We start from the raw sequence: 288,358 nt of genomic DNA on the forward strand, positions 1-288,358 counted from the left end.
TCTCTCTCTCTCTCTCTCAGAAACGTCTAACACCTCATTGTGATCTCTACAGCAAAGGTTGGCTGGTCGTCATTGACCTTGCGTAGGCTTCAACACTCATTTATAAGGCCATATTGAGCCATATTGGGTAAAATTACATTTTATCTCTGTTCTTTTTTAGTCAGGTCAGTAAATAAATATAAATTACGGTCCCATTCTGATTTGCTTCTAACAGTACCAAGAATTAGAACAGGTCATGGTAGAAATAGTTTTAGTTACTCAGCTCCGTGGTCCTGGAATTCTCTCCTGAATATTTTAAAATGTGATGATCTAGTTTCGTTGGTGGAGTTTAAACACTTGATCGATGTATATATCATAGAAGAGTGTCATTGTTCTTAGGCCAGCTGTTTTTAGTCAAGATGTTTGTATTTTTAATGTAATATGTCATTGTTGTACTGTATTGTGTGTTTATAGTTTTGTTTAATGTTGTGTTAGTGTATGTAAGTTGTTTTGTCTGAAACGTTGTTCCCCCTGCTGCTATTGGACCAGGTCTCTCTTGGAAAAGAGATATTATCTCAATGAGAAAAAACCTGTATAAATAAAGGTAAAATAAAAAATATATATATAAAAAATTAAATAAAAACCTGCAGTATGGCTCTCTCTCTCTCTCTCTCACCCTGCAGCAGGGATCTCACTCTCTCTCTCTCACCCTGCAGCAGGGATCTCACTCTCTCTCTCTCACCCTGCAGCAGGGATCTCACTCTCTCTCTCTCTCTCACCCTGCAGCAGGGATGTCACTCTCTCTCTCTCACCCTGCAGTAGGGCTCTCTCCCTCTCTCACCCTGCAGTAGGGCTCTCTCTCACCCTGCAGTAGGGCTCTCTCCCTCTCACTCTGCAATAGGGCTCTCTCCCTCTCACTCTCTCACCCTGCAGCAGGGATCTCACTCTCTCTCTCTCTCTCACCCTGCAGTAGGGCTCTCTCTCTCACCCTGCAGTAGGGCTCTCTCCCTCTCTCACCCTGCAGTAGGGATCTCTCTCACCCTGCAGTAGGGCTCTCTCCCTCTCTCACCCTGCAGTAGAGCTCTCTCCCTCTCTCACCCTGCAGTAGGGCTCTCTCCCTCTCTCACCCTGCAGTAGGGCTCTCACTCTCTCTCTCACCCTGCAGTAGGGCTCTCTCCCTCTCTCACCCTGCAATAGGGCTCTCTCCCTCTCTCACCCTGCAGCAGGGATCTCACTCTCTCACCCTGCAGTAGGGCTCTCTCCCTCTCACCCTGCAGTAGGGCTCTCTCCCTCTCTCACCCTGCAGTAGGGCTCTCTCTCACCCTGCAGTAGGGCTCTCTCCCTCTCTCACCCTGCAGTAGGGCTCTCTCTCACCCTGCAGTGGGGCTCTCTCTCACCCTGCAGTAGGGCTCTCTCCCTCTCTCACCCTGCAGTAGGGCTCTCTCCCTCTCTCACCCTGCAGTAGGGCTCACTCCCTCTCTCACCCTGCAGTAGGGCTCTCTCCCTCTCTCACCCTGCAGTAGGGCTCTCTCCCTCTCTCACCCTGCAGTAGGGCTCTCTCTCACCCTGCAGTAGGGCTCTCTCTCACCCTGCAGTAGGGCTCTCTCCCTCTCTCACCCTGCAGTAGGTCTCTCTCTCCCTCTCTCACCCTGCAGTAGGGCTCTCTCCCTCTCTCACCCTGCAGTAGGGCTCTCTCCCTCTCTCTCTCTCACCCTGCAGTAGGGCTCTCTCCCTCTCTCACCCTGCAGTAGGGCTCTCTCCCTCTCTCACCCTGCAGTAGGGCTCTCTCCCTCTCTCACCCTGCAGTAGGGCTCTCTCTCTCACCCTGCAGTAGGGCTCTCTCCCTCTCTCACCCTGCAGTAGGTCTCTCTCCCTCTCTCACCCTGCAGTAGGGCTCTCTCACTCACCCTGCAGTAGGGCTCTCTCTCTCGGATCCCCTTGGCGTCTATCATGGTGAGGTCACGCACGTTGTTCTTCTGTCCTCGCTCGTACAGCGCTTTGAGCCTGGGAATCTCCTCTCGCTCCACAGCCACGATCAGCTGCCAACACACAGACAGGAACAGAAAATATCTTGTCATCAACTTTTTATTTATTTTTCAAAGAACAACAGAAACACCACATAGGAGCCGGAATGAAGAGACAGGAAGAGACCGTATTATACAGGAAGAGACCGTATTATACAGGAAGAGACCGTATTATACAGGAAGAGACCGTAATTATACAGTGATATACAGGAAGAGACCGTATTATACAGGAAGAGACCGTATTATACAGGAAGAGACCGTATTATACAGGAAGAGACCGTAATTATACAGTGATTTACAGGAAGAGACAGTATTATACAGGAAGAGACCGTATTATACAGGAAGAGACCGTATTATACAGTGATATACAGGAAGAGACCGTATTATACAGTGATATACAGGAAGAGACAGTATTATATTTTTTATTTTTTAATGTTGCATTGTCATATGCACCAGATAGATGCGGTGAAATGTGTTGTTTTACAGGGTCAGTAATAGTAGTACAGCGACCCCTGGAGCAAATTAGGGTGAAGTGCCTTACTCAATGGCACATCGACAGATTTTTTTTCCTTTTGTCGTCTCTGGGTGTTCGAACCAGCAACCTTTCGGTTTCTGGCCCAACGCTCTAACCGGCCCAACGCTCTAACCGGCCCAACGCTCTAACCGGCCCACCACTCTAACCGGCCCAACGCTCTAACCGGCCCAACGCTCTAACCGGCCCAACGCTCTAACCGGCCCAACGCTCTAACCGCTAGGCAAGAAGCCACGACCCTGTAAACCAGTTATTGCAGGTAAATACAATGAAATTAGACCATGAATACAAATCGCACACCGAGCTACATCAACCCCCCCCAATGATCTGATCAGCATTGACATACTCTGGATATACTGTAAATAGTATACCGGTTATGGTGAAACGTGTCATGCACAAACTGTGAAACGATACTAGCAAATACTACGATTTTTTTATATTTATTTAACCTTACTATAACCTTTAACCATTGTTCAACCTTTAGGTTAGAAACCTCCTTTTGCAAAGGGGGGAACTTGGATAGAAGATCATACTAAATTCAGCTACAATGACAATATGTGCTTTAGGGGAAGAAAATACTTTAAGGTCCAGATCCACTCATCAATATTTACTAAACCACAACATAAGGCCAAACCCAATGTGAATTAGACGTCTTTGAGAGAACTCACCTTTCCACACCTCTTATAGGGGAGTCCTTTCTTGTCCAGGTATTCGTAGGCCATAGTGGCCCCTTTGCCACAGAGACGGGCCTTCAGAGACCCAGGGGTATAGTAAATCCCACTGTGGATCACACCACTGTTGTGGCCGCTTTGGTGGATGGCTGAGGACGGGACACGGAACAGTGTTAATTCCCCAATAAGGTTGTAGGGAAAAGATGAGCACAAAGAAGAACTGTGGTAATAACATAGAAAACGTGTTTGGCTGATGAGACCAGGACAGAGTGGCACAATAGAAACTTGTTTTCCTTGGGAAATGTTTTCCGTTTGGAACAGTGCAAAAATGTTTTTGCAACGGTGTCCGACTAATGAATGCACCCCAGGCTAACATGAAGCTCAAGTTAGTGACCCCTCCCTTCCCTAACCACCACGTACCCAGGTCCTTCTCCTTCTCCAGCAGAATGAAGCTAAGCGTGGGGTGTCTGAGGATGAGCTCTCTGGCTGAAGCCAGGCCCACGATGCCTCCACCCACCACAGCCACATCATACGTACTGCAACACAAAGGCATTTCATCAGGAGTTCATTAGTAGTCGGCGGTAACAGGCAGGTGATGGTTCATTAGTAGTCGGCGGTAACGGGCAGGTGATGGTTCATTAGTAGTCGGCGGTAACGGGCAGGTGATGGTTCATTAGTAGTCAGCGTCAGTGGCGTGTATTTCTGGATGAAAAAATTATCTTTTGTCTCTGTGTTTTATAAGGTTCATTAGTAGTCATCGTTAAGGGACAGGTGAGGGTTCATTAGTAGTCATCGTTAAGGGACAGGTGAGGGTTCATTAGTAGTCATCGTTAAGGGACAGGTCAGGGTTCATTAGTAGTCAGCATTAAGGGACAGGTGAGGGTTCATTAGTAGTCAGCATTAAGGGACAGGCGAAGGTTCATTAGTAGTCATCGTTAAGGGACAGGTCAGGGTTCATTAGTAGTCAGCATTAAGGGACAGGTGGAGGTTCATTAGTAGTCATCGTTAAGGGACAGGTGAGGGTTCATTAGTAGTCAGCATTAAGGGACAGGTGAGGGTTCATTAGTAGTCATCGTTAAGGGCCAGGTCAGGGTTCATTAGTAGTCAGCATTAAGGGACAGGTGGAGGTTCATTAGTAGTCAGCATTAAGGGACAGGTGGTGGTTCATTAGTAGTCAGCATTAAGGGACAGGTGGTGGTTCATTAGCAGTGAGGGTTCATTAGCAGTCAGCATTAAGGGACAGGTGAGGATTCATTAGTAGTCAGCATTAAGGGACAGGTGAGGGTTCATTAGTAGTCAGCATTAAGGGACAGGTCAGGGTTCATTAGTAGTCAGCATTAAGGGACAGGTAGTGGTTCATTAGTAGTCAGCATTAAGGGACAGGTGGTGGTTCATTAGTAGTCAGCATTAAGGGACAGGTGAGGGTTCATTAGTAGTCAGCATTAAGGGACAGGTGGTGGTTCATTAGTAGTCAGCATTAAGGGACAGGTGAGGGTTCATTAGTAGTCAGCATTAAGGGACAGGTGAGGGTTCATTAGTAGTCAGCATTAAGGGACAGGTGAGGGTTCATTAGTAGTCAGCATTAAGGGACAGGTGAGGGTTCATTAGTAGTCAGCATTAAGGGACAGGTGAGGGTTCATTAGTAGTCAGCATTAAGGGACAGGTGAGGGTTCATTAGTAGTCATCGTTAAGGGACAGGTGAGGGTTCATTAGTAGTCATCGTTAAGGGACAGGTGAGGGTTCATTAGTAGTCAGCATTAAGGGACAGGTGAGGGTTCATTAGTAGTCAGCATTAAGGGACAGGTGAGGGTTCATTAGTAGTCAGCATTAAGGGACAGGTGAGGGTTCATTAGTAGTCAGCATTAAGGGACAGGTGAGGGTTCATTAGTAGTCAGCATTAAGGGACAGGTGAGGGTTCATTAGTAGTCAGCATTAAGGGACAGGTGGTGGTTCATTAGTAGTCAGCATTAAGGGACAGGTGGGGGTTCATTAGTAGTCAGCATTAAGGGACAGGTGGGGGTTCATTAGTAGTCATCATTAAGGGACAGGTGAGGGTTCATTAGTAGTCATCATTAAGGGACAGGTGAGGGTTCATTAGTAGTCATCATTAAGGGACAGGTGAGGGTTCATTAGTAGTCATCATTAAGGGACAGGTGAGGGTTCATTAGTAGTCAGCATTAAGGGACAGGTGAGGGTTCATTAGTAGTCATCATTAAGGGACAGGTGAGGGTTCATTAGTAGTCAGCATTAAGGGACAGGTGAGGGTTCATTAGTAGTCATCGTTAAGGGACAGGTCAGGGTTCATTAGTAGTCAGCATTAAGGGACAGGTCAGGGTTCATTAGTAGTCATCATTAAGGGACAGGTGAGGGTTCATTAGTAGTCATCATTAAGGGACAGGTGAGGGTTTATTAGTAGTCAGCATTAAGGGACAGGTGAGGGTTCATTAGTAGTCATCGTTAAGGGACAGGTGAGGGTTCATTAGTAGTCAGCATTAAGGGACAGGTGGGGGTTCATTAGTAGTCATCATTAAGGGACAGGTGAAGGTTCATTAGTAGTCATCCAGGACACTGCATTACACCCCTTTTAAATAGTTTCTACCATCAAGCCCACATCCCCATCTAATCCAGGAACTATCCAGTGAGAAACGGAATCCTTACCTAACAAAAGAATAAAGTTCCAGAAAGAAGTCATCACTTCGTATTCATACTACTCAGACACTTTAAGTCACTTCAAGGTGACAGAACTTGTATTCCTGAACTTACAGATGCGAATACTAGTGATGTGGTTCCATGCTAATCAGGAGCTCCGTGGAGTGGACCCGTCGTACCAGGAAGTAAATTAGTCATTCATGGTAGCCATTGGAATCCCTGTAGAGTTGCTATTTTCTCATGACATTTAACTTGTGACATTCCTAGGTTACTCATTATACTAAAAGTCCGATTTAAAAATCAACAAATATGACATCATTTTTTTTTTTTTTTAAGGGTTAAAGGGGTACAAGACTGTGTGCATATCTGGTTGTGTTGGTAACATCACTACATATCCCATTGAGCAGAGCGGAGAGAAGCTGCCCGTTGTCACAGTTCCAAGACCAGTCAGAAATGTCTTGCGAACCCTACGCCAAATGGATCTCCAAACTGACACTGGATCCGCGTTAAGTAGCAAATGATATCCTTCGCCACCGTTGTCTTACGACACGACTATTCAACAAAACAATAGATCATTTTACGTTTACAACCATATTCCCAGTCACCTTGCCATGGAACTACTGGTGATATATGTAATGGGGAATTGATATAGACTAACAATCAAACACTCCAGGACCTTGAGATGCTTCTTACTCCTTAGTTGCCCTGGCTGTGTGTTTCGGGTCGTTGTCATGCTGGAAGACCCAGCCACGACCCATCTTCAATGCTCTTACTGAGGGAAGGAGGTTGTTGGCCAAGATCTCGCGATACATGGCCCCATCCATCCTCCCCTCAATACGGTGCAGTCATCCTGTCCCCTTTGCAGAAAAGCATCCCCAAAGAATTATGTTTTCACCTCCATGCTTCACAGTTGGGATGGTGTTCTTGGGGTTGTACTCATCCTTCTCCTTCCTCCAAACACGGCGAGTGGAGTTTAGACCAAAAAGCTCTATTTTTGTCTCATCAGACCACATGACCTTCTCCCATTCCTCCTCTGGATCATCCAGATGGTCATTGGCAAACTTCAGACGGGCCTGGATATGCGCTGGCTTGAGCAGGGGGACCTTGCGTGCGCTGCAGGATTTTAATCCATGACGGCGTAGTGTGTTACTAATGGTTTTCTTTGAGACTGTGGTCCCAGCTCTCTTCAGGTCATTGACCAGGTCCTGCCGTGTAGTTCTGGGCTGATCCCTCACCTTCCTCATGATCATTGATGCCCCACGAGGTGAGATCTTGCATGGAGCCCCAGACCGAGGGTGATTGACCGTCATCTTGAACTTCTTCCATTTTCTAGTAATTGTGCCAACAGTTGTTGCCTTCTCACCAAGCTGCTTGCCTATTGTCCTGTAGCCCATCCCAGCCTTGTGCAGGTCTACAATTTTATCCCTGATGTCCTTACACAGCTCTCTGGTCTTGGCCATTGTGGAGAGGTTGGAGTCTGATTGAGTGTGTGGACAGGTGTCTTTTATACAGGTAACGAGTTCAAACAGGTGCAGTTAATACAGGTAATGAGTGGAGAACAGGAGGGTTTCTTAAAGAAAAACTAACAGGTCTGTGAGAGCCGGAATTCTTACTGGTTGGTAGGTGATCAAATACTTATGTCATGCAATAAAATGCAAATTAATTACTTAAAAATCATACAATGTGATTTTCTGGATTTTTGTTTTAGATTCCGTCTCTCACAGTTGAAGTGTACCTATGATAAAAAATGACAGACCTCTACATGCTTTGTAAGTAGGAAAACCTGCTAAATCGGCAGTGTATCAAATACTTGTTCTCCCCACTGTACATTGCTTTTAGTTTTAGAAATATTTAGGACTAACTTATTCCTTGTCACTCATTCTGAAACTAACTGCAGCTCTTTAAGTGTTGTAGTCATTTCAGTCGCTGTAGTAGCTGACGTGTACAGTGTTGAATCATCTGCATACATAGACACTCTGGCTTTGTTGTCAGTGGCATGTTGTTAGTAAAGTTCCATAGTGTACACAAACAATAAACTATCATGGTCCAAACACACCAAAACAGTCATGAAGAGGGCACAACAAAGCCTATTCCCTCTCAGGAAACTGAAAAGATTTGGCATGGGTCCTCAGATCCTCAAAAGGTTCTACAGCTGCACTATCGAGAGCATCCTGACTGGTTGCATCACCGCCTGGTATGGCAACTGCTCGGCATCCGACCACGAGGCACTACAGAGGGTAGCGCGTACGGCCCAGTACATCACTGGGGCCAAGCTTCCTGCCATCCAGGACCTCTACACCAGACGGTGTCAGAGGAAGGCCCTAAAAAGTCATATATACCCCCTGCATATTTGATTTTATATTTATAGCCTCACTATTGTTATTTTACTGCTGCTCTTTAATTATTTGTTATTATCCATTTTTTTTACTTGACACTTATTTTTCTTAAAACTGCATTGTTGGTTAAGGGCTTGAAAGTAAGCATTTCACTGTAAGGTCTACACTTGTATTCGGCGTATGTGACAAAAAACATTTGATTTTAATTGTTTGATTGTTAGTCTATATCAATTCCCCATTACATATATCACCAGTAGTACCATGGCAAGGTGACTGGGAATATGGTTGAATACAAACGGTGGAGTTATTCCCTCCGTAAGGCAAAAAAAACTGGCAAAACATCAGTACAGAGACATAGTGGTGTCGCAATTCAACAGCTCAAACACGAGACGTATGTGGCAGGGTCTACAGTCCCAAGGACTGTGGGCTCTCGTTCTCTGTGGCCGTCGTGAATAAGGCATTGTAGGCAAGTTAGCCCTCGCAAGGCTACCGGCCCAGACGGAATCCCTAGCCGCGTCCTCAGAACATACGCAGACCAGCTGGCTTGGAGTGTTAACGGACATATTCAATCTCTCCCTATCCCAGTCTACTGTCCCCACTTGCTTCAAGATGTCCACCATTGTTCCTGTACCCAAGAAAGCAAAGGTAACTGAACTAAATGACTATCGCCCCGTAGGACTCACTTCTGTCATCATAAAGTGCTTTGAGAGGCTAGATAAGGATCATATCACCTCTACCTTACTACACCCTAGACCCACTTCAGCTTGATTACCGCCCCAATAGATCCACAGACGATGCAATCACACTGCCCTATCCCATCTGGACAAGAGGAATACCTATGTCAGAATGCTGTTCATTGACTATAGCTCAGCATTCAACACCATAGTACCCTCCAATCTCAACATTAAGCTCGGGGCCCTGGGTCTGAACCCCGCCCTGTGCAACTGGGTAACTGGACTTCCTGACGGGCCGCCCCCCAGTTGGTGAAGGTAGGAAACAACACCTCCACTTCGCTGATCCTCAACACAGAGGCCCCACAAGGGTGCGTGCTCAGCCCACTCCTGTACTCCCTGTTCACCCATGACTGCGTGGCCACGCACGCCTCCAACTCAATCATCAAGTTTGTAGACGACACAACAGTTGTAGGCTTCGATGGGGCCGCAGTGGAGAAGGTGGAAAGCTTCAAGTTCCTCGGCGTACACGTCACTGACAATTTGAAATGGTCCACCCACACAGACAGTGTGGTGAAGAAGGTGCAACAGAGCCTCTTCAACCTCAGGAGGCTGAAGAAATTCAGCTTGAGCCCTAAGACCCTCACAACCTTTTACAGATGAACAATTGAGAGCATCCTGTCGGGCTGTATCACCGCCTGGTACGGCAACTGCACCGCCCGCAATCGCACGTCCAATGGGTGGTGTTGTCTGCCCAACGCATCACCAGGGGCACACTGCCTGCCCCCCAGGACACCTACAGCACCCAGGGTCACAGGAAGGCCAAAAAGATTATCAAGGACAACAACCACCCGAGCCACGGCCTGTTCACCCGCTATCATCCAGAAGGCGGTCAGTACAGGTGCATCAAAGCTGGGACGAGAGACTGAACAAAATCTTCTATCTCAAGGCCATCAGACTATTAAATGGCCATCACTAGCCGGTTACCACCCGTTTACTCAACCCTGCACATTAGAGACTGCTGCCCTATATACATAGACATGGAATCACTGGTCACTTTAATAATGTTTACATACTGCTTTACTTATCTCATATGTATATACTGTATTCTATTCTACTGTATTCTAATCAATGCCACTCTGACATTGCTTGTCCTAATATTTATATATTTCTTAATTCCATTTTTACTTTTAGATTTGTGTGTATCGTTGTGAATTGTTAGATATTACTGCACTGTTGGAGCTAGGAACACAAGCATTTCGCTACACCGGCAATAACATTGCATGTGACCAATGACATTTTATTAGATTTGATGAAAACCATAACTAGCACGCAGATTGGTAGAAATTGTAAGAAATTGGCATTCAACATGAGAAAGGTTGCCGATTCCTCGTGTTGCCTATTACCGGCAACTTCAGGAGAGAAATGACAGAATCTGCGAAAGCCAGCAGGAAGGAGCGGGAAGGAAAATAGTTGGTTCAGGTTAATGTTTTTTTCCCCTTCTGGTTATTTAGATCTCTGGCGTCTTCGTGAGGCATTTGTCTTATTTCATCAGAACGTAAGAGTCAGACAAGCTCAATGCGTTTTGTTGATTTTATTAAAACACATAGGGTGTGTCTATCGATTGGTCGAAAGAACTGACGACTTTCGGTTGACCAAGATTTTTTGTTGTTGTTGTAGACAGCCCGACTGTTAGCAAAGGTGTCAGGAGCTTGCGAACATACCGGCTGTGCACATCAAGCCCAGATCATAGTCTCGTTAGTCAAGATCCATAAAGCCCACTAGCAGCTGACTAGGCTAGACAATTTGGTACTTTCCCACCTCTGCACACACACACACTCACCCGACTGTCTCCACTCACCTGTGTATTCTAGCTGTTCTGCAGGTCGTGAACTTTGGCACGGTTGCAAATAAAGCAGCCAATGACGCGCTGTTTAGTGTCCGTATCATTTCGACAGGGATTGAATAGCAACCTATACTAGCTTTGACAGTAACATCAATTGCCGTGCACACATATTGTGTGAATATGTTTTAATTAAACAGCAGTTGTCCACAAGGTTTCTCTTGCTATGGCAGTCATAATCAAATTCCTTGCTGACACGCCCCTTTGCCCCTTCACCCACTTCGAGGAGCCAATGGCAAGGCGCGTCTCTCCTACGTAAAGGGTTAAAGTTCAGAACACTGGAGACATGCTCGCAATGTAAATACACTAGCTAACTGACTGGTGAACGCAAGGTAAGTGAAGTATCAGTTAACAAATACAATCGCACACCTTGATTGCTTAGCCCTTTTTGTGTTTTAAGCAAGTCGTTTTCTTTATTTGTGTCTTGTGTGGTGCTGCGCAGTCTACGTCCATTGGTAACTGTCTGCAGCTATTAGCTAATGCCTTCTAACAAACAGTTTATCTAGGATTAATTTAGCTAATCTGTCTGGATCAAAGCAACGTGCTTCATTGTTGAGACATCATTCTAAATTAGTGTGTCGATTGTAAAATTTGACAACGCATTTAAAAAGCCCATCAGTCTTACATTAGAGGACACCCCTCAACATGTATCTTCAGGTCTGAAAGACATTACACGGTATGAAGCTGCTGTCGCAGTAATATAATACTATGTAATGTCTTTCAGACCTGAAGATATGAGGCTGCTGTCGCAGTTATAGAATAATATGTCATGTGTTTCAGACCTGAAGATATGAGGCTGCTGTCGCAGTTATAGAATAATATGTCATGTGTTTCAGACCTGAAGATATGAGGCTGCTGTCGCAGTTATAGAATAATATGTCATGTGTTTCAGACCTGAAGATATGAGGCTGCTGTCCAAGGCAGCACTGCAGACCGTTCTCTCCTCACAGAAAACTCTGTCACTTGAGGGCAGCCGACCGTTCTGGGGATGGCTCAATGCTGTCTTCAACAAGTGAGTGACACAATCATCAGTCCTGATCAACAGCATCTAATACTAGTTTTTAGCTTACAGAATACATTACATTTGACATATTAGCAGACACTCTTATCCAGAGTGACTTATTAGTGATAGATGAATCATGTACTAATAGCTGTATTGTGGTCCACAGAATGAGGTAGGAATGACTATATTCTTTATGTATTTGTAATAATGTATTACTAGTAGTTGTATTCTTGTCACCAGAGTAGACTATGAGCGTATCAAGGCGGTGGGCCCAGACCGTGCTGCCGCAGAGTGGCTGACGAGGTGCGGTGCCAAGGTGAGGTTCCAAGGATTCGACCGCTGGCAACACGACTACAACGGCCTGCCCACTGGCCCTCTGGGACGATACAAGATCCAGGGCATCGACGCCACAGACTCTTGCATCATGTACAAAGGCTTCGATCACCTGGGTACGTTTTCCAATGCAGCCTTCCAATCTCCAAAAACCTTTTTTGGTGTTAGTGTCTCGCTAGCCTCGACGGTGAGGTGAAACCCTGTGGCAGAGGTCTCACTGTTCTCAGAACCAGATATCGTGATTACGCTGGGCAGCTACTCAATTTGTGTTTACAGTTTGACACAAGACACTAGTGTCTGTTCTAGTGACTTTGACTAAATACAAATCAATTTATTAAAAGATGCTCTTATATTATCAATTATTCACTTTTAATTTAAGCATTGCATGCCCTGGGGGGGGGGGGTGAATAGAATGCTGTCATTTGGTATTTTTAACAAGAAAAATATTTCAGTTCCATATGGTTGGCTTTAATAATGTTCAGCTAATCCCATACAATCCGACACCTGGGCGTGTTAGGAGAAAGTGAGAGGTGAGGGTGAAAGTTAGTGTCGCCCAGACTGTTTACCTGGTGAGTGACGCAGGAGAGCAGGATGTTTTACACCGGGAAGCGAGACTGAGAACACTGTCTGGCACCCTGCCCGGCACCCTGCCCGGCCTGGTCTGGCATGCTTAGCACTGGGCTCAGAGAAACCTCTATAGAGCCCTCTATAGCCTGGTCGCAGATCTTTGTACTGTATTGCAACATCCTGTGACTTGTTGTCATGGCAATTTTTTTTTTTTTTTTATATATCTAGGCAAGTCGGTTAAGAACAAATTCGTATTTACCATAACGGCCTAGGAACAGTGGGTTAACTGCCTTGTTCAGGGGGCAGAACGACAGATTTTTTTACCTTGTCAGCTCGGGTATTCGATCTAGCAACCTTTCGGTTACTGGCCCAACACTCTAACCACTAGGCTTTCTGCCACCCCAAAATGACCATAAGAGTTGGCAAAAGCACAATCCGATCTGGGACCAAGATGCTAAAATTAAAAGTATGTTAAATTCAATGTTTCCCCTCCTAGATGGACTAGAGCATGTAGAAGAGCTGAAACTCAACAAGAGTATGTACATAGAAGATGCCTGCTTAGAGAGAATAAGCACCATAGAGAACCTACAGGCCAGCCTGTACAAGATGGAGGTGGTCTCCTGTGGGAACGTGACTGACAAGGGTATCATCGCCCTGCATAAACTCAGGTGGGTCGGCTACTGTGCCTGGGAACATCATTATGGAAGTTGGACTGTACTATATGCCAACGAGTTAAATAAAAAAAATAAAAAGTTGATATTGATCCCCTGAAGCTACATACTATAGAAACAAACAACTAGGTGGGGTTATAGTGGAGGCTGTTTTCATGTTGATGTTCCGGCACAAGGCTTCAGTCTCCAGGATGACTTGACTATATTAGTGTGTGTATATTAAGTTTGACAATCTCCCAGGAGTCTAGAACATCTGTACCTCAGCGACCTGCCAGGAGTGGTGGAGAAGGAGAAGACCGTGGAGAGACTCCAGACGGCTCTACCTGGGCTGGACATAGAGTTGGATCTGGTCTGACAGACTGAGGATGAACCCACAACCACAGGCTGTGACTTGACAGACACAGAGGAACAGTCCGGCACAGCGGCTCGTGTCGTGATGACCAGATGATGCACGTTGTTTTGCAGCAACACATCGTAAAGTGTTTTGCAACAATTTTGAATTGCTGTTTCGGTCCCTTTTTTACCTTCTCCCGTTTGGTTTCTAGTGAATACGACCTTGGTCCCAGATGTGTTAGTGCTGTCTTGCCATGGGCCAGTTCTCTATGGCCTACGGTCATTAGCATGACCATAGGAGTTGGCAAGATGGCACAAACACATCTAGGACCAGGCTAGTGGGACACGGGACAAATGAGGTTACTATAGCAACATGTTTTCAACTGGCCTGTATTGATATTGACTGAAACATAAGTATGACAGGAATTGTTTTCCTTCATGTTTATTAAATATGACTCCATTAAAAAGTACATAGACTGTGTAAACAAGGCTGTGGATTTCATTGAATTGATTCATTAGATTAGAAATTATTTATTCATTTAATTTGTCATTTGTAACATGTCCAAGAGTAGACACCTATAGAAGTCTTTAGAGTAACGGTTGGAGTTCTACCCTGTTACTGTCATTTTGAGCTAGGGCTAGATTAAGCAAAGCTACTATTTGAGTTATTTCAAGGGTCTGACAGCAGTGTATTTGATGAATCATTTACTATGTTTAAATTTAAATGTCTTAGGGCTCTATTCAATCCGTAAAGTGGGATTTTAATTCAAAAGGTAATGTTCCCGCGGCGACTGCATACGCTGCCGATGTCGGCTCGATCAGAAACTACATTTATACTGAACAAATATAAACGCAATTTTTTATTTATTTTTTTAGTCACAGTTCATATGAGGAAATCAGTCAATTTAAATAAATTCATTAGACCCTAATCTATAGATTTCACATGACTGGGAATACAGATGTGGTCACCGAAACCGTAATTTTTTTTAAAAGGTAGGAGATTGGGTCAGAACTGGTGTGGCCACCATTTGCCTCATGTAGCACGACACATCTCCTTCAGAGTTGATCAGGATTTTGCCTGTGGAATGTTGTCCCACTCCTCAATGTCTGTGTGAAGTTGCTGGATATTGGCGGGAACTGGAACACGCCTATCCAGAGCTTCCCAAACATGCTGAGTAGATGACATGTCTGGTGAGTATGCAGGCCATGGAAGAACTGGGACATTTTCAGCTTCCAGGAATTGTGTACAGATCCTTGTGACACACAGCCGTGCATTATCATGCTGAAACATGGGGGCGGATGACTGGTACGACAATGGGCCTCAGGCTCTTGTCACGGTATCTGTGTATTCACATTGCCATTGATAAAATACAATTTTGTTCATTGCTTATGCCTGCCCATGGGGCACAACGTTGACACTCGCCCAGCCAAATTCTCTAAAACGACGGAGGTAGCTTATGTTAAAGAAATTAACATTCAATTCTCTGGCGGGCATGCCAATTGCACACTCCCTCAACTTGAGACATTTGTGGCAAATCTTTAGTGGCCTTTTGTTCTGCCCAGCACAAGGTGCACCGATCCTGCTGTTTAATCAGCTCCTTGATATGCCACACCTGTCTGGATTATCTTGGCAAAGGGCAAATACTCACTAACAGGGATGTAAACAAATTTGTACCCAAACTGAGAGAAATAAGCTTTTTGTGCGTATGGAGCATTTCTGGGATCTTTTATTTCAGCTCATGAAACATGGGACCAACACTTTTACATTTTTGTTCCGTGCACATCGCTTCAGAGATCTTGACTGAATAGAACCCTTACTGTATTTAATCCACAAAGCTACGCTGATCTGATCATTTCAGACAATCGCTTATTAACAATTTCTGTCCAATAAAATAAAGCCGAGCTGACCTTTTACCTTCTGTTACATTTCTTCTTTACAAATAACTCAAACCTACTTCTGAGAAAATCAATATTTTAACAAAACGCAAATCACTACCAAAAAATGTCAACTGTCTCGCTCATTATTTAAAAAAAAACACAAATAACATTTGGCAAAACCAGTCAAGGCAGTAGGCTATGGTGCTCCCTCCGTTCTACACGAGTATCTGGCTGTGTTCCCAGGTTGACTACATTACAGACGCCTGCCAGACCTCACAATGTCTGGATAGGTATTTTACGTATCAGATCAACCACATATGTTATAGCCAGGCCGGCACAGTCGATGACGTGCAACGTAGTCTGCCTGGAAGACCACCTCAATCTACCAGCTGAGCACTAGGCTGCTCCTTGTCAACATTATATAGATATACAAAATACACCTTCAATGGAGGCAACCACCACATAATAAAAATTGTCTTTCAGTAGAAAAAAAAAAAGTTGACAGTGCATAGAATGACATCACAAGGACTTCTCCCTGTCCTTCCACGTTGTGATTCACTTCCTGGTTCCTGAGCTGACCAGAATATTGCCGTGTTTACATGCTAGTCGGAACTAGAAAACTCAAGAAATGTCCCACTTGTTGATTCGTTGTACGCGACACGTCTATAACTACAACCAGGAAATGTCAGTTTCCTAGTTCTGACTAGCACCGTGAACACGGTATATGTTGATGAATGTGCGACTGGACCATTCAAATCCAAAATGGTGGATTTAGATGTCAGGGAAGTGGTAGTTGAATTTCTGATCCAAAATGGTGGGTTTAGATGTCAGGGAAGTGGTAGTTGAATTTCTGATCCAAAATGGTGGATTCAGATGTTAGGGAAGTGGTAGTTGAATTTCTGATCCAAAATGGTGGATTTAGATGTTAGGGAAGTGGTAGTTGAATTTCCTCAGGCTGGTATAGTACTTCTTGTTGTCCAGAGCTGGGAAGATACTGCTGCTGGTGAGCTGAGGCAAATACTAGAGAGAGGAAAGGAAACGAGTGTTAATGAAGTTGGAAGAGCGACACTATATCATCTCATAGGCAATAATTTAAATAGTGGAAGAGAATACAAAAATGACAGAGGATGTACTGCATCGTGTAGACACCTTCAATTGTTTGTACAGCATTTTGCCATCTCTGACAGCTGGTCCCAATTTGCATGGAGCTTCCACCATATTGCTTCCAAGTTCCACCTTACAGATCTACAAACATTGAAGGGTTAGAGCCAAGAGGAAAGGGGGTAGGGAGTGAATTGGGACCGGCTGTTTTAACGTGAAGAAGCATACTGACCCCAGGTGGGAGGTGTTTGCGGGGCAGGAGGCGTGACCTCTTCTTGGTGGAGCGGTCATGTTCCCGGCCGGTGCTCTCGTTCTCCTCCCGTTGGCTGTCGAAGTACGGGTGTTCCAGAAGCTGCTCACAGGTCAACCGCTCCGACGGGTCCATACGCAGGCAGCCCTGGGGTCAGGGGGCAAAGGTCATTTAGGGAAGGAATATTTGCTAATAAAACATCAGAGACCATTAAATGAGAGATCATTCATTTCATAAGAGAACCAGATATTTTTACCACACAAATTGCCAGCAGGTGAATGGCTGGATAGACAGGCTTACCTTCATCAGACTTAGTGCTTGATATGATAGGTTGGGGTATTTCAGTTCCAGAGTTTCCTATTGGATGATAAATGATGCCTTATTATGTATAATTTTTTACCCTTTTTATAATTTCCACAAGTGTTGTGAGGCAGCGAGTAAGCATTTCATGACACAGTTTACACTCCGCTGTATACTGTGTACGTAACAAATAAAACAAATAAACGTTGATTTAATTGATATACAGCAGGGATCATCAACTAGATTCAGCCGAGAGGACGGTCAGAGGACAGGAACATAATTACAAATAATTTGTAGACTGCAAATGGACCGCAAGAAGCTTCCAACGGGCTGCCAGTAGGGAACCCTGAAATACAGTACGCTCCTCAAGATGTTTTATTGAATCTGATTTATTGAACGTTTTGGTCGATGAATCATCATTATATGTTTGTTCTCACCATTTCCTGAGGCTCTGGGATGCAGACTCCACTGAAGAACTGGTTCTTACTGAATACCTGCTGGTGGCGGGGGATCAGGTCTCCTGCAGACAGACACACACACACACACACACACACACACAGACACACACACACACACACACACACACAGACACACACACACACAGACACACACACACACCCACACACAGACAGACAAAGCTCTTACTTCTCTCCTCTACCTAACACACTGTAACAGGTGAACGTAATGTGACAGTGACGACAGCCTTGTATTTTACATTACATTTGACATCGTCGGTCATACGTGAGGTGCTCTCATGCAGAGGAGCTCATGTTTAGTGATAATAAAGGGGACCGTCCTTTTCCAGACCTAACTGGTGAAACTGGTATTATATACTATTATATGGTATTATATACTGGTATTATATACTGGTATTATATACTATTATATACTGGTATTATATACTAGAATTATATATTGGTATTATATACTGGTATTATATACTGGTTATAACACATCACTAACTGTTATAACGCGGCACTAACTGTTATAACGCGGCACTAACTGTTATAACGCGTCACTAACTGAAACATTGATTGTGTCCCTATTTCCAGCCTCTGGCCAACAGTAGTGCACTATGAAGGGAATAGGGTGCCAACAGTAGTGCACTATGAAGGGAATAGGGTGCCAACAGTAGTGCACTACGAAGGGAATTGGGTGCCAACAATAGTGCACTACGAAGGGAATAGGGTGCCAACAGTAGTGCATTATGAAGGGAATAGGGTGCCAACAGTAGTGCACTATGAAGGGAATAGGATGCCAACAGTAGTGCACTATGAAGGGAATAGGATGCCAACAGTAGCGCACTATGAAGGGAATAGGATGCCAACAGTAGTGCACTATGAAGGGAATAGGATGCCAACAGTAGTGCACTATGAAGGGAATAGGGTGCCAACAGTCGTGTACTATGAAGGGAATAGGGTGCCAACAGTAGTGCACTACAAAGGGAATAGGGTGCCAACAGTAGTGCACTACGAAGGGAAGAGGGTGCCAACAGTAGTGCACTACGAAGGGAATAGGATGCCAACAGTCGTGCACTATGAAGGAAATAGGATGCCAACAGTAGTGCACTATGAAGGGAATAGGGTGCCAACAGTAGTGCACTAGAAGGGAATAGGATGCCAACAGTAGCGCGCTATGAAGGGAATAGGGTGCCAACAGTAGTGCACTAAGAATGGAATAGTGTGCCAACAGTAGTGCATTACGAAGGGAATAGTGTGCCAACAGTAGTGCACTACGAAGGGAATAGTGTGCCAACAGTAGTGCACTACGAAGGGAATAGTGTGCCAACAGTAGTGCACTACGAAGGGAATAGGATGCCAACAGTAATGCACTCTGAAGGGAATATGGGACACCCTAGCTATATTAATCCCACGTACCCAGTGTCTTCCTGATGAGGTAGAGCTGGTCCATGTCTGACTTGCCGGGCCAGAGGGGGATGCCAGAGAGCAGCTCAGAGAAGACACAGCCCAGCGCCCAAACATCAACAGGGGCTCCATACTGAGTATCACCCACGAGCAGCTCAGGGGCACGGTACCATCGCGTTGCCACATAGTCTGTGTAGTAGTCACATGGACCGGCTGCAGGGACAGATCGATACACATCTCTGTTTAGGAACAAGACTTAAAGCCTGCATGGTATAATGCATTTAATATAATGTGGTTATAATGCATTGTAAGACTTTTTATAAGCAGGCTTTACACAACATAGACAGATAGTTAGAATATAATGGTATAGGATAGAACAGAACAGAATGAAAATATAACTTCATTGTTCAATGTGAATCAAAAATTCATATTTTTGCTGTCTTGTGTTATTTCCCCCCAAAAAAACACACACGAGTCTGGAAGCTGTTAGATACAAGACTCTGTTTAGGAGGGAAGAATTGATAAGAAATGGAACTAGTGTTGATTTCAATGATGACGCAATGCCAGAAAGTTAAGACAGTGGTATTACAACAGGAGTCCACCAGGGGGCAGTAGACCTACAGGAACAGTACAGTAACATGACTATTCAGCTCAGGGAAGGAGCCTCATAATGATGGTGTTCCAAATAGCACTATATTCCCTACATAGTGCACTACATTTGATCAGAACCCTATGGATCATAGTAAACATGTATAGCACTTCATAGTGAATAGGATGTCATTTTGGACACATTAAAAAATAACTTACTGAGGATCCTGGCGAATCCGAAGTCACAGAGCTTAATGACCTGCTGTTTAGTGATGAGGATATTCTCGGGCTTCACATCTCTGTGGATGCACTGCAGGAGACAGAGACAACAAGCAAAACGGTTAGTCGTTTAACAGTGCCAGCCAGGGCGGACCTGGCTTTCAACCACAGCTGATCATGTGGCGGTCTGGTACGGTTGTTGATCTATACGTCAGAAGAGGACAACAGCCTGGTTCCCAGATCTGTTTGTGTCCCGTCTTGCCAACTCCTATGGTCATTGTCAAGCAAATCATTAACAAGACAACACAAACAGACCTGGGACCAGGCTATGTCACACTGTTACAAGGCAGCACAAACATATCTGGTACTTTCCCAGGCTAGAGAAGACGGTACTTTCCCAGGCTAGAGAAGACGGTACTTTGCCAGGTTAGAGAAGACAGTACTTTGCCAGGCTAGAGAAGACGGTATTTTGCCAGGCTAGAGAAGACGGTATTTTCCCAGGCTAGAGAAGACGGTACTTTGCCAGGCTAGAGAAGACGGTACTTTGCCAGGCTAGAGAAGACGGTACTTTGCCAGGCTAGAGAAGACGGTACTTTGCCAGGCTAGAGAAGACGGTACTTTGCCAGGCTAGAGAAGACGGTACTTTCCCAGGCTAGAGAAGACGGTACTTTCCCAGGCTAGAGAAGACGGTACTTTCCCAGGCTAGAGAAGACGGTACTTTCCCAGGCTAGAGAAGACGGTACTTTCCCAGGCTAGAGAAGACGGTACTTTCCCAGGCTAGAGAAGACGGTACTTTCCCAGGCTAGAGAAGACGGTACTTTCCCAGGCTAGAGAAGACGGTACTTTGCCAGGCTAGAGAAGACGGTACTTTGCCAGGCTAGAGAAGACGGTACTTTGCCAGGCTAGAGAAGACGGTACTTTGCCAGGCTAGAGAAGACGGTACTTTGCCAGGCTAGAGAAGACGGTACTTTGCCAGGCTAGAGAAGACGGTACTTTGCCAGGCTAGAGAAGACGGTACTTTCCCAGGCTAGAGAAGACGGTACTTTGCCAGGCTAGAGAAGACGGTACTTTGCCAGGCTAGAGAAGACGGTACTTTGCCAGGCTAGAGAAGACGGTACTTTGCCAGGCTAGAGAAGACGGTACTTTGCCAGGCTAGAGAAGACGGTACTTTGCCAGGCTAGAGAAGACGGTACTTTGCCAGGCTAGAGAAGACGGTACTTTGCCAGGCTAGAGAAGACGGTACTTTGCCAGGCTAGAGAAGACGGTACTTTGCCAGGCTAGAGAAGACGGTACTTTGCCAGGCTAGAGAAGACGGTACTTTGCCAGGTGTCACGCCCTGGCCTTAGTATTCTTTGTTTTCTTTATTATTTTAGTTAGGTCAGGGTGTGACATGGGGAATGTTTGTGTTTTGTTGGTTTTGGGTGTTTTTTATGGTAAAGGGGTTGTTGGGTATAGGATATGGGTTTGTGTGGAGTACATGTGTCTAGTGTTGTCTATGTATGTTTAGTTGTCTAGGAGAGTCTATGGTTACCTGAATGAGTTCCCAATTAGAGACAGCTGATTTCGGTTGTCTCTGATTGGGAGCCTTATTTAGGGTAGCCATAGGCTCTCATTGGTTGTGAGTAATTGTCTATGTAGAACGTTTGTAGCCTGTGTGTGTATGTGCACAACGTTATTTAGCTTCACGGTCGTTTGTTGTTTTGTATAGTTTGTATTAAGTGTTTCGTGTTTATTTTTCGTCATCTTTTGAAAATAAAAGGAAGATGGCTTATTTTCCTAAAGCTGCGTTTTGGTCCATCAATCCTCCACACGATCGTGACACCAGGCTAGAGAAGACGGTATTTTGCCAGGCTAGAGAAGACGGTACTTTGCCAGGCTAGAGAAGACGGTACTTTGCCAGGCTAGAGAAGACGGTACTTTGCCAGGCTAGAGAAGACGGTACTTTGCCAGGCTAGAGAAGACAGTACTTTGCCAGGCTAGAGAAGACAGTACTTTGCCAGGCTAGAGAAGACAGTACTTTGCCAGGCTAGAGAAGACGGTACTTTGCCAGGCTAGAGAAGACGGTACTTTCCCAGGCTAGAGAAGACGGTACTTTCCCAGGCTAGAGAAGACGGTACTTTCCCAGGCTAGAGAAGACGGTACTTTGCCAGGCTAGAGAAGACGGTACTTTGCCAGGCTAGAGAAGACGGTACTTTCCCAGGCTAGAGAAGACGGTACTTTCCCAGGCTAGAGAAGACGGTACTTTCCCAGGCTAGAGAAGACGGTACTTTGCCAGGCTAGAGAAGACGGTACTTTGCCAGGCAAGAGAAGACGGTACTTTGCCAGGCTAGAGAAGACGGTACTTTGCCAGGCTAGAGAAGACGGTACTTTGCCAGGCTAGAGAAGACGGTACTTTGCCAGGCTAGAGAAGACGGTACTTTGCCAGGCTAGAGAAGACGGTACTTTGCCAGGCTAGAGAAGACGGTACTTTGCCAGGCTAGAGAAGACGGTACTTTGCCAGGCTAGAGAAGACGGTACTTTCCCAGGCTAGAGAAGACGGTACTTTCCCAGGCTAGAGAAGACGGTACTTTCCCAGGCTAGAGAAGACGGTACTTTCCCAGGCTAGAGAATACGGTACTTTCCCAGGCTAGAGAAGACGGTACTTTGCCAGGCTAGAGAAGACGGTACTTTGCCAGGCTAGAGAAGACGGTACTTTGCCAGGCTAGAGAAGACGGTACTTTGCCAGGCTAGAGAAGACGGTACTTTGCCAGGCTAGAGAAGACGGTACTTTGCCAGGCTAGAGAAGACGGTACTTTGCCAGGCTAGAGAAGACATGCAGCAGATCAGGCGGGTGTATTCACTAGGAACCAAACAGAAGCAAACGGGCCAAAAAGTGGTAGGGAACTACCTGAAATTGTCCAATGAGAAACAGTTGTTTTTCATTTTTTTTCTGTTGCAAAACGTTTTGCTACGGTGTGTAATAATAAATTACACCACATATCCGGACTTTAGCTGTGCAGCTTGACTGTTAAAGGGGTCTCCGTGGCGGTTTGTTGTATCTCAGTGAAAGATTAACGGTTGGTCGGCCAGGAGACTGGAATGCTAGTAAAACAGCGGTTTGCGTAGGGGAGGGACGGAGAAAAAAGTAGGGGAAAACCACTTACGTTCTGTTTATGACAGAAGTTGACAGCCTGGAGTGTCTGCCAGGTGATGCTTTTCACCAGATGTTCTGGAACACTGGAAGTTCAGAAGAGACAACCAAGTAACATAGATATACTTTTACATTATAGATTTAATTTTCAGGACTATGTATGTAATTCTATGACCAGTAAAACCCAAAGCCAGGTACAGATCATCAGATTGCTGGCTCTAATCTCTGACTGCAGTTTACGGCAACCTGTAATAAAAACATTAAAAACACAGCAGTGGCTAACGTCAGCTGACGTTTGTAGTGGCTGATTAGTTCTCTCTCTTTCTCAATTCAATTCAATTCAAGGGGCTTTATTGGCATGGGAAACATATGCTTACATTGCAAAAGCAAGTGAAATGGATAAACAAAAGTGAAGTAAACAGTACAAATGAACAGTAAACATTACATTTACAAAAGTTCCAAAGGAATAGAGACATTTCAAATGTCATATTATGTCTCTATACAGTGTTGTAATGACGTGCACATAGTTAAAAATAAACAAATATGGGTTGTATTTAAAAATGGTCTTCACTGGTTGCCCTTTGCTTGTGGCAACAGGTCACAAATCTTACTGCTGTGATGACACACTGTGGTATTTCACCCAGTAGATATGGGAGTTTATCAAAATTGGGTTTGTTTTTGAATTCTTTGTGGGTCTGTGTAATCTGAGGGAAATATGTGTCTCTAATATGGTAATACATTTGGCAGGAGGTTAGGAAGTGCAGCTCAGTTTCCACCTCATTTTGTGGGCAGTGTGCACATAGCCTGTCTTCTCTTGAGAGCCATGTCTGCCTACGGCGGGATTTCTCAATAGCAAGGCTACGCTCACTGAGTCTGTACATAGTCAAAGCTTTCCTTAAGTTTGGGTAATTCACAGTGATCAGGTATTCTACCACTGTGTACTCTCTGTTTAGGGCCAAATAGCATTCTAGTTTGCTCTGTTTTTTGGTTAATTCTTTCCAATGTGTCAAGTAATTATCTTTTTGTTTTCTCATGATTTGGTTGGGTCTAATTCTGTCCTGGGGCTCTGTTTGTGAACAGAGCCCCAGGACTAGCTTGCTTAGGGGACACTTCTTCAGGTTCATCACTCTGTAGCTGATGGCTTTGTTATTGAAGGTTTGGGAATCGCTTCCTTTTAGGTGGTTGTAGAATTGAACGGCTCTTTTCTGGATTTTGATAATTAGCGGGTATCGGCCTAATTCTACTCTGCGTGCATTATTTGGTGTTTTATGTCGTACACAGATGATATTTTTGCAGATCTAGGTGATGCTGTAGGCCCTCCTTGGTTAGGGACAGAAGCACCAGATCATCAGCAAACAGTAGACATTTGACTTCAGATTCTAGTAGGGTGAGGCCGGGTGCTACAGACTGTTCTAGTGCCCTCGCCAATTCGTTGATATATATATGTTGAAGAGGGTGGGGCTTAAGCTGCATCCCTGTCTCACCACCCGACCCTGTGGGAAGTGTATATCTCTCTCCCTCCCTCCCCTCTCCTCTCCCCCTCTCTCCCTACCTCCCCCTCCCCCTCCCTCCCCCTCTCTCTCCCCCTCTCTTATTGTAAACTGTAGTCCCGAAGCCCATCCATCAGTGTTGCCATGGAGATGGCTAAATCCAGCCTTACAACTGGTGATTTAATAGCCATGGATGCATCCTAAATGGCTCCCTATATAGTGCACTACTTTTGACTGGAACCAATAGGGCTACGGTCAAAAGTAGTGTACTATATAGGGAACAGGGTGCCACTTGGGACATAGACAATCTCTCTCCCCCTTCCTGTGGCTGAGCCCCCCCATGGGAGTGAGGCAGGCACCAGATAGCTACAAACCCTCTATTAACTGTGTGTCTGTCTGTCTGTCTGTCTGTCTGTCTGTCTGTCTGTCTGTCTGTCTGTGTTCCTACAACTTCACCTCCCTCCCTGTCAGCCAACACAGCATTCTGGGAATGCATCGCTGTAAACATTCCGCAACGAGCAGTTCAGTCTCCGTGGTAACAGCCAAACACTGTGGCTATCAGCAGGGGAGACACTATAAGGGGCGGCAGGTAGCCTAGTGGTTAGGGCGTTGGGCCAGTAACCGAAAGGTTGCTAGATCGAATCCCTGAGCTGACAAGGTAAAAATCTGTTGTTCTGCCCCTGAACAAGGCAGTTAACCCACTGTTCCTAGGCCATCATTGAAAATAAGAATGCGTTCTTAACTGACTTGCCTGGTTAAATAAAGGTTCAATTAAAAAATACAAATATATACAGGTCATAGATAAACAGCAGGGAGACAGATAAACAATCTTTATAATCTATCAGTGTGTGAGACAGAGAGAGCCTGTGTGTGAGACAGAGAGAGCCTGTGTGTGAGACAGAGAGAGCCTGTGTGTGAGACAGAGAGAGCCTGTGTGTGAGACAGAGAGAGCCTGTGTGTGAGACAGAGAGAGCCTGTGTGTGAGACAGAGAGAGCCTGTGTGTGTAGACAGAGAGAGCCTGTGTGTGAGACAGAGAGAGCCTGTGTGTGAGACAGAGAGAGCCTGTGTGTGAGACAGAGAGAGCCTGTGTGTGAGACAGAGAGAGCCTGTGTGTGTAGACAGAGAGAGCCTGTGTGTGTAGACAGAGAGAGCCTGTGTGTGAGACAGAGAGAGCCTGTGTGTGAGACAGAGAGAGCCTGTGTGTGAGACAGAGAGAGCCTGTGTGTGAGACAGAGAGAGCCTGTGTGTGAGACAGAGAGAGCCTGTGTGTGAGACAGAGAGAGCCTGTGTGTGAGACAGAGAGAGCCTGTGTGTGAGACAGAGAGAGCCTGTGTGTGAGACAGAGAGAGCTTGTGTGTGAGACAGAGAGAGCTTGTGTGTGAGACAGAGAGAGCTTGTGTGTGTAGACAGAGAGAGCTTGTGTGTGTAGACAGAGAGAGCCTGTGTGTGAGACAGAGAGAGCCTGTGTGTGTAGACAGAGAGAGCCTGTGTGTGAGACAGAGAGAGCCTGTGTGTGTAGACAGAGAGAGCCTGTGTGTGAGACAGAGAGAGCCTGTGTGTGAGACAGAGAGAGCCTGTGTGTGTGTAGACAGCCAGAACTCACCCTCTGGGGTATCGGTCCAGCTCGTTGAGGACGGTGTGATCACAGTATTCAAACACCAGGTGTAGCTTACGTTTACGTCTGAACACCTCAATCAGGTTCACCAGGTTGGAGTGCTTTAGTTGCTGCTCGGATAACACAGACACACACACACACACACACACACACACACACACACACACACACACACATATACAGTTGAAGTCGGAAGTTTACATACACCTTAGCCAAATGCATTTAAACAATTTCACAATTCCTGACATTTAATCCTAGTAAAAATTCCCTGTCTTAGGTCAGTTAGGATGACCACTTTATTTTAAGAATGTGTAATGTCAGAATAATAGTAGAGAGACTGATTTATTTCAGCTTTTATTTCTTTCATTACATTCCCAGTGGGTCAGAAGTTTACATGCACTCAATTGGTATTTGGTAACATTGCCTTTAAATTGGTTAACTTGGGTCAAACGTTTCGGGTATCCTTCCACAAGCTTCCCACAATAAGTTGGGTCAATTTTGGCCCATTCCTCCTGACAGAGCTGGTGTAACTGAGTCAGGTTTGTTGGCCTCCTTGCTCGCACACGCTTTTTCAGTTTTACCCACACATTTTCTATACGATTGAGGTCAGGTCTGTGTGATGGCCACTCCAATACCTTGACTTTGTTGTCCTTAAGACATTTTGCCACACCTTTGGAAGTATGCTTGGGGTCATTGCAGGTGAGTGCAGGTAGGGTAGACAGTGCAGGTAGGGTGGACAGAGCAGGTGAGTGCAGGTAGGGTGGACAGAGCAGGTACGGTAGACAGAGCAGGTGGGGTAGACAGAGCAGGTGAGTGCAGGTAGGGTAGACAGTGCAGGTAGGATAGACAGAGCAGGTGAGTGCAGGTAGGGTAGACAGTGCAGGTAGGGTGGGCAGAGCAGGTGAGTGCAGGTAGGGTAGACAGAGCAGGTAGGGTGGGCAGAGCAGGTGAGTGCAGGTAGGGTAGACAGAGCAGGTGAGTGCAGGTAGGGTAAACAGAGCAGGTGAGTGCAGGTAGGGTAGACAGAGCAGGTGAGTGCAGGTAGGGTAGACAGTGCAGGTAGGGTGGACAGAGCAGGTGAGTGCAGGTAGGGTAGACAGAGCAGGTGAGTGCAGGTAGGGTAGACAGAGCAGGTAGGGTAGACAGAGCAGGTGAGTGCAGGTAGGGTAGACAGAGCAGGTGAGTGCAGGTAGGGTAGACAGAGCAGGTAGGGTGGGCAGAGCAGGTGAGTGCAGGTAAGGTGGACAGAGCAGGTGAGTGCAGGTAGGGTTGACAGAGCAGGTGAGTGCAGGTAGGGTAGACAGAGCAGGTGAGTGCAGGTAGGGTAGACAGTGCAGGTAGGGTAGACAGAGCAGGTAGGGTAGACAGAGCAGGTGAGTGCAGGTAGGGTAGACAGTGCAGGTGTTTGGTGGTTGTAGCCCTGTTCCACCCATTTATGTTAATTTACTCATATATGCAAATGAACCCAGTGTATTTATGTATATTAGATACATATAGGGCAGCAGGGTAGCCTAGTGGTTAGAGCGTTGGACTAGTAACTGAAAGATTGCAAGTTCAAATCCCCGACAAGGTAAAACTGTTGTTCTGCCCCTGAACAAGGCAGTTAACCCACTGTTCCTAGGCTGTCATTGAAAATAAGAATGTGTTCTTAATTGACTTGCCTAGTTAAATAAAGATTAAAAATATATATAAATATCTTTCCAATTTGTAAGTCGCTCTGGATAAGAGCGTCTGCTAAATGACTTAAATGTAAATGTAATATAATAGTCTTTATTTTAACAGATTTGAAAAAATATATATCTGATAAAATAACAACGTACATTGTACGATTTTAAAAACCAATACAAATATAAAAAAAATATGTAAATATATTTAAATGTATTAAACAATTGAATACCCACCAAAACCCCCAGGTAAATGTTATGTGCAATTATTTCAGTCAATATCTGATGGATTAATCCATCCATTGTTGCATCTACAGTTGAAGTCGGATGTTCACATACAGTTTAGCCAAATACATTTAAACTCAGTTTTTCACAATTCCTGACATTTAAAAATTCCCTGTCTTAGTTCAGTTAGGTTCACCACTTTATTTTAAGAATGGGAAATGTCAGAATAATAGTAGAGAGAATTATTTATTTCAGCTTTTATTTCTTTCATCACATTCCCAGTGGGTCAGAAGTTTACATACACTCAATTAGTATTTGGTAGCATTACCTTTAAATTGTTTAACTTGGGTCAAACGTTTCAGGTAGCCTTCCACAAGCTTCCCACAATAAGTTGGGTGAATTCTGGCCCATTCCTCATGACAGAGCTGGTGTAACTGAGTCAGGTTTGTAGGCCTCCTTGCTCGCACACGCTTTTTCAGTTCTGTCCACAAATTTTCTAAAGGATTGAGGTCAGAGCTTTGTGATGGCCACTCAAATACCTTGACTTTGTTGTCCTTAAGCCATTTTTCCACAGCTTTGGAAGTATGCTTGGGGTCATTGTCCATTTGGAAGACCCATTTGCGACCAAGCTTTAACTTCCTGACTGATGTCTTGAGATGTTGCTTCAATATATCCACATAATTTCCCTCTTTCCTCATGATGCCATCTATTTTGTGAAGTGCACCTTTCCATCCTTCAGCAAAGCACCACCACAACATGATGCTGCCACCCCCGTGCTTCACGGTTGGGATGGTGTTCTCCGGCTTGCAAGCCTCCTCCCTTTTCCTCCAAACATAACGATGGTCATTATGTCCAAACAGTTCTATTTTTGTTTCATCAGAACAGAGGACATTTCTCCAAAACGTACGAGCTTTGTCCCCATGTGCAGTGGTAAACCGTAGTCTGGCTTTTTTATGGCGGTTTTGGAGCAGTGGCTTCTTCCTTGCTGAGCGGCCTTTCAGGTTATGTGGATAGAGATACTTTTGTACATGTTTCCTCCAGCATCTTCACAAGGTCCTTTGCTGTGGTTCTGCGATTGATTTGCACTTTTCACACCAAAGTACGTTCATCTCTAGGAGACAGAACGCGTCTCCTTCCTGAGCGGTATGACGGCTGCGTGGCCCCATGGTGTTTATACTTGCGTACTATTGTTTGTACAGATAAACGTGGTACCTTCAGGCGTTTGGAAATTGCTCCCAAGGATGAACCAGACTTGTGGAGGTCTACAATTGTTTTTCTTGGCTGATTTCGTTTGATTTTCAAATGATGTCAAGCAAAGAGGCACTGAGTTTGAAGGTAGTCCTTGAAATACATCCACAGGTACACCTCCAATTGACTCAAATGATGTCAATTAGCCTATCAGAAGCTTCTAAAGCCATTACATAATTGTCTGGAATTTCCCAAGCTGTTTAAAGGCACAGTCAACTTAGTGTATGTAAACTTCTGACCCACTGGAATTGTGATACTGTGAATTATAAGTGAAATAATCTGTCTGTAAACAATTGTTGGAAAAATTACTTGTGTCATGCACAAAGCAGATGTCGTAACAGACTTGCCAAAACTATAGTTTGTTAACAAGAAATTTGTGGAGTGGTTGAAAAACAAGTTTTAATGACTACAACCTAAGTGCGTGTAAACTTCAGACTTCAACTGTATCACAAAGCACCTCTGCTACACCGCACAAACTACTCACTTTTGTAATCGTTTAATTGTACAGTGATCCCAATTTACTGTAGGTGCACACAGTGATATGGATATAGCGATTACATAACAGAAAGTAATGGATCTGTGTTTGCTTTGTGCAGAGCGGCTGACAAGCTCCCACATGTCTTATCAAAACAGAGATTGCAGGAAGAGGAACGGTTATAAACATGCTGTGGTCTCCCATGACAACCGATATGTCCCTATCTGGAGTTCTAGAACTGTTTATGAGGATGATGAGGAGGATGAGGAGGCTACTGGAAGAACTGTTTATGAGGACGAGGAGGGTGAGGAGGATGAGGAAGCTACTTGGTCAGGCAATGACCATAGTAGTTGGCAAGACACGTTTCGTCAAGCCCATACAGTATGTCACAGCAACAAAACAATATGACAAGATGATACAGTCTATAACAAGATGATACAGTCTATAACAGACATGGTGTCAATAACAAGATGATACAGTCTATAACAAGATGATACAGTCTATAACAGACATGGTGTCAATAACAAGATGATACAGTCTATAACAAGATGATACGGTCTATAACAAGATGATACGGTCTATAACAAGATGATACAGTCTATAACAAGATGATACGGTCTATAACAGACATGGTGTCAATAACAAGATGATACAGTCTATAACAAGATGATACGGTCTATAACAAGATGATACGGTCTATAACAAGATGATACAGTCTATAACAAGATGATACGGTCTATAACAGACATGGTGTCAATAACAAGATGATACAGTCTATAACAAGATGATACGGTCTATAACAAGATGATACGGTCTATAACAAGATGATACAGTCTATAACAAGATGATACGGTCTATAACAGACATGGTGTCAATAACAAGATGATACAGTCTATAACAAGATGATACGGTCTATAACAAGATGATACAGTCTATAACAAGATGATACGGTCTATAACAAGATGATACAGTCTATAACAAGATGATACAGTCTATAACAAGATGATACAGTCTATAACAAGATGATACAGTCTATAACAAGATGATACAGTCTATAACAAGATGATACAGTCTATAACAAGATGATACAGTCTATAACAGACATGGTGTCAATAACAAGATGATACGGTCTATAACAAGATGATACGGTCTAAACGTCAACAGTGAAGAGGCGACTCTGGGATGCTGGCCTTCTAGGCAGAGTTCCTCTGTCCAGTGTCTGTGTTCTTTTGCTCATTTTAATATTTTATTTTTATTGGCTTAGTCTGAGATATGGCCAGCATCCCGGCGTTGCCTCTTCACTGTTGACGTTAAAACTGGTGTTTTGCGGGTACTATTTAATGAAGCTGCCAGTTGAGGACTTGCGAGGCGTCTGTTTCTCAAACTAGACATTCTAATGTACTTGTCCTCTTGCTCTGTTGTGCACCAGGGCCTCCCACTCCTGTTTCTATTCTGATTAGAGACAGTTTGCGCTGTTCTGTGAAGGGAGTAGTACACACAGCCTGGTACAAAATCTTCAATTTCTTGTATATTTTATTAATGTTTATTATGAGTATTTCTGTGATTTGATGTGGCTCTGTGCAAATTCACAGGATGTTTTGGAGGCAAAGCGAAATGTAAACTGAGGTTTTTGGATATAAATATGAACTTGATCGAACAAAACATACATGTATTGTGTAACATGTTGTCCCGGGAGTGTCATCTGATGAAGAATATCAAAGGTTAGTGATTAATTTTATCAATATTTCTGCTTTTTGTGATTCCTCTCTTTGCTTGGAAAATCACTGTATGTATTCTGTGACTAGTCGCTGACCTAACATAATGATATGTTCTGCTTTCGCCGAAAAGATGATTTGAAATCGGTTGGATTAACGAGAATTTTATCTTTAAAATGGTGCCTAATACTTGTATGTATGAGAAAATTGAATTATGAGATTTCTGTTGATTGAATTTGGCGCCCTGCAATTTAATTGGCTGTTGGCGAGGGGTTCCGCTAGCGGAATCCCAGTCCTAGACAGGTTAAAGGCGTATTGGGACCTGAACGATGATCATATCGGCTAACTACGACGGACTCAAACGGGAGATACTCAGCCGCTACGGGTACAGCCTGGCCCATCGGGCTCAACTATTCCACAACTGGAGGTTGATAGCTGACACATCCTCCCGAGCCCAGATGAGCGACCTACTGCGCGTCACCAGGGGGGGGGCTCCTAACCGACGTATCCACCCTCTCCATCCTAGACAAAGTGGTCCTGGATCGCTTCCTACGAGCACTACCCCACAACATGAAGAGGGCAGCGAGTCTATGCGCGCCCCAGACCTTGGAAGTCCTCCTGGAAGCAGTGGAGACGCATCAGAACACTCAGGCCCTGCTGAGTGGGAGCCGGGCCGAGTCGGCGACCAGTTCGAGGAGTAGGAAGGACAGCCCCTCTGCTGTGTACCCCAAACCGACAGTCGGCAGGGCCAAGGGACCGCAAACCTGTGGAGAGATGGCTGGGGCAGGGCCGATCCGCCACCGACGACCCCGGGTAGATGGAGACCAAAGGAGGTGTTTTGAGTGTGGCGCCCGGGGGCACACTGCCTGGAATTGCCCGGCTCGAGAGGAGTCGATGCCATCAGCAAGCCCCGGAGGCGAGCAGGGTCACGCAGTGACCTACGTCACCTACTGTTGGGCACACCACAAAATCAACTGCAAAGGGTGAAGGTTGACGGACATGACACGGAAGCTCTATTAGACTCCGGAAGTATGGTTACCCTCATAACCACGAGCCTGCTGAACCAGGATACCAAACGTGGTAGGGAGATGTCCATTTCCTGTGTTCACGGGGACACAAAGCGGTATCCATTGGTATGGGCCAACATCGCGACGGCACAAGGGAACTGCCAGATGATGGTGGGTGCAGTACCATAGATGCCGGTACCTCTCCTACAGGGACGAGATTGTCCGCGGTTCGCAGCTCTGTGGGGGCACGAGCTGAGGAAGAAGGTACAAGCCGGCCGAAGACGAGAGCGAGGACGACCCATTGCTTGTGCGGCCCGGAAGCAAACGTGTATCTACGGGACCGGAGTCAGAGGGGGTGCCGAAACCCAACCCCCCCCCCCCCCCCCCCCCCCCGGGGAACCACAGGAGGGGCCAGTCGAGTCACCCCCTGGGGGCCAACTGAGGGGACAATTCGGGACGGCCCAGTGGGAGGATCCTAACTTGAAAGCCGACACAGCCCAAGTGGTAGTGGTGGATGGACAGCTACTTCCAGGGGTGAGTGACTGGCGATGTGGAGGTCCTGGGTGGTTTTAATAAAGATGGCTCAAGGCTGGGTGTTTTTAATGGCGATACCCCCATTTCCAAATCAAGAATAACCTTTTGTATCAGGTGTCGCACCAACAGGGGGAACTTCGAGAGGTATTGTTGCTGCCCCGACGGTACGTGGGAACCATACGTGGAAACCGCACGACCCTCATTGAACACCACATCCGTACCCGGCCCGGGGAAATGGTACGTAAGAGGCCATATTGGATTCCGGAGGCCGTGAAACAGGAAGTAGAGGCTATGCTGAGGATGGGGGTTGTTGAAGAGTCTCACAGTGCAGCCCCAACGTGTTGGTGCCCAAACCGGACTGTAGCCCGCGCCTCTGTAATGATTTGCGGGGTGTGAAAGACATAAGCTTGTTCGACGCCTACCCCATGCCGAGGGTGGACGAGCTCATCGACCGATTGGGAAAGGCCCGGTACATCAGCACCTTTGACCTGACCAAAGAATATTGCCAGGTACCGTTGGCAGCCTCCTCCCGGGAGAAGACGGCGTTTTCGACACCATATGGGTTTGTATCAGTACCGGGTGCTCCCGTTCGGTTTCCACGGAGCCCCGCCCACATTCCAGCGACTGATGAACAAAGTACTTCGACCCCACCAGCAGTATGCAGCAGCCTATTTGGATGATATCATTATCCACAGACAAGGTTGGGAAGAGCACCTGACGCGCATCCAGGCCGTGCTGGACGCGCTCAGACAAGCCGGGTTGACCGCGAACCCGGAGGAGGTGGAGTACCTGGGGTATTTGATTGGACGGGGGAACGTCCAGCCCCAGGAGAGGAGGGTTCATGCGGTCAAACAGTTATTGTGCTGACGTTGCTTCCAGAGGCCGTTCGGAACACGGTAGTGAGTGATGCAAACGAGGACAGATGATTTTAACGCGCTACATGATTCAGCACTCGGCGGTCCCGTTCTTGTGTGGCCTACCACTTCGTGGATGAGCCGTTGTTGCTCCTAGACGTTTCCACTTCACAATAACAGCACTAAGCAGGGCAGAAATTTGACAAACTGACTTGTTGGAAAAGTGTCAATCTATGACGTTTTTATGTCTTCACTATTATTCTACAATGTAGAAAATAGTAAAAATAAAGAAAAACCCTTGAATAAGTAGGTGTGTCCAAACTTTTGGCTGGTACTGTATATACTGAACAAAAATATAAACACAACATGGAACAATTTTACTAAGTTACAGTTCACATAAAAGAAAATCATTCAATTGAAATAAATTCATTTGGGCCTAATCTATGGATTTCACATGACTGGGCAGGGTTGCAGCCATGGGTGGGTCTGGGAGGGCATAGGCCCACCCACTTGGATCCAAGCCCAGCCAATCAGAATGATTTTTTTCCCACAAAAGGGCTTTATTACAGACAGAAATACTCCTCAGTTTCATCAGCTGTGGCTGGTCTCAGACGATGTGGAGGTCCTGGGTGTCATGTTCCTGACCTTATTTTCCTTTGTTTAACTTTGTTTAGTTGGTCAGGACTTGAGCTGGGTGGGTAGTCTATGTTATGTGTTTCTATGTGGGGTTAAATGTGTTGCCTGATATGGTTCTCAATTAGAGGCAGGTGTTTGACGTTTCCTCTGATTGAGAACCATATTGAGGTAGGCTGTTCTCACTGTTTGTTTGTGGGTGATTGTTCCCGTGTCTGTGTCTGTTGCACCACACGGGACTGTTTCGTTTGTTCGTTCGTTTGGCTAGTCTTTCCTGTTCGTGCGTTCTTCGTGTCTATGTAAGTTCTCAAGTTCAGGTCTGTCTACGTCGTTTGTTGTTTTGTAGTTTGTGTAAGAGTTTTCGTGTTTCGTCTTTCTTTAATAAAGATCCATTATGTCTGCATACAACGCTGCGTTTTGGTCCGACCCTTACTCCTCCTCCTCATCCGAGGAGGAGGCATTAGACAGCCGTTACACTGGGCTGGCATGGTTACACGTCGCCTGCGGTTGTGAAGCATGTTGGACGTACTGACAAATTCTCTAAAACGACGCTTATGGTAGAGATTTTAACATTCAATTATCTGGCAGCAGCTCTGGTGAACATTCCTGCAGTCAGCATGCCAATTGGCCTCTCCCTCAAAACCTAAGATCTCTGTGGCATTTTATTTTGACAAAACTGTACATTTTAGAGTGCCATTTTATTGTCCCCAGCACAAGGTGCACCTGTGAAGTGACCATGTTGTTTAATCAGCTTATTAATATGCCACACGGATGGATTTTCTTGGCAATTGAGAAATGCTCACTAACAGGGATTTAACAAATTTGTCCACAAAATTTAAAAGAAATAAGCTTTTTGTGCGTATGGAACATTTCTGGGATCTTTTATTTCAGCTCATGAAACATGGGACCAACACTTTACATGTTGCGTTTTTGCTCCATATAATATCACTAATTCTTAATGTCAATTACATGCAATTAGTTTGTTGTTGAACACATCTGGCTGATTGAAAGGTAAACTATTAATTCTACATACTAACGGGAAAGGAATGTTAATTCTGGATAAGCTAAATCTATCACCAGCTGTCAGGGTTGTTGTTAGTGAATCCAAGATGCACAACAGTCAAATATAAGACAGAAAAAAAATACAGCAACCAGTTGTTGAACTAAAATGACACTAAACATTTTCCTCGACTAGTGTCAAAACATCCCCAGGACTGTATGGTAACTGCGTGTTCATTGGCTGCTGTCCTCTGTATTCAACAGGAAGCTCTTAAAACAGGGGCAGTGAGCAAGAACAAAGACAGAATACCCTCCCCGCTTGTGTCCAATGACGTACAACTGGGATGCAACAAGGCAGGGAAAAGCAGAGTCTTCATTCACCTTCCCTGCCTTGGTGCATGCATCTTGTCCTACATAACAGTGAAGTCTACAGGGGGGTTACAGTGAAGTCTACAGAGGGTTTACAGTGAAGTCTACAGGGGGTTTACAGTGAAGTCTACAGGGGGTTTACAGTGAAGCCTACAGGGGGTTTACAGTGAAGTCTACAGGGGGTTTACAGTGAAGTCTACAGGGGGTTTACAGTGAAGTCTACAGGGGATTTACAGTGAAGTCTACAGGGGGTTTACAGTGAAGCCTACAGGGGGTTTACAGTGAAGTCTACAGGGGGTTTACAGTGAAGTCTACAGGGGATTTACAGTGAAGTCTACAAGGGGTTTACAGTGAAGTCTACAGGGGGTTAACAGTGAAGTCTACAGGGGGTTTACAGTGAAGCCTACAGGGGGTTAACAGTGAAGTATACAGGGGATTTACAATGAAGCCTACAGGGGGTTTACAGTGAAGTCTACAGGGGGTTTACAGTGAAGTCTACAGGGGGTTAACAGTGAAGTTTACAGGGGGTTAACAGTGAAGTTTACAGGGGGTTTACAGTGAAGTTTACATGGGGTTTACAGTGAAGTTTACAGGGGGTTTACAGTGAAGTCAACAGGGGGTTTACAGTGAAGTCTACAGGGGGTTTACAGTGAAGTCTACAGGGGGTTAACAGTGAAGTCTACAGGGGGTTAACAGTGAAGTCTACAGGAGGTTTACAGTGAAGTCTACAGTGGGTTAACAGTGAAGTTTGTTATAAAAACACAAGCAGTCAGAGAGGATTTATGCAACAGGTGTGAGATAATAAAAGAAAGAGAAATAAAGATGGCTCAAGGTTGAGTGGTTTTAATAAAGATGGCTCAAGGCTGGGTGGTTTTAATAAAGATGGCTCAAGGCTGGGTGGTTTTAATAAAGATGGCTCAAGGCTGAGTGGTTTTAATAAAGATGGCTCAAGGCTGAGTGGTTTTAATAAATATGTCTCAAGGCTGGGTGGTTTTAATAAAGATGGCTCAAGGTTGAGTGGTTTTAATAAAGATGGCTCAAGGTTGAGTGGTTTTAATAAAGATGGCTCAAGGCTGAGTGGTTTTAATAAAGATGGCTCAAGGCTGAGAGGTTTTAATAAAGATGGCTCAAGGCTGAGTGGTTTTAATAAAGATGGCTCAAGGCTGAGAGGTTTTAATAAAGATGGCTCAAGGCTGAGTGGTTTTAATAAAGATGGCTCAATGTTGAGTGGTTTTAATAAAGATGGCTCAAGGTTGAGTGGTTTTAATAAAGATGGCTCAAGGTTGAGTGGTTTTAATAAAGATGGCTCAAGGTTGAGTGGTTTTAATAAATATGGCTCAAGGTTGAGTGGTTTTAATAAAGATGGCTCAATGTTGAGTGGTTTTAATAAAGATGGCTCAAGGCTGGGTGGTTTTAATAAAGATGTCTCAAGGCTGAGTGGTTTTAATAAAGATGGCTCAAGGTTGAGTGGTTTTAATAAAGATGGCTCAAGGTTGAGTGGTTTTAATAAAGATGGCTCAAGGTTGAGTGGTTTTAATAAATATGGCTCAAGGTTGAGTGGTTTTAATAAAGATGGCTCAATGTTGAGTGGTTTTAATAAAGATGGCTCAAGGTTGAGTGGTTTTAATAAAGATGTCTCAAGGCTGGGTGGTTTTAATAAAGATGTCTCAAGGCTGAGTGGTTTTAATAAAGATGTCTCAAGGCTGAGTGGTTTTAATAAAGATGGCTCAAGGTTGAGTGGTTTTAATAAAGATGGCTCAAGGTTGAGTGGTTTTAATAAAGATGGCTCAAGGCTGAGTGGTTTTAATAAAGATGGCTCAAGGTTGAGTGGTTTTAATAAAGATGGCTCAAGGTTGAGTGGTTTTAATAAAGATGGCTCAAGGTTGAGTGGTTTTAATAAAGATGGCTCAAGGCTGAGTGGTTTTAATAAAGATGGCTCAAGGTTGAGTGGTTTTAATAAAGATGGCTCAAGGCTGAGTGGTTTTAATAAAGATGGCTCAAGGTTGAGTGGTTTTAATAAAGATGGCTCAAGGTTGAGTGGTTTTAATAAAGATGGCTCAAGGCTGAGTGGTTTTAATAAAGATGGCTCAAGGTTGAGTGGTTTTAATAAAGATGGCTCAAGGCTGAGTGGTTTTAATAAAGATGGCTCAAGGTTGAGTGGTTTTAATAAAGATGGCTCAAGGTTGAGTGGTTTTAATAAAGATGGCTCAAGGCTGAGTGGTTTTAATAAAGATGGCTCAAGGTTGAGTGGTTTTAATAAAGATGGCTCAAGGTTGAGTGGTTTTAATAAAGATGGCTCAAGGCTGAGTGGTTTTAATAAAGATGGCTCAAGGTTGAGTGGTTTTAATAAAGATGGCTCAAGGTTGAGTGGTTTTAATAAAGATGGCTCAAGGTTGAGTGGTTTTAATAAAGATGGCTCAATGTTGAGTGGTTTTAATAAAGATGGCTCAAGGTTGAGTGGTTTTAATAAAGATGGCTCAAGGTTGAGTGGTTTTAATAAAGATGGCTCAAGGTTGAGTGGTTTTAATAAAGATGGCTCAAGGCTGAGTGGTTTTTACCTTCAGCATCCTAATCTCTCTCAGAGCGATCCTCTTGATGACGGGGTCGTCTTCAGACTCCACAAACTTCTTGATGGCAACGATCTGTCCCGTGTCCCTGTTCCTGCACTTGAACACCACGCCGTAGGACCCTTCCCCGATCTTCCCCATCTTCTCATACTTCTCCATGGTGATGTCTGAGGACTGACTGGGAGTGGTAGTAGTCGCAGAGCAGTCGACCAGGTCCAGCAGATTTACACTTGTTTTGGTCCAAGAAACGCGGTCCTTGATTTGAGATCTTAAAAGCAAACCAGTACATCAGCGTGTAAGAAGTTTCTGATTTTGAAGAGCAATACATCTTTTTAAATCAGGTTTTCCTTGGGAATTAAATACTGATACATTCGTGTTTTATTACATTTCTGACTCAAATGTTTGTATCCTGACACTAACTTAACAGTAGAGCCGAATGAATGCATTTTCTTTCTTGTGTAGGGATGCCAAAGAAAATTATATTCTATACCGTGTGTGTGTCCCCAAATTCCCCCAAAAACATGTCAAAGTGAATGGGACCAGGCATGAAAAAGTCACGACATGTAAGAGCTCTGGCAAGAGAAACTGTTGCGTTGCCTAAACGTATCTAGCCTACAACAGGTTATTGTTGTCAACAGTGTCAAAAAAACTAAAGACTGGTATGGAGGTCGTAAAACCAAAACTGGACCCCCCCCCCCAAAAGAACAGAAGGGGTTCGGATTTGTATATTGACACCTACTGCAAACAGAACATAACCTATTGTACTGTATATTAAACAAGTGGTTGCTTTTAATAATAGCTAAATGGATCACACAGTGATCAGATCACGTGTATAGGAGCCCCAACATAAACCTAAAATCTAATTCTAGTTAAAGATTAATTTATTCGCTTGTGGAAACCTTACACCTGCCTTTGGACAGTTCGATTGCGTAACGAAAACATTTGCATTGCAAAGTATATAAAGGTCTTCCAAGGTAAACGGGGAAAGAAAACAATTGTGTTTTCAACTTCTGTAAATGCATTACAAATCAAAGTCCTTCACTATACAACCGTCTACATGGCTACTAAATCACCACCTATTAAAGCACAAACTCAAATAACTGTGTCATAAAGCCAACACATAAATAAAAGCGAAAAAACGAAAACGTACTCAAAATAAAAGTGCATGTTTACAGAACAAGTTATAATTTCAACACCACATACATTTATTATGAGCCAATATGGTTATTGGTCATATTCAAAGCTATACTTACGTCCAGGTGTCGTTTGGATGTACACTTTGCAAAATAAGAAATTCAGAGCGGAGAGACACGCTTGACTGGCAAACACATCGACTGAGGAGAATGGAGATGGACATTCACGTTGTTGGAACAGTAGGTCGAGCTACTCTCTCTCTCTCAGAAGGCTTTCGCTTTCAACCTGGTCCCCATAGGAACTGACTCCACCCCCTCACACACCGCCTTTTCAGCCTGGTCTCCATAGGAACAGACTCCACCCCCTCGCACACCGCCTTTTCAGCCTGGTCTCCATAGGAACAGACTCCACCCCCTTTTCAGCCTGGTTCCCATAGGAACTGACTCCACCCCCTCACACACCGCCTTTTCAGCCTGGTCCCCATAGGAACTTACTCCACCCCCTCACATACCGCCTTTTCAGCCTGGTCCCCATAGGAACTTACTCCACCCCCTCACATACCGCCTTTTCAGCCTGGTCCCCATAGGAACAGACTCCACCCCCTCACACACCGCCTTTTCAGCCTGGTCCCCATAGGAACAGACTCCACCCCCTCACACACACCGAAATTTCAGCCTGGTCGCCATAGAAACAGACTAAACCGCCTCACCCATCGCCTTTTCAGCCTGGTCCCCATAGGAACAGACTCCACCCCCTCACACACCGCCTTTTCAGCCTGGTCCCCATAGGAACTTACTCCACCCCCTCACATACCGCCTTTTCAGCCTGGTCACCATAGGAACAGACTCCACCCCCTCACACACCGCCTTTTCAGCCTGGTCGCCATAGGAACAGACTCCACCCCCTCACACACCGCCCTGCGGGTGGGTAGAGGGTGGCCAGAGCACCTGTTGTTTTGCTGGAGCAGGGATCTTCTACCTTTTCTTCTCCAAATTATAATTGGAAGAGGAAGTTTAAACTCTAACAAAGACTATTAGCTAGAACTGTAACTACAAACACATTTTCGCAAAGAGCAGCTGTTCATCTGGTTAAACAACGGTAAGACACGTGTTGACAAAACATTATGTCCAAGTCAAGAAAACTCAGTTGCTGTAGTACCCTAGGGCTGTAGTACCCTAGGGCTGTAGTACCCTAGTGCTGTAGGTAGTACCCTAGGGCTGTAGTACCCTAGTGCTGTAGGTAGTACCCTAGGGCTGTAGTACCCTAGTGCTGTAGGTAGTACCCTAGTGCTGTAGGTAGTACCCTAGTGCTGTAGGTAGTACCCTAGTGCTGTAGGTAGTACCCTAGGGCTGTAGTACCCTAGTGCTGTAGTACCCTAGTGCTGTAGGTAGTACCCTAGTGCTGTAGGTAGTACCCTAGTGCTGTAGGTAGTACCCTAGTGCTGTAGGTAGTACCCTAGTGCTGTAGGTAGTACCCTAGTGCTGTAGGTAGTACCCTAGGGCTGTAGGTAGTACCCTAGGGCTGTAGTACCCTAGTGCTGTTGTACCCTAGTGCTGTAGTACCCTAGTGCTGTAGGTAGTACCCTAGTGCTGTAGGTAGTACCCTAGTGCTTTAGGTAGTACCCTAGTGCTGTAGGTAGTACCCTAGGGCTGTAGGTAGTACCCTAGGGCTGTAGGTAGTACCCTAGTGCTGTAGGTAGTACCCTAGGGCTGTAGGTAGTACCCTAGGGCTGTAGTACCCTAGTGCTGTTGTACCCTAGTGCTGTAGTACCCTAGTGCTGTAGGTAGTACCCTAGTGCTGTAGGTAGTACCCTAGTGCTTTAGGTAGTACCCTAGTGCTGTAGGTAGTACCCTAGGGCTGTAGGTAGTACCCTAGGGCTGTAGGTAGTACCCTAGTGCTGTAGGTAGTACCCTAGGGCTGTAGGTAGTACCCTAGGGCTGTAGTACCCTAGTGCTGTAGTACCCTAGGGCTGTAGTACCCTAGTGCTGTAGTACCCTAGGGCTGTAGTACCCTAGTGCTGTAGGTAGTACCCTAGTGCTGTAGGTAGTACCCTAGTGCTGTAGTACCCTAGTGCTGTAGGTAGTACCCTAGTGCTGTAGGTAGTACCCTAGGGCTGTAGGTAGTACCCTAGGGCTGTAGTACCCTAGTGCTGTAGTACCCTAGGGCTGTAGTACCCTAGTGCTGTAGTACCCTAGTGCTGTAGTACCCTAGTGCTGTAGGTAGTACCCTAGGGCTGTAGTACCCTAGTGCTGTAGTACCCTAGTGCTGTAGTACCCTAGTGCTGTAGTACCCTAGTTCTGTAGGTAGTACCCTAGTGCTGTAGGTAGTACCCTAGTGCTGTAGGTAGTACCCTAGTGCTGTAGGTAGTACCCTAGTGCTGTAGGTAGTACCCTAGGGCTGTAGGTAGTACCCTAGGGCTGTAGTACCCTAGTGCTGTTGTACCCTAGTGCTGTAGTACCCTAGTGCTGTAGGTAGTACCCTAGTGCTGTAGGTAGTACCCTAGTGCTTTAGGTAGTACCCTAGTGTTGTAGGTAGTACCCTAGGGCTGTAGGTAGTACCCTAGGGCTGTAGGTAGTACCCTAGGGCTGTAGGTAGTACCCTAGTGCTGTAGGTAGTACCCTAGGGCTGTAGGTAGTACCCTAGTGCTGTAGTACCCTAGTGCTGTAGTACCCTAGTGCTGTAGTACCCTAGTGCTGTAGTACCCTAGTGCTGTAGGTAGTACCCTAGTGCTGTAGGTAGTACCCTAGGGCTGTAGTACCCTAGTGCTGTAGGTAGTACCCTAGTGCTGTAGGTAGTACCCTAGTGCTGTAGTACCCTAGTGCTGTAGTACCCTAGTGCTGTAGGTAGTACCCTAGTGCTGTAGGTAGTACCCTAGGGCTGTAGGTAGTACCCTAGGGCTGTAGTACCCTAGGGCTGTAGTACCCTTGTGCTGTAGTACCCTAGTGCTGTAGTACCCTAGTGCTGTAGTACCCTAGTGCTGTAGGTAGTACCCTAGGGCTGTAGTACCCTAGTGCTGTAGTACCCTAGTGCTGTAGTACCCTAGTGCTGTAGTACCCTAGTGCTGTAGGTAGTACCCTAGTGCTGTAGGTAGTACCCTAGGGCTGTAGTACCCTAGTGCTGTAGGTAGTACCCTAGTGCTGTAGGTAGTACCCTAGGGCTATAGTACACTAGTGCTGTAGTACCCTAGGGCTGTAGTACCCTAGTGCTGTAGTACCCTAGGGCTGTAGTACCCTAGGGCTGTAGGTAGTACCCTAGTGCTGTAGTACCCTAGTGCTGTAGGTAGTACCCTAGGGCTGTAGTACCCTAGGGCTGTAGTACCCTAGGGCTGTAGGTAGTACCCTAGGGCTGTAGTACCCTAGTGCTGTAGGTAGTACCCTAGGGCTGTAGTACCCTAGGGCTGTAGTACCCTAGGGCTGTAGGTAGTACCCTAGTGCTGTAGGTAGTACCCTAGGGCTATAGTACACTAGTGCTGTAGTACCCTAGGGCTGTAGTACCCTAGGGCTGTAGGTAGTACCCTAGGGCTGTAGTACCCTAGTGCTGTAGGTAGTACCCTAGGGCTGTAGGTAGTACCCTAGGGCTGTAGGTAGTACCCTAGGGCTGTAGCACCCTAGGTCTGTAGTATCCAAGGGCGCCCAGGGTTGAATACCCATGTGCTATAGCAGGGGTTCCCAGACGTGTTCACTCAGGCCCAGCATTGGGGAACGTCTCGCGTCTATTTCAATGGGCACAAGCACTGTTCACACACCGCTTGTTGATTTTGTAGGTTTAAAACGTATTTCCGGCAATTCTACACATTTTGTCATATGGTGATTTTTGCCGTTCTAAAGCAAATTTTATTGCAATTCTATACATTTTGCCATGTCTGTGTATTCATGTGATATGAGTGACTCAAACATTACAAAACCTATGGGCAAAAACGGAAGCAAAAAAAATAATACATTCGCCCATATGGGCTAGTTGATCTGGACATTTCTGACAAGTTAGCAGCTAAGGTATGTATTGAGGTGACGAGACGAGAGGAACTGATGATGCAATACCCAATATAGAAGACGGCACCCACCGCGCCAGAGCGTTATCCTGGACTCTAGTCACTGATTGGCCGTAGAACAAATCACTTGTCAACTGGCGATAGGTGCCTGTGTCGCAGTGACATCGTGAACATTCTATTGAAATGGTTACTTGTATAGTGGAGTCTTTTGTTAAGACAGGTAGCTAGCTACCTTGTGCGTTCTCTTTTAGACCCCGTCTGCATATTTGCAATCAAACACCAGAATTTCCCCCATCTCCTTAGCTATCATACTCTAATTCCACTGATTTCAAAACTCTGTCCTCCAGAAAGTGGAGAGAAACACTCGTAAATGTGTGGACATTTTCTGTAATGAGCTGGTATTGTTTTCTTACTGTAAAAAACCCTCCAACTGAAAGATAATTCAGAACTGGCACCTATTATCATCATCTGTCTGACAGTGACATCATTCGTCCTATTTTTGCATCAGTAAATACCAGACAGGGACGGCTCCGGTTTCTAACTCTTGTTCCACGGAGACCAATTAGTGTTTGCGGTGGAATACGGCAGTGGAATGACAGACTGAAAGGGTAGTCTTATTCGTTATGGAAAACAAAAAAAAACTTTCCCCCCAGGGGGCGGGACGTCGCCAGATAACTGGCTCAACAATACTGTATCACTTCTTTCCATACCCCTTCGTACAGATGGCCTTCCCTGCTCCCAGATCGGTTTGTATCCCCTTGACAATGACCATAGGAGTTAACAAGCCAAATATAGGAGTTGACACACCGTCACAGCAGCCTAGGTTTACTGGCAGTGAGGAAGTAGAATGACAGCAGCTGTGTATTGTTAAGCTTTTTTATTGATTTATTATTACAATAACTGCATACATTAAACGTTTTGAAGGGAAGGCCAATGATGTTACAGGAAACTAATGCATTTCCCTTGTTTTGTCATTTTAAATAAAATAAAAATTAAAAAAGAAAAATGTACAAAAGTGCTTCTTTACATGGTGCAAAAATACTGAATAAAGTCATAGTTTAAAAGGAAAAAAGGAGGAACAAAACATTTGACATTATATTCAACTTTCTAAAATGCTACCAAGCGGGAGAGAGGAAGAGAGGTGGATTATGGGAAATGTCCCAAATGGAACCCTATTCGGTGCACTATATTTAACCAGAGCTCTATGGGCCCCTGATCAAAAGTAGTGCACTACATAGGGAATAGGGTGCCATTTGGGAAGCAGCATACACCAGACGGTCATAGAAAAACAGCAACCCATCGATACAGATTAACATTTAAAATGGTTTGAATGAAACGTCAACACCTCAAGTAAATTTAAAATAATATAAAACTTTAAAAAAAAGAAGAAAAAAAAAGTGTAACTATCCCTCACAACCTGTCAATCCAACATGCCCTAATATTGCTTAGATATTAATAAATAACGTTTAAATGACCCACATCAAACGAAATACATGGACTTTCTATCTGAACCAGTCTGTATTAGTTCAACTAGAGCTGGAAAGGCTCAGCGTCGGCAACTAGCTCTGGTCCATGGCGTTACGACTGCTGTCTAACACTGAAGGCTCAGCGTCGGCAACTAGCTCTGGTCCATGGCGTTACGACGGCCGGCTAACACTGAAGGCTCAGCGTCGGCAACTAGCTCTGGTCCACGGCGTTACGACGGCCGGCTAACACTGAAGGCTCAGCGTCGGCAACTAGCTCTGGTCCATGGCGTTACGACGGCCGGCTAACACTGAAGGCTCAGCGTCGGCAACTAGCTCTGGTCCACGGCGTTACGACTGCTGTCTAACACTGAAGGCTCAGCGTCGGCAACTAGCTCTGGTCCACGGCGTTACGACTGCTGTCTAACACTGAAGGCTCAGCGTCGGTAACTAGCTCTGGTCCACGGCGTTACGACGTCTGGCTAACACTGAAGTCTCAGCGTTAACAAGCCGCCCTAAAGCTTATCGTCAACCAGACCTGTGACAGTCAGTTGCTTGGTTACAAAGGACTTTTTTGATACGCAAAGAAACTCCCATTTAGTCACTCCCTACCAGACCTGAATGTCTGAATTATTATGGCACTTGTTTTCAGTAACAGTTTATTTCCCTATTTCAGTTGATATGTAATCCATGTGGGAGAGGAGGCTGCTGCAGGGTGAGGGTGGGAGAGGAGGCTGCTGCAGGGTGAGGGTGAGAGAGGAGGCTGCTGCAGGGTGAGAGAGGAAGAGGCTGCAGGGTGAGAGAGGAAGAGGAGGCTGCTGCAGGGTGAGAGAGGAAGAGGAGGCTGCTGCAGGGTGAGGGTGAGAGAGGAGGCTGCTGCAGGGTGAGGGTGAGAGAGGAGGCTGCTGCAGGGTGAGAGAGGAAGAGGCTGCAGGGTGAGGGTGGGAGAGGAGGCTGCTGCAGGGTGAGGGTGAGAGAGGAGGCTGCTGCAGGGTGAGAGAGGAAGAGGCTGCAGGGTGAGAGAGGAAGAGGAGGCTGCTGCAGGGTGAGAGAGGAAGAGGAGGCTGCAGGGTGAGAGAGGAAGAGGAGGCTGCAGGGTGAGGGTGAGAGAGGAGGCTGCAGGGTGAGAGAGGAAGAGGAGGCTGCAGGGTGAGAGAGGAAGAGGAGGCTGCTACAGGGTGAGAGAGGAAGAGGCTGCAGGGTGAGAGAGGAAGAGGAGGCTGCTGCAGGGTGAGAGAGGAAGAGGAGGCTGCAGGGTGAGAGAGGAAGAGGAGGCTGCAGGGTGAGAGAGGAAGAGGAGGCTGCAGGGTGAGAGAGGAAGAGGAGGCTGCAGGGTGAGGGTGAGAGAGGAAGAGGCTGCAGGGTGAGAGAGGAAGAGGCTGCAGGGTGAGAGAGGAAGAGGAGGCTGCAGGGTGAGAGAGGAAGAGGAGGCTGCAGGGTGAGGGTGGGAGAGGAGGCTGCAGGGTGAGGGTGGGAGAGGAGGCTGCAGGGTGAGGGTGAGAGAGGAGGCTGCAGGGTGAGGGTGAGAGAGGAGGCTGCAGGGTGAGAGAGGAAGAGGAGGCTGCTACAGGGTGAGAGAGGAAGAGGCTGCAGGGTGAGAGAGGAAGAGGAGGCTGCTGCAGGGTGAGAGAGGAAGAGGAGGCTGCAGGGTGAGAGAGGAAGAGGAGGCTGCTGCAGGGTGAGAGAGGAAGAGGAGGCTGCAGGGTGAGGGTGAGAGAGGAGGCTGCAGGGTGAGAGAGGAAGAGGAGGCTGCAGGGTGAGAGAGGGAGAGGAGGCTGCTGCAGGGTGAGGGTGGGAGAGGAGGCTGCAGGGTGAGGGTGAGAGAGGAAGAGGAGGCTGCTGCAGGGTGAGAGAGGAAGAGGCTGCAGGGTGAGAGAGGAAGAGGAGGCTGCAGGGTGAGAGAGGAAGAGGAGGCTGCAGGGTGAGAGAGGAAGAGGAGGCTGCTGCAGGGTGAGGGTGAGAGAGGAGGCTGCAGGGTGAGAGAGGAAGAGGAGGCTGCTGCAGGGTGAGGGTGAGAGAGGAAGAGGAGGCTGCAGGGTGAGAGAGGAAGAGGAGGCTGCTGCAGGGTGAGAGAGGAAGAGGAGGCTGCAGGGTGAGAGAGGAAGAGGAGGCTGCTGCAGGGTGAGAGAGGAAGAGGAGGCTGCAGGGTGAGAGAGGAAGAGGAGGCTGCTGCAGGGTGAGGGTGGGAGAGGAGGCTGCAGGGTGAGAGAGGAAGAGGCTGCTGCAGGGTGAGAGAGGAAGAGGAGGCTGCAGGGTGAGAGAGGAAGAGGAGGCTGCAGGGTGAGAGAGGAAGAGGAGGCTGCAGGGTGAGGGTGTCTGTTGGTCTGAGCCTTTCCTGCACACGTTCTGTTCCTCCACAATCCAGTCTAGTCCAGTTCAGTGTCTGCAGCCCAAATGGCACCCTTCATAGAAATGGCACCCTTCATAGCGCACTACTTTACCCTATGGGTCCTGGTCAAATGAAGTGTGCTATATAGAGAATAGGGACGGGGTAGGCAACCCGGTGTGCTAAATTTAATCACTGAACTGATCAATTAACTCAATTGGTCATGTGTGGTGCCTAGTTGGAACTAAATCCTGCAGTACTCCAGGAACAAGGTTGCCTACCCCTGGAATGAGGTGGTATTTGGGACACACAGGGCTACAGAGTGAGGAGGTGAACAGGACTGTAGAGGGAGGAGGAGGAGGTGAACAGGACTGTAGAGGGAGGAGGTGAACAGGACTGTAGAGGGAGGAGGAGGTGGTGAACAGGACTGTAGAGGGAGGAGGAGGAGGTGAACAGGACTGTAGAGGGAGGAGGAGGAGGTGAACAGGACTGTAGAGGGAGGAGGAGGAGGTGAACAGGACCGTAGATGGAGGAGGAGGTGGTGAACAGGACCGTAGAGGGAGGAGGAGGTGGTGAACAGGACCGTAGAGGGAGGAGGAGGTGGTGAACAGGACCGTAGAGGGAGGAGGAGGAGGTGAACAGGACCGTAGAGGGAGGAGGTGAACAGGACCGTAGAGGGAGGAGGTGAACAGGACTGTAGAGGGAGGAGGAGGAGGTGAACAGGACTGTAGAGGGAGGAGGAGGTGAACAGGACAGTAGAGGGAGGAGGAGGAGGTGAACAGGACTGTAGAGGGAGGAGGAGGAGGTGAACAGGACTGTAGAGGGAGGAGGAGGTGGTGAACAGGACTGTAGAGGGAGGAGGAGGTGGTGAACAGGACTGTAGAGGGAGAAGGAGGTGGTGAACAGGACTGTAGAGGGAGGAGGAGGAGGTGAACAGGACTGTAGAGGGAGGAGGAGGTGGTGAACAGGACTGTAGAGGGAGGAGGAGGTGGTGAACAGGACTGTAGAGGGAGGAGGAGGTGGTGAACAGGACTGTAGAGGGAGGAGGAGGTGGTGGACAGGACTGTAGAGGGAGGAGGAGGAGGTGAACAGGACTGTAGAGGGAGGAGGAGGTGGTGAACAGGACTGTAGAGGGAGGAGGAGGAGGTGAACAGGACCGTAGAGGGAGGAGGAGGAGGTGAACAGGACTGTAGAGGGAGGAGGAGGTGGTGGACAGGACTGTAGAGGAAGGAGGAGGTGAACAGGACTGTAGAGCGAGGAGGAGGAGGTGAACAGGACTGTAGAGGAAGGAGGAGGTGAACAGGACTGTAGAGCGAGGAGGAGGAGGTGAACAGGACTGTAGAGGGAGGAGGTGGTGAACAGGACTGTAGAGGGAGGAGGAGGTGGTGAACAGGACTGTAGAGGGAGGAGGAGGTGGTGAACAGGACTGTAGAGGGAGGAGGAGGTGGTGAACAGGACTGTAGAGGGAGGAGGTGGTGAACAGGACTGTAGAGGGAGGAGGAGGAGGTGAACAGGACTGTAGAGGGAGGAGGAGGAGGTGAACAGGACTGTAGAGGGAGGAGGAGGAGGTGAACAGGACTGTAGAGGGAGGAGGAGGTGGTGAACAGGACTGTAGAGGGAGGAGGAGGTGGTGGACAGGACTGTAGAGGAAGGAGGAGGTGAACAGGACTGTAGAGGAAGGAGGAGGTGAACAGGACTGTAGAGCGAGGAGGAGGAGGTGAACAGGACTGTAGAGGGAGGAGGAGGTGGTGAACAGGACTGTAGAGGGAGGAGGAGGTGGTGAACAGGACTGTAGAGGGAGGAGGAGGTGGTGGACAGGACTGTAGAGGAAGGAGGAGGTGAACAGGACTGTAGAGCGAGGAGGAGGAGGTGAACAGGACTGTAGAGGAAGGAGGAGGTGAACAGGACTGTAGAGCGAGGAGGAGGAGGTGAACAGGACTGTAGAGGGAGGAGGTGGTGAACAGGACTGTAGAGGGAGGAGGAGGAGGTGAACAGGACTGTAGAGGGAGGAGGAGGTGGTGAACAGGACTGTAGAGGGAGGAGGAGGTGGTGGACAGGACTGTAGAGGAAGGAGGAGGTGAACAGGACTGTAGAGCGAGGAGGAGGAGGTGAACAGGACTGTAGAGGAAGGAGGAGGTGAACAGGACTGTAGAGCGAGGAGGAGGAGGTGAACAGGACTGTAGAGGGAGGAGGTGGTGAACAGGACTGTAGAGGGAGGAGGAGGTGGTGAACAGGACTGTAGAGGGAGGAGGAGGTGGTGAACAGGACTGTAGAGGGAGGAGGAGGTGGTGAACAGGACTGTAGAGGGAGGAGGTGGTGAACAGGACTGTAGAGGGAGGAGGTGGTGAACAGGACTGTAGAGGGAGGAGGAGGTGGTGAACAGGACTGTAGAGGGAGGAGGAGGTGGTGAACAGGACTGTAGAGGGAGGAGGAGGTGAACAGGACTGTAGAGGGAGGAGGAGGTGGTGAACAGGACTGTAGAGGGAGGAGGAGGTGAACAGGACTGTAGAGCGAGGATGAGGTACTGCTTGCCTGCTCAGCATAAGGCCGTTGAAAGATCTGTGTTGAGGGAGGAGGTGGTTTTGCTGGAAGTGTCACAGTCCCCTTGTCTGACCTGTTGGTTGATGACCTGTTGGTTCTCTATTCACTAACTAGTTCCTGGGTTTGGTGACACTGTTCAACCAAAGATGTTTTATAACTAAACCAAGATAAACCACCGCTTGTCGTTTCCAATGGGAACAAATGAGTCATAGTGGGGCAGAACAAGCAAGGATGTGGGCAGAGTCAAGCACGAGCTAGCGAGATCCTATTGGCGCCTTCTAGTATACATCTGCATATTTCCGTTAGGGAACACCTACTCTGTGAAGTGTGCAATACCTCAATTCACCTTTGCACTCCTTGTAACAGCATGATTTTTTAAAACACTTTTGCAAAACGGTAAAGTCTACAAAAAATGAATCCGATCCGTTCGTAACAGATTCTAGTTTCGGGAACAGAAAACTGTATTGTGATCAAATGTGTCATCGATGAGAAGATTTGCAGAATGTCGGTCAAAATCCATCTGGTTCCATCTTCACCCACCGACCGCCAGTGGGCTTCCTCTCACTACCATATTTGGTAGTGTGTGGAAACGCTTCACATTTCATACATCCAATTAAATATCTGTCTCATTGTTCTATCTGTGGTTGTACCATGAGTCCAGGCGGTATGAGAGCCTGCTGAGAGAAGTGAAGGGACTGCTGTGAGCTTATCCACTTCCTGCTAATTCTTCACCTATCCAATGGGTCTGTAGGTGCGCTCCACCGCTCCCCCCCTCTCTCTCTGTGTGGAGTCACTGGGTCAGAGCTAGGAGCTGGTAACATGGTTATTAAGGGGCTAGTAGCTGTTCTCATGTCCGGCCAGGATGTAGAGGTTGCTGAGGGCTGTGGGGTTGTCAGTGGGCCGGCTTTCCAGAACCACCACCCTGTCAGAAAGAGATGTCAGTTAACAGCACCAGAAACATCAGGAACACACAACAACACAGTGGGTTATAAAGCTGCCAACCAGGTCCACCAATCTGAAGAGAAAACACAGAATAGAACAGAATTCATTGAATAGAATTGATACAAATGTCTTGGTGGGTTAGAGAGTAGCGAGACAAGAGGACTGGCTACATTGAAGTTAATATGACACTAGAGATCATGAGGAGTAGAGAGACGTGCCATCCTTTCCAGCAGAGTGACAGATGAGATGAGTGTCTCTGCCCACACAGGGTACAGTCCAAGACCATAGTGTCTGATCTATCAGATGGAATTACAGAGGAGCAGAGAGAGAGAGAGAGAGACACTCAAACCAGGCTGGCGTGGCAGTGCCCAGGTGCCAGTCTGAATAAAACATACAGGATGGCAGAGTAGAGGCTGTTGCAGGGGAATCAGAACGGACTGAGCCTAAAGCACCATGGGGCCCTGTCCTGAGACAACCATCACTACTAGGAGATCTTCCACCCACAGGGTGGGAAATGTGTCTGAGCCAGGGAATTAAATCACTATGGTTTCTATAGTTGAGGACTGGTGTAAGAGGGCTAGGGGACTGCCCTGCCACACTGACCACTCTGCAGCATGTAACCAACCAGAAGCTGTAATGTGAGTCACATAGATAACATGCGGAGGTTTTACAAGCCTCTTCTGATAGCATTGAGATTACAATGAGGTATCCCACTTACACTCAAAGTGTTTGAATGCTGAAAGATGAAAGATTGTTGATTTATAAACAGGGTTGTGTGATCTGCGGCACATGCCTCGTCATAGCAACGGAAGCGGACCTGGAGAGAGAGACTGAGTCACCGGAGCTGGGGACCTCTTCTCTATAGAGAGGTCTGAAGAGGACTCAGACTAAGAGGGGGAGAGAGAGAAACAGAGAGAGAGACGGAGAGAGAGAGATACGGAGAGAGAGAGAGAGATACGGAGAGAGAGAGAGAGATACGGAGAGAGAGAGAGAGAGATCGGAGAGAGAGATCGGAGAGAGAGAGAGAAACAGAGAGAGAGATGGAGAGAGAGGGAGAGAGATGGAGACGGAGACGGAGAGAGAGAGAGACGGAGAGAGAGAGAGATCGGAGAGCGAGAGAAGGGGGAGAGAGAACCAGAGAGAGAGATGGAGAGAGAGAGAGACGGAGAGAGAGAGAGAGAGAGAGAGAGAGGGAGAGAGAGAGAGATGGAGACGGAGAGAGAGAGAGACGGAGAGAGAGAGAGAGAGATGGAGAGGCAGAGAGAGATAGAGAGAGAGAGAGAGACGGAGAGAGAGAGGGAGAGACAGAGAGAGAGAGAGACGGAGAGAGAGAGGGAGAGACAGAGAGAGAGAGAGAGAAGTAGGATGTTTGGTGGTTTCCAGGCGATGGTTAAACACAGGGACCTGTGGGAGGACACTTGCTCCCTGGAGACTAGCTACCAGCCCTGCCTCTACGGCTTTATAGAGGTCAAAGGGCACTAGATAAATCATCTATACAACTAGAACGAGAAAACAGAGGAAGGAGATGGGGGAGGCAGAAAGTAAAGAGAGAGTGAGAGAAAGAGCGAAAAGTTGAGACAGAGAGATACAAGTAAAGAGAAAAAGAGGGGGAAAGGACAGGTAAGTGAATAATTAAAATAGAATAATTTGAAGCACCAACCCGTCAGATCTGAAGAGAGACAGACAGCGAGAAAGAGTTAAAAACACTATCATTTCAAGCACCAACCTGTCAGATCCGAGGAGACGGAAGACTCGGCTGGGATCAGAAATCTCCTGGGTGATCTGTAGATTAAAGGAAGGAATGGAACATTTCATTAACAAGATGAAACATACACAGGGACATTAATGAACATGGAAACATACACAGGGACATTAATGAACACGGAAACATACACAGGGACATTAATGAACATGGAAACATACACAGGGACATTAATGAACACGGAAACATACACAGGGACATTAATCAACATGGAAACATACACAGGGACATTAATGAACATGGAAACATACACAGGGACATTAATGAACATGGAAACATACACAGGGACATTGATGAACACGGAAACATACACAGGGACATTAATCAACATGGAAACATACACAGGGACATTAATGAACACGGAAACATACACAGGGACATTAATGAACATGGAAACATACACAGGGACATTAATGAACACGGAAACATACACAGGGACATTAATCAACATGGAAACATACACAGGGACATTAATGAACATGGAAACATACACAGGGACATTAATGAACATGGAAACATACACAGGGACATTGATGAACACGGAAACATTCACAGGGACATTGATGAGGAGCTACATGGAACATTAAACTGGTGGTTTTGCCCCGATACTGTTAACACTTTACAAGGGGTCTTCATTTCCATGCAACGTATAAGTGAGCGATCTAATATTTCCCCATTACAGTCCATCCCATGATTAAAGACCGACCTCAGTAGACTCACCATGACCTCAGTAGACCCCCCCCAACGACCTCAGTAGACCCCCCCATGACCTCAGTAGACCCCCTCCAACGACCTCAGTAGACCCCCTCCAACGACCTCAGTAGACCCCCCCCAACGACCTCAGTAGACCCCCCCAACGACCTCAGTAGACCCCCCCCAACGACCTCAGTAGACCCCCCCCAACGACCTCAGTAGACCCCCCCCAACGACCTCAGTAGACCACCCCCCATAACCTCAGTAGACCCCCCCCATAACCTCAGTAGACCCCCCCCCATAACCTCAGTAGACCCCCCCCATAACCTCAGTAGACCCACCCCCATAACCTCAGTAGACCCCCCCCATAACCTCAGTAGACCCCCCCCATAACCTCAGTAGACCCCCCCCATAACCTCAGTAGACCCCCCCATGACCTCAGTAGACTCCCCCCCATGACCTCAGTAGACCCCCCCCATGACCTCAGTAGACCACCCCCATGACCTCAGTAGACCCCCCCATGACCTCAGTAGACCCCCCCATGACCTCAGTAGTCCCCCCCATGACCTCAGCAGTCCCCCCCATGACCTCAGCAGTCCCCCCCATGACCTCAGTAGACCCCCCCCCATGACCTCAGTAGACCCCCCCCCCATGACCTCAGTAGACCCCCCCCCATGACCTCAGTAGACCCCCCCCATGATCTCAGTAGCCCCCCCCCCATAACCACAGTAGACCCCCCCATAACCTCAGTAGACCCCCCCCATGACCTCAGTAGACCCCCCCCCCATGACCTCAGTAGACCCCCCCCATGACCTCAGTAGACCCCCCCCCATGACCTCAGTAGACCCCCCCCCCATGACCTCAGTAGCCCCCCCCCCAAGACCTCAGTAGCCCCCCTGCTAACCCTACGTTACTCTGCTTATCAGAGTTCAGATGGATTCAGTGTTTCCCTGCCTGCCTACATAGACGAGGCCAGGAGATAAATCCTCTGGGTTCACACGCTGAGGCTAAGCTACATTAAGCTATGTGTGTGTGTGTCTGTGTCCACCTGCAGGTAATGAAGTTGTCAACCTTTCACAGAGAGTTAACCTGATCACCAGGCACGCCGCGACGCACACACAATAAAAGTCCAGAGATCACTGTGAGGTGAGGCATTCTGTTTTTATGAAAAGTGATAGGGGACACCCAGGGTAGTCTTTTCACTGCCTGACACACACACACACACTGCCCCACACACACACTGCCCCACACACACACTGCCCCACACACACACTGCCCCACACATTGCCACACACACACACACACACACACGTGTATGACTGAGCTGAAACAAGGCTGTGCGTGTTGGCTGAGGGCTCAGCCCAGCGTTACAGTACAGTGTGTGTGTGTGTGTGTGTGTGTGTGTGTGTGTGTGTGTGTGTGTGTGTGTGTGTGTGTGTGTGTGTGTGTGTGTGTGTGTGTGTGTGTGTGTGTGTGTGTGTGTGTGCCAGGCTGGAGCACAACACGTTAGCCTGTCAAAATGTCAGATACCATGCAGTATTCATGTTCATCCAAAAATGACACAGCTGCAGAACGGAGGGGTGAAGGTGAGCTGTTCAATTATTCATCCGCTCTGTCTCCTGTATGATTCTGTTGAAAAGCCTCCTTGAAGGAAGGCAGTGAAGGGGGGACAGGACATTTAGTCTATTGATATGATGCCTGGTAGGCTGATCGCTTCAGCGGGTACCTCCCTAGCCACCTAAAGGCTTTGTTCTCGTCGTCATCAGGACCCCGGGTAACCCTAACCAGAGGGGTCTCTGTCCGGCTAAGAACTCACACCTAGCAGGTGTCACTGGCGGTCATGCCTCCTAGTACAGTTATCTGATCTAGGGCAGTCTGACAACAACAACAAAATGTATGTATTGGTCGACCGAAAGTAGTTTGGTCGACATTTTAAAAAAAAACGTGTATTTTTCCATATATAGACACACCATATGTGTTTTAATAAAATCGACTATGTGCATTGGAGCTTGTCTGATGCTTTAAGCTTACGGTTTGATGAAGTAAGACAGAATGCCTCAAGAGGGCGCCAGAAATCTAGATAACCCCCAAAAAATAAAAAACCTGACCCAACTATTTTCCTTCCCGCTCCTTCCTGCTGGCTTTTGCAGATTCTGCCATTACTCTCCTGAAGTTGCCGGTAATAGGCAACACGAGGAATCGGCAACCTTTCTCGTGTGGAATGACAATTTATCTTACCATTTCTACCGATCTGCGTGCCAGTTATGGTTTTCATATGCACATTTTTGTGAAAGTTCCATTTAATTTATAACAAAGTATTCGTATCTCAAAATCATTGTCACGTGGCTAATCAAAATGATATCCAAACGAAAACGATAAACCTAAAAAGTAACTTCTATTACCAACTACGTAAAAATAATCGACGCAAAAGCCAACGAATAAAAACATTGCAGCCTGCAGGTAGAAAATCTCCTGCTGAAAATAATTATCCTATAAATCACATTGGCTATGCATGGCCTGTCTGCAACCAACTTGACACATTGTGTCAACTATCAACTTGGGTCCTTGGCAACATTGTATAAAATATTCTGGGCCCATTCAAATATTTTCTGTCTCAGTGAGCTCAGGACAAACACATCTGTAGGATATTTGGGCAAGGGATAAGAAGCAGTGTTAGACTTGGGAAGGAGCTGACCGGAGCAGAGAACCAGCACCTCAAATGTTCTACTGCTTGACCTCAAAAAGTACGGTGGAGCTCCTGCACCTAAATATAAAAAGCACCAGCACCCAAAACGAGTACCGGAACCGAAGAAGCAATCAGGAAGGCCTATACTATGACGTTTCCACTGGAACAGAGTATTACATTTTCCCCTTTCACGCTGAGTGGTTATCGAAAGGGAAAGAGCTGGATAGATTTAAAAAAAAAAAATACATTGAGGAACTATTGTCATTATCAATGGATGTAAAAAAAACACACTTTGATTGCTTGCTGTTTGAGATGAAGAAAAGATTACTTTGAGAAGCTCCACAGCTCATTATTGGTGGTGCGTTAAGCCAATCAGAAATACTATCAGATCCTCAAATGGACACACACATTTACAGTGCATTTGGAAAGTATTCAGACCCCTTGACTTTTTCCACATTTTGTTATGTTACAGCCTTATTCTAAAATGGAATAAATCGTTTCCCCCCCTCAATCTACACACAATACCCCATAATGACATCACAATACCCCATAATGACAAAGCAAAAACTGGATTTAAAAAAATAAAAATTACATTTACATTAGTATTCAGACCCTTCACTCAGTACTTTGTTGAAGCAGCTTTGGCAGGGATTACAGCCTTGAGTCTTCTTGGGTATGACGCTGCGAGCTTGGTACACCTGTATTTGGGGAGTTTCTCCCATTCTTCTCTGCAGATCCTCTCAAGCTCTGTCAGGTTAGATGGGGAGCGTCACTGCACAGCTATTTTCAGGTCTCTTCAGAGATGTTCGATCGGGTTCAAGTCCGGGCTCTGGCTGGGCCACTCAAGGACATCCAGATACTTGTCCCCAAGCCACTCCTGCGTTGTCTTGGCTGTGTGCTTAGGGTTGTTGTCTTGTTGGAAGGTGAACCTTCGCCCCAGTCTGAGATCCTGAGCGCTCTGGAGCAGGTTTTGATCAAGGATCTCTCTGTACTTTGCTCCATTCATCTTTCCCTCGATCCTGACTAGTCTTCCAGTCCCTGCCGCTGAAAAACATCCCCACAGCATTATGCTGCCACCTCCATGCTTCACCGGTGCCAGGTTTCCTCCAGATGTGATGCTTGGCATTTAGGCCAAATAGTCTTTAGGTGCTTTAGGTACCCGGGGCGGCAGGGTAGCCTAGTGGTTAGAGCGTTGGTCTAGTAACTGAAAGGTTGCAAGTTCAAATCCCCGAGCTGACAAGGTACAAATCTGTCGTTCTGCCCCTGAACAAGGCAGTTAACCCACTGTTCCTAGGCCATCATTGTAAATAAGAATTTGTTCTTAACTGACTTGTCCAATTTGTAAGTCGCTCTGGATAAGAGCGTCTGCTAAATGACTTAAATGTAAATGTTAAATGTGCCTTTTAGCAAACTCCAAGCGGGCTGTCATGTGCCTTTTACTGAGGAGTGGCTTCCGTCTGGCGACTGTACCATAAAGGCCTAATTGGTGGAGTGCTGCAGAGATGGTTGTCCTTCTGGAAGGTTCTCCCATCTCCACAGAGGAACTCTGGAGCTCTGTCAGAGTGACCATCGGGTTCTTGGTCACCTCCCTGACCAAGGCCCTTCTCCCCCGATTGCTCGGTTTGGCCGGGCGGCCAGCTCTAGGAAGAGTCTTGGTGGTTCCAAACTTCTTCCATTTTAGAATGATGGAGACCACTGTGTTCTTGGGGACCTTCAATGCCGCACACATTTTTTTGGTACCCTTCCCCAGAATCTTTTCTCTGGGATCTACGGACAATTCCTTCGACCTCATGACTTGGTTTTTGCCCTGACATGCACTGTCAACTGTGGGACCTTATATAGACAGGTGTGTGCCTTTCCAAATCATGTCCAATCAATTGAATTCATCACAGGTGAACTCCAATTACGTTGTAAAAACATCTCAAGGATGATCAACGGGAACAGGATGCAAAGGGTCTGAATACTTACATAAATCAGGTATTTCAGTTTCTCTTTTATAAATTTGCAAAAAATTCAAAAAAAAATTGTTTTTGTCATTATGGGGTATTGTGTGTCGATTGATGAGGAATAATTTTAATTTAATCCATTTTAGAATTAGACTAACGTAACAAAACGTGGAAAAATGGGTCTGAATAGTTCCCGAAGGCACTGTATATGCCTACATTTGCGCGCAGGCCAGGTAGCCTATAGGCCTACTTCTATGCCTGCACGTCCTTACTCAACATTGACAGGAGCACTCCTAACAAAAGACAATGACTTAATTGACAAAAACTCATAAATGAAATGAAATAAACCAAAACCTGTTTCTCACAAGTGGAGCATAGAGGTTGTGTCCTCTGCAAACAATGTGTCCAGTCCTCTTGGTGTGTTTGGACCATGATAGTTTGTTAGTGATGTGGACACCAAGGAACTTGAAGCTCCACTACAGCCCCCGTCGATGAATAGCATTCTCACATAGGTGTTCCTTTTGTCCAGGTGTGCGAATTGGAGTGGGTCTAGGGATTCTGGGAAGATGGTGTTGATGTGAGCCAGAGACCGGAGTATACACACTACCACAGAGACCGGAGTATACACACTACCACAGAAACAGGAGTATACACACTACCACAGAGACCGGAGTATACACACTACCACAGAGACCGGAGTATACACACTACCACACTTCCCTGGAGACAGCCAACACCTAGCTAGTAGCTAACCACGTGCTAGTTCCTCAGTCTGGGAAAACAACTGATAATTATGTCAACATGGACTAGGGGTTGGAACCAGCTGGAAGTGTGTGTGTAGGATACCTGCCCCTCCCCCTCAGAAACAGCTGTAACCTACTGACGTTACAAGCCCCCCCCCCCCCTTGTAACAGCTGTAACCCACTGACGTTACAAGCCCCTCCCCCTCAGAAACAGCTGTAACCTACTGACGTTACAAGCCCCTCCCCCCCGTAACAGCTGTAACCTACGGACGTTACAAGCCCCTCCCCCTCAGAAACAACTGTAACCTACTGACGTTACAAGCCCCTCCCCTTCAGAAACAGCTGTAACCTACTGACGTTACAAGCCCCTCCCCCCCAGAAACAGCTGTAACCTACTGACGTTACAAGCCCCTCCCCCCCAGAAACAGCTGTAACCTACTGACGTTACAAGCCCCTCCCCCCCAGAAACAGCTGTAACCTACTGACGTTACAAGCCCCTCCCCCCCAGAAACAGCTGTAACCTACTGAAGTTACAAGCCCCTCCCCCTCAGAAACAGCTGTGACGTTGCAAGCCCCTCCCCCTCAGAAACATCTGTGACGTTACAAACCCCTCCCCCTCAGAAACAGCTGTGACGTTACAAACCCCTCCCCCTCAGAAACAGCTGTGACGTTGCAAGCCCCCCCCCCCCCTCAGAAACATCTGTGACGTTACAAGCCCCTCCCCCCCAGAAACAGCTGTAACCTACTGAAGTTACAAGCCCCTCCCCCTCAGAAACATCTGTGACGTTACAAGCCCCTCCCCCTCTGAAGAGTTATTCAGAAATTAGGAAGAGACGTTTCATTAGAGAAGAATGGATTCACTTTTTCAATGCTAGTCAGGGACACTATAGTTATCACATTGGGTGTATAAATTCTGGTGCTGCTCTGCACACACAAGCTTGTTAGCTAGCCTGCTAGCTAGCTCGGGTCCAACATTAAGCCAACTCAAGTTCAAAGGACATTCGAAGTTCCTCCATAGAAGCCACTCCTCTTTGGTATAATTCAGATAATACATGTCATAAGATGCACTGACTGGTGCCTTTCCAATCCCCCTCCAGTATAGATCTGACTGGTGCCTTTCCAAATCCCCTCCTGTATAGATCTGACTGGTGCCTTTCCAATCCCCCTCCTGTATAGATCTGACTGGTGCCTTTCCAAATCCCCTCCTGTATAGATCTGACTGGTGCCTTTCCAATCCCCCTCCTGTATAGATCTGACTGGTGCCTTTCCAATCCTCCTCCTGTATAGATCTGACTGGTGCCTTTCCAATCCTCCTCCTGTATAGATCTGACTGGTGCCTTTCCAATCCTCCTCCTGTATAGATCTGACTGGTGCCTTTCCAATCCTCCTCCTGTATAGATCTGACTGGTGCCTTTCCAATACTCCTCCTGTATAGATCTGACTGGTGCCTTTCCAATCCTCCTCCTGTATAGATCTGACTGGTGCCTTTCCAATCCTCCTCCTGTATAGATCTGACTGGTGCCTTTCCAATCCTCCTCCTGTATAGATCTGACTGGTGCCTTTCCAATACTCCTCCTGTATAGATCTGACTGGTGCCTTTCCAATACTCCTCCTGTATAGATCTGACTGGTGCCTTTCCAATCCTCCTCCTGTATAGATCTGACTGGTGCCTTTCCAATCCTCCTCCTGTATAGATCTGACTGGTGCCTTTCCAATCCTCCTCCTGTATAGATCTGACTGGTGCCTTTCCAATCCTCCTCCTGTATAGATCTGACTGGTGCCTTTCCAATCCTCCTCCTGTATAGATCTGACTGGTGCCTTTCCAATCCTCCTCCTGTATAGATCTGACTGGTGCCTTTCCAATCCTCCTCCTGTATAGATCTGACTGGTGCCTTTCCAATCCCCCTCCTGTATAGATCTGACTGGTGCCTTTCCAATCCTCCTCCTGTATAGATCTGACTGGTGCCTTTCCAATCCTCCTCCTGTATAGATCTGACTGGTGCCTTTCCAATCCTCCTCCTGTATAGACCTGACTGTATTATAGTCAGGTTTTGTTACAGCCACCAAGCCATAATCATATTTAGATTCAGTTTGATTGACAATGTGTAGCATGTCTAGTGTGACAGTATGGTTACGGGTGACTGAATGGTTTTGTTACCACAGTAACACCTACCTCGTTGGACTTGAAGCTCTTTCCCTGCATGCCGTGCTTCCAGAAGGCCAGAACACTGTCCTGAAGGCACACTGGAGTACGAGGAGAGACGGGGACGTCAGTTATCATACATATTATTATTATTACACACTGGAGCACGAGGAGACGGGGACGTCAGTTATCATACATATTATTACTACACAGTTTATTATATTATAAAAAGTAGAACACGTCACTGGAGGAGAAGGGACAGGAATGTTATACGACAGGGAGGATAATCGGCAATCATCGTACACATTAATATACAAAGGTCGACGTTGACATTGACATTAACAATTAGCTTCTACACCTGCATTGCTTGCTGTTTGGGGTTTTAGGCTGGGTTTCTGTACAGCACTTCGAGATATTAGCTGATGTACGAAGGGCTATATAAAATAAACTTGATTGATTGATTGAACAAGGATGCATAGTATTGAAGGGTAGTGGGATGTGAATACAGGGGAAACCATAACTCTATTATAAAACACTGAAGTTAGCCCATAGAAGCTCTTTTAGCCCCTAGAAGCTCTTTTAGCCCCTAGAAGCTCTTTTAGCCCCTAGAAGCTCAACTCTAACATTGAAATAGTAGGTGAATAATATTAAGAGGTCATCTTACCAACGGATCCAATGGCGAAGTCAAAGCTGAGCTCTGAGGCTAGCTTCTTATTAGACTTTAATCTTCCCATGAGGTTCACGATCTTTAGATTTTCTAGAATGAAAAAAAAAATAAAAATAGGAAAGCTTTTTGAATAGTGGCCGGATAAAAAAAAAGAAGCAGATCCTCACTTACAAGGACATCACAAACGTAGTGTACGTTCTCAGCTGCTACGATGTTTCACGGTTCCTGAAATGGGTAAAAGATAACTGTCCTAATAATGCTCGGTGATCTTAGAACGAGCTGTAAAAGACTACAACTAGAGGAGAGGGTGTCGCTGTCTGAGATTAAAGCTCTGGTAGAGGAGACTAAAACTAGAGGAGAGGGTGTCGCTGTCTGAGATTAAAGCTCTGAGAGGAGACTACAACTAGAGGAGAGGGTGTCGCTGTCTGAGATTAAAGCTCTGGTAGAGGAGACTAAAACTAGAGGAGAGGGTGTCGCTGCCTGAGATTAAAGCTCTGAGAGGAGACTACAACTAGAGGAGAGGGTGTCGCTGTCTGAGATTAAAGCTCTGGTAGAGGAGACTAAAACTAGAGGAGAGGGTGTCGCTGTCAGATTAAAGCTCTGGTAGAGGAGACTAAAACTAGAGGAGAGGGTGTCGCTGTCAGATTAAAGCTCTGGTAGAGGAGACTAAAACTAGAGGAGAGGGTGTCGCTGTCTGAGATTAAAGCTCTGGTAGAGGAGACTAAAACTAGAAAAAATGCCATGTCCCCCTCGAAAAAAAAGAGGTTTCTAAACTCAAGGGTCTTTTTCCTGGTTAAATAAATGAAATAATGACTGTAGGGCAAACGATTAGCAGCATGTCTACTTTCTCAGTGCAGGACTAGCTCGACTGAACTGGAGTCCCAAATGTCTCACTATTACCTATGTAGTGCACTTCCCAATGGGCCCTGGTCAAAAGTAGTGCACTACATAGGAAATAGGGTGCCATTTGGGATGCAAACAAAGTGCAGGAAGTCATCTCTGTGGGGGTCAGAGGTCATACTTACTGTCCAGGCACACTAGCACTGTGTCCCTCTCCAGCTGGGTCACATGGATGGCGTCCACTGCTTGACCAGCTAAAGGAAGACACATAGAAAATAATGGTTACCATAAAGATATCCCTACTGGAATCCAGGAATAGAGCAACATAGTAGGATGTGTTTCAATGTGTACATACAGTATGAATCTAGGGTTGTGTTCAACTGTTTTAAAATGACTTGCTTTGCAACAGAAAATGAAAATTAGCATTTTCAGATAGTCTAGATAGCTCCTCTAAGTGTCTGTTTTCGTCCGTTTGGTGCCTATTGATCCCATCTCAGTGAACCAGGAGGAGCCAGAGTTGAGGACGATAGTCTCTGTGTAGATCTAGCTAGCTTCGTAGCATACCACTCAGGAGGCGCCAGAGTTGAGGACGATAGTCTCTGTGTAGATCTAGCTAGCTTCGTAGCATACCACTCAGGAGGCGCCAGAGTTGAGGACGATAGTCTCTGTGTAGATCTAGCTAGCTTCATAAAAGCCTGAGTAGATCTAGCTAGCTTCGTAGCGTACCACTCAGGAGGCGCCAGAGTTGAGGACGATAGTCTCTGAGTAGATCTAGCTAGCTTCATAAAAGCCTGAGTAGATCTAGCTAGCTTCGTAGCGTACCACTCAGGAGGCGCCAGAGTTCAGGACGATAGTCTCTGTGTAGATCTAGCTAGCTTCGTAGCATACCACTCAGGAGGCGCCAGAGTTGAGGACGATAGTCTCTGTGTAGATCTAGCTAGCTTCGTAGCGTACCACTCAGGAGGCGCCAGAGTTGAAGACGATAGTCTCTGTGTAGTGTGCGTTTGATCCTTACTTGTTCCCATCTCAGTGAACCAGGAAGAGCAGGAGTTGAGGATGTTAGTCTCTGAGTAGATCTAGCTAGCTTCGTAGCATACCACTCAGGAGGCGCCAGAGTTGAGGACGATAGTCTCTGTGTAGATCTAGCTAGCTAGCTTCGTAGCGTACCACTCAGGAGGCGCCAGAGTTCAGGACGATAGTCTCTGTGTAGATCTAGCTAGCTTCGTAGCGTACCACTCAGGAGGCGCCAGAGTTGAGGACGATAGTCTCTGAGTAGATCTAGCTAGCTTCGTAGCATACCACTCAGGAGGCGCCAGAGTTGAGGACGATAGTCTCTGTGTAGATCTAGCTAGCTTCGTAGCGTACCACTCAGGAGGCGCCAGAGTTGAAGACGATAGTCTCTGTGTAGTGTGCGTTTGTTCCTTACTTGTTCCCATCTCAGTGAACCAGGAAGAGCAGGAGTTGAGGTTGATGGTCTCAAAGCGAACCACCTGGCCTGGCTCCGTGGCCTGGCTGACCGCTATACACACCATGGGGTACTCCTGCTCTGGAACCACCAACATCTCAAACACCTTCAGAGGGCTGGGCAGAGGAAAGTCAAAGTGCTGAGGGACAAAAGAGAGAGAGAGAGAGGGGGATGAGGGTCTCTGGAAGCAATGCTAAGGTGGTAAAGTGGGTTCTAATACCACAGTATGCCAGTCAGTTTTGTAAACTAAATAATATGGATGCTATAGCAATTTTCTAGGCAGAGAACTCAAATTTTCCTGCTCCGTTCTCCTTCTCCATTAGCCTGCTCCTGAGCATGGAAGTTAGCTGAATGGAACATAGCTTATGTGTTTGGTTCTAAGGAGACCTGAATGGAACATAGCTTATATGTTTGGTTCTAAGGAGTCTTGAATGGAACATAGCTTATGTGTTTGGTTCTAAAGGAGTCCTGAATGGAACATAGCGTATGTGTTTGGTTCTAAGGAGTCCTGAATGGAACATAGCGTATGTCTTTGGTTCTAAGGAGACCTGAATGGAACATAGCTTATGTGTTTGGTTCTAAGGAGTCTTGAATGGAACATAGCTTATGTGTTTGGTTCTAATGAGTCCTGAATGGAACATAGCGTATGTGTTTGGTTCTAAGGAGTCCTGCATGGAACATAGCGTATGTGTTTGGTTCTAAGGAGACCTGAATGGAACATAGCTTATGTGTTTGGTTCTAAGGAGTCCTGCATGGAACATAGCGTATGTGTTTGGTTCTAAGGAGTCCTGAATGGAACATAGCGTATGTGTTTGGTTCTAAGGAGTCCTGAATGGAACATAGCGTATGTGTTTGGTTCTAAGGAGACCTGAATGGAACATAGCTTATGTGTTTGGTTCTAAGGAGTCCTGCATGGAACATAGCGTATGTGTTTGGTTCTAAGGAGTCCTGCATGGAACATAGCGTATGTGTTTGGTTCTAAGGAGTCCTGAATGGAACATAGCGTATGTGTTTGGTTCTAAGGAGTCCTGAATGGAACATAGCGTATGTGTTTGGTTCTAAGGAGACCTGAATGGAACATAGCTTATGTGTTTGGTTCTAAGGAGTCTTGAATGGAACATAGCTTATGTGTTTGGTTCTAATGAGTCCTGAATGGAACATAGCGTATGTGTTTGGTTCTAAGGAGTCCTGCATGGAACATAGCGTATGTGTTTGGTTCTAAGGAGACCTGAATGGAACATAGCTTATGTGTTTGGTTCTAAGGAGTCCTGCATGGAACATAGCGTATGTGTTTGGTTCTAAGGAGTCCTGAATGGAACATAGCATATGTGTTTGGTTCTAAGGAGTCCTGAATGGAACATAGCGTATGTGTTTGGTTCTAAGGAGACCTGAATGGAACATAGCTTATGTGTTTGGTTCTAAGGAGTCCTGCATGGAACATAGCGTATGTGCTTGGTTCTAAGGAGTCCTGAATGGAACATAGCTTATGTGTTTGGTTCTAAAGGAGTCCTGAATGGAACATAGCGTATGTGTTTGGTTCTAAGGAGTCCTGAATGGAACATAGCGTATGTGTTTGGTTCTAAGGAGTCCTGAATGGAACATAGCGTATGTGTTTGGTTCTAAGGAGTCCTTCTACAATATGATTTATGACCGCATGAAACCAATGCTGCTGTTCACAGAGTACAACCTACTGTAGACATCTGGGATAACTAGTTGTAACTCTGCTTTGTGGAAAATTACTTTTTCAGGGGGAACAAATAGTTCATTTGGAGGTGACTACAACTATTTGAATAAAAATCCCCATACATTAATATAAAAAAAAAAATATATATATATATATATATATATATATATATATATATTTGCGTACACATCTGAGGGTCCAGATCAAAACTCCAAACCTACAACCTAATTTTGACCAAAATTAACAATAGAGATTACTGCTTCCAAGGTTTTATTTTCCCAAGCTATACGGAGGGTGCTCTAGCCAACAAACAGCAGAGACCTGAGGACACCATTCCAACCTGGAACTGAGCCAGATACAAATTCTATTAGCACTAAGGTGTGAAGTAAAAGGCCTTTGGGCCCAACAAGTGTCAGGAGTCTTTGAAGTGTCCTCTGAAGTCCCCTCCTGCTGTTCAGAGACCATTCACTGGCATTTTCTACAAGAAATCTGACTCCAGAAATAAAAGCTTCTCCCAAGTGGGTGTGACACCTACTCCCGTTGCCTGCTGCACTGCTGCTTGGATTCCACCTGTGATCTGTTCACCGTCTGCCCTGCAGGTACCCCCACCACACTCCCCTCTCTCTGTTCACTGTCTGCCCTGGCCTGTCTCCCCCTGTCTGGTGCAGGTAACCCCACCACACTCCCCTCTCTCTGTTCACTGTCCGCCCTGGCCTGTCTCCCCCTGTCTGGTGCAGGTAAACCCACCACACTCCCCCCTCTCTTTGTTCACTGTCTGCCCTGGCCTGTCTCCCCTGTCTGGTGCAGGTAACCCCACCACACTCCCCCCTCTCTCCCTGGTCTGTCTCCCCCTGTCTGGTACAGGTACCTCCACCACACTCCCCTCTCTCTCCCTGGCCTGTCTCCCCCTGTCTGGTGCAGGTGCCCCCACCACACTCCCCTCTCTCTCCCTGGCCTGTCTCCCCCTGTCTGGTACAGGTACCTCCACCACACTCCCCTCTCTCCCTGGCCTGTCTCCCCCTGTATGGTGCAGGTACCTCCACCACACTCCCCTTTCTCTCCCGAGGTTTCACTCACCTCCAGCACACAGGTACTGTTGGGGCGAGTGACTCTGAACTTATAATGGCTAGCCCCAAGTCGTTATATATATTATGTTTTGTTGTTGTGCATTTTGCTATTTGCCTCATAACTCCTGCATACTTTGTTGACTACAAACTTTCTTTACCCAAACGTGGGACAGAATATGTTTGCTCCCACACTCGGGACTCTGACTCTCTATTGGTTACACAGACTCTTGGCCTCCCATTCTGTTCTAATCACCTCTCGCTGGCTTTGTATTCATGTTACCTGATGAAATTGCTGTACAAATATGATCTTGTTGCCATCTGATGCACATTGAGATGTCATAAATCAACACTGAAGAACTCTCCCTGTCCTCTGCCGTGCCTTGATTTTGTTACTGTTGATGATATCTGGAAATGTGCATGTACACCCTGGCCCATCTACTGTTGCTAGCCCCAATTCTGACTTGTGCTCTGATATCTGTTGCACTGATTTCTGCTCTCGTAAAAGCCTGGGTTTTCTGCACGTCAACACTAGAAGCTTATTACCTAAAATGGATCAATTGAAAGTGTAGATTCACAGCTCCAATCCAGATGTGTTGGTCAGTACTGAGACGTGGTTAAGGAAGAGTGGAGGAACACCTTCAGTGATCGGTTGTCTCCACCAAGTCTGTCCCCAAACAATTTGATTTTCTGGTTATAAGCATTAAACTTTCAAATAGCTCTTTGTTGACTGTTGCTGGGTGCTAGCGTCCTCCATCAGCACCGGCCTGTACCCTAAGCTCTCTCCTGGCCCCTTACTCAAGTCTGAATTTGTCCTGCTAGGTGACATGCTTAAACCACCTGACCAAGTCCTAAAGCAATGGGACTCTCTAAATCTTTCTCAGAGTATCACCGATCCCACAAGGTATGACTCCAAACACCCAGAAAAGGCTACTCTCCTTGATGTTATCCTCACAATTAATCCTGATAGGTATCAGTCTGGTGTTTTCTGTAATGGCCTTAGTGATCACCGTTTTACAGCCTGTGTTTGTAATGGCTGCTCAGTGAAACGACAGGTCCTGATTTGTCATAGACGCTTGCTAAAAAACTTTTATGAGCAAGCCTGTCTCTGTCGAAACCGCTTGGACCTTCTTTTTTAGTATTTTCAGTGGTATTGTTAACTTCTCTAGGATAGGGGGCAGCATTTGGAATTTTGGATGAAAAGCGTGCCCAAATTAAACTGCCTCCTACTCAGGCCCAGAAGCTAAGACATGCATAGTATTAGTAGATTTGGATAGAAAACACTCTGGAGTTTCTAAAACTGTTTGAATCATGTCTGTGACTATAACAGAACTTATTTGGCAGGCGAAACCCTGAGGACAAACCATTGAGTTTTTATTTTATTTTTTAGGTCACTCTTTTCAATGGTATTTTATTGGGAATCCAGATTTCTAATCGACTTTCTTGCAGTTCCTATCGCTTCCACTGGATGTCAACAGTCTTTAGAAATTGGTTGAGGTTTTTCCTTTGAGAAATTAAGTAACACTGTTCAGAACGAGGCTCCAGTGAAGTGTACTCTTTGTAAGAGGCTCGCTACACTTTGTTTTCCTCCGGTATAGAACACAGTATATCCGGTCTTAAATTATATCGATTATTTACGTAAAAAAATACCTAAAGTTGTATTAGGAAGTAGTTTGAAATGTTTGGACAAATCTTACAGGTAACTTTTGTAGTTATGTTGCGCGAGTTGGAACCGGTGTTTTTTGGGATCAAACGTGGCAAATAAATGGACATTTTGGATATATAGACGGAATTAATCAAACAAAAGGACCATTTGTGATGTTTATGGGACATATTGGAGTGCCAACAGAAGAAGCTCGTCAAAGGTAAGGCATGAATTATATCTTTATTTCTGTGTTTTGTGTCGCGCCTGGAGGGTTGAAATATGATGGTCTGTGTTTGCTTGGGCGCTATCCTCAGATAATAGCATCAGTTGCTTTCGCCGTAAAGCATTTCTGAAATCTGACACGTTGGCTGGATTCACAACAAGTGTAGCTTTAATTTGGTATATTGCATGTGTGATTTCATGAAAATAAATTTTTTATAGTAATTTATTTGAATTTGGCGCTCTGCATTTTCACTGGATGCTAGCGTCCCACATATCCCAGAGAGGTTAACAAACACGCCCCCATAAAGAAAATAAGAATTAAAAACAGGTTCAGCCCCTGGTTCGACCATGATCTTGCCGGGTTACTCCACATAAAGAATTGCATTTGGCGAAAGGCTCGGCACGCGCATACTCAGGCTGACTGGCTATCGTTCAGGCAAATGAGAAGTGCACTCAGGCTATCCGGAAGGCCAAAGTTAGTAACTTTAAGGAGCAGTTCTCTCTCTGTGGGTCTAACCCCAAGAAGTTCTGGGAAACGGTTAAAGACCTGGAGAATAAACCCCCCTCATCACAGCTGCTTATGTCCCTTAATGTTGATGTGGTTGTTACTGACACACAGGAGTGGCTTCGGGACAAGTCTGAATGTCCTTGAGTGGCCCAGCCAGAGCCCGGACTTGAACCCGATCGAACATCTCTGGAGAGACTTGAAAATAGCTGTGCAGCGACTCTCCACATCCAACCTGACAGAGCTTGAGAGGATCTGCAGAGAAGAATGGGAGAAACTCCCCAAATACAGGTGTGCCAAGCTTGTAACGTCAAACCCAAGAAGATGAGGCCGTAATCGCTGCCAAAGGTACTTCAACAAAGTACTGAGTAAAGGGTCTGAATACTTATGTGAAAACAGTTAATTTTTTATTTTTAATACATTTGCAAAAATGTCTAAAAGCCTATTTTTGCTCTGTCATTATGGGGTATAGTGTAGATTGATAAGGAAAAAAAACAAAATGTAGAAGAAGTCAAAGGGTCTGAATACTTTCCGAATGCACTGTATTTAGAAGAAATCAATTAAAGGTTGTAGTTTGGTTCTTCATCAAATATTTGTCAGCCATCAAATATTATTTGGTTTTCTGAGAGGTATTCAAAATATTTGAAAGTATTATTTGGTTTTCTGAGACCTGTATTTGAATATCAAAGAAAAAAGGTTAACTTTTACAATGCCCTCCACTAATATTGGCAACCTTGGTAAATATTAGCAAAAAGGGCTGTGCAAAAAATGTCTTTGCTGTTGGTCTTTCATTGAAAATATTCACAAAAATCCAACCTTTAATGGAAGTAAAATTATTGAAAGAAATTGGAAATAAATATTTTTCTCCAAAACGTGTGCCACAATTATTGGCACCCCTAGAAATTCTGATTAGTAAAACCAAACTTTAGTATATTCCCATTCATATGTTATGTTTAAGTTCACCTGAGTGATTAGGAACACTTAAGTGGTAAGCCATGACTTCCTGTTTCACTGGGGCATAAAAATGAGGTGACACACAGGCCAAGTTCCCATAGTCATCCATCACTATGGGAAAGACCCGAGAATACAGTAATGATGTGCGACAAAAGGTTGTTGAGCTGCAAAAATCAGGAAATGGCTAAAATAAATAGCTCAATGGTTGAAAATGCACATTTCTACTATCAGGGCAATAATTAAGATGTTTAAAGCAACAAGAGATGTTGACAATCAGCCTGGAAGAGGATGTGTGTCTATATTGCCCCCTCGCACAGTGAGGAGGATGGTTCGAGTGACCAAAAACATCTTCAAAGATCACAGCTGGAGAATTGCAGACGTTAGGGTTGGCTCAGAAGGGTTGGGAGGGTTGCCATTAAAAAGCCTTTGCTGTCAACAAACTCAAGCGCCTACAGTTTGCCAAACGTTACTGGAACTTTCAATGGGACCGGGTTCTATGGTCACATGGTGGCTCTTTGATGTTGTGGGTCTGTTTTTCTTCCAACGGCCCTGGACAACTTGTTAAGATTCATGGTATCATGGACTCCAAGTAACAGCAGATATTAAATCAAAACCTGACCGCCTCTGCTAGGAAGCTTAAACTGGGCCGTGGTTGGATCTTCCAGCAGGACAATGATCCAAAGCACACCTCAAAATCAACACGAAAATGGTTCACTGACCACAGAATCAAGGTTTTGCTTTGGCCATCCCAGTCCCCTGACCTAAACCCAATAGAAAACCTGTGGGATGAGCTGAAGAGGAGAGTCTACAAGCGTAGACCTCGGAATCTAAAGCATCTGGAGAGATTCCGTACGGAGGAATGGTCTCAGATCCCTTGCCATGTGTTCTCCAACCGCATTACGCATTACAGGTGAAGACTCAGAGCTGTTATCTTGGCAAAGGGAGGTTGCACAAAGTATTGCTTCTACACCTGCATTGCTTGCTGTTTGGGGTTTTAGGCTGGGTTTCTGTACAGCACTTTGAGATATCAGCTGATGGAAGAAGGGCTTTATAAATAAATGTGATTTGAATTTGATATTGAATGAAAGGGTGCCAATAATTGTGCCACACATTTGAGAAAAATATGTTCTTTTCTTTTCAATTATTTTACTTCAATTAAAAGGTTACATTTTTGTGAATATTTTAAATGAAAAACCAAGTAGATAAACATTAAAGGATGCCAATATTAGTGGAGGGTACTGTAGTTTTAACTAAACTCTATTCGACTACCTTGAGAATTTGAAAACTATTTTCTGCCCAGGTCTGATTTACTGGAACCTTTTCCACCTGGTGGGACCATTTAACTACAGGCGGGACCATTAAACTACAGGCGGGACCATTAAACTACAGGCGGGACCATTAAACTACAGGCGGGACCATTAAACTACAGGCGGGACCATTAAACTACAGGCGGGACCATTAAACTACAGGCGGGACCATTTAACTACCGGCGGGACCATTTAACTACCGGCGGGACCATTTAACTACCGGCGGGACCATTTAACTACCGGCGGGCCCATTTAACTACCGGCGGGCCCATTTAACTACCGGCGGGCCCATTTAACTACCGGCGGGCCCATTTAACTACCGGCGGGCCCATTTAACTACCGGCGGGCCCATTTAACTACCGGCGGGCCCATTAAACTACCGGCGGGCCCATTTAACTACCGGCGGGACCATTTAACTACCGGCGGGACCATTTAACTACCGGCGGGACCATTTAACTACAGGCGGGACCATTTAACTACAGGCGGGACCATTTAACTACAGGCGGGACCATTTAACTACAGGCGGGACCATTTAACTACAGGCGGGACCATTTAACTACAGGCGGGACCATTTAACTACAGGCGGGACCATTTAACTACAGGCGGGACCATTTAACTACAGGCGGGACCATTTAACTACAGGCGGGACCATTTAACTACAGGCGGGACCATTTAACTACAGGCGGGACCATTTAACTACAGGCGGGACCATTTAACTACAGGCGGGACCATTTAACTACAGGCGGGACCATTTAACTACAGGCGGGACCATTTAACTACAGGCGGGACCATTTAACTACAGGCGGGACCATTTAACTACAGGCGGGACCATTTAACTACAGGCGGGACCATTTAACTACAGGCGGGACCATTTAACTACAGGCGGGACCATTTAACTACAGGCGGGACCATTTAACTACAGGCGGGACCATTTAACTACAGGCGGGACCATTTAACTACAGGCGGGACCATTTAACTACAGGCGGGACCATTTAACTACAGGCGGGACCATTTAACTACAGGCGGGACCATTTAACTACAGGCGGGACCATATAACTACAGGCGGGACCATATAACTACAGGCGGGACCATATAACTACAGGCGGGACCATATAACTACAGGCGGGACCATATAACTACAGGCGGGACCATATAACTACAGGCGGGACCATATAACTACAGGCGGGACCATTTAACTACAGGCGGGACCATTTAACTACAGGCGGGACCATTTAACTACAGGCGGGACCATTTAACTACAGGCGGGACCATATAACTACAGGCGGGACCATATAACTACAGGCGGGACCATTTAACTACAGGCGGGACCATTTAACTACAGGCGGGACCATTTAACTACCGGCGGGACTATTTAACTACCGGCGGGACCATTTAACTACAGGTGGGACCATTAAACTACAGGTGGGTCAGACTAGATGAGGGACTGACCTTGATGAGCATGAACCTCTGCATAGGCTCGTACCACTGTAGCAGGACTATCCCAGACTGCAGCGCTCCACACAGGTACTTATGGCCCGTATAGGGGTTCCTCACTGTGAAGAGAGGAGAGAGATTTGTGATTACTGTAAATAATGCATGCACTCAATACACGGTAAGTTACTTTAAATCACAGTTTCTGCTAAGTGGCATATATACCGAGTAGACAAAACATTAAGAACACCTGCTCTTTCCATGACAGACTGACCAGGTGAATCCAGGTGAAAGCTATGATCCCTTATTGATGTCACCTGTTAAATCCACTTCAATCAGTGTAGATGAAGGGGAGGAGGCAGGTTAAAGAAGGATTTTTAAGCCTTGAGACAATTGAGAAATGGATTGTGTATGTGTGCCTTTCAGAGACAAGACAAAATATTAAAGTGCCTTTGAACAAACAGGGCATGGTAGGTGCCAGGCGCGCCGGTTTGTGTCAAGAACTGCAACGCTGCTGGGTTTTATCACACTCAATAGTTCCTCATGTGTATCAAGAACAGTCCACTACCCAAAGGACATCCAGCCAACCTGACAACTGTGAGAAGCATTGGAGTCAACATGGGCCAGCATCCCTGTGGAACGCTTTCGACACCTTGTAGAGTCCATGCCCCGATGAATTGAGGCTGTTCTGAGGACGCAACTCAATATTAGGAAGGTGTTCTTAATGTTTTGTACACTCAGTGTATACAGTGGCAAGAAAAAGTATGTGAACCCTTTGGAATTACCTGAATTTCTGCATAAATTGGTCTTAAAATTTGATCTGATCTTCATCTTAGTCACAACAATAGACAAACACAGTGTGCTAAAACTAATAACACACAAATTATTGTATTTTTCTTGTCTATATTGAATAGATAATTTAAACATTCACAGTGCAGGGTTAGAAAAAGTATGTGAGCGCCTAGGCTAATGACTCTCCAAAAGCTAATTGGAGTCAGGAGTCAGATAACCTGGAGTACAATCAGTGAGACGAGATTGGAGATGTTGGTTAGAGCTGCCTTGCCCTATAAAAAAACACTCACAAAAGTTTGGTATTCACAAGAATCATTGCCTGATGTGAACCATACTTCGAACAAAAGAGATCTCAGAAGACCTTAGCTGAAGAATTGTTGACTTGCATAAAGCTGGAAAGGGTTACAAAAGTATCTCTAAAAGCCTTGATGTTCATCAGTCCACTGTAAGACAGATTGTCTATAAATGGAGAAAGTTCAGCACTGTTGCTACTCTCCCTAGGAGTGGCCGTCCTGCAAACATGACTGCAAGAGCACAGTGCAGAATGCTCAATGAGGTTAAGAAGAATCCTAGAGTGTCAGCTAAAGACTTACGGAAATCTCTGGAACATGCTAACATCTCTGCTAACGAGCCTACGATACGTAAAACGCTAAACAAGAATGGTGTTCATGGGAGGACACCACGGAAGAAGCCACTGCTGTCCAAAAAAAACCATTCAGTCTGAAGTTTGCAAAAGAGCACCTGGATGTTCCACAGCGAAACTGGCAAAATATTCTGTGGACAGATGAAACTAAAGTTGTGTTGTTTGGAAGGAACACAACAGTTGAAGTCGGAAGTTTACATACACCTTAGCCAACTACATTTAAACTCAGATTTTCACAGTTCCTGACATTTAATCATAGTAAAAAATGTCTTAGGTCAGTAGGATCACCACTTCATTCTAAGAATATGAAATGTCAGAATAATAGTAGAGAGAATGATTTATTTCAGCTTTTATTTCTTTCATCACATTCCCAGTGGGTCAGAAGTTTACATACACTCAATTAGTATTTGGTGGCATTGCCTTTAAATTGTTTAACTTGGGTCAAATGCTTCCCACAATAAGTTGTGAATTTTGACCCATTCCTCCTGACAGAGACAGAGCTGGTGTAACTGAGTCATGTTTGTAGGCCTCCTTGATCGCACACACTTTTTTAGTTCTGCCCACAAATGTACTATAGAATTGAGATCAGGACTGTGTGATGGCCACTCCAATACCTTGACTTTGTTGTCCTTAAGCCATTTTGCCACAACTTTGGAAGTATGCGTGGGGTCATTGTCCATTTGGAAGACCCATTTGTGACCAAGCTTTAACTTCCTAACTGATGTCTTGAGATGTTGCTTCAATATATCCACATCATTTTCCTCTTTCCTCATGATGCCATCTATTTTGTGAAGTGCACCAGTCCATCCTGCAACAAAGCACCCCCACAACATGATGCTGCCACCCCCTGTGCTTCACGGTTGGGATGGTGTTCTTCGGCTTGCAAGCCTCCCCCTTTTTCCTCCAAACAGAACGATGGTCATTATGGCCAAACAGTTCTATTTTTGTTTCATCAGAACAGAAAAGTACAATCTTTGTCCCCATGTGCAGTTGCAAACCGTAGTCTGGCTTTTTTATGGCGGTTTTGGAGCAGTGGCTTCTTCCTTGCTGAGCGGCCTTTCAAGTTATGTCGATATAGGACTCGTTTTACTGTGGATATAGATACTTTTGTACCTGTTTCCTCCAGCATCTTCACTAGGTCCTTTGCTGTTGTTCTGGGATTGATTTGCTCTTTTCGCACCAAAGTACGCTCATCTCCAGGAGACAGAACGCGTCTCCTTCCTGAGCGGTATGACGGCTGCGTGGTCCCGTGGTGTTTATACTTCCGTACTATTGTTTGTACAGATGAATGTGGTACCTTCAGGCGTTTGGAAATTGCTCCCAAGGATGAACCAGACTTGTGGAGGTCTACAATTGTTTTTCTGAGGTCTTGGCTGATTTCTTTTGATTTTGATTTTCCCATGATGTCAAGCAAAGAGGCACTGAGTTTGAAGGTAGGCCTTGAAATACATCCACAGGTACAACTCCAACTCAAATTATGTCAATTAGCCTATCAGAAGCCATGACATCTTTCTAAAGCCATGACAATTTTCTGGAATTTTTCAAGCTGTTTAAAAGGCACAGTCAACTTAGTGTATGTAAACTTCTGACCCACTGGAATTGTGATACAGTGAATTATAAGTGAAATAATCTGTCTGTAAACAATTGTTGAACAAATTACTTGTGTCATGCACAAAGTAGATGTCGTAACACACTTGCCAAAACTATAGTTTGTTAACAAGAAATTTGTGGAGTGGTTGAAAAACAAGTTTCAATGACTCCAGCCGAAGTGTAGGTAAACTTCCGACTTCAACACTATGTGTGGTGAAAAAAAGGCACAGCACACCAACATCAAAACCTCATCCCAACTGTAAGGTATGGTGGAGGGAGCATCATGACTTGGGGCTGCTTTGCTGCCTCAGGGCCTGGATAGCTTGCTATCATCCACGGAAAAATGAGTTCCCAAGTTTATCAAGACAATTTGCAGGAGAATGTAAGGTTATCTGTCCGCCAATTGAAGCTCAACAGAAGTTGAGTGACGCAACAGGACACCAACTCAAAACACATTAGTAAATCAACAACAGAATGGCTTCAACAGAAGAAAATACACCTTCTGGAGTGGCCCAGTCAGAGTCCTGACCTCAACCCGATTTAAAATGCTGTGGCATGACCTCGAGACCGGTTCACACCAGACATGCTAAGAATATTGCTGAACTGAAACAGTTTTGTAAAGATGAATGGTTCAATTCCTCCTGACCGTTGTTACAGGTCTGATCCACAACTACAGAAAACGTTTGGTTGAGGTTATTGCTGCCAAAGGAGGGTCAACCAGTTATTAAATCCAAGGGTTCACATACTTTTTCCCACCCTGCACTGTGAATGTTTACACGGTGTGTTCAATAAAGACCTGAAAACGTATAGTTGTTTGTGTGTTATTAGTTTAAGCAGACTGTGTTTGGCTATTGTAGTGACCAAGATGAAGATCAGACGAAATGTTATGACCAATGTATGCAGAAATCCAGGCAATTCCAAAAGGGATTCTTGCCACTGTATAATTATAAAAGACAAAGGGACACGGTAGGTCAGAGGATAGGAGAGGTAACAGCATGGGTTCTCTCACTTTTAATAAGACGGGGAGTTTCTGGTCTAAACTGACCACAGGTAACAAGAACAAGTGGTTGAGGGGGTACAGCTGCCCTAGGAACTAGACAGTGTTTGAGGGGTACAGCTGCTCTAGGAACTAGTGGTTGAGGGGTACAGCTGCTCTAGGAACTAGTGATTGAGGGGTACAGCTGCTCTAGGAACTAGACAGTGGTTGAGGGGGTACAGCTGCTCTAGGAACTAGTGGTTGAGGGGGTACAGCTGCTCTAGGAACTAGTGATTGAGGGGTACAGCTGCTCTATGAACTAGTGGTTGAGGGGTACAGTTGCTCTAGGAACTAGTGGTTGAGGGGTACAGCTGCTCTAGGAACTAGACAGTGGTTGAGGGGTACAGCTGCTCTAGGAACTAGACAGTGGTTGAGGGATACAGCTGCTCTAGGAACTAGTGGTTGAGGGGTACAGCTGCTCTGGGAACTAGACAGTGGTTGAGGGGTACAGCTGCTCTGGGAACTAGACAGTGGTTGAGGGGTACAGCTGCTCTAGGAACTAGTGGTTGAGGGGTACAGCTGCTCTAGGAACTAGACAGTGGTTGAGGGGTACAGCTGCTCTAGGAACTAGTGGTTGAGGGGTACAGCTGCTTTATGAACTAGTGGTTGAGAAGTACAGCTGCTCTAGGAACTAGACAGTGGTTGAGGGGTACAGCTGCTCTAGGAACTAGTGGTTGAGGGGTACAGCTGCTCTAGGAACTAGTGGTTGAGGGGTACAGCTGCTCTAGGAACTAGACAGTGGTTGAGGGGTACAGCTGCTCTAGGAACTAGACAGTGGTTGAGGGGTACAGCTGCTCTAGGAACTAGTGGTTGAGGGGTACAGCTGCTCTGGGAACTAGACAGTGGTTGAGGGGTACAGCTGCTCTGGGAACTAGACAGTGGTTGAGGGGTACAGCTGCTCTAGGAACTAGTGGTTGAGGGGGTACAGCTGCTCTAGGAACTAGTGATTGAGGGGTACAGCTGCTCTAGGAACTAGACAGTGGTTGAGGGGTACAGCTGCTCTATGAACTAGTGGTTGAGGGGTACAGCTGCTCTAGGAACTAGTGGTTGAGGGGTACAGTTGCTCTATGAACTAGTGGTTGAGGGGTACAGTTGCTCTATGAACTAGTGGTTGAGGGGTACAGTTGCTCTAGGAACTAGTGGTTGAGGGGTACAGCTGCTCTAGGAACTAGTGGTTGAGGGGTACAGCTGCTCTAGGAACTAGACAGTGGTTGAGGGATACAGCTGCTCTAGGAACTAGTGGTTGAGGGGTACAGCTGCTCTGGGAACTAGACAGTGGTTGAGGGGTACAGCTGCTCTGGGAACTAGACAGTGGTTGAGGGGTACAGCTGCTCTAGGAACTAGTGGTTGAGGGGTACAGCTGCTCTAGGAACTAGACAGTGGTTGAGGGGTACAGCTGCTCTAGGAACTAGTGGTTGAGGGGTACAGCTGCTCTGGGAACTAGACAGTGGTTGAGGGGTACAGCTGCTCTAAGAACTAGACAGTGGTTGAGGGGTACAGCTGCTCTAGGAACTAGACAGTGGTTGAGGGGTACAGCTGCTCTAGGAACTAGACAGTGGTTGAGGGGTACAGCTGCTCTAGGAACTAGACAGTGGTTGAGGGGTACAGCTGCTCTAGGAACTAGACAGTGGTTGAGGGGTACAGCTGCTCTAGGAACTAGTGGTTGAGGGGTACAGCTGCTCTAGGAACTAGACAGTGGTTGAGGGGTACAGCTGCTCTAGGAACTAGTGGTTGAGGGGTACAGCTGCTTTATGAACTAGTGGTTGAGAAGTACAGCTGCTCTAGGAACTAGACAGTGGTTGAGGGGTACAGCTGCTCTAGGAACTAGTGGTTGAGGGGTACAGCTGCTCTAGGAACTAGTGGTTGAGGGGTACAGCTGCTCTAGGAACTAGACAGTGGTTGAGGGGTACAGCTGCTCTAGGAACTAGACAGTGGTTGAGGGGTACAGCTGCTCTAGGAACTAGTGGTTGAGGGGTACAGCTGCTCTGGGAACTAGACAGTGGTTGAGGGGGTACAGCTGCTCTAGGAACTAGTGGTTGAGGGGTACAGCTGCTCTGGGAACTAGACAGTGGTTGAGGGGTACAGCTGCTCTGGGAACTAGACAGTGGTTGAGGGGTACAGCTGCTCTAGGAACTAGTGGTTGAGGGGGTACAGCTGCTCTAGGAACTAGTGATTGAGGGGTACAGCTGCTCTAGGAACTAGACAGTGGTTGAGGGGTACAGCTGCTCTAGGAACTAGTGGTTGAGGGGTACAGCTGCTCTAGGAACTAGTGGTTGAGGGGTACAGCTGCTCTAGGAACTAGTGGTTGAGGGGTACAGCTGCTCTAGGAACTAGACAGTGGTTGAGGGGTACAGCTGCTCTAGGAACTAGACAGTGGTTGAGGGGTACAGCTGCTCTAGGAACTAGACAGTGGTTGAGGGGTACAGCTGCTCTAGGAACTAGTGGTTGAGGGGGTACAGCTGCTCTGGGAACTAGACAGTGGTTGAGGGGTACAGCTGCTCTAGGAACTAGACAGTGGTTGAGGGGTACAGCTGCTCTAGGAACTAGTGGTTGAGGGGGTACAGCTGCTCTGGGAACTAGACAGTGGTTGAGGGGTACAGCTGCTCTAGGAACTAGACAGTGGTTGAGGGGGTACAGCTGCTCTAGGAACTAGACAGTGGTTGAGGGGGTACAGCTGCTCTAGGAACTAGTGGTTGAGGGGTACAGCTGCTCTAGGAACTAGACAGTGGTTGAGGGGTACAGCTGCTCTAGGAACTAGTGGTTGAGGGGTACAGCTGCTCTAGGAACTAGACAGTGGTTGAGGGGGTACAGCTGCTCTAGGAACTAGACAGTGGTTGAGGGGTACAGCTGCTCTGGGAACTAGACAGTGGTTGAGGGGTACAGCTGCTCTAGGAACTAGACAGTGGTTGAGGGGGTACAGCTGCTCTAGGAACTAGTGGTTGAGGGGTACAGCTGCTCTAGGAACTAGACAGTGGTTGAGGGGGTACAGCTGCTCTAGGAACTAGTGGTTGAGGGGTACAGCTGCTCTAGGAACTAGACAGTGGTTGAGGGGTACAGCTGCTCTATGAACTAAACAGTGGTTGAGGGGTACAGCTGCTTTATGAACTAGTGGTTGAGGGGTACAGCTGCTCTAGGAACTAGTGGTTGAGGGGTACAGCTGCTCTAGGAACTAGTGGTTGAGGGGTACAGCTGCTCTAGGAACTAGTGGTTGAGGGGTACAGCTGCTCTAGGAACTAGTGGTTGAGGGGTACAGCTGCTTTATGAACTAGACAGTGGTTGAGGGGTACAGCTGCTCTAGGAACTAGTGGTTGAGGGGTACAGCTGCTCTAGGAACTAGACAGTGGTTGAGGGGTACAGCTGCTTTATGAACTAGTGGTTGAGGGGTACAGCTGCTCTAGGAACTAGTGGTTGAGGGGTACAGCTGCTCTAGGAACTAGTGGTTGAGGGGTACAGCTGCTCTAGGAACTAGTGGTTGAGGGGTACAGTTGCTCTAGGAACTAGTGGTTGAGGGGTACAGCTGCTCTAGGAACTAGACAGTGGTTGAGGGGTACAGCTGCTCTAGGAACTAGTGGTTGAGGGGTACAGCTGCTCTAGGAACTAGTGGTTCAGGGGTACAGCTGCTCTGGGAACTAGACAGTGGTTGAGGGGTACAGCTGCTCTAGGAACTAGTGGTTGAGGGGTACAGCTGCTCTAGGAACTAGACAGTGGTTGAGGGGTACAGCTGCTCTAGGAACTAGACAGTGGTTGAGGGGTACAGCTGCTCTAGGAACTAGTGGTTGAGGGGTACAGCTGCTCTAGGAACTAGTGGTTGGGGGGTACAGCTGCTCTAGGAACTAGTGGTTGAGGGGTACAGCTGCTCTAGGAACTAGTGGTTGAGGGGTACAGCTGCTTTATGAACTAGACAGTGGTTGAGGGGTACAGCTGCTCTAGTATAGTAAACGTACCAATGCAGCACTTGTGACAGCCCTTTGTGTCCGGGATCTTGGTTGTCAAGGCAAACCTCCTGCAGAGAGAAAACAGCCAGTCAGTCTAGATCAACACACAGTCAATATGGTGATTGGAGAGGGGTGTGGTGGACTGTAGAAATAGAATAACTAGACCGGGAACACCCCCCCAGACCACAGCAATTTGACTGTAGGCTCATGTCCGTTGTATTATTTCTATAATTTTAGTGGTGATCTGTAAGGTGAAGAGAATAGGTCTCTCTCTCTCACCAGGGATCCAATAGAATAGAACAGGTCCCTCTCTCTCACCAGGGATTCAATATAACAGGTCCCTCTCCCTCTCCAGGGATCCAATATAATAGGTCCCTCTCTCTCTCCAGGGATCCAATATAATAGGTCCCTCTCTCTCTCTAGGGATCTAATATAATAGGTCCCTCTCTCTCACCAGGGATCCAATATAATAGGTCCCTCTCTCTCACCAGGGATCCAATATAACAGGTCCCTCTCTCTCACCAGGGATCCAATATAACAGGTCCCTCTCTCTATCCAGGGATCCAATATAACAGGTCTCTCTCTCTCGTCGGGGATCCATTAAAACAAGTGAGTCAGAGGATGTAGTGTGTGCGTGTCTCACCTAGGTAAGATCTTGTCTGGGAAGCGGTGTGTCTGGAACTGAGAGGCGAGGCCAGGCTTCTTCAGCTGCTCAAACAGCCCAATCAGGTTGTGAGAGTACAGCTGGAAGGTCTTTCCTGTGATCACATATGAAACAAGTTAGCATCACAATATAGGAAGACTCATAAGTCCCAAATGGAACCTTTTCCCTATATAGTGCACTACTTAGTCCCAAATGGCACCCTATTCCCTACAGGGCTCTGGTCAAAAGTAGTGCACTACATGAGAAATAATGTGCCATTTAGGTCACAGACATGGTGTCCTTTCTGGGGTCACAGACATCTCTTACAGTATTACGACATCCCGTTATAGTGGAACAAACGAAAGACAACACTAAGATAGATTGAAGGATGGAAAGAGGATACACGGCAGAAACATGTTATTACAAGTGTAGATATATTCATCATCAACAGCAAATTCGTTTTAAAGGAGCCAGCGTTAAATGATATGGACTTTAACTTCTCTAGGGTAGGGGGCAGCATTCGGAATTTTGGATGAAAAGCATGCCCAAATTAAACTGCCTGCTTCTCGGGCCCAGAAGATATGATATGCATATAACTGGTAGATTTGGATAGAAAACACTCTAAAGTTTCCAAAACTGTTAAAATAGTGTCTGTGAGTATAACAGAACTGATTTGGCAGGCGAAAACCTGAGAAAAATCCATTTGGGATTATTTTTGTTTTGTTGGTTTTATAGTTTTCTATTCAATGCCATTACAGTATCCATTGACTTAGGACTCAAATTGCAGTTCCTATGCTTTCCACTAGATGTCAACAGTCTTTAGAAATTGTTTCAGGCTTGTATTCTGAAAAATGAGGAAGAGCAGTCAGAATGAGTGGACCTTAAAGTGTCACAGAGCTTTTTCATGCGCGAGACCGAGAGAGTGCATTCCTTGTTTACCTTTTACATTGACGACGTTATTGTCCGGTTGAAATATTATCGATTATTTAGGCTAAGAACAACCTGACGATTGAATATAAACATCGTTTGACATGTTTCTATGAACTTTACGGATACAATTTAGATTTTTTGTCTGCCTGCGAACAAAACTGAGGTTTTTGGATATAAAGAGACTTTATCGAACAAAAGGAACATGTATTGAGTAAATGAATGTCTGCTGAGTGCAACCATATGAAGATCATCAAATGTAAGCGATTAATTTTATCTCTATTTCTGACTTGTGCAACTCTTCTACTTGGCTGGTTACTGTGTGTAATGATTTGTCTGCTGGGCTATGTTCTCAAATAATCGTAAGGTATGCTTTCGCCGTAAAGCATTTTATAAAATCTGACACCGTGGTTGGATTCAAAAGAAGTTCATCTTTAAACCTATGTAAAATATGTTTTGTTTTCTGAATTTTTATAATGAGTATTTCTGTATTTGAATTTGGCGCCCAGCAGTTTCACTGGCTGTTGAAGAGGTGGGACGCTAACGTCTCACGTACCCAAGAGAGGTTAACCTTAACATAAAGGGCTGGGATCTGCTGGATGGGAGCTAGCTTGATGTTTAGATAGGGGTAAGGGTTACAAAATTCTGGGAACTTTCCCAAAATATCCAGGTTTTCCTGAAATCCTGGTTGGAGGATTCCTGGATTTCCTGCTTATCCCATTCTAATTCCAGGATTCTCCTAACTGGGATTTCTGGAAAACCTGGATATTTTGAGAAAGGTTTTTTGTTGTTATTTTTCACACCATTTTTATGATATCCAATTGCTAGTTATGACCTTGTCTCGTCGCTGCAACTCCCCAAAAGGCTCGGGAGAGGCGAAGGTCGAGACACGCGTCCTCCGAAAGATGACCTGCCGTGCCGGTCTGCTTCTTAACACACTACTCGATTAACCCGGAAGTCGCTGTGGCAATGTGACGGAGGAAACACCGTTTAACTGACGACCCAAAATCAGCTTGCAGATGCCTGGCTTTCCACAAGGAGTCGCTAGAGCGTGATGAGCAAAGGAAAGCCCCGCCGGTCAAACCCTCCCCTAACCCGGACGGTGGGATCGAACCCTAGGCTGTAGTGGCGCCTCAGCACTGCTATACCTTAGAATGCTGCGCCACTCAGGAGGCCAGAATTTTAATGGAATTTTGCAACTCTAGTTATGGGTAATATACAATACAGGGTTGTAACTGTGACGCTGATGATAGTGATTACCTTCTGATGAAGCCGGTTAGTAGAATACCAAAAATCAAGCCAGACCAGAGAAGAGAGCAGAGGAGAGGTGAGAAGGAGGGACAGAGTCCAAGAAATCATAGATTACATTTACTCTGAGCCGAGGCATAGGCCTAGTTTAACTTTATGGTAAGATACACAACAGTACAATTACGTTTACCCAGTAATAATTTACAATAAGTAAGAAATGCTTACTTTCACTTTCTTACAACAGAGCGGCGTGTAGAGAAATTCAACAGTGGTTAAAACACAGATATACCAAACATGGTACAAATTAGAGGCCTTCACGGGTCCATAAAATAAATGAACCTGGGGGCCCAATATGGCCCAATAGGCCCAATATGCATAATTATAATAAAATGTTTTATAGAGAGACCCCGTTCCCAACGGACAACGAGGCCCGTTCCGTATAGACCAGGTCGGATCCAGAGGCGATGTGAGAGAGATGTGAGGGGAAAAAAAATCAATTTTTAAGCTACTTTATTAACCGGAGCTGATAAAGTGGGATGGAGGAGGTAGAAAGTGGTGAAGCTCTCGGTAGGGTTGTGCTGTGTGTGTTTAAGCTACTGTGAGTGTTTAAGCTACTGTGAGTGTTTAAGCTACTGTGAGTGTTTAAGCTACTGTGAGTGTTTAAGCTACTGTGAGTGTTTAAGCTACTGTGCGTGTTTAAGCTACTGTGAGTGTTTAAGCTACTGTGAGTGTTTAAGCTACTGTGAGTGTTTAAGCTACTGTGAGTGTTTAAGCTACTGTGAGTGTTTAAGCTACTGTGAGTGTGAGCAAGTGACACGAGGAACAGGGGAGGGAGGGAGAAACAGCAAACAACCAAGCCGAATCACACTATAGCTTCCATAGCTAGGTTATTTATCATAAAATATGATGACGTAGTAGTACCTGTCTTGGCTGTATCAAACTGGGAGAAGCTAGTTAAGCTAACTAGCTAGCTAGGCTAATTGAGGTTGCATGTGCTTTCTGGTCCGACACAGTTACTAACAACTACAACTCCATTCAGAATATAAAGTAGCAGACTACCTGTTGGCTCTTGGTCGTTGTAGCCTAACTTTTAATTCCATCTTCCATTGATTAGATATCTCCTAACTTTTGCCCCACACGGAGGCTCTATGACTGTAGTCTATTGGTTTATGATTGACCAAGAAAACATTACCACGCGCCACTCTGGTGAAACGCAAGAGTAGCGGCATAAATTACACATACCCGTGAGAAACAGATCCGATCCAGACCAGTGATATTATTTACAATTCTGTATCCGGACCCGCTCGGGTACCGGATCGGGTCTCGGGTACAGGTGGATGCGTGAAGACCTCTAGTACAGATGAGCTATATACATTGGGACATGCATAAACTAACTACAGTTTGAGTCTTTCTCAGAGAAAATGGTTCAATTCTACTTTCAGGTCTTACACTATATATACACAAAAGTATGGGGACACCCCTTCAAATTAGTGGATTCGGCCATTTCAGCCACAATCGTTGCTGACAAGTGAATAAAAATCGAGCACACAGCCATGCAATCTCCATAGACAAACATTGGCAGTAGAATGCCCTTATTTTTTTAAATATTATTTTTTAACTTTATTTAACTAGGCAAGTCAGTTAAGAACAAATTCTTATTTTCAATGACGGCCTAGGAACAGTGGGTTAAACTGCCTTGTTCAGGGGCAGAACGACAGATTTGTACCTTGTCAGCTCGGGGATTTGAACTTGCAAACTTTCGGTTACTGACCTAACGCTCTAACCACTAGGCTACGCTGCCGTAGAGCTCAGTGACTTTGAAGAGCTCAGTGACTTTGAAGAGCTCAGTGACTTTGAAGAGCTCAGTGACTTTGAAGAGCTCAGTGACTTTGAAGAGCTCAGTGACTTTGAAGAGCTCAGTGACTTTCAACGTGGCACCGTCATAGGATGCCACCTTTCCAACAAGTCAGTTCGTAAAATTTGTGCCCTTTAGAGCTGCCCTGGTCAACTGTAAGTGATGTTATTGTGAAGTGGAAACGTCTAGGAGCAACAACGGCTCAGCCGCAAAGTGGTAGGCCACACAAGCTCTCAGAACGGTAACGCTGAAGTGCGTAAAAATTTAATCTGTCCTCGGTTGCAACACTCACTACCAAGTTCCAAACTGCCTCTGGAAGCAACATCCGTACAAGAAATTTGTCGGGGAGCTTCATGAAATGGGTTTCCATGGCCGAGCAGCCACACACAAGCGTAAGATCACCATGCGCAATGCCAAGCTTCGGCTGGAGTGGTGTAAAGCTCGCCACCATTTGGTGTCTTAAGCAGTGGAAACGCGTTCTCTGGAGTGATGAATCACGCTTCTCCATCTGGCAGGCCAACGAACTAATCTGGGTTTGGCGGATGCCAGGAGAATGGTACCTGGCCCAATGCAGTGCCCTACTGTAAAGTTTGGTGGTGGAGGAATAATGGTCTGGGGCTGTTTTTCATGGTTCGAGCTAGGCCCCTTAGTTCCAGTGAAGGGAAATCTTAACGATACAGCATACAATGTCATTCTAGAAGATTCTGTGCATCTAACTTTGTGGCAACAGTTTGGGGAAGTCCCTTTCCTGTTTCAGCATGACAATGTCCCCGTGCATAAAGCGAGATCCATACAGAAATGGTTTGTTGAGATTGGTGTGGAGGAACTTGACTGGGCTGCACAGAACTCAATCCCATCGAACACCTTTGGCAAGAATAGGAACCAGGCCTAATCGCCCAAACATCAGTACCCGACCTCACTAATGCTCTTGTGGCTGAATGGAAGTAAGTCCCCTCAGCAATGTTCCAACATCTAGTGGAAAGTCTTCCCAGAAGAGTGGAGGCTGTTATAGCAGCAAAGAGGGGACCAACTCCATATTAAAATGACCATGATTTTGGAATGAGATGTTAAGACGAGTAGGTGTCCACATACTTTTGGTCATGAGGTGTATCATCTGTCCACAACTATCTACATTGCTACTGTAACCAGGAGTCTTTACAACCACTGGTCAATACAAAACGCCATATTTATTCCACACACTAGTAGGCCATAAAGACAGGAATCACAATAAAATGCAGTCAAGCTCTTCTTATAAGGGTTTTCATCAAAAAGCTTCTACTTCTGGTCTCTAGATAGCTATGAGGTGATTATATTTACAGCATGGTGTGTAGATACCAGGTAAGGGAATTGTTCCTGTAGAATAGTTATGAGGTAATGGTATTTCCAGTCAGATAACAGCAAAACAAAGCAGCAGGTTATCATAGCTTGATACCGCCTCTCAGACTGCAGCAGGTTGTCGTGGTACCTGTACCTGTCCTACTGACTCACCTGACAGAGACATCAGGTTGTCATGATACCTGTCCTACTGACTCACCTGACAGAGACATCAGGTTGTCATGATACCTGTCCTACTGACTCACCTGACAGAGACATCAGGTTGTCATGATACCTGTCCTACTGACTCACCTGACAGAGACATCAGGTTGTCATGATACCTGTCCTACTGACTCACCTGACAGAGACATCAGGTTGTTGTTGATGATGTAGAGCCAGGTACACTTCCTGGGGAACAGCTAGAAGGGGAACATAACACAATAAAGGACATTCAATACTCACTGTTGAAATAGAACAATTCGGCAGTAGACAGCACAATATTTCATGGATTCAGACCTACAGTAACTAAGACTAAGCCTTTAAGACGAGGTAAAAATGAGCGTAGACATGTTTATAGCTATATTTATTAAGGATGGGCATCTTTCCCTTTCAAGACGATTCGTATCTAGCTCGATACTTGGGCTCCGATACGATACAGGAACGATACGTTTTAGTTTGAAACGTCAGTTACAAAAATAGCTATGACCACAGCCAAAGAATATATAGCGAAACTTTGTCTTTCACCTCCATTTCCTAAATCAGATGGTTTTGACCAGTTTTTTCACAGAGTGATCTTCTCTTCGGCCATACAGTGTACACCTCACCAAAAGTAATCGCTGTCCTCGTTATGAAATGATCAACTTTTACCCTGTATATCTAAAAGATGACCATATATATATACACCGAGTATAGAAAACATCTGGAACACCTGCTCTTTCCATGACAGACCGAGCAGGTGCATCCAGGTGAAAGCAACGATCCCTTATTGATGTCACTTGTTAAATCCACTTCTATCAGTATAGATGAAGGAGAAGAGACAGGTTCAAGATGGATTTTTAAGCCTTGTGACACAATTGAGAATGTGTGCCCATTCAGATGGTGAATGGGCAAGACAAAATATTGAAGTGCCTTTGAACGGGTTACGGTAGTAGGTGCCCGGCGTACCGGTTTGTGTCAAGAACTGCAACGTAGTGGTGGAAAAAGTACAACAGTTTAAAAAAGATACCTTAATACAAAATGACTCAAGTAAAAAGTGAAAGTCACCCAGTAAAATACTACTTGAGTAAAAGTCTAAAAGTATTTGGTTTTTATATATACTTATCAAAAGTAAATGGAATTGATAAAATGTACTTAAGTATCAAAAGTAAAAAATATAAAAAATTCCTTATATTAATTAAGCAAACCAGACGGTACAATTTGATGTATATTAAAAAAAAAAAAAAAAAAAAAGTTTACTATTGACAGATAGCCAGGGGCACACTCCAACATAATTTACAAAAAGTATTTTTTACTTAAGTACTTTTCACCACTGCTGCAAATTACATACACTACTGTTCAAAAGTTTGGGGTCACTTAGAAATGTCATAGTTTTTGAAAAAACACTTTTTTCTTTTGTCCATTAAAATAACTTCAAATTGATCAGCAATACAGTGTAGGCATTGTTAATGTTGTAAATGATTTCTAAGTGACCCCAAACGGTCGTGTAGGTTGTCACCCAACTAACAAAAGCCTAATATCACCCTAGCCATTTTAGCATTTCAATGCTAAAGGCGGCGTGCAGATGTGCAAGACCAGGAACGGGGCAGTCCAACTCTCGTTGGTCAGCGTCGCAAAGCCGGGTACCGAGCGCCGTTTCGGCACGCAAAAAATGCCTTGTAGATCAACGACTGTCAACACAGTTACATGCAGTTAGGACACTGAAGGAGAGGACGCATCAGTTGTCACAAGAGATGAGGTCTTATCCTGAAGGTATGTAATACGAGCTAAACTTTTTAGTGAACCGGCGATTCGTAACGGTTTCAAAACAGTTTCTGACCGATGCACGCTACATTTGGATCGGTTTTGGGATACAAGTGTATCTTAAACATTAGAAATCGGGGACCGACGCGTATCGGGTGAATCATTCCTTCCCTCATATTTCCGAGTGGGTTTTATTAGTGCTGTGCCTCCCACCGTATTAAAGACTACAGACGATAATATGCGTTATCAGTTTGGTCCTATATATTTATGGTTCAACAAGACACAGTGGGTTTTATTAGTGTCAAAGCGACATGTTAACCCATGTGTTCCTACCTGTTCCATGGTGGCTTCATGAAGCTCATTCAGGTTGAGGGTGTAAATACCATCCTCTGTCCCAAATATAAGGTACTGGTCTGGAAAACAGGAGAAACATATTGAATTGTCTGTGACACATACTCCCTCTCTGTAACACGTGTGTGTACAGTAGTTTGTGTGTACGCGTGTGTGTGTACACTAGTTTGTGTGTGTGTGTGTTTGTGTACACTAGTGTGTGTGTGTGTACACTAGTGTGTGTGTGTACACTAGTGTGTGTGTGTGTGTGTGTGTGTGTGTGTGTGTGTGTGTGTGTACAGTAGTTTGTGTGTGTGTGTGTGTACAGTAGTTTGTGTGTGTGTGTGTGTACACTAGTGTGTGTGTGTGTGTGTGTACAGTAGATTGTGTGTGTTACCTTTGGTATCCGGGTGAATCCACGACGTGGCACAGTTGATTTTCAGTGGACAGCCATCAAACACTTTGGAGAAACAGGCCCCCATCTAGAGTAGTGATGACACAAATATCAACAAACCGGGGTTCAGAGAGTTCATCTCCACCCAAAGTTGGTCTGGAAGATAGTAACCAGAGACGACATTCCGACCAGAGCAACCAGACGACATTCTGACCAGATCCGACATTCTGACCAGAGCAACCAGACGACATTCTGACCAGAGACGACATTCTGACCAGAGACGACATTCTGACCAGAGACGACATTCTGACCAGAGACGACATTCTGACCAGAGCAACTAGAGACGACATTCCGACCAGAGACGACATTCCGACCAGAGACGACATTCCGACCAGAGACGACATTCCGACCAGAGACGACATTCCGACCAGAGACGACATTCTGACCAGAGTAACCAGAGACGACATTCTGACCAGAGACGACATTCCGACCAGAGACGACATTCTGACCAGAGCAACCAGAGACGACATTCCGACCAGAGACGACATTCTGACCAGAGTAACCAGAGACGACATTCTGACCAGAGACGACATTCTGACCAGAGACGACATTCTGACCAGAGACGACATTCTGACCAGAGACGACATTCTGACCAGAGACGACATTCTGACCAGAGACGACATTCTGACCAGAGCAACCAGATCCGACATTCTGACCAGAGACGACATTCTGACCAGAGACGACATTCTGACCAGAGACGACATTCTGACCAGAGACGACATTCTGACCAGAGCAACTAGAGACGACATTCCGACCAGAGCAACCAGACGACATTCCGACCAGAGCAACCAGACGACATTCCGACCAGAGCAACCAGACGACATTCCGACCAGAGCAACCAGACGACATTCCGACCAGAGCAACCAGACGACATTCCGACCAGAGCAACCAGACGACATTCCGACCAGAGCAACCAGACGACATTCCGACCAGAGTAACCAGACAACATTCCGACCAGAGTAACCAGACGACATTCCGACCAGAGTAACCAGACGACATTCTGACCAGAGACGACATTCTGACCAGAGCAACCAGAGACGACATTCCGACCAGAGTAACCAGACGACATTCTGACCAGAGACGACATTCTGACCAGAGCAACCAGAGACGACATTCTGACCAGAGACAACATATGTACATATTCCATCCCTTTACTTAGATTTGAGTGCATTAGGTAGTTGTGGAATCGTTAGATATTACTAGTTAGATACTGCTGCACTGTTGGAACTAGAAGCACAATCATTTCACTACACTCGCAATAACATCTGCTAACCATGTGTACGTGACAAATAAAATTTGATCTGATCTAGGGACGACACAAGGGTAGCGTTCCAAATGGCACCCTATTCCCTATATAGTGTTGTACTTCATAAGGCTCTGGTCAAAAGCAGTGCACTATAAAGGGAATAGGGTGCCATTTGGAACACAGCGGACTTGTCCACATGGGGTCACTCACCAGGACTTTAGGAGTGGGTGGCAGGCCGTTGATAGCTGGTTTCTGAGGAGAAACAAATAGACACACATTAGACTGGATGAAGAGTGGAGGACATACGAAGTGCCGCCGCAAAAAAAACACTATCGTTTTGATCCGAGCTGGTTTGCCAAGCACCGTTTCAAAATGTTCATCTGTTGACTTCAAGCAACCTTTTCTTGTTTTAAGCAAGTTGTGATTAAATCCATTGTGATTTAATTATGTCAATATTAGCTACAGTGGTTAGCTAGCTTGGAGGAAGTATTGAGTGGTTGTGTGCATTGCGTCGGTACACTTAGCTAGCTACCGTAGTCTACATTGCATTTGAAGTGAGACTGGTTCATGACATTTCCTGTTTTTGTTGTCACTCCTACATTTACATTGCATTACATTTTAGTCATTTAGCAGACGCTCTTATCCAGAGCGACTTACAGTAGAGTGCATACATTTTATTACATTTTTTACATTTCATTACATTTTACATACTGAGACAAGGATATCCCTACCGGCCAAACCCTCCCTAACCCGGACGACGCTATGCCAATTGTGCGTCGCCCCATGGACCTCCCGGTTGCGGCCGGCTGCGACAGAGCCTGGGCGCGAACCCAGAGACTCTGGTGGCGCAGCTAGCACTGCGATGCAGTGCCCTAGACCACTGCGCCACCCGGGAGGGTGGCGTTGGCTCCCCTACGTAGGGGCTCGTGCTCTTCGATTGAAGTTGTTGACGAGCATTGCGATACTACAAGTAGAATATGTCGGTTCGGCTCTACCGGGTCGGCACGCAGTAGGTACCGCTTATATTCTAGCAGTCAGATTTTGTGTGTGTTTAATGCTTTATAAAGCCAACTACTGTCGTTAACCTCAGCACTGTGGGGGGGGAAACCCAGTCAAGCTCTGACCCAAATGGAAACCTATTCCCTATATATCTGTCCCAAATGGAAACCTATATATATTATCTATGCATAGTCACTTTAATAACCCTACCTACATGTACATATTACCACAATTACCTCGACATCGGTGCCCCCACACATTGACTCTGTACTGGTACCCCCTGTTTATAGCCCCGCTATTGTTATTTACTGCTGACATGAGGTCAAAGGAATTGTCTGTAGATGCCAAGACAGAATTGTATCAAGGCACATATCTGGGGAAGGGTACCAACACATGTCTGCAGCATTGAAGGTCCCCAAGAACACAGTGGTCTCCATCATTCTTAAATGGAAGAAGTTTGGAACCACAAAGACTCTTCCTAGAGCTGGCCTGAACTCCTTGGCCTGAATGTCAAGCGTCACGTCTGGAGGAAACCTGGCACCATCCCTACGGTGAAGCATGGTGGTGGCAGCATCATGCTGTGGGGATGTTTTTCAGCGGCAGGGACTGGGAGACTAGTCAGGATCAAGGGAACGATGAACAAAGCAAAGTACAGAGAGATCCTTGATGAAGTCCTGAGCGCTCTGGAGCAGGTTCTCAGACTGGGGCGAAGGTTCACCTTCCAACAGGTCAACGACCCGAAGCACACAGCCAAGACAACGTAAGAGTGGGTTCGGGACAAGTCTCTATGTCCTTGAGTGGCCCAGCCAGAGCCCGGACTTCAACCTGATCGAACATCTCTGAAGAGACCTGAAAATAGCTGTGCAGCAATGCTCCCCATCCAACCTGACAGAGCTTGAGAGGATCTGCAGAGAAGAATGGGAGAAACTCCCCAAATACAGGTGTGCCAAGCGTCAAACCCAAGAAGACTCGAGGCTGTAATCGCTGATAATGAGGATACATTTAAAAAAAATCTATTTTAGAATTATGTCTGTATCGTAACAGCATGTGGAAAAAGTCAAGTGGTCGGAACACTTTCCGAAGGCAAATGTATGTTCTGAACTTGGGCGGTTTCTTCATAACTTCCATGCTACTCAAACCACTTCAAACTCAAGATGGGGGATATGGTGAGATCTGACATGAAATCTTCTAGACTGCCTATTTTGTTTGTATTAAAATAAATAAATAACTATATATGTTACCTGAGATTATATGACTGTGACATATTTCGATTGCTCTACATAGTCACAGACCAAATACAATCACATAGATAAATAGCCTCACAGGGTAGTCTTTCTTCTCCTTCCTCTGTGGTCGGCTGGGAGGAGTCTTGGGACTGTCCCCGTTCACATCTCCATCACAGTCTTCATGTTCTGGGGACAGAGACAAGTTACATGTACATTTGATATTCTAGTAATTTAGCACAGAGGTTCGGCAGGGGGTGAGTGGCAAGATAGATAGATAGATAGATAGATATAGGTCTATCTATCTATCTATCTATATATATCGCTCATCTCTATATCTATATCTCATATATATATATATACACTGCTCAAAAAAATAAAGAGAACAGTAAAATAACACATCCTAGATCTGAATTAATGAAATATTCTTATTAAATACTTTTTTCTTTACATAGTTGAATGTGCTGACAACAAAATCACACAAAAATTTGATTTCCATTCATAATGTATCAACCCATGGAGGTCTGGATTTGGAGTCACTCAAAATTAAAGTGGAAAACCACACTACAGGCTGATCCAACTTTGATGTAATGTCCTTAAAACAAGTCAAAATGAGGCTCAGTAGTGTGTGTGGCCTCCACGTGCCTGTATGACCTACCTACAACGCCTGGGCATTGTGTGGACAGGTGTCTTTTATACAGGTAATGAGTTCAAACAGGTGCAGTTAATACAGGTAATGAGTGGAGAACAGGAGGGCTTCTTAAAGAAAAACTAACAGGTCTGTGAGAGCCGGAATTCTTAATGGTTGGTAGGTGATCAAATACTTATGGCATGCAATAAAATGCAAATTAATTACTTAAAAATCATACAATGTGATTTTCTGGATTTATGTTTTACATTCCGTCTCTCACAGTTGAAGTGTACCTATGATAAAAATTACAGACCTCTACATGCTTTGTAAGTAGGAAAACCTGCAAAATCGGCAGTGTATCAAATACTTGTTCTCCCCACTGTATATATAGGTCTATCTATCTGTATATATATATATCTATCTGTATATATATCTATATCTATATATATATATATCTATATATATCTATATATATATATATCTCTTTATGCGCATTCGGTAAGAATTCAGACCTTGAATTTTCCCACATTTTGTTATGTTACAGCCATATTCTTAAATGGACCAAATTGTTTTTAATTTTTCAATCTACACACAATACCTATTTTTCTGAAAATGTATAAAAAATAACACACTATCACATAAGTATTCAGAACCTTTACTCAGTACTTTGTTGAAGCACCTTTGGCAGCGATTACAGCCTCGAGTGTTCTTGGGTATGACGCTACAAGCTTGGCACACCTGTACTTGGGAACGGTACAGGCTGGTGGATGTTGTGTGGGGGAATGTTGTCCTGGCACAGTTTAGGCTTAAGCATGGACCAACATCCCTGTGGAAGAATTCAGGCTGTTCTGGAGGCAAAGCGGGGTTCGACCCGGACACTAGATGGGTGTACCTAATAAACTGTCCAGTGAATATATCTACAGTACACTACAAGCACAGTTAGACACAACTTCTTACCTTTGGATATGTTTGAATTACTGACGAATACGTTGTTTGAATAACTGATAGCTTGGAAGAGAAGAGAGTATGCTAACCTTAATTTAACCCTTAAACGCATGGGAATTTATCTATTTGGATAGGGCTAAATATACATGCTTTTCTTACAGAAGAAATATGAAATGCAAGGTATCAATTAAAAGAAAACAGTTTGGAGATTATGGGAAAATTATTTTACTAATCTGACACCCTTGATTTTATGTGCATTTAAACTTTTACAGTACAGTAAATTTACTGTACATTTACAGTAATTTTACAGTATTTTTACTGTATTTTTTGCCGCATTTGTTGATAATTAAATCTGACAACAACTCTCGATACATTGGGTAACATGAGACTATTCATGGTTAATTTGGGGTAGGTGCAACATAAGACAAACTAAAGACAAGTGAGAGGTCTAACTGGCGTCTCCAAGTGGCCACACACACACACACACACACACACACACACACACACACACACACACACACACCTCTCCAAAAAGCGTGCACAGTTCCATCGTAATTTCAATACACTTTTATGACGTCATCTATAAAAAAGGTGCTATTTTAAGCTCTCCTAGCTTCGCTTTTGAGCAACTAGAGCAAGCAGACTCGTAGTTGTTTTGAACACAGCCCTGCATCCCTGCCAACAGTTACTGTTGTTGTTTATGCATTCCAAACTCTGCCCATTATAAATCACTATCTGGGTCTGGTGGGCATCATTTCAAAGCGTATTCTATTGCCAACATGATTTGCTAAGTTACAAAAATACGATCTTACAGTTTTAGGCTTTCAACAAGGCTAATTCAGAGAAACAGATCTTAAAAATTTAGGTGAGCGTAGAATAGAACCACGAGAGCATTGGGATGCTTTTGTTCCCTGACGAATTTCTTCACACTATCACAAAACAGGCTCATTTCTATTCAGAATGACCCAGGGTCCGCCCCCGTGTCATCTTGTAGGTGTACATCAAGCAGTGATAATACACTTTGACATTATATGACATAAGTTTAACGATATGGATGAATGTGAAGTGCACATTTGGCGTGCTTGTATGACGTCAAAACGGTATTTATTATAATCCTCAACGTCTCATCTTTCAGAATACATCGAGAGTCCTCTTTAATTTATAGCATTTCCACCTCACTCAGAAAAAAAAAAAAAAGTTGGCCAATTAGTGGGAGTGCGGCGACGAAGTCCACAACGCCCGTCAGTCAAAACCCATACAGCGCTGTGAAGCGGAGACCTCTCTGAAGTCACGTTATAGCACACACACTGTACAGCCACTGCGTTTCCAATTCACGCGTCTATTAGTACAACAAAAATCTGCCATTTTCAACCTGTACACGGGTACGGGTGTAAAGATCTGTGTGTTTTAACTCACCAGGGTCCGAGGCTGTGGACAGTATACCAGGACTACTAACGCTGGCTGACAGGTAGTCAGGAGAGGGGTGCTCCACCTAACAATTACAATAGCTTTAATTAACTCAAATTTGTGTAGCATTGTAGGCAACACAACATCATTGAAACACAGAATATCATGTACAGTGCATTCGGGAAAGTATTCAGACCCCTTGACTTATTCCACATTTTGTTACGTTACAGCCTTATTCTAAAATGGATTAAATACCCCCAAAAAATCCTCAATCAACACACAATAAGGATAAGGATAATAAGGATTTTTTAAATTCAAATTTTACCAAAACTATTACAAACAAAAAACAGAAATACCTTATTTACATAAGTATTCAGGCCCTTTGCTATGAGACTCGAAACTGAGTTCAGGTGCATCCTGTTTCCATTGATCATCCTTGAGATGTTTCTACAACTTGATTGGAGTCCACCTGTGGTAAATTCAATTGATTGGACATGATTTGGAAAGGCACACACCTGTCTATTTAAAGGTCCCACAGTTGACCGTGCATATCAGAGCAAAAACTAAGCCATGAGGTCGAAGGTATTGTCTGTAGAGCTCCGAGACAGGATTGTGCCGGCGCACAGATCTGGAGAAAGGTACCAAAACATTTCTACAGCATTGAAGGTTCTCAAGAACACAGTGGCCTTCATCATTCTGAAATGGAAGAAGTTTGGAACCACCAAGACTCTTCCTAGAGCTGGCCGCCCGACAAACTGAGCAATCGTGGGAGAAGGGCCTTGGTCAGGGAGGTGACCAAGAACCCGACGGTCACTCTGACAGAGCTCCAGAGTTCTTCTGAGGAGAAGGTTGTCCTTCTGGAAGGTTGTCCCATCTCCGCTGGAAACCACCAATCAGGCCATTATGGTAGAGTGGCCAGACAGAAGCCACTCCTCACTAAAAAAGACACATGACAGCCAGCTTGGAGTTTGCTAAAAGGCACCTAAAGATTCTCTGGTCTGATGAAACCAAGACTTAACTATTTGGCCTGACTGCCAAGCATCACGTCCGGAGGAAACCTGGCACCATCCCTACGGTGAGGCATGGTGGTGGTAGCATCATGCTGTGGGGATGTTTTTCAGCGTCAGAGACTGGGAGACAGGATTGAGGGAAAGATGATCGGAGAAGAGTACAGAGAGATTCGGAAAGTAGCTGTACGGCGATGCCCCCCATCCAACCTGACAGAGCTTGATAGGCTCTGGAGAGAAGATTAAGGGATAAACTCCCCAAATACAGGTGTGCCAAGCTTGTAGCGTCATACCCAATAAGATTCGAGGCTATTAATCACTCACAAAGGTGCTTCGACAAAGTACTGAGTAAAGGGTCGGAATACTTATGTAAATGTGTTTTTTTTAATACATTTGCAAAAAAATCTTTATTTCTTTTTTTTTGCTTTGTCATTACGGGGTAGTGTGTGTAGATTGATGAGGGGAAAAAAACAAATCAATTTTAGAATAAGTCTAACGTAGCAAAATATGGAAAAAAATAAAGGGGCCTGAATACTTTCCAAATGCACTGTATTGTCAACCAGTGTAATAGAAAAAGCCATCAAACAAACACATACCTTGTTGCCCTGCTCTGGGGTGCTCAGTCTCCGGGGGACCAGGCCTGGGCTGCTCTCTGAGCCCGGAAACCTCCTCACTGTCAGACACCTCTCATCACTCAGACCTAGCTCATCTGACAAACTGTTCAGATGAGGCTGGGGAGGTGAGAAGTGGAGAGAGAGGAAGACAGGAGAGGGAGAATAGAGGAAGTAGTATGTGATGAAACCCCAATATGAAACCCCAGTGCATAATGAAACCCCAGTATATATTGAAACCCCAGTGCATAATGAAACCCCAGTGCATAATGAAACCCCAGTATATATTGAAACCCCAGTATATATTGAAACCCCAGTATATATTGAAACCCCAGTATATAATGAAACCCCAGTGCATAATGAAACCCCAGTGCATAATGAAACCCCAGTGCATAATGAAACCCCAGTGCATAATGAAACCCCAGTATATATTGAAACCCCAGTGCATAATGAAACCCCAGTGCATAATGAAACCCCAGTATATATTGAAACCCCAGTACATATTGAAACCCCAGTGCATATTGAAACCCCAGTATATATTGAAACCCCAGTATATAATGAAACCCCAGTGCATATTGAAACCCCAGTATATGTAGAAACCCCAGTATATGTAGAAACCCCAGTATATGTAGAAACCCCAGTATATGTAGAAACCCCAGTATATGTAGAAACCCCAGTATATATTGAAACCCCAGTACATATTGAAAACCCCAGTATATGTAGAAACCCCAGTATATGTAGAAACCCCAGTATATATTGAAACCCCAGTATATATTGAAACCCCAGTACATATTGAAAACCCCAGTATATGTAGAAACCCCAGTACATATTGAAACCCCAGTGCATATTGAAACCCCAGTATATATTGAAACCCCAGTACATATTGAAAACCCCAGTATATGTAGAAACCCCAGTACATATTGAAACCCCAGTATATATTGAAAACCCCAGTATATGTAGAAACCCCAGTATATGTAGAAACCCCAGTATATATTGAAACCCCAGTATATATTGAAAACCCCAGTATATGTAGAAACCGCAGTACATATTGAAACCCCAGTATATATTGAAACCCCAGTACATATTGAAAACCCCAGTATATGTAGAAACCCCAGTACATATTGAAACCCCAGTATATGTAGAAACCCCAGTATATGTAGAAACCCCAGTATATGTAGAAACCCCAGTGCATATTGAAACCCCAGTATATAATGAAACCCCAGTATATAATGAAACCCCAGTATATATTGAAACCCCAGTATATATTGAAACCCCAGTATATATTGAAACCCCAGTATATGTAGAAACCCCAGTGCATATTGAAACCCCAGTATATAATGAAACCCCAGTATATATTGAAACCCCAGTACATAATGAAACCCCAGTACATATTGAAACACCAGTATATGTAGAAACCCCAGTATATGTAGAAACCCCAGTGCATATTGAAACCCCAGTATATAATGAAACCCCAGTATATAATGAAACCCCAGTATATATTGAAACCCCAGTATATGTAGAAACCCCAGTGCATATTGAAACCCCAGTATATAATGAAACCCCAGTATATATTGAAACCCCAGTACATAATGAAACCCCAGTACATATTGAAACCCCAGTACATATTGAAACCCCAGTACATATTGAAACCCCAGTACATATTGAAACCCCAGTACATATTGAAACCCCAGTATATATTGAAACCCCAGTATATATTGAAACCCCAGTATGAAACCCCAGTACATATTGAAACCCCAGTATATATTGAAACCCCAGTATATATTGAAACCCCAGTATGAAACCCCAGTATATATTGAAACCCCAGTATATGCAGTGAATAAGGATTTACCTTTGGAGGTAGAGGTGGTGGGATTCCATGCTTGAGGGTTGACCTAGAATTGGAGAAGACCAGACAGTCAGGCAGGGTGTGTGTATGTGTGTGTGTGTGTGTGTGTGTGTGTGTGTGTGTGCGAGTACGCATACTCGTGTATGTTGGCAGCACTTACAGCTCCACGTCTTCAAAGGCGTCCTCCAGATGGGCCATATGTCCCCTGGGGCAAGACAGAGAGAATGACAGATCAGAGGGAGGAGGAGAGAACAGAGAGGGGGAGGAACAGGGAGGTCAGAGAGGGGGAGGAACAGGGAGGTCAGAGAGGGGAGGAACAGGGAGGTCAGAGAGGGGGAGGAACAGGGAGAGGAACAGGGAGGTCAGAGAGGGGGAGGAACAGGGAGAGGAACAGGGAGGTCAGAGAGGGGGAGGAACAGGGAGGTCAGAGAGGGGAGGAACAGGGAGGTCAGAGAGGGGGAGGAACAGGGAGGTCAGAGAGGGGGAGGAACAGGGAGGTCAGAGAGGTGAGGAACAGGGAGGTCAGAGGGGAGGAGGAACGCTAACCATACACAGGGAAAAATGTAACTTGACGTGAGAATGTGCTTAGCTTTCCGCAAACTTTAGACCATGCGTACGCACAGTTTGTAGTGGTTGAAGTATTGCATTGCAGCAGGAAGTAGACTAGTATTTTGTAGTGGTTGAAGTATTGCATTGCAGCAGGAAGTAGACTAGTATTTTGTAGTGGTTGAAGTATTGCTTTGCAGCAGGAAGTAGACTTATTTTATGCAATTAGGTATATGACAAGCTAATTCATAAAAACAAACAGGTAATAACTAGATGCACAAATTTTTTATAGATATTTTCACCTTTATTTTGACAGGGATTGACGCTGAGGCCAAGGTCTCTTTTCCATTTGCTGTTAGTGTTTTTTTATTTTTTTTATTTTATCTTTGCATTCTAAACTAGTTAGATATAGGCATCTATTTCTCATTTCATTTCCATGATCATTGCAGAATAAATTCTTCATCTTTTCGGATAGTGATGGTTTCATACTGGTGAAGTAGCCTACAGGCATAGAACGTGCCACCTCTCATTTAATTGGACCCACTTTACAGTAGTAAATAGATCAACTACTTCAAGTAGTTTTGCTTTATGCGAATGTCTCAAGTAAACAATATTTAATTTTAGAAACATAATAAATTCCTAATCTTTTCTGGCCATGTTGGATTCATATTTCCAAAGAAGCGTTAACCTACTACAATTTACCATGTGCATCATTTAAACTGGGTCTATTAGATCGGCTACTAGTTCAAGTATTTTGTGACTCTGAAAGGTCGCGCGGTTTATAACACAGTAGAATTTAACAGATGAACAGACAGTTGATCTTGTGTGTAGGCTACCACTAACTAGTTTACATATTGTTCTCAGTGTGTAGGCTACTACTGTAACTAGTTTACATATTGGTTCTAAGTGTGTAGGCTACTACTGTAACTAGTTTACATATTGGTTCTCAGTGTGTAGGCTACCACTAACTAGTTTACATATTGGTTCTCAGTGTGTAGGCTACTACTGTAACTAGTTTACATATTGGTTCTAAGTGTGTAGGCTACTACTGTAACTAGTTTACATATTGGTTCTCAGTGTGTAGGCTACCACTAACTAGTTTACATATTGGTTCTAAGTGTGTAGGCTACTACTGTAACTAGTTTACATATTGGTTCTCAGTGTGTAGGCTACTACTGTAACTAGTTTACATATTGGTTCTCAGTGTGTAGGCTACCACTAACTAGTTTACATATTGGTTCTAAGTGTGTAGGCTACTACTGTAACTAGTTTACATATTGGTTCTAAGTGTGTAGGCTACTACTGTAACTAGTTTACATATTGGTTCTAAGTGTGTAGGCTACTACTGTAACTAGTTTACATATTGGTTCTCAGTGTGTAGGCTACTACTGTAACTAGTTTACATATTGGTTCTCAGTGTGTAGGCTACTACTGTAACTAGTTTACATATTGGTTCTCAGTGTGTAGGCTACTACTGTAACTAGTTTACATATTGGTTCTCAGTGTGTAGGCTACTACTGTAACTAGTTTACATATTGGTTCTCAGTGTGTAGGCTACTACTGTAACTAGTTTACATATTGGTTCTAAGTGTGTAGGCTACTACTGTAACTAGTTTACATCCTGTTGGTTCTAACTGTGTAGGCTACTACTGTAACTAGTTTACATATTGGTTCTCAGTGTGTAGGCTACTACTGTAACTAGTTTACATATTGGTTCTCAGTGTGTAGGCTACTACTGTAACTTGTTTACATCCTGTTGGTTCTCAGTGTGTAGGCTACCACTGTAACTAGTTTACATATTGGTTCTCAGTGTGTAGGCTACCACTGTAACTAGTTTACATATTGGTTCTAACTGTGTAGGCTACCACTGTAACTAGTTTACATATTGGTTCTCAGTGTGTAGGCTACCACTGTAACTAGTTTACATATTGGTTCTAACTGTGTAGGCTACCACTGTAACTAGTTTACATATTGGTTCTCAGTGTGTAGGCTACCACTGTAACTAGTTTACATCCTGTTGGTTCTCAGTGTGTAGGCTACCACTGTAACTAGTTTACATATTGGTTCTCAGTGTGTAGGCTACTACTGTAACTAGTTTACATATTGGTTCTCAGTGTGTAGGCTACTACTGTAACTAGTTTACATCCTGTTGGTTCTCAGTGTGTAGGCTACTACTGTAACTAGTTTACATCCTGTTGGTTCTCAGTGTGTAGGCTACCACTGTAACTAGTTTACATATTGGTTCTCAGTGTGTAGCCTACTACTGTAACTAGTTTACATCCTGTTGGTTCTCAGTGTGTAGGCTACCACTGTAACTAGTTTACATATTGGTTCTCAGTGTGTAGGCTACTACTGTAACTAGTTTACATCCTGTTGGTTCTCAGTGTGTAGGCTACCACTGTAACTAGTTTACATATTGGTTCTCAGTGTGTAGCCTACTACTGTAACTAGTTTACATCCTGTTGGTTCTCAGTGTGTAGGCTACTACTGTAACTAGTTTACATATTGGTTCTAACTGTGTAGGCTACCACTGTAACTAGTTTACATATTGGTTCTCAGTGTGTAGGCTACTACTGTAACTAGTTTACATCCTGTTGGTTCTCAGTGTGTAGGCTACTACTGTAACTAGTTTACATATTGGTTCTCAGTGTGTAGGCTACCACTGTTACTAGTTTACATATTGGTTCTCAGTGTGTAGGCTACTACTGTAACTAGTTTAACATTCTGTTGAGTAGACAGACAAGACAATGTTTCAGAACTCGCGGGCGGGTGCAGCATATTTAGGTTGGTGGAAAAAGTTACCCAAAAACATTGTTGAATTGAAACGATTGGGTTTACAGGTCCACAACAGACTGGTTGGTTCTACAGCTACGTTTAGAGCACGGCAGGGCATCAGGATGGGTATCAACGGAGCAGGGTGGCACACAGCCAGGCCACAGCACAGCAGCTGCCTTTAACACCATCGGCCAGGCTGCCATCACAACAGATAATGGAGTGGAGTGGGTCAATGGCATCCTACCACAGGACACTCAAGTAGCCTCCCCATTAAGCACCCTATTCCCTATATAGTGCACTACTTTTGACCGGGGCCTATTGGGTTCATACTGGCTCTGGTCAAAAGTAGTGCACTAAATAGGGAATAGGGTGCCATCGGGGAAAACATACACAGGGTGTTGTTAGTGTTACCGTTGGAACAACTCGTCCTCAACGCTTTTCAGAAGGCTCCTTTGGAAGGACAGGCGAAGAAGAGAGCAACAGAAAGAAAGGAAAGAAGAAGAAACAAAAGGACAGTCAAAGCACATGGACGAACAAGGACGTTGCTCGTACACAACGAGGTACAACACCGATCAACACGCCAGACTACACGGGGACAGGTGGGCGTGTAGGGTCAACGGTCATGCTTTGAGAAGAGAACAGGGAAGCTAGCTCCACACAAACTGAGGTGATTTGAAAACAGGTTAGTCCAGGGGTGTCAAATTCATTCCATGAAGGTATCTAGTGTGTATTTTGGTCATTTCTTTTCAATTTGGGTACAATTAAGATCTAGATAACAAGGTGAGTGGGACTAATCAGTGACCTGGGCCTGTATTCATAAAGCCTTTCAGTGTAAGAGTGCTGATCTAGGATCAGGTCCCACGCTGTCCATATAATCTCATTCATTATGATCTAGGATCAGGTCCCACGCTGTCCATATAATCTCACTCATTATGATCTAGGATCAGGTCCCACGCTGTCCATATAATCTCATTCATTATGATCTAGGATCAGGTCCCACGCTGTCCATATAATCTCACTCATTATGATCTACGATCAGGTCCCACGCTGTCCATATAATCTCATTCATTATGATCTAGGATCAGGTCCCACGCTGTCCATATAATCTCATTCATTATGATCTAGGCTCAGGTCCCACGCTGTCCATATAATCTCATTCATTATGATCTAGGCTCAGGTCCCACGCTGTCCATATAATCTCATTCATTATGATCTAGGATCAGGTCCCACGCTGTCCATATAATCTCATTCATTGTGATCTAAAGGGGAAAACTGGTCCTAGATGAGCACTATTACTGTAAGAAGCTGTTTGGATACAGGCCCTGATCAATCAAGTACAAGGGAGAAGTAAAGACATGCAGCCCCTTGACCCTCCATGGAACGGATCCCTGTAGTGTGTGGAACGGATCCCTGTAGTGTGTGGAACGGATCCCTGTAGTGTGTGGAACGGATCCCTGTAGTGTGTGGAACGGATCCCTGTAGTGTGTGGAACGGATCCCTGTAGTGTGTGGGCTTGTCTCACAGCCAGGGGAAGTAGGGAGGTTTCACAAAATGATTCACACAACAAAACTCAGTAAAAGTTCAAAACCTACTCAACACCTATAAAAAGACAAAACAGAAAAATAGAAAGCTTGAGCAGTGTAGATTGTTTACAGAGGAATTGATTACTAAAGGTATCGATTACTAAAAGGTATCGATTACTAAAAGGTATTGATTACTAAAGGTATTGATTACTAAAGGTATTGATTACTAAAAGGTATTGATTACTAAAGGTATTGATTACTAAAGGTATTGATTACTAAAGGTATTGATTACTAAAGGTATTGATTACTAAAGGTATTGATTACTAAAGGTATTGATTACTAATGCCAGGGCTCTCGCGCTGTCCTGTGTACCTATGGTCTAATAGAGAGGAACCATCCCACTCTCTTTAAAAAGAGCCAAAACTAGCCAAAAATGTAATGGGTCCGCATTAAAAAATATATACATATTACCTCTTTTTTGGTTTATCTAGCTTTATTTGACATATTTTTAAGTGCGGAGGAAGCCATTCCAGTTCTGCTTAACCACGGTGGTATTCAGTAGTCCCACGGCAGACTCGCATTGGACCAGAAAAGACGAGACAGGAGACAGCCCAGCCAGCTAAAAAAAAACAAAAGCCTGGAGCCATAACGGAGGCGTTCCCATGACGACGGTTACCACGGTTCTTACCTGGTCGTGATGCCTCCCTCTGCGAATGGGCTCCAGGGGGAGGGGAAGTCACTCTGTTTAGTCACATCCTAACAAACAAGACAGTTAGTTCCATAACACCAGGGCAGTGTAGAAAATGGCACCCTATATAGTAGTGAATTACCTTTGACAAAGGCTCTTGTACATAAAACGGACGTTAGTGAAATGCTTACATACAAGCCCTTCACCAACAAAGCAGTTAAGAAAAGTACAACAATAAAAAAATTAAAAACAGTAAGAAATAATTAAAGAGCAGCAGCAAAATAACAATAACGAGACTATATACAGGGGGTACCGGTACAGAGTCAATGTGGAGACTACATACAGGGGGTACCGGTACAGAGTCAATGTGGAGGCTATATACAGGGTGTTACGGTACAGAGTCAATGTGGAGGCTATATACAGGGGGTACCGGTACAGAGTCAATGTGGAGGCTATATACAGGGGGTACCGGTACAGAGTCAATGTGGAGGCTATATACAGGGGGTACCGGGACAGAGTCAATGCAGGCTGTGTCTGAAATGGCACCCCATACCCTAGTCAAAGGAACTTCCACTATAGGGGGCCATTTTGGACGCACTCCTTTTATTTGAGGGAATTTACAAATCACTTCCCGACCAACGTATGAGAGAAATACAGCTGATAAACAGTACGGGAAAGAGATGTAAAATGTTTGTTTTTTTTAAATCACAAATAACCAATGAAATTGCTTTCTGTAATATTAAATACATTCACCATTTCAGTGTGAGCCTCCGTTTCCTTCCTCAGCGGAGGTTCAAACTTCACCTTATCAACTGTGGAGGAGAGAAGAAGACTTGAAGTGGCATTGAGACATTACACACTTCAGTCAGTAGGGGGAGACAGATCCCAACACTCCCAACCATCACAACAAACCATACCAGTATCCTTAATGCATCAACACTGAGTAAACCCTTTAATAAGACACCGACTGATCTTAGACCAGTTTCGCATTTCTCCAACTAATGGTTGTGGTTTAGGTTGTGGTGAGGGGAAACTCATCCTAGATCTGTACATAGGGGAAACTTCAAACCAGAGCCATCAAACACAAAAAGGGCAGGCCAGGCTCTCTCCGTTAATTAGGATCGCACATTCAGGCACTATGTGAGTCTCAAAATGGCACCCGATAGAGTGCATCACTTTTAACCAAGGTTCTCTGGTGGAATAAAGATCCATTTTTGGGACATGCCTTGTTCGACCGCTTCCTCCCTTCCCAAAGCTTTCCCCATACCTCAGTCATGTCAGTGATTATTTCAAGGAAGGACGTGGTCTTTGAACAGGGCTTTAGTTCTCCGACGGCAACATGATGAAAGAAGGTTTAGTTAATGAAGGTTAACGCTTTGATCCTCGGTACTGTCGGACAGAGCCAGGTGGTACCCGCTGGTACCACTACGGCCGGATGTGATACAGCCTGGATTCGAACCAGGGACTGTAATGACGCCCCTTGCGCCACTCGGGAGCCCCATATGTCTCTGGTCTAAAGTAGTGCACTGTGTAGGGAATAGTGAGTCATCTGAGAGACATCCAGTGTCTGTCATAATCACTTTATCATTGGTTGCATTGCATTCTGGTTCTAAAATTGCAAAAATCTCCTCTATGCCCAATGGGAAAATGTTTAGAATTACATCAAACATGCTTCAAAAAACAGAAACATTTTCTCTTACGTCACACGGCAAAATGAGGAGAATTGCAGGAAATTCACTCTAAAACAACAAAAAATGTACTCGCAACAAAAGGTTAGGGCCGACTTGACTGCATGTGTGGGTATGCAGACCCGCGAGCCACTGCGGCCCTTCCTGATGAGTTCAGATTGTGGCCCCTACCCCCCACTCTATATTATCAGAGCATCAGGCATTATCACCTGTAGTCCCACTGATGCTGCATAGTGGCTATACGTAAAGGGAAACGGGGATACCTAGTCAGTTGTACAACTGAATGCATTCAACTGTAATGTGTCTTCCGCATTTAACCCAACCCCTCTGAATCAGAGAGGTGCGGGGGGCTGCCATAATCGACATCCAAGTCTTCAGCGCCCGGGGAACAGTGGGTTAACTGCTTTGCTCAGGGGCAGGACAGATTTTTACCTTGTCAGCTAAATGAATAGGCTGAAGCATTGTCCATCTGCATTAACCCCATTGGACACAACATCCTGATTGTTATTATTAATAACAATTTAAATTTAAGTCGCCCCGTCGCCCCCCGTAAGGCGCCCCCCGTAAGGCGCCCTGTTGCCTGGGCTCTGTTGCCCCTTAAAAAGCCCGGTTGCACCTAAACCAAGCTTGAAACTCTGGTTGTAAAGATGCATTTGTAAAACAATTAGACAATTACAGTAGAGAAATACTGTAAACGTGGCAGCAGTGGAAAGTTGGGATGCCAGTCTTATTTTATTTTAACAATAGGCCACAACTGCTTTCAAAAGGGTTTTTACCGCGATTGCATTTAGTATTGTTGTGCATCGACTGCTTGTCAGAATACGTTTGTCTCTCTATGGCTCTCGCAACTTGAACGCACCTCGAGAGGAATATGTATTTTGCACAGAACCAGTGGTGGGAAAAGTACTACATTCTCATACTTGAGTTAAAGTAAAGATCGCTTTAATAGAAAATTACTCAAGTGAAAGTGAAAGTCACCCAGTAAAATACTACTTGAGTAAAAGTCTAAAAGTATTTGGTTTTAAATATACTTAAGTATCAAAAGTAAAAGTCATTTCAAATTCATTATATTAAAGATATACTTCTCCTTAATGCAACCGCTGTGTCAGATTTCAGAAAAACTTAACGGAAAAAGCACACCATGCAATAATATGAGTACAGCGCCCTGAGACCAAACAAGCTATGAAGATATCCGCCATGTTGTGGAGTCAACAGAAGTCAGAAATAGTATTATAAATATTCACTTACCTTTGATGATCTTCATTAGAATGCACTCCCAGGAATCCCAGTTCAACAATAAATGTTTGTTTTGTTCGATAACGTCCATAATTTATGTCCAAATACCTCCTTTTTGTTCACGCGTTTAGTCACAAAATCCAAATTGGTCAGACAAAGTCAAAAAATTCCATTACAGTTCGTATAAACATGTCAAACGATGTATAGAATCAATCTTTAGGATGTTTTTAACATAAATCCTCAATAATGTTTCAACCGGAGAATTCCTTTGTCTGTAGAAATGCGATGGAACGCAGGTCGCTCTCACGGGAGTGCGCGTGATCAGCTCATGCCAGACACCTGATTCAAAGAGCTCTCCTTCCCTCATTCCCCACAGTAGAAGCATCAAACAAGGTTCTAAAGACTGTTGACATCTAGTGGAAGCCTTGGGAAGTGCAATCTGACCCCAAAGACACTGTATATTGTATTGGCAAACCTACAAACCTCAGATTTCCCACTTCCGGGGTGAATTCTTCTCAGGTTTTTGCCTGCCATTTGAGTTCTGTTATACTCACAGACATCATTCAAACAGTTTTATAAACTTCAGAGTGTTTAATATTCAAATATACTAATAATATGCATATCTTAGCTTTTGAGACTGAATAGCAGGCAGTTTACTCTGGGCACCTTATTCATCCAAGCTACTCAATACTGCCCCCAGCCATTAAGCAAACCAGACCACCGTTTTCTTGTTATGTTAATGTAGGAGGAGAGGACCAGAGGAGGAGGAGAGGACCAGAGAAGGAGAAGAGGACCGGAGAAGGAGAAGAGGACCGGAGAAGGAGGAGGAGGAGGTCCAGAGGAGGAGGAGATGACCAGAGGAGGAGGAGGAGGAGGAGAACCAGAGGAGGAGGTCCAGAGGAGGAGGATGAGGAGGAGAGGACCAGAGGAGGAGGTCCAGAGGAGGAGGAGGAGAGGACCAGAGGAGGAGGTCCAGAAGAGGACCAGAGGAGAGGACCAGAGGACAAGAAGAGGACCAGAGGAGGAGGAGAGGACCAGAGGAGGAGGAGGAGGAGAGGACCAGAGGAGGAGGAGGAGAGGACCAGAGGAGGAGGACGAGAGGACCAGGTGAGGAAGAGTGGACCAGAGGAGGAAAGGAGGAGAGGAGGAGAAGACCAGAAGAGGAGAAGAGGACCGGAGGAGAAGAAGAGGAGAAGAGGACCAGAGGAGGGGAGAAGAGGACCAGAAGAGGAGGAGGAGAAGACCAGAAGAGGAAAAGAGGACCAGAAGAGAAGAGGACCAGAAGAGAAGAGGACCAGAGGAGGAGAAGAAGACCAGAGGAGGAGAAGAAGACCAGAGGAGGAGAAGAAGACCAGAGGAGGAGAAGAAGACCAGAGGAGGAGAAGAAGACCAGAGGAGGAGAAGAAGACCAGAGGAGAAGAAGAAGACCAGAGGAGAAGAAGAAGACCAGAGGAGGAGAAGAGGACCGGAGGAGGAGGAGAAGAGGACCGGAGGAGGAGGAGAAGAGGACCGGAGGAGGAGGAGAGGACCAGAGGAGGAGAGGAAAGAGTGGAAGAGGAGAGGATAGGAGGAGAAAGGAGAAGATAGGAGAGGACCAGAGGAGGAGAGGAAAGAGGAGAATAGAGGAGAGGACCAGAGGAGGAGAGGAAAGAGGGGAAGAGAGGAGAGGATAGGAGGAGAAAGGAGAAGAGAGGAGAGTGGCTGTTGTTACTTACAGCTGATCTCTGAGTGAGTTCTCTCTGGTCTGGGGTGTTTGTTGATGGAACGGATGGTGTGTCTCACTACTGAAAGAGACTGAGGAGGGAGGGGGAGAAAGATAAGGGAAGAGAGAGGACAAGGTAAGAAAGAGGGGGAGAAAGAGAGTAGACAGACTTCAAAATTAGATACGTTTCAAAGTGAAAGAATATACACAGTGGATTCGTAAACTATTCAGACCCCTTTTTCCACATTTTGTTACATTACAGCCGTACTATAAAATGGATGTTTTCCCTCATCAATCGACAAACAATACCCCATAATGTCAAAGCAAAATGTTTTTTAGAAATTATAACAAACTATCACATTCACATTAAAGTATTCAGACCCTTTACTCAGTACTTTGTTGAAGCACATTTGGCAGTGATTACAGCCTCAAGTCTTCTTGGGTATGACGCTACAAGCTTGGCACAACTGTATTTGGGGAGTATTTCCCCATTCTTCTCTGCAGATCCTCTCAAGCTCTGTCAGGTTGGATGGGGAGTGACGCTGCAAAGTTATTTTCAGGACTCTCCAGAGATGTTCGATCGGGTTCAAGTCCGGGCTCTGGCTGGGCCACTCAAGGACATTCAGAGACTTGTCCCCAAGGCACTCCTGCGTTGTCTTGGCTGTGTGCTTAGGGTCGTTGTCCTGTTGGAAGATGAACATTCGCCCCAATCTGAGGTCCTGAGCACTTTGGAGCAAATTTTTTCTCTGTTAATCTTTCCCTCGGTCCTGACTAGTTTCCCAGTCTCTGCCACTGAAAAACATCCTCACAGCATGATGCTGACACCATCATGCTTCACCGTAGGGATGGTGCCAGGTTTCCTCCATACATGATGCTTGGCATTCAGGCCAAAGAGTTTCATCAGACCAGAGAATCTTGTTTTTCATGGTCTGAGAGTCCTATAGGTGCCTTTTGGCAAACTCCAAGCGGGCTGTCATGTGCCTTTTCCTGAGGAGTGACTTCCGTCTGGCCACTAACATAAAGGCCTGATTTTTGGAGTGCTGCAGAGATGGTTGTCCTTCTGGAAGGTTCTTCCATCTCCACAGAGGAATTCTGTCAGAGTGACCATTGGGTTCTTGGTCATCTCCCTGACCAAGGCTCTTCTCCCCCGAATGCTCAGTTTGACCGGGCGGACAGCTTTAGGAAAAGTCTTGGTGGTTCCAAACTTCTGCCATTTCAGAATGATGGAGGCAACTGTTCTTGGGGACCTTCAATGCTGCAGCCATTTTTTGGTACCCTTTGCCAGATTTGTGCGTCGGCACAATCCTGTCACGGAGCTCTACGGATAATTCCTTCGACCTCATGGCTTGGTTTTTACTTTAACATGCACTGTCAACTGTGGGACCATATATAGACAGGTGTGTGCCTTTCCAAATCATGTCCAATCAATTGAATTTCCCACAGGTGGACTCCAATCATGTTGTAGAAACATCTCAAGGATGATCAATGGAAACAGGATGCACCTGAACTCAATTTTTAGTCTCATAGCAAAGGGCCTGAATACTTATGTAAATAAGATATTATTATTTTAAATTTTTTATGAATTTGAAAACAATTTTAAAAACCTGTTTTCGCTTTGTCATTATGGGGTATTGTGTTTATAGATCGCTGGGCATTTAAAAAAAATGAATTTTAGAAGCAGGATGTAACGTAACAAAATGTATAAAAAGGTAAAAGGTCTGAATAGTTTCCGGAAAGTAAATACATAACGACACCACAAGAGTAAACAATGTCATAAAGGTTAGAAAGAGATTATTATAGAGATGCACAGTATATGGGAATAGGGAGCCATTTTAGCCCCAGACAGACAGACAGACAGGGCTGTGGGTAGTTTTATCCCCAGACAGACAGACAGACAGGGCTGTGGGTAGTTTTATCCCCAGACAGACAGACAGACAGGGCTGTGGGTAGTTTTATCCCCAGACAGACAGACAGGGCTGTGGTTAGTTTTAGTCCCAGACAGACAGACAGGGCTGTGGTTAGTTTTAGTCCCAGACAGACAGACAGGGCTGTGGTTAGTTTTATCCCCAGACAGACAGACAGGGCTGTGGTTAGTTTTATCCCCAGACAGACAGACAGGGCTGTGGTTAGTTTTAGTCCCAGACAGACAGACAGGGCTGTGGTTAGTTTTAGTCCCAGACAGACAGACAGGGCTGTGGGTAGTTTAGTCCCAGACAGACAGACAGGGCTGTGGGTAGTTTAGCCCCAGACAGACAGGGCTGTGGGTAGTTTAGCCCCAGACAGACAAGGCTGTGGTTAGTTTTAGTCCCAGACAGACAGACAGGGCTGTGGGTAGTTTAGCCCCAGACAGACAGACAGGGCTGTGGTTAGTTTTAGTCCCAGACAGACAGACAGGGCTGTGGTTAGTTTTAGTCCCAGACAGACAGACAGGGTTGTGGGTAGTTTAGTCCCAGACAGACAGACAGGGCTGTGGGTAGTTTAGCCCCAGACAGACAGACAGGGCTGTGGGTAGTTTAGCCCCAGACAGACAGACAGGGCTGTGGGTAGTTTAGCCCCAGACAGACAGGGCTGTGGGTAGTTTAGCCCCAGACAGACAGGGCTGTGGGTAGTTTAGTCCCAGACAGACAGGGCTGTGGGTAGTTTAGCCCCAGACAGACAGACAGGGCTGTGGGTAGTTTAGCCCCAGACAGACAGACAGGGCTGTGGGTAGTTTAGCCCCAGACAGACAGACAGGGCTGTGGGTAGTTTAGCCCCAGACAGACAGACAGGGCTGTGGGTAGTTTAGCCCCAGACAGACAGACAGGGCTGTGGGTAGTTTAGCCCCAGACAGACAGGGCTGTGGGTAGTTTAGCCCCAGACAGACAGGGCTGTGGGTAGTTTAGCCCCAGACAGACAGGGCTGTGGGTAGTTTAGTCCCAGACAGACAGGGCTGTGGGTAGTTTAGCCCCAGACAGACAGACAGGGCTGTGGGTAGTTTAGCCCCAGACAGACAGACAGGGCTGTGGGTAGTTTAGCCCCAGACAGACAGACAGGGCTGTGGGTAGTTTAGCCCCAGACAGACAGACAGGGCTGTGGGTAGTTTAGCCCCAGACAGACAGACAGGGCTGTGGGTAGTTTAGCCCCAGACAGACAGACAGGGCTGTGGGTAGTTTAGCCCCAGACAGACAGACAGGGCTGTGGGTAGTTTAGCCCCAGACAGACAGACAGGGCTGTGGGTAGTTTAGCCCCAGACAGACAGACAGGGCTGTGGGTAGTTTAGCCCCAGACAGACAGGGCTGTGGGTAGTTTAGCCCCAGACAGACAGGGCTGTGGGTAGTTTTAGCCCCAGACAGGGCTGTGGGTAGTTTAGCCCCAGACAGGGCTGTGGGTAGTTTAGCCCCAGACAGACAGGGCTGTGGGTAGTTTAGTCCCAGACAGACAGGGCTGTGGGTAGTTTAGTCCCAGACAGACAGGGCTGTGGCTAGTTTAGCCCCAGACATACAGGGCTGTGGGTAGTTTAGTCCCAGACAGACAGGGCTGTGGGTAGTTTAGCCCCAGACAGACAGACAGGGCTGTGGGTAGTTTAGCCCCAGACAGACAGACAGGGCTGTGGGTAGTTTAGCCCCAGACAGACAGGGCTGTGGTTAGTTTAGCCCCAGACAGACAGGGCTGTGGGTAGTTTAGCCCCAGACAGACAGGGCTGTGGGTAGTTTTAGTCCTAGACAGACAGGGCTGTGGGTAGTTTTAGTCCTAGACAGACAGGGCTGTGGGTAGTTTAGCCCCAGACAGACAGGGCTGTGGGTAGTTTAGCCCCAGACAGACAGGGCTGTGGGTAGTTTAGCCCCAGACAGACAGGGCTGTGGGTAGTTTAGCCCCAGACAGACAGGGCTGTGGGTAGTTTAGCCCCAGACAGACAGGGTTGTGGGTAGTTTAGCCCCAGACAGACAGGGCTGTGGGTAGTTTAGCCCCAGACAGACAGGGCTGTGGGTAGTTTAGCCCCAGACAGACAGGGCTGTGGGTAGTTTAGCCCCAGACAGACAGGGCTGTGGGTAGTTTAGCCCCAGACAGACAGGGCTGTGGGTAGTTTAGCCCCAGACAGACAGGGCTGTGGGTAGTTTAGCCCCAGACAGACAGGGCTGTGGGTAGTTTAGCCCCAGACAGACAGGGCTGTGGGTAGTTTAGCCCCAGACAGACAGGGCTGTGGGTAGTTTAGCCCCAGACAGACAGGGTTGTGGGTAGTTTAGCCCCAGACAGACAGGGCTGTGGGTAGTTTAGCCCCAGACAGACAGGGCTGTGGGTAGTTTAGCCCCAGACAGACAGGGCTGTGGGTAGTTTAGCCCCAGACAGACAGGGCTGTGGGTAGTTTAGCCCCAGACAGACAGGGCTGTGGGTAGTTTAGCCCCAGACAGACAGGGCTGTGGGTAGTTTAGCCCCAGACAGACAGGGCTGTGGGTAGTTTAGTCCCAGACAGACAGACAGGGCTGTGGGTAGTTTAGTCCCAGACAGACAGACAGGGCTGTAGTTATTTACCTCCAGGTCATCGTCGTCCGCCTCAGAGAAGTGTTGGTGGTTGTCAGGGTTGTTCATCTTGTCCAGCAGCTCCACAGCCACCCTCCTGGTCAGCCCTGTCTGATCTATAAACAAATGCTGCAACACAGACAGACGGGGGGACGGGACGGGGGGGAGACAGACAGACGGGGGGGGGGAGAGAGACAGACAGACGGGGGGGGAGAGAGACAGACAGACGGGGGGGGAGAGAGACAGACAGACGGGGGGGGAGAGAGACAGACAGACGGGGGGGGAGAGAGACAGACAGACGGGGGGGGGAGAGAGACAGACAGACGGGGGGGGGAGAGAGACAGACGGGGGGGGGAGAGAGACAGACGGGGGGGGGAGAGAGACAGACAGACGGGGGGGGAGAGAGACAGACAGACGGGGGGGGAGAGAGACAGACAGACGGGGGGGGGAGAGAGACAGACAGACGGGGGGGGAGAGAGACAGACAGACGGGGGGGGGGGAGAGAGACAGACAGACGGGGGGGGGGAGAGAGACAGACAGACGGGGGGGGAGAGAGACAGACAGACGGGGGGGGGGAGAGAGACAGACAGACGGGGGGGGGGAGAAAGACAGACGGGGGGGAGGGAGAAAGACAGACGGGGGGGGGGAGAAAGACAGACGGGGGGGGAGGGAGAAAGACAGACGGGGGGGAGGGAGACAGACAGACGGGGGGGAGGGAGACAGACAGACGGGGGGGGGAGAGACAGACAGACGGGGGGGGGGGGGGGGAGACAGACAGAAGGGGTGGAGAGACAGACAGAAGGGGTGGAGAGACAGACAGAAGGGGTGGAGAGACAGACAGAAGGGGTGGAGAGACAGACAGAAGGGGTGGAGAGACAGACAGAAGGGGTGGAGAGACAGACAGAAGGGGTGGAGAGACAGACAGATGGGGGGAGAGACAGACAGATGGGGGGAGAGACAGACAGATGGGGGGAGAGACAGACAGATGGGGGGAGAGAGACAGACAGATGGGGGGAGAGAGACAGATGGGGGGAGAGAGACAGATGGGGGAGAGACAGACAGATGGGGGGAGAGACAGACAGATGGGGGGAGAGACAGACAGATGGGGGAGAGACAGACAGATGGGGGAGAGACAGACGGGGGGGAGAGAGAGAGACAGACAGACGGGGGGGAGAGAGACAGACAGAAGGGGTGGAGAGACAGACAGAAGGGGTGGAGAGACAGACAGATGGGGGAGAGAGACAGACAGATGGGGTGGAGAGACAGACAGAAGGGGTGGAGAGACAGACAGATGGGGGGGAGAGACAGACAGATGGGGGGAGAGACAGACAGATGGGGGGAGAGACAGACAGATGGGGGGAGAGACAGACAGATGGGGGGAGAGACAGACAGATGGGGGGAGAGACAGACAGATGGGGGGAGAGACAGACAGATGGGGGGAGAGACAGACAGATGGGGGGAGAGACAGACAGATGGGGGGAGAGACAGACAGATGGGGGGAGAGACAGACAGATGGGGGGAGAGACAGACAGATGGGGGGAGAGACAGACAGATGGGGGGAGAGACAGACAGATGGGGGGGAGAGACAGACAGATGGGGGGGAGAGACAGACAGATGGGGGGGAGAGACAGACAGATGGGGGGGAGAGAGACAGATGGGGGGAGAGACAGACAGATGGGGGGGAGAGACAGACAGATGGGGGGGAGAGACAGACAGATGGGGGGAGAGACAGACAGATGGGGGGGAGAGACAGACAGATGGGGGGGAGAGACAGACAGATGGGGGGGGGGACAGACAGATGGGGGGGGAGAGACAGACAGATGGGGGAGAGACAGACGGGGGGGGAGAGAGGGGGAGAGACAGACCGGGGGGGAGAGACAGACAGAAGGGGTGGAGAGACAGACAGAAGGGGTGGAGAGACAGACAGAAGGGGTGGAGAGACAGACAGAAGGGGTGGAGAGACAGACAGATGGGGTGGAGAGACAGACAGATGGGGGAGAGACAGACGGGGGGGAGAGAGGGGGAGAGACAGACAGAAGGGGGGGAGAGACAGACAGAAGGGGGGGAGAGACAGACAGAAGGGGGGGAGAGACAGACAGAAGGGGGGGAGAGACAGACAGAAGGGGTGGAGAGACAGACAGAAGGGGTGGAGAGACAGACAGAAGGGGTGGAGAGACAGACAGATGGGGGGGAGAGACAGACAGATGGGGGGGAGAGACAGACAGATGGGGGGGAGAGACAGACAGATGGGGGGAGAGACAGACAGATGGGGGGAGAGACAGACAGATGGGGGGAGAGACAGACAGATGGGGGGAGAGACAGACAGATGGGGGGAGAGACAGACAGATGGGGGGAGAGACAGACAGATGGGGGGAGAGACAGACAGATGGGGGGAGAGACAGACAGATGGGGGGGAGAGACAGACAGATGGGGGGAGAGACAGACAGATGGGGGGGAGAGACAGACAGATGGGGGGGAGAGACAGACAGATGGGGGGGAGAGACAGACAGATGGGGGGGAGAGACAGACAGATGGGGGGGAGAGACAGACAGATGGGGGGGGAGAGACAGACAGATGGGGGGGAGAGACAGACAGATGGGGGGGAGAGACAGACAGATGGGGGGGGAGAGACAGACAGATGGGGGGGAGAGACAGACAGATGGGGGGGGAGAGACAGACAGATGGGGGGGAGAGACAGACAGATGGGGGGGAGAGACAGACAGATGGGGGGGAGAGACAGACAGATGGGGGGAGAGACAGACAGATGGGGGGGGAGAGACAGACAGATGGGGGGGAGAGACAGACAGATGGGGGGGAGAGACAGACAGATGGGGGGAGAGACAGACAGATGGGGGGGAGAGACAGACAGATGGGGGGGAGAGACAGACAGATGGGGGGGAGACAGACAGATGGGGGGGAGACAGACAGAGGGGGGGAGAGACAGACAGATGGGGGGAGAGACAGACAGATGGGGGGAGAGACAGACAGATGGGGGGAGAGACAGACAGATGGGGGAAGAGACAGACAGATGGGGGGAGAGACAGACAGATGGGGGGAGAGACAGACAGATGGGGGGAGAGACAGACAGATGGGGGGGAGAGACAGACAGATGGGGGAGAGACAGACAGATGGGGGGAGAGACAGACCGATGGGGGGAGAGACAGACAGATGGGGGGAGAGACAGACAGATGGGGGAAGAGACAGACAGATGGGGGGAGAGACAGACAGATGGGGGGAGAGACAGACAGATGGGGGGGAGAGACAGACAGATGGGGGGGAGAGACAGACAGACAAAGGGGGACAGACAAGCTTTATTAGTGATCTTGTGACAATAACACAAGATGGCCTGCACACTAATGCTCTGAATAGCAGCTTTTAAAATGGACTATTAACTATTAACTAGGATCAACCTCTGACAGTCCAGAACCACGAGAAACAAGAGAGGAACACTTTCCTTTTCACTATCATTAACACCTTGTACATCTCAGAGGAAGAGCCTTGTCAACCCTAACGATCCAGAACATTTGTAATTATTAACAACTTGATTAATTAGACTGTCCTAAGCTGGTTTCCTCCGACCCTATTCCTCAACCAAGAAGCACTTTCAAATGAGGATGTGTCAGTTGGTTACCGATAGGAGCTTCTCTGCTGTCGGTCTCTTCTTTGGGTTCTTGGTCAGAGAGACTTTCACAAAGTTATGGAAGGCTGTGGACCTGGAGGGGGAGGGAAACAGTTACTGACTGCAGCGGGGGGGGGGGGGGGGGGGGGGGGGCATTAGGGGGTATTTGTTCCAGGTCACAGGTGTACTGTACTCACCATTTAACTTTATCTTTCAGCTTGGGAGGTTGAAAGCTGCTCTTTGACATGAGAAACAAGGCCCTGGAATACAACACATCAAATCGTGTTATATAACAGTCTCATTACTTAACCACCAGTGTTCGGAGACTTTAAGAAAATGTCCCGGGGTGAGTTTCCCCCAAAAAAACCTTCCTAGCATTAAGATCGTCTTAAGGGCCAATGGTAGGCATTAGCGATCTTAATGCTACAACATTTTGGGGAAACTCGACCCCCTGTAATGTTAATTGAATCAGATCAGAGAACAGCAGGAACATTATCAGAATAGAAAAAGCAGGAATTGGATAAATCTGACACAGAACCGGATTATTAGATGGGTGATGAATTGGGGCAGATACAGCAGTTGATTGGTGGATGACGTGTGTATGGAAGTGGCGGACAGGAGCAGCACTCATTGGCTGATATGAGGAAGAAATGAACGTAACAGACGTAAAGAGACGCCTGAGCCGAGTCTCCTCTTCCGCTTTTCAGGGGAAAATAATGTATCCCTGAAAACAGGCAACATCCGCTTTCTGACAACACCTCCAAGGGTGATGAGGATGTGGAGCAGCAACAGCACTGATTGGCTGATGTGTTAGGAAGTGGAGCAGCAACAGCACTGATTGGCTGATGTGTTAGGAAGTGGAGCAGCAACAGCACTGATTGGCTGATGTGTTTGGAAGTGGAGCAGCAACAGCACTGATTGGCTGATGTGTTAGGAAGTGGAGCAGCAAGAGCACTGATTGGCTGATGTGTTAGGAAGTGGAGCAGCAAGAGCACTGATTGGCTGATGTGTTAGGAAGTGGAGCAGAAACAGCACTGATTAGTTGATGAGTGAGGAAGTGGATGGCAGAGTCAGCCCCGATTGGCTGATAAACGAGGAAGTGGATCAAGAACAGTACCTCATTGGGTGCAGGTCAAACATAGGAGGCTGCAGCTCGGCCAGTTCTATGGAGGTGATGCCCACGGCCCAGATGTCACACAGCTGGTTGTAACCTCCGTTCTTCTCTACCGCTGCTACCTCTGGTGCCATCCTGGACAGATAACAGACATATTATACCCATCCTGGACAGATACCAGACATATTATACATCTCACTGCTACCCCTGGGGCCATCCTGGACAGATAACAGACATATTATACATCTCACTGCTACCTCTGGGGCCATCCTGGACAGATACCAGACATATTATACATCTCACTGCTACCTCTGGGGCCATCCTGGACAGATAACAGACATATTATACATCTCACTGCTACCTCTGGGGCCATCCTGGACAGATAACAGACATATTATACATCTCACTGCTACCTCTGGGGCCATCCTGGACAGATAACAGACATATTATACAACTCACTGCTACCATCCTGGACAGATAACAGACATATTATACAACTCACTGCTACCTCTGGGGCCATCCTGGACAGATAACAGACATATTATACCCATCCTGGACAGATAACAGACATATTATACATCTCACTGCTACCTCTGGGGCCATCCTGGACAGATAACAGACATATTATACCCATCCTGGACAGATACCAGACATATTATACATCTCACTGCTACCTCTGGGGCCATCCTGGACAGATAACAGACATATTATACCCATCCTGGACAGATACCAGACATATTATACATCTCACTGCTACCTCTGGGGCCATCCTGGACAGATAACAGACATATTATACATCTCACTGCTACCTCTGGGGCCATCCTGGACAGATAACAGACATATTATACATCTCACTGCTACCTCTGGGGCCATCCTGGACAGATAACAGACATATTACACATCTCACTGCTACCTCTGGGGCCATCCTGGACAGATAACAGACATATTATACATCTCACTGCTACCTCTGGGGCCATCCTGGACAGATAACAGACATATTACACATCTCACTGCTACCTCTGGGGCCATCCTGGACAGATAACAGACATATTATACAACTCACTGCTACCATCCTGGACAGATAACAGACATATTATACATCTCACTGCTACCTCTGGGGCCATCCTGGACAGATAACAGACATATTATACATCTCACTGCTACAATCCTGGACAGATAACAGACATATTATACATCTCACTGCTACCTCTGGGGCCATCCTGGACAGATAACAGACATATTACACATCTCACTGCTACCTCTGGGGCCATCCTGGACAGATAACAGACATATTACACATCTCACTGCTACCCCTGGGGCCATCCTGGACAGATAACAGACATATTATACATCTCACTGCTACCCCTGGGGCCATCCTGGACAGATAACAGACATATTTTACATCTCACTACTACCTCTGGGGCCATCCTGGACAGATAACAGACATATTATACATCTCACTGCTACCTCTGGGGCCATCCTGGACAGATAACAGACATATTATACATCTCACTGCTACCTCTGGGGCCATCCTGGACAGATAACAGACATATTATACATCTCACTGCTACCTCTGGGGCCATCCTGGACAGATAACAGACATATTATACATCTCACTGCTACCTCTGGGGCCATCCTGGACAGATAACAGACATATTATACAACTCACTGCTACCATCCTGGACAGATAACAGACATATTATACAACTCACTGCTACCTCTGGTGCCATCCTGGACAGATAACAGACATATTATACAACTCACTGCTACCATCCTGGACAGATAACAGACATATTATACAACTCACTGCTACCTCTGGTGCCATCCTGGACAGATAACAGACATATTATACATCTCACTGCTACCTCTGGGGCCATCCTGGACAGATAACAGACATATTATACATCTCACTGCTACCTCTGGAGCCATCCTGGACAGATAACAGACATATTATACATCTCACTGCTACCTCTGGGGCCATCCTGGACAGATACCAGACATATTATACATCTCACTGCTACCTCTGGGGCCATCCTGGACAGATAACAGACATATTATACATCTCACTGCTACCTCTGGGGCCATCCTGGACAGATAACAGACATATTATACATCTCACTGCTACCTCTGGGGCCATCCTGGACAGATAACAGACATATTATACATCTCACTGCTACCTCTGGGGCCATCCTGGACAGATACCAGACATATTATACATCTCACTGCTACCTCTGGGGCCATCCTGGACAGATAACAGACATATTATACATCTCACTGCTACCTCTGGGGCCATCCTGGACAGATAACAGACATATTATACATCTCACTGCTACCTCTGGGGCCATCCTGGACAGATAACAGACATATTATACATCTCACTGCTACCTCTGGGGCCATCCTGGACAGATAACAGACATATTATACCCATCCTGGACAGATACCAGACATATTATACATCTCACTGCTACCTCTGGGGCCATCCTGGACAGATAACAGACATATTATACCCATCCTGGACAGATAACAGACATATTATACATCTCACTGCTACCTCTGGGGCCATCCTGGACAGATAACAGACATATTATACAACTCACTGCTACCCCTGGGGCCATCCTGGACAGATAACAGACATATTATACATCTCACTGCTACCTCTGGGGCCATCCTGGACAGATAACAGACATATTATACATCTCACTGCTACAATCCTGGACAGATAACAGACATATTATACAACTCACTGCTACCTCTGGGGCCATCCTGGACAGATAACAGACATATTATACAACTCACTGCTACCTCTGGTGCCATCCTGGACAGATAACAGACATATTATACCCATCCTGGACAGATACCAGACATATTATACATCTCACTGCTACCTCTGGGGCCATCCTGGACAGATAACAGACATATTATACAACTCACTGCTACCCCTGGGGCCATCCTGGACAGATAACAGACATATTATACATCTCACTGCTACCTCTGGTGCCATCCTGGACAGATAACAGACATATTATACAACTCACTGCTACCCCTGGGGCCATCCTGGACAGATAACAGACATATTATACATCTCACTGCTACCTCTGGGGCCATCCTGGACAGATACCAGACATATTATACATCTCACTGCTACCTCTGGGGCCATCCTGGACAGATAACAGACATATTATACAACTCACTGCTACCTCTGGGGCCATCCTGGACAGATAACAGACATATTATACCCATCCTGGACAGATAACAGACATATTATACATCTCACTGCTACCTCTGGGGCCATCCTGGACAGATAACAGACATATTATACATCTCACTGCTACCTCTGGGGCCATCCTGGACAGATAACAGACATATTATACATCTCACTGCTACCTCTGGTGCCATCCTGGACAGATAACAGACATATTATACATCTCACTGCTACCTCTGGGGCCATCCTGGACAGATAACAGACATATTATACAACTCACTGCTACCATCCTGGACAGATAACAGACATATTATACAACTCACTGCTACCTCTGGTGCCATCCTGGACAGATAACAGACATATTATACATCTCACTGCTACCCCTGGGGCCATCCTGGACAGATAACAGACATATTATACATCTCACTGCTACCTCTGGTGCCATCCTGGACAGATAACAGACATATTATACATCTCACTGCTACCTCTGGTGCCATCCTGGACAGATAACAGACATATTATACATCTCACTGCTACCTCTGGGGCCATCCTGGACAGATAACAGACATATTATACATCTCACTGCTACCTCTGGGGCCATCCTGGACAGATAACAGACATATTATACATCTCACTGCTACCCCTGGGGCCATCCTGGACAGATAACAGACATATTATACATCTCACTGCTACCTCTGGGGCCATCCTGGACAGATAACAGACATATTACACATCTCACTGCTACCTCTGGGGCCATCCTGGACAGATAACAGACATATTATACCCATCCTGGACAGATAACAGACATATTATACAACTCACTGCTACCTCCTGTGGGGTAGTTAAATGATCACACTGCTGCCTCCTGTGGGGTAGTTAAATGATCACACTGCTGCCTCCTGTGGGGTAGTTAAATGATCACACTGCTGCCTCCTGTGGGGTAGTTAAATGATCACACTGCTGCCTCCTGTGGGGTAGTTAAATGATCACACTGCTGCCCCCATGTGGGGTAGTTAAATGATCACACTGCTGCCTCCTGTGGGGTAGTTAAATGATCACACTGCTGCCTCCTGTGGGGTAGTTAAATGATCACACTGCTGCCTCCTGTGGGGTAGTTAAATGATCATACTGCTGCCTCCTGTGGGGTAGTTAAATGATCACACTGCTGCCTCCTGTGGGGTAGTTAAATGATCACACTGCTGCCTCCTGTGGGGTAGTTAAATTATCACACTGCTGCCTCCTGTGGGGTAGTTAAATGATCACACTGCTGCCTCCTGTGGGTGGGGAGGGATGGAGAGAAAGGCGGTGTCCCGAATGGCACCCTATAAAAGTAGTTCACTATAATGGGAACAGGTAGCCATTTTGGGACAAACAGCCTCAGAGAAAGACTCACCAGTAAGGAGTCCCGACGGAGGACCGTCTCAGAGAAAGACTCACCAGTAAGGAGTCCCGACAGAGGACCGTCTCAGAGAAAGACTCACCAGTAAGGAGTCCCGACAGAGGACCGTCTCAGAGAAAGACTCACCAGTAAGGAGTCCCGACGGAGGACCGTCTCAGAGAAAGACTCACCAGTAAAGAGTCCCGACAGAGGACCGTCTCAGAGAAAGACTCACCAGTAAAGAGTCCCGACAGAGGACCGTCTCAGAGAAAGACTCACCAGTAAGGAGTCCCGACGGAGGACCGTCTCAGAGAAAGACTCACCAGTAAGGAGTCCCGACAGAGGACCGTCTCCGAGAAAGACTCACCAGTAAGGAGTCCCGACGGAGGACCGTCTCAGAGAAAGACTCACCAGTAAGGAGTCCCGACAGAGGACCGTCTCAGAGAAAGACTCACCAGTAAGGAGTCCCGATGAAGGACTTCCTCTTGGCAATGGTGGCTGTTATTTTGGCTGCTACTCCAAAATCAGCTGGAACAACAAGTGACAGGTCCTTTCAGATTATATAAACACATGAACACAGCCGAGGGTCACGAGATCGACCTTTACAGGTCTTCAAACAGGATGAATAGCTCACCCAGTTTCACATCCCCGTTGTCTGTTAAGAGGATATTAGCACCCTGAAGAGAAGAAGCCAAAACAACAGACCGTTAGTCTCTCAGCCGGAAAGTTCCATCGCGCTACAGAACTTAGAATTGCTGATCAAAACAAAGATAGTGATTTTGTGGAATCAGGAAATGTGTGGTGTTATTTCATCTTTGACTGGTTGCGAAAAAGCGATTGTAATCGTGTAGCTAGCAGGTATTGTATTTTGACTGTGGGGCAAAACTATAGTGAGGGAGTTGGTATTGTGGTGGCGGGGTTGGATTTTATTGACAGCTGTGTCTGGCTGCATTCTGTAGTGAGAGAAAGAGGAGAGAGAGAGAGAGGTGAAGAGGGCGTGAGAGATCAGAGAGAGAGAGAGAGAGGAGAAGAGAGGGCGAGAGAGAGCACAGAGAGGAGGAGAGAGGAGAGGGCGAGAGAGATCAGACAGAGAGAGAAAGAGAGAGGGCGAGAGAGCACAGAGAGAAAGAGAGGAGAAGAGGGCGAGAGAGCACAGAGAGAAAGTGAGAGGAGAGATGGAGCGAAAGGAGAGAGCAAAAGAGAGGGCGAGAAAGATTGGTAGAGAGAGCAGATAAGTTTACTTGCTTTGGCAATGTAAAAATTTGATAAGTTTACTTGCTTTGGCAATGTAAAAATTTGATAAGTTTACTTGCTTTGGCAATGTAAAAATTTGTTTCCCATGCCAATAAAGCTCTTTGAATTGTGTGTGTGTGTGTGTGTGTGTGTGTGTGTGTGTGTGTGTGTGTGTGTGTGTGTGTGTGTGTGTGTGTGTGAGAGAGAGAGAGCGCACAGAGACAGCAGAAACAGGAAACGACTGTGTGTACGATGGTAAAGCTGAGAGATCCTCTGCTAACACCACAAGAGAACAGCTATTATGAAATGGCTCGTGGGCAGCAGGGCACAGAAACACAACTGTAAAACTGTGTTTCTTATTGGATAAGCCCAGGTAACGCCTCCGTTTCAGTCCGTTTTCTTCCGTTTGATGTCTAATAGTGCTGAGTGATTTGTGCTTTTTGAAGTCGGTTCGGTTTCTGTTCGATTTGTTTAAAAAATATATATATATTTTTCCCCCGATGTCGGTTTTGATTATTTGAGTTGAATGCTGTTTACACAGAATAAAACAATTAATACACGTCCCATGATGGTATTAACCATCATTTATTCACATTAATAAAATATGACATTTGTTTTATTTGATGACAGAGATACTGCCTGTGCTGTCTGACAAAATCAGTCACATGCAACCCCCAGTACACTACGCCATACCCCCCCAGTACACTACGCCATACCCCCCCAGTACACTACGCCATACCCCCCCAGTACACTACGCCATACCCCCCCAGTACACTACGCCATACCCCCCCAGTACACTACGCCATACCCCCCCAGTACACTACGCCATACCCCCCCAGTACACTACGCCATACCCCCCCAGTACACTACGCCATACCCCCCCAGTACACTACGCCATACCCCCCCAGTACACTACGCCATACCCCCCCAGTACACTACGCCATACCCCCCCAGTACACTACGCCATACCCCCCCAGTACACCACGCCATACCCCCCCAGTACACCACGCCATACCCCCCCAGTACACCACGCCATACCCCCCCAGTACACCACGCCATACCCCCCACTACGCCATACCCCCCAGTACACTACGCCATACCCCCCAGTACGCCATACCCCCCAGTACACTACGCCATACCCCCCAGTACACTACGCCATACCCCCCAGTACACTACGCCATACCCCCCAGTACACTACGCCATACCCCCCAGTACACTACGCCATACCCCCCAGTACACTACGCCATACCCCCCAGTACACTACGCCATACCCCCCAGTACACTACGCCATACCCCCCAGTACACTACGCCATACCCCCCAGTACACTACGCCATACCCCCCAGTACACTACGCCATACCCCCCAGTACACTACGCCATACCCCCCCAGTACACTACGCCATACCCCCCCAGTACACTACGCCATACCCCCCCAGTACACTACGCCATACCCCCCACTACGCCATACCCCCCCAGTACACTACGCCATACCCCCCACTACGCCATACCCCCCCAGTACACTACGCCATACCCCCCACTACGCCATACCCCCCAGTACACTACGCCATACCCCCCACTACGCCATACCCCCCAGTACACTACGCCATACCCCCCAGTACACTACGCCATACCCCCCAGTTAGCCAGCCACTCGTTCTTCCTGTCACTTTCACTCACTCTGCAGAGATTACATGACACCATGCTTCTCATGTAGCCGAGTGGTTAGAGCGTTGGACTAGTAACCGAAAGGTTGCCAGATCAAATCCCCGAGTTGACAAGGTAAAAATCTGTCGTTCTGCCCCTGAACAAGGGCAGTTAACCCACTGTTCCCAGGTAGGCCGTCATTGAAAATAAGAATTTGTTCTTAACTGACTCGCAGAGTTAAATAAAAAGGTAATAAAAAAATAAAACAATTACAGCATCGGCACGAGGGGTTAAGATTGTAGACTGTGTGTTCTTACAACGTAAGTCACACCTCTGTCTGCAGCGAAGAGGAAGGTGTGAGAACAGACAGACAAGGCCTTCCGCTTTCCCTTCATTATGAACTAGCAGTGACGTTTCGTGAGCCAGTCTGTAGAAGACAGATAGAACGCGGATGGTGCCATACCTTGATGTCACGGTGCATCTTCCCCTTGCTGTGTAGGTATCCCAAACCCTGTGAATGGAAAAAGAGTCATGTGAGACTGGGCTGCAAATGGCCAACGTTGGGACACATCCTGAAGAGTAAAGAGAGTTAGTGTCTAACTAGAGCTGGTTTCCTGGATCTAGATTAAATCTAGGCCTATTTCTTATGTATCAGGCATCAAGCACTGATCCAAGATCAGGTCCTCCTTGTCCATTAAACCTCATTCATTGTGATCTAGGATCAGGTCCTCCCTGTCCATAATACCTCATTCATTATGATCTAGGATCAGGTCCTTCTCGTCCATATAACCTCATTCATTGTGATCTAGGATCAGGTCATTCATTGTGATCTAAAAGGAAAAACTCTGATCCTTAAAATCAGTACAGCTACTCTGAGACGGCTGCAGGAGTCGGCTGAATCTATGTCCAGAAAACTGGCCCTAAGAGGGTTGAACTAAGTGTAATTACCTGTATGGTCTCTCTGCAGACGTAGGCTATCTGAGGCTCTGACAGAGGCCCCGTCACTGGGAAATTAAAACATGATGGTTATTCTGCTGGTGCCCCAAAAGCCATTTCTACAGTTTATTATACACAGTATATACCAAAAGTATGTGGACACCCCTTTAAATTAGTGGATTCAGCTTTTTCAGCCACACCCGTTACAGACAGGTGTATAAAATGACCGAGCACACAGCCATGCATGTTGAAAGTCACAGAGTCAGTTAGACAAATGTCTGCCCTGCTAGAGCTGCTAGAGCTGCCCCATTCAACACTAAGTGCTGTTATTGTGAAGTGGAAACGTCTAGGAGCAACCACAGCACAGTCGTGAAGTGGTAGACCACACAAGCTAACAGAACGGAACCGCCGAGTGCTGATTTTTTTTTTCTGTCCTCGGTTGTAACACTCACTACAGAGTTCCAAACTGCCTCTGGAAGCAATGTCAGCACAATAACTGTTTGTCAGGAGCTTCATGAAATGGGTTTCCATGGCCGAGCAGCCGCATACAAACCTAAGATCACCATGCGCAATGCCAAGCGCCGGCTGGAGTGGTGTCAAGCTCGCCGCCATTGGACTCTGAAGGAGTGGAAAAGCATTCTCCGGAGTGATGAATCATGAATCACCACCTGGCAGACCGACGGGTGAATCTGGGTTCGGCGGATGCCAGGAGAACACTACCTGCACCATAGCATAGTGCCAACTGTAAAGTTTGGTGGAGGAGGAATAATGGTCTGGGGCTGTTTTTCATGGTTCGGGCCCCTTAGTTCCAGGGAAGGTAAATCTTACCGCTACAGCATACCATGACATTCTAGATGATTCTGTTTTTACAACTTTGTGGCAACAATCTGGGGAAAGCCCTTTCCTGTTTCAGAATGACAATACCACCATACATAAAGCAAGGTGCATAAAGAAATGGCTTGTCGAGATCGGTGTGGAAGAACTTGACTGGCCTACACAGAACCCGAGACAGCGACAGAGAGAGAGAGAGACAGAGAGAGAGACAGCGAGAGAGAGAGAGAGAGAGCGAGAGAGACAGCGAGAGAGAGAGCGAGAGCGAGAGCGAGAGAGAGAGCGAGAGAGACAGCGAGAGAGAGAGCGAGAGCGAGAGCGAGAGAGACAGCGAGAGAAACAGCGAGAGAGACAGCGAGAGCGAGAGAGACAGCGAGAGCGAGAGAGAGCGGTTAAGAGCGTTGAGCCAGTAACCAAAGACACGCTGGTTCAAATCCCCGAGCCGACTAGGTGAAAAACCTGCAGATGTGCCCTTGAGCAATCCACTTAACCATAATTTGCTACTGTAAGTGGCTCTGAATAAGAGCGTCTGCTAAATGATTAAAACGTTAAAAAAAAAGAGAAACGAGAGCGATATGAGCAGAATAACAACACACCGTGATATATGTCCTGTAGAGATCCTCCTCCACAGTACTCCATACAGATCCACAGCTTGTCACGGCTGATACAGGGAGGGAGAGGAGACGGTTACAATGACTTCAGAATACTAGTGTGTACAACAGAGACACAATAAAGGCACAGTATTACGCCTCTGATATACAGCGGATTGGTAGGAACCACGTCGCCATGAAAAGACCTCGTCTTAATATTCTCTGAGCTGACTGGTCTGTAGACTACATTATTATGCCTTGCTGGTTGCCTGCTGTGATAAAGCCTACGTCTCTCCTGACTAAATGGACATATAAACCAGATCAGAAGCTCTTAAGTCCTGTTAAACCTGCTGGAGGCCCCAGATCCTGGCGGTACAGGGCTGGGTCTATATACAGTGCCAGTATCCTCTTCCTGCTGTGCACTTTCCAACAGATTGTTTTAAATCAGCTTTTGTTCCCCCCCTCATAAACCCAAAGTAGGGATGGGGGATTGTAATCATTTAACTATTAAAATAAAATACATTTTTGTCAGATATCCCGGATAGTGGAAATATGTTTGTTATTTATATACAGAACCAGAAGACGATAAAATATATTTTAATTTGTTTAACACCTTTTTGGTTACTACATGATTCCATATGTGTTATTTCATAGTTTTGATGTCTTCACTATCATTCTACAATGTAAAAAAAATATTTAAAAAAAAAATAGAGAAACCCTTGAATGAGTAGGAGTCCAAACTTTTGACTGGTACTGTAAGTTTTCAGACCCTTTACTCAGTACTTTGTTGAAGCACCTTTGGCAGCGATAACAGCCTTGAGTCTTCTTGGGTATGATGCTACAAGCTTGGCACACCTGTATTTGGGGAGTTTCTCCCATTCTTCTCAGCAGATCCTCTCAAGCTCTGTCAGGTTGGATGGGGAGCGTCGCTGCACAGCTATTTTCAGGTCTCTCCAGAGATGTTCGATTGGGTTCAAGTCCGGGTTCTGGCTGGGCTACTCAAGGACATTCAGAGACTTGTCCCGAAGCCACTTCTACAATGTTTTGGCTGTGTGCTTAGGGCCGTTGTCCTGTTAGAAGGTGAACCTTCGCCCCAGTCTGTGGTCCTGTGCTTTCTGGAGTAAGTTTTCATCAAGGATCTCTCTGTACTTTGCTCTGTTCATCATTGCCTCAATCCTACCTAGCATCCCAGTCTCTGCCGCTGAAAAACATCCCCACAGTATGATGCTGCCACCTCCATGCTTCACTGTAGGGATGGTGCCAGGTTTCCTCTTGACGTGACGCTTGGCATTCAGGCCAATCTTGGTTTCATCAGACCAGAGAATCTTGTTTCTCATGGTCTGAGAGTCCTGTAAGTGCCTTTTGACAAACTCCAAGCGGGCTGTCATGTGCCATTTAATAAGGAGTGGCTTCTGTCTGGCTACTCTACCATAAAGGCCTGATTGGTGGACTTCTCCAGAGACAGTTGTGCTTCTGGAAGGTTCTCCCATCTCCAGAGGATCTCTGGAGCTCTGTCAGAGAAACCATCGGGTTCTTGGTCACCTCCCAGACCAAGGCTCTTCTCCCCCGATTGCTCAGTTTGGCCGAGCGGCCAGCTCTAGGAAGAGTCTTGGTGGTTCCAAACTTCTTCCGTTTTTGACCTCATGGCTTGGTTTTTGCTCTGACATGCACTGTCACCTGTGGGACCTTATATAGACAGGTGTGTGCCTTTCCAAATCATGTCCAATCAATTGAATTTACCACAGATGGACTCCAATCAAGTTGTAGAAACATCAAGGATGATCAATGGAAACAGGATGCACCTGAACTCAATTTAGAGACTCATAGCAAAAGGTCTGAATACTTATGTAAATTAGTTTTTCATTAATTTATTTTTTATACAATTTTCTTACATTTCTAAAAACCTGTGTTTTCCGTTTGTCATTATGGGTTATTGTTTGTCGATTTTATTTAATACATTTTAGAATAAGGCTGTAACATAAAGTGTAGAAAAAGGAAAGGGGTCTGAATACTTTGGGAATGCACTGTACATCTATGAGCAGGGCTGTGCCTATATAAGTCTATCATCAGGGCTGGCACCACTTGGCAGGGTTGTGCTAAGGCCATTCATAGGATAGTCCTGACGTCACTCAGCTACAGACTGCTAGAAGGTATTGAGTGTGGTCCTGGCTCTTACCAGAGGTAGCTTTGGGCCCCTGGTATCTAGTGTGGTCTTACCAGAGATAGCTCTGGGCCCCTGGTATTGAGTGTGGTCTTACCAGAGGTAGCTCTGGGCCCCTGGTATTGAGTGTGGTCTTACCAGAGGTAGCTCTGGGCCCCTGGTATTGAGTGTGGTCTTACCAGAGGTAGCTCTGGGCCCCTGGTATTGAGTGTGGTCTTACCAGAGGTAGCTCTGGGCCCCTGGTATTGAGTGTGGTCTTACCAGAGGTAGCTCTGGGCCCCTGGTATTGAGTGTGGTCTTACCAGAGGTAGCTCTGGGCCCCTGGTATTGAGTGTGGTCTTACCAGAGGTAGCTCTGGGCCCCTGGTATTGAGTGTGGTCTTACCAGAGGTAGCTTTGGGCCCCTGGTATTGAGTGTGGTCTTACCAGAGGTAGCTCTGGGCCCCTGGTATTGAGTGTGGTCTTACCAGAGGTAGCTCTGGGCCCCTGGTATTGAGTGTGGTCTTACCAGAGGTAGCTCTGGGCCCCTGGTATTGAGGGTGGTCAAGGCTCTTACCAGAGGTAGCTCTGGGCCCCTGGTATTCAGTGTGGTCTTGGCTCTTACCAGAAGTAGCTCTGGGCCCCTGGTATTGAGTGTTGTCTAGGCTCTTACCAGAGGTAGCTCCCGAAGTAGGCCACTATGTTGTGGTGCATGCATTCCTTCACCATGAAGATCTCCTGCTGGATGATGGAGAAGTCATCCCCTGGAAGCAGAGAGACAAACACAGCCAAATCAGATGTAGAAAAACACACAGAGAGACAGAGACAGACAAATAATGCATGCAGAGCAGAATTAGGCCGATACCCACTAATTATCAAAATCCAGAAAAGAGATGTTAAATTCTACAACCACCTAAAAGGAAGTGATTCCCAAACCTTCCATAACAAAGCCATCACCTACAGAGAGATGAACCTGGAGAAGAGTCCCCTTAGCAAGCTTGGCCTGGGGCTCTGTTCACAAACACAAACACACCCCACAGAGCCCCAGGACAGCAACACAATTAGACCCAACCAAATCACGAGAAACCAAAAAGATAATTATTTCCAATGTGTCAAGAAATTAACAAAAAAACAGAGCAAACTAGAATGCTATTTGGCCCTAAACAGAGAGTACACAGTGGCAGAATACCTGACCACTGTGACTGACCCAAACTTAAGGAAAGCTTTGACTATGTACGGACTCAGTGAGCGTAGCCTTGCTATTGAGAAAGGCCGCCGTAGGCAGAACTGGCTCTCAAGAGAAGACAGGCTATGTGCACACTGCCCACAAAATGAGGTGGAAACTGAGCTGCACTTCCTAATCTCCTGCCAAATGTATGACCATATTAGAGACACATATTTCCCTCAGATTACACAGATCCACAAAGAATTAGAAAAAAAAAAACCAATTTTGATAAACTCCCATATCTACTGGGTGAAATTCCACAGTGTGCCATCACAGCAGCAATATTTGTGACCTGTTGCCACAAGAAAAGGGCAACCAGTGAAGAACAAACACCATTGTAAATACAACCCATATTTATGCTTATTTATTTTCCCTTGTGTACTTTAACCATTTATACATTGTTAACAACACTGTATATATATAATATGACATTTGTAATGTCTTTATTGTTTTGAAACTTCTGTATGTGTAATGTTTACTGTTTATTGTTATTGTTTATTTCACTTTTGTATATTATCTACCTCACTTGCTTTGGCAATGTTAACACATGTTTCCCATGCCAATAAAGCCCCTTGAATTGAATTGAATTGAAGAGAGAGACACACAATAATATTACCCTTTGAGTAATGATAGGACTTGACAGAACTGCAGCAACAGTGATTATCAGACCATAAAGTTATGCTTCTAGACTTCATATTCAGTGGAGGTAAAATTAAACACGTATATTTTACAGATCACTAAAATCTTTCCCCTTGCCTTGCCAAGCTCCAAACCACAGACCCCTTTACTCCTCCGTTTCAATATGACCGGACGAATGACTACTTGTACAGGTTTATCGTACCACAACACGCTGCATATAAACTAAACCATGTCCTATAAAACTATTACGTACAGGGTTCACGTAATATCTAGTTCAGACTGTCTCTGATTCGCTTGAATTCCTAGAAATACACACTTAGAGTGTTTAGCTAGCTACTAGCTGCTGTAATTAATAAAGTACCACCACTGTAACATCTAGACTGGGTATCGGTAGAGTTGTGTGGACTTTATGCATCCCTTTAGTTGTATATTATAATTAGATATTTATTTCTTCCCCCCTTTCGGGTAAAAGGAAGTAGGAGTCTAACACTACGCACTGCAGCGACACCATCTGCTCTCAATTCAGCAGCAGTGAGACAGAGGTTACATCTCAACTGACACCCTATTCCCTATGGGGGCCCTGGCCAAAAGTAGTGCAACCTATTCCCTATGGGGGCTCTGGCCAAAAGTAGTGCAACCTATTCCCTATGGGGGCTCTGGCCAAAAGTAGTGCACCCTATTCCCTACGGGGGCTCTGGCCAAAAGTAGTGCACCCTATTCCCTACGGGGGCTCTGGCCAAAAGTAGTGCACCCTATTCCCTACGGGGGCTCTGGCCAAACGTAGTGCACCCTATTCCCTACGGGGGCTCTGGCCAAAAGTAGTGCACCCTATTCCCTACGGGGGCTCTGGCCAAAAGTAGTGCACCCTATTCCCTACGGGGGCTCTGGCCAAAAGTAGTGCACCCTATTCCCTACGGGGGCTCTGGCCAAAAGTAGTGCACCCTATTCCCTACGGGGGCTCTGGCCAAAAGTAGTGCACCCTATTCCCTACGGGGGCTCTGGCCAAAAGTAGTGCACCCTATTCCCTACGGGGGCTCTGGCCAAAAGTAGTGCACCCTATTCCCCATGGGCTCTGGCCAAAAGTAGTGCACTATACAGGGAATAGGGTGGCATGTGACACAGCCAGAGACAGACCTAGGAAGGAGACTAAGAGACCGGGCCCTGGAACACACCGACCACGTGGCGCTAGCCGGATACCGACCACGTGGCGCTAGCCGGATACCGACCACGTGGCGCTAGCCGGATACCGACCACGTGGCGCTAGCCGGATACCGACCACGTGGCGCTAGCCGGATACCGACCACGTGGCGCTAGCCGGATACCGACCACGTGGCGCTAGCCGGATACCGACCACGTGGCGCTAGCCGGATACCGACCACGTGGCGCTAGCCGGATACCGACCACGTGGCGCTAGCCGGATACCGACCACGTGGCGCTAGCCGGATACCGACCACGTGGCGCTAGCCGGATACCGACCACGTGGCGCTAGCCGGATACCGACCACGTGGCGCTAGCCGGATACCGACCACGTGGCGCTAGCCGGATACCGACCACGTGGCGCTAGCCGGATACCGACCACGTGGCGCTAGCCGGATACCGACCACGTGGCGCTAGCCGGATACCGACCACGTGGCGCTAGCCGGATACCGACCACGTGGCGCTAGTTGGATATCGACCACGTGGCGCTAGCTGGATATCGACCACGTGGCGCTAGTTGGATATCGACCACGTGGCGCTAGTTGGATATCGACCACGTGGCGCTAGCTGGATATCGACCACGTGGCGCTAGCTGGATATCGACCACGTGGCGCTAGTTGGATATCGACCATGTGGCGCTAGCTGGATATCGACCATGTGGCGCTAGTTGCTTCCTCACTCTGCTAGGAGGCTACCATCAGCTGTGGTTTCTAGACTACAGAGCTACGGACACATCATCTTGTTCCAGGATTGTTTTAAACATGGTGGTACTGCTGATTAAGGCGTTACAGCTAGGAGCTACAATATTTATACACATATTATTATTTTTTTTAAAGGTGGCGAAACGTATCTCCCATTCTTTGGGGAGAACCCCGTCATATATCGTTATTAAGGTCTGATCCAGATCAGCAGTCCAACTAGGAGATGCTTGATACATACTCTCATGTCAGGGACCATGAGATCTCCCGTGTGTGTGTGTGTGTGTGTGGGGGGTGTGTGGTGTGTGTAAAAATATGCTCAGTAAAGAGCAGCATAGCTACAAGCTGCAGCAGACATTGTTCAAGAGAGAATACATTTCTCAAGTAAAAAGTTTGCTGCCTTTGGACTAGGGGGATGTGCACGGTTATTGTGATACCCGAACGGACGTCAGTGTTCGAATACTAGTGTGAAAAATGCCTATTTAAAAAAACACTGAAAAGGCTTTTTCTAAAAATTAAATGATCCATGTGACATTGTTACATACAATGGATATACCGTACCGTGACATTTCAAATTATTAATTGAATAAAACAAACTTGTCAAATGTAGTTATGATGTGCACCCGAGGAAAATAAATAAAAAGATCGGTCGCCTTCACATGTGTAGCTTGTTGTTTATCTCGGCCAATCGAAGCAGCAAAGAGTTTCAATGTGTAGCAAGTGGAGTGAGAGTTCACTAATACAATATAAGATGGAATAAAATGACAGAATTAAAAGTTAGTGAAATGAGAAGGAGTAGGCTACAACGAGCAACCAACCGGTGGGCTGTTTGATCTGAATGGGGTTGGGGGGGGGGGGGGGAAGAACACGATACCTCAATTAGCCTAGCTAGCTATAGCTGTCTAGGTTCTCTAAGCTACTCCAGTCAAGACAGACACTATTATACGGGCTGATGAATACGCCGAACAAAAAATATATATAAAAACGCAACATGCAACAATTTCAAAAAATTGGACTGTTACAGTTCATAAGGAAATCCGTCAATTGAAATAAATTAATTAGGGCCCCACGAGAGGCGCAGCGGTCTAAGGCACTGCTTGAGTCGTCACTACAGACCCGGGTTTGATCCTAGGCTGTGTAACAAATTGCCGTGACCGGGGAGTCCCATTGGACGGCGCACAATTGGCCCAGCATCGTTCAGGTTAGGGGAGGGTTTGGCCTGGAGGGGCATTACTTGGCTCATCGCGCTCTAGTGACACCTTGTGGTGTGCCGGGCGTCTGCAGGCTGACTATGGTCATCAGTTGACTAGTTCCGGGTTTAGCGGGCGGGTGTTAAGAAGCGCGGTTTGGCGGGTCATGTTTTAGAGGACGCGTGACTCGACCGACGCCTCTCCCAAGCCCATTGGAGAATTGCAGCGATGAGACAACACCGTAATTGGATCGCAGTTGGATATCACGAAATTGGGGAGAAAAAGGGGGGAAAATAAACAAATAAACTGCTAAAATAATTTAATAAAATAATATATATATATACAAAAAAATTTGCTATAGACTTCACATGACTGGGAATAAAGATACGAATCTTTTGGTCACAGATCCTTTTTTGTTTTTTTAAGTAGGGGCGTGGATCAGAAAACCAGTCAACCTGACATCTCCTTTGCATAGAATTGATCAGGCTTGTACACAGTGTCACTCTACCGTGACAGGCAATCACTATTTACTGCTGCAGAAGTGATGCTTTTCCTTCATTTTTTCGATTCGGTCAGGGGAGAGGACAGGTATAGCCTGGTCCCAGATCTGTTTGCTGCTCATTGTCAACCAAGTGACAAGGGAGTTGGCATGATAGCACAAACAGACAAGCACTAAGGCTATACGAGCACAGGTCCACAGACAGGGTGGGTTTGAAGATGGGGAAGATGAAGAGCTGGGCCACTATTAAAGTGTCTCAGAGAAGAAATGCTGATTTAGGATCAACTCCCCTCCTGTCCATATAATGGTATTCATTCAGTTTACAATTGGCTCATTAATCCCCCTCCTCTCCCCTGTAACTATTCCCCAGGTCGTTGCTGCAAATGAGAACGTGTTCTCAGTCAACTTACCTGGTAAAATAACGGTAAAATAAATTAAAAATAAATAAAAAAATAACCCCTCCTATGCTTTATGGACACAGCCCTGACGTTCCAGTGAGGAATACATTTTGAATATAAGAGAACTAGTGTGCATGACTCAAAAGAGTCCGAGTTAGCAGCCCTGTCTACTGAAGTGAAGACATCCTACTGTGGGCTCTGTGACAGAAACACAGACAACCGGATGTCTGTTGCAACGGCCTGCCTCACAAATGACACACTATTCAGAGCCCTTGTTAAAACCATTTAAAACGTAAGAGCACCTTCCTCAGAGCTGTGAGAGCAGGGTAAAGCTGCACGTGTTAGCGAGCTAGAGAAACAAACAAGCTTTATAAATAGCTCTCATTACTGAGAATCACCTGGCGAAGCTCAATTTAACGCTAGCTTTAAATCCTCTTACCCTTACTGTACTGCTCTCGTCTCTATTGACACTAGACAGACGCATACACAACAGACTAAATGTGTACTACACTACTCCAAGACAAGAGGGGCTTCACAGTTCAGTGTTTTTACTGGCAGGAACTGAGGAATTCTACAGAAACCAGTAACCTCATACATACGAACTGCTAGAAATAGACTACTGTAGTAGTACCATTCACATAAAGCACTTCTGACATGGCTTACATTTATAGAGGTGAATCCATAGGCCTACATATAGAGAGGTAAGAGCCTAATGTCAATATAACAGCCGTCCTTATTGCCCAGAACTGTACATGTCTTGTTTTAACAGTGCAGAGATGACCTGTTGACCCTGCCATTACAGATTTGGAGCCAATAAGAGGCCAGGGAACCATACACATTTGAGCAAGAGGCCCATTTCAGCGAGTTATTGGGAGGCGCCGAAGAGCACAACAAGGTCTTCCTCCCATATGGCCCCCTACTCTCTAATATAGGGACAACTACCCATAAGGCACTGGTAAACAAAAAAACAGTACCACATCTATAGGGAATAGGGAGCCATTAGGGAGCCAGAGCGACCAACAAGTAAAGCGACCCACTATCTTCTCATGTTGCTGGAAGCCTCAAAGACAGGTCACTTCCTGTTAGAATGAGCACTTCCCTAAGAGATTAAGAAACCAGTTGATGCGTCTTAAACGGCACCCTAGTACCTATGGGGGCTTTGGTCAAATGTAGTGCACTATATAGGGAATAGGGTGCAGTCTTCGATGCAGACACCAGCTCTGCCTCCGCACGAACCACAGGACTTTTTAAGAGTATGAGACATGTTGTTTTTCCTCACACCTCTAGTCAGCGTAGAAGAAGAGGTGAAATTGGAGGAACACAAATAATACATCATTTAAAACTTGTATAGCGGCTTTTCAAAAGAATCTCAAAGCGCATTTAAAAAACACATTGAAATGCTGGAGATTGAAAAGCCTCTAGTCGGCTTCAGATGAAGTTTCACCGATAAGCGATATTCAATAAAAGAAAGCATAGGGAAAAAAATGGAATCTCAATCTTAACTGAACATAAGAATACGATTCCCTTGGTTACTGACAATCTCATGACGTGTCACTATGGTCACCGTGTAAGAAAACACCTGAAACATTATTTCTTGGATAACTGCTTTGGATGGCAATTTGAGAAACGACACTAATTTCCCCACTGTAAAACAGTAATATCGGCAGATATATCAGTAAAGTTTTGTATATAGGTTAAAAACTAAATAGATATTTTTTTTTTTTTAAAGAGCACAGTTTGAAAAATATGGCAAATAGAAATCAAACCGGGTGGCCATCAGAAATAGATGGGAGAGGTTGAGGGTAGAAGAAGGACAGGAGAATGAACAAAATAGAACTATTGTAAAATAGACTGTGTCCATGAAATGTATATAGTATGTATGAGCTGAAAATACAGGCCACCGTGCTGTTGTTCACTAGTTTACTCCAACTGGGGGAAGGGTTTGAGGGTAATTAAGAAAACGTTTTATTTTTTTATTTTAAGATATGAATATATTTATATGTTTATGTACAGTTGAAGTCGGAAGTTTACATACACTTAGGTTGGAGTCATTAAAACCCGTTATTCAACCACTCCACAAATTTCTTGATAACAAATTATAGTTTTGGAAAGTCGGTTAGGACATCTACTTTGTGCAAGACAAGTAATTTTTCCAACAATTGTTTACAGACAGATTATTTCACAATTCCAGTGGGTCAGAAGTTTACATACACTAAGTTGACTGTGCCTTTAAACAGCTTGGAAAATTCCAGAAAATTATGTCATGGCTTTGGAAGCTTCCGATAGGCTAATTGACATAATTTGAGTCAATTGGAGGTGTACCTGTGGATGTATTTCAAGGCCTACCTTCAAACACAGTGCCTTTTCGTTTGACATCATGGGAAAATCAAAAGAAATCAGCCAAGACATGAGAAAAAAATTGTTGTTAAATTGTAGACTTCCACAAGTCTGGTTCATCCTTGGGAGCAATTTCCAAACGCCTGAAGGTACCACATTCATCTGTACAAACAATAGTACGCAAGTATAAACACCATGGGACCACGCGGCCGTCATACCGCTCAGGAAGGAGACGCGTTCTGTCTCCTAGAGATGAACGCACTTTGGTGCGAAAAGTGCAAATCCATCCCAGAACAACAGCAAAGGACCTTGTGAAGATGCTGGAGGAAACAGGTACAAAAATATCTATATCCACAGAAAAATTAGTCCTTTTATCGATATAACCTGAAAGACCGCTCAGCAAGGAAGAAGCCACTGCTCCAAAACCGCCACAAAGCCAGACTACGGTTTGCAACTGCACATGGGGACAAAGACCCTACTTTTTGGAGAAATGTCCTCTGGTCTGAATAAACAAAAATAGAACTGTTTGGCCATAACGACCATCATTATGTTTGGAGGAAAAAGGGGGAGGCTTGCAAGTCGAAGAACACCATCCCAACCGTGAAGCACAGGGGGTGGCAGCATCATGTTGTGGGGGTGCTTTGTTGCAGGAGGGACTGGTGCACTTCACAAAATAGATGGCATCATGAGGAAAGAGGAAAATGATGTGGATATATTGAAGCAACATCTCAAGACATCAGTTAGGAAGTTAAAGCTTGATCGCAAATGGGTCTTCCAAATGGACAATGACCCCAAGCATACTTCCAAAGTTGTGGCAAAATGGCTTAAGGACAACAAAGTCAAGGTATTGGAGTGTCCATCACAAAGCCCTGACCTCAATCCTTTAGAAAATTTGTGGGCAGAACTGAAAAAGCGTGTGCGAGCAAAGAGGCCTACAAACCTGACTCAGTTACACCAGCTCTGTCAGGAGGAATGGGCCAAAATTCACCCAACTTCTTGTGGGAAGCTTGTGGAAGGCTACCCGAAACATTTGACCCAAGTTAAACAATTTAAAGGCAATGCTACCAAATACTAATTGAGTGTATGTAAACTTCTGACCCACTGGGAATGTGATGAAATAAATAAAAGCTGATACAAACCATTCTCTCTACTATTATTCTGACATTTCACATTTTTTTAATAAAGTGGTGGTCCTAACTGACCTAAGACAGGTAATTTTTACTAGGATTAAATGTCAGGAATTGTGAAAAACAGTTTAAATGCATTTGGCTAAGGTGTATGTAAACTTCAACTGTATGTATGTACACACACCCGATCAAAAGTTGTACAACATCTACTCATTCCAGGGTTTTTCTTTATTTTTACTATTTTCTACATTGTAGAATAATAGTGAAGACATCAAAAATATTAAATAACACATATGGAATCATGTAGTAACCCAAAAAGTGTTAAAATATATAAAAAATATATATTTGAGATTTGAGATTCTTGAAATAGCCACCCCTTTGCCTTGATGACAGCTTTGCACACTCTTGGCATTCTCTCAACCAGCTTCATAAGGTACCTGGAATGTCTTTCAATTATCAAGTGTGCCTCCTTAAAAAGTAAATTTGTGGGGGCCTCCCGGGTGGCGCAGTGGTCTAGGGAACTGCAGCGCTAGCTGCGCCACCAGAGACTCTGGGTTCGAGCCCAGGCTCCGTCGCAGCCGGCCGCGACCGGGAGGTCCGTGGGGCGACGCACAATTGGCATAGCGTCGTCCGGGTAAGGGAGGGTTTGGCCGGTAGGGATATCCTTGTCTCATCGCGCACCAGCGACTCCTGTGGCGGGCCGGGCGAAGTGTGCGCTAATCAAGGGAGCAAGGTGCACGGTGTTTCCTCCGACACATTGGTGCGGCTTCCGGGTTGGAGGCGCGCTGTGTTAAGAAGCAGTGCGGCTTGGTTGGGTTGTGTTTCGGAGGACGCATGGCTTTCGACCTTAGTCTCTCCCGAGCCCGTACAGGAGTTGTAGCGATGAGACAAGGGTTAATTAGGTTAAGGTTAATTACTAACAATTGGATACCACGAAATTGGGGAGAAAAAGGGGTATAATTTATTTTTAAAATAAAATAAAAAAAGGTTCATTTGTGGTATTTCTTTCCTTCTTAACGCATTTATTTATTTATTTAAACTAGGCAAGTCAGTTAAGTTGTACCTAAGAAGGTAAACTAAACTATTCACTATCATACAGGATATAGTTATATTGGCGCTAGGACGCTAGGCTAAGCTAAGATGCTAAGCTAAGCTAAGACGCTAGGCTAAGCTAAGACGCTAGGCTCCCGAGTGGCACAGAGTTCTAAGGCACTGCATGTCAGCGCTCGAGACGTCACTACAGACCCTGGTTCGATTCCAGGCTGTATCACAACCGGCCGTGATTGGGAGTACCATAGGGCCCAGCGTCGTCCCGGTTTGGCTGGGGTAGGCCGTCATTGTAATTAAGAATTTGTTCTTAACTGACTTGCCTGGTTAAATAAAGGCAAAAATAAATAAAATAATATCCTGTTAACCACAAATAAATGTTATTAAATCATCAATTTGTAAGTCGCTCTGGATAAGAGCGTCTGCTAAATGACTTAAATGTAAATGTTTAATATTTTGAGTTTCTTTAAATCCTTCAGAGTTAATTATGGGGTCATTTTTCATGCATACAGTAAGTAGACAGGAATTGTAGTTATATCCAACTCACCTGGCTCCAGTTTAATAATCTTGACAGCAGCAAGCTCTCCCGTTTGGATATTTCGAGCCTGAAAGAGAGAATAAGAGTGTGGACCGGGGAGCCAGTCAGTGTTGGGGAATAATAGTCACCCAATATCATGAAACCCCTGTTATCAGATAGGCCTATATTGGGGGGGCAGAATTAAAATTCAAACTGTAAAATTATGTTACTGTATATCCCTATTCATTAGTCACGAGTTAGTTCAGTTCAAATGGGACTGTGGTTCTTCATACGGGTACTGACCAAACCAGAGAGACACCACCAGACAGTCCTGAAATGTTTAGGTCATGATTCAGTGTTTCCATCTGGGCCGGAGGAAGTAGGTTCGCCATCAGCCTCAAATCTAGCTCAAGACGCTAGGCTAGGATATGTCTCCTAAAGGAGTCCTCGTACAGAGCTTTCGGGAAAGCATTCAGAGCCCTTGACTTTTTACACATTTTATTACGTTACAGCCTTATTCTAAAATGGATTTAATTAGATTTTATCACCATTCCACACAATACCTCATAATGCTGAAGCATAAACAGGTTTTCAGAAATTTTTGCAAATTATCACATGTACACAAGTATTCAGCCCATCTACTCAGTACTTTGTTGACGCACCATTGGCAGCGATTAGCCTCAAATCTTCTTGGGTATGACGCTACAAGCTTGGCACACGTGTATTTTGGGGAGTTTCTCCCATTCTTCTCTGCAGATCCTATCAAGCTGTCAGGTTGGACGGGGAGTGTCGCTGCACAGCTATTTTCAGGTCTCTCCAGAGATGTTTGATCGGGTTCAAGTCCGTGCTCTGGCTGGGTCACTCAAGAACATTCCGACTTGTCCCGAAGCCACTCCTGCGTTGTCTTGGCCTGTGTGCTTAGGGCCGTTGTCCCGTTGGAAGGTTAACCTTCGACCCAGTCGGAGGTCCCGAGTGCTCTGGAGAAGCTTTTCATCAAGGATCTCTATACCCCTTTCCCGCGATCCTGACTAGTCTCCCTGTCCCTGCCGCTGAAAAACATCCCCACAGCATGATGCCGCCGCCAAGATTCACCGTAGGGATAGTGCCAGGTTTCCTCCAGATGTGACGCTTGCATTCAGGTCAAAGAGTTCAATCTTGGTTTCATCAGACCAGAGAATCTTGTTTCTCATCAAACCAAATTTTATTTGTCACATACACATGGTTAGCAGATGTTAATGCGAGCGTAGCGAAATGCTTGTGCTTCTAGTTCCGACAATGCAGTAATAACCAACGAGTAATCTAACCTAACAATTCCACAACTACTACCTTATACACACAAGTGTAAAGGGATAAAGAATATGTACATAAAGATATATGAATGAGTGATGGTACAGAACGCCATAGACAAGATGCAGTAGATGGTATAGAGTACAGTATATACATATGAGATGAGTAATGTAGGGTATATAAACATAGTGGCATAGTTCAAAGTGGCTAGTGATACATGTATTACATAAAGATGGCAAGATGCAGTAGATGATATAGTAGATGCAGTAGATGATATAGTACATGCAGCAAGATGCAGTAGATGATATAGTAGATGCAGCAAGATGCAGTAGTTCTCATGGTCAGAGTCTTGAGGTGCCTTTTGGCAAACTCCAAGCGGGCTGTCATGTGCCTTTTACAGAGAAGTGGCTTCCGTCTGGCTACTCAACCATAAAGGCCTGATTGGTGGAGTGCTGCAGAGATGGGAGAACCTTCCAGAAGGACAACCACCTCCACAAAGGAACTCTGAAGCTCTGTCAGAGTGACCATCAGGTTCTTGGTCACGTACCTGACCAAGGCCCTTCTCCCCCAATTGCTCAGTTTGGCCGGGCGGACAGCTCTAGGAAGAGTCTTGGTGGTTCCAAACTTCTTCCATTTAAGAATGATGGAGGCCACTTTTCTTGGAGACCTTCAAATGGTACAGAAATGTTTTGGTACCCTTCACCAGATATGTGCCTTGACACAATCCTGTCTCGGAGCTCTTACGGACAATTCCTTCGATCTCACGGCTTGGTTTTTACTCGGACATGCACTGTCAACTGGGGGACCTTATATAGACAGGTGTGTGCCTTTCAAAATCATATCCAATCAATTGAATTTACCACAGGTGGACTCCAATCATGTTGTAGAAACATCAAGGATGATCAATGGAAACAGGATGCACCGGAGCTCAGTTGAGTCTCATAAAGGGTCTGAATACTTATGTAAATAAGGTTTCATGCCTCCCGAGTGGCGCAGTGGTCTAAGGTACTGCATCGCAGTGCTGGCTGTGCCACCTGAGGTTCTGGGTTCGAGTCCAGGCTCTGTCGCAGCCGGCCGCGACACCGTTCAAGCTATATTACTGTTGTTTGTCCCTCTTGAGACACCGTAGCAACATCATTGCCATTATTAGCCAGTAATACAATTTCACAGCTAGCAATGTTGTTTGGTGCAGTACTTGACCAGTGAAATGTGAAAACTAGGAGTGCACTGCAGACAGAAGGACCTAGCTGCTACACTCTCCCCTGTCTCATTGAATGACAGAAAACACTGCATTGAAAAACACTATCCATAGTTCCCACCCCTACTGTTGACAAATCACGACAAAGGGGAGTAGACATCGGCTACCGAACATCGACTTTACTCAAGAAAATAATGTGCGAGCAAAAGGCCCCAAAAAAAACCTGCCGAACACCAAAACGTCACTAAATTTCGGCATAATATAATGCGAACTGTTTCGACTGTTCATGCTTGCAGATAGCCATTGACTTCCAGTCGCGAAACTACCTCTTAACTTCCTTCATAATGGACAGAGACATAAAAATGGTATGCACGACTTCAATCGGACTCGGGGGAAGTCGATAAAGGGCCAGGGCCTTCCGAGTGGCGCAGTGGTCTAAGGCAGTACTAGCTGTGCCACTAGACATTCTGAGTTCGAGTCCAGGCTCTGTCACAGCCGGCCGGGAGACCAACAGGTCGACGCAGAATTGGCCCAGCGTCGTCCGGGTTAGAGGAGGGTTTGACCGGCAGGGATGTCCTTGTGCCATCGCGCACTAGCGACTCCTGTGGCGGGCCGGGCGCAGTGCACGCTGACACAGTCGCCAGGTGTACGGTGTTTCCTCCGACACATTGGTGCGGCTGGCTTCCCGGGTTAAGTGGGCGTTGTGTCAAGAAGCAGTGCGGCTTGGTTGGGTCGTGTTACGGAGGACGCATGACTCTCGACCTTCGCCTCTCCCGAGTCCGTACGGGAGTTGCAGCGATGAAACAAGACTGTAACTACCAATTGGATACCACGAAAAGGGGGCTTAAAAAATACATAAATCTCAAAGTATCCCTTTAAGATATACAAACAACATCACACAAGACATACAGAGACAAGGCAAAGCTGTGATACTGTATGTGCAAAAGGTTTTGTACTTATGTTGAACTTAAGACAGCAGGTAGCCTAGTGGTGAGAGCGTTGGGCCAGTAACCGAAAGGTTGCTAGATCGAATCCCCGAGCTGACAAGGTAAAAATCTGTCGTACTGTGGCAGTTAACCCATAATGCCTTCATTGTAAATAAGATTTTGCTCTTAACTGACTTGTTTAGTTAAAGGTAAAAATAAAATTGAAATAAAAATAGGCTAATTGATTTCAGGATAAAAAGCAAAAGTCCATTATTTTGTCTTAGCCAAGTCCCTCCACCCCCACAGCCAAGTCCCTCCACCCCCACAGCCAAGTCCCTCCACCCCCACAGCCAAGTCCCTCCACCCCCACAGCCAAGTCCCTCCACCCCCACAGCCAAGTCCCTCCACCCCCACAGCCAAGTCCCTCCACCCCCACAGCCAAGTCCCTCCACCCCCACAGCCAAGTCCCTCCACCCCCACAGCCAAGTCCCTCCACCCCCACAGCCAAGTCCCTCCACCCCCACAGCCAAGTCCCTCCACCCCCACAGCCAAGTCCCTCCACCCCCACAGCCAAGTCCCTCCACCCCCACAGCCAAGTCCCTCTACCCCCACAGCCAAGTCCCTCTACCCCCACAGCCAAGTCCCTCTACCCCCACAGCCAAGTCCCTCCACCCCCACAGCCAAGTCCCTCCACCCCCACAGCCAAGTCCCTCCACCCCCACAGCCAAGTCCCTCCACCCCCACAGCCAAGTCCCTCCACCCCCACAGCCAAGTCCCTCCACCCCCACAGCCAAGTCCCTCTACCCCCACAGCCAAGTCCCTCTACCCCCACAGCCAAGTCCCTCTACCCCCACAGCCAAGTCCCTCTACCCCCACAGCCAAGTCCCTCTACCCCCACAGCCAAGTCCCTCTACCCCCACAGCCAAGTCCCTCTACCCCCACAGCCAAGTCCCTCTACCCCCACAGCCAAGTCCCTCTACCCCCACAGCCAAGTCCCTCTACCCCCACAGCCAAGTCCCTCTACCCCCACAGCCAAGTCCCTCGACCCCCACAGCCAAGTCCCTCTACCCCCACAGCCAAGTCCCTCTACCCCCACAGCCAAGTCCCTCTACCCCCACAGCCAAGTCCCTCTACCCCCACAGCCAAGTCCCTCTACCCCCACAGCCAAGTCCCTCTACCCCCACAGCCAAGTCCCTCTACCCCCACAGCCAAGTCCCTCCACCCCCACAGCCAAGTCCCTCCACCCCCACAGCCAAGTCCCGCCACCCCCCCACACACACACATACACAGCCAAGTCCCGCAACACCTACACACAGCCAAGTTCCGCCACACACACACAGCCAAGTCCCGCCACACACACACAGCCATGTTCCGCCACACACACACAGCCATGTCCTGCCACACACACACACACAGCCATGTCCCGCCACACACACACACAGAGCCAAGTCCCGCCACACACAGAGCCAAGTCCCGCCACACACACAGCCAAGTCCCACCACACACACACAGCCAATTCCCGCCACCCCCACCACACGTGTCCCTCTCTAGTATTGCACTCTGATAGAGATGCTCAGTCTACTTTCATTGAATTTCCACAAAGGGAGGATTCATCGCTCCAAGAGGTCCACGAACTACCTTCCTGTTCAAACCGGTGTTACATTTCTCAAATTAAAGTTTGCACATTACAACAAAATCAGTCCAGGATAAAATATGAATAAGTAAAATATTGTCGGTTTGATCTTCAATACTGATTCACCTCCCCATTTATAGACTTGGGACAATAAACAGACAGAGATAGATGAAAGTCCAGGGATAGAATTGAAGGATTTTGGGCACTGGCAAGCCTGGCTAGTAGACCACAATTTTCACTACATCAGTTATAAAAACCTGTGCCATGAGATTACTTAAAAAGACCCAATTTTACTTTCTGGAAGGCTAGTTGGGAACATTTTCTACAAGCCTGGTCTGATAAGTACTAGCTTCGGGCTAGCATAAAATGTCCATCCCTGGATGAAACACACTTTTCATCAAAAAAAAAAGAGACGAGCCAAGTAACAAAACAACCAATCAAACTCAACCCTCATGGGTTTACTTCCTGGTCCTCTCAATTTGACAAATATCTCCAACACATCTGTGCCCTACAGCAGACCAACATCATTGTTTAGGGGGGAGGGACTTTTCAAATTTGAAGTATTTCCCGCTGTCAGTACAGCAAAGAACACTCCCACACGGGTCACATGTTTAGACAAGGACCTGATCGTATTTCACTCTGCCTGCCGTAGTCCTGGTCTGCATATCAAATGGCACCCTATTCCCTATTTAGCCCTATGTGCTCTGGTCAGAAATAGTGCACTAAATAGGGAGCCATTTGGAACTTGGCTTGCGTGTTCATGGCTCTCTCTGGGAAAATACCAGGCACCGCATTCCACCAGTGGCCTGCCTCGGCTGTGGGGGTGTCTGGGGTGGGACTGGCCTTCCACAGATTACTTTGTGAGGCGAGGGCTTGACAGACTAGCTGCTTCAACTTTCACACACTGGAGCAAATCGGTAGCCAAGTCATCCATTACAAATAGGTAAACAAGAACACTTTAAAAAAATTATAATTATAATAATTGTTTAAATGCAACTGTCTGCACAATTGTGATTTTGAACTTGGGAACAGACAGGAAAATGTCTAGATTAGAAGGCTCAAATCCGATCCAATAAATTGTCCCTTTGTTAAGTAAATAAACTCTCTCTCTCTCCTCAAAGCTTTGCCAGGAAAATGGGAGCTGGATCACTCCTAGCTTTCCCTACCAATCCATCTAGCTTCTACTTTAACCACATGCTCCATCAAACAATAACAGAGGTGGGGGGGGGTTGCAGTACAACTGCTTTATTACATAGGGTATTTCCCAAGTGGCACCCTAGTCCCTATATAGTGCACTACTTTTAACCAGGGCCTGCATAGGCGCACTGGTCAAAAGTAGTGCTCTATGTATGGACTAGGGTGCCATTTGGGAAATAACCATGGGTTACTACAAGGTTACAGATGCATCCTACAATAAATAGTCTGGTGGTTCATACTGGGAGGACTAAATACAACACAGGGCCACTATGAAAAAACGTCATGAGAAAAGTTCAGGTTTTTCTGGCAGTGAATAACTTCAAGAAGGGCATTGGGTTGCCCAAATGATTCCTTCTTCCCAGTTATAAAATCAGTGTGCTGTGTAGATCGTCGCTATCGTAGAACGATTCTGGTTCTGACTGTACAGCCAAGTACGTGGACCTGCTTAGCAATGTTCTGACTAACGTCATCAAAACATATGAAAGACCTTCGTGAGTAAAGATAATGGTTCAATCCATCCCGTGTAGCTACTACCTGATAGAATAAATAGGTTAGACGTAGAAACTTCTATTCCATGTCGTTGCTACATCACGTGTGGAATTTTCCTTGTTGCTACATAAAAAAAAGACAACAACAAAAACAGGAAATCAACTCCAGGTGATTTTTTTTTTTAATTTAAGAAATATGTTAATGTATCCCACGCATAGTAGAGATACACGACGTGAAATTTGAAATGACTGTTTTAGTCTAACATTATATCTGTTTGGGATTCTTGCGGTCAAATTTGCAGTCTACAAATTATTTGTAATTATGTTCCACCCCTCCAACTATCCGCTCAAGAAAAAAAAGTGAATGAAAAAAAAAAACGTCCCGCGGGTGAATCGAGTTGAAGATCCCTGCGGTAGACTGCTGTGTCCTTCAGCTACTGTATTAGGAACCAAAAACACTGGAGTGATAACATGGTGGGCAGATGCTAAACACATCAGGAGTAAATGAAAGCCTTTGTGGTAGGTGACTCATCACTCTAAAATAAATCCTCGACAAAACTTCACAAGACAGCTCCCGTCAAAACAGGCAAAAGAATAAAAAAATATATAAAATGGATAACTAAGAGCTTGATAACGTACCTAGGTATACGTTTTCTATTGACTTCAGGCTGCAAAAAAATAGTTTAAAACAGATAACAAAATACTTCACATGCCATGTAGATGAGCATTCATTTTAGTTTCCATTCAAAAACTAAAATGCCCCTGTAACTACTGGCAAACTGACAACTGTAAAGGTTCAGTGCTTTGCATCAAGGTGCTAGTAGGCTATACAACATACACACCGCCATCACAGAACTTTACTAACATCTTGAATATAAAAGCTTTAACACATTGCGAGAAAGAGAGAAATGAACTACAGGCCTGGGGGAGTGAAATCCTACCTTGACAACTTCATGTCAGTAACTCTGGCCAGATTTCAATAGGAATTAGATAGGGGATAGAAGCACTCAAGCACAGGGATCTCGTGCCTCTCAACAGATGTGTGTGCTTGTTTTGGTTAGACAAAGATCTAAATTCAGAACAACCAAATCTAATACAGACTGTTTATTCAGTTTGATGGTAGCTTCAAAAATACCTTGTATACGTCTCCATATGTGCCGCTCCCAACTCGTTGAATAAGCTCGAAATCCTGCTGTGGGTTTTTTCTTTGAATTTCTCCACTAGGTCTTGGAAAGATATCCATAGCAGCTAGCTAATTGGCTGGATAGCTTGTCAACACCTAGTTACTTTACATTTAGCTAACTAGTTAGCTTGTGCAAATACACGTCACTATCATTCGAGAGGAGTACTTCAAGTTGTGATAACTTGCTTCTCTAAAGCTGCAGAAGTGCTGCTTCCAAATCTGGCCTCTGGTCCATTTCCTGCCAATGAGACAGAGAAGAAAAGAACAGTTAATGAGGAAACCTCTAGCTAATAGCTTGGTGCCTTGAACTGCACACACACACACACGTAGTATTGTTAAATACTGCACAATTTAAACACTTGCCCACCAATCCCCCCTTCCCCCTTCCCCAAAACACGTAAATATTGGACTATAAATTGTGCCTTCCATTAATATACTAATGCTATAATGTTCATTATACTCTGACATTTACTTTATGTTCGTATTCTTAGATTTTATCATTTATTTTTGTTGTTGCATTGTTGAGAAGGTACATGCAAGTAACGTTAAGCATTTCGTTGGACGGTGAGTTCTACTATGTGTATCCTGTACATACTACTAATGAAACTTGAAACTTTAAGGTAGCTACAAACCACAGATATAATTTCACAACACAGACAGTCAAGAATCAATTTATTCGCTGGCCAGCCGGTTAGGTTAGGTTGAGGATAGCAAGCTAGCTAACAGTAACTAACTTCCAAGCAGCTAACGTTAGCTACGAAAACGTCAGCAGATAAACAATAGATTGATCATTGAATTTATATAACGTTATAGTTCAACAAAATTGCTAACCGTCCACAACGTTACAGTTCATCAAATTAGCTAGTTACTATAGTTACCGGAGCGATAAACTGTTTTTCAAAACGTAATGTTAGCTAAACTTCTGGTTGTCATCCTCCTTGTCTAATTAATAAAGTTACTAATTCAGACATGGGACAACAGACGAGTGCAATTAACTACCATGTAGAAACTAACAAGTGTTTCGGCCTTCCACTCCATGACCAGGAATTGGCAGCCTTGCTTGGAGCTAACGTTACTAGCTATCTATTTAGCATCCCCCCCCAACTAACATTAGCTAACTAACCGTTAGCTAATCCAACGTATGCTCCACTTACCAATTACTCCATATACGTTTGACATACGAAAAGTCATATGTTCAATTCCTTTTCATCCCCCCCAAAAATAAGGTATTATTTATTCCTCAGAGAAAGTGTAAACTTCTTGCTGGCTGCTCACTCAGCAACGGCAAAAAGTATCTCGGCTGGAAGTCCAACCTCACGTGTTGTCACGTCATTTCCTCTTGTTGACAGGACGAGCTGCTACTAACTAGGGAAAATGTACTTTATGCCACGCATGCATTCAACTGTAAAGGTTAACTAGATTGCAAGATAACAACAACTAGCATAATTGAATCGATCAAAAATCTATTGAAAGCATTGTTGTTGTCAAGAGGTAATGACTGTCACTCTGATAAATGATGTGCGACTACTGCCACCTAGCGATGCAAGCAGGCAACTGTAACAGAGAAGACGATTTAGCAGTGTAAAACTATATAAATTCCTGTATAAATTACAACTCAAATTTGAGATGAATTTGGGATCATATGTGATGAGACCATTCATTGTATTATTTTTTAGAGTGGTAATTACACTTTCTTCTTCAGCTCTCCTCGTCTTGGCAAGAATACTCCCATATTTTCATAAATATTTTCCAACCTCATATTTAAAAAGCTCCCAGTTATTACTGTATGAATTGTCATTTATAGTTCTAAGTATTGTGAGATGTCCTCAAATCTTTTTTTTGACTCTGGGGGATGTGAAATCAATTGGGGAGGCTGAGGGAGGAACAGTTTAATGACCCTATTATAGTTGAACACATACTTTATTCAATTGAACAGTCTCCTGGGACTGTTGGTGTATCTGCTGAGTTTTACACAACGTTTTCTCAACATTTAGCCCCATTTCTGTTAGAGGTCTTTTCTGAAAGCATTGCAAATAATGCTCTCCCTCCCAGTTTGACTCAAGGTCTGATTACATTAATACTTAAGCCCAAGAAAGACTTGCTTCTCCTCGATAATTGGCGTCCAATCTATCTGCTCAATTACGACTACAAAATATTAGCCTCTTAATTTGCAAAAAAGAATGAAGGCAGTAATTGGACTCAATTATAGAAGAGATCCAATCTGGCTTCATGAGGAACAGACATATATCTAATCTTCAAAGACAGTTTTATTGTCTTCTTAGACTTTTATAAAGCCTTCGATACAGTGGAACATCTCTCCCTTGAGAAATTTGGTTTTGGGGAATTCATTTGTAGTTCTAGTAAAACAATTTTTTATCAAATCAAATGTTTTGGGTCACATACACATGGTTAGCAGATGTTATTGTGAGTGTAGCGAAATGCTTGTGCTTCTAGTTCCTTCAGTGCAGTAATATCTAACAAGTAATCTAATAAATTCCCCAACAACTATCTAATACACACAAGTGTAAAGGGGTGAATGAGAATATGTACATATAAATATATGGATGAGCGATGGCTGAGCGGCATAGGCAAGGTGCAATAGATGGTATAAAATACAGTATATACATTTGATATGAGTAATGTAAGATATATAAACATTATTAAAGTGGCATTATTTAAAGTGGCATTGTATAAAGTTACTAGTGATCCATTTATTAAAGTGGCCAGTTTTTGGGTCTCAATGTAGGCAGCAGCCTCTCTGAGTCAGTGATTGCTGTTTAGCAGTCTGATGGCCTTGAGATAGAAGTTGTTTTTCAGTCTCTCGGTCCCCGCTTTGATGCACCTGTACTGACCTCGCCTTCTGGATGGTAGCAGTGTGAATAGGCAGTGGCTCAGGTGGTTGTTGTCCTTAATGATATTTTTTGCCTTCCTGTGACATCGGGTGTTATAGGTGTCATGGAGGGCAGGTAGTTTGCCCCGGGTGATCCATTATATGAATGGGAACAGTTCCATTAAATTAAAGCATGGCACTTCTCCTAGATTTGATTTGAAAAGAGGAATTAGGCAAGGTTGCCCAATTTTGCCTTATCTCTTCCTGCTTGCAACCCAACTTCTTACAAGTTTTGTTAAATCAAGCGATATAAAAGGGATCTTTATAGCTGACAGAGATATTAAAAGGGATCTCTATTGCTGACAGAGATATTAAAATGGGGCTCTATTGCTGACAGAGATATTAAAAGGGATCTCTATTGCTGACAGCAATATTAAAAGGGATCTCTATTGCTGACAGAGATATTAAAAGGGATCTCTATTGCTGACAGAGATATTAAAATGGGTCTCTATTGCTGACACAGATACTGAAAGGGATCTCAATAGCTGACAGAGATATTAAAAGGGATCTCTATTGCTGACAGAGATATTAAAATGGGTCTCTATTGCTGACACAGATACTGAAAGGGATCTCTATTGCTGACAGAGATATTAAAAGGGATCTCTATTGCAGCCCAGTCCCTAAATCTTGACAACAAAATAGGTAAAGTGGTTGACCAGATCCTTTTCAACTTTATCTGGAAAAATTATACACTTTACATTAGGAAATCTGTCGTTATGAACACATATTAATATGGTGGTCTACTTTTTTGTTGTTGTTGATTTTCCTACTTTAAATAATACTTTTAAGATAAATAGGGCTAAAGATTTCTTAAAGAATCCAACATCAATATAGAATTTCATCCCTCATTATATCTTCTCTCGTTTTGGTGGCTTCAATTTTATGTTACTTTGTAACTATAGTAACTACAACATTGATCAGATTCCTCCACCTAGAGAGTTTCGCCATAGTCTAGTCTGTTTAGACGTGTAGCCCGACCGCTATGTCACAACTTACTGGAATACATTGGTCACTAATATCTGTTGGGAAAAAAAGTTTGGTTATTATCACACAAATATCTGCTTGTTAACCAGGTGAAAGAGGTCTCTTTCAGAATGATCCATAAGTACGACCCTGTAAATAATTTCCTGAAGAAACTCAAAAAAGACATTAACATGAACTGTACTTTTTGTGTTGACCATCCAGAAACAGTTTAGCATTTATTTTGACATTGTCTAGATGTAAAGAAATGATGGAACGATATTCATACTTTTATAATTGTTAATATTCTTGATGAGTTTCGTTTTTATGGGAAAATGTGCTGCTCGGTTTCCTTAACTATAAAAAGGATATAGAAAAACAATTTTACCTCATAAATCTAATTATGCTAATGATAAAAAGGTAATATTCATATATGTAAATTCACTCATATTAATTCACTCTTCCGTGTTTTCTAGAAGGAATTCTAGCAGTACATTAAGACCATTCAACATTCTTCTAATAAAAAAGCTGTTAAAACAATCCACATGTGTGCATCCTCTAAGGCCTTCGTATAATTTGTAATTTGTTGCATATGTTATCATTGTCTGTTTGTATACTTCTTGTATGAATGTTTACTGTTTTTTCTGCAATAATTAAAATATATATATATACATACACTACCGGTCAAAAGTTTTAGAACACCTACTAATTCAGTCCAACTCATCCCAAACCATCTCAATTGGGTTGAGGTTGGGTGAATGTGGAGGCCAGGTCATCTGATGCAGCACTCCATCACTCTCCTCCTTGGTCAAATAGCCCTTACACAGCCTGGAGGTGTGTTGGGTCATTGTCCTGTTGAAAAACAAATGATTGTCCCACTAAGGCGTAACCAGATGGGATGGCGTATCACTGCAGAATGCTGTGATAGCCATGCTGGTTAAACAGTGCCTTGAATTCTAAACAAATCACTGACAGTGTCACCAGCAAAGCACCATCACACCTCCTCCTCCATGCTTCATGGTGGGAAATACACATGCTGAGATCATCCGTTCACCCACACAGCATCTCACAAAGACATGGCGGTTGGAACCAAAAATCTCCAATTTGGACTCCAGACCAAAGGACAAATTTCCACCGGTCTAATGTCCATTGCTCATGTTTCTTGGCCCAAGCAAGTCTCTTCTTTTTATTGGTGTCCTTTAGTAGTGGTTTCTTTGCAGCAATTTGACCATGAAGGCCTGATTCACACAGTCTCCTCTGAACAGTTGATGTTGAGATGTGTCTGTTACTTGAACTGGAAGCATTTATTTGGCCTGCAATTTCTGAGGCTGGTAACTCTGATGAACTGATCCTCTGCAGCAGAGGTAACTCTGGGTCTTCCTTTCCAGTGGCGGTCCTCATGAGAGACAGTTTCATCATAGCACTTGATGGTTTTTGCGACTGCACTTGAAGAAACTTTCAAAGTTCTTGAAATGTTCCGTATTGACTGATCTTCATGTCTTAAAAATAATGATGGACTGTCATTTTTCTTTGCTTATTTTCCTCTGCCGTTGTTGCAACCCCTATTACCAGTCTATTCAACCTCTCTTTCATATCGTCCGAGATCCCTAAAGATTGTAAAGCTGCCGCGGTCATCCCCCTCTTCAAAGGGGGTGACACTCTAGACCCAAACTGTTATAGACCTATATCCATCCTGCCCTGCCTCTCTAAAGTCTTCGAAAGACAAGTTAATAAACAGATCACTGACCATTTCGAATCCCACTGTACCTTCTCCGCTGTGCAATCCGGTTTCCGAGCTGGTCACGGGTGCACCTCATTCACGCTCAAGGTACTAAACAATATCATAACCGCCATCGATAAAAGACAGTACTGTGCAGCCGTCTTCATCGACCTGGCCAAGGCTTTCGACTCTGTCAATCACCGTATTCTTATCGGCAGACTCGACAGCCTTGGTTTCTCAAATGACTGCCTCGCCTGGTTCAACTACTTCGCAGACAGAGTTTAGTGTGTCAAATCGGAGGGCCTGTTGTCCAGACCTCTGGCAGTCTCTATGGGGGTACCACAGGGTTCAATTCTCGGGCCGACTCTTTTCTCTGTATATATCAACGATGTCGCTCTTGCTGCGGGTGATTCCCTGATCCACCTCTACGCAGACGACATCATTCTGTATACATCTGGCCCTTCTTTGGACACAATGTTAACTAACCTCCAAACGAGCTTCAATGCCATACAACACTCCTTCCGTGGCCTCCAACTGCTCTTAAACGCTAGTAAAACCAAATGCATGCTCTTCAACCGTTCGCTGCCCGCACCCGCCCGCCCGACTAGCATCACCACCCTGGACGGTTCCGACCTAGAATATGTGGACATCTATAAATACCTAGGTGTCTGGCTAGACTGTAAACTCTCCTTCCAGACTCATTTTAAACATCTCCAATCCAAAATCAAATCTAGAATCGACTTTCTATTTCGCAACAAAGCCTCCTTCACTCACGCCGCCAAACTTACCCTAGTAAAACTGACTATCCTACCGATCCTCGACTTCGGCGATGTCATCTACAAAATAGCTTCCAATACTCTACTCAGAAAAATAGATGCAGTCTATCACAGTGCCATCCGTTTTGTTACCAAAGCCCCTTATACCACCCACAACTGCGACCTGTATGCTCTAGTCGGCTGGCCCTCGCTACATATTCATCGCTAGACCCACTGGCTCCATGTCATCTATAAGTCTATGCTAGGTAAAGCTCCGCCTTATCTCAGCTCACTGGTCACGATAACAACACCCACCTGTAGCACGTGCTCCAGCAGGTATATCTCACTGGTCATCCCCAAAGCCAACACCTCCTTTGGCCGCCTTTCCTTACAGTTCTCTGCTGCCAGTGACTGGAACGAATTGAAAAAAATCGCTGAAGCTGGAGACTTATATTTCCCTCACTAACTTTAAACATCAGCTTTCTGAGCAGCTAACCGATCGCTGCAGCTGTACATAGTCCATCTGTAAATAGCCCACCCAATCTACCTACCTCATCCCCATATTGTTTTTATTTACTTTTCTGCTCTTTTGCACACCAGTATCTCTACTTGCACATCATCATCTGCTCTTTTATCACTCCAGTGTTAATATGCTAAATTGTGAATAACTTCACTACTATGGCCTATTTATTATCTTACCTCCTCACGCCATTTGCACACACTGTATATAGACTTTCTTTTTTTATATTGTGTTATTGACCGTACGCTTGTTTATTCCATGTGTAACTCTGTGTTGTTGTTTGTGTCGCACTGCTTTGCTTTATCTTGGCCAGTTCGCAGTTGTAAATGAGAACTTGTTCTCAACTAGCCTACCTGGTTAAATAAAGGTGAAATATATATGTATTTTTTTATCTGTTCTTGCCATAATATGGACTTGGTCTTTTACCAAATAGGGCTATCTTCTGTATACATATATACATATTATATATATATATATATAAATATATTTGTTTTTTAAAATAAAAAATAATACAGTTAGCAGTATCTTTATAACGCCCCCCCCCAAAAAACGACAACCATTGAAACAGCACCTACTAGCGGCGGATACAAATACTGCACACCCAACTCCCGTCAGCTTCAGCATCCTCCCTTTTATGAGCATTCTCCTCCGTGTCGGATTTAATAGGTTCTTCTATTGCTCCGGTGTCTACATGACAGCCGTTTAGGATTGCACGTACAGTCAACAGAAAGGAACACCATGGCGAGAAACCGTAAAGACAGAGACAGCTGGGGTGAGTGGTTCATAATTATGAAGACAACTGAATTGGTCATCTGTAAACCGCATAATAAGGGGTTCACTAGGCTACGGAGAGTCTCAGCAATGCAGCTGAAGGGGTGTTTGTGCACGAATCATGATGTAGCAGTCGTTGTCATATTTGCATGTTGTTGTCAGAACAAATCGTTATTATATATATATCTATTAAATTCTCAACCACAGCAGAAACGCTGGCCTGGACCAGACCCAACCAAGCTCCACTGATAAACTAATATAAACCCAAGCCAAGCGTCTACTAGATTCACTCTACAGGCCAGTGCAGCGTCTGTCTAAGCATCCCGATCCACGCACCCTTTGGAATTATTCTGGCATAGAATAACGAAAGACAGCAGTACAAACACAAGTCTAGAATGAACCAGTACTGGGTAATTAAATACCTGTCAAGGCGATGCTACAGGCTATAGGGGGTATGGGTGGACCTGAAGAAAACAGATTACATCGTCCTTACCGTTACATTTTCACTCACAGCGATCGACATGTACTTCTGTGTTTTTCTATTGGTGTTTTTCTCATATCTGTTTGATAAACACCAATTGTGCCATATCATTTGGGTCTGTTATCACATAGTAAAAATTAGCTTGTTATAACCATCGTCATTAGACAGACTAAATGCTGTCAGGCGTTCCACATAACGTAGCATATTACGATAGCTAAGAAGACTGGGTTGGGAACCATAGGGTGGAATGAAATGCTATTGCTTATTATCAAAGAGAACTGAGCAACCATAAGCGTTGACCCAGTTACATTTACCGTAGAGTAGACCTAGACTGTTTACATACCCTACATTACTCATCTCATATGTATATACTGTACTCTATACCATCTACTGCATCTTGCCTATGCCGTTCTGTACCATCACTCATTCATATATCTTTATGTACATATTCTTTATCCCTTTACACTTGTGTGTGTATAAGGTAGTTGTTGTGGAATTGTTAGGTTAGATTACTCGTTGGTTATTACTGCATTGTCGGAACTAGAAGCACAATCATTTCGCTACACTCGCAATCTGCTAACCATATGTGTATGTGAAAAATTTAATTTGATTTGATTTGATTTGACTCTGGCTCAACTGATGTCTGAAGCTGCTTTGGAGCAGGAGGTGCAAGAAGCAGCTAGTCTGGAGGTTGGGTTTGTATCCCAAATGGGACCCTGTTCCCTGTGTAGCGCGCTACTTTTGACCAGGGTCCATAGGGCTAGTATGTAATGTAGTGCACTACTTTTGACCAGGGTCCATAAGGCTAGTATGTAATGTAGTGCACTACTTTTGACCAGGGTCCATAGGGCTAGTATGTAATGTAGTGCACTACTTTTGACCAGGGTCCATAGGGCTAGTATGTAATGTAGTGCACTACTTTTGACCAGGGTCCATAGGGCTAGTATGTAATGTAGTGCACTACTTTTGACCAGGGTCTATAGGGCTAGAATGTAATGTAGTGCACTACTTTTGACCAGGGTCTATAGGGCTAGAATGTAATGTAGTGCACTACTTTTGACCAGGGTCCATAGGGCTAGTATGTAATGTAGTGCACTACTTTTGACCAGGGTCCATAGGGCTAGTATGTAATGTAGTGCACTACTTTTGACCAGGGTCCATAGGGCTAGTATGTAATGTAGTGCACTACTTTTGACCAGGGTCCATAGGGCTAGTATGTAATGGAGTGCACTACTTTTGACCATGGATAAGGGCCCAAATGGCAACCTATTTCCCTGTGGGCCCTGGTCGAAAGTAATGGACTACATAGGGAATAGAGTCCCTGGTCGAAAGTAATGGACTACATAGGGAATAGAGTCCCTGGTCAAAAGTAGTGCACTACATAGGGAATAGGGTCCCTGGTCAAAAGTAGTGCACTACATATGGAATAGGGTCCCTGGTCAAAAGTAGTGCACTACATGAGGAATAGGGTCCCTGGTCAAAAGTAGTGCACTACATGGGGAATAGGGTCCCTGGTCAAAAGTAGTGCACTACATGGGGAATAGGGTCCCTGGTCAAAAGTAGTGCACTACATGGGGAATAGGGTCCCTGGTCAAAAGTAGTGCACTAAATGGGGAATAGGGTCCCTGGTCAAAAGTAGTGCACTACATGGGGAATAGGGTCCCTGGTCAAAAGTAGTGCACTACATGGGGAATAGGGTCCCTGGTCAAAAGTGGTGCACTACATAGGGAATAGGGTCCCTGGTCACAAGTAGTGCACTACATAGGGAATAGGGTCCCTGGTCACAAGTAGTGCACTACATAGGAAATAGCTATTTGGGATGTAGTGTTGGGTTCCAGAGTGGCGCAGCGGTCTAAGGCACTGCATCTCAGCAGTGCTTCGAGGCGTCACTACAGAGCCTGGTTTGATTCCAGGCTGTGTCACAACCGGCCGTGATTGGGAGTCCTGTAGAGCGGCGCACAATTGGCCCAGCGTCGTCCGGGTTAGGATTTGGTCGGGGTAGGTCGTCATTGTAAAATAAGAATTTATTCTTAACTGACTTGACTAGCTAAATAAAGGTTAAATAAAAAAATAAAAAAAACATTTATGTGGAGAGAACAAGTTTGTCAGTTATTTTCAGACAGGCATCGTTGCTATGGCCTTTTTGTTGGTGAGAATAAATACATGCCCCAGTCAAGTCCAGACCTGAGAAACATCGCAGGAGACGACTGTTTAAATTATTAACTGTATTCTGCACCCTGTTCCCTATGTAGTGCACTACCTTTGACCAGGGTCCAACAGGGCTAGTATGTAACGTAGTGCACTTCATGGGGAATAGGGTGCCATTTGGGACACACTATGCTATGTTTGTTATGTCATACAAATCTCTCATCTCTTACGTCATCTGATCTTCCAAATGCAGAATTAGAGCTTGGAGTGGTTGTGGGTGATGATATCCTTAGATTGTTGTCAGAGAGAGAGAGGACGTGTTCTATCTATCAACACTTCTCTGTGTTAGCAGACAGCTAACCTGTTCATGCTAACCCAAGACATTACTTCGAGGAAGGAACATGATTGGCTATTGTCAACCATACACACCGATGGACAGCCACCAACACCGTGACTCTATGTCCCTCAGTCTTCTCCCTGTTAATACACTAGACTAGCTAGGATTTTGCAGCCTACACAACCACCAGGCCTCTGGAGACTGTGGAGAGGCGGGCAGATTAGAGACTGTGGAGTGGCAGGCAGATTAGAGACTGTGGAGAGGCAGGCAGATTGGAGACTGTGGAGTGGCAGGCAGATTAGAGACTGTGGAGAGGCAGGTAGATTGGAGACTGTGGAGTTGCAGGCAGATTGGAGACCGTGGAGTGGCGGGCAGATTAGAGACTGTGGAGAGGCAGGCAGATTGGAGACTGTGGAGTGGCAGGCAGATTGGAGACTGTGGAGAGGCGGGCCTCTGGAGACTATGGAGAGGCAGGCAGATTGGAGACTGTGGAGAGGCAAGCAGTTTGGAGACTGTGGAGTGGCGGGCAGATTAGAGACTGTGGAGAGGCGGGCAGATTAGAGACTGTGGAGTGGCAGGCAGATTGGAGACTGTGGAGAGGCGGGTAGATTGGAGACTGTGGAGTGGCAGGCAGATTGGAGACTGTGGAGTGGCAGGCAGATTGGAGACTGTGGAGTGGCAGGCAGATTGGAGACTGTGGAGAGGCGGGTAGATTGGAGACTGTGGAGAGGCGGGTAGATTGGAGACTGTGGAGAGGCGGGTGGATTGGAGACTGTGGAGAGGCGGGCAGATTAGAGACGGTGGAGTGGCAGGCAGATTAGAGACTGTAGAGAGGCGGGCAGATTAGAGACTGTGGAGTGGCAGGCAGATTAGAGACTGTGGAGTGGCAGGCAGATTGGAGACTGTGGAGAGGCGGGTAGATTGGAGACTGTGGAGAGGCAGGCAGATTGGAGACTGGAGAGGCGGGCCTCTGGAGACTATGGAGAGGCAGGCAGATTAGAGACTATGGAGAGGCAGGTAGATTGGAGACTATGGAGAGGCGGGCCTCTGGAGACTATGGAGAGGCAGGTAGATTGGAGACTATGGAGAGGCGGGCAGATCGTAGGCAGACTGAGTCACTGCATTCCCGGAAAGGAAAGCTTCTCTCTCTCTCTCTCTCTCTCTCTCTCTCTCTCTCTCTCTCTCTCTCTCTCTCTCTCTCTCTCTCTCTCTCTCTCTCTCTCTCTCTCTCTCTCTCTCTCTCTCTCTCTCTCTCTCTCTCTCTCTCTCCTCTCTCTCTCTCTCTCTCTCTCTCTCTCTCTCTCTCTCTCTCTCTCTCTCTCTCTCTCTCCCCTCTCTCTCTCCCTCTCTCTCTCTCTCTACTCTCTCTCCCGTCTCTCCCTCTCTCTCTCTCTCTCTCTCTCTCTCTCTCTCTCTCAGTCCAAATGCACATGGGCTGCATCCCAAATAGCACTATATTCCCTCTGTAGTGCACTACTTGTGACCAAGGCACATGAGGCTCTAGTCAAATGTAGTGTACGAGGTAAGGAAGAGGGTGCCTTTTGGGAAACAGCCTATATGGGATGAGATGATATCGATGTGTTAACCACCGGATAGACAGCTATTATGGTATTAAGAAGCCTCTAACACGGCCTGTCATTACTAAAAGTGGTCATTTCCGTATTTGAATTACATTCGCACACAGTATACTGTGAATGGAGTATTGTTTGGGTTGAGTTTCCCTGCTGTAAATCAGTTCAAATACAATTAGACTGTGTCTGTAAAGTATCAAATTATCAATTTTGTACACTTTGATGGCAACCTCTTTGCAGCTTATTCTTTCTCTGTTTATAGGACATAAAGTGTTTCTCCATTTCCCCTATACCTCAGAGGACGGCATCGGGTGCCTAATGTTGATTGGTCAATCGATAACTGGGCGTATTATAGAGTGTGCAGTTTTGTCAGAAATGGTATTCTATTTCCTGTAGGGCGCTATCAGGTTTGAAGGTAAGACCCAGATGCAGACTGTGTCAGAGTAACAATGTTTATTACGGCACCAGGGGCAAGAAAACGACAGGTCAAGGCAGGCAGGGGTCGATAACCAGAGTAGTGGGGGAAAGGTACAGGACGGCAAGCGGGCTCAGAGACAGGACAGGCAAGGGTCAAAACCAGGAGAGCGAGGAACGAAAACGTTGAGACGAAAACCGCTGGTTGACTTGACAAACAAGACGAACTGGCAACAGACAGAGAACACAGGGGACAAACAGAGAACACAGGGGATAATAAATACACAGGGGATAATGGGGAATATGGGCGACACCTGGAGGGGGGTGGAGACAATCACAAAGACAGGGGAAACCCGGGTGGCGCAGTGGTCTAGGGCACTGCATCGCAGTGCTAGCTCTTCCACCAGAGACTCTGGGTTCGCGCCCAGGCTCTGTCGCAGCCGGCCGCAACCGGGAGGTCCATGGGGCGACGCACAATTGGCATAGCGTCGTCTGGGTTAGGGAGGGTTTGGCCGGTAGGGATATCCTTGTCTCAGTATGTAAAAATGTATGCACTCTACTGTAAGTCGCTCTGGATAAGAGCGTCTGCTAAATGACTAAAATGTAAATGTAAAAATGAAACAGATCAGGGTGTGACAGGGCATCCTAAATGGCATCACGTACAGTAGGGCTCTGGTCAAGACTTGTTCACTATACGGGGAATAGACAGCCATTTCAGCTGAACTTGGGAACGTTACAAACATAGGATGTGCAATATTCTTTCATTTTTTACATTCCCTCCCCCATCATGTGACATCCCCCATCATGTGACATCCCCCATCATGTGACATCCCCCATCATGTGACATCCCCCATCATGTGACATCCCCCATCATGTGACATCCCCCATCATGTGACATCCCCCATCATGTGACAGGGTCCTTCACAGACAAAGCCGCATACGACTGGAGCTCGGAGGAGGAGGAGCCTGACGGAAGTGCGCGGCCCATCCAGGTGCTGGTTGTCAAGGACGACCACACCTTCGAGCTGGACGAGGCGGCGCTGAGCCGGATCCTATTGGCCGAGGAGGTCCAGAACAGGGAAGTGGTGGCCATATCTGTGGCCGGGGCGTTCCGCAAGGGCAAGTCCTTCCTCATGGACTTCATGCTGCGTTACATGTACAGCCAGGTGAGTTCAAAGGTCATGCTTGCGTAAATGATGGGGGATTGGTAACCTCACTCCGGGTACTGGTTGGTCGGCCCAATTGAGGTAGTATGTACATGAATGTATAGTTAAAGTGACTATGCGTATATGAACAGAGAGAAGCAGCAGCTTTTTGGGTGGTGCAGCTGGCTAAGATGTGTGGGTGGTGAAGCTGGCTAAGATGTGTGGGTGGTGAAGCTGGCTAGTGTAACGGATGTGAAATGGCTAACTAGTTAGCGGGTACGTGCTAATAGCGTTTCAATCAGTTACGTCACTTGCTCTGAAACCTAGAAGTAGTGTTTCCTCTTTGCGCTGCAAGGGCCGCGGCTTTTGTGGAGCGATGGGTAACGATGCTTCGTGGGTGACTGTTGTTGATGTGTGCAGAGGGTCCCTGGTTCGTGCCCGAGGTCGGGGCGAGGGGACGGTTTAAAGTTATACTGTTACACTGAGACGTTTGGGTGGTCACATGTGTTTGTGAGATAGTGGTTCTAAGCTCCAGACCCAGTGTGAGCCGGTGATGCAGGAAGTGGTATTGTTCAGCGAACACAGTGATGTCATGACTGGCATGGGTTCATGTCCCTTTGACCCGGTTAGGACCCATCTCTCAGCATGAAAGCCACATGCTGTAAACTCTCCATCAGCGTCCTGCAGTGACATAATGTGATGATTAAGATTATCGGATGATGTGTGATTTAGGTTAAGGAGTATTGGTGCATTCCCAGAAACATTTAACTGTGCTGTCTTTCCCTGCATTTTGTCTCTGAATTCACTCATCTGCTTATATATCATTGTATGGCCTGTATCTATGTATTGACTCATGCTGGGCTATATCATTGTCTGGCCTGTATCTATGTATTGACTCATGCTGGGCTATATCATTGTCTGGCCTGTATCTATGTATTGACTCATGCTGGGCTATATCATTGTCTGGCCTGTATCTATGTATTGACTCATGCTGGGCTATATCATTGTATGGCCTGTATCTATGTATTGACTCATGCTGGGCTATATCATTGTCTGGCCTGTATCTATGTATTGACTCATGCTGGGCTATATCATTGTCTGGCCTGTATCTATGTATTGACTCATGCTGGGCTATATCATTGTATGGCCTGTATCTATGTATTGACTCATGCTGGGCTATATCATTGTCTGGCCTGTATCTATGTATTGACTCATGCTGGGCTATATCATTGTATGGCCTGTATCTATGTATTGACTCATGCTGGGCTATATCATTGTCTGGCCTGTATCTATGTATTGACTCATGCTGGGCTATATCATTGTCTGGCCTGTATCTATGTATTGACTCATGCTGGGCTATATCATTGTATGGCCTGTATCTATGTATTGACTCATGCTGGGCTATATCATTGTATGGCCTGTATCTATGTATTGACTCATGCTGGGCTATATCATTGTCTGGCCTGTATCTATGTATTGACTCATGCTGGGCTATATCATTGTCTGGCCTGTATCTATGTATTGACTCATGCTGAGCTATATCATTGTCTGGCCTGTATCTATGTATTGACTCATGCTGGGCTATATCATTGGCTGGCCTGTATCTATGTATTGACTCATGCTGGGCTATATCATTGTCTGGCCTGTATCTATGTATTGACTCATGCTGGGTTATATCATTGTCTGGCCTGTATCTATGTATTGACTCATGATGAGCTATATCATTGGCTGGCCTGTATCTATGTATTGACTCATGCTGGGCTATATCATTGGCTGGCCTGTATCTATGTATTGACTCATGCTGGGCTATATCTGTGTCCATACTCCCCAGGCATCTGAAGAGTGGCTGGGGGAGTCAGAGGAGCCTCTGACAGGGTTCTCCTGGAGGGGTGGATCTGAGAGAGAGACCACCGGGATTCAGATCTGGAGCCAAGTCTTTCTGGTGGACAAGCCAGATGGACGCAAGGTACCAGAGTCTGACCTTTGACCTGTTGTCCCTGTTGGGTTGCGTACCAAATGGCACCCTAGAGCCCTATTCCCTATGTAGTGCACTACTTTAGACCAGAGCCCTATTCCCTATGTAGTGCACTACGCTCTGGTCTAAAGTAGTGCACTACTTTTTTTAATTTTTATATATTTAAAAAAAAACAATTATCCCATTTTCTCCCCAATTTTCGTGGTATCCAATCGCTTGTAATTACTATCTTGTCTCATTGCTACACAACTCCCGTACGGGCTCGGGAGAGACGAAGGTCAAAAGCCATGCGTCCTCCGAAGCACAACCCAACCAAGCCGCACTGCTTCTTAACACAGCGCGCCTCCAACCCGGAAGCCAGCCGCACCAATGTGTCGGAGGAAACACCGTGAACCTGGCCCCCTTGGTTAGGGCGCACTGCGCCCGGCCCGCCACAGGAGTCGCTGGAGCGCGATGAGACAGGATATCCCTACCGGCCAAACCCTCCCTAACCCGGACGACGCTATGCCAATTGTGCGTCGCCCCACGGACCTCCCGGTCGCGGCCGGCTGCGACAGAGCCTGGGCGCGAACCCAGAGACTCTGGTGGCTCAGCTAGCACTGCGATGCAGTGCCCTAGACCACTGCGCCACCCGGGAGGCCCCCTGTAGTGCACTACTTTTGACCAGAGCCCTATTCCCTATGTAGTGCACTACTTTAGACCAGAACGTAGTGCACTACTTTTGACCAGAGCCCTATTCCCTATGTAGTGCACTACTTTTGACCAGAGCCCTATTCCCTATGTAGTGCACAACTTTTGACCAGAGCCCTATTCCCTATGTAGTGCACTACTTTTGACCAGAGCCCTATTCCCTATGTAGTGCACTACATTAGACCAGAGCGTAGTGCACTACTTTTGACCAGAGCCCTATTCCCTATGTAGTGCACTACTTTTGACCAGAGCCCTATTCCCTATGTAGTGCACTACTGTTGACCAGAACCCTATTCCCTATGTAGTGCACTACTGTTGACCAGAACCCTATTCCCTATGTAGTGCACTACTGTTGACCAGAGCCCTATTCCCTATGTAGTGCACTACTTTTGACCAGAGCCCTATGGGTAGATCCTGTATGACGACTACATTTAAAGGCCCAATCTGTGATAATTTTTTCCCCCAGATGTTTTTTCATCATGTAAATGTATCATACAGACTGTTGTATTACATGACGAGGTAACTGCCAAAGTAAAGGAAATGTATCATACAGACTGTTGTATTACATGACGAGGTAACTGCCAAAGTCATGTAAATGTATCATACAGACTGTTGTATTACATGACGAGGTAACTATCAAAGTAAAGGAAACACCTGGGTAAACGAGGGCTCTGGCGGCTCTGTTATGGTGCAGGGGGTTGCATTTTCCTGCCATGGTTTACGGTCCTCCCAGCGCCTTAAGAGGACAAGGTAAACACCAATTAAAAAGGCCTACACAGCCATTCTGAGTGATCACCTTTCAACCTATGGGGAATCATTTCTATCCAGATGGGAGTGGTCTCTTTCAGGATGACAAACGCCCCCATCCTCACGGCCACGAGTGGTTACTGAATGGTTTGATGAGCATGAACAAAATATGTAAACCATATGCGATTTAATTTTTCGTGGAAGAATGGTGTCGCGTCCTTCCTATAGAGTTCCAGACACTTGTAGAATCTATACCAAGGCTCATTGAAGCTGTTCTTGGGACTCATGGTGGCCCAATACCCTATTAAGACACTTTATGTCGGTGTGTGTGTGTGTGTGTGTGTGTGTGTGTGTGTGTGTGTGTGTGTGTGTGTGTGTGTGTGTGTGTGTTCATAATTTTTTGGGCAGTTACCTGTACACACCCATTTATTCTTAAAGAATATCACTTATGAATTCCTCGTGAGCTCTGTGAAACTGTAACGACGTTAACAGTGTTGAATGTAGACTTATATGTTCTCCCGTCTCGCCCCTCAGGTGGCCGTTCTACTGATGGATACCCAGGGAACGTTTGACAGCCAGTCTACGTTGAGGGACTCAGCCACTGTGTTCGCACTAAGCACCATGATCAGCTCCATGCAGGTACAATAGCTCTTGCCTTAATAACCTCACTGTATTTGAACATAAATAATAATGAATTTGCTTTAGAGACCTTGACGAGGGTAGATCTTCTCTGCTATCCAGGATTACCTTTGTGGCAACAACAACAACAACAAAAATACGTTTTTTTTTTTTAAATGTAGAAAATGTAATAACTTTTCAAACACTTGTATGTTATATTATATTGTTATTATTATAGATGATGTTATATTTCCCAGGTGTACAACATCTCCCAGAATGTCCAGGAGGATGATCTTCAACACTTACAGGTACAGTAGACGAATTGATTACATTATCTACAGTATCACTGAGGTCTTTTACTGTTGAGACATTCAGATAGATGATGACCCCCCCCCACCCCCCCCCCCCCCAAACCCACCCACCCACCCACCCCCCCCACCCCACACAGAAATTCACTTTATTCACAAATTCCTGATTGTGATCGATGTTGAATTTGTCTTTTCCTGTTTTGTAGCTCTTCACTGAGTATGGCAGACTGGCCATGGAGGAGACGTTCCTTAAACCATTCCAGGTAGGACATTTCCCTTCCTGTTATTCCGTTCTAGCCTTGTGCAACCGGACCATAGACTTAGATAGACAGCTCCAGTGCCCCAACGCCTGTTTTATGCACGGGCAGCGCCATTGAACACTTTCACCAGTTTGAAGTAATCAACTGAGTGGGACTTCCTATGGATTAAGAAAGAATCACATCAGGAGGGATCAGCCAATGAATGTAGCTCCTGCGCAAACATTCCATAACTGTAGGAGGAAGTAAATCACCAGTCTTGGTTTTATACCTGTTCAGACAACACAATCCAGGGGGCAGTATGCACCTTTTCAGTTTGTTTACTGACTCATACAAGTAGTAGAAGAAGAAATGGACTACTTTAAAATTGAGAATTCCCCTAATGGCTCTGCCCATGCTGTCACAGAAGCCATTATCACACAGATGCAAAGAAATGCCCTCTATCTATCTCTATGAACCAGACTGACAGGCTGTGAAACAGAATTGTGAGCTTATACAATAAGGCTAATTGGGGCGGCAGGTAGCCTAGTGGTTAGAGCGTTGGGCTAGTAACCGAAAGGTTGCTAGATTGAATCCCTGAGCCGACAAGATAAAAATCTGTCGTTCTACCCCTGAACAAGGCAGTTAACCCACTGTTCCCAGGCTGTCATTCTTAACTGACTTGCCTACTTAAATAAATAAAATATTTAAAAAAATAATTCAGTTTACCAGAGCAGGAACTATTTACAGTTCCGTCAGAAAGTATTCAGACCCCTTTGACTTATTCCACATTTTATTGTGTTACAACCTGAATTCAAAATAGATTAAATTGTTTTTATTCTCTAATCCATCAACAGTACAAAGTTAAAACATATTTTTAGAACTTTTGCTAATTTATTGAAAATGAAATAAGGAAATATCTCATTTATAGTGCAAAAACGAAAACAGATGTTGAGAAATGTTTGGAAATGTATTGAAAAAAACAAAAAACTGAATTACGTAAGTATTCAGACCCACATGTTTACACTTGAGCGTATTTAGGCTCGACATGACAAAAGGGTTGAATACTTATGGACTTAAGACATTTCAGCTTTTCATTTTTAATTAATGTGTAAACATTTCTTCAAAATATAATTCCACTTTGACATTATGGGGTATTGTGTGTAGGGCCAGGGACACAATCTCAATTTAATCATTTTTTTGTTGTTGGAAAAAACCAAGGGGTGTGAACACTTTCTGAAGGGCGCTGTACATCCTCTCTACTTTAATAACGTCTCGCTATCACAAACTTGCCTTGCTACTACTACCTTGTTTACTTTTATACACTTCAATCTCTGTTAGTCAGCACCTCGACATACATGTTTTGGGGTACTCTACATCAGCTCATGCTGTTTACCTCCTACTGCGTGGTAACCTCCTACTGCGTGGTAACTTCCTACTGCGTGGTAACCTCCTACTGCGTGGTAACCTCCTACTGCGTTGTAACTTAGTTGAACCTGTGTGTCGTTTCAGTCCATGATATTCCTAGTCCGGGATTGGAGTTTCCCTTACGAGTTTGGCTACGGACAGGAAGGAGGCATGAAGTTCCTGGAGAAGAGGCTCAAGGTCAGAGGTCACAGATGATTATCGTGGTTCATCTAAAGATAACGACAACAACAACAAGTTATATTAACAGTTTGTCATTCATCGAAACTAAAAGGGATGCTATTTATTCTACATCATCATGTAAACTGTAATAATAATAATATTATAAGCAGAAGCTTTCATCCAAAGAAACGTACAGATCCCTGTGATCCTCTGCAGGAATGGATCTCACAGCCTCGGCATCAGTAGTAACAACACTGTTACCAACTGTGGTTGTGTCTCTGTCTGTGTCCGTCTGTGTCCGTCTGTGTCTGTGTCTTTGGTTGTATCTGTGTCTTTCTGGGGTTGGTCTGTGGTTGATGCGTGTCTGTGGTTGTGTTGGCCGGTGGTTGTACGTGTCTGTGGTTGTGTGTGTGTCGGTCTGTGGTCGTACGTGTCTGTGGTTGTGTGTGTGTGTGTGTGTTTGTCTGTCTGTGGTTGGTCTGTGGTCGGTCTGTGGTTGTGTATTGTGTTGTGTATGTCTGTCTGTGGTTGGTCTGTGGTCGGTCTGTGGTTGTGTATTGTGTTGTGTATGTCTGTCTGTGGTTGGTCTGTGGTCGGTCTGTGGTTGTGTATTGTGTTGTGTATGTCTGTCTGTGGTCGGTCTGTGGTTGTGTATTGTGTTGTGTATGTCTGTGGTTGGTCTGTGGTTGGTCTGTGGTCGTGTATTGTGTTGTGTATGTCTGTCTGTGGTTGGTCTGTGGTCGGTCTGTGGTTGTGTATTGTGTTGTGTATGTCTGTCTGTGGTTGGTCTGTGGTCGTGTATTGTGTTGTGTATGTCTGTGGTTGGTCTGTGGTTGGTCTGTGGTCGTGTATTGTGTTGTGTATGTCTGTCTGTGGTTGGTCTGTGGTCGGTCTGTGGTTGTGTATTGTGTTGTGTATGTCTGTCTGTGGTTGGTCTGTGGTCGTGTATTGTGTTGTGTATGTCTGTGGTTGGTCTGTGGTTGGTCTGTGGTCGTGTATTGTGTTGTGTATGTCTGTGGTTGGTCTGTGGTTGGTCTGTGGTTGTGTATTGTGTTGTGTATTGTGTTGTGTATGTCTGTGGTTGGTCTGTGGTTGGTCTGTGGTTGTGTATTGTGTTGTGTATTGTGTTGTGTATGTCTGTGGTTGGTCTGTGGTTGGTCTGTGGTTGGTCTGTGGTCGTGTATTGTGTTGTGTATGTCTGTGGTTGGTCTGTGGTTGTGTATTGTGTTGTGTATGTCTGTGGTTGGTCTGTGGTTGTGTATTGTGTTGTGTATGTCTGTCTGTGGTTGGTCTGTGGTTGTGTATTGTGTTGTGTATGTCTGTCTGTGGTCGGTCTGTGGTTGTGTATTGTGTTGTGTATGTCTGTCTGTGGTTGGTCTGTGGTCGTGTATTGTGTTGTGTATGTCTGTGTTGTAGATCTCTGAGAATCAACACGAGGAACTGCAGAACGTTCGTAAACACATCCACTCCTGCTTCACCAACATCTCCTGCTTCCTGATGCCCCACCCCGGACTCAAAGTGGCCACCAACCCGAACTTCGACGGCAGACTCAAAGGTAGACTACGTCATGATCACCCAGTCTTAATACACACAGCAGTTTCTTTCCTACAAAATATACAGTAACTGTCTGATCAAATTCCATATAATAGAAATGGTCAAGGAATTATGAAATTGTCACACCATGACAAGAAGGACACCAGTAGGTTTTTTCTATAGGGCTCCTATTCCTCTCCCTAACCTGTGTGCAGAGAGTCGCTGGTTCACGCCCAGCTCAGGGCGTGTTAACCCCGGTGTCCTGGCTAAATTCCCAATCTGGCCCTCAAACCATCATGGTCACCTAATAATCCCCAGTTTACAATTGGCTCATTCATCCCCCTCCTCTCCCCTGTAACTATTCCTCAGGTCGTTGCTGCAAATGAGAACGTGTTCTCAGTCAACTTACCTGGTAAAATAACGGTAAAATAAAATAAAATAAAAGGGTCATCAGCACTACTGTTGCATAACGACCCTTGTAATCTTCTCCCTAACCCGCATGCAGAGATCGATCGTGAGTTCATCAACAACCTGCAGATCCTGGTCCCGTGGCTGCTGAGTCCCAAGAACCTGGATGTCAAGGAGATCAACGGCAGCAACATCACCTGCAGAGGCCTGCTGGAGTACTTTAAGGTTAGAGACCGAGATTTTGATTGAAGAGATGACCTACATCTATATGATACTGTCTGTAGCTACATCTATATGATACTGTCTGTACCTACATCTATATGATACTGTCTGTAGCTACATCTATATGATACTGTCTGTAGCTACATCTATATGATACTGTCTGTAGCTACATCTATATGATACTGTCTGTAGCTACATCTATATGATACTGTCTGTAGCTATATGATACTGTCTGTAGCTACATCTATATGATACTGTCTGTAGCTACATCTATATGATACTGTCTGTAGCTACATCTATATGATACTGTCTGTAGCTACATCTACATGATACTGTCTGTAGCTACATCTATATGATACTGTCTGTAGCTATATGATACTGTCTGTAGCTACATCTATATGATACTGTCTGTAGCTACATCTAAACATCTATATGATGAAGTATGTTTTGTTAAGAAACATTCAAATGTATTGTACCTGTCAAAAGTTTGGACACATCTACTCATTCAAGGGTTTTTTCTTTGTTTTTACTATTTTCTACATTGTAGAATAATAGTGAAGACATCAACACTATGAAATAACACATATGGAATCATGTAGTAACCCCAAAAAAGTGTTAAACAAATCAAAATATATTTTATATTTGAGATTCTTCAAAGTAGCCACCCTTTGCCTTGATGACAGCTTTGCACCCTTTTGGCATTCTCTTAACCAGCTTCACTTGGAATGCTTGGAATTTCATAGTTATTTCATTGGTCAGCAGCATACCACCCTGCATCCCACTAATGGCTTGCTTCTGAAGCTAAACAGGGTTGGTCCTGGTCAGTCCCTGGATGGGAAACCAGATGCTGCTGGAAGTGGTGTTGGAGGGCCAGTTGGAGGTACCGTTTCCTCAGACCTAAAAAAAAGTATATCCCAGGGCAGTGATTGGGGACATTGCCCTGTGTAGGATTCTGTCTTTCGTAGGGGTGTTAACCCCAGTGTCCTGGCTAAATTCAAAATCTGGTCTTCATATTGTGGCCACATAATCATCCCCAGCTTACAATTGACTCATTCATCCCCTGTAACTATATCCCAGGTTGTTGCTGTAAATGAGAACTTACCTGGCAAAATAAAAAATGCTTTTCCAACAGTCTTGAGGGAGTTCCCACATATGCTGAGCACTTGTTGGCTGCTTTTCTTTCACTCAGCAGGCCAACTCATCCCAAATAGCCCCTTCACAGCCTGGAGATGTGTTTCGGGTCATTGTCCTGTTGAAAAACAAATGATCGTCCCACTAAGCGCAAACCAGATGGGATGGCGTATCGCTGCAGAATGCTGTGGTAGCCATGCTGGTTAGGTGTGCCTTGACTTCTAAATAAGTTACTGACAGTGTCACCAGCAAAGCAACCCCACACCATCACACCTCCTCCTCCATGCATCACGGTGGGAACCACACATGCGGAGATCATCTGTTCACCTACTCTGCGTCTCACAAAGACACGGTGGTAGGACGGACAGATTTCCACCGATCTAATGTCCATTGCTCATGTTTCTTGGCCCAAAGAAGTCTCTTCTTCTAATTGGTGTCCTTTAGTAGTGGTTTCTTTGCAGCAATTTGACCATGAAGGCCTGATTCACACAGTCTCCTCTGAACAGTTGATGTTGAGATGTGTCTGTTACTTGAACTCTGAAGCATTTATTTGGGCTGCAATCTGAGGTGCAGTTAACTCTGATAAACTTATCCTCTGCAGCAGAGGTAACTCTGGGTCTTCCTTTCCTGCGGCGGTCCTCATGAGAGACAGTTTCATCATAGTGCTTGATGGTTTTTGCGACTGCACTTGAAGAAATGTTCAAAGTTCTTGAAATGTTCCGGATTGACTGACCTTCATGTCTTAAAGTAATGATGGAATGCCGTTTTTCTTTGCTTATTTGAGCTGTTCTTGTCATAATATGGGCTTGGCCTTTTAACAAATAGGTCTATATTCTGTTTACCACCCTTGTCACAACACAACTTATTGGCTAAACGCATTAAGAAGGAAAGAAATTCCACAAATTAACTTTTAAGAAGGCACACCTGTTAATTGAAATGCATTCCAGGTGACTACCTCATGAAGCAGGTTGAGAGAGTTCCAAGAGTGTGCAAAGTTGTCGCCAAGGCAAAGGGTGGCTACTTTGAAGAATCTGTTTAAGAATTTGTTTAACACAATTTTTTGGTTACTACATGATTCCATATGTGTTATTTCATAGTTTTGATGTCTTCGCTATTATTCTACAATGTAGAAAATAGTAAAAATATAGAAAAACCCTGGAATGAGTAGGTGTGTTCAAACTTTTGACTGGTACTTTAGGTGTTTGGTGACATTTTCTTTTTTCTTTCAGGCATACATCAAAATCTACCAGGGTGAGGAGCTGCCACACCCTAAGTCCATGCTACAGGTACACAATTACCTCGTTGTCTTATAGCTTATAGTGTTATGCCCATCAGTGGCCTTGTGGTTAGAATGTCCGCCCTGAGATTGGAAAGTTCGGAGTACAGTCCCCGGCCGAGTCATACTAAATACTGAGCCATATTAAGGCCAAAAAATGGGGCACAATGTGTCTCTGCTTGGCACTCGCAGTTGTGGTCAGTAGTTTTGACCGGTAGAGGTGGTTGGTAGTGGCAAGTAGTTATGGCTAGCAGTTGTGTGGTTGTTGTCAGTATTTTTTAAATGGTGGTCAGTAGTTGTGTGGTTGTGGTCACTAGTTGTGGTCACTAGTTGTGGTCACTAGTTGTATGGTTGTGGTCACTAGTTGTGTGGTTGTGGTCACTAGTTGTGGTCACTAGTTGTATGGTTGTGGTCACTAGTTGTGTGGTTGTGGTCACTAGTTGTGTTCACTAGTTGTGGTCACTAGTTGTATGGTTGTGGTCACTAGTTGTGGTCACTAGTTGTGGTCAGGAGTTGTGGTTGGTAGTTGTGTGATTGTGGTCAGTAGCTGTGGTCAGTAGTTGTGTGGTCACATATTGTGTGGTGGGGTCAGTGGTTATGTGGTTCAGTAGTTGTGGTCAGCAATTGTTTGGTTGTGGTCAGTAGTTGTAGTTGTGGTTTAGTAGTGGTCAGTAGTTGTGTGGTCAGTGGTTGTGGTCAGTACTTGTGTGGTCAGTAGTTGTGGTCAGTAGTTGTGTGGTCAGTGGTTGTGGTCAGTAGTTGTGTGGTCAGTGGTTGTGTGGTTGTGGTCAGTAGTTGTAGTTGTGGTTTAGTAGTGGTCAGTAGTTGTGTGGTCAGTGGTTGTGGTCAGTAGTTGTGTGGTTGTGGTCAGTAGTTGTAGTTTAGTAGTGGTCAGTAGTTGTGTGGTCAGTGGTTGTGGTCAGTAGTTGTGTGGTTGTGGTCAGTAGTTGTGGTTTAGTAGTGGTCAGTAGTTGTGTGGTCAGTGGTTGTGGTCAGTGGTTGTGGTCAGTAGTTGTAGTTGTGGTTTAGTAGTGGTCAGTAGTTGTAGTTGTGGTTTAGTAGTGGTCAGTAGTTGTGTGGTCAGTGGTTGTGGTCAGTAGTTGTGTGGTCAGTAGTTGTGTGGTTGTGGTCAGTAGTTGTAGTTGTGGTTTAGTAGTGGTCAGTAGTTGTAGTTGTGGTTTAGTAGTGGTCAGTAGTTGTGTGGTTGTGGTTTAGTAGTGGTCAGTAGTTGTGTGGTCAGTGGTTGTGGTCAGTAGTTGTGTGGTTGTGGTTTAGTAGTGGTCAGTAGTTGTGTGGTTGTGGTTTAGTAGTGGTCAGTAGTTGTGTGGTCAGTGGTTGTGGTCAGTAGTTGTGTGGTCAGTGGTTGTGGTCAGTAGTTGTAGTTGTGGTTTAGTAGTGGTCAGTAGTTGTGTGGTCAGTGGTTGTGGTCAGTACTTGTGTGGTTCAGTAGTTGTGCCTGACTAACCGGTGTCTGTATGTAGCCTCGCTACTTTTATAGCCTCGCTACTGTATATAGCCTCGCTACTGTTTTTCACTGTCTTTTTACTGTTGTGTATCCTTTTCTGTAATTTACTTACCCATTGTTCACCTAATACATTTTTTTCACTATTGGTTAGAGCCTGTAAGTAAGCATTTCACTGTTGTATTTGGCGCACGTGACAAATAAACTTTAATTTGATTTGTGTGGTCAGTAGTTTTGTGGTCAGTAGTGAACTTCAAAACGTGATGTAGTTTTATTGTAATTTGCAGCTGTTGTTGGTAAGCAATGAGTCTGCTATCTTCTGACATGACTTTCTGCATCCTTAATGAACGCATTTGATGGGTTACTAAAACAGCTATATCTAATGATTGGTAGAAGCTATTCCTATTTTTCATATTTAAAAAGCAGAGAAGTAGAGGAAGATTTCACAAGTTTTTGTCTGACTTTTTGGGGGAAGAGGTCAAACCGGCTGTTTGGAAAACGTTGAGAACACTTTTCTTAATGCAGTTACTGAAACACCTGTATCATTAGATCCATAGCATGTATTTTTAATCCATGAACAGATTTGAAAAGCAGAGAAGTAGACGGAGATGTCATACCCTCTAACTGTGGTAGAAAATGTGGTAAAAATGTAAATTGTTTATAAAAAATTACAGAAAAGGATTATTGATACTGTTACTAAAACAGCTGTTACGTTTATCGGAATAACATATTTTGACAGAGTGAATAGAAGTATAATGACAGATATAATGACAGAGTGAAAAGAAGGAAGCCCGTACAGAATAAAAACATTCCCAAATAATTTTCAATAAGGCATTAAAGTAAAACTGCAAAAATATCGTCTAAGAAATCCAACTTTATGTCCTGAATACAAAGCGTTATGTTTGGGGAAAATCCAACACAACACATCACTGAGTACCACTCTTCATATTTTCAAGCATGATGGTGGCTGCATCATGTTATGGGTATGCTTGTCATCGGCAAAGACTAGGGAGTTTTTTTAGGATAAAAATAAACGTAATAGAGCTAAACACAGCAAATTCCTCGAGGAAAACCTGGTTCAGTCCGCTTTCCAACAGACACTGGGAGACAAATTCACCTTTCAGCAGGACAATAACCTAAAACACAAGGCCAAATATACACTGGAGTTGCTTACCAAGACGACATTGAATGTTCATGAGTGTCCTAGTTACAGTTTTGACTTAAATCAGCTTGAAACTTTATGGCAAGTCTTGAAAACAGCTGTCTAGCAATGAACAACAACCAACTTGACAGAGCTTGAAGAATTACAATAATAATAATGTGCTAATATTGTACAATCTAGGTGTGCAAAGCTCTTAGAGACTTATCCAGAAAGACTCACAGCTGTAATCGCTCTTAGAGATTTACCCAGAAAGACTAACAGCTGTAATCGCTCTTAGAGATTTACCCAGAAAGACTAACAGCTGTAATCGCTCTTAGAGACTTACCCAGAAAGACTCACAGCTGTAATCGCTCTTAGAGACGTACCCAGAAAGACTCACAGCTGTAATCGCTCTTAGAGACTTACCCAGAAAGACTCACAGCTGTAATCACTCTTAGAGACTTACCCAGAAAGACTCACAGCTGTAATCGCTCTTAGAGACTTACCCAGAAAGACTCACAGCTGTAATCGCTCTTAGAGACTTACCCAGAAAGACTCACAGCTGTAATCGATCTTAGAGACTTACCCAGAAAGACTCACAGCTGTAATCGCTCTTAGAGAATTACCCAGAAAGACTCACACCTGTAATCACTCTTAGAGAATTACCCAGAAAGACTCACACCTGTAATCACTCTTAGAGACTAACCCAGAAAGACTCACAGCTGTAATCACTCTTAGAGACTCACCCAGAAAGACTCACAGCTGTAATCACTCTTAGAGAATTACCCAGAAAGACTCACACCTGTAATCGCTCTTAGAGACTCACCCAGAAAGACTCACAGCTGTAATCGCTCTTAGAGAATTACCCAGAAAGACTCACACCTGTAATCGCTCTTAGAGACTTACCCGGAAAGACTCACAACTGTAATCACTGTAGCAAATCCAAATCCAAATCACATTTTATTGGTCACACACATATTTAGCAGATGTTATTGTGGGTGTAGTGAAATGCTTGTGTTCCTAGCTCCAACAGTGCAGTAGTATCTAACAATTCGCAACAATACACACAAATGTAAAAGTAAAATAATTGGAATTAAGAAATATATAAATATTAGATTGAGCAATGTCGGAGTGGCGTTGACTAAAAATACAGTAGAATAGAATACAGTATATACATATGAGATGTGTAAAGTAGTATGTAACATAATTTAAACATTATTAAAGTGACTAGTGTTCCATTATTAAAGTGACTAGTGTTCCATTATTAAAGTGACTAGCGTTCCATTATTAAAGTGACTAGCGTTCCATTATTAAAGTGGCCAGTGATTCCAAGTCTATGTATATAGAACAGCAGGGATGTGAATACTAATGTAAAGTATTTAATTTTCAATGAATGTAATCCATTTTGAAGTCAAGTTGTTACACAACAAAATGTGGAACAAGGAAAGGGTTAGCATCATGTCCAGTAGGTGTTTATTTAACCAGGTAAATGTGGAACAAGGAAAGGGTTAACATCATGTCCAGTAGGTGTTTATTTAACCAGGTAAATGTGGAACAAGGAAAGGGTTAAACCAGAGGGAAGAGTGCATCCCACTGGCCCTCCAACACCACTTCCAGTAGCATCTGGTCTCATACAGGGACCAACTCTGCTTAGCTTCAGAGGCAAACCAACAGTGGGATGCAGGGTGGTATGCTGCTGGTACTTGAACATCATGCTGCCTCGCACTACAGAAACAGGAGATAGACCCCTGCTCCTATGAGCCGTTCTCATCATGCTGCCTCGCACTACAGAAACAGGAGATAGACCTCTGCTCCTATGAGCCGTTCTCATCAAGCTGCCTCACACTACAGAAACAGGAGATAGACCCCTGCTCCTATGAGCCGTTCTCATCATGCTGCCTCACACTACAGAAACAGGAGATAGAACCCTGCTCCTATGAGCCGTTCCGGCTCAGACAAGCCAAATATACAGTATATATATTCCTGATGAAGATATAACATGTGTTGTGTTTTGTTCTCTTTCCTCAGGCCACAGCAGAGGCCAACAACCTGGCAGCAGTGGCAGCAGCCAGGGACCTGTACAACAAGAAGATGGAGCAGGTACTGTAAGAAGGCATGGTTGTTTCAATACTTACCTCCAATTCTAACGCTGCTGCCTTCCTACTGAGACCTACTGAGAGCTACTGGTGTCCCTCCCAGATCCAGAAATGTTTTTGACCCCCCCCCCCCCCGGCCAATAGTCGTCGTCCCCCCCAGCCAATAGTCGTCATCGTTGTCCCCCCCGGCCAACAGTTGTCCTTCCCCCCGGCCAATAGTCATTCCCCCCCGGCCAATAATCATTCCCCCCGGCCAATAGTCATTCCCCCCCCGGCCAATAGTCATTCCCCCCCGGCCAATAGTCATTCCCCCCCGGCCAATAGTCATTCCCCCCCGGCCAATAGTCATTCCCCCCCGGCCAATAGTCATTCCCCCCCCCCGGCCAACAGTCATTCCCCCCCGGCCAATAGTCATTCCCCCCCGGCCAATAGTCATTCCCCCCGGGCCAATAGTCGTTCTCCTGAAGAGTGAATACTCTTTTTCAGCCATTTTTCAAACCTCTCCTCGAGGGACACCCAGCCGTTCCATGTATTGGATCAATCACAGAGCTAGAACACCTGATTCAACTTGTCAACTAATCATCAAGTTCCTTGACTAGGTTAACCAGGTGAGCTAGTTCAGGGCTACAATACAATGTTGTGAAAGGTCTGGGGGTTCCCCGAGTTGAGGTTGGAGAACCACTGCTCTATTATCACACTATGGTGAAGGTATCTAATAACCCTCCCTGCCTCTCCAGGTGTGTGGTGGGGACCGGCCCTTCCTGGCTCCGGCAGAGCTCCAGGCCAGACAGAGTGACATCAGAGGGGAAGCCCTCCAGGTGTTCCGAGGGGTCAAGAAGATGGGAGGGGAGGAGTTCAGTCGACGCTACCTGCTACAGCTGGAGGGAGAAGTACGTCACCGTTGTCTCCCGGCTCGGGAAACCAATATCTTTCTTAACCGTTAGCCCAATTTGGAAAATTCCCTCTTGGGTCGAGAGTCAGGTGACACTGATTTTCAAGTCTCAAAGAAGTAAGGCTACCTCATTACGAGAGTGTATGTCTGAGTCACTTCTGCTTCATTCACCACTTCAAACAATCAACCTGAATACATTAACATTGAGGGGCGGTATCCCGGACATAGATTAAGCCTAATCCTGGACTAAGGACTATGCTTAATTGTAACGATTCTCGTAGGCTGAAGGAAGAGTGGACCAAGGTGCAGCGTTTAAAGTGTTCATGATTTAATCCAAAAACCAAATCGAACAAAAACAACAAACAGGAGAACGAAAGCGAAACAGTTCTGTCTGGTGCAGACACAAAAACAGAAAACAACTACCCACAAAACACAGGTGGGAAAAGGCTACCTAAGTATGGTTCTCAATCAGAGACAACGATAGACAGCTGCCTCTGATTGAGAACCACACCCGGCCAAACACATAAAAATAGACAACATAGAACAAAAACATAGAATGCCCACCCCAAATCACACCCTGACCAACCAAAATAGAGACATAAATAGGATCTCTAAGGTCAGGGCGTGACATTAATCTGTGCCCTGAACCCGCCCGATAAATACATATTTGGCATGTGGCAACCCAGCTAGCACATAACATTCTGAGAACCATATTTTTCTTAGACCTTGGTGAAAGCATGGTTGTCCTATGTATATTTGTTGCAAGATACCCAGTTATATTCTGTTCTCAGCAGCAACAAAACTCTCTCTATCCTCTATATTTTTAAGCGTGTTCAAGTGCGTTGGTCACACCTCATCTTAATGAGTGCTTGTTTTCCTTTGAAATGGGGTCTGTTTGAATAGACTAAAATTTGTATGAATAAGAAAAAGATTGCAAGCTAGCTCCATCCTGGTGGCGCAGAGGACTCATTCCATGGATAGAGAACAGAAGATCATAGTCTTGAATCTCACTGACGCCATGCCACAATAAAAAAGAAATGTGTTTTAATGTTTTATCTGTGCTTGGAGTTTAAATCAGTTAACCTACGCTAGCAGTGTTATTAAAAGTTCTCAGAACATTATTTAACTATCTTCTCAGAACGTTAATCCCAGGAAAACGTTCAGGGAACCATAGTAAAACGTTCTCAGAACCTCCCCGGAAACATAGTAAAACGTTCTCAGAACCTCCCTGGAACCATAGTAAAACGTTCTCAGAACCTCCCTGGAAACATAGTAAAACGTTGTCAGAACCTCCCTGGAACCATAGTAAAACGTTCTCAGAACCTCCCTGGAACCATAGAAAATTGTTCTCAGAACCTCCCTGCAACCTAAAAATGTATGTTCCCAGAACAGGCGAAGTTTTCACTACCGTTCTCAGAATGTTTAAAAAACGTTCAGTTTTACCCGTCAGGCAATGTCTTTCGTTCCCAGAACCAATGAGAAACCAAAAACGTACGTTCCTACAACTTCCAAGGAACCAAATGTGCTAGTTGGGAAGTGGAACCAATCACCTTAACTAGGGTTGCTTTCCCAGAATTCCCAGCTTTTCCAAAAATCCTGGTTGAAGGATTGCAGATTTTCCTGCTTATTCCTTCCTGATTCCTGGATTTCTGGAAAAACCTGGACATTTACTTTAATTTTGCAACCCTAAACTTAACCAACCTTGTTTCAGGTGGACGAGGTGTTCGTTCAGTACATCAAGCACAACGACTCCAAGAACATATTCCACGCCGCCCGCACCCCGGCCACGCTGTTCGTGGTCATCTTCAGCATGTATGTGGTGGCGGGCATCACAGGCTTCGTGGGGGTGGACATCATCGCCAGCGTGTGTAATATGATTCTGGGCCTGGCGCTGATCACCCTGTGTACCTGGGCCTATATACGCTACTCTGGGGAGTACCGAGAGCTGGGCCAGGTCATCGACCAGGTGGCTGGAGCCCTCTGGGACCAGGTAAGTCCCAGAACCTACTTTATGTATGACCAGGAGGAGTAGCGTGAAGTTGCGCCTAGACCCTGATCTTGGTTCAGTGTAGAAGTTTCCCCACTAATGGTTAAAGTTACAATTGAGGGAAAGGAAGCTGATCCTAGATCTGTATCAAGGGGAAAGTTCAGTGTGTCAAAAATGGATAAGGTGTCCATTTTAGGACATTGTCACTTTACTTCACCTCTAATTGAGTCGACTCTGTATTTTATTTCATGACCATGTACTCTACGGCGTTACCTTATAAATGTGTACCTTAACCAAATGAGTCTCACCATAACGGCGGCGCATTTTGGACTCCTAACCACTTTTTTTAAACATTGTGTGATTGGTTTGTACCATTGGATTAATCTATTTCATCTGCATCCGTAGATACCAACAATTAGTCTATGTGATTACTGGTGGCTGAGCTAGAGAGGGTTGTGTGACAAGGGCGGATCCCGAAGGGTCTCGGGGGCCGGGTCTTTTTGCAGAAAAGTCTGTAGAGTCCGAATGGTTGGAGCTACAAATTAGTATAACATTTCTATAACACTCACAAGCTATACAAGAGTTGTTAGAAGGTAGGGGCTTCTTCTACATAGAAGACCATAGGAAATCCCAGGTCATTGTGTCTATAATACTGTAAGGGCTTCTTCTACATAGAAGACCATAGGAAATCCCAGGTCATTGTGTCTATAATACTGTAAGGGCTTCTTCTACATAGAAGATCATAGGAAATCCCAGGTCATTGTGTCTATACTACTGTAAGGGCTTCTTCTACATAGAAGATCATAGGAAATCCCAGGTCATTGTGTCTATAATACTGTAAGGGCTTCTTCTACATAGAAGATCATAGGAAATCCCAGGTCATTGTGTCTATAATACTGTAAGGGGTTCTTCTACATAGAAGATCATAGTAAATCCCAGGTCATAGTGTCTATACTACTGTAAGGGGTTCTTCTACATAGAAGATCATAGGAAATCCCAGGTCATTGTGTCTATAATACTGTAAGGGCTTCTTCTACATAGAAGATCATAGGAAATCCCAGGTCATTGTGTCTATAATACTGTAAGGGGTTCTTCTACATAGAAGATCATAGTAAATCCCAGGACATTGTGTCTATAATACTGTAAGAGGTTCTTCTACATAGAAGATCATAGTAAATCCCAGAACATAGTGTCTATAGTATTTATAACATGTTCATATTTATATTACACTTGATATTTTTTATTATTTGTCTAAGACTGTGTTTTTTTCCTTCTTTTCGCTCTATGTTTTGCAACAGGGAAGCACAAATGAGGTATGTACACTGGGGGAGGAGTTGTGTCAGTGTAGGACTATGGTATGTTTTCCTAGCTATCTTTAGCATTCCAATAATGGTTAAAGTCCCAAATACACCCTCTTGCTCTGCTGTTGTTCAGGCTCTGTATAAGTCTACATTTGACCTAGGATGTACCCTTTCTGTATTTCGCCATATTGCACATTTGAAACAAATGATCTTTAGCATTCTGACAATGGTTAATATGTAGAATTCCACCCCTCTTTTTTAGCCAGATAGTGACGACCCCTCTCTCCTCTTTTCCCCTCTCCTCTCCTATTCGCATTTCCAGGCTCTATATAAGCTGTATACCGCTGCAGCCAGTCACAGGCACCTGTACCACCATGCGTTCCCTGGCCCCCAGGCCCCTGGAGAGACGATTAAGACCCCTGAGGAACCCACCAGGAAGAGGAACTGACCTGGTGACCTGATTGGCCAGAGCACAGCAGGGACTGCTGGGTATCTCTTCAGTAGCATGATGGATAGAGAGGGGGGGAGGAGGGGGAGGCATCCTCACCCGTTGGACACTCTTTTACTATGGTATTGGCTGGAACAGTCCAGTGAAGCATTCACTATTTTAAATCTAAATGTGGACAATGTAATGTCCCAGAGGTAGTGGCAACAATCTCCCTTTGAACTGGTTTGCTTGTCCCATTGCCTTCAAAAAATAATGGGTATTTCACATATCATTGTCTTTCACAAACCACATTCAACCTTTTCTATATGTCTGTAAGAAAGACATCTGTAAATACACGCAGGACAGGAGGTGTACAGATCACACTCCACATGCAACTTCCTATCAGCAGTTTGTTTTGGACCGAGGTGCAGTAAGTTACAGTTAACTGCGGAATTCATTGTGTTACGTGAGATAGCATGACGGCCGTCAGCCCTGACAGTTCATCGCCGTCGCTTTAGAATGTTATCTGTCGGAAGACAATGCTTCTGATTTCACGAACGGAAGATTTCCTTGAGTATGCCATTGAGGAGAAGTTTAAATCAAATTGACCTCTGACCTATAACAGAACGGTGGTCCGTGTATATTGATTTTCATGTTTTATCAGGTTAAGTGCTGTTTCTCTATAAGGAAATGATTCCATGTTTGAAAGCCAATGGTTGTGTCCCAAATGGCACCTCTTCCCTATATAGTTCACTACTTTTTTCTTTTACCTGGGCCCACAGTGCTCTGGTTAAAAGTCATTTTATTTTACTAGGTAAGTCAGTTAAGAACAAATTATTTTTTAACAACGAGGCCAAACTCTTACGACACTGGGCCAATTGTGCGCCGCCCCAACTGTGATACAGTCTGGAATCGAACCAGGGACTGTAGTGACGCCTCTAGCACTGAGATGCAGTGCCTTAGACCACTGTGCCACTCAGGAGCCCAGTGTGCTCTGTAGGGAATAGGATGTCATTAGGGACACGTACAAAGACTTTGTTTAAATATACCTATTTTTGTCAGCATGGTAAATAATCAGTATCTACCATTTTAGGCTCTCCAAGCTTAACTTCAGTGCGCTATATTTCTTGACAATTCACATGTTTAGGGCTTGTACTTGACCTCGCACTTTGTTTTGTTTTTGTAATATAGGTACTGCGTGCCAATGTCATGCAACTACAGTTTCATATAGCTACGACAGCACTCGCACACCTGCTGCATAATGATACCACTTGTTGGGCAGAACACAATCATCCATTGTCTGTGGTCTATAAAACAAACCCCCTCACACATGTTTTGGTTTGGGGGAGGTGGGGTGAGCTGTCTGTGCTCCCTTAGTCTGTGTCCATGATGTCAGAGTGTCATACACACATATTCAAATAGGGCCCTATATTCAGACTTGAGATAAGTTGACTTAAAAATAAAAAATGCTGACTTAAGTCCATGTTCTCTGAATCGGGCCGATATAGCCTATGGTGTCTCTATCGTCACACATTTAGCCTGGAACAGAATTGACTACCGGGGATGAGATTAAGAGTAAGTCACTGGGTAGTTTAGTAGACATGGGCTGGCTGGGTGAGTAGGTTGTGATTGCCTGGCTAGGTGAGTAGGTTGTGATTGCCTGGCTAGGTGAGTAGGTTGTGATTGGCTGGCTAGGTGAGTAGGTTGTGATTGGCTGGCTAGGTGAGTAGGTTGTGATTGGCTGGCTAGGTGAGTAGGTTGTGACTGGCTGGCTGGGTGAGTAGGTTGTGACTGGCTGGCTGGGTGAGTAGGTTGTGATTGGCTGGCTGGGTGAGTAGGTTGTGATTGGCTGGCTAGGTGAGTAGGTTGTGATTGGCTGGCTGGGTGAGTAGGTTGTGATGGGCTGGCTGGGTAAGTAGGTTGTGATGGACTGGCTGGGTGAGTAGATTGTGACGGGCTTGCTAGGTGAGTAGGTTGTGATTGGCTAGCTAAGTGAGTAGGTTGTGACTTAGTTAGAGGTAGACAGAGAAATGTAAAACATTATAAACAGTTTCACTACAGTTGTCTGCTTCTTGAACAGTTTGGTAAATAAATTATGATCTTTTAAACTGGATAATGAAGGCTGGGGGGGAATAGATGTAGTAGATAGTGAGGGCTGGGGGTAAGAGATGTAGTAGATAGTGAGGTAATATATGTTAGTAGATAGTGAGGGCTGGGGGTAAGAGATGTTAGTAGATAGTGAGGTAATAGATGTTAGGAGATAATGAGGGCTAGGGGGAATAGATGTAGTCAATAGTGAGGTAATAGATGTTAGTAGATATTGAGGTAATAGATTTTAGTAGATATTGAGGTAATAGATTTTAGTAGATATTGAGGTAATAGATTTTAGTAGATATTGAGGTAATAGATTTTAGTAGATATTGAGGTAATAGATGTTAGTAGATAGTGAGGTAATAGAAGTTAGTAGATAGTGAGGTAATAGATGTTAGTAGATAGTGAGGTAATAGATGTTAGTAGATAGTGAGGTAATATATGTTAGTAGATAGTGAGGGCTGGGTGGAATAGATGTAGTAGATAGTGAGGTAATAGATGTTAGTAGATAGTGAGGGCTGGGTGGAATAGATGTAGTAGATAGTGAGGTAATAGATGTTAGTAGATAGTGAGGGCTGGGTGGAATAGATGTTAGTAGATAGTGAGGTAATAGATGTTAGTAGATAGTGACGGCTGGGTGGAATAGATGTTAGTCCATTGTACAGAAAGAAGAGTGAGACCATTCCCAGCTAGCACATAACGGTCTGAGAACCATATGTTTCTTAGATCTTGGTGAGAGCGTTGTCTTGTCCTAGTTATTTCGCATAAAACCTTCAGTGTTCTGGGAATGGTGCAGGATATCCAGCTAGCACATAACCAGAACCCTATTTTCCTATGTGTGAATGTCATTAAATCAGCATTACATTATTATATTTTTTATACCTATTTTTCATGGTATCCAATTGGTAGTTACAGTCTTGTCCCATCGCTGCAACTCCCGTACGGACTCGGGAGAGGTGAAGGTCTAGAGCCGTGTGTCCTCCGAAACACAACCCAACCAAGCCTCACTGCTTCTTGACACACTGCTCGCTTAACCCGAAAAGCCAGCCGCACCAATGTGTTGGAGGAAACACTGTATACCTGTGGTGACCGTGTCAGCGTGCATTGCGCCCCGCCCGCCACAGGAGTCGCTAGTGCGCGATGAGACAAGAACATCCCTGCCGGCCAAACCTCCCCTAACCCGGGTGACAATTGTGCGCCGCCAGAGCCTGGACTCGAACCACTGCGCCAGTTGGGAGGCCCAGCATAACATTTTCTACGGGTTTCCTCATGATTCTATTTAAACTTATGTTCTCAGAACGTTTCCATAAAAAACACAATAAAACATTAGTAACGTTCAAAGTACATTATAAGAATGTTATTTAAAAACCTATACATTCCGTTCTCTGCGTCAACAAAACTCTCCCCTCTATCTTGTTAAGTGTGTTCAGGGGTGTTGGCCACGCCTACTAATTGGCCACACCTGATCTTAATGAGTGCTTGTTTGTTTTGAAATGGGGTCTGTTTGAATACACTCAAATTAACAGCTTTGTATGAGTTAAAAAAACATGGCATGCTAGCTCCATCCTTGTGGCGCAGTGGACTAATTCCACGGATAGACAATAGAAAATCATAGGTTAAAATCTCACTGATGCCGTGCCACAACAAAAACAGTTAACCCAAGCTAGCAGTATTATTAAAAGTCTTATTGAAACATGTTGTCAGAACGTTATTTAATTACCTTCAAATAACCTATAATTTCCATTCTCATAAGGTTAATAAAACCTCCCAGGAAAACTTTCAGGGAACCATAGTAAAACATTCTCAGAACCTCCCTGGAACCACAGTAAAACGTTCTCAGAACCTCCCTGGAACCATAGTAAAACGTTCTCAGAACCTCCCTGGAACCACAGTAAAACGTTCTCAGAACCTCCCTGGAACCATAGTAAAACGTTCTCAGAACCTCCCTGGAAACATAGTAAAACGTTCTCAGAACCTCCCCGCCACATAAAAATGTACATTCCCAGAACAGGCAAAAATGTCACTTCCGTTCTCAGAACGTTTAAAAAAACGTTCCGTTTTACAGGTCATGAAACTTATGGGCACGTTCCCAGAACCAATGGGAAATCAAAAACGTAGGTTCCCACAACTTTTCCAAAGAACCAAATGTGCTAGCTGGGATGTTGTTGGTTCACATTGAATGGTATAGCAGTGGAACATTCAGAATCAGAATGAGTTCTAGAAGTACTGTACTGGTCATTAATCTGAGAAACCTGGTTTGAGAAATATCTTCCCCTCCCCTTCTTACTAGGCTGGTCCCAGATCCATCTGTGCGGTCTTATCAACTCCCATGGTCAATGTCATGCCACTGTGACAATGACCATAGGCGTCTATCTGTCTATCTGCACTACGGCACGGTAAAGAACCAGAGGGGTGTACGACAACACAGGATCAATGAGTTAACCAGGGACTTTGATAAACAAACAGAAATAACTGTGGATTTCCTTGATTCAAAGAAAATCTAATACAGTATGTGTTTTTGGTTGTTGGTGTCAGTTAGGAAGATGACCTTGAAATGGGTATAGTCTAAGTAATATAAAGTATATTTTAAATTATTCAGGCAAGTTATCTGGCTAACTCCTTGATTCTGCTGTGCGGTATACCCTTCTGAAAAGCCACACTGTCTCCCAAACAGCTTGTACTCGTTAACCAGTAGTGGTTGTGTTATTGTTGGGAACGCTTTTTCGTGTTTATGCAAACAATATATCAGTGGGCTTGGTGGACTGTTCAAATGTGTAGATTGTGTTAAATTTGATAAGAAAACAACTATTCATGTGTATTACTACAGTTGAAGGATCATCGATGAAAGTTATTGTATACGCAAAAATATAAACAGCTTATTTTTCAGGGGGGGCAATTTAGTTGTTGCTATGTTTTATGTAACCTGTAAGGTTGTTATGGTTACGTGTCAAGCAGGATGTCTATAAAAAGTCTGACCAAAGAGGTTTGTACTGTAACAATCTCCCAGAGAGAGCCATGAACACGCTAGCCCTGGTCTGAGTCCAAAATGGCCCCCCTATTCTCTTTATAGTGCACTACTTTCGACCAGGGTCCATAGGATTCAGGTGCCATTTAGGACAGACACCAGACAAACACACAGCAGCATCCAAGTGGTTTCTTCCTCATGGTCTTCCACACTACAGTATAATGTAACGTCACCATTCACAACAAGTCATCGTCATCATTTTTTTATTAAAATGGGAGAGAAACCGTCTCTGTTGTCTGAGCTTCAATATAGACAGTGATTGAATAATGAAAGGAGAACGTCAAATGTTCTGCCGCACATCTGGGCGCGTGCCCGAAACAGGAAGGGGAGGAACTGCAACCTGCAATGAAACCATGATCATCTCCTAACTAGGATTAAATTATTTATTGATAGTTTCTTTTCCGAAAGCCAATAATAACAAGAACAGAATAGTAAATGACAACAGCCAATAAGAGGTTTGTGTGGATCGTTTGAGGAGTAGCTATATAGTTAGGGGTTTTGAAGGCAAAAAGTCAAATTTTTAGGCCCTCTTCACAGGCTTGAAACTAATATTATAATTTTTTTCACAGCAGATTGTGTTTGTCCTGGATCTGCACTCCATAAAGGGTTAAATACCAGCCGTATGGTGACGTCATTCTGAACCGATGGGTTGGAGCTAGCCGTACGGCGACGTCATTCTGAACCGATGGGTTGGTACGGCGACGTCATTCTGAACCGAGGGGATGGAGCTAGCCGTACGGTGACGTCATTCTGAACCGAGGGGTTGGAGCTAGCCGTACGGTGACGTCATTCTGAACCGATGGGTTGGTACGGCGACTTCATTCTGAACCGATGGGTTGGAGCTAGCCGTACGGTGACGTCATTCTGAACCGAGGGGTTGGAGCTAGCCGTACGGTGACGTCATTCAGAACCGAGGGGTTGGAGCTAGCCGTACGGTGACGTCATTCAGAACCGAGGGGTTGGAGCTAGCCGTACGGTGACGTCATTCTGAACCGATGGGTTGGAGCTAGCCGTACGGTGACGTCATTCTGAACCGATGGGTTGGAGCTAGCCGTACGGTGACGTCATTCTGAACCGATGGGTTGGTACGGTGACGTCATTCTGAACCGAGGGGTTGGGAGCTAGCCGTACGGTGACGTCATTCTGAACCGAGGGGTTGGAGCTAGCCGTATGGTGACGTCATTCTGAACCGAGTGGTTGGAGCTAGCCGTACGGTGACGTCATTCTGAACCGATGGGTTGGAGCTAGCCGTATGGTGACGTCATTCAGAACCGAGGGGTTGGAGCTAGCCGTACGGTGACGTCATTCTGAACCGAGGGGTTGGAGCTAGCCGTATGGTGACGTCATTCAGAACCGAGGGGTTGGAGCTAGCCGTACGGTGACGTCATTCTGAACCGAGGGGTTGGAGCTAGCCGTACGGTGACGTCATTCTGAACCGAGGGGTTGGAGCTAGCCGTTCTTACGTCGCTTAGTAGCGACGGTCACCCCAAGAACAGAGCCGAGGCAATATCAGTCCATTAAAAACAAGGCATTACAAAATCCACAACAAGAAAATAACCAGTTATCGGCGGTTTTATCCCAAATGGCACCCTATTCCCTACATAGTGCTCTACTTTATACTAACCCTATGGGATTAGTGCACTAGGGGATAGGGTGTCATGTGGGACGTAGCCAGAGTCCATCTGCATACAGAGGAAAATGCATTTCAGTTGTTTGGAAAAGGTAAGTCATCTGAACCATTAGTGATTTACAGAGCATTCAGAGTCCTGGACTTTCTCCACATTTTAAGTTACAGCCTTATTCTAAAATGGAATAAATACATTTGTTTCCTCATCAACCTACAAACAATACCATATAATGACAAAGCAAAAACAGGTTTTTAGAAATGTTTGCAAGTTTATTAAAAATAAAGAAACAGAAATAACTTATTTACACAAGTATTCAGACCCTTTACTATGAGACTCTAAATTGAGCTCAGGTGCATCCTGTTTACATTGATCATCCTTGAGATGTTTCTACAACTTGATTGGAGTCCACTTGTGGTAAATTCAATTGATTTGTACATGATTTGGAAAGGCACACATCTGTCTATATAAAGGTCCCACAGCACAGGAGTGGCTTCGGGAACAAGTCTCTGAATGTACTTGAGTGTCCAACAAAGTACTGAGTAAAAGGTCTGAATACTTACGTAAATATGATATTTCAGTTAAAAAAAATAAAAAAAAGTCAAACCTGTTTTTGCCTTGTCTCATTATTTGGTATTGTGTAGAATGAGGGAAAAAAAAACGTCATCCATTTTAGAATAAGGCTGTAAGGTAACAAAATGTGGAGTAAGTCAAGGGGTCTGAATACTTTCCATTGTATATTAACTATACCAAATGGCACCCTATTCCCTTCATAGTGCACTTCTTTGGACCAGGGCCCAGTGTGTCTTCTTAAATACACAGATGCCATGATAATAAGGATATTCCTGATGTATAGTGATGCAGAGAGCCTAGAGTCACAACTGCATCAAATATGATGCTTTATCCAACAATTTCAAGTCTTAAAAATAAAATATGTAATAACCAAAATGTATATTTCTTGTGCAAGGCAATTACACGTTTTAGAGGATTGTCTTATTAAAAATAATAATGAAGTTAAAAAAAAACAATGCGTCACATTTTTATTGTTAAAGAAATCTTCAGTTTTAGGGGCTACAAATGCTGACAAATAAATACAATGATACATTCTGCTCCATAAATGTTTATCTGGAAACATAAATTTATAAAAAAGGTGAAGCTGCCAGTCCTTCTCTCCCAACTTAGGGAGAAATAAAAGTGACAGAGTAGCAATCATTTTACAAAGCGCAATATAAAAACAGGCATTGTGCTGTTCCTGTGAGGGAAAAGACAGTCTGTAAATCTTATAGATACTTATGGACATTCAAACAGGTCTTTAAGACCCTGTGATCATCTTCAGTCTTTATAAAAATAACAGATTCCATACAACAACCCAGGGCCGTGTTCAGTGGGGAACACTGTAGCAAAACTTTTTGAAAACGGAAAAACAAAATGGTTCCTTAAGTTCCGGTAGTCCCGCCATGTTTCAGTCCGTTCTTCCATTTGTTGCCTAATGAACACGACCCAGTTCTCAGATGACATTTGCTGTAAGCGACTTCAGTATAAACACATTTCTCTCTCCAGCTGGAGAATCATTTTTCTAGTCTGTCTTCATTGGAGCAGTGATGTTCTCTCATCACTGGTCCTGAATCATCACGAAGGGAGAGAGGCCTGAGTAGCCACATGATGTGAGCAGCATCTGGACATTTGGCTGATATAACGGGAGACAACATACGTTTGGTGAAGAGGCGGCGGCAATAAGGAGGTCAATCATAAAGAGATTAACCCTGACCTTCAAAGGGGCGGACTTCCTTGTTGTAGAAACCTCAAGAGGGCGGAGCTCCCTTACCATAGAAACCACCTATGGGCGGAGCTCCCTTACCATAGAAACCACCGATGGGCGGAGCTCCCTTACCATAGAAACCACCGATGGGCGGAGCTCCCTTACCATAGAAACCACCGATGGGCGGAGCTCCCTTACCATAGAAACCACCGATGGGCGGAGCTCCCTTACCATAGAAACCACCGATGGGCGGAGCTCCCTTACCATAGAAACCACCGATGGGCGGAGCTCCCTTACCATAGAAACCACCGATGGGCGGAGCTCCCTTACCATAGAAACCACCGATGGGCGGAGCTCCCTTACCATAGAAACCACCGATGGGCGGAGCTCCCTTACCATAGAAACCACCGATGGGCGGAGCTCCCTTACCATAGAAACCACCGATGGGCGGAGCTCCCTTACCATAGAAACCACCGATGGGCGGAGCTCCCTTACCATAGAAACCACCGATGGGCGGAGCTCCCTTACCATAGAAACCACCGATGGGCGGAGCTCCCTTACCATAGAAACCACCGATGGGCGGAGCTCCCTTACCATAGAAACCACCGATGGGCGGAGCTCCCTTACCATAGAAACCACCGATGGGCGGAGCTCCCTTACCATAGAAACCACCGATGGGCGGAGCTCCCTTACCATAGAAACCACCGATGGGCGGAGCTCCCTTACCATAGAAACCACCGATGGGCGGAGCTCCCTTACCATAGAAACCACCGATGGGCGGAGCTCCCTTACCATAGAAACCACCGATGGGCGGAGCTCCCTTACCATAGAAACCACCGATGGGCGGAGCTCCCTTACCATAGAAACCACCGATGGGCGGAGCTCCCTTACCATAGAAACCACCGATGGGCGGAGCTCCCTTACCATAGAAACCACCGATGGGCGGAGCTCCCTTACCATAGAAACCACCGATGGGCGGAGCTCCCTTACCATAGAAACCTCAGACGGGGCGGGACAATGGATCAGACAACTTCATATGAACAATGTAGAAAGAGTCCCAGGTCCAGCTAGCCACAGGCTCCATTCCTCTGTCCAGTCAGTTCAGGGTCATATTCATTAGTGCACACTGTAGCAACCCATTTAGGAACAAAGATATTGGACAAATTCAGGTAGGCCCCCCCCCCCCCCCCACACCACCATTTTGTCTTGTTTGCTTCTTAGTGAATGTGACCTAATTCACATGTTCCCTGTGAAGTTCTTGCCTGGCTGCTCCTGGGTGTAGCACTGCTGCCTGGGTTTCCTTTGGTCCAGCTCAGACAGCAGGGCCTGACGGTAGGCCTCGTAGGACTTGACGATGCGCTCCAGTTCCTTCATGAAGAGCAGCTTCAACATGCCCTGGTACGTGTCCAGATCCACCAGCTGGAACAGCTCCCACTTCAGGATGTGGTCATACCTGGAGCAGAAGGGAAGACAGATTGTATTTGACAACAAACATGGCTGCATGTCACAATGGTAAAATATAAAACAAAACTGGAGACACGACAGAGCTAGTGTAGATCTGGAAACTATTTTAGCAGGCTACCTAAGCATCTTAAAAAAAATCACTTATTTTACCGTTAATTAGCTGTTGCAAATCTCTTTGCTAGAAATGCACCGCCGTCTCCAAAACAGCAAGATGTCTCCAATACCGTTTTTTTTAAACGATTTTACTAACTTGAGCAGGGCGCGGGCATACACCTGTAGCCAGTCAGGGATCTCTGCCGTGTGGTATGGGTTGGCTGGTACCAGCACTGGATGGTCCCGCTCTGCTGGGCGAGGCTGGTATACAACAGGAGGGGGCTGGTCATATTGGAGCACGCTGGAAATGGGAAAAGTCCAAATAATAGAATTATAAATATATTTTAAAATGTATTCCCTTCTTGTTTTTAAAAAGGACTACAAATGAATTATGTGTCAGTGTACAACCGGAGTGGGCTGGTCATAGTGAGGAACACTGGAATAGAAGGAGGGGATTGTACAGTTACAATGAAGAAAAAACAAAACAATTACAAACATTTTACCGAGTTAGTTTATATAAAAAGGAAATCAGTCAATTAAATAAATTCATTAGGCCCTAATCTATGGATTTTACATGACTGGGAATACAGATATACATCTGTTGGTCACTGATAAAAAAATAAACATTAATGTACATTAGGGGAGTTGATCAGAAAACTAGTCAGTATCTGGTGTGACCACCATTTGCCTCATGCAGCACGACACATCTCCTTCACATAGAGTTGATCAGGCTGTTGATTGTGGCCTGTGGAATGGTGTCCCACGGTGTGAAGTTGCTGGATATTGGCGGGAACTGTAATGCTCTGTCATACATGGTTATCCAGAGCATCCCAAACATGCTGAGTAGGTGACGTGTCTGGTGAGTATGCAAGCCATGGAAGAACTGGGACATTTTCAGCTTCCAGGAATTGTGTACACATCCTTGCGACATGGGGCTGTGCATTATCATGCTGAACACATGAGGTGATGGCAGCGGATGAATGGCACGACAATGGGCCTCAGGATCTCGTCACGGTATCTGTGAATTCAAATTGCCGTCGATAAAATGCAATTGAGCTTGTTGTCTGTAGTTTATGCCTGCCCATACCATAACCTCACTGCCACCATGGGTCACTCTGTTCACAATGTTATCAGCAAACCACTCGCCCACACAACACCATACACACCGTCTACCATCTGCCCGGTACAGTTGAAATGTGGATTCATCCATAAAGAGGACACTTCTCCAGCGTGCCAATGGCCATGAAATGTGAGCATTTTCTCACTGAAGTCAGTTACAATGCAGAACTACAGTCGGGTCAAGACCCTGGTGAGGACGACGAGAACGCAGATGAGCTTCCCTGAGACGGTTTCTGACAGTTTGTGCAGAAATTCTTTGATTGTGCAAACCCACAGTTTAATTAGCTGTCCGGGTGTCTGGTCTCAGACCATACCGCAGATGAAAAATACAGATGTAGAGGTCCTGGACTGGCATGGTTACACGTGGTCTGCGGTTGTGAGGCCAGTTGGACGTACTGCAAAATTCTCTAAAAATTCTCTAAAGCGGCTTAACAGTTCTGGTGGACATTCCTGCAGTCAGCATGCCAAATGCGCTCTCCCTCAACTTGAGACATCTTTGGCATTGTGTTACATGTCAAAGATGTACATGTTACATGTAACAAACAGCACATTTGAGAGTGGCCCTTTTGTCCCTAGCACAAGGTGCACCTGTGTAATGATCATACTGTTTAATCAGCTTCTTGATATGCCACACCTGTCAGGTAGATGGTTTATCTTGGCAAAGGAGAAATGCTCACTAACAGGGATGGAAACAAATTTGTGCAATACATTTGAGAGAAATAAGCTTTTTGTGTGTATGGAACATTTCTGGGATCATTTATTTAATCTCATGAAAAATGGGACCTACACTTTACATGTTGCGTTTATATTCTTGTTCAGTGTAGTATTGGCAGAGGCTAGGAGTCAAGTTACAATAGCAGAATAAAATTGACTGAAAAAAGTCTCACTTTTTAAAATGACTGAATACCAAATGTGTGCCAGTGTGAGTTTCCCTTAGGTACAGATCTGGGATAGGTGTCCCCTGCTCCAATCCTAACCATTAGTGACAAAAATGACAAACTGACCCGAGATCAGTGTCAAAGGGAAACTTTATCTTACACCGTGTATCTCTGTCTCTCTAAAACGCTACCTAGGGACACAGGGGTGGAGTATCTGTCTCTACAGTCTACCTAGGGGCACAGGGGTGGAGTATCTCTGTCTCTACAGTCTACCTAGGGGCACAGGGGTGGAGTATCTCTGTCTCTACAGTCTACCTAGGGGCACAGGGGTGGAGTATCTCTGTCTCTACAGTCTACCTAGGAGCACAGGGGTGGAGTATCTCTGTCTCTACAGTCTACCAACGGGCACAGGGGTGGAGTATCTCTGTCTCTACAGCCTACCTAGGAGCACAGGGGTAGAGTATCTCTGTCTCTACAGTCTACCTAGGAGCACAGGGGTAGAGTATCTCTGTCTCTACAGCCTACCTAGGAGCACAGGGGTGTCTATACTGAGCCCCCTTGTTGAGGTGGTCTACGTAGTAGGGTCCAAACTCAGCCGACTCCACCTTCTCCCAGCCAGGGGGCAGACCCTCCCTCTCCAGGGGGTGGGACCAGTGGGTGGTGTTGGTGTTGTGGTCGATGTAGTACTTCCTGCCTCTAATGGTCCAGTCTACCGTCCAACCACAGGGCAGGGAGTGGTCTTCACAGCTCAGACTGGACAGGTTCCCCAGAGACTTGGCCTGCATTCGACCGATACCTGAGGGGAGGAGTTCGATACCTTAAACCTTCAGAGGATGGCTGGCCGGTCAAACAAATGGGTCGTGTCCCAAATGGCACCCTATTCCCTATGTAGTGCACTACTTTTGTCAAGAGCCCCATGGGAATAGGGTGCCACTTGGGACATACCCTTAAAAACCCTAAACCTTCAAGTATCCTGTAGTAAAACCTGCTGCCAGGCCCTGGTACCGTCCTGTAGTAAAACCTGCTGCCAGGCCCTGGTACCGTCCTGTAGTAAAACCTGCTGCCAGGCCCTGGTACCGTCCTGTAGTAAAACCTGCTGCCAGGCCCTGGTACCGTCCTGTAGTAAAACCTGCTGCCAGGCCCTGGTACCGTCCTGTAGTAAAACCTGCTGCCAGGCCCTGGTACCGTCCTGTAGTAAAACCTGCCGCCAGGCCCTGGTACCGTCCTGTAGTAAAACCTGCCGCCAGGCCCTGGTACCGTCCTGTAGTAAAACCTGCCGCCAGGCCCTGGTACCGTCCTGTAGTAAAACCTGCCGCCAGGCCCTGGTACCGTCCTGTAGTAAAACCTGCCGCCAGGCCCTGGTACCGTCCTGTAGTAAAACCTGCCGCCAGGCCCTGGTACCGTCCTGTAGTAAAACCTGCCGCCAGGCCCTGGTACCGTCCTGTAGTAAAACCTGCCGCCAGGCCCTGGTACCGTCCTGTAGTAAAACCTGCCGCCAGGCCCTGGTACCGTCCTGTAGTAAAACCTGCCGCCAGGCCCTGGTACCGTCCTGTAGTAAAACCTGCCGCCAGGCCCTGGTACCGTCCTGTAGTAAAACCTGCCGCCAGGCCCTGGTACCGTCCTGTAGTAAAACCTGCCGCCAGGCCCTGGTACCGTCCTGTAGTAAAACCTGTTGCCAGGCCCTGGTACCGTCCTGTAGTAAAACCTGCCGCCAGGCCCTGGTACCGTCCTGTAGTAAAACCTGCCGCCAGGCCCTGGTACCGTCCTGTAGTAAAACCTGCTGCCAGGCCCTGGTACCGTCCTGTAGTAAAACCTGCTGCCAGGCCCTGGTACCGTCCTGTAGTAAAACCTGCCGCCAGGCCCTGGTACCGTCCTGTAGTAAAACCTGCCGCCAGGCCCTGGTACCGTCCTGTAGTAAAACCTGCTGCCAGGCCCTGGTACCGTCCTGTAGTAAAACCTGTTGCCAGGCCCTGGTACCGTCCTGTAGTAAAACCTGCCAGGCCCTGGTACGGCTATAGCCAACTATCATTGCCTGACCCATACCTGACCCTGTGCTGCTGTCAGCCTCTCATCTAGGGTGTCTGCATGTCTGTTCTAGTCTATTCTTTACTATTATATACACTATGTCTCTATGAGGAAAGAGTAGGGGACAGCATCCATTTATAGGGGGAGGAATCGTGTCCTCTGGGGACAGCATCCATTTATAGGAGGAGGAATCATGTCCTCTGGGGACAGCATCCATTTATAGAGTAAACACATCCACTCCTATTTAAAACAGACATTCTGACACACCAATTGTACAAACACTAAACACAGCGTTGTTGCTGATCCTAGATATACTACTCCCTCACACACACACACACACACCACACACACACACACACTGATCCCTCCCTCCCTCCCTCCCACACAGAGTGATGTGTTACCCACTTCTCTTGATGAATGGTAGGAAATGGGAGAGTACATTTATTCAATGGACAGGAAGGCCGAGGCAGAAATCTGAGCTCAAATTCAAACAGAGCTTATGTCTGTCCTTTCTCCTGAAGCGTGCACGCCTCTCCACACAAAAAACCCATTGGATTGTTGGAAGCATAGGCCAGAGCCCACGTTGGCCCACCATTTATACACTACATTACCAAAATTATGTGGACACCTGGCTTGCAGTCGGCGTTCCAATTCATCCCAAAGGTGTTCGATGGGAGGTTGAGGTCAGGGCTCTGTACAGGCCAGTCAAGTTTATACACACCGATCGACAAACCATTTCTGTACGGACCTCGCTTTGTGCATGGTCATGTTGAAACAGGAAAGGGTCTTCCCCAAACTGTTGCCACAAAGTTGGAAGCACAGAATCGTCTAGAATGTCATTGTATGCTGTAGCGTTAAGATTTCCCTTCACTGGAACTAAGGGGACTAGCCCAAACCATGAAAAACAGCCCCAGACCATTATTCCTCCACCAAACTTTACAGTTAGCACTACGCATTAGGGCAAGTAGCATTCTCCTGGCATCCGCCAAACCCAGAATCGTCCGTCTGACTGCCAGATGGTGAAGCGTGATTCATCACTCCAGAGAATGTGTTTCCACTGCTCCAGAGTCCAATGGCGGTGAGCTTTACACCACTCCAGCCGACGCTCGGCATTGTGCATGGTGATCTTAGGCTTGTGTGCGGCTGCTCGGCCATGGAAACCCATTTCATGAAGCTCCCAACGAACAGTTCTTGTGCTGACGTTGCTTCCAGAAGCAGTTCGGAACTCGATAGTGAGCGTTACAACTGAGCACAGACGATTTTCCCGCGCTTTAGCACGCAGCGGTCTCGTTCTGTGAACATGTGTGACCTACCACTTTGAGGCTGAGTCATTACTCTTAGATGTTTCCACTTCACAATAACAGCACTTACAGTTGACTAAGGCAGCTCTAGCAGGACCAGGGCAGCTCTAGCAGGGCCAGGGCAGCTCTAGCAGGGCCAGGGCAGCTCTAGCAGGAATGTGTCCATGTTCTCTACACTGACAACACCACCAACGTCCCCCCTGATGCACCAGTGGGAATTTACATCAAGACTCACATTCTAGAGTCTATTGAAGTAACGTGTGTATAAATGTCATGTGAGGCTCTTTTGCACACCAGTATCTCTACTTGCACATGATCATCTGATGATTTATCACTCCAGTGTTAATCTGCTAAATTGTAATTATTCGATTTATTGCCTACCTCATGCCTTTTGCACACATTGTATATAGATTCTCTTTTTTTTCTACCATGTTATTGACTTGTTTATTGTTTACTCCATGTGTAACTCTGTGTTGTTGTCTGTTCACACTGCTATGCTTTATCTTGGCCAGGTCGCAGTTGCAAATGAGAACTTGTTCTCAACTAGCCTACCTAGATAAATAAAGGTGAAATAAAAAAAATACAAATGTGTTTAACACAGAGAAGACAAGTAATAGGCAACAGATGACTTGAGGCAGTCCCACTCCCATCTGCAAATAACTAGTTTGTAGTGAGACTGTTTTTGAAGATACAAAAAGTGAAGTGTATTGAACCGACACCGCCCCTTTCGCTTAAGGCTCTATCTAAACTAAAAACAAGGATTTGCTCGTTGAGCAGCCGGAAACACAGTAGCAACAAACACTTATTTTAACAACGGTTCCTCAGATGTGTTTAACTGGTTACACTATAGCGCCGTAGCCAACGCATTCATTCTCACACGGAGGAGCGGCAGTCCAGGAATGACGCTGTGGATATGTAGCCTAGTCACCACATCCAATAAGCAAGGGTACCTCCCTACTGGCACCAGTTCACCTATAAAGCCCCAACTCTACCTACATGTACATATTACCTCGACTAACCTGTACCCCTACCTACATGTACATATTACCTCGACTAACCGGTGCCCCCGCACATCGACTCTGTACCAGTACCCCCTGGTATATAGCCTCCACATCGACTCTGTACCAGTACCCCCTGGTATATAGCCTCGCTGTTATTATTCTACTGCTGCTCTTTAATAACTTGTTACTTGTATTTCTTAATCGTACTGCATTGTTGGTTAAGGGCTCATAAGCATTTCACATTTGGTGCATGTGACTAATAAAATTTGTTAGGCCACTACTTTTGACCAAGGCTCATAGTGCACAAGTGTAGAGCCCTACCAGCACCACCTTCATAGCATTATAACTCACATTCTAAAGACAATTCCAAGCCTTTGTCATCATTTTGTTCTTGTTAACTAAACTACCATGCTATCTAATTAACAAGTCCTTATAAGACATTTCGTCAATATTAAATTGGTTCAACTGATTTGACTATTATGACTACGGATATTGACTTGAGTAAGACATTTTTATGTTTTACCTGCTGCCGGTCTGTTGGGGGCCGGGGGAGTGTGTTGTGGTGGTGGTAGGCTTTGATGTTCATAGTATCCATTGTCCTCATGTAAGTGATCAGGGGCTCTGAGGTGCTGATGTGGCCGAGGGAGTCTCTGCTGCTGCTGGCTGTCGTAGTAAGGCTCCGGAGTCAGGGGATAGTAGAGCCCAGCATCCGCATTCTCAGACATGGCGCTCACGTCTGTGAGGAAGGACTGTGAGGAGCCTCCGTACTCCTGGGTTATATCCCCCAGGCTTCCAGGTAGGTACGGAGGGGCTGACATCCGATGGCGTCCCCGCAGAGCCGCCTCGTGGGGTGGCCTCCGCACAGGGGAACGTAGGAAGCTCTTGTTGCCGGCCAACACAGGCTCAGGTCCCACGGGATGGGATGAAGGTCCTGGGCCAGGCTCTGGCAGAGGGACCTCGGTGCGTCTGGGGATAGTGGGTCCATGTCGGATGAATGAGGGCATGAGCTCTGAAACAGAACCAACACGTGTATGTCAAGACAAAGGATGCTACTAACTATCGTCCAAAAGATGGCTGACTGGGTATTCTACAATATATTGTAATTACTTCGCCACCATGGCCCATTTATTGCCTTACCTCATTTGCACACATTGTATATAGATTTTCTTCAACTGTATCATTGAATGTCTGTTTTGTTTATTCCATGTGTAACTGTTGTTGAATGTGTCGAACTGCTCTGCTTTATCTTGGCCTGGTCGCAGTTGTAAATGACAACTTGTTCTCAACTGGCCTACCCGGTTAAATAAATAAAATTAACTTACCAATACACCAAATCTGATTAAAAAAAATATTGCAACCTTCCAGGAATATGTTCATGTTCTCTACACTGAAAATAACACTGAATCAGACTACATCTATTCTACAGGTCATAATAACTTAGCTAGGTAGTTAGCATGTAGCACAACAAACCATATTTTGACATTTAGATGGCTAGCTAACTATGCTATGGATATTTAGCGCATACAGAAACAAAAAGGTTAGTCAACACTCCAGCAATATCTTTACATTGGTGGGTAACGAAAGTAAATGGAAGCCTGTCACATAACAAAATCAGGGGGGAATCCACAATGGATGGATGGATGTAGAGATACAGGACTTTGAGAAGAAGGTTCAATAGACGCATGTAACGCTATGGACCAGAGCTAGCTACATATCTCAACTTTGGCTAACGCTAGCAAGCTAGACGCTAGTCAGCCATGCAAAAGCCACAATAACTATTAGATAGTAGAATACCGTTTAACCAAATGTGTTATACTTGGGTATCATATGACCTAAAACGTGTGAATTGTTAAAAAAAAACAACGTGTTTTTACGAAGAGACATTGCTAGCACTAGCCGGCTCCCACCCGGTTACTCATTTCATATGTATAAGTTACTGTATTTTAGTCTATGCCATTCCGACATTGCTCGTCCTAATGTTTATATATTTCTTAATTCCATTATTTTACTTTTAGATGTGTGTATTGTTTGTTGTGAATTGTGAGATATTTCTGCACTGCTGGAGACAGGAACACAGTCATTTCGCTGGTGGGTATAATGTGTGTTACTTTCCAACAGGAATCAGTTCCAAAAACTTCGTAAATTACACGGTTGCCAACAAACAACGCATACAAAATGGTATAGCGACAGAATACGATACCGGGTAGGGAGTGGGCTAATTAATTACGTTTCTCACTCGCCATGTTTATTCCGAAAAAATGTCTGTCCTCACTCTGGTAGCCTATGGACAAACATTAAGAATAAACTACGTGATGAGTTGATGCATATTCGGCAGTTATTTAGCTAATGTTAGGTGAATTGTTCACGCTACTTTATGCGTTGTTTGTTGGCAACCTTGTCCTTTACGAAGTTTTTGGAAGATTCCTGTTGAAATGTTCCACAAATTATACCCACCCGCATTACGCTACACCCGCATTACGCTACACCCTCAATGACATCTGCTAAATATGTGTATGTGACCAATACAATTTGGCTAGATAACAAACTAGCGAATTTAGCCAACTTACTTTTCAGGAGTGGTGATGTCTCCTTCACATATTTCCCACGTACCTCGGCTGGTTTCGACGCTTCGTTTGTACTTTTCTTTCTTGGAAGCATAACTCAAACAAAGGAGACATCAATGCAATGTGAGAAACTCGTACAAAGTTCCCCAAAACTACCAGAGTCCCTTCCAATCTGCAGCGTGTACATTTTCGCTAGTTAGCGCTGGCTACGGACTTGATTAATTAGCTTGACACTTGTTATTTTTCTGGTAATTTAGACAAAAGCCAAAACAGAACGATTGCTTGTATCAACTAACGTTAGCAAGTTACGCTGAAGTAAACTGTTTTCGCCCAGTTAAAAAAAATCTGATTTTTTTTCTCCAAGGCACTTGAAGTCAGCTGTTTTTCTATTCAGTGCGTTTATCCAGCACCCAGCCCATGTCATCACATCACCAAAACTGCTCAACGCCTCTACAAGTCATTCTAGCCAGCCCGCGGAGGGTTGTGGGATAGGAATGGTAGATTGTCACATTTTGAACAAAGATTTGTATAAATATATACACTACTTACTAACTTCGTCCCCTTGTTCTGTGATATGAAGCATTTCCAAATTAACCAGTGGTCCAAAGCAGCCCAACAACCCCCTTCTCAAAAGTCAGTTTTAAAAAGATTTCCCTGCTGAAAATAAACCTAAAAATATCCAACCATATGAGACTGGGCTGTCATTTAAAGCTGGGACAAACAGTCACAAGGTCAAGACCCATTGGATTAGCATGGGAAGGTTGATGTGTTGTTTTCTTCTGCTTCCTATCATTGCTGAGGGATGTGTCAACTGATACCCTATTCCTTTTATACTGCACAACTTTTGACCAGGACGTATAGGGTGCCATTTTGGACACACATTGAGATGCATTGAACATACACTGAGATGCATTGAACATAAGAAAATCACAAGGAATCCATACAGCTTTGATTCTTAGTGTGTAACCTGAGTGAGAATTGTGCTCTTGGTAACTAAAGGTTATAATATAAACACAGGGTGATTCTGAAATGGCACCCTATTCCCTATATAGTGTACTACTGGCACCCTATTCCCTATATAGTGTACTATTGGCACCCTATTCACTATATAGTGCTCTACTGGCACCCTATTCCCTATATAGTGCACTACTGGCACCCTATTCCCTATATAGTGCACTATTGGCACCCTATTCACTATATAGTGTACTATTGGCACCCTATTCACTATATAGTGCTCTACTGGCACCCTATTCCCTATATAGTGCACTACTGGCACCCTATTCCCTATATAGTGCTCTACTGGCACCCTATTCCCTATATAGTGCTCTACTGGCACCCTATTCACTATTTTGTGACGACCCTCCCACTCTGTCTGCCGTATTCTTTGTCTTTGCTCTTGTTTTCCTTATTTGGATGTCGATGGGCGGAGCTGTGAGGGTCGTCAGCGACATGGGACACACCTGGGATCGGGTGGGACCTCCTCCCATTCATGGAGGAGACTCTCCATGCAGACACACTGATATATTTTGGTTGTGGCATTTTTTTTGTGTGGCCACTTTTGTTTGTTTGTTTGTTTGTTTGTTTGTTTTGGCTTGCTTGTTTGCATTGGAACCTTTTAACACCCCTCATTATCACATTTATGCACACGACCACTCACTTACACTACTGATTACTGACTATACACACCATTGTTAATTGTATTTAGTTTACTTCAGTTAATAAATATATTTTGTTATTCCTTATCTCCACATTGTCTCCACTATATAGTGCTCTACTGGCACCCTATTCCCTATATAGTGCACTATTGGCACCCTATTCCCTATAGTGCACTATTGGCACCCTATTCCTTATATAGTGCACTACTGGCACCCTATTCCTTATATAGTGCTCTTACTGGCACCCTATTCCCTATATAGTGCACTACTGACACCCTATTCCCTATATAGTGCTTGATGAGAACGGCTCATAGAGGCAAGGGTCTATCGCCTGTTTCCGTAGTGTGAGGCAGCATGACGTACAAGTACCCCCCCTGGACATGACGCTAGTCCATCGCAGGGCCTTGCCCACAATCTACTGTCCCTCTGTACAAGAACAATACAACATCAACCAAACACTGAATATGAAAAGGAGATCCACTCAAACCAAATAGCTTCCCTTTATTCACAAAATGCCTTTATTTCCTGTAAAAAACAATCTCAGTCATTCCCTCTTTAGTAGTAGTGTTTATAACATCACTTTGTGGTCCAATAGCAGCTGTTGTTGGAGCCACATTCCTCTTCACAAAAATGTCAGGACTTCAATAGGAACTTGGGATGTTTTCAATGTGGACAGCGGCAGTAGGGAATACAATACTCTCTGGGACAATGGCAGTAGGGAATACAATAGTCTCTGGGACAACGGCAGTAGGGAATACAATAGTCTCTGGGACAACGGCAGTAGGGAATACAATAGTCTCTGGGACAACGGCAGTAGGGAATACAATAGTCTCTGGGACAACGGCAGTAGGGAATACAATAGTCTCTGGGACAACGGCAGTAGGGAATACAATAGTCTCTGGGACAACGGCAGTAGGGAATACAATAGTCTCTGGGACAACGGCAGTAGGGAATACAATAGTCTCTGGGACAACGGCATTAGGGAGAATACAATAGCCAACACTGCTAGCTAGCCAACTTCTACCGAATAGCAGCACTGTAGAAACTTACATTACAACGGGACGACTTGATTAGCGTAGTGTTAGCTAGTTGTCTTTGCTGTCCTTGTATCCATGATAATTGTGTAGTTTAGAGAAATTTAGTGAAATTGTCGAGGTTACCTAGCCAGCTTCACTTTCAACAACGTAGCCACTGCTAGCCAGGCTACTTCACCAGCCAGCAGTACTATATCATTTTAGTCAATAAGATCTTGTATTTTATTTTTATTTTTTTGCAACGTAAGCTTAACTTTCTGAACATTCGAGACGTGTAGCCCACTTGTCATTCTAATCTCCATTGCATTAGCGTAGCCTCTTCTGTTGCCTGTCAACCATGTGTCTGTCTATCCCTGTTCTCTCCTCTCTGCACAGACCATACAAACGCTTCACACCGCGTGGCCGCGCCCACCCTAACCTGGTGGTCCCAGCCCGCACGACCCACGTGGAGTTCCAGGTCTCCGGTGGCCTCTGGAACTGCCGATCTGCGGCCAACAAGGCAGAGCTCATCTCAGCCTATGCGTCCCTCCAGTCCCTCGACTTCCTGGCACTGACGGAAACATGGCTCACCACAGATAACACTGCTACTCCTACTGCTCTCTCTTCGTCTGCCCACGTGTTCTCGCACACCCCGAGACCTTCTGGTCAGCGGGGTGGTGGCACCGGGATCCTCATCTCTCCCAAGTGGTCATTCTCTCTTTCTCCCCTTACCCATCTGTCTATCGCCTCCTTTGAATTCCATGCTGTCACAGTTACCAGCCCTTTCAAGCTTAACATCCTTATCATTTATCGCCCTCCAGGTTCCCTTGGAGAGTTCATCAATGAGCTTGATGCCTTGATAAGCTCCTTTCCTGAGGACGGCTCACCTCTCACAGTTCTGGGTGACTTTAACCTCCCCATGTCTACCTTTGACTCATTCCTCTCTGCCTCCTTCTTCCCACTCCTCTCCTCTTTTGACCTCACCCTCTCACCTTCCCCCCCTACTCACAAGGCTGGCAATACGCTTGACCTCATCTTTACTAGATGCTGTTCTTCCACTAACCTCATTGCAACTCCCCTCCAAGTCTCCGACCACTACCTTGTATCCTTTTCCCTCTCGCTCTCATCCAACACTTCCCACACTGCCCCTACTCGGATGGTATCGCGCCGTCCCAACCTCCGCTCTCTCTCCCCCGCTACTCTCTCCTCTTCCATCCTATCATCTCTTCCCTCTGCCCAAACCTTCTCCAACCTATCTCCTGATTCTGCCTCCTCAACCCTCCTCTCCTCCCTTTCTGCATCCTTTGACTCTCTATGTCCCCTATCCTCCAGGCCGGCTCGGTCCTCCCCTCCCGCTCCGTGGCTCGACGACTCATTGCGAGCTCACAGAACAGGGCTCCGGGCAGCCGAGCGGAAATGGAGGAAAACTCGCCTCCCTGCGGACCTGGCATCCTTTCACTCCCTCCTCTCTACATTTTCCTCTTCTGTCTCTGCTGCTAAAGCCACTTTCTACCACTCTAAATTCCAAGCATCTGCCTCTAACCCTAGGAAGCTCTTTGCCACCTTCTCCTCCCTCCTGAATCCTCCTCCCCCTCCCCCCCCCCTCCTCCCTCTCTGCAGACGACTTCGTCAACCATTTTGAAAAGAAGGTCGACGACATCCGATCCTCGTTTGCTAAGTCAAACGACACCGCTGGTTCTGCTCACACTGCCCAACCCTGTGCTTTGACCTCTTTCTCCCCTCTCTCTCCAGATGAAATCTCGCGTCTTGTGACGGCCGGCCGCCCAACAACCTGCCCGCTTGACCCTATCCCCTCCTCTCTCCTCCAGACCATTTCCGGAGACCTTCTACCTTACCTCACCTCGCTCATCAACTCATCCTTGACCGCTGGCTACGTCCCTTCCGTCTTCAAGAGAGCGAGAGTTGCACCCCTTCTGAAAAAACCTACACTCGATCCCTCCGATGTCAACAACTACAGACCAGTATCCCTTCTTTCTTTTCTCTCCAAAACTCTTGAACGTGCCGTCCTTGGCCAGCTCTCCTGCTATCTCTCTCAGAATGACCTTCTTGATCCAAATCAGTCAGGTTTCAAGACTAGTCACTCAACTGAGACTGCTCTTCTCTGTATCACGGAGGCGCTCCGCACTGCTAAAGCTAACTCTCTCTCCTCTGCTCTCATCCTTCTAGACCTATCGGCTGCCTTCGATACTGTGAACCATCAGATCCTCCTCTCCACCCTCTCCGAGTTGGGCATCTCCGGCGCGGCCCACGCTTGGATTGCGTCCTACCTGACAGGTCGCTCCTACCAGGTGGCGTGGCGAGAATCTGTCTCCTCACCACGCGCTCTCACCACTGGTGTCCCCCAGGGCTCTGTTCTAGGCCCTCTCCTATTCTCGCTATACACCAAGTCACTTGGCTCTGTCATAACCTCACATGGTCTCTCCTATCATTGCTATGCAGACGACACACAATTAATCTTCTCCTTTCCCCCTTCTGATGACCAGGTGGCGAATCGCATCTCTGCATGTCTGGCAGACATATCAGTGTGGATGACGGATCACCACCTCAAGCTGAACCTCGGCAAGACGGAGCTGCTCTTCCTCCCGGGGAAGGACTGTCCGTTCCATGATCTCGCCATCACGGTTGACAACTCCATTGTGTCCTCCTCCCAGAGCGCTAAGAACCTTGGCGTGATCCTGGACAACACCCTGTCGTTCTCCACCAACATCAAGGCGGTGGCCCGTTCCTGTAGGTTCATGCTCTACAACATCCGCAGAGTACGACCCTGCCTCACACAGGAAGCGGCGCAGGTCCTAATCCAGGCACTTGTCATCTCCCGTCTGGATTACTGCAACTCGCTGTTGGCTGGGCTCCCTGCCTGTGCCATTAAACCCCTACAACTCATCCAGAACGCCGCAGCCCGGCTGGTGTTCAACCTTCCCAAGTTCTCTCACGTCACCCCGCTCCTCCGCTCTCTCCACTGGCTTCCAGTTGAAGCTCGCATCCGCTACAAGACCATGGTGCTTGCCTACGGAGCTGTGAGGGGAACGGCACCTCAGTACCTTCAGGCTCTGATCAGGCCCTACACCCAAACAAGGGCACTGCGTTCATCCACCTCTGGCCTGCTCGCCTCCCTACCACTGAGGAAGTACAGTTCCCGCTCAGCCCAGTCAAAACTGTTCGCTGCTCTGGCACCCCAATGGTGGAACAAACTCCCTCACGATGCCAGGACAGCGGAGTCAATCACCACCTTCCGGAGACACCTGAAACCCCACCTCTTCAAGGAATACCTAGGATAAAGCAATCCTTCTGCCCCCCCCCCCCCCCCCCCTTAAAAGATCTAGATGCACTATTGTAAAGTGGCTGTTCCACTGGATGTCATAAGGTGAATGCACCAATTTGTAAGTCGCTCTGGATAAGAGCGTCTGCTAAATGACTTAAATGTAAATGTAACAATAGTCTCTGGGACAACGGCAGTAGGGAATACAATAGTCTCTGGGACAACGGCAGTAGGGAATACAATAGTCTCTGGGACAACGGCAGTAGGGAATACAATAGTCTCTGGGACAACGGCAGTAGGGAACACAATAGTCTCTGGGACAATGGCAGTAGGGAATACAATAGTCTCTGGGACAACGGCAGTAGGGAATACAATAGTCTCTGGGACAACGGTAGTAGGGAATACAATAGTCTCTGGGACAACGGCAGTTGGGAACACAATATTCTCTGGGACAACGGCAGTAGGGAATACAATAGTCTCTGGGACAACGGCAGTAGGGAATACAATAGTCGCTGGGACAACGGCAGTAGGGAACACAATAGTCTCTGGGACAACGGCAGTAGGGAATACAATAGTCTCTGGGACAACGGCAGTAGGGAATACAATAGTCTCTGGGACAATGGCAGTAGGGAATACAATAGTCGCTGGGACAACGGCAGTAGGGAACACAATAGTCTCTGGGACAATGGCAGTAGGGAATACATTAGTCTCTGGGACAATGGCAGTAGGGAACACAATAGTCTCTGGAACAATGGCAGTAGAGAATACAATAGTCTCTGGGACAATGGCAGTAGGGAATACAATAGTCTGTGGGAGCCCCATGCCATAACACTTTGTGAAATTTAAATTCTCCCTGACCGTCTAGTTTTTATGTTGTTGGTTGTTAGTTCTCAAAGATGATCTTATTAAAATATATTAGGTCCATTATCTTGTTTACATACTTTATAATTGGTTTCGGTCATTTAAGTTTAAACTGAAACATTTGGCCATCTTCTACAGGACTTGCTCCTTAACTAACTTTTAATTCTTAATGTCTTAAATAACTTATCAATATGCTTTTTAAAAGATAGCTTTTCGTCAATCCAGACGCCCAGATATTTATAGGCGGAGAGCACCATCCAAAGTACGTATGCATTAAATCCTCAGATACATTTTTATGCAATTTGGAAAATAACATATGCTTGGTTTTACCCACTTTATGTACCAATTTCAGATCAACAAAGGCTTTCTGTAGGGCAATAAAGGCGGATTGAAGCTCTGACACAGCCTGGTCAGCTGTGGGGGGCAATAGCACACACCACAGTGTCATCTGCATACAGGTGAAACATTTATTTTATAGATGAACAATACTGTTCATGTAAATAGTGAAAAGAACTGGACCAAATCAAAATCAAATCAAATCAAATTTATTTATATAGCCCTTCGTACATCAGCTGATATCTCAAAGTGCTGTACAGAAACCCAGCCTAAAACCCCAAACAGCAAGCAATGCAGGTGTAGAAGCACGGTGGCTAGGAAAAACTCCCTAGAAAGGCCAAAACCTAGGAAGAAACCTAGAGAGGAACCAGGCTATGAGGGGTGGCCAGTCCTCTTCTGGCTGTGCCGGGTGGAGATTATAACAGAACATGGCCAAGATGTTAAAATGTTCATAAATGACCAGCATGGTCAAATAATAATAATCACAGTAGTTGTCGAGGGTGCAGCAAGTCAGCACCTCAGGAGTAAATGTCAGTTGGCTTTTCATAGCCGATCATTAAGAGTATCTCTACCGCTCCTGTGGTCTCTAGAGAGTTGAAAACAGCAGGTCTGGGACAGGTAGCACGTCCGGTGAACAGGTCAGGGTTCCATAGCCGCAGGCAGAACAGTTGCTGAGTCAGGTTTGTGGGCCTCCTTGCTCGCACACGCTTTTTCAGTTCTGCCCACACATTTTCTATAGGATTGAGGTCAGAGCTTTGTGATGGCCACTCAAATACCTTGACTTTGTTGTCCTTAAGCTATTTTGCCACAACTTTGGAAGTATGCTTGGGGTCATTGTCCATTTGGAAGACCCATTTGCGACAAAGGTTTAACTTCCTGACTGATGTCTTGAGATGTTGCTTCAATATATCCACCAAATTTCCCCATTCCTCATGATGCCATCTATTTTGTGAAGTACACCAGTCCCTCCTGCAGCAAAGCACCCCCACAGCATGAGGCCGCCACCCCTGTGCTTCACGGTTGGGATGGTGTTCTTCGGCTTACAAGCGTCCCCTTTTTTCCTTCAAACATAATGATGGTCATTATGGCCAAACAGTTCTATTTTTGTTTCATCAGACCAGAGGACATTTCTCCAAAAAGTACAATATTTTTCCCCATGTGCAGTTGCAAACCGTAGTCTGGCTTTTTTTATGGCGGTTTTGGAGCAGTAGCTTCTTCCTTGCTGAGCAGCCTTTCCAGTTATGTCGATATAGGACTCGTTTTACTGTGGATATAGATACTTTTGTACCTGTTTCCTCCAGCATCTTCACTAAGTCCTTTGCTGTTGTTCTGGGATTGATTTGCACTTTTCACACCAAAGTACGTTCATCTCTAGGAGAAAGAACGCATCTCCTTCCTGAGCGGTATGACAGCTACGTGGTCCCATGGTGTTTATACTAGCGTACTATTGTTTGTACAGATGAACGTGGTACCTTCAGGCTTTTGGAAATTGCTCCCAAGGATGAACCAGACTTGTGAAGGTCTACCATTTTTAGTTTGATTTCTTTTGCTTTCCCCATGATGTCAAGCAAAGAGGCACTGAGTTTGATGATAGGCCTTGAAACACATCCACAGGTACACCTTCAATTGACTCAAATGATGTCAATTACCTTATCAGAAGCTTCTAAAGCCATGACATAATTTTCTGGAAATTTCCAAGTTGTTTAAAGGCACAGACAACTTAGTGTATGTAAACTTCTGACCCACTGGAATTGAATTGTGATACAGTGAATAAGTGAAATAATTTGTCTGTAAACAATTGTTGAACAAATTACTTGTGTCATGCACAAAGTAGATGTCCTAACCGACTTGCCAAAACTATAGTTTGTTAACAAGAAATTTGTGGAGTGGTTGAACAACAAGTTGCAAAGGAAAAGCCATATCTCACACTGGCCAATAACAATAAAAGATTAAGATGGGCAAAAGAACACAGACACTGGACAGAGGAACTCTGCCTAGGCCAGTATCCCAAAGTCACCTCTTCACTGTTGAGACTGGTGTTTTACCGGTACTATTTAGTGAAACTGCCAGTTGAGGAATTGTGAGGCATCTGTTTCTCAAACTAGACACTCTAATGTACTTGTCCTCTTGCTCAGTTGTGTACCGGGGCCTCCCACTCCTCTTTCTATTCTGGTTAGAGACAGTTTGCACTGTTCTGTGAAAGGAGTGGTACACAAGGTTGTAAGAGATATTCATTTTCTTGCCAATTTTTCGCGTAGAATAGCCTTTATTTCTCAGAACAAGAATAGACTGATGAGTTTCAGAAGAAAGGCCTTTGTTTCTGGCCATTTTGAGCCTGTAATCAAACCCACAAATGCTGATGCTCCAGATACTCAACAAGTCTAAAGGCCAGTGTTATTGCTTTTTTAATCAGAACAACAGTTTTTAGCTGTGCTAACATCATTGCAAAAGGGTTTCCTAATGATCCTTTTAAAATGATAAACTTGGATTAGCTAACACAATGTGCAATTGGAACACAGGAGTGATGGTTGCTGATAATGGGCCTCTGTACACCTATGTAGATATTCCATAAAAAATATGCCGTTTCCAGCTACAATAGTCATTTACAACATTAACAATGTCTACACTGTATTTCTGATCAATTTGATGTTAATGGACAAAAATGTGCTTTACTTTCTAAAACAAGGACATTTCTAAGTGACTCAACTTTTGAACGGTAGTGTGTATATATACAAGTATGTGGAAACCCCTTCAAATTAGTGGATTAGGCTACAGGTGTATAATTGCTGACAGGTGTATAAATCAAGCACACAGCCAAGCAATCATCATAGACAAACATTGGCAGTAGAATGGCTTTACTGAAGAGTTTAGTGACATTCAACATGGCACCGTCATAGCCGGCACCGTCAAGTCAGTTCGTCACATTTCTGCACTGCTAGAGCTGCCCCGGTCAACTGTAAGTGTTGTCATTGTGAAGTGGAAATGTCTAGGAGCTGTCTACGGCTCAGCCGCGAAGTGGTAGGCCACACAAGCTCTCAGAACAGGACCACCGAGTGCTGAAGCGCATAAAAATCGTCTGTCCTCGGTTGCAACACTCACTACTGAGTTCCAAACTGCCTCTGGAAGCAATGTCAGCACAATAACTGTTTATCGGGAGCTTCATGAAATGGGTTTCCATGGCCGAGCAAGCCTAAGATCACCATAAGCAATGCCAAGCGTCAGCTGGAGTGGTGTAAAGCTCGCCGCCATTGGACTTTGGAGCAGTGGAAACACGTTCTCTGGAGTGATGAATCGCACTTCACCATCTGGCAGTCCGACGGACGCATCTGGATTTGGCAGATGCCAGGAGAATGCTACCTGCCACAATGCATAGTGTCAACTGTAAAGTTTGGTGGATGAGGTCCGGGGCTGGCCTGGTCTGGGGCTGTTTTTCATGGTTCGGGCTAGGCCCCTTAATTCCAGTTAAGGAAAATCGTAACGCTACAGCATACAATGACATTCTAGATGATTCTGTGCTTCTTACTTTGTTGCAACAGTTTGGGAAAGGCCATTTCTTGTTTCAGCATGACAATGCCCCCGTGTACAAAGCGAGGTCCATACAGAAATGGTTTTTTGAGATTGGTGTGGAAAAACCTGACTGGCCTGGGCAGAGCCCTGACCTCAACCTGCATCGAACACCTTTGGGATGAATTGGAACGCCGACTGCGAGCCAAGTCTAATCGACCCAACATCAGTGCCCGACCTCACTAATGCTCTTGGCTGAATGGAAGCAAGTCCCCGCAGCAATGTTCCAACATCTAGTGGAAAGCCTTCCCAGAAGAGTGGAGGCTGTTATAGCAGCAAAGGGGGGACTAACTCCATATTAATACCCATGATTGTACCAGAAATAATTGTAAAGTTAAAAATATATGTTACGGATTCCACAATCAGAGGAGCAGAAATGTGCAGAAAGAAAGGATCGATCAAATCAGACCCAGTGGAGTTTCTTTTACATCAATCTTAAGCAGAGCGTATAGTATAGCACATCCGTAGAAAGTTGTTGAAATGAAAACAAAGATTCATTAGAAGTTGAAAAGTTGATTTAACTTCCGTCAAGCCAACTGGAGGCTGTGAGAGGGGCAGGTAGTCGACTGGCTGTGACCAGGGTCAGTTAAACCACAATTTCTTTCAAATAAAAAAACCTGGCGAGATAAAACGCTGATTAAAAGCGTCACTTCTCATTTTTTCTCAGTGATGATGTCAGAGTTTGGCACAGCTTGGCAGGGAAAGCAGAGGAATGTCCACGCTTCAGTGCATTAGATTCTAGATTCAGATTTCTAGATGGATCTTTCTAGATTTATCTTTCTAGATTCAGATTTCTAGATGGATCTTTCTAGATTCAGATTTCTAGATTCAGATTTCTAGATTCAGATTTCTAGATGGATCTTTCTAGATTTATCTTTCTAGATTCAGATTTCTAGATGGATCTTTCTAGATTTATCTTTCTAGATTCAGATTTCTAGATTCAGATGTCTAGATTCAGATTTCTAGATGGATCTTTCTAGATTTATCTTTCTAGATTCAGATTTCTAGATGGATCTTTCTAGATTTATCTTTCTAGATTCAGATTTCTAGATGTATCTTTCTAGGTTAATCTTTCTAGATTCAGATTTCTAGATGGATCTTTCTAGATTTATCTTTCTAGATTCAGATTTCTAGATGGATCTTTCTAGATTTATCTTTCTAGATTCAGATTTCTAGATGGATCTTTCTAGATGGATCTTTCTAGATTGATCTTTCTAGATTCAGATTTCTAGATGTATCTTTCTAGGTTAATCTTTCTAGATTCAGATTTCTAGATTCAGATTTCTTGATTGATGAAGTGCATCTATTTCTCAATAGCCTGAAAAACTGACACTCAGTTACAGAGTCAGTTTTTCTTGGGGGGGGGATAAGGCTGAAAAAATTGTATTTTGGCTTATGGCCCCATCTATAACCAATATCTGACATTTTTGGGGGGATAGTGATATTTAGAGAACATGATGTCACAAGCATTGATTTCACATATGTTGTAATGATGATGTTGGAATCAGCAATGTCAATATCCTTATCCGGGAAAGAGCCCTTTAGTCAAGTATCTGTTATCGCAGCAGTTTAAATACCCTTTATTCCATTCACATAAGTAGTATGTGTTGTCCTTCATATACAATTAAGTACATAACTTTGGACACAATATTTCCCATTCAGTCTGTTACATAAACTGGTAACACGAACAACCATATGTAACAAAACATACACAGTTTATTTAATTTACAAAGTGGTTTGTATACATGATTATACCATTTATTGTGCATTTAAATACACATATTAATACCCTCTTTATCCAGTTCGAATAACTGAAATGTGACAGTATTGATTCCCATAGTGTTGAACAGGGAGCTTAAAATATTGACTGATCTCTCAGACAACCAATTGTACCAGGGTTGGGATCAATTCCATTTCAATTCCAATTAATTCAGGAAGTACACTGACAATCCAATTCTCTTCAATGCTTTTCAATTAGGAAAATGTGGAATTTGGTTTACTACTTCCTGAATTGATTGGAACTGAAATGGAATTGACCCCAACCCGTGAAGTGCACTTCAGTATCCGGAAGGTTCTCTGGTACAGCGGTTTAGGGTCATGGTAAAAAAAAAACGTTGATCTTCAGTGACAACTTTTGTGATCAAATTTGTGTTCCGGTACTTTGGTGGTTGGGTATGACAGTAGGGTAGAGGTCACCGTAGACAGTAGTCTTGGTGGTATGACAGTAGGGTAGAGGTCACCATAGACAGTAGTCTTGATGGTTGGGTATGACAGTAGGGTAGAGATCACCGTAGACAGTAGTCTTGGTGGTATGACAGTAGGGTAGAGGTCACCATAGACAGTAGTCTTGGTGGTATGACAGTAGGGTAGAGGTCACCATAGACAGTAGTCTTGGTGGTTGGGTATGACAGTAGGGTAGAGGTCACCATAGACAGTAGTCTTGGTGGTATGACAGTAGGGTAGAGGTCACCATAGACAGTAGTCTTGGTGGTTGGGTATGACAGTAGGGTAGAGGTCACCATAGACAGTAGTCTTGGTGGTATGACAGTAGGGTAGAGGTCACCATAGACAGTAGTCTTGGTGGTATGACAGTAGGGTAGAGGTCACCATAGACAGTAGTCTTGATGGTATGACAGTAGGGTAGAGGTCACCATAGACAGTAGTCTTGGTGGTATGACAGTAGGGTAGAGGTCACCATAGACAGTAGTCTTGGTGGTATGACAGTAGGGTAGAGGTCACCATAGACAGTAGTCTTGGTGGTATGACAGTAGGGTAGAGGTCACCATAGACAGTAGTCTTGGTGGTATGACAGTAGGGTAGAGGTCACCATAGACAGTAGTCTTGGTGGTATGACAGTAGGGTAGAGGTCACCATAGACAGTAGTCTTGGTGGTATGACAGTAGGGTAGAGGTCACCATAGACAGTAGTCTTGGTGGTATGACAGTAGGGTAGAGGTCACCGTAGACAGTAGTCTTGGTGGTATGACAGTAGGGTAGAGGTCACCATAGACAGTAGTCTTGGTGGTATGACAGTAGGGTAGAGGTCACCATAGACAGTAGTCTTGGTGGTATGACAGTAGGGTAGAGGTCACCGTAGACAGTAGTCTTGGTGGTATGACAGTAGGGTAGAGGTCACCATAGACAGTAGTCTTGGTGGTATGACAGTAGGGTAGAGGTCACCATAGACAGTAGTCTTGGTGGTATGACAGTAGGGTAGAGGTCACCATAGACAGTAGTCTTGGTGGTTGGGTATGACAGTAGGGTAGAGGTCACCATAGACAGTAGTCTTGGTGGTATGACAGTAGGGTAGAGGTCACCGTAGACAGTAGTCTTGGTGGTATGACAGTAGGGTAGAGGTCACCATAGACAGTAGTCTTGGTGGTTGGGTATGACAGTAGGGTAGAGGTCACCGTAGACAGTAGTCTTGGTGGTATGACAGTAGGGTAGAGGTCACCATAGACAGTAGTCTTGGTGGTATGACAGTAGGGTAGAGGTCACCGTAGACAGTAGTCTTGGTGGTATGACAGTAGGGTAGAGGTCACCATAGACAGTAGTCTTGATGGTATGACAGTAGGGTAGAGGTCACCATAGACAGTAGTCTTGGTGGTTGGGTATGACAGTAGGGTAGAGGTCACCATAGACAGTAGTCTTGGTGGTATGACAGTAGGGTAGAGGTCACCATAGACAGTAGTCTTGGTGGTTGGGTATGACAGTAGGGTAGAGGTCACCGTAGACAGTAGTCTTGGTGGTATGACAGTAGGGTAGAGGTCACCATAGACAGTAGTCTTGGTGGTATGACAGTAGGGTAGAGGTCACCATAGACAGTAGTCTTGGTGGTTGGGTATGACAGTAGGGTAGAGGTCACCATAGACAGTAGTCTTGGTGGTATGACAGTAGGGTAGAGGTCACCATAGACAGTAGTCTTGGTGGTATGACAGTAGGGTAGAGGTCACCATAGACAGTAGTCTTGGTGGTATGACAGTAGGGTAGAGGTCACCATAGACAGTAGTCTTGGTGGTTGTGTATGACAGTAGGGTAGAGGTCACCATAGACAGTAGTCTTGGTGGTATGACAGTAGGGTAGAGGTCACCATAGACAGTAGTCTTGGTGGTATGACAGTAGGGTAGAGGTCACCATAGACAGTAGTCTTGGTGGTATGACAGTAGGGTAGAGGTCACCATAGACAGTAGTCTTGATGGTATGACAGTAGGGTAAAGGTCACCATAGACAGTAGTCTTGGTGGTATGACAGTAAGGTAGAGGTCACCGTAGACAGTAGTCTTGGTGGTATGACAGTAGGGTAGAGGTCACCATAGACAGTAGTCTTGGTGGTTGGGTATGACAGTAGGGTAGAGGTCACCATAGACAGTAGTCTTGGTGGTTGGGTATGACAGTAGGGTAGAGGTCACCATAGACAGTAGTCCTGGTGGTATGACAGTAGGGTAGAGGTCACCATAGACAGTAGTCTTGGTGGTATGACAGTAGGGTAGAGGTCACCATAGACAGTAGTCTTGGTGGTATGACAGTAGGGTAGAGGTCACCATAGACAGTAGTCTTGGTGGTATGACAGTAGGGTAGAGGTCACCGTAGACAGTAGTCTTGGTGGTTGGGTATGACAGTAGGGTAGAGGTCACCGTAGACAGTAGTCTTGGTGGTTGGGTATGACAGTAGGGTAGAGGTCACCGTAGACAGTAGTCTTGGTGGTATGACAGTAGGGTAGAGGTCACCATAGACAGTAGTCTTGGTGGTATGACAGTAGGGTAGAGGTCACCATAGACAGTAGTCTTGGTGGTATGACAGTAGGGTAGAGGTCACCGTAGACAGTAGTCTTGGTGGTATGACAGTAGGGTAGAGGTCACCATAGACAGTAGTCTTGGTGGTATGACAGTAGGGTAGAGGTCACCATAGACAGTAGTCTTGGTGGTATGACAGTAGGGTAGAGGTCACCATAGACAGTAGTCTTGGTGGTATGACAGTAGGGTAGAGGTCACCATAGACAGTAGTCTTGGTGGTTGGGTATGACAGTAGGGTAGAGGTCACCATAGACAGTAGTCTTGGTGGTATGACAGTAGGGTAGAGGTCACCATAGACAGTAGTCTTGGTGGTTGGGTATGGCAGTAGGGTAGAGGTCACCATAGACAGTAGTCTTGGTGGTATGACAGTAGGGTAGAGGTCACCATAGACAGTAGTCTTGGTGGTATGACAGTAGGGTAGAGGTCACCGTAGACAGTAGTCTTGGTGGTATGACAGTAGGGTAGAGGTCACCATAGACAGTAGTCTTGGTGGTATGACAGTAGGGTAGAGGTCACCATAGACAGTAGTCTTGGTGGTTGGGTATGACAGTAGGGTAGAGGTCACCATAGACAGTAGTCTTGATGGTATGACAGTAGGGTAGAGGTCACCATAGACAGTAGTCTTGGTGGTATGACAGTAGGGTAGAGGTCACCATAGACAGTAGTCTTGGTGGTATGACAGTAGGGTAGAGGTCACCATAGACAGTAGTCTTGGTGGTATGACAGTAGGGTAGAGGTCACCATAGACAGTAATCTTGGTGGTATGACAGTAGGGTAGAGGTCACCATAGACAGTAGTCTTGGTGGTATGACAGTAGGGTAGAGATCACCGTAGACAGTAGTCTTGGTGGTATGACAGTAGGGTAGAGGTCACCATAGACAGTAGTCTTGATGGTATGACAGTAGGGTAGAGGTCACCATAGACAGTAGTCTTGGTGGTATGACAGTAGGGTAGAGGTCACCATAGACAGTAGTCTTGGTGGTATGACAGTAGGGTAGAGGTCACCATAGACAGTAGTCTTGGTGGTATGACAGTAGGGTAGAGGTCACCATAGACAGTAGTCTTGGTGGTATGACAGTAGGGTAGAGGTCACCGTAGACAGTAGTCTTGGTGGTATGACAGTAGGGTAGAGGTCACCGTAGACAGTAGTCTTGGTGGTATGACAGTAGGGTAGAGGTCACCGTAGACAGTAGTCTTGGTGGTATGACAGTAGGGTAGAGGTCACCGTAGACAGTAGTCTTGATGGTATGACAGTAGGGTAGAGGTCACCATAGACAGTAGTCTTGGTGGTATGACAGTAGGGTAGAGGTCACCATAGACAGTAGTCTTGGTGGTATGACAGTAGGGTAGAGGTCACCATAGACAGTAGTCTTGGTGGTTGTGTATGACAGTAGGGTAGAGGTCACCATAGACAGTAGTCTTGGTGGTATGACAGTAGGGTAGAGGTCACCATAGACAGTAGTCTTGGTGGTATGACAGTAGGGTAGAGGTCACCATAGACAGTAGTCTTGGTGGTATGACAGTAGGGTAGAGGTCACCATAGACAGTAGTCTTGGTGGTATGACAGTAGGGTAGAGGTCACCATAGACAGTAGTCTTGGTGGTATGACCGTAGGGTAGAGGTCACCGTAGACAGTAGTCTTGGTGGTTGTGTATGACAGTAGGGTAGAGGTCACCATAGACAGTAGTCTTGGTGGTATGACCGTAGGGTAGAGGTCACCATAGACAGGCGGTTAAGAGGACGGAGGGTTAAGGGGCTCAGGTGGAATGTTAATGTAACACTCGAGTTCCATGTTTAGTCCAGCTACTGGGGTCAGGGGTCAAAGTGTAGTATTAGTTCCATGTTCAGTCCAGCTACTGGGGTCAGGGGTCAAAATGTAGTATTAGTTCCATGTTCCGTCCAGCTACTGGGGTCAGGGGTCAAAGTGTAGTATTAGATCCATGTTCAGTCCAGCTACTGGGGTCAGGGGTCAAAGTGTAGTATTAGATCCATGTTCAGTCCAGCTACTGGGGTCAGGGGTCAAAGTGTAGTAATTAGATCTATGTTCAGTCCAGCTACTGGGGTCAGGGGTCAAAGTGTAGTAATTAGATCTATGTTCAGTCCAGCTACTGGGGTCAGGGGTCAAAGTGTAGTATTAGATCCATGTTCAGTTCAGCTACTGGGGTCAGGGGTCAAAGTGTAGTATTAGATCCATGTTCTGTCCAGCTACTGGGGTCAGGGGTCAAAGTGTAGTATTAGATCCATGTTCTGTCCAGCTACTGGGGTCAGTGGTCAAAGCGTAGTATTAGGAACAGGTAAAATGGTAGGGCATTGTGGGTAGGGGTGAGGGACTCAGGTCTCTGACTATCTTGTTGAGGCTGGAGATCTTCTGTTCCAGGAGGTAGTTCTTCTTCTCTGCTACTTTCTGTCTCCGCTCGGTCATCTCCAAGGCCTTCAGCAGCTGGGCGTTCTCCACGTACAGGTCCTTGATCAACGAATCAGCTTTACCGTTCTTGTGGAGCTAGAGACAGAACAGAGAGGGAACGTGAACAATCTCACCTTGGTACTGTATATATATATATATACAGTATATATAGTATATACCTTTCAATACAATTCTTTCCTTTGTCATTGTCCAAGAGACGTGTGCTTTCTGTTAGAAACCTTCACCAGTTAAACTAATACTTACAGCAAACTGATTAACATAGAAATAAGACTGTTGAGAAACTGGAAACCTATTTTGATGTTACAGCTGAATGTCAACATCATAAGAAAAAAATACAGCGATAACAAGTGTACCTGATCTTTGAGTTGGCAGACCTTCTCTTTGAGCAGCAGCTTGACATTATGCAGAGACAGCTCTATCTCCTTCATACGTTCCTCCATCTTCATCATCATCATCATCGCCCTCTCATTCTGGTGATGGAGAAGAGGTAATACAGATGAGGACAGGGTATTATGCTCCGATGTTAGAGAATGTAGAAAATGATCTGTGGCCTTAAATCACTTGTGTCATTTACAGCAACTTCCTTGATATCCTTTAGTTCTGCCCCATGTTCAGGGTGTAACCATCTTTATGCATCATCTGGCATGTTAAACAGGAAAGAAAAATAAATAAATACACAGTTTAATTAATTAGGAAATAATTTTAAAAACACTATATGTCTGGCTGTATAAACTGCAACATACTCACAGCTGCTTAATATACTGTAAATACTCACAGCTGCGTACTATACTGTAAATACTCACAGCTGCGTAATATAATGCAACATACTCATAGCTGCGTACTATACTGTAAATACTCATAGCTGCGTACTATACTGTAAATACTCATAGCTGCGTACTATACTGTAAATACTCATAGCTGCATAATATACTGTAAATACTCACAGCTGCGTAATATAATGCAACATACTCATAGCTGCGTACTATACTGTAAATACTCACAGCTGCGTAATATAATGCAACATACTCATAGCTGCGTAATATAATGCAACATACTCAAAATGATTGTGTTCTATGTGGTAATCTATTCTTACAATAGCAAAGATGTGTCAAGATACCATCTGAGAGAGGATACCATCAGAGCCTGTGGTATATAACACCAAGGAAGATGGCCATTGAACACAAAAACCCCATGAAACTAGATGCTTTATTTTGTCTTGATTCTCTCCGGTTGAAATACATTGTTCTGCATTTATGACAAAGTGACATCACAGCTAAATAAATAGATTAAAAAAACAAAAAAAAGGAATAAATAAATATAAAATGATTTGATCCAGAAACTTAAATTACAATCTACAAAACAATCATAAACATAAAAAGTCAAACACACACAGTGCAATAGAGAATAAAATGTTGACTTCTAAAGACCCTGAGACTTCTTATCAGAGCTTCTAGAGTAAACAGGAAATGCTACATTAACATAATAAAACTGAAGGAAGAACAGGAATCAAAACAAATTGCATAATTACAATGAAAATGTTTCCCATTTGTTTACTATCAAATTATTGTTGAGTTCAATACTGTTGGTAACTAACTGGTACCGTTTAAAAATAAACATAAACAGTTGTGAAAGGTGAGTATGTCAAACCAACTACAGGTTATTGAAATCTTTTGTGACAAAGATGGGGCGGCAGGTAGCCTAGTGGAACCGGAAGGTTGCTAGATCGAATCCCCGAGCTGACAAGGTAAAAATCTGTCCTCCTGCCCCTGAACAAGGCAGTTAACCCACTGTGCCTAGGCCGTCGTTGAAAATAAGAATTTGTTCTTAACTGACTTGCCTAGTTAAATAAAGGTAAAATAAATAAAAAGATAAAAACAAAAAACTATCAGTTGACATTGATGCTTGTGGGTTAAGTGCAAAAAAATATCAATATGCAGATCATCTTGAAAAATATGTCCAATAATACATTCTGTTGAAACTAGGAATCTACAGCAAATCGGAGTATATTTCATCGATCTTTTATTGATAGTAGGTCGTTATAGTTCACCTACTGTTACAGAGCTCAAGTTATTTCAGAAAGCCCTTTGATTTGAGGAAAATAACAAAGGGACTACCCTGTTTTACGCTGGTACACTCCCACCTAGTGGCAGCATACCATCGTTATACATTCATGCCCTTATGATTAAACTAGTTCTAACATTCCATTCCAATCACTGTTCATCTCCTATAAGGATAGAAGGTACCTTAACACTCAGAGTGCTTCAAGCATAAGTGGGGCAGGGGGGAAGAGTTCAAGGGGCAGGGAATGGAGACTTGGAGGATTGGGTGGGACTGGGGTTAGTTGATGTGAGAAGGACAGACAGAGAGAAAGGTTTGGAGGACTGGGGGGGGGGGGGGGGGGGACAGGTGAAGAGGACTGCAGAATAATTCAGGGAAGGGAGTGGAGTCTTGGAGGATAGAGGTAGGATTTGGGGTTAGGTGAGTCAGGCAAGGGGGAAAAAGGTTTGGAGGACTGGGGGAACGTGATGTTAGAAGTTGCCAAGTTGCTTGCTGTCTGTCAGAGTCCACCAATCCTCCGGTAGCTGTCTGCATGAGCGGCCCTCTGTTCTGGCATTGCAGCACCCTGGAGAGAGAAGGCAAGTACACTTCACCAGGGCTCACCCCTCCACCCAGGCCTCTAATACATGAAGCTTCTAAAGGCAGGGCTATGCAATTAGCACAGCTTTGAATAGTCACCTCTGTCTGGGACAACTGAAGGACTCAGGGCTAAATAGTTAGTTGACTAGACTATAGCAAAACGAACTAAAATTGGTAGATGGCATACAATTATGCCATTTACAGTGTAGAAAAAGGACGAACCACCTCAAAATGTTAGAGAGGCCATGACAGAGACAAGGCCTACTGCTATTCAGAGAGAGGATGGTTCTGCTTCATTAAACAGGAGACACTTGAACAGTCCAGTGTCACCACCTACCTTCACCCCACCCAGACTACCTTCACTCCACCCAGACTATAATCACTCCACCCAGACTACCTTCACTCCACCCAGACTACCCTCACTCCACCCAGACTATAATCACCACTTACCTTCACTCCACCCAGACTATAATCACTCCACCCAGACTACCTTCACTCCACCCAGACTATAATCACTCCACCCAGACTACCCTCACTCCACCCAGACTATAATCACCACTTACCTTCACTCCACCCAGACTATAATCACTCCACCCAGACTACCTTCACTCCACCCAGACTACCTTCACCCCACCCAGACTACCTTCACTCCACCCAGACTATAATCACTCCACCCAGACTACCTTCACTCCACCCAGACTACCTTCACTCCACCCAGACTATAATCACTCCACCCAGACTACCTTCACTCCACCCAGACTACCCTCACTCCACCCAGACTATAATCACCACTTACCTTCACTCCACCCAGACTATAATCACTCCACCCAGACTACCTTCACTCCACCCAGACTACCCTCACTCCACCCAGACTATAATCACCACTTACCTTCACTCCACCCAGACTATAATCACTCCACCCAGACTACCTTCACTCCACCCAGACTATAATCACCACCTACCTTCACTCCACCCAGACTATAATCACTCCACCCAGACTACCTTCACTCCACCCAGACTATAATCACCACCTACCTTCACTCCACCCAGACTATAATCACTCCACCCAGACTACCTTCACTCCACCCAGACTACCTTCACTCCACCCAGACTATAATCACCACCTACCTTCACTCCACCCAGACTATAATCACCACTTACCTTCACTCCACCCAGACTATAATCACCACTTACCTTCACTCCACCCAGACTATAATCACCACTTACCTTCACTCCACCCAGACTATAATCACTCCACCCAGACTATAATCACTCCACCCAGACTATAATCACCACTTACCTTCACTCCACCCAGACTATAATCACTCCACCCAGACTATAATCACTCCACCCAGACTATAATCACCACCTACCTTCACTCCACCCAGACTATAATCACCACTTACCTTCACTCCACCCAGACTATAATCACTCCACCCAGACTACCTTCACTCCACCCAGACTACCTTCACTCCACCCAGACTATAATCACCACCTACCTTCACTCCACCCAGACTATAATCACCACTTACCTTCACTCCACCCAGACTATAATCACCACTTACCTTCACTCCACCCAGACTATAATCACCACTTACCTTCACTCCACCCAGACTATAATCACTCCACCCAGACTATAATCACTCCACCCAGACTATAATCACTCCACCCAGACTATAATCACTCCACCCAGACTATAATCACCACTTACCTTCACTCCACCCAGACTATAATCACTCCACCCAGACTATAATCACTCCACCCAGACTATAATCACTCCACCCAGACTATAATCACCACCTACTTTCACTCCACCCAGACTATAATCACCACTTACCTTCACTCCACCCAGACTATAATCACTCCACCCAGACTATAATCACTCCACCCAGACTACCTTCACTCCACCCAGACTATAATCACTCCACCCAGACTACCTTCACTCCACCCAGACTATAATCACCACCTACCTTCACTCCATCCAGACTACCTTCACTCCACCCAGACTACCTTCACTCCACCCAGACTACCTTCACTCCACCCAGACTATAATCACCCAACCCAGACTATAATCACTCCACCCAGACTACCTTCACTCCACCCAGACTATAATCACTCCACCCAGACTATAATCACTCCACCCAGACTACCTTCACTCCAACCAGACTATAATCACCCAACCCAGACTATAATCACCCAACCCAGACTATAATCACTCCACCCAGACTATAATCACCCAACCCAGACTATAATCACCCAACCCAGGCTATAATCACTCCACCCAGGCTATAATCACTCCACCCAGACTATAATCACCCAACCTAGACTATAATCACCCAACCCAGGCTATAATCACTCCACCCAGGCTATAATCACTCCACCCAGGCTATAATCACTCCACCCAGACTATAATCACCCAACCCAGACTATAATCACTCCACCCAGACTATAATCACCCAACCCAGACTATAATCACCCAACCTAGACTATAATCACTCCACCCAGACTATAATCACTCCACCCAGGCTATAATCACTCCACCCAGACTATAATCACTCCACCCAGACTATAATCACTCCACCCAGACTATAATCACCCAATCCAGACTATAATCACCCAATCCAGACTATAATCACCCAACCCAGACTATAATCACTCCACCCAGGCTATAATCACTCCACCCAGGCTATAATCACTCCACCCAGGCTATAATCACTCAACCCAGACTATAATCACTCCACCCAGACTATAATCACCCAACCCAGACTATAATCACCCAACCCAGACTATAATCACCCAACCCAGGCTATAATCACTCCACCCAGGCTATAATCACTCCACCCAGACTATAATCACCCAACCCAGACTATAATCACCCAACCCAGGCTATAATCACTCCACCCAGGCTATAATCACTCCACCCAGGCTATAATCACTCCACCCAGACTATAATCACCCAACCCAGACTATAATCACTCCACCCAGACTATAATCACCCAACCCAGACTATAATCACCCAACCTAGACTATAATCACTCCACCCAGACTATAATCACTCCACCCAGGCTATAATCACTCCACCCAGACTATAATCACTCCACCCAGACTATAATCACCCAATCCAGACTATAATCACTCCACCCAGGCTATAATCACTCCACCCAGGCTATAATTACTCCACCCAGGCTATAATCACTCCACCCAGGCTATAATCACTCCACCCAGGCTATAATCACTCCACCCAGGCTATAATCACTCAACCCAGACTATAATCACTCCACACACACTATGATCACCCCACACCATCCCAGACTATGATCACCATATCAGAGCTCTACATCAAAGAACACCGCACCCAAAAACCACTAAAACACCAAAACCAGAAGGTGAACGCACACACACACTAAAACACCAAACCCAGAAGGTGAATGCACACACACACACACACACACACTAAAACACCAAACCCAGAAGGTGAACGCACACACACACTAAAACACCAAACCCAGAAGGTGAACGCACACACACACACACACTAAAACACCAAACCCAGAAGGTGAACGCACACACACACACACACTAAAACACCAAACCCAGAAGGTGAACGCACACACACACTAAAACACCAAACCCAGAAGGTGAACGCACACACACACACACACACACACTAAAACACCAAACCCAGAAGGTGAACGCACACACACACACTAAAACACCAAACCCAGAAGGTGAACACACACACACACACACACGTGTGAGAACATGAAGCTGGTAAGGACAAACCAGGACAAAATGTTCCAGCTACAGAAACCAAACCCAGAGCACAAATAAAATATTGAATGGCATTTATATTCCTCAACTGTTATAGTGGTAGATTATAAAATGTATTTATATTCCTCAACTGTTATAGTGGTAGATTATAAAATATATTTATATTCCTCAACTGTTATAGTGGTAGATTAAAAAAAATATTTATATTCCTCAACTGTTATAGAGGTAGAATAGAAAAAATATTTATATTCCTCAACTGTTATAGTGGTAGATTATAAAATATATTTATATTCCTCAACTGTTATAGAGGTAGAATATAAAAGCCACATCATTTGTCACTTCTTTTATCAAATATTTATATTTATATTCCCCAAAGTGAAAATGGAGAGATATTTTGTTTGTGATTCAGGTCCCATCAGAGTGTAATCAAGGTGTTTGTGATTCAGGTCCCATCAGAGTGTAATCAAGGTGTTTGTGATTCAGGTCCCATCAGAGTGTAATCAAGGTGTTTGTGATTCAGGTCCCATCAGAGTGTAATCAAGGTGTTTGTGATTCAGGTCCCATCAGAGTGTAATCAAGGTGTTTGTGATTCAGGTCCCATCAGAGTGTAATCAAGGTGTTTGTGATTCAGGTCCCATCATTGAGTGTAATCAACGTGTTTGTGATTCAGGTCCCATCAGAGTGTAATCAAGGTGTTTGTGATTCAGGTCCCATCAGAGTGTAATCAAGGTGTTTGTGATTCAGGTCCCATCAGAGTGTAATCAACGTGTTTGTGATTCAGGTCCCATCAGAGTGTAATCAAGGTGTTTGTGATTCAGGTCCCATCAGAGTGTAATCAAGGTGTTTGTGATTCAGGTCCCATCAGAGTGCAATCAAGGTGTTTGTGATTCAGGTCCCATCATTGAGTGTAATCAACGTGTTTGTGATTCAGGTCCCATCAGAGTGTAATCAAGGTGTTTGTGATTCAGGTCCCATCAGAGTGTAATCAAGGTGTTTGTGATTCAGGTCCCATCAGAGTGTAATCAAGGTGTTTGTGATTCAGGTCCCATCAGAGCGTAATCGAGGCAGATCAGAAGGGCCAGTAATGAGCTGCTGAACACAGTGAGAGTGAAGGTACTGTATACTAAGTGCTAGATTGTAGATCCCCAGATATGCCAACATGCATATTGATTCAAAGAGCAGGAATGGCATATAGAATTAGGATTCAGTTCTAGTTAAGAGGCGTGATTAGCCTGCTACAGGATGTGATGTGTAGCCCTGATCTCTCTCTCTCTCCTACCTGTATGTTCTCTGGGTTGAGGTCGTCCCTGCGGTGCTGCTCTCTCCGCTCACCAGGCATCCTGCGAGGGGAAGTGGGCAGCAGACCAACCAGCTGGACTTGGAGAGTCTGGAGACACCAGACAGACAGTCAGGAGAGAGACGAGAAAGACAGACAGAAAGACAGACAGGAGAGTCAGGAGAGAGATGAGAGAGACAGACAGGAGAGAGATGAGAAAGACAGTCAGGAGAGAGACGAGAAAGACAGACAGGAGAGAGACGAGAAAGACAGACAGGAGAGAGACGAGAGAGACAGACAGGAGAGAGACGAGAAAGACAGACAGGAGATGAGAAAGACAGTCAGGAGAGAGACGAGAAAGACAGACAGGAGAGAGACGAGAAAGACAGACAGGAGAGAGACAGACAGGAGAGAGACGAGAAAGACAGACAGGAGAGAGACAGACAGGAGAGAGACGAGAGAGACAGACAGGAGAGAGACGAGAAAGACAGACAGGAGAGAGATGAGAAAGACAGTCAGGAGAGAGATGAGAAAGACAGTCAGGAGAGAGACGAGAAAGACAGACAGGAGAGAGACGAGAGAGACAGACAGGAGAGAGACGAGAAAGACAGACAGGAGATGAGAAAGACAGTCAGGAGAGAGACGAGAAAGACAGACAGGAGAGAGACGAGAAAGACAGACAGGAGAGAGATGAGAAAGACAGTCAGGAGAGAGACGAGAAAGACAGTCAGGAGAGAGATAAGAAAGACAGACAGGAGAGAGATGAGAAAGACAGACAGGAGAGAGATAAGAAAGACAGACAGGAGAGAGATGAGAAAGACAGTCAGGAGAGAGACGAGAAAGACAGACAGGAGAGAGACAAGGAGAGACACAGGGAAAGAAGAGAGACCGAAAGAGAGAAGTAGACACAGGGAGAGAAGAGAGAGACAGAGAGAAGGGACATACTGTAGGGTGGGAGGGAGAGAGATTAGATAGATGAAGGTTATGTCAAAGGGACATGAGTGTGAGGACAAGGGACATGAGTGTGAGTGTGGGAGACAAGGGACATGAGTGTGAGGACAGGAGGAGCCAGGCCAACTGTTGCTAGTCCAACTGTTGCCAGGCCAACTGTTGCCAGGCCAACTGTTGCCAGGCCAACTGTGTTTCTGGAAAACTGCTGGTGTTATATGAAAACAAACTAGTTTTATAGAAAAATGACAGAAGAAGAAAAGGAGACATTAAAAGGGAGTCCAGGTGTTTGACAGGGAAAGGCAGACGCAGTGAGATTAGATGAGAGGAGCATATGTGGGGGGGAAGTTAGGGAAAGGTAGTCGTGCCTGTAGCTGGGTCTGTTGGGTCTTCAGACCCTCGTTCTCCTGACGAAGACTCTCCAGCTCTCTCTGGACCTCACACACCTGACAACACCACACAAGGCCATCAGAAAAGGAAAGACACATACTTTTTGACAATGGGTTTGTTATGGAAGAACTGCTTCAGAGATACATGTTACTTGTGAATGGTAGGTGGGAAGTAAGCATTGTTCAGAGTTTTGTTTTCCATATTTTCGACATTAGGTTTATCCAATTAATAATGAAGGAAAATTTGCTATCAATAAAAAAAATGCATGTACTGTATTGAAATGTCTTAATTTAAATAAAACGTGAAAAACTATCAAGAAATCATAACAGTATACATAGATATAAATAACAGATCCTCCTGTTAGATGACCTTGTTCTGAGCAGAGAGTAGCTCCTGATGCATCATGTCCAGCTCTCTCTTCAGAGCCGTCTTCTCCTGTTCTACAGTCTTCACCACGCTGGCCTGGCCCTGCTGTTTCTGCTGCTTCACGGTTAAGATGGCTGCCTCCAGCTGACGCGTCTAAGGAAAGACAATACAGGGTTTCAAAAAGGTATTCAAATGCAGGGTGTATGGTTCTTAAAAATCTCTAAAACGTAAAGGGACGGTTTCCTGGACACACATTAAGCCCTAGTCCTTGACTGAAATCCATGCTCAACTCAGAATCTCCATTAAAAGCTCTGTGTCTGGGGTAAATACTGGCCCCCGTTAGACCTTGAGACATCAAGACCAATTTGATTATGTCTGTATTTGATTTGTCTCTGTAACGTCACCTTGTCCCTGCTGCGGTGGAGGTCGTCCTTGACGTTGTGGAGCTCCGTGGTCAGCCTCTCGTTCTCCTGTCTCAGCAGTTGCTGTTCTTGTTCCACTAGCCTGGCCAGCTCGTCCTGGTACAGCTTCTTATGCTGGCTCTGGTATCCGCTGGAGTGCAGGGCCATCTCCAGAACCTGGTTCTGATTCAGGAAACAATATCTGAGCATTCTACGCCCCTTAGAAATAACTACATTTTTATTTAACCAATAAATCTCATTGAGGTCAGGACACCTGGACTGGATAATTACCAGAAAGGACAAAGCCCCTCAGACCACAGCAAATTCCCTAGATCGAGTAATTGTATTTTTTTTTATGCCCTAGTCATTTCATTTGGTGATACTAATTGACATAAAAGGTCACTAGACGATAAATGTAGGTGCCAATGTGGATAGTTGAATCACCCACAGGTCTATCCGGCTTGTGTAATGAATCAATCAAAAATGTAGCTGAGCTGGCCTCCTGGTTTGGGTAAGGTGGATTGCTACAGGGTGTCTGGTTAAGGACGAGGTGTACATAACTTAAAAAAAAATAACTTTAATGAATGTCACCACACCAACCAATCAACCAACCACCCACCCAGCCAACGAACCAATTACCCACCTAAACAACCAACCAATCAACCACCCACCCAGCCAACGAACCAATTACCCACCTAAACAACCAACCAACCAACCACCCACCCAGCCAACGAACCAATTACCCACCTAAAACAACCAACCAATCAACCACCCACCCAGCCAACGAACCAATTACCCACCTAAACAACCAACCAATCAACCACCCACCCAGCCAACGAACCAATTACCCACCTAAAACAACCAACCAGCGAACCAACCACCCAGCCAACGAACCAATTACCCACCTAAACAACCAACCAATCAACCACCCACCCAGCCAACGAACCAATTACCCACCTAAAACAACCAACCAGCGAACCAACCAACCACCCAGCCAACCAAACGATCAGCGTGTCGTCAAAAGAAGGCCTTACCTTATCGTTGGCATTCTGCAGCTGTTTGTGCAGTGACATCACTTCCTGTTTGAGGGCGTCCTTCTCCTGCTGTGACACGCGGAGGTCTGACTTGAGACGGGCGCTCTGGAGGTTGACAGACTGGAGACTTTCATCCAACACGTGAGTCTGAAAGAGGAGGAGAATACTTTGATCAAGAATAGAGTTGCAAAATGTAGGTACCTTTCCTTAGATTCCCCAGTATTATGCCCCCCCCCCCAAAAATACTTTTACATAATTCTAACAAATCAGAATGAATTCGAAAACTTTATTGTCCACGTGACGCAATGTTGAAATTTGTCTTTGGGCTTGACACACATAGAACAGACATTCTAAACGACGACAACTTAGAATGAACGCGGCAACACGTGGAACTATAGACTATAGCAGTGTCATAAGCGGTTGACAGTAAACAAGGTAGGGTCAAAGGTTGCCAGACTGAACAGAGCATCCTTACCCTCTCCTGAGACTTGGCAAGCTGATCGCATAATCCCTGGGCTTGTTTCTCCAAAGCCTTGTGTTCCTGCAGGAGGAGTGAGAGCTGGCACTCCACAGCCCCCATCTTAGCCACCTACAGATGGACACAGGGACGAGGAGTGTGGTAAAGTATGTACCGTATCGCCAGTTTGAACATACTTAAAATACTACACACACACGTCTCACATTGCATTCAAACCCTATCCGTGCCTTCATATTCCTCTCCTTATCCACTTCCCCTTCCTATTTGTAACTTTCTATCTTTATAAAATACTAACTCTTTCCGGCTGAGGGCAGGTGTTACCTATAACACACACACACACACACACACACACACACACACACACACACACACACACACACACACACACACACACACACACACACACACACACACACACACACACACACACACACACACACACACACACACACACACACACACACAGCTAGTAAGTTCTATCGCCATTCAAGCACCCATGATGTTTGTCTGCTCATGTCTCACCTTATCGCGGAGGGTGTTGATTTGTAGCACCAGCTGGGCCTTGCCCTCCTCTGGCAGTACAGTCCCTTCCACAGCGTTGGTCAGCTCCGCCTGCAGGGCAGACGCACACACTGCCATCTGACACAGGAGAACAAGTCGTTAGTTAACCAAATAGGAATTCAATACTTTTTCCTCAATATGTCCTTCCTCTATTTCTCCTATCCGCTTTCCTCGTCTCCTACTCAAAACGCATCGGAGAAGAAGGCCAGAGTGCAGGGACCTTTCCTCGTCTCCTACTCAAAACGCATCGGAGAAGAAGGCCAGAGAGCAGGGACCTTTCCTCGCCTCCTACTCAAAACGCATCGGAGAAGAAGGCCAGAGAGCAGGGACCTTTCCTCGTCTCCTACTCAAAACGCATCGGAGAAGAAGGCCAGAGAGCAGGGACCTTTCCTCGTCAACTACTCAAAACGCATCGGAGAAGAAGGCCAGAGAGCAGGGACCTTTCTTCGTCTCCTACTCAAAACGCATCGGAGAAGAAGGCCAGAGAGCAGGAACCTTTCCTCGTCTCCTACTCAAAACGCATCGGAGAAGAAGGCCAGAGAGCAGGAACCTTTCCTCGTCTCCTACTCAAAACGCATCAGAGAAGAAGGCCAGAGAGCAGGGACCTTTCCTTGTCAACTACTCAAAACGCATCGGAGAAGAAGGCCAGAGAGCAGGAACCTTTCCTCCTCACCTACTCAAAACGCATCGGAGAAGAAGGCCAGAGAGCAGGGACCTTGAATCTTCTTGAACAATGCCGTTTGAGGAAGAGGCGAAGAGCAAAGAGCAAGGAATCGAACAAAGACACATTTTGAAAGAGCTCAAAAAGCCTCAAAATGGACTACGACAGTTTACCTTGGTCCTGTTATCCTCTGGTACAAAGTGTTGCTGATCTCTGACAGCCTCCTGTCTCTCACTCTGTCTGAGCAGTTCCCCCAGCTGCTGGCTCAACGCCTCCACTCCTGCTGCATTCTGGGCGTTCTTCTCCGACAGCAACCCGTTCTCATCCTCCAGCTGCTGACTGCGGAGACGCAGCTCAGAGATCTATAAGGGAGGTGGGGGGGGGGGGGGAAATGCAGATTTAGGTTATGCTTATTACAGTACAGAATACACCTTACCGAGGTGAAAGGTCAGGACTTGTTTTCTCCTGTGGGTGCTTCTAATGGATGTCGTTGTGCTGGTTTACTTCCATCAGAAACGGTTTCCCTAGATTACCTACATAGTGCACTACTTTTGACCAGGTCGGGTGCCAAAAGTAGTGCACTATATAAGGAATAGGGCGCCATGTCTGACACAGACAGAGATATTAGATTAGCTCTTCATTGCTTATGGCTCTACTACATGTCTTTCTTGAAATCAAAGTTGGTTCACTCTAGTCTTACCTGTCTCTTGAAACTCTCTGCTTTCTTTTGTGCAGATATCTTCTCCTTCCTGAAATGCTCCACTTTCAAGCTAAAGTAGGAGAGAGGGAAATGTCAATTCATATGACCCAATGACATGAAACCTACACCATACAGTATCTGCCACGGGAAATCCCAGGAAATGTTTGTGGGGTGAGGACGGACCAACATTTCTGGGACCGGGGCTGAATATGCTTCAATATTGTATATTGCCATGCTGTTTCTTACAGCGTCTCTTCTCGGGTCTCTCTCAGGTCCTCTTCCTTCAGCACGGAAATCTTGTGTCTGAGTAAGAGGTTCTCCTCTGCTAAACGACCCGCTTCATTCCTACAGCCAACAAAAAGAAACCACATCAGCCAACAGAAGAACCTCAGTCTCTATGTTAGCTGATTTGATAAAAAAACAGAACTATTTAAGAGTTTGTTAAAATGTTGTTAACGGCAGAGTCAATGAAGTATATAAAGTTAACTGAATCATTAATTGAGGTGTTCAAAAGCAGAAAACATCAAGGATAAACGTGCTCTAATAGTCCACAAACAACATGGCACCAATGACAGGACAGGACAGTTTTCACAAAGGGTGTTGTATAGGAACAGGGTGGGATTGTACAGTGGCATGGCCACAACATGGCCTGTTATTATAGCTGTTGCTTCACATGCCACTTTCTGAACTACAAATATGAATTACAAGAGAATTGAACGTCACAGATCTACTTCAGAACATAGACGTCACAGCAATGCTACAGGAAGTTACATTAATAAGCCAATGACAGCACTACATCTAGTGCCACGGAAAGTTGCGTTAGCCAATGACAGCACTACATCTAGTGCCACCGGGAAGTTGCGTTAGCCAATGACAGCACTACATCTAGTGCCACCGGGAAGTTGCATTAGCCAATGACAGCACTACTTCTGGTGCTAGAGGGAGTTGCATTAATAAGCCAAGCACAATATTGCAGCAGGGATGGGATTGAGAAAGCAGCAGGTGCAAAGGGTTGGTAACTGGGATCATACATCTCCAAGTTACCTATGGGTCTGCATCTTCTCATGCATCTTCAGCGACTTGTCCTGCAGGTCCGTTAGGGCTCTGCGGAGCTTTCCGTTCTGCTTCTCGAACTCCGTGCAGCAGTCCTCCAGCTCCGACACCACCTGTATCTTAGCCTCCAGTTGGGAGTTCAGGTCCAGGAAGGACTCTTGTTCTTGTTCTGTGGTGGCGTCTTCCTCGGACTCGGCCTCCAGCTGCAGAGCCATGAGAATCTCATCCTGCCTCTCTAATTCGCTGACTAGCTCGGTCAGCTTACAATTCTCCTCTCTCATCCTGGTGATCTCGTCCACCAACGCTACTTGTTGATCTTGGAAGTCTTGGATGATGTGCATTTTGCTCTCGAGGCCCACGACTCTCTTCTCCAGCCGACAGTTCTGTTCCTCCAGCTTGGCGTTTTCACAGACGCACTCCTCGTATCGGATCTGAAGCGAGGTCACATCCGAAGACGTCACCTTGATCTCGTTGGCCTGAGCTTTGAGGGTACCGTTTTTCTCTACAGCTCGCGGATCGTTTTCTGCTGAAAGACTCTCTAGTGCATCCGTCTTCTGCTGAAGCTCGGAGATCTTCTGCTGTAGCGCCAGGTTCTCCTCTGTGGCCGTGTCATACTGGCTCTGTAGCTGAGCCAGAAGACTGGCCTCGCTCTCCAACTGGCTGACTTGCTCATGGAGCTCCAGGATCTCATGGATATAGGCATCTCGATCCTTCACTGCTTCTGACCGAGGAATCAGTTCCACAGGCTTTTTCTCTAGATCTTGAGTTTCCTCGAAAAGACAAGTCACTTTGGTATCGTCAGTGTCATGACCTATCTCCTCTAGGGCTGAAGAGACAACCAGAGACACATAACTCTCCACTTCTTCATTAAACAGATCATCTTGAAGTTCCTCCCCTTCAGGCTTATCATCGAAAACAGTTTCTTGTACACTAGCATCATTCTGTCCAATCTTAGCAGGGGAGGAGTCTTCACACTTCATCTCAGAGGGACAGACATCTCCATCAATGTCATCACTTTGAGGTTGCTCCTCTGGAATAGACAATGCTACAATGTCATTGTTAGTGTCTTCGTCCATGTTGGCCTCAGCCTGACATTGGCATTCAGACGATTGGGATTCCTCAACAAGGTCTTGGCATTCTTCTGGAATAGCAGCGACTTCACCATTGCATGCCTCAACACTGATAATGTTTTCAGGGCATACCTCAATGTCTTCAGAAGTTTCAGCATTCATCCTTCCCTCACTAGCGTTGTCATCTTGTGCTTGCTCCTCAACGGCGACAGATTCAACCACTGGGTCTTGGCCATCGTCCACAGTAGTTTCATCATCCCCATCAAGATGAAGAGTTATGGTGTCTTCAGGACATTCCTCTAACCTATTTGGAGTTTCAGGTATCATCTCCACATCATCTTGTCCTTGTTCAGATGCCGCTACTAAAACATTCAGGTTGTCTGAGGTAACAGTTATTTCTTGATCGCAAACTTCTGCAATGATGTTCTCAGAAATCTCCATCTCATGAGGTGATTCGGTAATAATCTCAACTTCGTCATTTGGTCCCTGCTCCATAGGGAATACATATTCTACGTCAAGGCCTTCACAGTCCTCTGGAACAACATTGTCACATGTCTCATCACTAACGGTAATGTTTTCTGAACATACTTGTTCTTCAAGAGCTGCAGCCTCTATATGTTCCTCTCCCAGTGGTGCTACATTTACTTCATTTGATTCTTCCATTTCTTTGCCCCCTGTTTTGTCTGCAGAGTCTAGAAGTTGGTTGAGCTCGTTCTCGATTTCCTGAATTCTAATACTAAGCTGGTCTCTCTCGACCAGAAGCTCTCCTTTCTCATTGTCCTGCAGGTCAGAGGAAGGACGACTCTCCTTCAGCTTCAGTTCCAGGTCTGAGATGTTCTCTTGCAGCTCCAGCCTCTCAAACTGAAAGTCCACCGCCGACTGTCTCAGGAACTTCTCCAGTTCTTCAATCTTCAACTTCTGGTTATCATGTTCTGAGAGCAGCTCACTCATCTCCTCAAGCTGCTTCTCAGCCAAGGAGTGCCTCACCTCTAATTCAGAAAGGTTTCCCTGAAGTTCTGCCCTCTCCTGCTTGAAGTCCTCCACTGCCTGGTTCAGCAGAAGCTCGATCTCCTGGGCTTTCTTCTCAGACTTGGCCAGAAGCTCGTCTTTGGTGTCCAGATTCTCCTGCAGCCTATTGTGAAGATCATTCAGCTGCCTACTCAGCTCAATCTCTTTGGTCTGGGCTAAACTGATGAAACTCTCCAGCTCCTTTTGGAGTTCCTGGTTCTTTGCGACCAACGCGTCCATCTCTTCCTTACGGACACTCTCTAGCAGCTCCCTCTCTTTCACTAGGTCCTGGGTGATGGTCTCTCGCTCTTGTTCTCTGGTTTCCTGCAGAACTCTCCTCTGCTCTTCAGCTTTCTGAAGGGCTTCCTCCATTTCCGCATCCCATTTGGTTTTCTGCTCGGCGTGGTTGTCGGTGAGTGCCTTCAGCTCGCTCTGATAGTGCTTCTCCAAGTTGGAAACGTCGGTTTGGAAGCGCTCTGCGACGGCGTCCTGGTCGCCTGAGAACCGGGCCTCCACCTCCCTGATTTTCTGGGAAAAGTGGCTCTCTAGTTCTTTCCTGTACATGGTTAATCAGCAAGAGTTATGGACCACAGTTCCCACACCCTCAGAAATACTCACCTAAATCTACTTCCATAGCATAGCTGTAGTTACAATTGTCAAGTGGTTCATTACATTAAGTAAATATGATTAAGGTTTTCATGGACAATGCTGGGACCATTTAAGGACAGAAATCTTACGCTGATTTCATAACAGTTAAGCTGTCTTACCTTTCCTCAGCGATATCCTCTCGCAGTTTATCCAGCAGACCGCTGAGCTGTTCCCTCTCCTCGCTGTGTTTGGCACTCAGTTCCTGCACAGCCTGTCTGTGGGCCTCCTCCAGGCGCTCCTTCTCCTCCTCCATCATCTGCTCCAGCCTCTTCTCCACCTCCTCCTTCTCCCCCGCAAGCCTCTCCCTGTCCTCCTGCAGCTGCTCCTGGAGCATGCCCTCATAGTCCTCCTCCAGCTGGAGTCTCTCCCTGTCCCAATCCTCCCTGAGCCTCCTCTCCACCTCCTCCTGCTGCTCCTGCTGCTTCAGCTTCTCCTCCGCCAAACGGGTGAGGAGAGTCTCCTCCAGACACTCCTTGAGCTGAACTTGTTCCAGCTCCCACTGCTCAGTGAGCCGTATCTCCCTACCGTCCTGCTCCTTGACTAGACGTAACATCTCCTCCTCTAACACGGTCTGGAGCGACTCGTTACTCTGCTCATCCAGCTGAGCCTTCTCCCTCTCCCACTCCTCCGTGAGTCGCATCTCTAGCTCCTCTCGCTCTGCCTGGAACTTCAAACTCACCTCCTCTATCCTAGCCTTCATTGCCTCCTCGTGGCTCTGCTGTAACTCCCTCTTCTCCCTCTCCCACTCCTCTAACAGTTTCCTCTCCACCTTCTCCAGCTCCTCCTGTAGCTTCCCCTTCTCTTCTTCCAGCCTGACCTGAAGGATGTTGTCGTGCTGCACGTCCAGCTTGTTGAGTTCCAAGGCGTGAAGTTTCCTCAGCTCCTGCATCTCTGTGTCCAGGCCCAACTCAGCCTTCGCTTGTTGGACTTTCAGCTGCTCCTCCAGGTCTGAAACCTGGATGCGGGACTCCAGGAGCTCCTGTCTCAGGCTGCTCACCTAATAGAATAATAAATATTTGTATATTAACACTTATTTTTTTAACCAGGTACGTTGACTGAGAACACATTCTCATTTACAGCGACAACCTGGGGAATAATTACAGTTGAAGTTGGAAGTTTACATACACCTTACACGGAACCCAAACTGTCTGCGCGCGTGCACCATAGAACATAGTTATTTTGTCCCCCCCCCCCACACCATAGAACATACAGTTATTTTGTCCCCCCCCCACACCAAACGCAAGTTAAAATATCAAAACAAACTCTGAACCAATTACATTAATTTGGGGACAGGTCGAAAAGCATTAAACATTTATGGCAATTTAGCTAGATAGCTAGCTTGCAGTTGCTAGATAATTTGTCCTATTTAGCTAGCTTGCAGTCACTAGCTAATTTGTCCTGGGATATAAACATTGAGTTGTTTATTTACCTGAAATGCACTTGGTCCTCTACTCCGACAATTAATCCACACATAAAACGGTCAAGTGAATCGTTTCTAGTCATCTCTCCTCATTCTAGGCTTTTTCTTCTCTTGACTTAATATTGCGATTGGCAACTTTCATAAATTAGGTGCATTACCGCCACGACCTCATTCGCCTTTCAGTCACCTACGTGGGTATAACCAATGAGGAGATGGCACGTGGGTACCTGCTTCTATAAACCAATGAGGAGATGGGAGAGGCAGGACTTGCAGTGCGATCTGCGTCAGAAATAGAACTGACTTCTATTTTAGCCATTGGCAACGCAGACGCTCCTTGGCGCGCGTGAGCAGTGTGGGTGCAATAATTGAATAATATAGATTTCAAAATGTATTTTGCAACGCTCGCACATGCGTAGTCAGCCTGTTTGCCAAATACATTTAAACTCAGTTTTTCACAATTCCTGACATTTAATCCTAGTAAAAATTCCCTCTCTTAGGTCAGTTAGGATCACCACTTTATTTTAAGAATGTGAAATGTCAGAATAATAGTAGAGAGAATGATTTATTTCAGATTTTATTTCTTTCATCACATTTCCAGTAGGTCAGAAGTTTACATACACTCAATTAGTATTTGGTAGCATTGCCTTTAAATTGTTTAACTTGGGTCAAACGTTTTGGGTAGCCTTCCACAAGCTTCCCACAAGAAGTTGGGTGAATTTTGGACTATTCCTCCTGACAGAGCTGGTGTAACTGAGTCAGGTTTGTAGGCCTCCTTGTTCGCACACACTTTTTCAGTTCTGCCCCAAAAAAATTCTATAGGATTGAGGTCAAGGCTTTGTGATGGCCACTCCAATACCTTGACTTTGTTGTCCTTAAGCCATTTTGCCACAACTTTGGAAGTATGCTTGGGGTCATTGTCCATTTGGAAGACCCATTTGCCACCAAGCTTTAACTTCCTAACTGATGTCTTGAGATGTTGCTTCAATATATCCACATACTTTTCCTCTTTCCTCATGATGCCATCTATTTTGTGAAGTGCACCAGTCCCTCCTGCAGCAAAGCACCCACACAACATGATGCTGCCACCCCCGTGCTTCACGGTTGGGATGGTGTTCTTCGGCTTGCAATCCTCCCCCTTTTTCCTCCAAACATGACAATGGTCATTATGGCCAAACAGTTCTATTTTTGTTTCATCAGATCAAAGGACATTTCTCCAAAAAGTACGATATTTGTCCCCATGTGCAGTTGCAAAACGTAGTCTGGATTTTTTATGGCGGTTTTGGAGCAGTGGTTTCTTCCTCGCTGAGCGGCCATTCAATCGATATAGGATTCGTTTTACTGTGGATATAGATACTTTTATACCTGTTTTCTCCAGCATCTTCACAAGGTCATTTGCTGTTGTTCTGGGATTGATTTGCACTTTTCACACCAAAGTACGTTAATCTCTAGTGGACAGAACGCGTCTCCTTCCTGAGCAGTTTGACGGCTGCATGGTCCCATGGTGTTTATACTTGCGTACTATTGTTTGTACAGATGAACGTGGTACCTTCAGGCATTTGGAAATTGCTCCCATGGATGAACCAGACTTGTGGAGGTCTACATTTATTTTTTCAGGGGTATTGGCTGATTTCACTTGATTTTTCCATGATGTCAAGCAAAGACTCAAGCAAAGACTCCTATTGACTCAAATTATTTCAATTAGCCTATCAGAAGCTTCTAAAGCTATTACATAATTTTCTGGAATTTCCCAAGCTGTTTTAAGGCACAGTCAATTTAGTGTATGTAAACTTCTGACCCAATGGAATTGTGATACAGTGAATTATAAGTAAAATAATCTGTCTGTCAACAAAAATCTTGGAAAAATGACTTGTGTCATGCACAAAGTAGATGTCCTAACCGACTTGCCAAAACTATAGTTTGTTAACAAGAAATTTGTGGAGTGGTTGAAAAATGAGTTTTAATGACTCCAACCTAAGTGTATGTAAACTTCCGACTTCAACTGTATATGGCTGAGGGGGAATCGAACCCACGAACCTGGCATTTTTAGCTCCATAACTTTACCAACTGAGCCACTCACCTCTTCCTCCTGGTGCTCCAGCTCCTCCTTCACCCCAGCCTGTCTCTGCTCTAGACCGGCTCGCTCCTCCTCAGCATTCTCTAGTTGGGCCTGGAGCTCCAGGGCTCGGTTCTGGATGATGGACATCTCCCCTCGTAGTGCCTGGAATTATTGATTTTGTTATTAAAGTATATTGTATCTTCAGGATGCCCAGTTCATATGACCTTATAAAAACAGTGTATTCATGACTCAAAGATTTAATTTACAGTGTGTTATAAACTGTACTAGCAAAATAAATAATCATACATGTACACACACCTGGATCTCCTCCAGGTACTGCAGGGACAAGGCTACCTTCTGGGCCTCCAGGTCGGCTTTCTGCTCCTCCACCTTCTGGTCAAACTCACTCACCTGCAATGACAACGGGGGAAATGAAATGTTGATAAATCAGATCCGTCTCTGGGACAAAAAAACACGGCATAGTGTGGTCCAACGGTTAGAGCCGCTGTCCTCGGCACCCATCTATGCCATAGTCAGCATGGGTTTGACTCCGACCCACAGCCCAATGACTCTACCTCCCACTATCATCCTTGTCTTCTACTACTACTACTACTACTACTACTACGGTCCAATCTAAAATCACAAACAATACGAAAGGAGTGAGACTGCCCCATCTAGCTACATCAAATCTCTGAGAAGGTAAACATGACATGGTTTAGGAATACGGTTGAAACACTGCTAGATATGAATCTGTCACCTTGCTCTCCAGCTGTGCCTGTAGGTCATTCATCTCTAAGAGGTGCTTCTCTTTAAGCTGCTCCAGCATCATCTCGGCCTCCAGGCTCATGTTGAACAACGGCTGGCCCTCTTCTGAGCCTAGACCTGGAGACACTCAAATCAATCACATTTTATTTTATAAAGCCCCTTTTTTAAAATATCAGCAGTTGTCACAAAGTGCTTTACAGATTTACCAGCCTAAAAACACCAAAGACTAGCCAATTTAGAAGCAGAATCACAGCACCACCAGAGGTCTCGTCACAGTCCCCAAGTCGAGAACAGACTATGGGAATTACATTGCATTTGACTGGACAGAATCACTGATCTACATATCACCTTGCATCCCAAATAAATATTCATTACGTGATCAAGATTATGGATTCTCCATCTTGCCTTGCTCAAACAGAACCCCCCTAAACACTATATTGGATGAGGATGGGATATGGGCATGAAGATATGACAGTGACTATATTATATTCCTTCTTACAGTGCTACTTACCACCAGGGCCTATGGGGCTGACGTTTGGGATGGAACCTATGTTGTGCTCTATTTCTGCCTCCGCATTGCCCGTTGGAGTTTTAGATGGGGTATCTGTAAAGCCCGTTGGAGTTTTAGATGGGGTATCTGTAAAGCTCGTTGGGAGTTTTAGGCAGGGTATCTCTAAAGCTCGTTGGGAGTTTTAGGCAGGGTATCTGTAAAGCTCGTTGGGAGTTTTAGGCAGGGTATCTCTAAAGCTCGTTGGGAGTTTTAGGCAGGGTATCTGTAAAGCTCGTTGGGAGTTTTAGGTGGGGTATCTGTAGAGCTTGTTGGAGTTTTAGGCAGGGTATCTGTAAAGCTCGTTGGGAGTTTTAGGCGGGGTATCTGTAAAGCTTGTTGGAGTTTTAGGCAGGGTATCTGTAAAGCTCGTTGGAGTTTTAGGCAGGGTATCTGTAAAGCTAGTTGGAGTTTTAGGCAGGGTATCTGTAAAGCTCGTTGGAGTTTTAGGCGGGGGTATCTGTAAAGCTCGTTGGGAGTTTTAGGCAGGGTATCTGTAGAGCTTGTTGGAGTTTTAGGCGGGGTATCTCTAAAGCTCGTTGGAGTTTTAGGCAGGGTATCTCTAAAGCTCGTTGGGAGTTTTAGGCAGGGTATCTGTAAAGCTCGTTGGGAGTTTTAGGTGGGGTATCTGTAGAGCTTGTTGGAGTTTTAGGCAGGGTATCTGTAAAGCTTGTTGGAGTTTTAGGCAGGGTATCTGTAAAGCTCGTTGGAGTTTTAGGCAGGGTATCTGTAAAGCTAGTTGGAGTTTTAGGCAGGGTATCTGTAAAGCTCGTTGGAGTTTTAGGCAGGGTATCTCTAAAGCTCGTTGGGAGTTTTAGGCGGGGTATCTGTAGAGCTTGTTGGAGTTTTAGGCAGGGTATCTGTAAAGCTCGTTGGAGTTTTAGGCGGGGTATCTGTAAAGCTTGTTGGAGTTTTAGGCGGGGGTATCTGTAAAGCTCGTTGGAGTTTTAGGCAGGGTATCTGTAGAGCTTGTTGGAGTTTTAGGCAGGGTATCTGTAGAGCTTGTTGGAGTTTTAGGCAGGGTATCTCTAAAGCCTGTTGGAGTTTTAGGCGGGGTATCTGTAAAACTCGTTGGAGTTTTAGGCGGGGGTATCTGTAAAGCCCTTTGTGAAAACTGATGATATGAAAAGGGCTTTATAAAATCCATTTGATTAAATAATTTGTATGTACCTGGGTCTGACTCCATGCCAGGACTCTTACTCTCCAGGTCCTCAGAGAGAGAGGGTTTGAGACAGAGCTGAGAGGTGCGTCCCAGGTTGTGGTACTCCTGCAGCTCTGCTTGAAGCTCATCGATGCGATCCTGAAGCTCCTGTCACATTCACCACAAATCAAAACAGAAAGATTAGTATCTAAAACAGGTCATTTATCTTTGGAAGTGCACTCTGTCCGAAACAGTTAACGCGTGGCTACAGTTAGTTGGATTGATTTGATTTGTTCCAGTGAGAACTATTACCTGGCACTGCACCGTGTGTGTGTGTGTTGTTTTTGCACTAACTCTTGCACTGACTCTATGCACTGACTCTATGCACACACACACACACACACACACACACACTGGATTCTACCCCCCCCCCCCCCCCCCACACACAAACTGACACCCCAAAACACACACATATTCACCACATACAATGTTGGTACAGTATCTATCCTGTTGCCTAGTAACCCTACCTATATGTACTTAGCTACCTCAATTACCTCGTACGCCTGCACATTGACTCAGTACTGGTACTCCTTGTATATAGCCATGTTATTACCTCGTACTCCTGCACATTGACTCTGTACCGGTACTCCATGTATATAGCCATGTTATTACCTGGTACCCCTGCACATTGACTCGGTACAGGTACTCCATGTATATAGCCATGTTATTACCTCGTACCCCTGCACATTGACTCAGTACTGGTACTCCTTGTATATAGCCATGTTATTACCTCGTACCCCTGCACATTGACTCGGTACAGGTACTCCCTGATAGACATATTATTTTTACTCATTATTCACAGTGTATTTATTCCTCGTCACTATTTCCCATTTCATAAAAAAATAAAATAAATCTTTACCTGCATTGTTGGAAAAGGACCCGTAACTCAGCATTTCACTGTTTAAGTGTACACCTGTTGTTAAACCAAGCATGTGACGAATTCGATTTGATGTGTGTGTTTCTCAGTAAGCGTTCTCACCCGACACTGTTCCTCATAGCTACTGCGTAGCCGTCTGAGACTCTCCTCCTGTAGGAAGAACTCAGCGTTGCCCAGGTCCAGATCCCCAAACTGAGCCAAACAGAACCAACACCAAGGGGAGTTTCTTAGGGACAGATACTTTAGATAGATTCTCATTCATATATCAAATCAAATGTATTTTATATAGCCCTTCTTACATCAGCTGATATCACAAAGTGCTGTACAGAAACCCAGCCTAAAACCCCCAAAACAGCAAGCAATGCAGGTGTAGAAGTACCTGTATAGCAATTAGCCAGTAATGAATCTCTCCAGATTATTGGTGATGAACACAGCAGTATATAGCACTTATATATGTATATATATATATGTATATATATATATAAATATATGTTATATATATAAATATGAAATTAGATTAATGTGGATTATTAAATATTATTACGTATTAATGTGGATTATTACGTATTAATGTGGATTATTACGTATTATTACGTATTAATGTGGATTATTACGTATTATTACGTATTGCTGGTCAGAAGACGCTATAGCCTTTTAGACTTTTGTTTTGTCTGAAAGTTAATACATTGATACTGTGGAAGAAAATGGTGTTTCACCTTTTCCTTCAGGATGTTATCCAGGTTCCTCTGCAGTTTGCTGACCTGGTTTTCTGCCTCTACCAGTTTCTCAGTGCTGTCCAGCAGCTCCATTTCCAGACGCCTACTCTCCTGAGGGTGAAAGTTAGAGTTGGGGGTTTAGAGTTACGGTTAGGGTTGGGGGTTAGGGTTAGTTAGGGTTGGAGGTTAAAGTTAGGGTTGGAGTTGGGGGGTTAGGTTTGGAGGTTCAAGTTAGAGTTGGAGTTGGAGGTTAAAGTCGAGGTTAGAGGTTAAAGTTAGGGTTGGAGGTTCAAGTTAGAGTTGGGGTTGGAGGTTAAAGTTGGGGTTGGAGGTTAAAGTTGGGGTTAGGGTTGGGGGTTAAAGTCGGGGTTAGAGGTTAAAGTCGAGGTTAGAGTTTAAAGTTAGGGTTGGAGGTTAAAGTTGGGTTTAGGGTTGGGGGTTAAAGTCGGGGTTGGAGGTTAAGTTGGGGTTAGGGTTGGGGGTTAAAGTCGGGGTTAGAGGTTAAAGTCGAGGATAGAGGTTAAAGTTAGGGTTGGAGGTTAAAGTTGGGGGTTAAAGTCGGGGTTAGAGGTTAAAGTCGAGGATAGAGGTTAAAGTTAGGGTTAGAGGTTAAAGTCGAGGTTAGATGTTAAAGTTAGGGTTAGAGGTTAAAGTTAGGGTTAGAGGTTAAAGTTAGGGTTAGAGGTTAAAGTTAGGGTTAGAAGTTAAAGTCGGGGTTAGGGTTAGAGGTTAAAGTTAGGGTTAGAGGTTAAAGTCGGGGTTAGGGTTAGAGGTTAAAGTTAGGGTTAGAGGTTAAAGTTAGGGTTAGAGGTTAAAGTTAGAGGTTAGAAGTTAAAGTCGGGGTTAGGGAGACAGATCACCAGTTTCTCAGTGCTGTTCAGCAGCTCTACACTGAGGATACCAAACAGGAACACCGTCGTAATATTGAGTTGCACCCCTCCCCCCCTTTTGTCCTCAGAACAGCCTCAAATCATCGGGGGCATGGACACTACAAGGTGTCGAAAGTGTTCCACAGGGATGCTGGCCCATGTTGACTCCAATGCTTCCCACAGGTGTGTCAAGATGGCTGGATGTCCTTTGCGCGGTGGACTATTCTTGATACACACGGGGAAACTGTTGAGCGTGAAAAACCCCAGCAGCGTTGCAGCACTTGACAAAAAACGGTGCGCCTGGCACCTACTACCATACCCCGTTCAAAGGCACTTCAATATATATATTTTTCTTTCATTCATCGTCTGAATGACACACATACACAATCCATGTCTTCTTCAATGGTATGACGGCGTTCGCAACAATTAATTTGTAACCTTTATTTAATTAGGCAAGTCAGTTAAGAACAAATTCTTATTTACAATGACGGCCTACCTGGGAACAGTAGGTTAACTGCCTTGTTCAGGGGGCAGAGCAACAGATGTTTACCTTGTCAGCTCGGGGATTCGATCTAGCAACCTTTTGGTTACTGGCCCAACACTCTAACCACTCGGCTACTAAAGTCTGGGGTGGTCTGTGTTAGTTACCGTGACAGTGAGTGACAGGTGGTCTGTGTTAGTTACCGTGACAGTGAGTGAGAGGTGGTCTGTGTTAGTTACCGTGACAGTGAGTGACAGGTGGTCTGTGTTAGTTACCGTGACAGTGAGTGAGAGCTGGTCTGTGTTAGTTACCGTGACAGTGAGTGACAGGTGGTCTGTGTTAGTTACCTTGACAGTGAGTGAGGGAGAGGTGGTCTGTATTAGTTACCATGACAGTGAGTGAGAGGTGGTCTGTGTTAGTTACCGTGACAGTGAGTGAGTGAGAGGTGGTCTGTGTTAGTTACCGTGACAGTGAGTGAGTGACAGGTGGTCTGTGTTAGTTACCGTGACAGTGAGTGACAGGTGGTCTGTGTTAGTTACCGTGACAGTGAGCGACAGGTGGTCTGTGTTAGTTACCGTGACAGTGAGTGAGAGGTGGTCTGTGTTAGTTACCATGACAGTGAGTGAGAGGTGCTCTGTGTTAGTTACCGTGACAGTGAGTGAGAGGTGGTCTGTGTTAGTTACCATGACAGTGAGTGAGAGGTGGTCTGTGTTAGTTACCTTGACAGTGAGTGAGAGGTGGTCTGTGTTAGTTACCATGACAGTGAGTGAGTGAGAGGTGGTCTGTGTTAGTTACCGTGACAGTGAGTGAGAGGTGGTCTGTGTTAGTTACCATGACAGTGAGTGAGAGGTGGTCTGTGTTAGTTACCGTGACAGTGAGTGAATGAGAGGTGGTCTGTGTTAGTTACCGTGACAGTGAGTGAGTGATAGGTGGTCTGTGTTAGTTACCGTGACAGTGAGTGACAGGTGGTCTGTGTTAGTTACCGTGACAGTGAGTGACAGGTGGTCTGTGTTAGTTACCGTGACAGTGAGTGAGAGGTGGTCTGTGTTAGTTACCTTGACAGTGAGTGACAGGTGGTCTGTGTTAGTTAACGTGACAGTGAGTGAGAGGTGGTCTGTGTTAGTTACCATGACAGTGAGTGAGAGGTGGTCTGTGTTAGTTACCGTGACAGTGAGTGACAGGTGGTCTGTGTTAGTTAACGTGACAGTGGGTGAGAGGTGGTCTGTGTTAGTTACCTTGACAGTGAGTGACAGGTGGTCTGTGTTAGTTAACGTGACAGTGAGTGAGAGGTGGTCTGTGTTAGTTACCTTGACAGTGAGTGACAGGTGGTCTGTGTTAGTTACCTTGACAGTGAGTGACAGGTGGTCTGTGTTAGTTACCTTGACAGTGAGTGACAGGTGGTCTCTGAGGAAGGTCTCGTCATCTCTGAGCTTCTCCATCTCTGTCTCTAGTTTCTCTCTCTGCAGACCAGTCTGCTGCTGTATCTGGTCCATCTCTTTAATGAGCTCTGACCGGACAGACACCAGCTTCTCCCTGTGTTCCTGCTCCAGCTTCCTACAACACAGACACACACACACAGGAGTCAATTCTAGTCGATTCAATGCAATTTATCCCCTCTATTTTTCCCCAAAGGCAATTGTTAGTTTACAAGGCAAAAGCCCATAGAATAGGGGAAGGTGATAGGCAGAACAGAGGAGGAGAAAAGTGAGGGATTAGAAGCGATAAAAGGAGGGAACGATGAGGTGATGAGGTCATTCATACGTTCAATGGCAGAGCTGTGCTGTGTGTGTGTGTGTGTGTGTGTGTGTGTGTGTTACCTCAGGTTGAGGTCATTCATACGTTCAATGGCAGAGCTGTGCTATGTGTGTGTGTGTGTGTGTGTGTGTGTGTGTGTGTGTGTGTTACCTCAGGTTGAGGTCATTCATACGTTCAATGGCAGAGCTGTGCCATGTGTGTGTGTGTGTGTGTGTGTGTGTCTGTGTGTGTGTGTGTTACCTCAGGTTGAGGTCATTCATGCGTTCAATGGCAGAGCTATGCTATGTGTGTGTGTGTGTGTGTGTGTGTGTGTGTTACCTCAGGTTGAGGTCATTCATGCGTTCGATGGCAGAGTGATGCTCGTCCACCTCAGTAGCCAGCTGGGTTTTTAACTTCTCTGCTTTCTCCAGGTCAGAACGAGTCTTCTCCTTCTCTCGGAGCTCTCGATCGGCACGTTCACTGAAGAACAATCAGCCAGTTAATCAAGTCATTTACATGACTGAAATACTATCGTGAATGATACGTACTGACGAGACAGGCTGTAGCAACACTACGAAAAGAGAAAGCGCGTGTTACGGTCACTCTACTACCGCTCCACCCCTCAGGCGATCAGCGGAGCCGGTTTACCGACCACCGGTCCCGGGATCCGTCATTACGCACACCTGACATCAATCATTACGCGCATCACGAGGCACACCTGGACTCCATTACCTCACTTATTACCTCCCCTCTTTCCCCAGTCAGTATTGTTTATGTGTTTCATGTCTATACGCTACTCGTGTTTGCTATATTGTTCGATGTTTCTGTTTATTATTAAACTTACCACATGCTTTCCGACTACCAGCGTATACGTTACGCTACAGAAAAACCACTAACACCCTGGCCTTTCTTGAAGTAACACTTGCACTATTCTTGTCCTACTAGCTCTGACTGTTGGTGACTTTGAGGGAAAGTGTACTTACTATGCCTGAGATATGTGGTTATACCACCTAGCTAACTGTAAGTTTCTCTGGATAAGAGTGTCTGCTAAATGACTAAAATGCTGTAAATGTGTGAGTGTGTATATGCATTTCACTCAGACTGTCAGCACCAGTGTAGTTTTCTACTCATAGTTACAGTAGGTATCTGATCTCAGCTTTAAAGCTGGCCAGTAGGTATCTGATCTCAGCCTTAAAGCTGGCCAGTAGGTATCTGATCTCAGCCTTAAAGCTGGCCAGTAGGTATCTGATCTCAGCCTTAAAGCTGGCCAGTAGGTATCTGATCTCAGCCTTAAAGCTGGCCAGTAGGTATCTGATCTCAGCTTTAAAGCTGGCCAGTAGGTATCTGATCTCAGCTTTAAAGCTGGCCAGTAGATATCTGATCTCAGCCTTAAAGCTGGCCAGAAGATATCTGATCTCAGCCTTAAAACTGGCCAGAAGATATCTGATCTCAGCTTTAAAGCTGGCCAGCAGGTATCTGATCTCAGCCTTAAAGCTGGCCAGTATGTATCTGATCTCAGCCTTAAAGCTGGCCAGTAGGTTTCTGATCTCAGCCTTAAAGCTGGCAAGTAGATATCTGATCTCAGCCTTAAAGCTGGCAAGTAGGTATCTGATCTCAGCCTTAAAGCTGGCCAGTAGATATCTGATCTCAGCCTTAAAGCTGGCCAGTAGGTATCTGATCTCAGCCTTAAAGCTGGCCAGTAGGTATCTGATCTCAGCCTTAAAGCTGGCCAGCAGGTATCTGATCTCAGCCTTAAAGCTGGCCAGTAGGTATCTGATCTCAGCCTTAAAGCTGGCCAGTAGGTATCTGATCTCAGCCTTAAAGCTGGCCAGTAGGTATCCGATCTCAGCTTTAAAGCTGCCCAGTAGGTATCTGATCTCAGCCTTAAAGCTGGCCAGTAGGTATCTGATCTCAGCCTTAAAGCTGGCCAGTAGGTTTCTGATCTCAGCCTTAAAGCTGCCCAGTAGGTATCTGATCTCAGCCTTAAAGCTGGCCAGTAGGTATCTGATCTCAGCCTTAAAGCTGGCCAGTAGGTATCTGATCTCAGCCTTAAAGCTGGCCAATAGGTATCTGATCTCAGCCTTAAAGCTGGCCAGTAGGTATCTGATCTCAGCCTTAAAGCTGGCCAGTAGGTATCTGATCTCAGCCTTAAAGCTGGCCAGTAGGTTTCTCCTCATACTCACAGTAGGTATCTGATCTCAGCCTTAAATCTGGTCGGTATCAGATCTCAGCCTTAAAGCTGGCCAGTAGGTATCTGATTTCAGCCTTAAAGCTGGCCAGTAGGTATCTGATCTCAGCCTTAAAGCTGGCCAGTAGGTATCTGATCTCAGCCTTAAAGCTGGCCAGTAGGTATCGGATCTCAGCCTTAAAGCTGGCCAGTAGGTATCTGATCTCAGCTTTAAAGCTGGCCAGTAGTTATCTGATCTCAGCTTTAAAGCTGGCCAGTAGGTATCTGATCTCAGCCTTAAAGCTGGCCAGTAGGTATCGGATCTCAGCCTTAAAGCTGGCCAGTAGGTATCTGATCTCAGCCTTAAAGCTGGCCAGTAGGTATCTGATCTCAGCTTTAAAGCTGGCCAGTAGGTATCTGATCTCAGCCTTAAAGCTGGACAGTAGGTATCTGATCTCAGCCTTAAAGCTGGCCAGTAGGTATCTGATCTCAGCTTTAAAGCTGGCCAGTAGGTATCTGATCTCAGCCTTAAAGCTGGCCAGTAGGTTTCTCCTCATACTCACAGAAGGTATCTGATCTCAGCCTTAAAGCTGGCCAGTAGGTATCGGATCTCAGCCTTAAAGCTGGCCAGTAGGTATCTGATCTCAGCCTTAAAGCTGGCCAGTAGGTATCTGATCTCAGCTTTAAAGCTGGCCAGTAGGTATCTGATCTCAGCTTTAAAGCTGGCCAGTAGATATCTGATCTCAGCCTTAAAGCTGGCCAGAAGATATCTGATCTCAGCCTTAAAGCTGGCCAGAAGATATCTGATCTCAGCTTTAAAGCTGGCCAGCAGGTATCTGATCTCAGCCTTAAAGCTGGCCAGTAGGTATCTGATCTCAGCCTTAAAGCTGGCCAGAAGATATCTGATCTCAGCCTTAAAGCTGGCCAGAAGATATCTGATCTCAGCTTTAAAGCTGGCCAGCAGGTATCTGATCTCAGCCTTAAAGCTGGCCAGTAGGTATCTGATCTCAGCCTTAAAGCTGGCCAGTAGGTTTCTGATCTCAGCCTTAAAGCTGGCAAGTAGATATCTGATCTCAGCCTTAAAGCTGGCAAGTAGGTATCTGATCTCAGCCTTAAAGCTGGCCAGTAGATATCTGATCTCAGCCTTAAAGCTGGCCAGTAGGTATCTGATCTCAGCCTTAAAGCTGGCCAGTAGGTATCTGATCTCAGCCTTAAAGCTGGCCAGCAGGTATCTGATCTCAGCCTTAAAGCTGGCCAGTAGGTATCTGATCTCAGCCTTAAAGCTGGCCAGTAGGTATCTGATCTCAGCCTTAAAGCTGGCCAGTAGGTATCCGATCTCAGCTTTAAAGCTGCCCAGTAGGTATCTGATCTCAGCCTTAAAGCTGGCCAGTAGGTATCTGATCTCAGCCTTAAAGCTGGCCAGTAGGTTTCTGATCTCAGCCTTAAAGCTGCCCAGTAGGTATCTGATCTCAGCCTTAAAGCTGGCCAGTAGGTATCTGATCTCAGCCTTAAAGCTGGCCAGTAGGTATCTGATCTCAGCCTTAAAGCTGGCCAATAGGTATCTGATCTCAGCCTTAAAGCTGGCCAGTAGGTATCTGATCTCAGCCTTAAAGCTGGCCAGTAGGTATCTGATCTCAGCATTAAAGCTGGCCAGTAGGTTTCTCCTCATACTCACAGTAGGTATCTGATCTCAGCCTTAAATCTGGTCGGTATCAGATCTCAGCCTTAAAGCTGGCCAGTAGGTATCTGATCTCAGCCTTAAAGCTGGCCAGTAGGTATCTGATCTCAGCCTTAAAGCTGGCCAGTAGGTATCTGATCTCAGCCTTAAAGCTGGCCAGTAGGTATCTGATCTCAGCCTTAAAGCTGGCCAGTAGGTATCTGATCTCAGCCTTAAAGCTGGCCAGTAGGTATCTGATCTCAGCCTTAAAGCTGGCCAGTAGGTATCTGATCTCAGCCTTAAAGCTGGCCAGTAGGTATCTGATCTCAGCCTTAAAGCTGGCCAGTAGGTATCTGATCTCAGCCTTAAAGCTGGCCAGTAGGTATCTGATCTCAGCTTTAAAGCTGGCCAGTAGGTATCTGATCTCAGCCTTAAAGCTGGCCAGTAGGTATCGGATCTCAGCCTTAAAGCTGGCCAGTAGGTATCTGATCTCAGCCTTAAAGCTGGCCAGTAGGTATCTGATCTCAGCCTTAAAGCTGGCCAGTAGGTATCTGATCTCAGCTTTAAAGCTGGCCAGTAGGTATCTGATCTCAGCTTTAAAGCTGGCCAGTAGGTATCTGATCTCAGCCTTAAAGCTGGCCAGTAGGTATCTGATCTCAGCCTTAAAGCTGGCCAGTAGGTATCTGATCTCAGCCTTAAAGCTGGCCAGTAGGTATCTGATCTCAGCTTTAAAGCTGGCCAGTAGGTATCTGATCTCAGCCTTAAAGCTGGCCAGTAGGTATCGGATCTCAGCCTTAAAGCTGGCCAGTAGGTATCTGATCTCAGCCTTAAAGCTGGCCAGTAGGTATCTGATCTCAGCCTTAAAGCTGGCCAGTAGGTATCTGATCTCAGCCTTAAAGCTGGCCAGTAGGTATCTGATCTCAGCTTTAAAGCTGGCCAGTAGGTATCGGATCTCAGCCTTAAAGCTGGCCAGTAGGTATCTGATCTCAGCCTTAAAGCTGGCCAGTAGGTATCTGATCTCAGCTTTAAAGCTGGCCAGTAGGTATCGGATCTCAGCCTTAAAGCTGGCCAGTAGGTTTCTCCTCATACTCACAGAAGGTATCTGATCTCAGCCTTAAAGCTGGCCAGTAGGTATCGGATCTCAGCTTTAAAGCTGGCCAGTAGGTTTCTCCTCATACTCACAGAAGGTATCTGATCTCAGCCTTAAAGCTGGCCAGTGCAGCCTGGTGGATCCCATTCTTAGTCATGAGGAGCTCGTTCTCCAGAGCCACAGTCAGCTCCCTGAGGTTCACTTTGCCCTCCAGGTCAAAATCCAAGGCCTACAGCACAAACATAGAAAGAGACACATACACAGTGTCAACATCTCAAGCCTCCCTGCCTCTCTACCTCCCTGCCTCTCTACCTCCCTGCCTCTCTCTTTATGTCGCACTCTGATCTGTTTCACCTGTCTTGTGATTGTCTCCACCCCCTCCAGGTGTCGCTTATTATCCCTGGTGTATATATCCCTGTTTTTCCTGTCTCTCTGTGCCAGTGTATTTATCCCTGTGTTTCCTGTCTCTCTGTGCCAGTGTATTTATCCCTGTGTTTCCTGTCTCTCTGTGCCAGTGTATTTATCCCTGTATTTCCTGTCTCTCTGTGCCAGTGTATTTATCCCTGTGTTTCCTGTCTCTCTGTGCCAGTTCGTCTTGTATGTTTTTCAAGTCAACCAGTGTTTTCCCGTACTCCTGCTTCTAATCTCTTTTGCTAGTCCTCTCGGTTTTTGACCCTTGCCTGTTTTCTGGACTCCGTACCCGCCTGCCTGACCATACTGCCTACCCTGACCTCGAGCCTGCCTGCAACTCTGTACCTCCTGGACTCTGAACTGGTTTTGACCTTTTGCCTGTCCACGACCAGTCTCTTGCCTACCCCTTTTGGACTGTTTAATAAATATCAAGACTCAAACGATCTGCCTCCTGTGTCTGCATCTGGGTCTCGCCTTGTGCTCTTATACTCTACCTTTCTCTCTACCTCCCTTTCTACCTTTCTCTCTACCTCTACCTACCTCCCTCCCTTTTGACCTCCCTCCCTTTCTACCTTCCTCCCTTTTTACCTTCCTCCCTCTCTCTCTACCTACCTCCCTCCCTTTTGACTTTCCTCCCTTTTTACCTCCCTCTCTACCTCCCTCCAGAATGAGAGGTAAAATATGATCACCTGTAGTATCTCGGTGGTGTTCTCGACGCCCTCCTCCATCCAGGCATCCAGGACGTCCTCAGCAGGAGCGGACCCTGTCCCATCGTCCAGAGTGGAGAACAGACGCATCCCGATGGTGCTCGTCATAGCGCTGGTTCTACGGCCCGTCTCATCGAATGGCTGCAAGGGGAGATGGGGAACACCTCATACATATTACCAGATACTACAGCAAGATGCTGTATGTGTACCTGTCATTGCATTGGTGTGTGGCAGTATCTATTTTAATTGTCTAATACATGCATTCATTCACTTGTTAGTACATTCATTCAATCATTGATTCATTAATGTGTTAGTTCATTCATTCACTAATTGATTCATTAATTTGTTAGTTCATTCATTCACTAATTGATTCATTAATTTGTTAGTTCATTCATTCACTAATTGATTCATTAATTTGTTAGTTCATTCATTCACTAATTGATTCATTAATTTGTTAGTTCATTCATTCACTAATTGATTCATTAATTTGTTAAGTCATTCATTCACTAATTGATTCACTAATTTGTTATTTCATTCATTCACTAATTGATTCATTAATTTGTTAGTTCATTCATTCACTAATTGATTCATTAATTTGTTAGTTCATTCATTCAATAATTGATTCATTAATTTGTTGGTTCATTCATTCACTAATTGATTCATTCATTTGTTGGTTCATTCATTCAATAATTGATTCATTAATTTGTTAGTTAATTCATTCACTAATTGATTCCTTAATTTGTTAGTTCATTCATTCACTAATTGATTCCTTAATTTGTTAGTTAATTCATTCACTAATTGATTCATTAATTTGTTAGTTCATTCATTCAATAATTGATTAATTAATTTGTTAGTTCATTCATTCAATAATTGATTCATTAATGTGTTAGTTCATTCATTCACTAATTGATTCATTAATTTGTTAGTTCATTCATTCCCTAATTGATTCATTAATTTGTTAGTTCATTCATTCCCTAATTGATTCATTAATTTGTTAGTTCATTCATTCACTAATTCATTCATTAATTTTGTTAGGTCATTCATTCACTAATTCATTCATTAATTCGTTAGGTCATTCATTCACAAATTGATTCATTCATTTGTTAGGTCATTGATTCACTAATTCATTCATTAATTTGTTAGGTCATTCATTCACTAATTCATTCATTAATTTGTTAGTTCATTCATTCACTAATTGATTCATTAATTTGTTAGGTCATTCATTCACTAATTTGTTAATTAATTAATTCACTAATTGATTCACTAATTTGTTAGTTCATTCATTCATTCAATCCTTCATCCCTCCATGTATTAATTAGAAAGTGACTCTAAACAGGAAATATTGTAACGCCGTTCCCAGCATGTTAAAAAAAAAAAAAATGTAAATCAGGAATTTTGTTAAGAAATCACTAAAATGTGGTAGCGATGTCTAGCTTTGACATGAGAACTAGAGACCTAAAATGGTGAGCTTCCACGTACCTGTGAGGAGTGTAGTCTTTTGAGCTGTCTGTAAGGTGTGGAGGCAGACGGGGTGGGGGGCTTGGCGTGGTTCAGAACCCAGGAAGTAAACGCCTGCACGCTCATGATCTCGTCACCACTTAGAACCTGGAGGACATCCTCCGTCACCTGGAGACAAAACAACAATCAGAAACACTTCCCAGCATCTACTCAGACTCTCAAACCTCCAATTGGGGGCCATGTCCAAAATAGCACCCTATTCCCTATCTAATGCACCATAGGAAATAGGTTACCGTTGGTTACATAGTCAGCCGGTCCTAATTAGCTCCCTTACCCTTTCTCCTCGGCTTTAACCCTTCAATGTTTTCCGATCTAAAGGGAACCGGATAGTTATCAGCAGTGTAGTGGTAGAGCTTCCACCATACAGATCAGACCTGCTTCCACCACATTGCTTCCACCTTACAGATCAGACCTGCTTCCAACATATTGCTTCCACCTTACAGATCAGACCTGCTTCCAACACATTGCTTCCACCTTACAGATCAGACCTGCTTCCACCATATTGCTTCCACCTTACAGATCAGACCTGCTTTCACCACATTGCTTCCACCTTACAGATCAGACCTGCTTCCACCACATTGCTTCCACCTTACAGATCAGACCTGCTTCCACCATATTGCTTCCACCTTACAGATCAGACCTGCTTCCACCATATTGCATCCACCTTACAGATCAGACATGCTTCCACCATATTGCTTCTACCTTACAGATCAGACCTGCTTCCAACATATTGCTTCCACCTTACAGATCAGACCTGCTTCCACAGATCAGACCTGCTTCCACCATATTGCTTCCACCTTACAGATCAGACCTGCTTCCACCATATTGCTTCCACCTTACAGATCAGACCTGATTCCACCATATTGCTTCCACCTTACAGATCAGACCTGCTTCCACCATATTGCTTCCACCTTACAGATCAGACCTGCTTCCAACATATTGCTTCCACCTTACAGATCAGACCTGCTTCCACCATATTGCTTCAACCTTACAGATCAGACCTGCTTCCAACATATTGCTTCCACCTTACAGATCAGACCTGCTTCCACCATAGTGCTTCCACCTTACAGATCAGACCTGCTTCCACCATATTGCTTCCACACCAGACCTGCTTCCAACATATTGCTTCCACCTTACAGATCAGACCTGCTTCCACCACATTGCTTCCACCTTACAGATCAGACCTGCTTCCACCATATTGCTTCCACCTTACAGATCAGACCTGCTTCCACCACATTGCTTCCACCTTACAGATCAGACCTGCTTCCACCATATTGCTTCCACCTTACAGATCAGACCTGCTTCCACCACATTGCTTCCACCTTACAGATCAGACCTGCTTCCAACATATTGCTTCCACCTTACAGATCAGACCTGCTTCCACCATATTGCTTCCACCTTACAGATTGGACCTGCTTCCACCACATTGCTTCTACCTTACAGATCAGACCTGCTTCCAACATATTGCTTCCACCTTACAGATCGGACCTGCTTCCACCATATTGCTTCCACCTTACAGATCAGACCTGCTTCCACCACATTGCTTCCAGCTTACAGATCAGACCTGCTTCCAACATATTGCTTCCACCTTACAGATCAGACCTGCTTCCACCATATTGCTTCCATCTTACAGATCGGACCTGCTTCCACCACATTGCTTCTACCTTACAGATCAGACCTGCTTCCAACATATTGCTTCCACCTTACAGATCGGACCTGCTTCCACCATATTGCTTCCACCTTACAGATCAGACCTGCTTCCACCACATTGCTTCCACCTTACAGATCAGACCTGCTTCCAGCATATTGCTTCCACCTTACAGATCAGACCTGCTTCCACCATATTGCTTCCATCTTACAGATCAGACCTGCTTCCAACACATTGCTTCTACCTTACAGATCAAACCTGCTTCCAACATATTGCTTCCACCTTACAGATCGGCAAACATGGAAGGATTAGGGCCAAGAGGATGGGGTAAGAAGTAAATTGGGACCAGCTGAGTCCAAAATGAACTTTGGTTGAATCCAAAATGGCACCCTAATCCACACTATAAAGATAAGGGTACCATTACAGTCTCTTTCCTCACCTCCAGGCCCAGGTGGTCACAGAGAGCCAGTAGCTCATGGTGGCTGGCACATCCATCCCAGGGCATAGCCAGCTCCTCGCAGGCCTCCCGAAACCTCTCCTCCAGGTGGTCTGAGAGGGGTGTGATAGAGACCCGCGGGGTGGAGGGTTCATCAGGGTTCCACAGGTGCAGCTGGCCTACACACACACACACACACACACACACACACACACACACACACACACACACACACACACACACACACACACACACACACACACACACACTGATAAGACTTGACGTAAGACCCTGGCTCCCTGATCATAGGTGTTGAATGTCCTCCATCTCACTCCTATGATCAGGGTCAGGTCTACTTTGTTTTCATGTATTTATGTTCTCCCTAATTTCAGTAATATCCAAATTGGTAGGTAGTCTTGTCCCGTCGCTGCAACTCCCGTACGGACTCGGGGAGAGGCGAGGGTCGAGAGCTGTGCGTCCTCCGAAACACGACCCAACCAAGCCGCACTGCTTCTTGACACACTGCTCGCTTAAACCGTAAGCCAGCCGCACAAATGTGTCGGAGGAAACACCGTACGGGCTGGCGACCGAAGTCAGGTTTCCCGGTCGTGGCTGGCTGTGACACAGCCTGGGATCGAACCTGGGTCTGTAGTGACGCCTTAGACCGCTTGATAATGGAGATTCAGTTTACGTTCTAAACTCAAATGGACTTGACCCCAAAGCTGACTATGATGAATGGCTATCTAGTGAAAGTGGTGAGTATCAAATAAAAATAAAAATATTTTGTCACAAGTACAGCACACAGCAGGTGTAAAGAGTAGAGTGAAACGCTGACCTGTAAGCTTTTCCTTAAATGCAGTAACTTTACAATAAATGCAGTAACTTTACAATAAATACAGTAACTTTACAATAAATGCAACAACTTTACAATAAATTCAGTAACTTTACAATAAATTCTGTAACTTTACAATAAATACAGTAACTCTACAATATATACAAACACTTTATAATAAACCCATTTTTTTTTTTTACAATAAATACAGTAACTCTGCATTTATTGTAAAGTGTTTGTATTTATTGTAAACACAATAAATGCAGTAACTTTACAATAAATGCAATAACTTTATCGTAACTTTACACCCACCTTCTGCCTCGTACTCTTCCGTTCCGCTTTCATGAGCATTCCAGCGCTGTTGAAGGAGGAAACAACAGAATTAGTAAAACCACCGCGTTAAAACATCCAGACAAGACAACCTACTTTGTCGTGTGCTAGTCAGCAGTCTTCAAAACGTTGCTCTCTCTGTGGGGGGGATAGAAGCAGGCAGGGTGTCCAACCAATAGGACAACAGAGCTATTGTGACGGCAGAGGCCCCTCTGATGGTCAAAGGTGAAGCTAGAGACGGTAAACCATAACAGAGAATTAAAGAGAGAGAGACCGATCCCAAGCTGATTAAAACCCTCACAGTTGTCTTACTATGTTTCTCTCTCTCTCTCACCCTCTTTTTTTCAGTCTTTTTCGTAATCTATTTTAAGGACAATTCTCCAAGAGAGCCTATATTGACAAAAAAATAACGTTACATTTTGACTTGCACAATCTACATCACAGATGCTGCATCACAAAAAATACAACATCACTTTTTACAAACTAAAAGAGTCAAATCGGCTTTTATAATAAATATGATAAATAGCAGAAATAATAATCCCCAAGTTCCTATTTCTTGTGTTTGTCTGAAGAGTGAGACGAGGAAGGAGGTTATTGGAGCGTAGTGATCTATTGCGCTGCAGCCCAGGGACAGTAATCAGGCGTCCAAGACATCTATCGCCTGGGAGGGAAACACAGTGAAGGAATGAAGAACAGATGGTTCACTATACAACTCTCTATTCCATCACTGGGTATATAGGCATCTGTGAGGGAAAGGGTGGAGCTCATTGTTCCTCTGGAATGAAGAACAGGTGGTTAGCTCTACAACTCTCTATTCCATCACTGGGTATATAGGCATCTGTGAGGGAAAGGGTGGAGCCCATTGTCCTCTGCCAGACCCCTAAAAAAGCCCCTCCCACATCAGGAAGAGGCCCCTGACCCTTCCCCATCTGCTGGTGCACCAGGCTGGAGGCTGGGCATTGTTCACCCCAAATGGCACACAGGGCTCTGGTGAAAACTAGTGCACTATGTAGGATGAAAGGTAGTGCACTATGTAGGATGAAAAGTAGTGCACTATGTAGGATGAAAGGTAGTGCCCTATGTAGAATGAAAGGTAGTGCTCTATGTAGAATGAAAGGTAGTGCACTATGTAGAATGAAAAGTAGTGCACTATGTAGAATGAAAAGTAGTGCACTATGTAGAATGAAAAGTAGTGCATTATGTAGAATGAAAGGTAGTGCACTATGTAGAATGAAAAGTAGTGCACTATGTAGGATGAAAGGTAGTGCACTATGTAGAATGAAAAGTAGTGCACTATGGAGGATGAAAGGTAGTGCACATTTTCTGTATTGACCTTGCTTTGTGCACAGGGGCATTGTCATGCTGAAACAGGAAAGGGCTTTCCCCAAACTGTTGCCACAAAGTTGGAAGCACATAATCATCTAGATAGAATGTCATTGTATGCTGTAGTGTTTTGATTTCCCTTCCCTGGAACTAAGGGGCCCGAACCATGAAAAACAGCCCCAGACCATTATTCCTCCACCACCAAACTTTACAGTTGGCACAATGCATTGTGGCAGGTAGCGTTCTCCTGACATCCGCCAAACCCAGATTCGTCTATCGGACTGCCAGATGGTGAAGTGTGATTCATCACTCCAGAGAACGCATTTCCACGCTTGGCCTTGCGCATGGGTAATCTTAGGCTTGTGTGTGGCTGCCCGTCCATGGAAAGCCATTTCATGAAGCTCCAGACGAACAGTTCTGACCCTGCTGGGACACCTGTCACCATCTGACCCTGCTGGGACACCAGTCACCATCTGATCCTGCTGGGACACCTGTCACCATCTGACCCTGCTGGGACACCTGTCACCATCTGACCCTGCTGGGACACCTGTCACCATCTGATCCTGCTGGGACACCTGTCACCATCTGACCCTGCTGGGACACCTGTCACCATCTGACCCTGCTGGGACACCTGTCACCATCTGACCCTGCTGGGACACCTGTCACCATCTGATCCTGCTGGGACACCTGTCACCACCCTGCTGGGACACCTGTCACCATCTGATCCTGCTGGGACACCTGTCACCATCTGATCCTGCTGGGACACCTGTCACCATCTGACCCTGCTGGGACACCTGTCACCATCTGACCCTGCTGGGACACCTGTCACCATCTGACCCTGCTGGGACACCTGTCACCATCTGACCCTGCTGGGACACCTGTCACCATCTGACCCTGCTGGGACACCTGTCACCATCTGATCCTGCTGGGACACCTGAGTTTGGAACTTGGTAGCAACTGAGGACAGGCGATTTCTACGCGCTACGACCTTCAGCGGGTCCATTCTGTTAGCCTGTGTGGCCTTCGCTGCTGATCCGATGTTACTCCTTGACGTTTCCACTTCACAATAACAGCACTTACAGTTGACCGGGGGGGGGGGGGGGGGGGGGGGCAGCTCTGGCAGAGAAGGAATTTGACGAAACTGACTTGTTGGGTAACGGTGTCCTCCTATGACGGTGCCACGTTGAAAGTCACTGAGCTCTTCAGTAAGGTCATTCTACTGACAATGTTTGTCTATGGAGAATGCATGGCCGTGTGCTCGATTTTATACACTTGTCAGCAACGGGTGACAAGCCTGAAATAGACGAAACTACTAATTTGAAGGGCTGTTCACATCAGGCTGTTTATCTATTGTTAGATCAGGATCAACCTTGTCATCAGGCAGCTTAAACCAGCACATTCTATAATGCTACGAAGAGATTAGATCTTCCCTAGCCCCTGGTCCCAGATCAGTTTGTGCCTTCTAACCAACTCCTATAGTCATTGTCACGCACCACTGGCAAAACAACACAAACAGATCTGGGACCAGGTAGATTATCCAGGGTGAAACTAGAAGATCAAGCAGCTGACCAGGGTTACAGCAGCACATATTCTAACATTATAACAACCTAATAGGTTCATCCTCTCCCATGACTCTCTCCCCATCTCTCTCTCTCTCCTCTCCCATGACTCTCTCCCCATCTCAGTCTCTCCTCCTCCTCCATCTCTCTCTCCTCTCCCATGACTCTCTCCCCATCTCAGTCTCTCCTCCTCCTCCATCTCTCTCTCCTCTCCCCATCTCTCTCTCTCTCTCCTCTCCCATGACTCTCTCCCCATCTCAGTCTCTCCTCCTCCAGCTCCATCTCTCTCTCTCTCTCCTCTCCCATGACTCTCTCCCCATCTCAGTCTCTCCTCCTCCTCCATCTCTCTCTCTCCTCTCCCCATCTCTCTCTATCTCCTCTCCCATGACTCTCTCCCCATCTCTCTCTCTCTCCTCTCCCATGACTCTCTCCCCATCTCAGTCTCTCCTCCTCCTCCTCCATCTCTCTCTCCCCATCTCAGTCTCTCCTCCTCCTCCTCCTCCTCCTCCATCTCTCTCCCTCTCCTCTCCCATGACTCTCTCCCCATCTCAGTCTCTCCTCCTCCTCCATCTCTCTCCCTCTCCTCTCCCATGACTCTGCCCATCTCAGTCTCTCCTCCTCCTCCATCTCTCTCCCTCTCCTCTCCCATGACTCTCTCCCCATCTCAGTCTCTCCTCCTCCATCTCTCTCTCTCCTCTCCCACGACTCTCTCCCCATCTCTCTGTCTCTCCTCTCCCATGACTCTCCCCATCTCAGTCTCTCCTCCATCTCTCTCCCTCTCCTCTCCCATGACTCTCCCCATCTCAGTCTCTCCTCCTCCTCCATCTCTCTCCCTCTCCTCTCCCATGACTCTCTCCCCATCTCAGTCTCTCCTCCTCCATCTCTCTCTCTCTCCTCTCCCATGACTCTCTCCCCATCTCAGTCTCTCCTCCTCCTCCTCCTGTATCTCTCTCCCTATCTTCTCTCCTCATCTCAGTCTCTCCTCCTCCTCCTCCTCCATCTCTCTCTCTCCTCTCCCATGACTCTCTCCCCATCTCTCTCTCTCCTCTCTCCATCTCTCTCTCCTCTCCCATCTCTCTCTCTCTCTCCTCTCCCATGACTCTCTCCCAATCTCTCTCTCCTCTCCCATGACTCTCTCCCCATCTCAGTCTCTCCTTCTCCTCCTCCTCCTCCTCCTCCTCCATCTCTCTCCCTCTCCTCTCTCCCCATCTCAGTCTCTCTCCTCCTCCTCCATCTCTCTCCCTCTCCTCTCCCCATCTCTCTCTCCCCATCTCAGTCTCTCCTCCTTCTCCTCCATCTCTCTCCCTCTCCTCTCCCATGAATCTCTCCCCATCTCAGTCTCTCCTCCTCCATCTCTCTCTCTCCTCTCCCATGACTCTCTCCCCATCTCTCTCTCTCCTCTCTCCATCTCTCTCTCTCTCCTCTCCCATCTCTCTCTCTCTCTCCTCTCCCAATCTCTCTCTCTCTCTCTCTCTCCTCTCCCATGACTCTCTCCCCATCTCAGTCTCTCCTTCTCCTCCTCCTCCTCCTCCTCCTCCTCCTCCTCCTCCTCCTCCTCCTCCTCCTCCATCTCTCCCCATCTCAGTCTCTCTCCTCCTCCTCCTCCATCTCTCTCCCTCTCCTCTCCCATGACTCTCTCCCCATCTCTGTCTCTCCTCCTCCTCCATCTCTCTCCCTCTCCTCTCCCATGACTCTCCCCATCTCAGTCTCTCCTCCTCCTCCATCTCTCTCCCTCTCCTCTCCCATGACTCTCTCCCCATCTCAGTCTCTCCTCCTCCATCTCTCTCTCTCTCCTCTCCCATGACTCTCTCCCCATCTCAGTCTCTCCTCCTCCTCCTCCATCTCTCTCCCTATCTTCTCTCCTCATCTCAGTCTCTCCTCCTCCTCCTCCATCTCTCTCCCTCTCCTCTCCCATCTCTCTCTCTCCCCATCTCAGTCTCTCCTCCATCTCTCTCCCTCTCCTCTCCCATGAATCTCTCCCCATCTCAGTCTCTCCTCCTCCTCCTCCATCTCTCTCTCTCTCTCTCCTCTCCCATCTCTCTCTCTCTCTCCTCTCCCATGACTCTCTCCCAATCTCTCTCTCTCTCTCTCCTCTCCCATGACTCTCTCCCCATCTCAGTCTCTCCTTCTCCTCCTCCTCCTCCTCCATCTCTCTCCCCATCTCAGTCTCTCTCCTCCTCCTCCTCCTCCTCCATCTCTCTCCCTCTCCTCTCCCATGACTCTCTCCCCATCTCTCTCTCTCCCCATCTCAGTCTCTCCTCCTCCTCTCTCTCTCTCCTCTCCCATGACTCTCTCCCCATCTCTCTCTCTCCTCTCCCATGACTCTCTCCCCATCTCTCTCTCTCCCTCTCTCTCTTTCCTCTCCCATGACTCTCCCCATCTCTCTCTCTCTCCTCTCCCATGACTCTCTCCCCATCTCTCTCTCCCATGACTCTCTCCTCCTCATCCATGACTCTCTCTCCTCCTCATCCATGACTCTCTCTCCTCCTCATCCATGACTCTCTCTCGCCCTCTCTACTCTACTCTCCTCCAAGACTCTCTCTCTCGGTCCACCCCCCCCCACCCCTTAATTCTTTGTCAGCTGAAATCCCGGGCCTGTCTCAACATGAAGATGTGGAGGGGGATAATACGCTGTCGTTGCCTTGACCACCACAACACTGGCAGCATAGTGAACACACACACACACACACACACACACACACACACACACACACACACACACACACACACACACACACACACACACACACACACACACACACACAGATAAGACTAGACTTAAGACCCTGGCTCCCTGATCATAGGCGTTGAATGTCCTCCATCTCACTCCTATGATCAGGGTCAGGTCTACTTTGTTTTCATGTATTTATGTTCTCCCTAATTTCAGGAATATCCAAATTGGTAGGTACAGTCTTGTCCCGTCGCTGCAACTCCCGTACGGACTCGGAGAGAGGCGAGGGTCGAGAGCTAAGTACCCTGGTTCCTATTCCGTGTACATACAGTAATATATTAGAGGAAATCATGTCCTGATGCTATTGCTAACATGTATTTTTATTTAACCTTAATTTAACTAGGTAAGTCAGTTAAGAACAAATTCTTATTTACACTGACGGCCTACCAGAAGGCAAAAGGCCTCCTGCGGGGACGGGGGCTGGGATTAAAAATATAAATACAGTACAAAACATCACGACAATAGAGACACCACAACACTACATAAAGAGAGACCTAAGACAACAACACAACATGGCAGCAACACATGACAACACAGCATGGCAGCAACACATGACAACACAGCATGGCAGCAACACATGACAACACAGCGAGGTAGCAACACAACATGACAACACAACACTACATAAAGAGAGAACAAAGACAACAACACAACATGGCAGCAACACATGACAACACAGCATGGCAGCAACACATGACAACACAGCATGGCAGCAACACATGACAACACAGCATGGCAGCAACACATGACAACATAGCATGGTAGCAACACATGACAACACAGCATGGCAGAAACACATGACAACACAGCATGGCAGCAACACAGCATGGCGACAAGACAGCATGGTAGCAACACAATATGACAACACAGCATGGCAGCAACACAGCATGGCGACAACACAGCATGGCAGCAACACATGACAACACAGCATGGCAGCAACACATGACAACACAGCATGGCAGCAACACAGCATGGCGACAACATGGCAGCAACACATGACAACATAGCAGCAACACATGACAACACAGCATGGCAGCAAGACATGACAACACAGCATGGCAGCAACACATGACAACACAGCATGGCAGCAACACATGACAACATAGCATGGCAGCAACACATGACAACACAGCATGGCAGCAACACATGACAACACAGCATGGCAGCAACACAGCATGGCGACAACACAGCATGGCAGCAACACATGACAACACAGCATGGCAGCAACACATGACAACACAGCATGGCAGCAACACATGACAACACAGCATGGCAGCAACACATGACAACACAGCATGGCAGCAACACAGCACGGCGACAACACAGCATGGCAGAAACACATGACAACACAGCATGGCAGCAACACAACATGGCAGCAACACATGACAACACAGCATGGCAGCAACACATGACAACACAGCATGGTAGCAATACATGACAACACAGCATGGCAGCAACACATGACAACACAGCATGGTGACAACACAGCATGGCAGCAACACATGACAACACAGCATGGCAGCAACACATGACAACACAGCATGGCAGCAACACAGCATGGCGACAACACAGCATGGCAGCAACACATGACAACATAGCATGGCAGCAACACATGACAACATAGCATGGTAGCAACACATGACAACACAGCATGGCAGAAACACATGACAACACAGCATGGCAGCAACACAGTATGGCGACAACACAGCATGGTAGCAACACAATATGACAACACAGCATGGCAGCAACACAGCATGGCGACAACACAGCATGGCAGCAACACATGACAACACAGCATGGCAGCAACACATGACAACACAGCATGGCAGCAACACATGACAACACAGCATGGCAGCAACACAGCATGGCGACAACATGGCAGCAACACATGACAACATAGCAGCAACACATGACAACACAGCATGGCAGCAACACATGACAACACAGCATGGCAGCAACACATGACAACACAGCATGGCAGCAACACATGACAACATAGCATGGCAGCAACACATGACAACACAGCATGGCAGCAACACATGACAACACAGCATGGCAGCAACACAGCATGGCGACAACACAGCATGGCAGCAACACATGACAACACAGCATGGCAGCAACACATGACAACACAGCATGGCAGCAACACAACATGACAACACAGCATGGCAGCAACACATGACAACACAGCATGGCAGCAACACATGACAACACAGCATGGCAGCAACACATGACAACACAGCATGGCAGCAACACATGACAACACAGCATGGCAGCAACACATGACAACACAGCATGGTAGCAACACATGACAACACAGCAAGGCAGCAAAACATGACAACACAGCATGGCAGCAACACATGACAACATAGCATGGCAGCAACAAATGACAACACAGCATTGCAGCAACACATGACAACACAGCATGGTAGCAACACATGACAACACAGCATGGCAGCAACACATGACAACACAGTATGGCAGCAACACAGCATGGCAGCAACACATGACAACACAGCAAGGCAGCAAAACATGACAACACAACATGGTAGCAGCACAAAACATGGTACAAACATTATTGGGCACAAACAAAAAGCACAAAGATCAAGAAGGTAGAGACAACAATACATCACGTGAAGCAGCTACAACTGTCAGTAAGAGTGTCCATGATTGAGTCTTAGAATGAAGAGATGGAGATAAAACTGTGCAGTTTGAGTGTTTCTTTGCAACTTGTTCCAGTCGCTAGCTGCTTAACTGAATCAATCTGTATAACAACACACGTCCAGTTACTGTAGACGGGTGTTGACCTACAGTATCAGCGATGACAAAACAAGAGGTGCTATATCTGTTGGAAGTACAGTAATACCACACCATGGTGTAGAAGCGGGCGTCGGTTGATCATCTTAACTTCTCTGGTATACTTTAGCATCGCTGTAATTAATATGTAGACGATTAATAGATAGACGTAGTTGAGAATAGCCAGAGAGGAACCTTGTTAGAGGAGTGTGTGTGTGTCTGTCTGTGTGTATGTGCGTGTGTGTCTGTGTGTGTGTCTGTGTGTGTGTCTGTGTGTGTGTCTGTGCGTGTGTCTGTGTGTGTGTCTGTGTGTGTGTCTGTGTCTGTGTCTGTGTGTGTGTGTGTGTCTGTGTCTGTGTGTGTGTCTGTGTGTGTGTATGTGCGTGCGCGTCTACATTTCATTTAAAGATCTGGCATAGCACTAAGCTGATTATCTAAGAATAACACCAACACGCTCCTATCAGCCTTTAAACTTCAGCCTTCATCCAGGCTACTGAGAAACACACAACATGCAAGGACAGAGAGAGACGAGGACAGAGAGAGAGAGTCGAGGACAGAGAGAGAAGAGGACAGAGAGAGAGAGACGAGGACAGAGAGAGAGAGAGGAGGACAGAGAGAGAGAGAAGAGGACAGAGAGAGAGAGACGAGGACAGAGAGAGAGAGAGGAGGACAGAGTGAGAGGAGGACACAGAGAGACGAGGACACAGAGAGGGACGAGGACAGAGAGAGACGAGGACAGAGAAAGATGAGGACAGAGAGAGACGAGGACAGAGAGAGAGAGTCGAGGACAGAGAGAGAGACAAGGACAGAGAGAGAGAGAGAGATGAGGACAGAGAGAGAGACGAGGACAGATAGAGATGAGGACAGAGAGAAACGAGGACAGAGAGAGAGAGACGAGGACAGAGAGAGAGGACAGAGAGACGAGGACAGGGTGAGACGAGGACAGAGAGAGAGACGAGGACAGATAGAGATGAGGACAGAGAGAGAGAGACGAGGACAGACAGAGAGAGACAAGTACAGAGAGAGAGAGACGAGGACAGAGAGAGAGAGACGAGGACAGAGAGAGACAAGGACAGCGAGAGAGACAAGGACAGAGAAAGATGAGGACAGAGAGAGACGAGGACAGAGAGAGAGAGACGAGGACAGAGAGAGACAATGACAGAGAGAAACGAGGACAGAGAGAGGACAGAGAGAGAGAGATGAGGACAGAGAGAGAGAGAGAGACGAGGACAGAGTGAGAGATGAGGACAGAGAGAGAGACAAGGACAAAGATAAACGAGGACAGAGAGAAAGGACAGAGAGAGAGAGAGGACAGAGAGAGAGAGACGAGGACAGAGAGAGGACAGAGAGAGAGGACAGAGAGACGAGGACAGGGTGAGACGAGGACAGAGAGAGAGACGAGGACAGAGAGAGAGACGAGGACAGACAGAGAGAGACAAGTACAGAGAGAGAGAGACGAGGACAGAGAGAGAGAGAGACGAGGACAGAGAGAGACAAGGACAGAGAGAGACAAGGACAGAGTAAGATGAGGACAGAGAGAGAGACGAGGACAGAGAGAGACGAGGACAGAGAGAGACAAGGACAGAGAAAGGCAAGGACAGCAGGTAACCCTGAGGTCTAGGCCCGTCTCCACAAAGCAGCCTTGTGGTACAGGCAGTTCCTGGTACAGTTCCTGGTACAGCTCCTGATGTTGTCTTATGTATCTATAATCCACGGTCAAAGTACTTGACACGTAGAAAGCAGAGAGGAGATCATGGAACATGCAGAACAATATCGACTGTATATTTAGTTAACAGGTTCCATGTCTTTATCATTGTGTAAAAGGACAACCGGTGTCCAAAAACAATGGTGCTGGTAGAACGTGGTGTGTGAAGAATAACAGCAAGAGTTGAAACTGAAGTGATGAATATTAGTATATCCCTCCCTCCCCCCTCCATCCCTCCCCCCCTCCATCCAATCATCCAATCATCCATCCCTCCCTCCATCAATCCCTCCCTCCAATCATCCATCCAATCATCCATCCCTCCCTCCAATCATCCATCCCTCCCTCCAATCATCCCTCCATCCATCCATCCCTCCCTCCAATCATCCATCCAATCATCCATCCCTCCCTCCCTCCATCCCTCCCTCCCTCCATCCCTCCCTCCCTCCATCCCTCCATTCATCCATCCATCCATCCATCCATCCATCCATTCTCAGTAGGTAGGTGTTTACCTCACGTTTCCTGGGCACAGTGGAGTCTTCATGATCTTCTGGGTCCCGTCCTGTAGCGTTTGAGCTGCCCGCCTCTGAGAAGTCTGTGATGGCGTCTATGAACTCTGGTGTAGAGTGTCGGCCATAGCGCTTACTACCCCGCACAAACTTAGCTTGGACTGGTGAGTCTGTGGAGAAGGAGAAGGTGATGAGAACGGTCCATAAAACATGTCATTAAATCACGTCTAAACCGTCTAAACTAAAAAAAGGCATAGGTTAAATCCTGAGATTACAGACTAGTACTAAAACACTTGAAGTAGGCATTCTAGTTAGGTCAACAAGTTACTATATCATTGGTATATCTATATCTATATCCAAAGGTTCATCATTTAATAACCTACATTTTGTTCTGGTCAGGAGGAACAAAAAAAAAAAACTTTATTAGGACACCGGGCTTTCAATGTTTTCACTTCCATTCAGACACAGACTGTGACTCAGAACACATTAGCTCAACGGACAGGGATTTGAAGTCATATTTAAGGTAGAGTGATTACCTGCTCCTAAAAGGTCACACGGATTGACCGCTCTCTAACTCTACGGCACCGATTTAGTAATCCTTCTTAAATAAGTCTTACCTGCCTCCTCTCTCTCTCTACCCTCTTTTGGCACGTTACTCCAAAGCCCAAGTTCATTCACAGCCTCACCAGTCTCTTTCCCCCTGGAGTCACCCTCCTCCCCTCTCCTCCCCCTGGAGTCACCCTCCTCCCCTCTTCTCCCCCCTCCTTCCCTCTCTTTCCCCCTGGAGTCACCCTCCTCCCCACTCCTCCCCCTGGAGTCACCCTCCTCCCCTCTTCTCCCCCCTCCTTCCCCCTGGAGTCACCCTCCTCCCCACTCCTCCCCTCTCTTTCCCCCTGGAGTCACCGTCCTCCCCACTCCTCCCCCTGGAGTCACCCTCCTCCCCTCTCCTCCCCCCTCCTTCCCTCTCTTTCCCCCTGGAGTCACCCTCCTCCCCTCTCTCCCCCCTTGGAGTAACCCTCCCCCCTCTCTTCCCCCTTGGAGTCACCCTCCTACCCTCTCTTTCCCCTTGGAGTCACCCTCCTCCCCTCTCCCCCCCCCTCATCCCCTCTCTTTCCCCCTGGAGTCACCCTCCTCCCCACTCCTCCCCTCTCCTCCCCTCTCTTTCCCCCTGGAGTCACCCTCCTCCCCTCTCTTCCCCTTGGAGTAACCCTCCCCCCTCTCTTCCCCCTTGGAGTCACCCTCCTCCCCTCTCTTTCCCCTCTCCTCCCCCCTCCTCCCCTCTCTTCCCCCTGGAGTCACCCTCCTCCCCTCTCTTCTCCCTTGGAGTCACCCTCCTCCCCTCTCTTCCCCCCTGGAGTCACCCTCCTCCCCTCTCCTCCCCCATGGAGTCCCTCTCCTCCCCCTTCCTCCCTCCCTGTCACAATGCCTGGTCTCTCCCTCCTCCTCCCTCTCTCTCTCTGTCACACTGCCTGGTCTCTCCCCCCCCCCCCCCCCTTCCTCCCTCCCTGTCACACTGCCTGGTCTCCCCCTCCCCCTCCTCCTCCGTCCCTGTCACACTATCTGGTCTCTCCCTCCCCTTTCGTCCCTCTTCTCTCTGTCACACTGCCTGGTCTCTCCCTCCTCCTCCCTCTTCTCCCTGTCACACTGCCTGGTATCTCCCTCCCCCTCCTCCTCCTTCCCTGTCACACTGCCTGGTCTCCCCCTCCCCCTCCTCCTCCCTCTTCTCCCTGTCACACTGCCTGGTATCTCCCTCCCCCTCCTCCTCCCTCCCTGTCACACTGCCTGGTCTCTTTCTCCCCCCTCCTCCCTCTTCTCTCTGTCACACTGCCTGGCCTCTCCCTCCCCCCTCCTCCTCCCTCCCTCCCTGTCACACTGCCTGGTATCTCCCTCCCCCTCCTCCCTCCCTCCCTGTCACACTGCCTGGCCTCTCCCTCCCCCCTCCTCCTCCCTCCCTCCCTGTCACGCTGCCTGGTATCTCCCCCCCCTCCTCCTCCCTCCCTCCCCCTCCTCCTCCCTCCCTGTCACACTGCCTGGCCTTTCCCTCCCCCCTCCTCCTCCCTCCCTCCCTGTCACACTGCCTGGTATCTCCCTCCCCCTCCTCCTCCCTCCCTGTCACACTGCCTGGCCTCTCCCTCCCCCCTCCTCCTCCCTCCCTCCCTGTCACACTGCCTGGCCTCTCCCTCCCCCCTCCCTCCCTGTCACACTGCCTGGTATCTCCCTCCCCCTCCCTCCCCCTCCTCCTCCCTCTCTGTCACACTGCCTGGTCTCTCCCTCCCCCCTTCCTCCTCCCTCCCTCTCTGTCACACTGCCTGGTCTCCTCCTCCTCCCTCTTCTCTCTGTCACACTGCCTGGCAGGACTGTAGTTGAGTTTCTCTGCCCTCACTGACACTCATGTGGCTTAATGCATCTGATCCGGTGAGAGCCAGACTGTAAACACAGAACAGCACCGTTTGAACACAGGAGTACAGCTTGTGTTACATCACAACCCAAACAGGGCACTTAAGGACTCTTCATTTTATACAATGCTTATTCAAGAGAGACAGAACAGATGCCCAAACTGTATGGTCATAGGAATCTAAATACACGTCAAAGATAATACATTGATTCCATGTCCCGTACCATATTCCATGTTCTTGTAACGGTTCTCCTCTTCCTCTTCCTCTTCATCCGAAGAGGAGGAGCATGGATTGAACCAAGACGCAGCGTGATACTTAGACATAATGTTTAATAAACAAAACACGAACGAACACTTGAAGTTACAAAACAAATAAACGATGTAGACAGACCTGAACGACGAACTCACATGAAACACGAAGAACGCATGAACATGAAAACTGCCTACATAAAACGAACAAACAAACAAAACCGAAACAGTCCCATGTGGCGCAACGACATACACAGACACAGGAGACAACCACCCACAACAAACAGTGTGAAACAACCTACCTTAATATGACTCTCAATAAGAGGAAACGCCAAACACCTGCCTCTAATTGAGAGCCATACCAGGCAACCCTTAAACAAACATAGAAACAGAAAACATAGACTGCCCACCCAAACTCACGTCCTGACCAACTAACACATACAAAACTAACAGAAAACAGGTCAGAAACGTGACAGTTCTGTACTCCCTGGCAGGACTGTACCATATTCTGTACCATATTCCATGTCCCGTACCATATTCCATGTCCCGTACCATATTCCATGTCCCGTACCATATTCCATGTCCCGTACCATATTCCATGTTCCGTACCATATTCCATGTTCCGTACCATATTCTATGTTCCGTACCATACGTGCAACGATGACAGTTCAAAAACTCATAAAATGTGAGTTTGGTATTCACAAGAAGCATTGCCTGATGTGAACCATGCCTCGAACAAAAGAGATCTCAGAAGACCTAAGATGAAGAATTGTTGACTTGCATAAAGTTGGAAAGGGTTACAAAAGTATCTCTAAAAGCCTTGATGTTCATCAGTCCACTATAAGACAGATTGTCTATAAATGGAGAAAGTTCAGCACTGTTGCTACTCTCCCTATGAGTGGCCGTCCTGCAAACATGACTGCAAGAGCACAGTGCAGAATGCTCAATGAGGTTAAGAAGAATCCTAGAGTGTCAGCTAAAGACTTACAGAAATCTCTGGAACATGCTAACATCTCTGCTAAAGAGTCTACGATACGTAAAACCCTAAACAAGAATGGTGTTCATGGGAGGACACCACGGAAGAAGCCACTGCTGTCCAAAAAAAAAACATTTCTGCACATTTGAAGTTCGCAAAAGTGCACCTGGATGTTCCACAGCGCTACTGGCAAAATATTCTGTGGACAGATGAAACTAAAGTTGAGTTGTTTGGAAGGAACACACAACACTATGTGGAGAGAAAAAAAGGCACAGCACACCAACATCAAAACCTCATCCCAACTGTAAAGTATGGTGGAGGGAGCATCATGGTTTGGGGCTGCTTTGCTGCCTCGGGGCCTGGACAGCTTGCTATCATCGACGGAAAAATGAGTTCCCAAGTTTATCAAGACATTTTGCAGGAGAATGTTAGGCTATCTGCCCGCCAATTGAAGCTCAACAGAAGTTAGGTGATGCAACAGGACAACAACCCATTAGACAGATGTAACAACAGAATGGCTTCTGGAGCGGCCCAGTCAGAGTCCTGACCTCAACCCGATTGAGATGCTGTGGCATGACCTCAAGAGAGCACTTCACACCAGACATCCCAAGAATATTGCTAAACTGAAACAGTTTTGTAAAGAGGAATGGTTCAATTCCTCCTGACCGTTGTTACAGGTCTGATCCACAACTACAGAAAACATTTGGTTGAGGTTATTGCTGCCAAAGGAGGGTCAACCAGTTATTAAATCCAAGGGTTCACATACTTTTTCCACCCTGCACTGTGAATGTTTACACAGTGTGTTCAATAAAGAGATGAAAAGATATAATTGTTTGTGTGTTATTAGTTTAAACAGACTGTGTTTGTCTAGTGTTGTGACCTAGATGAAGATCAGATCACATTTGATGACCAATTCATGAAAAAATCCAGGTAATTCCAAAGGGTTCACATAACTGTGTTCTTCCCACTGTACATCCAATAACAAGCACTGAGCTCTGTTGACAAAACGATGCAAGTTTCTCCTAAAAGCTAAGGCATTGTCAAGAGAGAGAGGTCACATGCTTGGGAGACAGAGGACGTGAGATCAAGGACCAATGAGAGTTTGTGAGTCGAGGAAGCTATATTGTTGAACAGTGACCTCTTTCAGAGTTCCACTCCTTCCTTACCTGGTGATAGAGGAGCACGTGCTGTCACCTGACTGGGTTCAAGTGTTGCTGCTATGCTCGTTGATAACACCAGAATCAGGGCATTCTTGAACTGGTCAAAACCAACCTGCAACACAAATGAGACACAACAGTTTTTCCTGAATGTTCTCCCACAATAACATGCAGGGTGTTCAACAAGTAGGAAAGACAAAACATTACTCAGATAATAAAATATTGGTCATGAAATTCCTAACATTGAATTGCATTGAATCCTGTGAATGCAGGATGGAGGACGGGGGGTGTCCCTGGACGACATGTCTAGGGAGGAGGGGGACGGGGGTGTCCCTGGACGACATGTCTAGGGAGGAGGGGGACGGGGGTGTCCCTGGACGACATGTCTAGGGAGGAGGGGGACGGGGGTGTCCCTGGACGACATGTCTAGGGAGGAGGGGGACGGGGGTGTCCCTGGACGACATGTCTAGGGAGGAGGGGGACGGGGGTGTCCCTGGACGACATGTCTAGGGAGGAGGGGGACGGGGGTGTCCCTGGACGACATGTCTAGGGAGGAGGGGGACGGGGGTGTCCCTGGACGACATGTCTAGGGAGGAGGAGGAGGGGGGTGTCCCTGGACGACATGTCTAGGGAGGAGGAGGAGGGGGGTGTCCCTGGACGACATGTCTAGGGAGGAGGAGGAGGGGGGTGTCCCTGGACGACATGTCTAAAGAGGAGGAGGAGGGGGGTGTCCCTGGACGACATGTCTAGGGAGGAGGAGGAGGGGGGTGTCCCTGGACGACATGTCTAGGGAGGTGGAGGGGGGGGGGGGTGTCCCTGGACGACATGTCTAGGGAGGAGGGGGACGGGGGTGTCCCTGGATGACATGTCTAGGGAGGAGGAGGAGGGGGGTGTCCCTGGACGACATGTCTAGGGAGGTGGAGGGGGGTGTCCCTGGATGACATGTCTAGGGAGGAGGAGGAGGGGGGTGTCCCTGGACGACATGTCTAGGGAGGTGGAGGGGGGTGTCCCTGGACGACATGTCTAGGGAGGTGGAGGAGGGGGGTGTCCCTGGACGACATGTCTAGGGAGGAGGAGGGGGGGGGGGTGTCCCTGGATGGCATGTCTTGGGAGATGGAGGGGGACGGGGGTGTCCCTGGACGACATGTCTAGGGAGGAGGGGGACGGGGGTGTCCCTGGATGACATGTCTAGGGAGGAGGAGGAGGGTGTCCCTGGACGACATGTCTAGGGAGGAGTTGGGAGGACACCATTCTGAAGCAGCTGCTGGCCCTTTTCCAACAGTTATGCAGATGCTCTTTGTGTTGACATGCGGATTCCTTTCTTGCTTTATTGTTTCTGGGCCTTTATTGTTGAGGGGTAGCCTGGGCCTTTATTGTTGAGGGGTAGCCTGGGCCTTTATTGTTGAGGGGTAGCCTGGGTCTTTATTGTTGAGGGGTAGCCTGGGTCTTTATTGTTGAGGGGTAGCCTGGGTCTTTATTGTTGAGGGGTAGCCTGGGTCTTTATTGTTGAGGGGTAGCCTGGGCCTTTATTGTTGAGGGGTAGCCTGGGCCTTTATTGTTGAGGGGTAGCCTGGGCCTTTATTGTTGAGGGGTAGCCTGGGCCTTGATTGTTGAGGGGTAGCCTGGGTCTTTATTGTTGAGGGGTAGCCTGGGTCTTTATTGTTGAGGGGTAGCCTGGGTCTTTATTGTTGAGGGGTAGCCTGGGCCTTTATTGTTGAGGGGTAGCCTGGGCCTTTATTGTTGAGGGGTAGCCTGGTCCTTTATTGTTGAGGGGTAGCCTGGTCCTTTATTGTTGAGGGGTAGCCTGGTCCTTTATTGTTGAGGGGTAGCCTGGTCCTTTATTGTTGAGGGGTAGCCTGGTCCTTTATTGTTGAGGGGTAGCCTGGGCCTTTATTGTTGAGGGGTAGCCTGGTCCTTTATTGTTGATGGGTAGCCTGGGCCTTTATTGTTGAGGGGTAGCCTGGGCCTTTATTGTTGATGGGTAGCCTGGGCCTTTATTGTTGAGGGGTAGCCTGGGTCTTTATTGTTGAGGGGTAGCCTGGGCCTTTATTGTTGAGAGGTAGCCTGGGTCTTTATTGTTGATGGGTAGCCTGGTCCTTTATTGTTGAGGGGTAGCCTGGGCCTTTATTGTTGAGGGGTAGCCTGGGTCTTTATTGTTGAGGGGTAGCCTGGGCCTTTATTGTTGAGGGGTAGCCTGGTCCTTTATTGTTGAGGGGTAGCCTGGGTCTTTATTGTTGAGGGGTAGCCTGGGCCTTTATTGTTGAGGGGTAGCCTGGTCCTTTATTGTTGAGGGGTAGCCTGGTCCTTTATTGTTGAGGGGTAGCCTGGGTCTTTATTGTTGAGGGGTAGCCTGGGCCTTTATTGTTGAGGGGTAGCCTGGTCCTTTATTGTTGAGGGGTAGCCTGGTCCTTTATTGTTGAGGGGTAGCCTGATCCTTTATTGTTGAGGGGTAGCCTGGTCCTTTATTGTTGAGGGGTAGCCTGGTCCTTTATTGTTGAGGGGTAGCCTGGGCCTTTATTGTTGAGGGGTAGCCTGGGTCTTTATTGTTGAGAGGTACCCTAGTCCTTTATTGTTGAGGGGTAGCCTGGGCCTTTATTGTTGAGAGGTAGCCTAGTCCTTTATTGTTGAGGGGTAGCCTAGTCCTTTATTGTTGATGGGTAGCCTGGTCCTTTATTGTTGAGGGGTAGCCTGGTTCTTTATTATTGAGGGGTAGCCTGGGCCTTTATTGTTGAGGGGTAGCCTGGGTCTTTATTGTTGAGGGGTAGCCTGGGCCTTTATTGTTGAGGGGTAGCCTGGGCCTTTATTGTTGAGGGGTAGCCTGGGCCTTTATTGTTGAGGGGTAGCCTGGGCCTTTATTGTTGAGGGGTAGCCTGGGCCTTTATTGTTGAGGGGTAGCCTGGGTCTTTATTGTTGAGGGGTAGCCTGGGTCTTTATTGTTGAGGGGTAGCCTGGGCCTTTATTGTTGAGGGGTAGCCTGGGCCTTTATTGTTGAGGGGTAGCCTGGGCCTTTATTGTTGAGGGGTAGCCTGGGTCTTTATTGTTGAGGGGTAGCCTGGGTCTTTATTGTTGAGGGGTAGCCTGGGCCTTTATCGTTGAGGGGTAGCCTGGGTCTTTATTGTTGAGGGGTAGCCTGGGTCTTTATTGTTGAGGGGTAGCCTGGGCCTTTATTGTTGAGTGGTAGCCTGGGCCTTTATTGTTGAGGGGTAGCCTGGGCCTCTATTGTTGAGGGGTAGCCTGGGCCTTTATTGTTGAGGGGTAGCCTGGGTCTTTATTGTTGAGGGGTAGCCTGGGCCTTTATTGTTGAGGGGTAGCCTGGGCCTTTATTGTTGAGGGGTAGCCTGGGTCTTTATTGTTGAGAGGTAGGTCGTCGAACATCTCATTCCAAAATCATGGTCATTTTAATATGGAGATGGTCCCCTCTTTGCTGCTATAACAGCCTCCACTTGTCTGGGAAGGCTTTCAACTAGATGTTGGAACATTGCTGCAGGGACTTGCTTCCATTCAGCCACAAGAGCATTAGTGAGATTGGGTACTGATGTTGGGCGGTTAGGCCTGGCTTGCAGTCCGCGTTTCAATTCATGGTCACGTACCGTAACCGAACCGTGACCTTAAAACCTCAATACGTACCTGGGTTTGGTGAACCGCCACACCCCTAGTTATGAGTAATGTGGGCTTATTTTGGGGGAATCCATCCACCCAACCATACAAAGTAACTCATAGGCTACCTGCCAGATTTTGGCGGTGGGCAGTTATGAGTGAATTTGACCATTAATAAAATTGAAGAGATATTTTATTTTGACCAGACATGGAGGATACACGATAACAAAATATTTAAACAAAGGCCTTCCTATTTCAGGCCGAACAAAGCAAGGAGGGAATTTTCCTCATCAAGCACCCTCTCAAACAGACACACTTCACTTGTGAATGTTGATTAGCCTGGTTGTTATGACAACAGACACCTGGGATGAGAAGGCCAATGAAAGGGTCTAATTTCTCTCTAAAACAAGACAGCTAACAAAGCACCAGGAGACTGGCCCTGGTTCCCTGGTTGACTGGCTCCCTGGCTGACTGGCTCCCTGGTTGACTGGTTCCCTGGTTGACTGGTTCCCTGGTTGACTGGCTCCCTGGTTGACTGGCTCCCTGGTTGACTGGCTCCCTGGTTCCCTGGTTGACTGGCTCCCTGGCTGACTGGCTCCCTGGTTGACTGGTTCCCTGATTGACTGGTTCCCTTGTTGACTGGCTCCCTGGTTCCCTGGTTGACTGGCTCCCTGGCTGACTGGCTCCCTGGTTGACTGGCTCCCTGGCTGAGTGGCTCCCTGGTTGACTGGCTCCCTGGTTGACTGGCTCCCTGGTTCCCTGGCTGACTGGCTCCCTGGTTGACTGGCTCCCTGGCTGACTGGCTCCCTGGTTGACTGGCTCCCTGGTTGACTGGCTCCCTGGCTGAGTGGCTCCCTGGTTGACTGGCTGTCTGGATGACTGGCTCCCTGGCTGACTGGCTCCCTGGTTGACTGGCTCCCTGGCTGACTGGCTCCCTGGTTGACTGACTCCCTGGTTGACTGGCTCCCTGGTTGACTGGCTCCCTGGCTGACTGGCTCCCTGGCTGACTGGCTCCCTGGTTGACTGGCTTGGGCATTATGCCCTATAGGATGAAGACAGAGTAGTCTATATCCTGAGCTGTGGCCGGTGGAGGGGGTTTACCCTGCCAGTAAACTAATAACATCAGTTAGTTAACATTAGTTAACATTAACACTAACTTAACGCTGACCAGAGTTGTAGCAGGGTCGTATTCATTAGTGCACACCATTGCAAAACGTGGTGTGCAAGTTCTGGAAGTCCCTCTCTGTTTCAGTCCGTTCTCTTCAAAACCCTAATGAACAGGCCCAGGTGTAGGGGCTTACCCTGCCAGTGAGTCTGTCCTGGTTCTGAAGCAGGGCATGAAGCAGTGCGGGGGTGGAATCCTCCAGGTGCAGGGCCTGGCACAAGTCAGATAGCTCCTCGGGGCACAGCGACCCGGCGTCGCTGGCGTCGAAACTCTCAAAGACCTCCTTCAGACGCTCCTCGTACTGATCCTGCTGGCCGTCATCCATCCCATAGGACAGCACCCTGCCCTGGACAGAGTTAGCACAGTTATAGGACAGCACCCTGCCCTGGACAGAGTTAACACAGTTATAGGACAGCACCCTGCCCTGGAGACAGTTAGCACAGTTATAGGACAGCACCCTGCCCTGGAGACACAGAGAGAGTGAGATAAAGATCTCTCTCTCTCCTACCCCTCTCCCTCCCTCTATATACAATCAGCAAAAAAAGAAACGTCCCTTTTTCAGGACCCTGTCTTTAAAAGATAATTTGTTGAAATCCAAATAACTTCACAGATCTTCACTGTAAAGGGTTTAAACACTGTTTCCCATGCTTGTTCAATGAACCATAAACAATTAATGAACATACGCCTGTGGAACGGTCATTTAAGACACTAACAGCTTACAGACCGTAGGCAATTAAGGTCACAGTTATGAAAACTTAGGACACTAAAGAGGCCTTTCTACTGACTCTAAAAAACACCAAAAGAAAGATGCCCAGGGTCCCTGCTCATCTGCGTGAACGTGCCTTAGGCATGCTGCAATTAGGCGTGAGGACTGCAGATGTGGCCAGGGCAATAAATTGCAATGTCCATACTGTGAGATGCTTAAGACAGCGCTACAGGGAGACAGGACGGACAACTGATCGTCCTCACAGTGGCAGACCACGTGTAACAACACCTGCACAGGATCGGTACATCTGAACATCACACCTGGGGGACAGGTACAGGATGGCAACAACAACTGCCCGAGTTACACTAGGAACGCACAATCCCTCCATCAGTGCTCAGACTGTCCGCGATAGGCTGAGAGAGGCTGGACTCGGTGCGGGATTTCCTGCAAGCCAGGAATGTCAGTGTTCTGCCATGGCCAGCGAAGAGCCCGGATCTCAATCCCATTGAGCACGTCTGGGACCTGTTGGATCGGTGGGTGAGGGCTAGGGCCATCCCCCCCAGAAATGTCCGGGAACTTGCAGGTGCCTTGGTGGAAGAGTGGAGTAACATCTCACAGCAAGAACTGGCAAATCTGGTGCAGTCCATGAGGAGGAGATGCACTGCAGTACTTAATGCAGCTGGTGGCCACACCAGATACTGACTGTTTCCCCCCTTTGTTCAGGGACACATTATTCAATTTCTGTTAGTCACATGTCTGTGGAACTTGTTCAGTTTATGTCTCGGTTGTTGAATCTTGTTATGATCATATAAATATTTACACGTTAAGTTTTCTGAAAATAAACACAGTTGACAGTGAGAGGACATTTCCTTTTTGCTGAGTTTATATATATATATATATATATATATATATATATATATATATATATATATATATATATATATATATATATATATATATATATATATATATATATATATATATATATAGAGAGAGAGAGATAGATAGATAGAGAGAGAACCACATAATAATAACATACTCCATAGCACAGCACCCCGGACACACAGGCAGAGACAGGGTTAGGACAGACATCACCCTGCCTTAGGGACACACAGACACAGGCAGAGACAGGGCTAGGACAGACAGCACCCTGCCTTAGGGACACACAGACACAGGCAGAGACAGGGTTAGGACAGACAGCACCCTGCCTTAGGGACACACAGACACAGGCAGAGACAGGGCTAGGACAGACAGCACCCTGCCTTAGGGACACACAGACACAGGCAGAGACAGGGTTAGGACAGACAGCACCCTGCCTTAGGGACACACAGAGACAGGCAGAGACAGGGTTAGGACAGACAGCACCCTGCCTTAGGGACACACAGAGACAGACAGAGACAGGGTTAGGACAGACAGCACCCTGCCTTAGGGACACACAGACACAGGCAGAGACAGGGCTAGGACAGACAGCACCCTGCCTTAGGGACACACAGACACAGGCAGAGACAGGGTTAGTGTAGTTATTTCATAGAACAATACCCTGCCCTGGGGACAGACAGACTGGTAAAGACAGGGTTAACAGCACCCTGCCCTGTACACACAGGTAGCTACTATGAATATCCAGAGCACCTGTGGAATATATATATACACACACACACACACACACACACACACACACACACACACACACACACACACACACACACACACACACACACACACACACACACACACAGAGTACCAGCCAAAAGTTTGGACACACCTACTCATTCAAGGGTTTTTCTTTATTTTTACTATTTTCTACATTGTAGAATAATAATGAAGACATCGAAACTATGAAACAACACATCAAGGCAAAGGGTGGCTACTTTGAAGAATCTCAAACATACATATATTTAGATTTTGTTTAACACTTTTTTGGTTACTACATGATTCCATATGTGTTATTTCATAGTTTATGTCTTCACTATTATTCTACAATGTAGAAAATACTAAAAATAAAGAAAAACCCCTTGAATGAGTAGGTGTGTCCAAACTTTTAACTGGTACCGTATATATATATACACTTTAAAAAACCTAGCCAAGAGAATAACGAGTTCACATTCCAATACCAGTTTACAGCGAGACACTTACGATGAGGGTGGAAACATCCATAGGTTGAACAGCCCTATCAGCCTCCACCCAGGACTGGGAGGTTGATCAACTGCCGCTACACACCAGAGTCATTACGTGGTCGAGTGGCAAGGCTTTTACCTAATCCAATCAGCCTTACCGGATGATGAGACAATCAGGTGTGCCAACCCAAATGACACCCTAATCCCTATTTAGCTCACTATCTTTCAGGGTTCTGGTCAAAAGTAGTGCACACTATATTGGGAATAGGGTGTCATTTGGGATACACACAATATATGGATACATCCCAGGTGGATACAGCCCATAGACTTATACAGCCATAGCAGGGGCCTGACTTGGCCGTGGCAAAGTAACTTCCAGCTGGCTTGGCCGTGGTACAGTGACTTCCAGCTGGCTTGGCCGTGGCAAAGTGACTTCCAGCTGGCTTGGCAAAGTGACTTCCAGCTGGCTTGGCTGTGGCAAAGTGACTTCCAGCTGGCTTGGCCGTGGTACAGTGACTTCCAGCTGGCTTGCCTGAGGCAAAGTGACTTCCAGCTGGCTTGGCCGTGGCACAGTCAATCAATCAATCAATTTTATTTTATATAGCCCTTCGTACATCAGATAATATCTCGAAGTGCTGTACAGAAACCCAGCCTAAAACCCCAAACAGCTAGAATGCAGGTGTAGAAGCACGGTGGCTAGGAAAAACTCCCTAGAAAGGAGTGACTTCCAGCTGGCTTGGCTGTGGCACAGTGACTTCCAGCTGGCTTGGCCGTGGCACAGGGACTTCCAGCTGGCTTGGCCGTGGTACAGTGACTTCCAGCTGGCTTGGCCGTGGTACAGTGACTTCCAGCTGGCTTGGCCGTGGCACAGGGACTTCCAGCTGGCTTGGCCGTGGCACAGTGACTTCCAGCTGGCTTGGCCGTGGCAAAGTGACTTCCAGCTGGCTTGGCCGTGGCAAAGTGACTTCCAGCTGGCTTGGCCGTGGCACAGTGACTTCCAGCTGGCTTGGCCGTGGCAAAGTGACTTCTAGCTGGCTTGGCTGTGGCACAGTGACTTCCAGCTGGCTTGGCCGTGGCACAGTGACTTCCAGCTGGCTTGGCCGTGGCAAAGTGACTTCCAGCTGGCTTGGCCGTGGCACAGTGACTTCCAGCTGGCTTGGCCGTGGCACAGTGACTTCCAGCTGGCTTGGCCGTGGCACAGGGACTTCCAGCTGGCTTGGCCGTGGCACAGGGACTTCCAGCTGGCTTGGCCGTGGCACAGTAACTTCCAGCTGGCTTGGCCGTGGCAAAGTGACTTCCAGCTGGCTTGGCTGTGGCACAGTGACTTCCAGCTGGCTTGGCCGTGGCAAAGTGACTTCCAGCTGGCTTGGCCGTGGCAAAGTGACTTCCAGCTGGCTTGGCCGTGGCACAGGGACTTCCAGCTGGCTTGGTCGTGGCACAGGGACTTCCAGCTGGCTTGGCCGTGGCACAGTGACTTCCAGCTGGCTTGGCCGTGGCACAGGGACTTCCAGCTGGCTTGGCCGTGGCACAGGGACTTCCAGCTGGCTTGGCCGTGGCACAGTAACTTCCAGCTGGCTTGGCCGTGGCAAAGTGACTTCCAGCTGGCTTGGCTGTGGCACAGTGACTTCCAGCTGGCTTGGCCGTGGCACAGTGACTTCCAGCTGGCTTGGCCGTGGCAAAGTGACTTCCAGCTGGCTTGGCCGTGGCACAGTGACTTCCAGCTGGCTTGGCCGTGGCACAGTGACTTCCAGCTGGCTTGGCCGTGGCACAGGGACTTCCAGCTGGCTTGGCCGTGGCACAGGGACTTCCAGCTGGCTTGGCCGTGGCACAGTAACTTCCAGCTGGCTTGGCCGTGGCAAAGTGACTTCCAGCTGGCTTGGCTGTGGCACAGTGACTTCCAGCTGGCTTGGCCGTGGCACAGTGACTTCCAGCTGGCTTGGCCGTGGCAAAGTGACTTCCAGCTGGCTTGGCTGTGGCAAAGTGACTTCCAGCTGGCTTGGCTGTGGCACAGGGACTTCCAGCTGGCTTGGCTGTGGCAAAGTGACTTCCAGCTGGCTTGGCTGTGGCACAGGGACTTCCAGCTGGGCCACGACACTGGGATGCTTCATGACACAATGAGATGCCATAAGAATGAAGCATTACCTTTGACACGTGATGGGATGCAGTTTGATGCAGAGGAACTAACTTAGTTTACAGAATACATTTGATGTGTATCTGCATAGAACTAAAAGTTTATATGGAAGATAAACCTCACAACAGATAAAATCATTGCTATTGTGCTCAGAGGTGGAAGCAAGAATATTGAGTAAATCTACCAAAACATAAATACAAGCTTGAAGAGGAATGGGGGTGATACCCATACCATACTAACTATTCAACCAGTGATTTAGTCAGTGCATATAGACGAGTTAGCTGACAACATTATGAAAACGATGCGACCGCTTCAAATGGAGAAGAAATCTGCATGTTGATGTGATTCTGGATGGCCAGATACAATGTAGACCATCCAAGCATTACCCCCATTAACGAGCTCCATGTTACTTAGGCCTTGTGATTCTGGCCAGACAGCTACCAACAATAGCAAGAAGCTGTCATGTGGGGAATCTTCGGCGGCTCGTTTCAGCTAGTTTCATTTTGTTCTTGATACCATGTCTTGTTCTGACTGATGTCAGGTCTATGCTAATATTCCCAAAAATTCACTAGCTAGCTAATCAACAACTGCAACGATGTATTTGAGTGATCATTGTGCACATTTATTGTTAAACATTTATTAAATAAACATTGTTTGACGAAATATAGGTTACATGTTGTCAACAATCTAAGCCAACCCTCTCTGTTTTGCCCTATAGTTGCGAACGCTTCGGTTTTGTTGCTAAACAACCAACCTGTCTATGGCAGAGGAGGAGAGGAGAGGGTTGGAGGGGGGAGAATGGTAGAGCACCAAGTAGAGATTGTTAATTGAGTTACAACCAAGATTATGCATATACTGACAAGATACATGTCTCTCGGCCCTAACAATGGGAGTCTTTGCCCACAAAGCGGCACGGCGGGCAGTCTAGTTCCCGCCTATCCTTTATTTGAATTGGTGAATACATCTCATTAATGTAATCCTTTTTTGAATATTCGATGAGGGTCGTTGATGTCAACCCGCCTGTATTTGACTTCAACTGTATTAGAATTGTTTTAACAATTTCGATGACTTTTGCTACGTATGCTAACGGCTAGTGACAAGATCAACAACAGAGACTCGTTGGGGATTCGAGAGAGACATGGTCAGACTGTCCCTGGCTTGTTGGGGATACGAGAGAGACATGGTCAGACTGTCCCTGGCTTGTTGGGGATACGAGAGAGACATGGTCAGACTGTCCCTGGCTTGTTGGGGATACGAGAGAGACATGGTCAGACTGTCCCTGGCTTGTTGGGGATACGAGAGAGACATGGTCAGACTGTCCCTGGCTTGTTGGGGATACGAGAGAGACATGGTCAGACTGTCCCTGGCTTGTTGGGGATACGAGAGAGACATGGTCAGACTGTCCCTGGCTTGTTGGGGATACGAGAGAGACATGGTCAGACTGTCCCTGGCTTGTTGGGGATACGAGAGAGACATGGTCAGACTGTCCCTGGCTTGTTGGGGATACGAGAGAGACATGGTCAGACTGTCCCTGGCTTGTTGGGGATACGAGAGAGACATGGTCAGACTGTCCCTGGCTTGTTGGGGATACGAGAGAGACATTTTCAGACTGTCCCTGGCTTGTTGGGGGATAAGTCACTTTAGATAAAAACGTCTGCTAAATAGCATGATTTTATATGATCTAAAATAATACTATGAATAAAACTCTGTGAGTCTTTCAAATGAGACAGAAACACTTTGACAGTACCTCAATGGGATCCTGGTGTAGACTGGAGAGGGCTAAAGGCTCAACTAATCTGTCTTTACATAGCCAGTTACAGACAGAGGAGTTGAGAGACTGCAGGTTAGGGTCACGCGGGGGCATGTTCGGGGAAGGATAGACAGAGGGGTTGAGAGACTGCAGGTTAGGGTCACGCGGGGCCATGTTCGGGGAAGGATAGACAGAGGAGTTGAGAGACTGCAGGTAAGGGTCACGCAGGGCCATGTTCGTGGAAGAATAGACAGAGGGGTTGAGAGAGGGCAGGTTAGGGTCACGCGGGGCCATGTTCGGGGAAGGATAGACAGAGGAGTTGAGAGACTGCAGGTAAGGGTCACGCGGGGCCATGTTCGGGGAAGGATAGACAAAGACAAAACCAACTCTTTATGACATAACTGACCGGAGCAGCAGCAGCTACGGCTCCACCTGCACTCTGAGGTCAGTCGCCATGGATACTTCACAAATGGCTCCCTATTCCCTATATCGTGCACTACTTTAGACCAGAGCCCTATTCCCTATATCGTGCACTACTTTAGACCAGAGCCCTATTCCCTATATCGTGCACTACTTTAGACCAGAGCCCTATTCCCTATACTTTTCTGACCTCCAATTGTCTGCATAGTGTACCAATTATTAACCTAACCATAGTATACCCATTATTAACCTAACCATAGTATACCCATTATTAACCTTTATTGTACCCATTATTAACCATAGTATACCCATTATTAACCTAACCATAGTGTACCCATTATTAACCTATAGTATACCCATTATTAACCATAGTATACCCATTATTAACCTAACCATATTATACCCATTATTAACCATAGTATACCCATTACAAACCTAACCATAGTATACCCATTATTAACCTAACCATAGTATACCCATTATTAACCTTTATTATGCCCATTATTAACCTAACCATAGTATACCCATTATTAACCTAAGCATAGTATACCCATTATTAACCTATAGTATACCCATTATTAACCTATAGTATACCCATTATTAACCTAACCATAGTATACCCATTATTAACCATAGTATACCCATTATTAACCTTTATTATGCCCATTATTAACCTAACCATAGTATACCCATTATTAACCTAAGCATAGTATACCCATTATTAACCTAACCATAGTATACCCATTATTAACCTTTATTGTACCCATTATTAACCATAGTATACCCATTATTAACCTAACCATAGTGTACCCATTATTAACCTATAGTATACCCATTATTAACCATAGTATACCCATTATTAACCTAACCATATTATACCCATTATTAACCTTTATTATGCCCATTATTAACCTAACCATAGTATACCCATTATTAACCTAACCATAGTGTACCAATTATTAACCATAGTATACCCATTACAAACCTAACCATAGTATACCCATTATTAACCTAACCATAGTATACCCATTATTAACCTAACCATAGTGTACCCATTATTAACCTAACCATAGTATACACATTATTAACCTAACCATAGTATACCCATTATTAACCTAACCATAGTATACCCATTATTAACCTTTATTATACCCATTATTAACCTAACCATAGTATACCCATTATTAACCTAACCATAGTATACCCATTATTAACCTTTATTATACCCATTATTAACCTAACCATAGTATACCCATTATTAACCTAACCATAGTATACCCATTATTAACCTTTATTATACCCATTATTAACCTAACCATAGTATACCCATTATTAACCATAGTATACCCATTATTAACCTAACCATAGTATACCCATTATTAACCTAACCATATTATACCCATTATTAACCTAACCATAGTATACCCATTATTAACCTTTATTGTACCCATTATTAACCATTGTATACCCATTATTAACCATAGTATACCCATTATTAACCTTTATTGTACCCATTATTAACCTATAGTATACCCATTATTAACCTAACCATAGTATACCCATTATTAACCTAACCATAGTATACCCATTATTAACCTTTATTATACCCATTATTAACCTAACCATAGTATACCCATTATTAACCTTTATTATACCCATTATTAACCTAACCATAGTATACCCATTATTAACCATAGTATACCCATTACTAACCTTTATTATGCCCATTATTAACCTAACCATAGTATACCCATTATTAACCTAAGCATAGTATACCCATTATTAACCTAACCATAGTATACCCATTATTAACCTTTATTGTACCCATTATTAACCATAGTATACCCATTATTAACCTAACCATAGTGTACCCATTATTAACCTATAGTATACCCATTATTAACCATAGTATACCCATTATTAACCTAACCATATTATACCCATTATTAACCTTTATTATGCCCATTATTAACCTAACCATAGTATACCCATTATTAACCTAACCATAGTGTACCAATTATTAACCATAGTATACCCATTACAAACCTAACCATAGTATACCCATTATTAACCTAACCATAGTATACCCATTATTAACCTAACCATAGTGTACCCATTATTAACCTAACCATAGTATACCCATTATTAACCATAGTATACCCATTATTAACCCAACCATAGTATACCCATTATTAACCTATATTATACCCATTATTAACCATAGTATACCCATTATTAACCTAACCATAGTATACCCATTATTAACCATAGTATACCCATTATTAACCTAACCATAGTATACCCATTATTAACCTAACCATAGTATACCCATTATTAACCATAGTATACCAATTATTAACCTAACCATAGTATACCCATTATTAACCTAACCATAGTATACCCATTATTAACCCAACCATAGTATACCCATTATTAACCTAACCATAGTATACCCATTATTAACCTAACCATAGTATACCCATTATTAACCTAACCATAGTATACCCATTATTAACCTAACCATAGTGTACCCATTATTAACCTAACCATAGTATACCCATTATTAACCTAACCATAGTATACCCATTATTAACCTATAGTATACCCATTATTAACCTAACCATAGTATACCCATTATTAACCTATAGTATACCCATTATTAACCTATAATATACCCAT

General features: G+C 45.8%; 7 protein-coding genes across 18 annotated transcripts in view; 2 read left to right on the plus strand and 5 right to left on the minus strand.

Annotated features, from left to right (window-relative positions):
* l2hgdh (L-2-hydroxyglutarate dehydrogenase) overlaps positions 1 to 10,972 on the minus strand; it is a 24,864-nt gene extending 13,892 nt beyond the window's left edge. Inside the window, exons 1-4 of the mRNA XM_055862513.1 lie at positions 10,724 to 10,972; positions 3,627 to 3,742; positions 3,204 to 3,355; positions 1,887 to 2,018 (exon numbers count right to left, since the gene is read on the minus strand). Coding sequence (XP_055718488.1) covers positions 1,887 to 2,018; positions 3,204 to 3,355; positions 3,627 to 3,742; positions 10,724 to 10,812 — 489 coding nt within the window. The 5' untranslated portion in view covers positions 10,813 to 10,972. The remainder of the gene's footprint in view (positions 1 to 1,886; positions 2,019 to 3,203; positions 3,356 to 3,626; positions 3,743 to 10,723) is intronic.
* Positions 10,973 to 11,003: 31 nt separating this feature from the next.
* Positions 11,004 to 14,161, plus strand: dmac2l (distal membrane arm assembly component 2 like). Of its 2 annotated transcripts, none has more exons than XM_055862514.1 (5): positions 11,004 to 11,097; positions 11,658 to 11,777; positions 12,009 to 12,217; positions 13,165 to 13,336; positions 13,580 to 14,161. In XM_055862514.1, the coding sequence occupies exons 2-5, from the start codon at positions 11,668 to 11,670 to the stop codon at positions 13,692 to 13,694; spliced, it is 606 nt and encodes a 201-aa protein (XP_055718489.1). In that variant the 5' UTR covers positions 11,004 to 11,097; positions 11,658 to 11,667; the 3' UTR covers positions 13,695 to 14,161. The 2 variants fall into 2 exon arrangements, with proteins under 2 accessions (XP_055718489.1, XP_055718490.1); XM_055862515.1 differs by lacking the exon at positions 11,004 to 11,097 and adding an exon at positions 11,109 to 11,220.
* Positions 14,162 to 15,381: 1,220 nt separating this feature from the next.
* On the minus strand, positions 15,382 to 39,895 carry cdkl1 (cyclin dependent kinase like 1 (CDC2 related kinase)). 2 transcript variants are annotated; one of them, XM_055862510.1, is made up of 11 exons: positions 39,653 to 39,895; positions 38,391 to 38,667; positions 26,098 to 26,219; positions 23,017 to 23,089; positions 19,874 to 19,964; positions 19,079 to 19,279; positions 17,639 to 17,721; positions 17,202 to 17,258; positions 16,884 to 17,048; positions 16,700 to 16,795; positions 15,382 to 16,570 (listed from the first exon to the last, which is right to left on the minus strand). In XM_055862510.1, exons 1-11 carry the CDS (start codon positions 39,754 to 39,756, stop codon positions 16,469 to 16,471), a joined length of 1,371 nt encoding a protein of 456 aa, XP_055718485.1. In that variant the 5' UTR covers positions 39,757 to 39,895; the 3' UTR covers positions 15,382 to 16,468. The 2 variants fall into 2 exon arrangements, with proteins under 2 accessions (XP_055718485.1, XP_055718487.1); XM_055862512.1 differs by lacking the exon at positions 16,700 to 16,795 and having other exon boundaries at positions 39,653 to 39,891.
* Positions 39,896 to 50,683: 10,788 nt separating this feature from the next.
* Positions 50,684 to 150,648, minus strand: map4k5 (mitogen-activated protein kinase kinase kinase kinase 5). 5 transcript variants are annotated; one of them, XM_055862516.1, is made up of 36 exons: positions 150,471 to 150,648; positions 149,269 to 149,554; positions 141,435 to 141,492; positions 131,204 to 131,294; positions 128,398 to 128,462; positions 126,983 to 127,038; positions 126,498 to 126,545; positions 123,794 to 123,836; positions 123,615 to 123,687; positions 118,583 to 118,714; positions 117,663 to 117,725; positions 117,478 to 117,559; positions 113,859 to 113,975; positions 109,363 to 109,441; positions 105,477 to 105,535; positions 104,724 to 104,791; positions 102,924 to 102,962; positions 99,352 to 99,396; positions 99,195 to 99,237; positions 97,331 to 97,465; positions 95,737 to 95,812; positions 94,333 to 94,383; positions 92,845 to 92,933; positions 90,733 to 90,774; positions 89,220 to 89,304; positions 88,826 to 88,905; positions 86,892 to 86,952; positions 81,190 to 81,304; positions 80,556 to 80,614; positions 72,569 to 72,672; positions 63,700 to 63,877; positions 62,459 to 62,527; positions 61,431 to 61,523; positions 60,797 to 60,867; positions 52,520 to 52,575; positions 50,684 to 50,773 (listed from the first exon to the last, which is right to left on the minus strand). In XM_055862516.1, the coding sequence occupies exons 2-36, from the start codon at positions 149,374 to 149,376 to the stop codon at positions 50,686 to 50,688; spliced, it is 2,721 nt and encodes a 906-aa protein (XP_055718491.1). In that variant the 5' UTR covers positions 149,377 to 149,554; positions 150,471 to 150,648; the 3' UTR covers positions 50,684 to 50,685. The 5 variants fall into 5 exon arrangements, with proteins under 5 accessions (XP_055718491.1, XP_055718492.1, XP_055718493.1 ...); XM_055862517.1 differs by lacking the exon at positions 102,924 to 102,962 and having other exon boundaries at positions 150,471 to 150,647; XM_055862518.1 differs by lacking the exon at positions 94,333 to 94,383 and having other exon boundaries at positions 150,471 to 150,647.
* A 6,106-nt stretch (positions 150,649 to 156,754) lies between these two features.
* On the plus strand, positions 156,755 to 188,409 carry atl1 (atlastin GTPase 1). The gene is made up of 15 exons (XM_055862522.1): positions 156,755 to 156,933; positions 162,799 to 163,049; positions 164,860 to 164,994; positions 166,975 to 167,079; positions 167,316 to 167,366; positions 167,573 to 167,629; positions 169,115 to 169,207; positions 170,606 to 170,744; positions 171,228 to 171,355; positions 173,713 to 173,769; positions 178,391 to 178,462; positions 179,196 to 179,348; positions 181,062 to 181,340; positions 182,636 to 182,650; positions 182,961 to 188,409. The coding sequence occupies exons 1-15, from the start codon at positions 156,900 to 156,902 to the stop codon at positions 183,084 to 183,086; spliced, it is 1,695 nt and encodes a 564-aa protein (XP_055718497.1). The 5' UTR covers positions 156,755 to 156,899; the 3' UTR covers positions 183,087 to 188,409.
* A 4,338-nt stretch (positions 188,410 to 192,747) lies between these two features.
* On the minus strand, positions 192,748 to 202,674 carry sav1 (salvador family WW domain containing protein 1). 2 transcript variants are annotated; one of them, XM_055862523.1, is made up of 6 exons: positions 202,560 to 202,674; positions 202,014 to 202,106; positions 199,970 to 200,455; positions 195,645 to 195,915; positions 193,280 to 193,423; positions 192,748 to 193,018 (listed from the first exon to the last, which is right to left on the minus strand). In XM_055862523.1, the coding sequence occupies exons 1-6, from the start codon at positions 202,591 to 202,593 to the stop codon at positions 192,802 to 192,804; spliced, it is 1,245 nt and encodes a 414-aa protein (XP_055718498.1). In that variant the 5' UTR covers positions 202,594 to 202,674; the 3' UTR covers positions 192,748 to 192,801. The 2 variants fall into 2 exon arrangements, with proteins under 2 accessions (XP_055718498.1, XP_055718499.1); XM_055862524.1 differs by lacking the exons at positions 202,014 to 202,106; positions 202,560 to 202,674 and adding an exon at positions 200,584 to 201,562.
* An 11,741-nt stretch (positions 202,675 to 214,415) lies between these two features.
* Positions 214,416 to 288,358, minus strand: part of nin (ninein (GSK3B interacting protein)) — a 77,601-nt gene continuing 3,658 nt past the window's right edge. Inside the window, exons 1-31 of one of the 5 annotated variants that reach the window (XM_055862525.1) lie at positions 285,257 to 286,853; positions 278,695 to 278,904; positions 273,806 to 273,911; positions 269,023 to 269,189; positions 258,382 to 258,427; positions 257,241 to 257,416; positions 255,115 to 255,261; positions 253,618 to 253,776; positions 252,610 to 252,746; positions 247,943 to 248,083; positions 247,249 to 247,423; positions 244,520 to 244,630; positions 243,906 to 243,995; positions 242,896 to 243,034; positions 241,171 to 241,295; positions 240,732 to 240,824; positions 240,435 to 240,575; positions 237,057 to 237,934; positions 234,203 to 236,845; positions 233,405 to 233,503; positions 233,159 to 233,228; positions 232,632 to 232,820; positions 231,759 to 231,875; positions 231,234 to 231,347; positions 230,759 to 230,905; positions 229,728 to 229,907; positions 229,327 to 229,476; positions 228,936 to 229,013; positions 227,623 to 227,730; positions 220,289 to 220,405; positions 214,416 to 220,010 (exon numbers count right to left, since the gene is read on the minus strand). In XM_055862525.1, coding sequence (XP_055718500.1) covers positions 219,795 to 220,010; positions 220,289 to 220,405; positions 227,623 to 227,730; positions 228,936 to 229,013; positions 229,327 to 229,476; positions 229,728 to 229,907; positions 230,759 to 230,905; positions 231,234 to 231,347; positions 231,759 to 231,875; positions 232,632 to 232,820; positions 233,159 to 233,228; positions 233,405 to 233,503; positions 234,203 to 236,845; positions 237,057 to 237,934; positions 240,435 to 240,575; positions 240,732 to 240,824; positions 241,171 to 241,295; positions 242,896 to 243,034; positions 243,906 to 243,995; positions 244,520 to 244,630; positions 247,249 to 247,423; positions 247,943 to 248,083; positions 252,610 to 252,746; positions 253,618 to 253,776; positions 255,115 to 255,261; positions 257,241 to 257,416; positions 258,382 to 258,427; positions 269,023 to 269,189; positions 273,806 to 273,911; positions 278,695 to 278,904; positions 285,257 to 285,613 — 7,626 coding nt within the window. In that variant the 5' untranslated portion in view covers positions 285,614 to 286,853 and the 3' untranslated portion in view covers positions 214,416 to 219,794. Of the gene's footprint in view, positions 220,011 to 220,288; positions 220,406 to 221,127; positions 222,559 to 227,622; positions 227,731 to 228,935; positions 229,014 to 229,326; positions 229,477 to 229,727; positions 229,908 to 230,758; positions 230,906 to 231,233; positions 231,348 to 231,758; positions 231,876 to 232,631; positions 232,821 to 233,158; positions 233,229 to 233,404; positions 233,504 to 234,202; positions 236,846 to 237,056; positions 237,935 to 240,434; positions 240,576 to 240,731; positions 240,825 to 241,170; positions 241,296 to 242,895; positions 243,035 to 243,905; positions 243,996 to 244,519; positions 244,631 to 247,248; positions 247,424 to 247,942; positions 248,084 to 252,609; positions 252,747 to 253,617; positions 253,777 to 255,114; positions 255,262 to 257,240; positions 257,417 to 258,381; positions 258,428 to 269,022; positions 269,190 to 273,805; positions 273,912 to 278,694; positions 278,905 to 285,256; positions 286,854 to 288,358 lie in introns of those variants that run through there. The other 4 variants (XM_055862528.1, XM_055862527.1, XM_055862529.1 and 1 more) reach the window with 4 other exon arrangements.

Source organism: Salvelinus fontinalis, chromosome 15 (genome assembly GCF_029448725.1).
Source record: "Salvelinus fontinalis isolate EN_2023a chromosome 15, ASM2944872v1, whole genome shotgun sequence".
NCBI lineage: Eukaryota > Metazoa > Chordata > Actinopteri > Salmoniformes > Salmonidae > Salvelinus > Salvelinus fontinalis.

What these genes read in the sequence shown, in the direction of transcription:
- atl1 (XM_055862522.1), top strand. Translation starts at nt 156,900, where the DNA reads ATGGCGAGAAACCGTAAAGACAGAGACAGCTGGG. An exon ending in CTTCGACGGCAGACTCAAAG is followed by an intron (nt 170,745 to 171,227) that starts GTAGACTACGTC and finishes ACCCGCATGCAG; the next exon opens with AGATCGATCGTGAGTTCATC. An exon ending in ACAACAAGAAGATGGAGCAG is followed by an intron (nt 178,463 to 179,195) that starts GTACTGTAAGAA and finishes CTGCCTCTCCAG; the next exon opens with GTGTGTGGTGGGGACCGGCC.
- sav1 (XM_055862523.1), bottom strand. Translation starts at nt 202,593, where the DNA reads ATGCTTCATATCACAGAACAAGGGGACGAAGTTA. An exon ending in GACATCACCACTCCTGAAAA is followed by an intron (nt 200,456 to 202,013) that starts GTAAGTTGGCTA and finishes GTTCTGTTTCAG; the next exon opens with AGCTCATGCCCTCATTCATC. An exon ending in CCCCAACAGACCGGCAGCAG is followed by an intron (nt 195,916 to 199,969) that starts GTAAAACATAAA and finishes TCCTCCCCTCAG; the next exon opens with GTATCGGTCGAATGCAGGCC.
- cdkl1 (XM_055862510.1), bottom strand. Translation starts at nt 39,756, where the DNA reads ATGTCCATCTCCATTCTCCTCAGTCGATGTGTTTGCCAGTCAAGCGTG. An exon ending in GAGAGATTAGGATGCTGAAG is followed by an intron (nt 26,220 to 38,390) that starts GTAAAAACCACT and finishes TTATCCGAGCAG; the next exon opens with CAACTAAAGCACTCCAACCT. An exon ending in GCAAACACCTCCCACCTGGG is followed by an intron (nt 16,796 to 16,883) that starts GTCAGTATGCTT and finishes CAATGTTTGTAG; the next exon opens with ATCTGTAAGGTGGAACTTGG.
- map4k5 (XM_055862516.1), bottom strand. Translation starts at nt 149,376, where the DNA reads ATGGATATCTTTCCAAGACCTAGTGGAGAAATTCAAAGAAAAAACCCA. An exon ending in CAACGGGGATGTGAAACTGG is followed by an intron (nt 123,688 to 123,793) that starts GTGAGCTATTCA and finishes TTGTTGTTCCAG; the next exon opens with CTGATTTTGGAGTAGCAGCC. An exon ending in GAGGACGAGTTGTTCCAACG is followed by an intron (nt 99,397 to 102,923) that starts GTAACACTAACA and finishes GTCTTGCCCCAG; the next exon opens with GGGACATATGGCCCATCTGG.
- dmac2l (XM_055862514.1), top strand. Translation starts at nt 11,668, where the DNA reads ATGAGGCTGCTGTCCAAGGCAGCACTGCAGACCGTTCTCTCCTCACAG. An exon ending in CAAAGGCTTCGATCACCTGG is followed by an intron (nt 12,218 to 13,164) that starts GTACGTTTTCCA and finishes TTCCCCTCCTAG; the next exon opens with ATGGACTAGAGCATGTAGAA. An exon ending in ATCGCCCTGCATAAACTCAG is followed by an intron (nt 13,337 to 13,579) that starts GTGGGTCGGCTA and finishes ACAATCTCCCAG; the next exon opens with GAGTCTAGAACATCTGTACC.